The sequence below is a fragment of the Coloeus monedula genome (assembly GCF_965178545.1).
Source record: "Coloeus monedula genome assembly, chromosome: 11".
In the NCBI taxonomy this organism is placed as follows: Eukaryota; Metazoa; Chordata; class Aves; order Passeriformes; family Corvidae; genus Coloeus; species Coloeus monedula.
In genome coordinates, this window is record NC_138791.1 from 4,094,340 (window position 1) to 4,324,214 (window position 229,875).

A 229,875-nucleotide genomic window follows, 5' to 3' on the forward strand; every position below is an offset into this window, starting at 1 on the left:
GTGCCCCGGAGGTCGGCGGGGCAGAGGAGCCTCCTGGGCCCATGGGATGTGTGTCCCGTGAGGGGTGGGAGTGGCAGGGACGGGCTCAGTGCCAGCACGGGCGCCGCCCGTCACCGGTGGCTCTGGGTACAGCCTGTGAGGTACAAGGACTGGATACTTTGAGGTAGGACAGCTGAGAGGTCAAAATAGCAACTTGTGTACGCTTATTTCTGGCTTCTTGGGTGGGTGTTTTTGCAGAAAGAATTTTTTTTGTTTGTTTGTTTAATTCCAACTTAATATTCTAGTTGCTCGGCCTATCACGTTTTGTTCAGGGACATGGGGGGGGATTCTTGGGGTTCTGTGCCAGGGCCAGGAGTTAGACTTTGGTGATCCTTGTGGGGCTTTTCCAACTCAGAATATTTTATGATTCTGTTCCAAAAGCCCTCACAGTTTGTGCTGTTAACTGCCTTCAACAATCCCCAACACTGTGAGTTTATAACTGAAATCCCCTTGAAGTTGGGAGAGGAGCACACATCTGCCCATAGCTCCTTGTGCAGCTTTACATATAACTCTGGCATATCCTGGGATATCATTCCAGCGAAAGAAGGAAGAGGCAAAGTCACACAGCCCTGTACTACAGCAGGGGAGCCTCCATGTAGCTCGGTGGGCTCTCTTGCACAGGCAGGCTCTTGAGGCAGCCTGGTGGGGCAGTGCCTAATCAGAATTTTCTTGCAGGTCATCAGGTGCAAGTGATAAGCCTGACGAGGTGACACAGTCAGTGTGGGGAGGAGGAGCACCTGATTCAGTAAAGGTCGCAGCAGGTGAGCAGTAATTAGGACACTAATTGCCAGAGTACATTATGTGTTTATTAGGAGAGGTGGTTTTGCACATTTCTAGATCTTGTTATCTCTATGTGTTTATTAAGATCGGTACTAATATTATTAAGTCAGTCCATCATGATTCCCAGAATTACTCAGTATCAGAGTATTTTATGAAGATTATTGGCTTTTCTAAGCTGATGTTGATTGCCCACTTAAGTCACTTAGCTGTGCAGAGAAGTGGTGGCTTAAAGTGGCCTTGTTTCTTATCAGGATAGTGGCCAAAGGAACTGTGACATGAAGTGCCTTCTTAATTAGTTGGAAATAGGGCTTAAACTTAGAATTAGGAGAATTTAGGAGGGTCACGATAAGGACAGAGTTTACCTACCAAAATAGTGCAGTTATGAAACATGTTCAAACAGAGCAGGAATTTTATACATTTTTATGGAACTGGAGAGGAGTGATTTTATTTGGTTTTGGATTGGGAAATGAGCCTCTCTATGTCAATATGGGATCCTCAAATGGGTCTGAGGAAGAACTCCTATTGATTTTTTTCCTTCTTTTTATTTATATCTTATGTTTTTGCAGCTAGAATGGATTCCTCACATTTTACTTTGTGCTTCTTTCTGATCCATGGTGAGATTTTTGGGGCTCTGTTCGTTCCACCCTCTAGGTTCTGTCTCTCTGGAGCATTAGGGATTTGTCCTGTCTGAGACCTGAGTGATGGACAGCTTGTGCTGGTCCTCACTGTTGTTTCTTCCTAATATCCAGTCTAACCCTGGTCTTTGTCAGTGTGAAGCCACTCCCTCATGTTCTGTCACTCCAGGGCCTTGTCCGAAGTCCCTCTCCCACTCTCTTGGAGCCCCTTTGGGCACTGGAGGTGCTCTAAGGTCTGCCTGGAGCCTTCTCTGCTCTGGTCTAGTCAGCCAATTGAGTGGGCAGGAGAGTTAACTTGGCTTGGTGGATCTGTGGGGATTGGAGTTGTTGGGAAGTGAAGGTCAATAGAGGACGTTCCTGGCTGCTGTGGGGGCTGGAGCTGTGCTGGCTCTGCCGTCTGAGAACACAAATCTCTTACAGCAGTGGGGGGGATGAAGGGGCTCAGCCTCAGGTGTTGGGCTGCGAGGACAAAGAAGTGGATTCTGTCAGGGGCGAGGGGAAACAGTTTGGGAAAATGTAATGCAGTACTGCTATGAATGAATGCTGAATAGAAGATGAAGTGTAATAGATCTACTACTCCAAATTTGGGTTTAATTTATGTGGGATTGACAGTAAAGCCCATCAAAATGGAAAAGTGGTGTGTGAACCTTCTTTTAAGATGCCTGAGCTCGGAGCTCTGCCTTGTGAACTGTCTGTGTCTCTGTATCCATGGCTTGTTAAGAATCATCTACAAATGGAGGCATATTTATGCATAGGCTGTAGAAGGCTGAATCTTTTATCAGCCAGGTTAGAGTCATTTCTAGAGGTTTAATTTCTCCTCTTATCAGCTTTGTAGTGAAATTCATACTGAGTCGGACAAGTCATATATTGAAACTGTGCTGAACTTTTCTTATTTAGATAAGGAGAGGTACTTGGACATGGGATTTAGATTTCAATCTGACTAGCGTCAGCTTAAATAAAGTATTGGACTTGCACTGAAAAGAATTGTTCTGTTGCCTTTAACAGAGAGTATTTTTTTAACTCTTGTTTAAAGCTGAGGGCTTCACACATCTTTAGTTGCGCCAAAATACAGTTTTTATTTCTTGTGCTTGGTTAATAAATAGTTTTTATCTGAATAAAAAATATTTACTTAACTAAGATTTAATAAGCTGGCTTAGGAACAGTCTCAAAGGGTCTGACTGACAATAGGGTAGAGGGTCTGGAACATAAGTCCTAGGAGGAGTGGCTGTGAGTCCCAGGATGTTTAGGCTGGAGGTCTTAACACAGTCTACAGCTACCTGAAAGCCAGGTAGCCACGTGTGGGTTGGCCTCTTCTCCCAGGGAACAAGCTACAGGAGAAGAGCAAATGGCCTCAAGTTGTGCCAGGGGAGGTTCAGGCTGGATATTAGGAAAAATTTCTTTACTGAAAAGATGGTTAAGCACTGGAATAGGTTTGCCCAGGGAAATGATGGAGTCACCATCCCTGGAAATGTTCAAAAACCAAGTGGACATAGCACTTCAAAATATGGTTTAGAGGGCATAGTGGTATTTAGTTGAAGGTTGGACTTGGTGATCTTGGAGGTCTTTTCCAACCTGAATGATTCTGATTTTAGCTAAGTCACACTTTGATATTTTAGAGGCACTGAACTACCAAGTTACATTTTCTCTTCTCAGTATTTTTATGTGGTGTGTGCAAAGGTTGCCTTGGCAGTCCATGTACATCCTGAAGAGTCAGACTTGCTGCTAAATGTCTTTTAAGACAGGTTTCAGAAGTTTTCTTGTTGGTTTGTCAAGACATGAAATGAGTTATTTTGCCTCCTGTACAATGACTGGTTTTATTAGTGGTAATGGAAGAAAATTTGAGATTAGGAGCATGTAGAAGTCACCATCTGAATTCCCAAATCCTGTGTTCCTACACGTCTTAACTACTATTCTTTCATGTGTATTCTGTTAAAATGATCGGTATTTAAGTACTATTGCAATAAAAGAGCAGCAATCTTTTAGGCAGTGAGATAGTGAGATAGTGGTGGTTTAACCCCAGCTGGTAACTAAGTGGCACACAGCCACTCCACAGATGTCCTAGAGGAGAGCTAATCCCATTCCCTTTGTCTCTGAAAGTATTGCCCCAAAAATGTGCCTGGGGCTGTTGCAGGTGCCACGTCCATCTACCTGACCAGACCAGGAGGGGGATGTGCCTGCTGCTTGCTTCAAGAAGTTGATATTAAATAACACACTGTCAGCTAAAAGAGTAACATGGAAGCTGTTCCCTCACACACAAAGTCCTTTTGGTTGCCCCCCCCATTTTTCTCATCCACACAAAGGTGGGAAGTGAGGGCTGTTCCTTGTCTCTTGTGAAGGTTTGGAGAGCCTGAGGACAGCCCTGCCTCGAGGACAGCAATGACCATACAGCTGTACTGTTTTAATATCAGGTATTAATCTTTAATTCCACATCACAGCAGTCGAGTGAATGGGTAAGGGAAAGGAACCCAAAACAAACGGCAGATATTTACATCTAAAATTCACACCACTTATTTGTTGGTTCTGGAAACATGCTATCACAATATATACAATGAAGTACCTTTAGGACACTTGTACAAATTAATTTTTTCCTTTTGAATTTGATTTCCATTATAGATAAGATAGCTGTTTTCATTTTATTTTAAACATGAATACACAAAAGAGAAGTGGTTAGAGGTTTTTGCCTTTTTTTTTTTTTTTAAATAAGCACAGAATGCCAGAGGTTAAAAACACATTTACAGGGCAGAATACCAGTCAGACATCACAATCTATACATTTTTTGCTCAATTTCCTGTACAAATACACAGCATTCAAATGAGGGTATTTACAAAGAAGCATGATCAGAGGAAATTTTAAATATCACATAATTTGTTTCCCAAAGGCTCTTGCTCTCTCCAGCCTCCCCAGTTTTGGCTGATACTCCCACAGAAGGGATATGCAATACCCCTTACCTAAAAAAGGGTAAGTAAGCTAAAAACCAAACAGAGGAAAAGACAAAAAAGGATCTGAGTCTTGCATACAGCAATAAAACCAACCCAACTATTGGAAAAAAAAAAAAAAAAGTAGGATTCAGAGAACTTGTTTTAATTGCTTTTCTTCTACCACTGTAGCTCCTTCTCAATTTTGTTTCAGATGGGGCAGCAGGTACACTGACGATGGAGAGATTTATAGCAGAATTCCACCAATTTTTCTCAAGAATGCACATGCTATTTTGTTATGCAAAGAAAACCCAATGAAGGCAAGTACACTGAAGTTTGAATTAGAGTTAGGTATAGAATGTCAAGGTCCTGTTCAAAACATCCTGTTGCTGTGGTTTATACAAGGAATCTTCAAATCCTGTTGGGCAAGTGCAACAACTGCTGTTGCTTCCACCTACTCCAGGACTGAGCTTGACGTTGGAGTTGTACTATGCTAAAAGACACCTCACACCCTACAGAGAAATAGTAGTTCCAGGCAATATTAGTTCCAAGATTCACAAAATCTTAATAACAGTCTTTCTATCTTCTGCCCCCTTTAAGGCAAACACTGAAAAGGGAGACAGAATACTTGGTAGATATCAGAACAATAACAGAAATTTAACTCCAGAGAGGCTTTAATTTGGTAAATTCAGCAATTTATTCCACCCTTCTTTATGTGGACCTGCCATAAATTAGGTATTTGTATACATCACCTGATTGATCTTCAAACCCTTCCAAATACATAGGAATGCCAGACTCCCCAACTGGACTCACCACTGTTTTGCCAGGTCTCTAATCAGAGCAGGATGATGCATTTTCAGAGACTGATTAGAGCTCTGGTGGGCAGGTTTTCCAGCTGCCTGGGACTCAGTCCCATAGTAATTGCATTCTTAGTTCTGCAAAGTTTTATTTGCAAGACCTGCTGGTTTTTCACATTAAGAAAGCTCGGTAAGTCACTACATTTACTACTTTAGTCTTGCTGCCAGGAAAAAAAAGGAAACCAGGGCAAGGGAGATGGAATTAAAACTTAGTTCTTCTAAGAACTTCACTGGAAGAGTCTCAGTGGGATTGGAGGATAGCATATGTGAAAACATTTCACCCTTTTCTAAGGAATTACCTTGACTTACCTTTACTGAAAACATCAGTTGTTTTCATACATTTGTTCTATACCAGAGATCCACCTTTGGTTTGTTAACATTTATGACTGTCCTAGCATTGGAAAACTCTCCTTCCTGCTAAAGATGAAACATCCACTATGGGCCAGATTTTATTATCATTGTTTAAATTGTGAAGGATATAATGATTACAAGCAGCCTGTGTTAGTAACAAAATAGAGGAAGCAAGAGAGACTTTGTTCCAGCCAAATAGGCCATTTAAGAAACAAATCCTTAACTGAGTAGTTTTGCATGGGCTAGAGCTTGAGAAAGAAAACAAATCCTCTTGAAGTCCCCTTCATACAACTGCTGAGTCCAGACTTTTTACAGGCAGACCATCTTTAGCCAGTTCAGAAGCCATGTACTCTGCCCAGTCACTGCATTTAGAGGTAGTGCTAAAGGTGACCTGTAAAATACTTAAAATAATCCTTTTTTGCTTCTTTATGCTGTTTTTTAGCAGGAGAAACTGAGCAGTTTAGCAAGAATTCAAGATGCCAGTTCACTGCTGTTCTTGTTTCTGGCACTAATTTATATGGTGGAGGTCCTATTTGAATGTGCTTCAGATTTTTCAGTGGTAGGAAAAGAGGGAGGGCTGTTTCCATCCTATGGAGTGTGCTTTGCAGTCTGCAGGTAAAAGGGTTATAAGGAAGGCTAAAATGTGTGTGGATGTGGTAAGGGAAAGGAAGGTGGCTTGTTCATCTAAAAACATTAAATACTTGATACTATCTTGATTGAAAGTTTCTTGAAAAGTATGAAAACAGGAATAAAAGGTTTCTTAGAGCCAAGATCTTTTCTTTGTAAAGAACAATACTATCCCTGGATTTTTTTTTTTCCTGAACTGTGCAAGTACTGATTAAAAGGCATGTTTTGTTTCATAGACTTGTACTGTCTTCAGCTCTGCACAGTTCTGGTTTGTGTGGTGTGGCTTGGTGTCCCCCCAATGTTCTTCAGCCTTTTCTGGAGCTTATCAATAAAAAAAACATGTGATGGGGAAAGGCTGTATTGCTGCCTGAGGAGAAAAGGAAAAAGAAACGAACCTTACAGAAGAGAGAAACAGCAGCTCTTACTATACATTCTAAAGAAGCAAAAGAGGAAACAAACACTTGCTCTTTACAGGTTGCCTTTAAGGTCCCTGACTCTGGGGTGTACACTTGGTACCGGGCATTGCTCGAGCCCTGGTGTTTTCTGTCTGCTCTGAGAGATGGGAGATTCTTTCTGCACACCAGCTGCAGTGAGTTGTTGGGAGGGACTGCGGATATTGAGTTAAGAGGGAATGAATCTCAGCTCCTGGGTGATGGAAGTTGGTGAGAATTATGATGTTCAGCCCTGAGGCAAGGATTGTTGGATATGATGCATTTAAGCCACCTTTTCTTTACTGGCTGGGTCATCAACCAGCCTGTGGCATGAGAAACTCAATTTGGTTGGTTTTGTTTTAATCTGGAATAGAAATGCTGGTGTCAACAGCCTGCCCAAAGCTGGGCATGGGAAAGGCCTACAATGAGGTGGTAGCTCCAGTAGCTACCAACCTCCTCTCATTCTGTAGCACAGATGAATAACACGATTCCCATGAGAAAGCAGGTTGGCTTAGCCAGTGAAAGCAAAATTTAAGAAATGAAACAGTACATAAAAAACAAAGGAGGCAGAGTTTGTTGGAAATGATACCTTGGAGATCAGTGCATCAGCACTGGTTAGATTGCCTCAGCACCTATGAACCAATGCAGGGAGATCACTGCACAGATATGTACAATCCTGCTCTCAAAAGAGCCAATTTCTTCTTAGAATTGCCATCTTTCCACTGCCTGCAGCTCATGCACCTTCCAGCCTGACAGTTCATAGAATCCCTGATTTCAGCAATGAGCTTTCAATTCTGTACAGCAAAGAAATATGTCCCTAGTGCAACTGCTTCTACTCATGTGCGTCTCAGAACTGGGAGGAAAGCAGGTCCAAAATCAACTTGCCACATTCCCCCCCTTTTTCCCCTCCACTTAAAATTGTATTTTTCAGCTTCTGCAAGTCTCTATGGCTCGTATGCCGTATGATGTGGTTAAGAAACTGCAGAAGGAATAAACTGTCCACTGCACAGAAAGTTAAAAAACATAACGGAAAGGTGTAAAAAGAAATTAAAAAGGAAAGCAGCAACCTGCCATGCTGGCCCAATTGCTTTTGTGGGCTTCAGACATAACCTTGCGGCAGTAGAAAATCGGTTTGCTGTTCTCCGAGTCCTGCTCTCTCTCTCTGTCATATCCAGACCTGGAATGCCAATGCCAGCTGTGTACCAGGAGCTGTCCCTACTGCTCACTGATGCCGTGCTCCCATGCCACCCTGGCCTGCTCTTCCTTTCCACCACTCACTGGTTGGGACACTTTACGATGCAATGGGCGGTGTTTGTCATCATCTTCAATTATCATCCCCTCCTCGTTCTCCATGTTTGGCAGCCGGGAGTGGTAAGGTTTGGGGGGTAAAGCAGGAGGGTCCATGGTGTCCTGAGGAATGACTCCAGATGGAGCAGAGTGGCTTCGGCATGGCTGGGATTTGAGCGACTCCAGGACATCAGGCTCAGAGAGACTGTACCTGACAGGGAGGTAGGGTGTCTCTAGATCTTCATCAGTGTTCCAAGCCTGGCTGGGCACAGAATCCATGGTGTCTGTGCGAGGAGGTGGTTCAGAAGAATGTCCAAAATTGCTCTCGCTCAAGGAAGAGACACCACTGCTGGCACTGCCGGATAAAGTGGAGTTACTGCCATCTAGACCAGACTGTGGACTGGTGGGCGATGCAGGGATAGGATGAAGAGGAGACTGTTTGGAGAGAAACAAAACCAGGTTAAAATTGACAAAGGAGGCAATGCTGCATCTTGTGTGTTGATCCCCATTTCAGCTTTTGACAGCATTGTTAGCAACGGTGCTGTTCCATTTGTGTTCAAAATGTCAAGGATTATTGGTTTACATGTATGGAAGTACCACTTGTGGGCAGACAAGTGCACTCAACAACACCAGAGCTGTTAGAGAAACAGTAGCTGGGGTGATGATCAGGGTGCTGAAATCACAGCATATGGTACAAAACAGGAAAAGGGAAGGACCTACAACCCATAAGTTATTTCTATAGCATTCAGCTGTGGAATAGGTTAAGAGCTTTCAGTGGGTTTTCTCATATGGAAGTTACTACTAGCATGTTAAAAATAGCGTTTCTGTATTCAGAAGCTGCTTGATGGGAGCAGAGAAGGAGGGATTCCTTTCAGGAGCCCATTGTTGTCCTACATCCCTCTCTGCTCTCCTGCCATTACCTTGCGCAACGTTCGTGCGGGCAGTGCCGGAGGAGCATCACTGAGCTGGTGGTGGAAGGCATCAAAGTGCAGTGAGTAGTGTCCTGGAATGAGACAAGGGTCAGAAATGCAGACTTGTGCTGCTTCATTGCAGCCCCAGAGCTGGGTTTAGATCTGTAATGCCAGATAACAGCTCCAAATGCTCCAGCCTAGGCTGCCTGTGTGATGAATACTGCGGAGTGCATCTGTCACACACAGGCTGCTAAGGAGAAATTAAGTGCAGAGAGAGATTTTTCACTGCTCCAGTATCAAGGATCTCATGGCAAGGCAACAGGCTCTTAAACAATGAACATTTGAAGTTTCATTTAATGGCTTTGTAAGCTTAAATTACTGCTGAAGTTGGTCATTGGTAAGAAGCCAGGTCAAGCTTCAGCACTCTCACACTAAATTCTAGTCCCAGAGTACACACAAGTCGACACTGCTTAAGGACTGCAAGAGTTTGAAGATTTGGGGAAAAAAAAAATTGAAGACCTAGCAGACCAGGAAAGACTATGGGGTTTTTGTTTATGGTTGTTTTTACAGGATGGGGGGAAAGGTAAAGTCAGCTTTTAGGTGGTCTGGATTTGTGTGTGTATGTGACTGCAGGCATTTGCAGCAGGCCTGCTGGGCATGTCCTTACCATGGGGCAGGCTTCGGGGAGGCACTGGTGGGGCCAGGATGCTCCCAGCGTGGGCAGACAGGAATGGCAGGGCCTCTCGGCTTCCGCTGTCCAGGCTCCAGCTACTGGGTGCTGCTGGCACAGCTGAAGGATTGAAACAGATGTAACTCGGGTAACAGGACAGGGAGTCTGTGGGGCCAGCACCAGCTTTCCAGCGGGCTCTTCAGCAGCAGAAAGACAGATTCCAGGGACTCAGTGAATGGCAGGATTGAAAGCACAGAAAGGAACCGACTAGGCTACAGTGTGTTTAGAGATGCTTTGTTAAGGAAGTGTTAGGTGATCACAGGGTTAGTCTGCCCAGCTCCCCTCCATCCCTGGGCTCATTTCTAGCAAAGCTGAAGAGGAGTAGGACTCTGGCAGGTTTTTTTGCAAATCAGTGTGGAGGTAAAAATGAAATCCCACCAATGGTGGCTGGATCTCAGGTGTGAGCTGTCCTGCTTTTGGTGGGGAGTGGTGACAACGGAACATGGCAAAACCCTCTGGAAACTGGACGGCCTGTGGCTGCACTACAGGCTCAGTGAGGACTGAATAAAGGACATGACGGAAATTATACCTCAGTCTGTTGCAAAAGAAATTACTTCAGAGCTCCAATTTACTAAGCTACAGAGTTGATCAAGAACTTTGATCTCATTTAAAGGCAACAGTTTGGCCTCCTTGTATTACAAAGTCTCCTGAAGAGATCAAGTCTTTGTGCATCAGGAAGTATAGAGAGAGCAATACTTGCTGCATTTAACAGAGAGTGAATATGATCTTTGTGGACTTGGTTTTTCATAGAAATAAAAGCTGCTTCTTGACATGAACATGAACCTTTTAAAGATCTTGAGAATTCTGTCAACCTTGAACATTATTAAAATGCACCTTTCCTTCCAAACATGACTTGATTTATTCTGAGAAGAGATATACAATAATTGGATTTACTTAAAAACAAATAAGCAACTGCAATTTTTTCAGAAAAGAAAGGAAAAAAAAAGTAATTAATTGAGCCTGTCAAAGAAAACTGAGATAAAAATAGCTTTTTCCATCTTCAGTTTGTAAAATGGAAGCCTGGAGAAATAAACATGGAGTTTGACATCTGAAGAGGATTTCTCCTTAATTAAAATGCCTGCAGCCATTTTTGGTGCATTTCTTTCTAAAATGACTTTGAAAGGTTTCTCTATTTTTTTTTTTTTTGTCTCCCTAGTTCATGAGTTGGCTTGAGCACAGGCTCCCCAAGGCCTAAAATTCCCTAAAGTAAAAAAGATCACAAAGTGACAGCTTCGTAAGACAGAACAAACCCCATAAAATATAAAAGTAAATGTTTTTTTTAGAGACTCTCAGCCTGAGAATCTGAGAAAGGCATGTGAAGAAGACACTAAGAATCTTGACAGAGAACAGGTTCAAACCAAATATAATGTGGCTCCAGATTAATTTTCCCTGTACACAGGCCAGACTGCTCTAATTTGCACTACTGCAATTGATGTCAAAGGGCTAAAACAGAGGGACAAGATGCACAGCAGTGCCAGCCTTGCTTATGTCTCCTGCCATATCCCAGCATCAAGTGAAAAGGACAGAAAACCTGATTTGCTTGGCCTGTAAAACTATTGTGCTTGTTGTTTGTTTGTTTGTTTTTAACACCGAGATGCAGAATGAGAATGTGAAGAAGAACACATGGTACCCCAGTGAAAAATCCATTTATGCTTTCTCAGTATTCCCTCATTCACAGCCTTTTGAGTATTTAGGAGTGCTGGAAGAAGGTCAGATGATTTTGAAGAGTGGCTGCTGCCTGTTAAAACCAGTGTTTTAGCCAAAATGCTTCAGGGAAGAACCTAAGCAGGGAGCTCCCAATGCTCTGACTTAGCCCATGTCTCTCTCTGTGACTATTCAGTGGCTCGGTGGCCAAGTTTAATTAGCAGGGAAGCTGCATTTGTACCATTCTGCTCCAGGCAACTGATGTCACCACTGTCACTGGGAATTACGGAGCGGAACTTCTGACACAGCGAGGAGGGGGTGGGGGAAGTCAGGGCCCTGAGTGCTAACAAAATCCAAGGCAGATGGCATCCTGACTTCAAAGAATGGTGAGGGTTCCGGGCCTGCCAAGAGTACCTGTAACTGCATTTTTGCCACCAGCCAGGCGCAAGAGTTGGATTCCTGCCTCACTATCCCAACTGAACATCACCTGTGTCTTTTGTGGCTTCTCTGGGATTGTGTCTTTGATCTCTTGGCACTGAATACCACACTCCTGCATAATATCACCCACAAATACAAATTAAAATATTTTTCCTAGATGGACAACAAATATTTATCTACCTTCCTTTTCCAGATCTTCCTCCTATCCAGTACAAAGATCTCACCATCTCTGTCATATGTTTGGTTCAAACTAACATGGCTAAGCTGGAGCTCTTAATCCCTCACCCCCTAGTCTTAACTCTCTTGTCATCACTCATTATTATCATCAAGTCATCATTCTGCCATTTATTCAGAACTGGATGTTGGCATTTGGTTTCAATCTGGACCGCTCATGCTGAAGTAGGGGATTCTGATTTATTAGAAATTCTAAAATAAAATTTGGATTTTTTTTTTTAAGGTACAGTTTAGTGCTGGCACAGTTTCTGAAACAAAAAGACAGATAAACATCTGAGTGTATGATGTAGGTCAGACTAGAGAGTTGCAGTGGTCTTTCCTGGCCTTAAAAATCTTTTAAGATACCTTTTTTTTCCAGCCATACATGACTGTTGCTTGCTTAGGCAGCCTCCTTGTCTCAGATTTTTGATTCAGGAATTTTGCACTCTTCTCCTTTTTTAGAATGCTGCCTTTCAGATAATTTTTGAGCCCATCGCTTTGTCCATGGCACCTCTTTCACAAGATGCTCTTTTTCTCTTACACCAAATAAATTCTTTCTCCTCTTTCAGGCTTTTTTTTTTTCCCTGCAGGGACTCAGCCTGTTTTTTTCCAAAGCAGTGAGTTAAAAAAGCATATATTCCTAATGATAAACAAATACAAAACTACCTCAGAGAGGGATTACAAGGAATGTTTGTATTTTGAGCAATAAATGTGTATTAAAACCCAGTATATCTCATTAATAAAAAATATGGTCCAAGTCTTGGGTTCTTCTTAGATAACTTCTCATTTGCTGCTTTGCAAGTTTGCTTGACAAAGGCTGCAGGGAACTGTTTCAATAACAAAATGCTAAACTTAGAAAGCTTTCTGAAATAGAGTGGTTTGTGCAAGCCCACCCTTCTGTGAAGGCTCTAAAATGATGGTATGTTGGCAGAAGGCCCAGTTAATTAAATTGTTAATTAGAAAAGTGTGAGAGAAATGCACTCGCCCAGGAAATGTAGAAGCCCATTCATTACTTGCTGTAGCATGACCAGAGGAATATTATTTTAGCAAGCATGCATGCTGAACAGGAGAAGGAGTACCTTTCTCAGCCACAGACAGGTTGGGATCACTGCAAGGTTTACATGGTCCAATCATTTGCTGGATCAAGGCGCGCTGGAAATTTGGAGGCTAAGGGAGAAGAAAGTCAGCAAAGAAGAGTTAAAAAAAAAAAGTTACAGACCAGCTGGGGCAACATGGGGACTTTCTGTTCCTTTTTATAAGCAAAGAAGTTTCTAAACTAAAGATTCCCTGGGAACCTTAGGCTGTGCCTACATTGGCAGGTACTGCAGTGCAATGTGAGTGGATCTCTAGGGTGTAACAGTGCTGAGGGCCCACAATTCCTGCTTTCTGGAGGAGTTATTTCAGACTAGCTCTAGCCTGGCCTTGTGCCCATTATCAGCTGGAATGCATCGTTTGCCCTCTGAAGCTTATCTATGGTTTTGTTGAATCGTTGACTTTGCATGCTTTGAGACAGCTCTCCCATGCAAACTGAAGTGTGATAAGTGGGCATGATCAGGAGATTTCCTTCAAAAGTGCAGGCCAGGGCAAGATTTAAATGCTTACACGTAGGCACACTTTTCAATTTGTCCAGAGAAATTAGGGCACAGAATTTTTGGAGACCCTGTATATTATTTCAGCCTCTCACCATTTTTGATACCTCTGGAAATCACCATGAAGTTATTTAGAATCAACTTGGAGGCTAGCCTGCAGGGTGGATGGCCATGGGTCTAAACAAATTAAGAAAATGGTGTGACTACTTGCAATGGACCAGGGCTCACAGGATAGAGTTGGGAAGTGAGTCCATTTTCACAGGACATATCTGTCACTACAATTTGTATCACTCAGCTGCCACAGTGGGTGCCTCCAGGGGTGGATTAATAGGAAAAGTTCTGTGTCACCTCTGAAAACACAATCCTAAGTTGCTGTGCTTTCCAAAAATAAAAAAGAAATCTTTAAGGTGGTCAAAGCCAGCAAAAATACAGCCACAGTTTCAGGTGGCTGAACTGACACGGAAGAAATTAGAGCTGCTACCTGTCCATTTTCCATGATAGCTGCGGGATACATGGCGCTGCTCGGTCGGTCCCGGTGGGCTGGCAGCAACATCATCATCTCCCGAGAGTGGCGGTACTTATCTGGTAGAGAGGGAGAGCCTGTAAACAAGTGAGAAAAATCACGTACACGGGACAAACAACAGCCATGTCTCTGCATGCCCAGGGATCTCAGTCCTCCTGTGCACTTGGCTCAGACACATGAGCTCACAGGACCCAAGGAAACATGGTGCTGAGCCCACTAAGCAGCTGACTGTTGGGGGGATGCATAGCACGAGGATGGAGTCAGAACTGGCTTGTTGTATACAATTAAGGATGTACCACGTAGGGTGTGTAACATGTACATGTCCCTAGTTGTATGTTGCAAAGTGCTTCCTTTTAAACATAAAAAAAAGTGGCTGTGTGGAATCAGTCGTGGCAGTGCCTAATGCTCCATTGCCCCATAAAGTATTGCAGAGTTACAGAAATGCCATAAAATTGTGCATTTTAGGACTGAATGTGGGATAAAGGCATAAAAGCTTGAGATACACCATTCAGTTAAAGCAGAAATCTATGGGAAAATACTTCATTCCTTGGTTCTGGATAGAGATAAGTGTTGTCATTTAATTGGTGCTATCTTGGTCAGCTTCCTCTGTTAAACCAACCCCAATAAGAGACAGCATTTTCTATAAATGTGAGAGGCACTTTGCTTACAATGCTTCTGTAATGATGATTATTACTGTGTTGCTATACTGAGCCCTTTGATGACACCAGACGTTTAGCAATGCTAAGAGTTTTATAGTAGGAATAATAAGCTTGATTTATCTATTAGTTATCTGTATAGTTGTCATTTGAGATACTGGGGTATTTCATGTAACAGCTTCCTGGCAGGTGGAATTACTTGGGACTCATGTCCTTCAGGATGAGTGCCACATAACAATACGCCTTCTGATACGCAACAGCTGACAATGGATTTGCCAGAAGAATGATCCCCATTAGCGACTTCCTAAAGTCTGACACTACTGATACACGCAACCCTTGGGATGCACAAAATTAAGCAGGAATTGATGTTGTGAAGCTGCTGAAGTGAGCTGTAATTTGCACTGATTGTTTGATTGCGTCACAAACACGCACTGAACAGATGGCAGCACACAGCGCATTACAGAGCCATGCCGGCTTTTGGGGAATACATGCCCCCTTTGGCAAACTTCCACAACCACACACATTACCTGGACAGCACTCCAACATATGAGCAAAGGCATTGGTGCTGGCTGATGCAGCTTTTACCCCAGCAAAAGCAAACATGCAGTTTTGGGGACTAATATTCAGCACACAGTGGAAGGAACAATGTGTCCAGCAGAATGCAGGATAAAGTCCTACAATTGCAACAATTCCATTAAGGGGGGCAGATGCCAGATTAATCTACACCCCCACTCTGACATGAACAGTGGCAGAGTATCTGCATTCTAGTCCCGAACTCATTTTCTCCCCAGACATAGAACAGAAACATAATTAGACGACATTATTTGCTCTTATGTACAACATCAGCTTGGCGAACACAGTGTTAACGCTTTGTGCTGAGTCTTATCCTCACAGGTCACAGATAGTCCCGTTCTGCAGGACAAATGGAAAGATGCTGAACTTTTAGGTGTGCCCAGAACTACAGAACAGCACAACCTACACTGTAAACTTTTCCCTTTTTATTTATCTTGTCATCCTTGTTCTTTTATGTCAAAGATGCAAACCACCTCTACGTGCTGTCAGTTTATATGGGATTATGGCTTCAAAAGACCTTGCACTGCAGGACCTGAAAAATCCCACATATGCTGGCAGAGTGTAGTTTAAAAAACAGCTCTGCTGTTTGGCGCCCTAAATTTGTCATTAACTATAGCTATAAAAATGGTAACAGATTATGCCAAGTGTCCAATCTGCAAACAAAATTATGTATGGCTGCTTTGGACAGATAGAGAGCACAGTAACCACGGCTCCTTTTTGGGACTGGCAAAACTTAAAAAACAAAGTCAAAAAAAGCTTTTAAAGCTTCCAGAGCAGCCAGTGGCCATAATAAAATGCTGCAGCATGTACCAGGGCTTACTCCTTTTAGCATGTAGCTTAGTGCACTTGGTGTGTGCAGCACTATAGGTATTTGCTATTGAGAAAGGAAAACCTGTGCTAAAGCCAGAAGTAGTTTAGCTTTTTTAATTATAAATATGTTAATCCACTTGTGACAAGTATTAATTTTAAGGAATGTAACTGAACACTAATGTAAACTTCAAACTCATTGAATCTCTTCTCCTGATTCATAATTTTTATTACTGTTCTGAAAACTTTGCTCCTGCGCAAAATGGTAACTTTTTTGATTTAAAAAGGAAGTTTTATAGTAAGTATATGGATTCTTGCAAAGTGCTGAGTAAGACACCAGGACTTATTTTCTACACCTTAATGAGGGGCAGTGTTGAGGATGCTTTTAGAGGCCAGTCAAATGTGAAGTGGGAATTGCTTTTTGACTGCTTTGGAGGAGTCCCAACTGTATTTTAAATTAAATTACTCACAAACCCAAACTCACTCCTAGCTCTTTCCAGGCCTTTTTGAGTTGCAGTTTCTTGCTTTCTGAACCCTGGTATAATCTTTTAACTCCAGTAAAGTTCAGCAGTGCCTCATGAGCCACCTCAAATGAAGCCAAACTGAACTGAATGTCTTACTGACCTTTTACACAACAACAGTGGTGCTTCCCTGATAGGGAAGAAGCTACACAAGGGTCAAGCCAGGTGAAAAACTGAGAGATGTATACTTGTAATAATGAGTAACTACTAATGTCTTTGTTGTTAGCACAGATTTAGCAAATTCTTGCAGTATTCTGATTTCAGTTCTATTTAAGACTTCTGCTGTAACTTGTATATATTATAACTAGTGTAAATTTTGATGCCTTAATCTGCAGTTCAGTGATAAAATCAAATCATTGATCAACTTTCCTGATGACTATCCTTTAAAAATTCTTTTTAGATCAATAGCTTTGTTATTTTCTTTGGACAAGCCAAATAATCACCTGTGTTGCTATTTTAAAGGTCCATAAAAGGGTAACTTTTTGGAAGTGGAGAACAATTTAAACTCCTGCTGGATTCTTAATACAAAAGGCCATGGCTTCCTTTGGTCGCTGATGGAACTAATTTGTGTTATAAAGATACCCATCTCCTCAGGACAGGACTCTGCAGTAAAACAGAGAAGATGATCTAAGTACCTGCATTATCATTTGAATAAATGAGAGAAGCATTTAAAAATCAGGCTAAACCCTAGAAATCCTACCCAATCATGCTCACGTTAAAGCCACAGGTGACAAAGATGTTAAGTTGATAAATTTAGGTGGCCTTTATGAAATTAATTGTTGGCCTTTGTCCACTTCTCATCTGACAAGTGTTCAGCTGCAGCATCGTGACTCTTGTAGCTTTGTTGGCAGTCTCAGCAGAAAGGCCAAGGGTTGGATGGGTCATGGAGACTGAACTATCCTCTCACCTCTAGAGGTGGTCCCTCCAGGACAGAGATGAGGCACATGGGTGGGGGCAGCGTGGGGGAACTTGCACGGCTGCCGCCCATGCTGTATCTGCTCTGTGGGTAAATAGAGGGCTTCAGCCTCCAGTGGTGTCAATCCAGCACCTTTCACCAGCGCTAAATTAAAAAGAATATAAATAAATACCAAAAAAAGGAGAAAAAAAAAAAAGGATAGAGGTGCATTGGCAGAGCTGCACATGTCATGTCTGTGAAGTACCTTGCTCCAGCCAGTGATACTGGTCTCATTTTCACAAGCATCAAATTCACCCAGTTAAAAAACAAAAGGAAAAACCACCAAGGAGAAGAACACAGCTGCATTAGCACAGTGGAATTTAAGTGTAAGGGCTTTTTCTCATTAGGAACAGCTCCATTCCCAACAGCAGTGTTGTAATAACCAGAACAGTGACTGGCACACTGGGAAACACAGATTGCATCTGGGACCTTACTAGAAGTGAAATCCCATGAGTGGGTAATGTCTGAATGCTGTGCTCACCTAATTTAAAAGTGAGCGGAACAGCAGAGAAGAAATGTTCTGTCACAGGCTATAGAAATATTTCTCAAACTCATTATTTCTCTTACTGTTTCCCATTTGAAATCTGTCTGGGTCCCATCCCTGGGAGGTGCTGTTGGCTCACCCAGCAGCCCAGACCCTTTGGAGCATTCATCACGTTGGTTTCTAAGCAACAGTGAATAATACCGTAAAGAGGGAAGCTGGTGATGCTGTGCAGTCACCAGGCTCAGAAAGACTGTCACAGCCTGTCACTGTGAGCCTGTCACTGGACTTCTAAAGTGGAAAACAGCGTGAAACGGTACAAGCACCAAACCTTTCAGATCCCCCAGAAGACTCCCATGCCAGCTGAGGCACATCCACTTAGGGACATCTTCCTGCCATGATAACCCTCTCCTCAGTTCCATCTTCCCTTGCCTGTTATGCCAGTTTCACCTGATTACTGTTTGTCATTATTTTCCTTCCAGCCCATGGTAATTAGTGCAGCTATTTGCCTTTATTTGAAGATGTTCACGTCTCACCTTCCTACTCCATCTGATCCCTCAATTAAATCACTTTGCTGCAGCTGTGTCATAACAGCAGTCAGTTAGGATTTTACTGGCAGATTGAGCAAAAAAGCCCCAAGATGGCTTGAGGAAAGGGCTCTTCTCCATATTCCCTGTCCATCAGGAGACACAGAATTCCCCTATATGGAAAAAGGGGTAAGATTTAAATATCAGCCTCTATCTCTGACTATATCCTGGACACCTTCTTCAGATGCCTGTGAAAAGAGGTGTAGAACCTGCAGCTGAGAATCCAAAATGAGAGGAAAAAACCCAAAACCTTGAAGAGAAGTTGTGAAAGTCAGGAGATCACATGGAGTGGTTTTGCTTCAGCTGGGGAAGAAAATGATTAGCAATACCGAGATCAGCTACTGTAACACAAAGGCAATATGAGTACCCCCAGAGTCTGCTTTTATATTTTTCCTTTCTTCAAGAATTTCCCAGCAGGGGAGCCCTTTTTTATCTCCAGTATTTAAAATTTGTATCTTTCAGTATTCATCCTGTACATCTCTTTTTGTATACATATGTTTCTGCTAAACTGCCTCAAGTCCTTTTTTGTCATAATTTCTTTAAACTTGTAAAATGATTTCTTTGCCTTTGTCTTCATGATCTCTCTTTTAAGTACTATACTGAGGACTATTCTTGTTTTCCTCTAGACTGCCTGCCACAATTTTGTGGCAGAACAATGGAAATCATTATGAAATTCAACTGCCTGAAACCAGCATGTATTAGAGATACATTCCAAATACTGATGAAAAAATGCTTAAATGGAGAATTAAACCATTTGTAAAGAAGAAGTATTGAAGAGGCATTTACATCTCCAAAGGAGAAAGTGTTACATGTCAGTGTAGGTGGTGTTTCACCCTTAAGTCAGCAAGGTTGCCAGGTTTAGGGAACACCTGCAGGTGCCCCCCCATCAGGGCCTGTCCATGCTTACCTCTAGCGCTGGAAGGGGCAGAGTTAATCATCTGGGATGGTGCCGAGTGAGTCGAGCTCAGGCTGGAGGTGGAAGGACTAGCCTGGGACGAGGATAAAACAGAGACATTGGTGACTGAGCCTTGGTACCTGGGCTTTGGGTAAAAAAGCTGCAGGAGGCAGAGAAACCATCCAGAGAGACCCAAGCAGATCAGTGCCTTAGGGATTTACCTGTCTTGGATGAGCCTCTGCCCAGCTTCAGTGCAGGCCACTGTTAACCTGCACTCAGGACTGTGGGACTTGTTTCACTTCCCCAAACCAAGAGCAACACTAACTGCATGTGTTCCACGGGGCAGGTAAACAACATGGGACAAAAATCTCACTTTCTGAAAGCAGCAGGGTGACCTTGGACTGCACTATCACAGTCACTGTACAAACACAGGAGATTTCTTCCCAAAGTTAAATCTAGTGAGTTACTGTCATCTTTCTTGAACAATGTTAGATTCTACCTATTCAGTTCTTAGAAAAGAATTTCACAGATGGATGTGGCAGGTGAAGTGTACTGCTCCTAAGCATAACCCTCTGGAACACGCTCCGTGCTGTGCTGGAGCTGTACCTGCATGTGGTACATATCCTCAGCAGTCTCCCCCACAGAACTGTCTGTCAGGATAACCAGGTTTCCTGTTTCACTGGAGGTGTGGGACGACAGAGAGGATGAGGAGTGTCGGACTGAACCAAGCAAGTTCAGTGGGCTGGAAAAAAACAGACAGAGCAAGGGTATAATTGAACCTGTTTGTGAAGCCTGATTTTTTTCCAAACTAGTAAGTACCTGCAGTTACCTGCTGCTTTAGGTCACCTCTAGATGTCAAATGCTTTTGAAAAATCAGGCCAAATAAGCTCAAACAAATACATAAATGTGAGTAAATATGAAAGAAGTGACAAGAAGATTTCAGGTAAAACAGAATAGTGCATAGGATGTCGAGTTTCAGAACCCCAGCCCAGGGTAGCGTCACATCATGACCTTGGGTGCATATTTGTTTTGTTTATAACAGAACACATTGAAACCACTCTCATTTTTAATGCTAAGATGAGTGGGAGCAGCTTAAAAAAAACATTCCAAAGGAATCCAAGCACAAGACACACAGGTCAAAATCCAGTTTTCCTTATGGCATGCATTGGGCCTCAGCATTACAGTTGAAGGCAATTTTGAGGCTGACAGTAAAATAATACAGCCCAGCTGGTGTGCAGGCTGCACCCTGATCTCCCTCAGGGAATGAACTTTTCTTTGTCACTCTGAACCGTACACACAAATACATTGTACACTATAAAATTTCCCCAGTTTGTCCTAAAAACTACAAAAGCCTTTACAAAGGGAGGAATTTTGAGGAAAAAAAATGTTATCACCCAGACACTGTTTGTCAACTGCTAAGCCATGGGAGCAGTATAAGCTACTCAGTTTTAATAGCATAAAGAATGTCACCATCCTGGATTCATGGACCAACTTTCCACAGCTTTTCATGCCAGGCTTTAAAACCAGCTAAACTATAGCGACCCAATAAGAAAAATAAACACAGAAGAGCAATTAGCATTTTCAAATTAGCAGTGTTGGCTGGATACCAAAAACACTCTTTTGTCCTTATAATCAAAATTTTTATCCTCTGCCATTATCTCAGATTTAATACATGGGCATTCAATTTGAAAAAGCACCCAGAGGGGCATTTTTTGATGTTCTGATCAAAACACCTTGGCAGCCTTTCTTGTATTTGGCTTCTGATTTGGTCAGAATTATAAAAATAATGATGTTAACAATTTTGATCCTTCAAAATGGGTACATATTGAGTTGGGTTCTAAAACAAGCCATACAACTTTCCGTTTATGGTAGATAAGAACCCAGTTATTTGCTGTTGGAGTAACAGAAGTAGGAGAGGTTGGGACCTCCAAAGTCAGATTGAGTGTGGAGAACTGAGTGGCAGGTTTGTGTTTCTGCCTCTACAGTAAGTAAAGTGATGGAGTCACACCTGGAGGTGTTCAGTTATTTGCTGCGAGTTGGATTTCTCAACTTTCTTATTCCAGTTCTCAAACTTCAATAATTAGCACTGAATGAAGACAAAAGGCATTTCTACCTAAACTCATGCTGCCCTCCTGCAGTACTGTTAAGCACTGCCTTAGATCCTTGAACCTTGGTGGAACATTGTGCAGAGACCCTGGATCTTTGGGAGGAAGAGGGGGTACCTGTGTCGATGCACCAGCTTTATGCTCTCTGGGCTCATGGGGCCGTGTGACACCAGCACATTGCTGCGGGGGGTGCTGGAGCCAGAACAGGCTGGGCTCAGCTTATCCAAACCAGGTAACTCCTGCAGAGCAAACACACTTCAGCTAAGTCAGTCAAGGAAAACTGCAAGTTTTCTTCATATCATGCTACTTCCAATTACGGCAGTTCTTTTGAAAAGCTCAACATCCAATACCTCCTGTTAATCTTCCGCAATTTTCTGCTATGTGAGACAGCAACTGAAAATTAAGCTTCACAATTGCCCTGTGATACAACAAAGAACATACAAATACTAACAATTCTTGTTGAAAGGCCAAGTTAACATATTTTATACGACTGCCTTCTTGCACAAAAATCAAGAATTCCTTTGGTAATCTGGCAGTCCAGTAGGTTCAATCAATGCTGTATCAGCCCAGTTCTTTTGTGAACCTTACTGCAATTGACAGATATTTAATCATATAATTCAAAAATGGGAAGAGTGAGTATTGGCTTACGTGATACAGGCTGGATCGCATCATCTGGAACTGATCTATCAGTTTCTTATGCAGGGGACGCATTTCAGGGTGTACAAATTTCTCATGGACTGCCAGACCCACTCCTAGGACATGTACCTGTGGAAAAAAAAATGCAACATCAGAAACCCAAATAAATTGTGTCTAAGAGAGAATAGAAGCCTGTCCTGCAGTTCTGGCAATGTGCAAGGAATATGCCACTGTCCATTACAAGCCTGCTGGTAATTAAGCAAGCCTTGGAGTCCTGGCAAGTTCATACTACTCCAACAAGTACTTAAGTGTGAGACAAGTACATTTGTGTCATGTTGCATTGCTTTTCTTATGAGATAACTGTAAAAAATACCAGCTAGATTGTCTCTGCAGAATGAACAGCATTATGCCCTCACACAGATAATGCCCCGTGACAAAGAAACACCTCTTCCTAGTGCCAGGGACGGGGTCTGAGCTGCCAACAGAGACTTCTAAAAGGAGTTTCTGATAATTGAGCTGAACAGCAGCAGTGTGGCACATGCAGTCACTCCTCCTGTTCCTCATTAGTTACTTCTAAAGGTCACTTTTTCAAAGGTCAAACATATAATATTAATGATTGAATGAAATTATATAAGATCTCAGATAAAAGAAAATAGCAATGATAGGAGGCTTAAGATGTATGTAATTCCCTACATGATCCAAAGTCTGCACAAACAGTAAGTATTTAATCTTCAAACATCTGAGGATTGAAGGGAGATAAGCATTATTTTACAGATGGGGAATCTGAAATGCAGTTCAGTGATTTGTTGAAGAAAGAGACCTAGTAGCTCTAGTCAGATTTGGGCACATCGTTTAATGGGGTGTATCTTGCCAAACTTTCAGTTAAGAGGGATGTGATTATCTGATTTTATTCCCATCAAAACATCCCGCAGCTTTATCTACCAAGATATTTCATGGAGACACTATGGAAAAATGAAACTGCAGATAATATAAATAGGCATTCAGTTTTCATATGTGGCTCTGCCACTTTAATCTCAAGCCTGACCTGTCCTGCCTCTGATTATCTTTGAAATTTGCTGGGAAGACGTAATTCAAAATGCCAAAAATGAATGGCAGGCTTGAAACGCAGCAAGATGTCTGTTGGATAATAAATGGAGAAAACAAAATTAATGTACTTTCAGCTGAGCTTCACCTCACATCCCATAAGGTGAATGACTTGTCATAATCTCCTTGCCTGCCTCCCTCTTTTTTGTTTGAATGTATTTAGGTCTCCTGTACCAAAAATCTTTGCTTCTTAATGAATCAGATGGATCCGATGTTTATATTGACTGCTGATGAATCCAGACAATGTAGCAATGTTCTTCTACACCTGAAAAATAGTACCTGTTCCTGCATGAGTTCCTTGAGCTGGGTGATCTTCTCTGAGTCTCCGGGGTGCTTTGTTATATAATCCTTGTCAAAAAAGGCCTGCAGGAAAAGGAAAAAAAAAAGTGCCTTTTGCTTACTGGAAGGTATTTAATCATAACTTGGAGTCAAGAGATGAGAGGAAAAGGTCCAAAAATCTTAGAAAAACTAAGTATGTTAAGATAAAAGCAGAGAATTTAATTTTACTGTTTTTTAGCACTCTGGGATGCAGAGAAAATGATCTTGGCAGCTGAAATGATTCTGTTGAATCATGACTCTGACCAAGTTTCCCCCTGTGACAGTGATGAGCAATACCTCTAAGCCTTGTATCTTCCAGTTATTTGAATTTTATAGTTTCCTTCACATAACTGCCTAAAGCTAAAGGAATTTAGTGAGTAAATTGGCAACTAATGTAAAGCCTGGAGAGCGTTCTCTCCATGGCTCCGTTGGGAAGACACGTCCCACACCCCTGAACCACTGCTGCCATTTTTCAGTATTTTACCCTAAACCTACGTTTTGCCATGCTCAGTTTAAGTAACAGCTTGCCAGAGATTATGCTAGATAACATATTGTATTTAAGATCATTTTAGTTCTACAGCGAGTCTGAAATTAGCCTATCAGCAAAGATAATGGTTCAATAGCATGAATTAGTGGTTTTTCCCGATTCCAGACCCAATCAGTCAGTTACCACCAGTCCCACAGCCTCTATTGCAAAATGAATTTATAATGTAAGCAATACAAAAAAAGCTGCTTCACTGTTTTACCTGCCAAATGAGGATTTCCAGGTAAGCCAAGTGTCATCTTTGAGAAACCCCACTGTCACCTGCACCTACTTCCATGTGAGATGACAGCTCCACCCCTGGAGCCTCCTTGTGTGTGGCTATGGAAGCACTGATGCAGAATAACCAAGTAGGGGATGTAACCCCATCTTTAGATAATGTACATGAGAATTTCTTACCTTATTAAGCCATACTGTCATTGAAACAGAAATGCAAATAAAACTGAGGAAGGGTGATACTCAATGGGAAGCAGAGCCCAGCTCACCTCCTGGTACCGTGCAATTCCCCCGTTAACAGCCGCATCAATCACTCCGTTCAGACACATGCTGAGAAGATTAATGTTGCCATGCATTTGTTTATGCTGGTACTGGCTTATCAGTGTCCTCAGCTCCTGGTTTTTGTTCTCAACCACTTGAATGGCATTTTCCAAAGGACTTACTTCAACCTCAAAGGCAATAAAATATACTTTAATTCCATGGACACTTCACTGAGATTTATTATCTTCCTTGTAATAAAATGATACTCCAGGATTGTTCAGTGAGCTCCCTTCACTTTTACTGCTTTGTAGAAAATTAGCTACATTAAACTCCACTGTTGGCAGTGCTGTGTTTCAGGTCACTCAGTTGCAATAATAGATGTCTTTCTATACACTGAAGACATGGCAGCAATTCAAGTATTCCATCCTTTTGGCACTGTCTCCATTATATTATTACCTCATATAATTCCCCTGATTACATTCAGCAATTATTTAGATGAAGAGGTAGAAAAAGGATGTATTTAATCCTTGGTAAACACCATTTTAAACGGCAAGATTTCAGCCCAACAAGTTTTAAGCTTCCTATCCCATGTCCTCAGTAACTCGTCATTTCAACCCCCAATTACAGGAACTATGAATGTTACCAGTTCTCTTCTCTCCACTTCAAACCAACGAGAGATCCCAGGCAAACTGTGAGTCAGGGTCAGAGTGGTACGTTCAATCCACAAGCTCTGCAAGGAGTTAATTGAGGCTGTGAGGAACACAGTGAATCACAACCACATCATCTCTACTCTTACTACAGGTATGAAGGGAGTGAAGTTCAGAAAAGAACCCATTAACCTCCTGAGCATTAATTCCATAGAAGGTCTTTCTGAAAGTCACTTAACAAACCGGGAATTCAGTGTGCTTGAAACACATTGAACACATTGAATTTCTATTAATTTTTAAAACTTGACCACCAATTGTGTCATGGGACCCAAAAAGACATTGTAGACCTATGTGTCAGTACTAAAAACAAAAAGTCCAGCCAAACAAGAAAACCCTGTCCTTGCTTCCAAATGCATTTCTCCTGGCATTAAAGTAACTCACCTTTAAACTGGACAATGCTTTAATCAGGTCAGGACTCAACAGTATTCAATCAGACTATGGACTTAACCTGTTAGTTGAGTTACTGTGGTATCTTTGGCTATCAAACCAGGATTACCTGAAAGGCTCTATCAGCATAAAATAACAGGACAGTATTCCCCTTGAAGAGATTAACACTCAAACACTGCTTATTTGCTACTTCTACCTTAAATTCATTCTCCTTGTCCTTGGGGCCCTTGTGGAAGGGTCTGTCATAGCGGAACTTCCGGATGTTGTTGACGCGGTAAAAGCTCTTGATGCGATCAGGGACACGGTCCATTTGCAGCACATCTATATTGTCTGGGATGGGAGTCACTGCATAGATCTGTAAATCTGGTAATTCTGCAGTCAAAGAAAGCTTTACCCATGTGTTAGGAAAGACAGGTAGGAAACAGCAACCCATGGCAGGAGGCTCCACTTCCTGACACTGTCCTTATGGTTCAAGTCCCACACAGTATCCTTGCTGTGCTCCCAGAAGCCAGGGAGTGCGGGTTCCATGACTAAGCTCTCCAAAGTCCCTGCAGTCCCCTCAAATGTGATGTGGTTCAGTCCTTAAATGCACTGAGCATTGTACTGGTTGTACCAAATCCCAGTACAGGTGACTAATGAGAAGAATGAGATTCAAAGCCTTGGGTATAAAAGGGTTCAGCAGTTTTAAAGAAAGGGAAACTGCAAAAAAGTAACATACTGATGTAAAAAAAAATAAGCAGAATGGAAAATAGTGCTTTGGAACTAGTATCTGTTCCCAACAAAATATTGGCCAAGAGAAGGTATCAGGAATACTCTTAAGGACACAAACTGTGCGTGATGCCAGTGCTGTTGGTAAAGCATTAAAACATGAATGCGACAGAGCACAGCCCTTTCCCTTCTACATGGAACATGACCTGCATTACTCCCTGACTAAAAAGTGACTGCTCTCTCTAACACCACATCCCACAATGAACCAACCACTGTCTGCTGCAGTGTCTGGTTTTGTCCATATCCAGCTCTACCTCTGTCCTCTGCCCGAGCTCCAGGGAGAGTTTGCCCTTTCACAAAAGGATACACTGGGCATCACACTGCAATATGGAGTCATCGGGGTGGTTTGGGTGCTGCATTGCGATGGCTTGGGGGAACTCGCTCAGCATCCTCTGCTGGAAGGCTTCCAGCCTCTCATAGTCGTGGCCCCGACACACATACTCTTTGTTCTGCAAGAAGGACAAGCATAAATTAGGGTCCTTAAAAATAAGTTAAATTCTATTGACTTTTATCTCATTTTAAATGTTACTTCAAAAGCAAAGATAAATGACAGTGGCAATATGCTAATGTGAGAGTAAAATGTGCATTTAACACAGGAGATGTATTTTATTGCTTCCTTTTTCTTCACAATGTATTTCATGAAGAACTGATGAATGAGGAGACTATTCCACTGATCTCTGAACAGCAAAATGCCTCTGATTCAGGCACACCCAACACTCAGTCTTTGTGGTACTTTCTTACCTGCTTTTCAGAAAAGGCACTATTTTTAATTGGATTATACTGAAACGTATCAACTAAAACTTAAGTCACCAGCTTGGCTGTTCTATGCTGGGAAAGCTGCTGTCAAATGTAATTTACACCAGATGGATAAAAGTCCTGAGCATCTCATAGAACAGAGGGAGATACATGTTTATCATTTTATCAGTTCTCCTTAGAAGTTGCAACAAACTGTTCACAAAAATCACTGCTTAATCACTGCTGTATTATCACAGCCATACAACCCAGCCCTGATCATGCTGAACAATACACGCTCAGGAACTCCCCTGTCTATAGTACAGTAATACAGAAAAGCTTTACCAAGAATTCTCAGTGGCCACTTAACAAATTCCCCTTCGGCCCTAAAAGCACTTTCCTCTTGATGAAGGAAATTTCATTTCTGCTAATAATGGAAAGCTGCATTTAGATATGACTCTTGAGGCATTAAACCATGTGTGCAGAGTTGTTGGATGCTTTTTGAGCAATCTCTAACTCTGAACAGCATGATACAAGACTTCTAAAGTCCTCAGTGTCATGATGATTGTATTCCAGTGTCTTAACCCTCACAAACCACAATTTTTATCAGTGTTAGTATCTCCTGGTGCAAGATCAATCAAGGCAGGCAAATTCTCTAATTCTGGTAGTTTAAACTCTCATACACGCAATAACTAGAACAACAGGAGGTTTTTCACCTCTATAAAACAATTAAAAAATCTAACAAACAAGAACAGCCCTTTATTTCTTGCATTTAGAAGCTGCAGTGTATTCAAGAATGTGCTTTTAATTGCTCTAGAAAAGGGATGTGGCCAAGCAGTTCTCGATCTTGTAGCAAAATCAAAGGGAAAGTAGCAAAACCAGATCATAAAACACAGTTAAGGAGTTCAGTTATCTTTGGCTTTGCATTTCAACTTTCTGGAAAGGATCTCACGTTCTCGCTGTGGCATGTGTCACTTTGTATGCATCAGTCACAGCAACCAATGGACTGGGAGAAGAATCACATGATGAATCTTGACAGTTCAGTCTGTAATGCTCAAACTTTGCAGCTACTATTAAATTTGGAGTGAGCCCATGTTTGAAGGTGAGTCTCTTTATGACATTGACTGCTTTCTCTGTTTTAGCTTTTGATTGCAGCAATCTAGAAAACTGTAAGCCTATAAATAAAGTTATTGTGATTTTAAAAATAATGCCCTGAAAACACCTCAAAGCTAAATTTAGTAAGACTTTCCAGACAGATGCCAACACAAGATCTCAAAACATGCCTTGTCATGCCTTACTTGAACTTCTGGTAGATGGAAGATATGGACAGTTTTAATTTAAATTTATTTATGTAGGAAGGCTAGAAATAGATGCAGAATTCACAGAAACATGAACAATGACTTTTCTAGACAAAGGGTCTTTAAAAATCAAAGATGTAGAAAGAAGTAGTTATTTTCTGTCTTAAGCTATACAGCAATAGAAAAATACATGAGAAAAGGGCTTGGAGTTACTTGATCACTTTAAATCACTCCCGTATCCATTTGAAGATTTTAAATCCATGTAAATCTTTTTCTTCTTTAGAATAGCTGCTTCCAATCTCTTTACAGTGTGATCCATGCTGATGTGACTGCTAATGGGCTTAGTCCGTGCTCCACAATGTGTATGCTGTATGGATCATTAGGCAGAGAAAGGAGGAGGATGACTTTTAATGAGATTGCTACATTAGTAATCTGCTATCAGAAGTACTGCTACCAAATATAATTGCAGAATTAACAAGGATTATAATTATGTACGCTCGTGTTCGCTGGTAATGTCTCCAGCCAAGGATCCATGTTGTTACAGCACTTTGCAAAGACTCAGGGCTGAGCATGGGAAGCTCAAGCAGTGTTGAACACATTGGCCATGGAGGATCCCAGGTAAAGTGAGGATCCACAAGACAAAAACATGTCACTGACAGTAGTTCAGATGTTAGGAACGCTCATGTGCCATGATGACTTTGTTGTCACTCACTTGCTGAAACATTTGTTGTTAGATATAAAAAAAGGAATTGTCAGTTTTCTCTGAAGATCTTCATGAAAGGGCAGCTCCTGGCTCACACTGTAGCACCTGTTCTTTCCTTGGATTCCTCTGCAGGGGTGTTCTACACACCTCTTCAGACTGCTGCATTCTAAATTCTATGAGGAGCAGCTGAGGGAGGAGGGGCTCAAACTGGAGAAAAGGAGGCTCAGGGGGACCTTCTGACCCTCTACGACGCCCTGACAGGAAGTGGTAGCCAGGTGGGGACTGGGCTCTGCTCCCAGGGAACAAGGGACAGGAGGAGAGGGAACAGCCTCAAGGTGCACCAGGGGACGTTCAGGTTGGACATCAGAAGAATTTCTTCATGGAAGAGGCTGTCAGGCATTGGAAGGGGCTGCCCAGGGGAGTGATGCAGTCACCATCCCTGGAGGTGTTCAAGATGTGGCACTTGGTGCCATGGTCTGGTTGACAAGGTGGTGATTGGTGAAAGGTTGGACTCTATGATCTTGGAGGTCTTCTCCAGCCTAAATGATTCTGTGATTCTCTGATTCTGGCACTGTTCACCTCCAAATAACATGAAGCCACCACCCTTTATCCACTGGTATTTCTTCTCCTTGGCTAATTTCAACTTGCCTTTATTACCCCTGCCTGTGTTTCCATTAAAAGCCTGTAATTAAACCCCAATGTTGAAATCCTTGTTAGAAAAAACAACAAACAACTTCATAATCAGAGGAAAGCTTTCAAAATGGTGTGGCTTTGTGTGGCTTCATCCTGTGTACCTCGATTGGTGCCACCTCTTGTCAAACCATTCCTTCAAAGAGAACACAAACCGTGCACCTCCAGTCCTTGAAAGCTTCCAGTTACCTTGTCCTGTCACATTCGGTGGCATCTGCCATCAATTTGCAGGCAGCTCTTGGAGCAGTTGTCAGATTATATTCCTTCCCTGCTCTAAACTAGCAACAAGACATTGTATAAACAAATACCCATTTAAAGTCTGATTCCTCATTAGGAAAAGAAGAAAATTTCACTTTTTAAATGGATTGGTATACCAGCAATGAGCTCCAAGTGAGGACACGGCCAAAGAAGCTGTTTGGCTTTTTGTTGAAGAGAGGAAATTTTCACTTGCACTTAGCATAAGAGTCATCAGGCTGGGATTAGAATTCTGTCAAGTGAGACTTTTTTTGAAGTGTGATAATTTGAGATGATGAAAATTAGTTGTAATGACCCAACATTGCTGCAATACAGCATTTTGCTTAATATAGAGGCAATTTGTGCTGCATCTGCAGATCACCAAAAATTCACAGCAGCATGAGTCAAATTTCTGATCTCTGTTCCCAAGAACATTCCCAGTGGACTGCATCCTTCAGTTCAGCCAGAAAACGGTTTTTATTTGTGTAGGCGTAAAAAAATATGCTGAATGCTAGACATCGAATCTCCAAAACAAAAATACAAAGCCTTAACAGCTTCTCTGAGCCTGGTCACTTTGTCACATTCTGTATAAGTTTGGCTTACCCGCAGGAAAAATGGGAATTTTCGACCATAAAAACCAACTCTGAAAAACTCCGGTTCTAAGCGCTGCTGTTCCATGATATTGTCATAATAGGTAGCTTCCATTTTCTGTGGAGGAAAGAGATAGCTGCTATCAGACCCTTAAAGCTGCACTTAAAACATTAACATCTCAAGACTCATTAAAATATCACATTACTCTTTTACCCCCACAATTTTTTATGAAAAGACCAAAATTATGTTAAAGATAAAAATTATTAATTAAACCAGTTGACGTGGTGGAACAGACTAGAATATCACCATACTCATTTTACATTTTGGGAGATGACATATGAATTTTTCCTGGTTTATCTTATTTTAAATTAAACAGGTCTTGCATGTAATTTTCTTTGCATTGCAGAATTAATAGCAAAGCTGAGATTAAGATCCATATTGCCTGGCTCACAGTGTCCTATTCTCTCCTACAGATCAAAATCCATACCACTGCCTGGAAAATTACATCTAATTGGGTTTGCCTTAATTGAGTTGAGGGGCATGAAAAAGGATAAAACAAAATTAAATCTTGTACAGCTCTCTGCACCAGAAGATTTAACATGGAAGAAAAAGGCAGTGGAAAAGAGGAAAAGGACTTTTCTCTAGTTCCAATAACTAGTTTTGTGGCTCAGTTGAAAGGCTCACACGAATTTTACCGTAGCAAGAAGACAGCTCTTGAAGGAGAAAAACCAGTTTGACGCCACTGCTTCCATGCAAAGAACCCTAACTTGCAATATTGCATCCTGGTTTGTGCTCAGTTCCCACACACATTAACTCCTTTTCTAGAAAGGAGAAGGGCCCAAAGTCATTGCAGGAAGCATCAAGGAATGTGGTGGTGATGTGAATGGCAGTGCACAGCCAAGCTGGTCATGTGCTCCCTTTGGAGCCACTTTGGAGAAAACAGGTTCTTCAGAAGTGCAGTTTATCAGACCTTGTTAGACAGGTGTCTTCAGATAAAAATAAACTGGACTTTTTAAAAAGATAATTTAAACCACTGTGTTTATCCATGCAGTATAAATCTCAAATTTGGATACATGTATGCTACCCCAGGGGACAGGTGGAGATGAACTATTTTCATATTCAGAAAGTTTTTAAATAACAACAGGATCTTCAGCTTTTTCTGATTAACACATGATGCTGCAAATGTGCCCTGATTTCATCATGTTTGGTTGTACCAGAGGACCAGATCCTTGTAAACTGATAAGAATGCCATAAACATTTGCCTTCTTCATTCTTTCTCTCTTGTTCATCTTATCTCACTGAGGCACAAGCTGTCCTTGATTCTTTTAGAATTAAAATGAAATATGTATTAAAAAAGATAGTATTTTATGCAAGAATATATGTAAATATGCAATAGCAAGCTCAGCTCCTGTGTGTGCGTGCTGTCTCCATATACTCACGGGATTTTACTGCTACCAGACTTCGGAATTATTTCAGTGAACCTACAAAGTCATCAATATGAATCAATGGCAAGGAGTCACTGTGACTGCATGGAGCTCTAAAAGGAATGTGGTTGTTTTCTAAATTCAGAATACACTGACAGGAGAGCAAAGTGCTCTGGGAATGATATAAGAGACTGCAAGAAGAGAAGGTGCTGCCACTTACCCGGATCCAGCTGAGGCTCTGGTAATCATAGAGACTCTCGTACTGGATGGCCAGTTCTCGGCACAGCGGGATGCCGAACTCCCAGCTCTGCGGGGCCAAAGCAAATCACACTCACAGCAAACACAATGCTACTACTGCCAGTTCAGCCGAGAGGAATATGGAAACTCAGTTCTGGGAATTCATTTGGTATGAAATGGCAGAGATTAGATGTGAAAATGCAATGCGATGAAACCATTTCCATTAAATAGCAGATCAGTTCCTTCTAAAAGATGGGAACAGAAGCATATGTTCCGTGGAAATTACACACACATACTGCTTGTTCTGACAGTTCATTTATGAGACTGCGAACTTATCTGGAGAAAGATAATAAAACTAACAATTTTTCTTCTTGCTAGACACCCCTTCAACCCACCCCCAACAGCTCCTTTGCTTCCTGCACTAGAACTCCTTGGAGTACAGAGTTAGGGCTTGGCTCCCCAGCAAAGCACTCCCCTTCCCAGGCTGTTCCTTCCCACTGAAAGCACAAACTCTCAGGCAGTGGGAACACTGCAACACACAGACAAAACATCCTCAGAACTGACCTGCATTACTGCAGTAAGTCAATATCCATATTCAAAAAGCCACACTCATTTCTTAAGCTCCCAATCCCACACAATAAATCTCTCCTAGCACGCCATACTCATCATCCGTGAGATCAGGAAGGAGAGACCCACTTGGGCACACCCACACAGAGAAAGACTCTCCTGTTACCTCAAGGGGCTTTTTAAAGAGCTTGTTTTTCACTGAAATCTCCTCTTCCATCACCTTTTACCTGCACAGACTGGAAGCCTTTTTGGGGAGTGGCTGTTTCTTACCATGCTTATGGTAAAGGATTTAGAACACCAAGGTCTCAGTTGAACCTTTACTGAGGATTAATTTTTATTACGCATTACTGGGCTAATTTGCCAGTTGTTTTACTTGGGACCCTGCTGTAGTGAAAACAAAATTAACGTGTGAGTTAGACTATCACCTTAAGTTTTAAGAATATTAATAGCAATATTGTAAATTACTGGTAAGTCATTAACAGCAATTATGTAAAATACTAGCTCTTAATATGGAAACAGTTTTTCTGGTTACATGTACCTTCACATAAAAAAGTGAATCTCTGGATTGATTTAATGTATGAGGTACTTTACAGTGTTTCCCTTTAGGCCCACATTTGTAGTGTCTGTTCTATCATCCTTACTGCAACTCTTTAGCTTCAGTTAATTACAAAAACTTCAGTAAAAACTTGCTAAATAAAAAATTGTATCAGAATTAATTTGGATATTCTAATAGTATTTGTAGTTTGGGAGAACGGGAGGCCTGAGATTTATTTAGATCAAAACAATAGATACAAAAGAAAGGAACTGAAAGACCAGTTTCTTGACCGCTCTGAATATTACTGAGGTATTTGTGATCTCAAATTAACAGGATTTTGCCATGGGTTGTCAAAGCCCATGACACACAAATGGATGCACTGAATTGGGATCAACAATAGTCAGTTAAGTGTTGGTATTTGCAAACTCAAACACCACTGCATTTTTTATAGGTTGCAGCATTCTTCACAGAGATACTATATACAGATTTTTCAGTCCTCAGCTGATCTATGTTCACTTGAAAGGATGGAAAAGAAAAGTCTCTTCTAAAAAATCTGGCCAGGAATAAATGGCTTTTTTTCCACAGAGGGTTTGAGCAGTCTTACTTCCAAATGGGATGCTGTGACTAAAGCCTACCTAACTCTCTAATCTGTGTTCTGGACAGAAGCAGAAAGCTCACTGGCTGTTTTCCCTCCAGGTGATCTGAGGGATGTAACCTTTTCATGCTCCTTTTCTGATGTCAATTAAATTAACAACATGTAACCACATCTGATTTCTCTTTATACCACCTCTTCTACATGTACCTTGATACCATTCCTGTCATCCTAACTCAGGCTCTTTCTTTGTTTCAGTTTCCACACCAAGAAATTCCACTGTGCTACCTGAGTATTCTGCGGATAGAAGTTGAGCTAGAGAAGTGAAGAAAAACAATACACAGGTAACTCTCTAAAGAGAAAGGGGTTTGTAGATACTTGAAAGGAAAAGGAATGAATGGATATTCAAGCCATTAGAGCTTCAGTTTTAAAATCTGTGATGTTAATGAGCAACATCTTCACAGTGTAGATATTTAATATGCAATTCCATGGGACATGCAAGCATCACTTCCCTCTTCAAATAACTTCCTTATGTCTCCACTGGTAATTTCCCTCATTAGTGCTTTCTGTTCTGCTGACCTCTGATGTGTTTGCATATTGTGTATTACTTGAAAGCCACATTCATAGGACATTTATTGCAGCTTTCTCCTATGGCACCAGCAACTCCCAGCTGACTGCACAGAAGGGGGCACAGGTAGACACAATCAACCCTTCTGAATGCCAGCCTTTATTTACTTACATCTCGATGTGCAGATTTCTTTTGGAAATTATTCCCATGAGGGTACACAAGAGAAATGATTTCGAGTATTGGATATGGAGCACATGATCAAAAATGAAGTGCTTTGGAAACACTGCTCTGGGTCTCTGTGCCCCCTTGGTTGGCACTAAGGAGAACAGACCCTGCAGTGCCATGGTGGGAGCTGGTCAGAATTGTCAGTTAATAAATTAAGCAGTGAACTGGACAGAAAAGGGTTGTGTAGTTTTTGAGCTATTGCTGTGCAGAAACATGATCAGTCAGGTTCAAACCGTTCCACTCACGGATGTCTTTTACTAGAAAACTTTTGAGTTTTAACAGACAAAATTGTAACTGCGGGTTAAAAATAACTTCATTTTAAGTTATGTACTTGCACACGCTGCCAGCTGAGCCATAAACCAATTCACAGCCTAGCAGAAATCAGCTGGAAGGGGCACATGACCAGTGAAGGCTAAAAGGGCTTTGGAACACCACGTTCTTTCCCAGCACAGGGCTGCTGCTGACGCTGCTGAGGGTGGGAGTCACTCAGTTCTGCACCCACTGCAGCACCCCAGGCCTGCCATGGGCTGTGCCACTGGCGTATCACAAGACACTCCTGTGGCCAGTTTTCCTCCCACTCCTGTGCTGAGAAAATTTTCCTATTAACAAATGCAGAATTTTTCCACCCTTTACACTCTGCCTTGACACCCTCACTTGGTGGAAGGGCCAGGAGCAGCCTGAGAAATGGAACTGGAAGGACAACAACAAACCCCACTCTGCAGGACCTGAGGAGGGACCATCTCAGGATGGTGCAGAAAGCAGCTGTCAGACACAAGTAGAGGGAAGCAGGTTTCTTCCATTCCCTGAGCTGCTCCCTGTCGCACAGCAAGAGTGCTGAAAAGGAGGATTTGGCTTCTCAGTATCTTTTACTTCCACAGTCTGAGTGGCACACACACTGCTTAAGTGGATTATTTAATCATTCAGCTACCATTTGTAATAAAGGAGGATTAAAACACAAATCAAGTAACTCCAAAAACATCCAGTGGGGAGAAAACCTCAAGAGGTTAACACTTTATATAATCTTTTAGGAGTTTTATAGCCTAATTACATCAGTCAATTTTTACTCTCCTTCACTGTGTATATGGATTCCCTGTTTTTGTCAAAAATAAATGCTCACTTATTTTCCATAGGGTCTCTGTCATCTTTGTCTACTCAGACAGTACAGTACTGCAATATTTGCACAAGCCAGTAATTTATTTTTAAGTGCAGTCTGAAAACCCCTGAAAATTTCTGAAATGAGAGAACCATATGCAGTGTTGTCACAAAAGAGCAACTCTGGCAGACACACAAAAAAAAGAATCTTAATCACTTCCTCATAAATGGACTATTTCTTCCTTCACACAGGAATCTGACTTTTCCAGGTTCTGTAGAGAATGTTTCTGCCATATGCAACTCCCTATTACCAGGACTAGGAAAGAATTATCTGCAGTGGCAGTCCCATATGAACCAACTCACATCACAGGCAAAATGAACCCCGAGGCACGCATACAGATGTTATCTCCCAAGAACATGAGCTGTAGGAATTTTCCTACAAAAGGGAAAAATTCGAAAATACTCTAACAGGTGACATCACTTTTAAGTTTCACCTCTGAAATGTTCCCAAAACACCATGACACAAGGGACTAAAACATCTAGCTCTGCAGTAATTGAAAAAAAAATATAATTAACTGTAGGAAACCCATACTCAATATATGAAATTGAAATGGATTGATTTTCTTCTTGTGCAGTGGATGGAACTGCACTTTAATTGAAAATCGCTTTAAAATAAGTGACACTGAAAGGACTTAAATCTTTTTCAATAAAGAGACCCTTATAGCACTGCCTGCTATTTCATTGTGTAGGTTAAGCACAAAACAAGTCCTCAAGTGAGTCATAGCACAGCAGTTTGCATAGATGGCTACCAAATGCAATCCCACCCCCCAAAAGCTGAGGAACCGGCATTCTACCATCAGCTGATCCAGTGCTTGGTTTAAAGGTTTAAAAATGTTTTGGTGTTTGTCCTGTTGGCCTCCCTAACTCGTTCCTAATGCCATACATAATGAAATACCTTTTCTCATCTGTTTTTTTGTCCAGAGAGCCAATTTGTCATGTTATAAACCCTTTTGATACAAATTTACTTCCAGACTACTACACTGAGATAATGGCTTGCAAGCCCTAAGTCAGTCAGGAAAAGGGAAGGAAGCTGCTGGAAGAGAGAAGAAGTTGGCATACCTTCCCTTTGTTGAAGTAATGGATAATCTTACGGCACAGACCTTCCTTACGTTGCCACTCTGACTGAGATGGGTAATGCAGGAACTCTCTCAGAGGTCTGTCCTCCCACTGGAGCAACTCACAGTACAAAAGCAAAGTGAATGCAGCCTCTGTAGGAAAGGCAGTTATGGAACACTGAATCAATGACAGCAAATCAACACAGCCAATACTGAAAGGTCACAGACCTGCTTCTGAAACAGTCTGTGATTTCTGATTTATGGTTTGAGAAAAAAACCTTGAGTCTTAGAAGACCATTAAATTATTCAATTACTTAAAATAGCAGCACATGATTTTTAGGTACAAATCTGTCAAGTTTCTTTTTACCAGCTACTTGATTTAAATTCACAGTCCCATGTTCAGATCTGTAACTAGATTTGGGGCATGGCTGTAAACAGAGCTTGGACAACACAGCATTAGAGTCCATACACGTTCCAGTGTTCCCTCAGGACTGCAATGCAAGGAAATATGACAAGTGATAATATAATGGTGGTTTTGCTAATCTTCCTCTAAATTTCATTCTGCTGTTGTGATTTTTTTTTTTATCCATCTTCTTCAAAGAACACTTTAATGTAAAATTTGGAGTGTAATGCAATAATCATATGGTCCTGCAGGCAAAACCAGACAGTATTTAACTTGAGGGAAGAAGCTGGGCCTCAGCTTCTTGCCTTCCCAACTGCCATAACTGATTCAGGCAAATTTTTTCCAAAAGAATGAACCAGATATTATATAACATTGGGAGAGTTAAAAAATGTCACAAGGATTTCAAGCAGACTGTGGGGAATGTCTCCCTCACCTGTGTAGTTCTCAGCCTGCAGGTGCATGTCACACAGCTTGTGGATATAGCGGATGTACATCTCCTCCTTGTTAATCTCAGATTTGTAGAAATTCTGTGAAAGAAAAACCAGAGTTGTTACTCTTGGGACTCTCCCTTCAAGCACTCAGTAGCATCTGTACATGTGCAAAGTTATTGAAAAGAGAACACATTCTTATTGGGAAAGAAAAGTAATAATTCTTTTCATATTCACACTGATCTAACCCACTCATTTTATCATGGCATGATTTTTTTTCAAAATGAAGGTAGTCAAAAGCTGAAAGAGGATGTGAGAGAAGGTTGTAGAACCTCTGTCACAGGGATACACAGAACTCAGCTGGACACAGCCCTGAGGAGCCTGACCTATCTGGCCCTGATTTCAGCAGCAAGTCAGACCAGAGCCTCCAGAGGATCCCCACAATCCTCATCCTTCTCTTCCAGTGCTCGGATTTGAAGCTACAGTTGCCTGACACAGATTCCTATCCCAGCCTTTCCCATCCCAGTTTCTACAACATTGCACAGTATCACAAAGAGATAAAGGAAACATCTTTACCATAAGGTTAACAGTGCAGCCGATTTTCTTGTTTTCTGTTTCATCTCCTTTCATACAGTCCCTAAGAAAGCAGAGCAATGTTGAAACAAACATCTGCAAAAACAGTCCTTTTAAAATAAATCTGAAGTTATCTTATCTTCCAGAGTTTCCCTGGATGACAAACAACAGATAATCATATACTTCATTTAATAAAGTTCCTCTAAGAAAACTTTCCATATTACGGCTTAAATGATGTGAGAACTGAGTGTCCCCTTACACATTTGCATCTGAGAACAAACACCTGAAATGACTGTTCCTTCATTTATTACAAGAACCTGAATAAAAATCAGACAACAGTGGTCAAAAATAATCTGAATGCAAGATCTACTATAAAAGTAAAAAACTCCTATTTATCCAGATGTAAACATTTAGTCCTAGTCAAAGGGTTGGCTTCCATAAATGCAGCTCTGCAGTGTGGTGTGGCACACTGAAAGGTACAACCTGAGGGATTTAGACTAGATTTCTAACTTTTGTATAGGTAAGTTAAATCACAAAATTTATCTTTAGTTTCTGGAATATTTTAGAAATCATTTCTATTCAAACAGTACAAAGGATTAAATTTTTAAAGCAGTGACACAGCAAACTTATCTTGAGAACTACTACAGCTACCAACTGGCAGCTGGACTCTAAGAGATGCCTGTGTATTTCCAAATTCCAGTGCCACATTCCAGTTCCCTGTTCTGTTCTGGGAATGACAAATCTGCTGCAGATTGAAAATCAATTAAAAAACTGGTATGTGTTTCTCAATTAAGCATGGAAATGTGTATGTGTGTGTCAAAGCTGCCTTGCTGGCAGCTGTTTATCACTAAAAAACAAAACCCCAAAACCACATGACACCCCCCACCTTGCCCCCCCACCAAAAAAACCCCAAGCAGCTCCCCTGCATTCCCTTTAAATGTGTCTCCAGTACCTGGTTGTGCACAGTAGTTGTAGAGCAGTTGTTGCCAGGAAAAAACCAGGAGATTGGATCAAGGTGGTAGGGATAACAAAAAGAACAAACTAAAAAGCACAGAAAAGGATTTGGGACTGCAGAACACCCAGCCTAGTCAGAGGGTTTCACCTCTAATGAGCAGAAGCAGAAGAAAAAACTATTTGAACTCTTGTCAGTAGGCTAAAGATAGAAATATCTGGGGCAGTTCTATATAGGTTCAAATTGTCTATTATTAAAAAAAACCCCTCTGAGTGTGTGTGTATATATAAATCTAAAGTTAAAATATTTCCTTCTAACTAAGTCAAAGCTCAGCTGCATTGACACAACAGTCCTGCAAAACTTCAGTTCAAAACTAAACCAAGGCTGCCTAATTTATAGTGAAATCTTGCCCATGGGCCACCAGCTGATGTGTCAGAGTTCCCAGATGGAAGTTCTCCAGCTCTGCATGAGGCATTCAGCACACCTTGGTTCAGTGTGGCTTTGGGGATCCCTCTTGCATTGAGCATCTATTTTGCTAAATAGGTGAGATCATTTCAGTGATAGAAGGAATTAATGTTCTAGCAACCCAAATAAACCTTAGTACAAAACTATCAGGAATGAGCACACAAGAATGAGAATAAGGGCTCTGGAGATGAGGATTTGGGATGTTTGCTCAGAACCCAGCAGTGATGAATTAGTCTTTCATGTATGCAGCTTGACAGTCAATAAAAATATTCCCTGTAGGAATTTGGTACCGTGTCTTTCCAGACTTCTTATGCTTAGAACATGTTATTGCTGGTGTCAGATACCTGTAGTCGAGCAGACGCTCCATGAGACGAGTGACCGATGTGACAAAGGAGATTCCAGTCTCCCGCCAAGTTTCCTGCTCAATCTTCTCCAGCAAACTGGAGATGGAAAGACAGCAGGTGAGGCTCCCAGGGAAATGGTACAGTGCATGCAGACTGATACAGACAGCTTGGTTTCTCCCTCATAAAACAAATTCCAGAAGAATTACTGTCTTACCTGGGATAAGGCCCAAAGAGTTGGGTTCTACTCCAGGCAGCATGAAGCAAAGACAAGGAAATTACAGAACTGACAGGAGAAGGGAAAATATCCTTACATTGCCATTTAACAGATATGCAAAAAACCAACACTCATGGCAGTACTTGATTCCCACATTACTACCTGTAGCTTAAACACTGCTAGCAGCAGTCAGAAACTGAAAAGGAGTCCAAACCTACTGCAAGTATTTCTTCTTTGCTCATCCCTCCAAAAACTTTCATCTCTAACCAGCAACCAAGCAACCCTGAATCACAATGTAGTTAAACTGGAAATAAAAGCAGTCTGCTCCTGCCTAGCATAGAAAATACAGTGAGCACCCATTTCACACAGTGAAGGAAGAGAGAAGGCTGGAATGAGAACAATAAACATTGTGTTTAAAAAGTGAAAAAAGAAAGCAAATTTACATGCCAGTTTCCTGAAACTGGATTTCCAGTCAAAGAACTTGCCACTTCTGGGGAAGAAATTCTTTTGGGCGTCACATCCTCTGAAGAAGCAAACTCTTCAGTACTGGGATGATTCACAGCTGAGGGAGCCAATTCCCTTTTCAGCAGTACAGTTGAGACAGTAGAATTCAGGGTCAACTGTTTTTTTCACACAGCATTTACTAATTTATGGATTTTTTTCCTCAAGTTGTTTCCTCATATTGTTCTCAGACAAGTCAGTGGCACATATAAACTAAATGGTTGTTGGCATTCCAGGCTGTGTTTCTTCGTAATACATCCAATCACTATCATCTAAAAATGAGTAAAAAGCTACAACCTTTGAATTCTTAACATTTCAGGTAACAAATGTTTTCAACTGGGGCAAAGGCACACTATTCCTCCTGACAGGCGAATTATAAAAAGAATAGATATTTCCTTTCCTTTATCCCTGAAATAGACTTACATTATCTGCACACATAAGATCCAAGACTTCCCAAGGCTGAATATACACAAATGCAAAGTGAATACATTTCCATACTTCCTGAGGATAAGCACATGGGATGGGCAGGCTTATCTAGCTTGAAATGAATGAATGTGCAATTGCAAATTCAGAAATAGAATTATTGGTTCCACCAAAACAAAGGTTTATGGCTCAAACAGCCGGTGTGCTATTAGGGGCCATGTAAAATTGTCTGGAATATATGGCTAAAATTCTGGTAATGATCTCTCTGGCTCACTGGAGTATTAAAAAATTTGGGTTAAGGGCTCTGGACTGTCAGGAGTTCAAAATAATTCCTTTTGAAATAAACTAGGAACACTCGAAATGAAATTTGGAGACAGATCAGTAATCAAAGGTAGTGAAGTGTAAAGTCAGACATGAAATCCTCAAGTTTATCCTTCTGAGTATGAACTGTTGGTGTGAAGGGAAGTGGAAATAGTGTCCCAATGGACTCTGGAGGAAGCAACTGGCAACTGTTGAGGCAACCAAAACATGGCCTTCAAAAATAGGAGGAAACAAAGGAAAATGCTGAGGAAAATCTCCTTTGCTCTAACATAGCCTGACTCTGTAGACAGTGCACTGTGTCTCTAAACAATCTCACTCACTGTTATCAAAAGAGAGGGGCCCTGGCTCCTCCAGCAAATGAATTTTTGATAGGAGGATGATAACCTGTGCGGCCCTTTATTAGGTGTCACAGAGAGAAGACAAAGAAGAATTTAGGTCTCTCTATTATTTTCAGCATTACTTCGCTGAGCCATTCCATGGAAACCTGCCAGGAAGCCCTTTCCTGCCCTCCCCAAAGATCTGTGGCTGTACAGATCAGTGCCCAGACTCTTGCAATGGCCCTGCACAACACAAGGAGCATGAACTGGCAAAGCTTACAGCAGGCTGAAGAGTTCCCTGTAGTTCTCATCACCTTTTCCTTCGGACACCAGGCTGTCCAGCTTGTCGATCAACTCAGCTTCCACCTGCAGGAAGAAGCAACCAAATCCATCACTCAGAAACACTTCCAATGAACCAAGTACATCAGGTAAACTGGATCCTGAACTACAACAGAATATCCAGCACCACTGCTGTGCTGTGGTGATTCTGCTGGTGGGTAATTGGTTTGCAATCACCCAGGCAACATTATATCGGAAGATTATTTGTTCATTAAACCCCCCTTTTTAAGCTTCTCTGTGATTATATGACACTTCTGCTTTTTCTTTCACTTACGTAAAACGCCACACCAGCATCATTATGTTCCTCTTACAAAGATTTTTAATACTTATTAATTCCCACCCTAAATATCAAATGTGATATCAGATATTCTGATAAAATTGATTCAAGTGCAGAAATCAACATATGTAACATTAAACAAAACAATTTCATGTAGTCTGAAATCTTGCAGAAAACACGGTTTCACTACTAGTGAAGACAGAGGCTTCTAAAGGCTGAAACTATTTGCAGAAATATGGCTTACTTTTATTTAAATACAAGCATAGTTTGAGCTTCTCTATGTTTTTCAGCTGCCACATTGCAAAGGAGGTAAGGATGGGAAGGAAAAGCAAATCAGCCAGTAGCACACAAATGGACTTGGTGCTCTTGCTGCTGAAATCATTAAAGGGAGACCTGATTTCATTCCTGAATCAGACTATATTGTTATCCAGCCTTGCTGAAAAAACAACCTTGTTAAAACATGAACTACTGAAGAGAATTAAAAAGCGCTTGAATGAATTTTCAGGGGGTTTATATTTTCTGACAAACAACTGAATATTCAAAAGGTGAAGAGAAGCTCACAATTAAGAAAACCCTCCCTTTGTTTGTGATCTGCAGTGACAACAGAAATCTGTAATGCCTGTGTCCAGCTACCCAGCATTATACTGGAAAGCAAATAACTCCCTGGTCCCAGCAGAAAATGTTAATGAGGTTTATTATCTCTTGTGGTATTTAACTGTATATTTCATTCTCACTAATACAGATGATTATTTCGTCTTTGACCTCAGAAAGTTACAATATATGCTTCATAAAACAGTGTGGAAATTTGCTCGTAATTTAAGAAATATTCTTGGATCTGTAGTTTAGAATACATTAGTGAGTATAAAAATTAAATGAAGATTATGAAGAGTTCATCTTGATACAGAAAATATAAATAGGCCCAGAAACTCAAAGGTGACTGTAAGTGCTTATTACTGTAAATTCCAGAGAAAGACTGTTCTATTGTTATGCTAAAGCAGGTGGAAAGAGGACTATGATCAAAATGCTACTGCAATAATAGTAATAGTAAATAATAACAATCGTAGTGATCACGGGAGCTGAAGAGGAAGAAAAACAAGCTCCTGATAATACTTTTCCACACAGCCTTTAATAGATCAGGTTATAGGAAAGGTCTGCTATTCTCCTGGAATGATAGATTAGATCTGGCATTTTAATGACTCTGCAAATAATTAATCACATGAATTATGATAATTTAATGGTGATTTACTCCTTCAGAGCACTTCTCTGCAGACACTTGCCCTCAGTATTGCCCCAGCACAATGACAATGAAACACTGTCATCCGAGGACCCAGTCTAAACCCATCCTTCATTAGCAATGCTCTGCACTTCAGGGATCTGGTCTGCAGTGGAAAATCTAAGCAATTCTCTGACCACGACTGGGAAACAGATTGATGAAGATTTCTCTCCCTGATTTGCAATCACAGCTCACAGCAGGTGGAAACTGCAGAACTCTTGTTGGACTTAACCCTTCCAGGAGAGCTGTTGCAATTTCTGAAAATAAAAACAGCTACAAAGTCTGCTTCAAGGCATGGTATAATGGTTTAATGATACAGTACCACTTCCTAGCTGCAAATTGAAGACAGAGAAGCAGAGAGCAAATCACAAATACCGGCTAAATCTTTACATCCCCATTTTTGGTTCTCAGTCTGACCCATTTAATAGCTGACTAATAATCTAAGTGAAACCAGTGGGAGCAGTGACAGCCCAGCACTTACAAAATTCTCTTCCCTGTCTGTGATGTGCTGAGCACATCCCTCCTCTTCCCCATTTCTGGGAAATGCAGCTTGCACTGGTTAAACAATCTTGGGGGTCTTGCGATAGTTTTGTGAAGTAGGTCTCAAATTTTCTATTTTATATATATTTACATGACATCTTCACAGTCAGAAACAGATCAACATCAGCTTCCAGCTGGACACTGCAGACAGCTAGAGCAGGAAAAGGAAAGCTTGAGAAGTGCCCTCACCTGTTTGAAGTTGCCGTTCTTTCTCTGCTCCCAGTCCATCATGTCATGGAAGATTGGGATCATGATATTCCGGACTTCTGGTTGTGGAACAAGTGTAACACCCAGAAAGGGGCCAATCATTCCCGGAATAAAGTGAATCTTGTGCTCACCTGTACAACACAAACCAACTGTAATTAAATAAAAGCCTTTGCTATCTGTCACTGAGAAAATAGGGAACCCTTGCAATAATGGCATGTACAGAGTAGTAGGCATGAGCATTATGAAAGCAAACATTCTTTTCCTGGAAGGAATGAAAAATCAGTATTTGCTTTACATCACATCTTGCAAAGTCTCTAAGAGCATTTTTAAGTTCACTGTGAAAGCCTTCAGCAAAAATTGTCAGTGCATTTTACTTGCAAAGGAATTCAAACTGTCAAAAGTAACTGAACTAAAACATACTAACTGGGGGAAGAGAGGCCAGGGTACGTACTTCTAATTTCTGAGGATTTTGAAAGGGCTGGTGAGAACAGTGGTAGTTAGTAGAACACATTTAGATTTTAAAGAACTAAAGAGCTCCTGGTCCTCAGTGCTGTCTCAATTTCCTAACTGCCCTTGACTGGGATTAAATGGATCTGCTCCAGGAGGGACTGGAGGCACTGTGCTGACAATCTCTTCTGAGCCACGTTACTGCACTGTTGCAGAGAGAAACTCAACAAAGCCTGATTTGGAACAGCATCCAGGGATAAATATCTGCATCTACACATCTAAAACTGGCTTCTCACTTCTCAGTTGAGTTTGTCCAGCATTATTTTCTGGGTATTGGATCTCTTCTATCTTGGAGGGCCTTCTGTTCTCCACACAGATCGTTTGAACTGTGACCAGTTCTGGCTGTATCATTTTAGCTGTGCAAGACAGACCAGGCTTATTCAGTTTTCTTGCTTTTGTAGTGTTCCTGACTGTTGTCTGAACTTTGTCCAACTTGTCTTGGGTTTATGTTTTTTTGTGTTTTGTTGTTTCTTTTAGCTGTAGAAAGCAGGACTGGGCAAACTAATCTAGAATCAAGTGAACTTATGAAAAACACTGACAGTAATATGGTCCCTCTCTCATACTCCAGATTCTCACATATTTTCTCAAAGATTACAAAATCTCCTTTACTCATGGCATTTTACAGGTAGCTCCCCTTCAGCTGATTATCAGCATGGTACATTTGTAGTCTTTGGTTTCTTGAACAGCACTCCTACCTATATTCCTACACATAAAATGTTTGTATTTGGCTTTGTGAATATTTTGCAGCCACATTATCAAGTTATCTAATCTGACTTGTGTCACTCCTTTGCTCTCTTTGTGATTCACCCCTTCTCATATCCTTGTATTTGTGATCTCTATCAGCAAACATTTTGTTATTTTCCTCTAGAATACAGCGCAAAAGAGAGTTTTGGTGGGAGAAGAGAACTCTTCAGAGAAACAAAGGATTCTGTGATGCCACAAAACATTAAAAAAAATTTAAAAATCTGACGGAAACGGGGGGTTCCTTTGGCTTTGGTTGTCAGGTGAGAGAGGGAGAGACTTACCCAGGTTCTGCCACATGCTGAAGAGCTCATAGGCCATCATCACTCTCATATCGCCGTACCTGAGAGAGAACAGAGACACAGCTGCCCAGGGAACAAAAACTGGGAAGGCAGTGAAAAAATAATCAAATTGTTTAAAAAAAAAAATCAATTCACATTTATGTTAATGTAAGAATATTAAACAACTTGACCAATCCCTGAACGTGGAATTGGGAGATCTACTTATTAATTTCCCAGGAATTTCCACATCCCAGGTTTCATGATAAATCACAGAGACTTATGGTAGGAAAAAAAGTTTCTTTTTTGGGGTGGGAACCCAACAAAACATGTCCTTACTTATCTAGAATCTTCTTCCTCTTAGGTGGTGTGGCATTTTCTAGCTGGAGACTCGGCTGGTTTATGAACAAAACTGCCAGGCTGAAATAAGAGTTCCACACCTGTGACAAGGGAAGGAATTTTACAGCATTACACTCCAAGAGTAAGTTTTAAAGAGTGGAGAAAGACATAGACTCCTTTTCGTAATCAAGGCATAAATTCATCAGTGTCTCTTACTATGGAGATACAAATTAACTCTTAAGGATAACAAGTGGGTTATTTAAACCTTGGCAGGAACTGAAACCCCACAAAAGCAGTGCCACTGGGTTTTCCTGTTTGCACCAGAGCACAAGACTGAATAAACCTGGTGACTTCAGCAAACTTTTAAATTGTTTTTCTATAGGCTAAACAGATTATATCTGTCAAGAATCCCCAGAGATCACCTTATACATGAATGAGAACCCTATAATTTGATCTGTTTTCCCAAAGAGATGAGTTTTTTGCCAACTTGGTGTGTGCACATGTCCCTAGATGCATGTCTGGCAGCTTTTCCTTATTAACATTGAATTTGCTGCCCATCTCCAACTACATGAGACACAGGGACAACGCTCCATAATCCTCCAGGATTTATGTCAGCAGCCAGAGGGACCTCTGGGAGAGGGAGATCGTGAATTCCCCAACTTCAGGAAAAGCATTGCCTGAGTTTACATTGCATTATCCATCATTCTGCAAGACAGCATGCTCCATTAGCCCCATGCTTATGGAATTACTTGTTTCCTTTATGAGAGACTCAATTTTCCTGATTTGATCTCACACTGTATCTGTTCTACTTCCCATCAATTCCTCAGCAGATTCCATTCCTGTCCTTTATCAGTTAGGTCATCTTCCTGACAGACACTCTAATAAATGCTGCAAATATCATCAGCTAAAGCAGAGGGCAGCTCCTGTTCCTTTGTTACTGCTGGTTTGAAAAGATGTCAGAACATTTTCTGAATCAATTCTTACTTTAAAATCGAAGTCTGTTTCCGTGAAATTCTTATGCAGGGCAGAAGACAAGTACTGAACTGTTGTAACTATGATACTGCAGCCAAAAACAAAGAGAAGAAAACAAAGAGAGAACATTTGAATCTGGAATAAAACATTACAGTGGTTGGTGGTACTGGTTTTACTGTGGGTACAGAGATGAGCATTCTTCGTGTAATCACTGTGATATTTACACAGAAACCACCGTTCTAAGTTTTAATGTACAGTTTGTACTAATTGATACAAGATTATGAACCTTCACTATTATTGTAACTTTTAGCATTTAAAATCGTGTCTGTTTTGCATGGCTGGACCATATGACCTCCAGTGAAATGGAACAATATACTCCTTTTCCTCCTGTTTTAGACAGAAAGATTTTTTTCCCCCAGAGAAGAGTAACTCAAAAAGTTGGGGCTGTTCTTGTTCTTGAATATACAATGGTCCTTAATCTCACCTCATTCAACTCAAGATTTTTGCAAGTTATTTTGCCAATTTTTGATTTTCGTGTTAGTTTTTGTTGGTGGCTGAATAGACCTTAGTGAAAGGCAATCAAGGCATGTGATAAATTGAGAATTAATAATTGGCATGTAGATAAAGCAACAATAGTACCAAAAGAAGAGCACATCTCTGATTCACATGCAAGCAGTACTCCAGCAGCACTGCTAAATGTAGCTGTCAGTCTAAAGGTTTGTGGCAAAATGATGCCCAAGGGAACAGGTAACCTGCAGCATCTGAGGGAGCTACTGTTTCAGGTGGATTTCTTTTTCTTACAGAACTTCATTGAATCTTTACGCTTGAATTACTGAAATCCACTTCTTTCACTTCTCATTAGCAGGGTGGACTCGCAGAGCATTCAGCTCAGCTGAGCAGGCAGCCTTTAGGAGCATTTCCATGGAGTTTCCTCAGAGTGGGAACTCTCCAGCTGTCAGTCAGTCAGTGGGAATTCCACAGCTAGTTTAGCTATGGAAGCTAGTGAATAATTCCAGCCACCCTGTGTTCAACACTGCTGCCAATCCAAAGAGCACAGTACTTAACCCAGCAGAAGCAAGAAACTGAGACAAAATGGAGCATTAAAATGGTAGATGGCAACTGAATTAAGAACTGTTAATGTAATGCTTTGGTGTCATGGCTGGGGTCTGCTCCCACTGTTCCCAGATACCTGAGTGCCTCTCCCTAAGGAGGGATGTTTATGGGAAAAGACAGATGTTCAATGCAGGGATTCCCTGGCAAGGGTGGGAGAGGCCCGTTAACACCCCTGGGAGTGGGGAGCTGGGCCTTGCCCTGTGTGCTGGAGCTGCTGGGCCACTTGGCCCCTCACCCTCAGGGCAGCTCCTTCCTTCAGCTCTGCTTTTAACTCCTGACTCTGAGAGTACTGGTGGGGTTTAACAGACCCACGAACACACAGGTTTGGTCTGGAGTGTTACAGCAACAGCAGAATGAGGATGAGCACTCCAGGATTCCTGTCTTGATCCTCACATCTCAGTCTGAGGAAAAACCCAAGGAAAAACCCAAGCCCCAGGCTTTAACTGCCGCAGAATGACAACACTTTACACCTGCTTCTCTACTTACTTGCTGGTGAGCAACCTCATCACCATCCAGTCTCGAGGAAAGACACTCATCTTCATCAGGTTCCGAAACACACAGAAAATCTTCAGGAGGAACTCCTGTCACACAGGGAAAAGAAATGAAAAATCAGCAGCAGTTGCAGGTGAATCTGTTTTCTTGATCGTAAGAAAGACAATTAAGCTAAGTGTGCTCTACTTGAGCTTTGTGTTGCAAGGCCATTCACCTGGAAACATGGAAGCAACATACACTGGAATATGGCCCTATTCCTTTTGTTTGCCTCTAATATAGAACTTGCAGCTTCTTTAAAATCTTCACTTCTACAGGGAGATGAAAATCTTCCCTATGTGCATAATTGTATATGACTTCTCATATTATCACCCAGAGTTCCAGTGTCAATTTGCAGCTATTTTCAAATATACCGGACTCGTAATCACCTTTTTATGTACTCATTTTATTCATTTATCTGTCTAAATTTCTTTGGACTTACGTCACAATTTGAGAACTAACCACACCCCCAAGCCCAATGAAACTCCTACACACACTTTCTAAAATAGTAACAGAAAACCCCATTTCTGGCAACTAGAGCAGCAAAGAGCTCTTAGACACATTCAGCTGAATCTTTGCTCTCAAAAAAAAAATCCCCAAACCTGAAGACATTTCTGGCTTTTGACTACCTGCACCTCCATGTCTACAGAACAACAGGAAGGATCAAACATGACAAGTTGTTGGCCTTGCAAACTATGATTTTATTGCTTTGTTTTCCTTCCACACAAAACCAAAATAGCAGAGAAAGTGGCAGAGCAGGGTTTCTTTAAAACCATCCTACCATTATGCCTTAATGGGGGGGTGGGGGGGGAGGAGGGGTGTGTGTGATTAATATCTTGGTGTAACTGAGCTCAGAGTAAAGCATTAGAAGCTCCTTGACTTTTGGCCTCATTTTGCCCTAAGTGTAACAATGATAAGTGAATAAAATGCCTTTCCATGCCAGAAAAAGTATTGGAAATATTATTATGGCCATATTTGATGGGGAAAAAAAAAGCAATATATAAAATCTTCAGCCTTTGTGATACTCTTGGAACATATACTGAGATTATAGAGATACAACAGTTCTTATGGGCATAGACAAATTTCAGTTCAATGACCTTTCCACAAGTCTGACACAAGAACTGTACTTTAGATGGCTTTTAAAATATCTATTAAAATTTATTATGAATTAATTTACCAAATCATTTTCCTGTGAGCAATTTGAAAGTTACCAGAAAGGCAGCAATCTCAGATAACTATCAACCTGAGATACACTGAGCCCTGCAACCTAAAGATAAGAATTGTATCATTGCAAATTCATCTCCCTGATTTATTCAGCTTCTCTGTATGCACACAAAATATTTAAAAGCTGAAAGTCTATCCAGAAAGGACTTCTCACTGCTTCTCCATTTCATTTGTTAAGGTAACAGAAGTTCCTGCCACATTACATTGTTCTTATTGTGCTTATTTTATTGAGTGCCATGCTAAACAAAATAATTTTATAAAAAAACTTGTCTTTATTTATAGGATTATTCTGCCTTTTAAACAGGCTGTTGTCAGATACTCCTCTTCCGTATGGAAGTTGAGGTAAGAAGTTCTGCTGGTGTGAGATGTGCCATTTCAAAATGTCAGAGGTCTGTGCCCCTCACCAACCCCTGCTGTTCACAGAGTGTCATAATTTAAGCTGATGTTCACAAAGAAGCAGGCAGCAACTGGAGTGGTAAGGTTACAGCTTTCCAAAAAAAGATTTAATCTGCTAGAGACATTTGTATCCCCCAAAAGGCTTGAAATTCTCTTCTGGCATAAAATCAATACCCTTTGTAAGAAAGCTCCAGTGCATACTGAACATCTAGCAAAATGCTATACAACAACTGACTTCACATTCACAGGATTAAAAAATGCCCTGTTCCTCTGCTTGTGTTTAATAGGTAACAATTATGATATCCTTTATGTCCAACAACATCTATCCTGGGACTTTATTTGCTGTTATAATTTGGTGCCCTGTAGTCTTAAATGGTTTTTTGCAACACTACACCAACGATTATAAAAGTGAAAGGAAGGTCCCTAAAGAGAGTGCCAGTGGATGGGAATGATTAACAGGGCAAGTGATGCTCGAGGGATTCCCCTCTGCTCTCCCATTCTGAGGGAATCACCCTACAAACACTACACCCTTTGGTACCTTCAGCTCATCCTTGCTTTGGAAGTTGTCCAGTAAGTGCTGGAAGTGAGTGTCTGACATCTGACGAAGCAAAGATAAAAGGCAGGAGACATATTCTCCCTGTTGACCAAACGAGAAACTCTTTCATTGAGACAATCTGAAATTTCATAGATACAAAGCTTAACCTGGGGGAAGGTATAAAGGGAGGGGTCTGAAATGGCCCCAATGCCTATGAGGGGACAGCTGACATGCACAGAGATTGAAAGTACTGCAGGTTAACAGTTCCTGAGTTACTGTTACAGGGATACACCTCCAGGAGGCTCCTCCACAGATGCCAGTTTTAAAGGTCTTTTAATCAAAGTTGTAGTCTAATCAAAAATCATTTTAAATTATTAATACAGACATTAACAAATCACCCTCCAAGCATGCAGGTTTTGACAATACCTTTTCAGGTACTTAATATACAGTGTCTGTCAGAGGTGTGACTGCAGCTCATGCCAACAGACCAGCAATTATTTGAACTGATTGACTCAGACCAGTAAAGCAGTGACAGCTTGGGATCAGGCTGGGCTACAGAAGGTGTCTGGAAGCTTGTAAATATATGGCTTATTAGTGTTCACCAAGTTCTGTGCTGTCAAAGCTCCAGTACTGACAGGACTGCAGTCAGATTTCCTGAGCACAGTCTGAGTAAGCCTACATGAGCTACAATTACATTTCTGTAATTCTGCAAAGCAGATGCACCCTAACCAGTTACCACAGCATCCCAAAGTGTTTTCCAAAGAGGAACTCCCCCATTTTACAAATCTGAAAGCAAAGCACAGAGAAGTTAAGCAATCTGTCCAAGAGAACAAGGTGGTGCCAAGAACAAACATCAGGACTGGGTCTGTTGATTGCCAGTCCCTTGCACAACACTATTTTTTTCTACAACGAAGAGCAACTAATTTGGAAAATACACAAATCTAAGCCATATCTAATAAGAATCCATATATCACTGTGCTGTGAAATGTAAACTGAGGAGCAAATATAAGGGACCGTGCCTTCCATTTTACTGTTTTTGTAATTGGCTCAAGCGTCTACCCAGGAGCTTTGACACAGGTTGTTCCAATAAAGTTTCCAGGGCTGAACTTCACTAGGAAGAAAGATGTGCTCTTTTGTGTGGGCTGGCATGTGGTAAACAGCAGTAAGTCAAATGGCAGCAGTAAAAGAAAACTGAGATATTACTGGACATTTGCAAGCCAGTGCCTTTCTTGTCCTGTATCAAAGAACATCTCGTTATCTGAGCTAACAAGGAAAGGTCCAACCTTCTCTCCTGTGTGAGAAGTGCACCTTAGTGCACATCTGCCCCCAGCAGCACTGCTGAGGTTTCAGCCATTTGCTAAAAAAACAAGTCTAAAAAAAGGACATTCTGAACAGCAGCTTAACATTCTACATTGTGCAAAAGCTGCATTAGAGACTCTGACAAACAAAAATAGACTAAAATAGGCTAGAATAGAAAAGGGCACAAATCCAGGAAAGAAGAAGGCTGAACAGCAACGTTCTATTCTTTTTCTTCTCTTCCACTGCATGTCAAAAATTTTTTCCCTGTGGCTAATGCTGGCAGCCTGGGTAAAGTGGTGGCTTCTCCCACCAAACTCAACAGCTCACTTGACTTATGATCTGTTAATTTCTTTTGAAAAAGTATGCTGTGTTTCATTTGCATGAAATAATCAATGACCTGGGACAGAAGCTCTCCAGGGTGTTTAGCAAAGGGATTTAACCACAGAGCACTGTGATATCCTCAGTTTTGAGGATCACAGCCTAGTACTCATATAGCCCTTGGTGACACCACCTTAGGGGTGAAGCTCCAGGCAGCTCCCCAGTACCTCAAGTTTTAAGCAATAACTCTCAATCACAGCTGCAAAGACAAACAAGAAAATAATCCGGCAATCCACTAAAGGCTCCTGAGCTCCACTGCTTCCTGCAGCCCTCACTAGTGCAGGGAGGAGGGAATGGGTTCGTGGCTTATTAAGGGAAAGAGACAAAGCCCTGGGCATTCATGCAGCAGAGATGATGATGAGGTGCCAGTGGTGGTGAGGGACTGAACCAGAGGTTAGAGAAGCAGGAAATAGAAACTGATTGTTAGTTACTAACAGTGATTTCTGCTGTGCACTGCGGGCAGCGCTGCCCTCTTACCGCCTCCTGAGACTGCGATTTACTCATGATTGTGAGCAGAGTTTGTAACAGCACGTCCAGGAGGCTCTCCACCATCATCTCAACCTCCTCCACGACATCTCCCTCCTACAGCAAGTGGTGAGCAAACAAACAGTTAGAAACTGGAGAAATGGAACTGGTAAAGACAGTTCTGCTGAGTCAGCCATACCACAGGCTTGCTGGCACAGAGAGCTCCATAACAGGTTCAAAGAAGTACAATCAAATTCCTCATTGGTACCAGATCCTGTTGTTCTGTCAGAGTGTGTGTGTGTTACCTTGACAGTCTCTGATGGAAACATTCAGGGTCACAGCCGTAAAGGTTAGTCTATAATCAAAGCTCTAGAACACAACAGGAGCAGATTATGTTCAGGAACCTTTACTCCATGGCAGTATGATTTTAGCTTATTTCCATGATACCTTTCATCTCATTCCTTTCACACAGAACCGTGACTTGTAATTGGAAATACACATTGGTATGAATTATATTTAGCACTGCAAGCTTCCTACTTTAGTCAGGTGGGGAAACTTCACCACCCCCTCTTTGCGAGCATTGCTTTAAATGATGTAGTTACCATTTGAGATCAGGGTATTATGACCATCAAAGCTGGGTGTTGAAACTCAGCAGCAATTTCCAGAAGTAAGTGGGATTCCATTGATTGGATAATTTTAGAGTATTCTTTTAATGTGAACCACAAAGTGCTAGTTACTGTCTTTTGCAGAACTATGAGTCCTTGAGCTGTGTAGAACTTTTAAACTCCTGTGACATCTATGTTCTGGGCTTGCATGAAGAAAATGAAACAGTGTCAAAGCTGGCGAAGGCATATGCATTTCCCCCCTCCTAACAGCAATAACACTGTAATCAGGATGCTCTGAGTCACACACACAGAGCCAGACCCTCATTTCAGATGTTCTCCTGCTGACAGCACAATTTTGTTTTTAAAAGGTTCTTTGAAAAACCTATAATAACCTATAAAAATCTCTCACTCTTCATTTTACTACATCAGTGGTGCAAATAAAAAAATTAAAATCAAGCAGCAAATTTACCAAAGAACTTGTCTTGATTATGGAGAAGATACTACTGAGGATCCCAGAGCAGATAAGCAGCTCCTTCTGCTGTCGTAGGTGAAGGTGAATGTGGTGAAGGACTACAGGCAGCAGGATGCGCCGGGACTCTGAATGAAGGAAAATAATTTCAAATTTAAGGAAAGAAAATATTTACAAACAATTACAATGGATGGTTACAAAAAAACTCTGTGGTATTATCATTCTCACCTTGTACTGAGTACAGTAATTTAAGTGCACTAAGTTGAGGTCCTCACTACAGGAAAGAGAAACCCAGTGGTGCTTTCTATCTTCCACTGTTACCTTCATAACTTCTTTCATTCAGACCTTTATGTAGGAAATACACTCACAATCTTCACCCATTTTCCACTGAATTCTAAAAGGTATTTTTAATTCTGATTTTTAAAGTATATTTAAGCAATAATAGAGGTATATTTAAGTAAAATTTTAAGAATTAAAGAATTACTAAAGTGCTGAGCTAAAGAAATACTGAAGTTATAATGTAAAGATTAAAGACACTTCAAAGGAATGTGGTGGGTTTCTCACATGACTAACCACTCTGTTTCTCAGGCACAAGCTGGCTGGAAAGGAGGTTTTCTTTCTGTGCATGGTAAGATAATGCAAAGTGTGACAGGAGATTTGGCAGTTTTAATAACTGACTTGATTTTTTAATGTATGTTTATCAACCTTTAGTAACTACAATTTATCTAAGATGGATTAATAAACATTTCCTACCATAGGGAAACTTGTATTTGTGTCAAACAGAGTTAGCTGAGTTACAGAAAATTCTGGGTTGGGACACACAAGGATCATGGAGTCCAACTCTGAAGTGAAAGCCCTTGTGAAAACAGGGATCAAACCCACAATGTTGGCGTTATTAGCACCCTGCTCCAACCAACTGAGCTAATGAATACATTTATTAACAGTGCTGCCAAGAGAAATAATTACCAACATTATTGGCATTCAGCAGGGAATTATTTGCAAAAAAGCCATTGCAAAAGAACCCAAGATGTTGCTGCCCTCAGTGAGCAGCAGGCCTGAGCCCTGGGGCCCAGCTCACCTGAGAAGGAGAAGAGGCGGCTGTCGACCGTGCGGGCGATGGACTGGAGCTTCACCACATCCATGGACTGGCCGATGTGCACCGTGCTGGGCATGCTGCCCAGCGTGCCCCGCACAAACTCTGCCACCTCCTGCACCGTGAACATCTGCAGCAGCTCGTCGAAGATGGCGGGGAACGAGTTCAGCAGGGCGGCCTGCGGACACAGGACGGGGCTCAGCACCTGCAATTCCTGACCTGCAGCTCAGTGCAGTGAGGGGGGAACGGCAGGAACACTGAATGAAGGGCCTGCACAAAGCTACTATGGACTGTGCTATGGCTGGTGCTCATGGTTTGTGGTACCTGGAGCTCAGAGGGAACGAGCCACACGTAGGATAGAGAAATCAAGTGCCGCTGCAATAGTAAATCTTAGGATAAGTTGCGCACATAGATACAGCTTCAAAAAGCTGCTTATAAAACAGAAAAAAAATGGAGATATCAGAGAACAGAAAATAGTCCCTTTTTGTTGATTTACTTTTTTCAGTTAATACACTGCTGATTAGAGAGTTCTATGCCAATTATTTGTACTAAGCAACTACCTAAGACAGTTAAAACTCTTCAGAAAATATTCTGAAGTGAGGAACCTGATGACAGACCCTTAACCAGCTCTGCCATGTGACATTCTAGGATTTCTGCAGCAGGGGTGGGGTGTGAGTCCACGTGAAAGAGGCATCACATCATGCGAGTGTGCATGTGATCCTTGCAGTAACAGGTATTTCCAGTAAGCTGGAGCTATCCTTGAAAGTGCTTCTTAAAGTGCAGCAACAAAAAACTCTGCATGTCTTATTTCCTATTTTTCAATTAATTTCTTCACAAGACTAGAAAATTCCATGCATCACCCTATGCTCAAGTTCTGCACACTTGGTGTGCTATCAAACAACTGCCACCACCTCTAATGTTTTAAAATTTTCTCTCCCTCTACATCCTAGTCAAGCTCCATGCCTGCTTCCTCATTACAACTACTTAAATTCCTAGATGGTTGCTTTCTTGAACCAGCCTCACCTTCACTCTTCTCTTCCTGCCATTTCCACCTCCCTTCCCTGAACCTCTCCACACAAACCCCAGTGATTTCCTGCACAAGTTCAGATCTACCACTTCACTGCAGATCTCTGTACAGCTTTGCTGTTCCAGAGTCTCACCACTATCAGTATTTCCTTTTCCTGAGATTTTTTTGTTTTCTCATTGCATAACCATTTCTGTATCTCTTCCATACTGACATGACTCTCCTAATCCATATAATCCCAGCCTCCTTTTTTGCCAAGTCTTTTTTCCTTCAAGAGTGAAATCTATTTAATAGTATTTGAGCAAAATCTAAGTTATTTTTACAACTAACATCGTAGAGCTCATTAAATTACTCTGAATATAAATTTACCTCCTTCTTCTTCCACTCTTTTGCTCACAAAATCTAATTTTGCTACAATCAACTCAGATTACACAAACCCCCACAAGGCCTCCTGGGTGTTGTCACCTATTTGTTCCTCCATACCTACAATGTACTAACAAAATAAATATGTATAAATCATTTCAATATCTCCTGGTAGTCTTGGAAGGCAGAAACAGCCACAAATCCAGCCACTGTCTTTATCTTTGGGATAATACAAGTGAAATTACAATATTGGCCCGACAAATCCTTACAGGAGTTTAGGAAAACTTTCTGTTACTTATAAAGCAGAAGGATTTCCTTGTAGCCCATAGCAATCCAAGGGAAGGCATGGGATCTCTTCAGGAAGATTTGGAGCTGTCCTGAGGCGACATCATTTCAACAGTCCCTTGAAGGGTCCATTATTGCACAACACTCTAAAATATGCTGGAACATTACTCATGTCAAACTAATTGCCTGGGAGGAAGGAAATCAGCTTTACTCATTGCTGGAAAGAGCTGAGATACTGAGACCTCTCAAATATCCTGGAGAAGAGGACAAATGTGAGGGAAGTTAGGTTTGCCAGGGCCTCGAGCATTTCTGTGCATATTTAACAATTGTCCAGATTTCCAGAACTAATAATCAAATAAGAAACAAATACTTGGCTCCCCTGAACTATTTGACTTACATAATCTTGTGTACACCCTCAGTACTGTCTTTCTGGTGTGTGGATGCTATAAACTGCTCCATTAATAACCGAAATATTCCACATCTCCAAGTTTTAAAGTACCAGCCACTTAAACTCTAGTTTATATGCAGGAAAAGAGTGTTTGGGGTAGGGAAAAGAGATTAACTGGGAACATCCACAGTGAAACACTTGAGCAGTCCTGGGGATCATTACTTACAGAATTAAATGTCGGCCTTGTTGTGCCCCCACATTTTTGTGGGGCACCTGTCCCGGCTCCGCTCGCCTGCCCTCCAGGCTGGGAGGCCTATGGGGCAATGGGATCAGGGGGCAACATAGTGGCAAGGGGGAAACAAAAAGTAAACTTTTCAAAGATTCAACAAGGACAGGCTTTACAAATTACAAAAGTCCAAAGTAAGAAATACCATAGTGAGAGAAAGGAGAAAAAAATTAAAAAGAGAAACAAAGAGAAAAAAAAAATCCCCCCCTCCTCAAAGTGATTCTCCCTCTGTATTTGGGACCAACACAACTGGAAAACATTCATAAGATGCTGTTTCCATTCACCATCACTTTGTCTGCAAAATTCTGTGCGCTGATTTCACTTGTTCCTGGTTCATCTTATTATACCCACTAATGGGTGATTAAATAAAACATTAGAGCAGCTGTTCTCAGAATCTTCCAGAGCAGCTCCTTAAGAAAGAGATCATTCCACTGGCAGCTTCCTGAACCAGCAGAGTCACTGCTTGGCTGCAACGTTCACAGCAGCTGCCTCTTGGCAAAATACAGCAGGTGTTCCAAACATCTGTAATTCTGCATTAGTGATTACAAACCACCTTCACGTTACCAGGGAGCTCTGGGTGCTGCATTCTGATATTCCCTGAGCAGAGGCACAACACAGCATGTTTGACATTTAAAACTTAAATGCAGGAGTATGTAATGGAGTACAGTGGTCTTTAAAACTGAACCCAAAATTCAGCAGCATCCTTACTCACTTCGAGCATTGTCTTCAGCCCACATGGAATCTTCATGAAGTCCCCTGGGCTACATTCAAAATGATGCATTAAATATGAGTATAGGCATCACAACATGTTTGTGGTCAGGCTGCACGTGATTCTGACTGGAATTTTAGCACATGCTGGAGTTAAGTTTATATGAGTGCAAATACATCAGCTGAACTTCTCACTGTGATGCTGCTGTGACTGTGAGTATTGATTTGAAGTACTATAATGAAGGATTTTGAAATTCTTGAGGCCAACCATAAGACATAGGAGTGAGAGAGACTTGAAAATGCAGTTCACTTCTGCAAAAATTGTATTCTCATGTGAGAGGTCACTTCCCCCTAGCAAGCCCCCAGTCCAGCTCACCTGTGCAAAGCTACTGTCTACCATTAATGGATGTCTCATTTTCCAGCAGTTTGTTAGGGGGCAGAACTCCACTGACCTGCATTTAACCCCCATGTGCCCACACCTCCTACCCCTGCAGAACAGCTGCCTCGTGGTTTGCCAGTGGGAGTGTAGGAAATAGCAAACCTGTGTGAAGATGAGAGTCTCAGAGCTCCTGCTGTCCAAGCTGAGCACAAATCTGATGGACTGGAAAAGCTCCTGGATGCTGGAGCGGAACTGCTCCTCCTCCATTCCACAAGTAGCTCTGGAGTAAAGGATCCGAGATTGGACAATGAACTTGAAAAGATATTCCAAGGCCTTAAGGAGCAGGAGAAGAAGGAGATCAAGACAGAGAAAAAGAGAGAAAGAAAAATAAAGGAGCTGTAAAGAGAACCAGGAAAGACTCTACATGCATAATAACTAAATTCTTGAGCTTTAGAAAGGAGAATGAAAAACAGGTTTTATAAGTTACATAATTCAGTTGGGGAAGAGCTACTCTTAGGCAAATACCTATTCTCAACCAATAGTCTTTGTTACTTGCATGTCCCACTAACAGAAAAAGTAAGCATTTACATCAAAGAGACAAATCGGAGTTACATAATTTGAGGAAAATTTTGGTCAAGGTAAGAAACTTCTGGTTTTCTCATGACTTGGCACAATGACTGAAGTGTCTGAAGCAGCTGTTCTGTTTTCTTTCAAAATTTTGTAAATGGCATTATTTAGAACTGCATTTATTTGGCAGCAGTGACCATGAAGAAAACACATTGTTCTGAGCAGCTGTAACAAGTCACCACCCTATCAACAGTGACACTTCACACACCTCCTTGATACTGGCTGTGCACAACTGTCAGCACCAGAATGCACCAAATATCAGGGACATCACACTTCACTCCTTCCCTTAGTGCTTAACAGGATTCACCAGCGAAGCAGGATTAAGGGAAGACATAATGCACAGTTTGATGATATCCTCAAAACCCAGCACAGGAAAACAACAGGCTGGAGATACAGCAATCATAGGCTGTACAGAAACCTGAGAGATATTTCACTCCATCCCATGGAAAGTATTCTTGTCTCACTTCAATGCTGGGAAACTGGAAGTTAATTCAAATACAAATTTTGTTATCAAGAGATATTTTTGCACCCATAAGAGCCCCTCACTGAACCACCACACAGTATGCACAAATATGCAATGCTATGTTGTAAGTTTTAGAATGCCACAGTTTTATGGATATAGAATGTGAAATTCCTCATAAAGCTATCATGGATTTCAAAATGCCATTGGCTCTTACAGCCGCTTTTCCCCCCAGAAATTATGGCAACTTTGGTAATTCACCAGTTATTATTTATACTTCTGTACTAAACCATTTGGTGAAGCTTCCTTACACCAAAGAACTTCATCAGGAAATAACAGCTGTGTTCCTGCCTCATTTCCAGACGAAGGCCAGTTGGTTCCCAGTCAGCTCTCCAAGGCTGGCATCCCTGTGCTAACACCAAACCCAGCACATGCAGTGCTGGTATGAGCTGTTTTAGGGGTTCAGTACATACAACCGTAATTCTCATCTGAAAGCTCATAGCTTCAATGTGAGGATTACGTTTTGCAGTGAATCAGAGCATTTATGTGTGAGCCTCCATAATTCCCTGTGGAAGGTGAGATAGCAGAGCTCAAAACACTACACTTCTGTAGCACAGACAATGAGCCCACACAGGCAGTGAACCAAAGAGTTCCCTGTGTTTGCACACATGGCTGGGATGATAAAAACACAAACCAAGTCTTGGTAGCACACGTCAGAAGCTGGACTAACTTTGGCTCTTGCTACCTACGGCATCACAAAAATGATGTGCATTTGTGCCTAAGGACATAGAAGTGCTCTGAGATAAAATCCCAGCCTTCGATGATGTTCGGCAGGACATAAAAAATCAGTGCCCAGTTAAAGGACATTCCTTACAAACATGGTCTGTGTGCATGTTCACATAACAGGTGAACACCTCTGCCCTGTGACCAGCAGCACAAAGACTCAGGGAAAACCTCCTGAGGGAGAAAAGCCCTTGCTGTTGGTTCCCCGATCTAGGCAAAACCCACCTATGGTTCTACTACTGGAAGATAACTGAAGCTGGAAGGGCATTTCCTAGACACACTTCCTATGTTTTTTATTTCCTCAGGGACAACAAAAGTGGCTGTGGAGGCATTCATGGACACTTGGTTACAGAGGTCCCCTGGGAGGCACAGGCAGCTGTTCCTGGATGCAGCTTTTGTGGAGCTTGGTATAGGGCACAATAAAGGAGCACGATGCTGTGTTCTAGGTAGAAATGTCCTTTCAGCTACAGCTCCTCCCAGTTGCATAGGAGATTTTGAGAATTAAAAGCAGTCTTGAGGGAGATAAGAAATTTTAGAAATCCTCTAGGACTCTGTTTGCTAATTCCAGGGTTGGAGATCAGAATCCTGTGAGACAGCTGCATGTCCATCATGAATGTACATGAGCAGCCAGGAGCCGTAAGAGTGCAGAGTATTCCAGCAGCAGCTTTAGGGCGCTACACTGAACAGCTAATTCAGGGAAAAAGAGATACGGAGCTATCCTGTTTTCTCAGTCAGAGAACTTCTAATGCAAGGAGTGTGGTGAACACATCAAAGACCACAGAAATCCCCAACAGTAGAATCTTGTACTACTAATGACACATTAGCATTGATAATGGCTTTGGTACAAACTTGCTCCAAATGCCTGAAATAAAATCTGGAAACAAAGAAGGAAATCAATCACTTCACTGTAATGGGAGAAGATAAAGACCTGAATTTGGGCCTGCAAGAGATACCTGCAAAGGCAACTGTCTGAATAAGATGTGACAGCAGTGTGAGTGGCAGAGGATGCGCTGTCAGGTCTGCACAAACTCTGGTGGCAATTTTAATTCCTGTGCTTGGAAAGGCTTGGGCTGTCAGGTCTGCAAACTGACCTCCCTCCCAGAGGGAACAGCCATGTTCCAGGCCAGCACTTGAGAGCCCCAGTAAGCAAAGAGCTGCCTTGGAGCCCGAGACAGAACGTACCATATTCACAAATTGCCTTCACTAACCCCAGCTGCTGAAAGACATTCCAGCATTCCTGTTGTTGCTATTTCCAAACAGGACTGCTATGAGGTTCAGCAAATGCAGATCACATAGGGACAATATCCTACATCTCTATTTGCTGCACTGCATAAAGCACTAATGAGCAGTTTGAGAGGCAAGAAAACCTCCTCGAAGTCATTCCACCTAGAGATCTTCCTCTCATCTCATAACTTTAATAGCTTTCTTTGCAATAAAAAAAAAAAAGGAAGGATAAGGATAGAAAAAAAAATGAGAAAGTTGCTAATTTCTTGAAAAGGCATCTTTGCCCTATTTTTACCATTCCACATGAATCTGTTATTGAAAATTACAAAGAAGATGTTTCTAAGCATGTAAATATCTACAAAGACAAAGCAAGCACTGGTGTAATACCCTTGTATTATCTGAATCCTAGCAGGAGATCTGGAAAGTGAGAGGATGGCAGTGCTCATCACTGCCAGTGCTTCCAGTTCTCCAAGTGCCCAGACTCAGGTGTTGGGACAGCAGCCCCCTTGGAGGCAGAAGGTGCAGGTGGGCATTCACTCAAAGAAAAACATCTTCCTGCAAATGCTGGCATCTTGTATTCATGCACTTGACACACTGACTTCCTGGTGTACCATTACAATGGTGAATTTATTTTCTGATTTCTTTGTAATAGCACCAAAACATTCCTGGTGTTTCTCACAGCTGTGCCTCCCTGGGACCTCGTGCTCCCCTTACAGAACCATAGGTCAGCTCCTGTGATACTTCAGAGGATTTCCATCCAGTTAAACACTCCTTTATCTGCTGCTTAAAATACTCCAGAACTTCAACCCATGGCACAATAGAGCTGTGTCACAGCCAGAAATGAAGAGCAAAACTTTGATCCACAGCACCTGTGCCTGATACATTCAAAACTACTGCTGCTTGGAGGGCAAGGTGTAGCCTACATCAATGGAGTATTTATGTACTGGCCATAGATGTAAGTCCCACTTAAGTTCTCCACAGGGTTGCAAATGTGCTTAAGGGGACATAATTCTTTCAATTTTTTCTGCACAAGAGTCAATCTCCCCCTAAAAAAAAAATTGTAGCTATATGTATATATATAAGAAATCTGGCTAAACAATTATAAGAAGCCAGTGCCACACTACCCTTGATTCCATTTACAGCTTCCCCAGCCCTTCTGTGGTCCCAGAGGAACAGACACCAGTGCTTCCACTGGATACCTACTCTCATTGCCTCCTGGATGTGGTCCTGGCGCACGAGCTCGGCCGAGCGGTCCATGTACCACTTCAGACACCGGATCAGCTCCCTGAGGGAACAGACAGTGAAGAGCAATCTCCAGCACCAGTTCTGACAGTCATCAAACATTTTCATTTTAGGGAGAGATCTCTAAACCAGTCTCATTTCACTTTATTTCAGTGGTCAGTTACAGCTGTCCTTAATACTGAATTTACATAGTATTTACATTCATTTAAGTTTCAAAACCAGAAAATAATTTCTTCTCTGTAATTGACTTGGACCATGAGGAACACTAAGAGAACATAAAAAAGATGTTATTAGAGAGATAGCTTTGATAAAGGCATGGTTCTAAGACCAAAATGTACTTTTGTTTTAATAAGAAATCCCAGCTCTCATCTCAGTAAGCAGCTTTTAGAAACTGAGATCACAAAGAAAATACTTGCATCTGTTTTTGCTAAGTACATGATACCATCTGGACTAACTTACAAAGGTGTATTAAACCCGTGTTTTGTTTCAGACAGCAGACTACCAAAAAACATTTGTTTTGTCTGAAAGAGGTGCTAATTAACACAAAGCAGAACACTTTTTTACCCTCTGAACACAACTATGCCTTCTAGTGTTGGATATTATCTATGGGTTTTTACCTGCCATTGGTAGAGTATTTTTTTGTATTTTAATTACACAAAAACATGAATTGCTTAAAAGAATAAAAAGAAATTATTAGCTATCTTTAATAGTTTACTGTGGCCAAAGATAGAAAATATGCTCAAAGATAGAATATGCTCAAATATACAAAAGCAATGGTCTAAAAGAAAGAAAAAATGACACCCCCTGAAGGGTAACTACTACTGCTTTCAGAAAGTCTGTCGCATTCTTTAATGCAAGACTCTTTTGAGGAGTAGAAAATAAAGTAGAATCTTCAAAGTGACAGTAAAATTTAAATTTCTGATCTACTGAAATTAAATTGTAACCAAATAGAACATCTTATATGAATACCTGTCTGCTTTGGAAAAGGCGATTACAACTAGTTCTCTAAGCTTTCACACAAGTCGTGTATCCCAACATCCTTAAGACAAGGAATGCATATGCCCTTGGTAGCTCATTAGTACAGATTGATAATAAGCTGTTGCTGAGTGTCTCTTCAGCTAAAAAAAAAAAAAGATTTGCCAGTCCAGAAGTGCAAGAGAAATGCCCAATGTGGCCACGCTCAGCCACTGGTGACATTCGGCAGCTTTTCCCTACAGCTGTGCTGGAAAACTCCCGTGTGAGTAGCTCTACTTTTGGGGACTCTTGCTGCCAGGAAGGTTGTGATCCTGATGGTGCCACCATTCCCAAGCTTGGTGATGGCACCTCTCAAGGGGAGGGACACAAGACCTACTTGTAAGCCAGAGCTCCTGCAAAGTGCTTCTGGATGTAGGTGTCCATCACGGGGCGGAAGTGGAAGTACTTGCTGTCACGGAGCAGGTTGATGATGAACACCTGGGGACATGGGAAAGGGAACCTCATCTCAAGGAATTGCACATTGCTGCCAAGTGTGTACAAACAAGTTACCCAAGGTAAGAAGCATTCAAATACATGAGCTGCTTTAAACAGTCACAGTTGTGTTACCAGGTATTACTGTTTGCTTCTCCAGCATGAGAGCAAATACTGCTGCCCTGGATGTGCTGAGGTCAGCCTGCCCCCCTCACCCAAGATCATTACAGAAAACATGGCTGGATCCAGCTGAGTATTTCATATTTGATGGAAGCACAATACTAGCAACACAATCATAAGAAACTTAAAACTCACTGAGTGTGAGATAAATAACAATCCAGCAGCTTACCAGAGACTGAAAGACCAACAGACCATACTTCTCTGTGTTGTCATCCAAAACCACAAACAACGTGTCCAGAATATCTTGTAGGAACTAAAATGACATGAACAAAGAATTTCAACTTAAATTGTATTCAAATGGTTATTTCTCCCCTGCTTTAATTAGTTCATACATGTTAATATCTTTGTGAAACACTTGCCAAGGACAAATCACTTCAGGTTCACCCATATGATGTGACAGATTTTAATTTGTTTTTACTAAGAAAAATGTTTATCTTCGCAAGGAATATTTTCAAACAAAAATGACAGAAAAACAAAAAATAATAAATACATACTATATGCCTGATTTGTAATTTTGACTGAGTGTTCCTCTCACTTTAAGCTGACTGGAAGTGCTGCTGGACACCAGTGGCAGAACAACTCACTCTCTCTCTCAAATCACTGGAGTCTCAGGTACTATGCCACATCAAATCTGAGGCTGGGCAGTACATTAAATTATGTTTAATATTGAAACTTTTGTTATATGACAGAAAGCAAAGCTTTTCTAACAAGCATTAATTGGGGCAAGTTACATGTTGCCAATTGCTTCTTTCACCCTTAACTCCACAGCTTGTAGAGCACTGACAGTTCAGTGATTTTCCTTCTGAAAGCACAGTCTCCAAAGGGATGAGTGTGAGGGAAAATGCTGGAGATCGTTAACTGCACATTCTCTCATGATTTTTTAATCTCTTCTACTTAAATTTCTGATGTGGACAATAAGAAATAAATTACAACAATTTATGAAGTCCCTGAAATGATAAAACATCTTTCTTTTCTGAATTATTACATTCTGTTCTTCGTATCCCAGTGCCAAACAACAGCTGATTTTTGGGGAGAATCAGTTACTTCCCCCCGTGAAATAATTCAATCCATAGCTTTTTTTTTCTCTCTATAAAAAACAGATACTTGTACTGGCCTACAAACAAAGTGTACAAAACATGACATTCTTGAAGAATTCCTAAGTAAGTATTTTTGTGCTCCCCTGTTACTGAGTTATCACAAAGAGTAACGTTCCAGGTATGGCAACACTCAAATGATTTACAGTGAAGTGGCTTTAGTGATAAACTACTTATTAAGTGATGGGATTTGTCTTCAGTTTCTTCTCCTTGGTTGATTGTGTTAGAAATCAGCTTTTGCTTCCAGATTTATAGAAATAAATCCTAGGGAGAGTTCCCAGCACATCTAAGGTTATCAGAGGCATATCTGGAATGCACTTTTTTTTGCTGAGACCACAAGTATTCAAATGCAGTTGGAAGTTCCTGGGACCTAAGGAAGTTCCTGACCTAAGGTCAGGCCACACAGAGATTGTCATGTAGAGCAACAGTGGTTACAAAACCTGGTGAAATGATGAGCTGGCAGATAGAAAACTGGTGCACTACTGGCTGGATGCACCAGAGAGCCCCTGCCAGTGGCTGTGTCTGCACCAGCAGCTGAGTGGGACTGCAGACTGGAACTACTGGTGCTGAGGACCCAGCACATGTGGCTGAGGGAATTTGACTAAGGATTAGCTCTGCTTTGATCCCACAGACTGACTGTGCACTAATTTCTCAAGTGTATCTTCCTGTCCAGTTTCACATCATAATAAAATCCCAATTCACACAGGGTGGAAGTTCACAGTGTGAACCAAAAGGCACAGTAAGAGGGAGCATTCAGAAATGCCCTGCAGGCCTGAACTCACTGTCTGTCACAGATACATGAAAAACTACTGTTATTTCATGTAGTACCTTAACAATCTCCTCGCCACTGACATGTCTCAGTCTTCCCAGAATATCCATCACTCGATCTGGGTAAGCCTTCCATTTGAGCAGGGCAAGCAGATCCACTGCAGAGAGAGGGAGGAAGAGCTAGAACCACACACAGAGGGAAGAATGGCAACCCCAGACCCACCAGAGATTCATCATGTTGCACTCCACCTCTTGTTGCAGTCCACACTTCTTGGGAAATGACATACATACATATATACATATACATATATATATATATATATATATACACACACACACATTTATATATAAATATCATGGAAAACAAGAAGGACAATATGGAGTGAGTCAATCCTGCTAATGGAGAAAGGAAAATGGAGGAATGGTAAAGTGCTTTAAAAAGCACTGTGTGACTTGACACTGCACTGTGGACAACCCACTCCTGTCTGCTTGTGCTTTAGGGACGTTGCTGGAAAAAAATCTTATTTACTTAGCAACTCTGTAAAAGCCAAACAAAACAAACTTTGGATTGTGCAGAAGTGCTAACAGTGAATTTTTTTGCTCTCTTTCCTAATTCCTGCTTCCTTGGGCAGTTCTGAGGGATCAGCAACTCACCATTCTGGGTCAGTTTGGTAGAAGAGAGCTGTGTGGAGACTGAGAAGGTCTCTTTGGTGCTGCGCTGGAAGATGAGGCTGGAGGGGATGTTGGGGCAGCCGTTGTAATCCTCCTTGCAGCAGGGCAGCCCCAGGTACAGCGCGTGGTTGTTGAATGTGCTGTTCTCATCACACTGCAGCGACAGCACAAGGGACAGAGTTGTACCTTGCTCATGTCATCACATGCCCACAGCCTGTCAGCAGTTGCCCAGCAGTGCTTGTGTTGGGATTTTTGTGGGTGCACACCAACGCTTCTAAGGAAAAGCTGTGCTTTGGGGACTGGACATGCCCAGAGCAGACCCAGCTCTACAGAGTGGTCTCCAGCCACTGCCTCCGTAGAACTCACCAGTTCTCCCAGCTGTAAACTAAGTGCTGCTGCCTGAAAATTGTACTGAACAAATAAACCCAGGTGAATCAGCAGGAAGGAAAAACCCCAAAGCCAAAATCTCTTGCTGCAGGGCTGCCAAGCTGTGGCCCTGCAGCATGAGGCATTTGAGTCCAGCACAATGTCATCTTACAAAGGCACAGAGCAGTGCCTTAGGCTGGCAGAAGTGCTGAATGCTCATGAACACCAGCATGTTTGAAGTCAAAATGGATGGCATTAACAGCAGATAAATCATCGTCAGCTGGATGGAAAAGGTGAACTGCACCTAGAATAGAAGGGCTCTATCCAAACCATGTGATTTTGAATGTATAAAATTTTGAAACTACTATTAATCTGTTCTCACACACTTCTAATAAGGGGGGAAAAGGATAATGTAATGACCATTACTCATTTAAGTAATGGAGTAGAGACGAGCAGCGAAAAGTCTGCAGAGAACTGGTACCTTATAAACATAAAGCTCATGGATATCATCCGACAAGGTCGTGCCATCATCTCTCATCAATGGGGTGAATGCAAAACCAAAGAGCTTCTTTTCTCCCTTGTCTTTTGCTGCAGCAAGAGATAGAAAGAAGGAATTGTCTTTGTATGTACCCTGTCTGTCAATATATACAAGATTACTCACCAACTTCTCCACATGCCTAAAAGAAAACAAGCAGCTTACAGAACAAACAACTTTTCTAATTCTAATTTCTTTTTTCTAATTCTGTGTAAAGGACTGACAAGCTTCAAGTCAAACAGAGACATGCCAAACAGCAAAATCTAAACTGTTTATCCTCCAAAGAAAACATTCTACAGAAAAACTCAACAAAAGAACAGCAGGGACAAACATCTACAAAGTGCTTTGCCCTGCACTGATCGTTCACCATGTTTTTTAGTGCCTTGTGTTATAAATTCAGCAAAAGGCTGCTTAGCAATGCCCCTTCACTGTATTTCAGGCTGGTCTCTCATTCCTGTTTCCACCCAGCGACAGCCTCATCCAGATTTAAACTGGCAGTAGAAGGAGCTGGGGCCTTTAGGAATTGCCCTGGGCAGGGGGGGCACTCACTGGAGCAGTGGCGGAACTCGAAGCGCAGGTGGGAGCCCCGGAACCTGTCGATGGGGATGGGCAGCTTGATGATCTCCCCCCAGCGAGGGCTGTTGTTGTGGTACAGCACAAAGGAGTGGTAGGCACTCCTGCTCGGCTCCCCGGAGCCCAGGCTGATGCAGTCCTGCCACAAAAGAAAACAATCCAGCATTATAGGCATCACATCACCACCCATGAGTCATTTTATTACCCAGTGATAACCTTTATATAATTCGTGGCTTTCTGTAGACATAAAAGAAGAGTCAGAAGCAGGAATTCAGACACAATGAAATGTGGAGTTCTTTAGGAGATCTTCAGACTGTGTTTTGGGTCAAAGGGTGAACTAGGAGACCTGTGATACCAGGTGAATCCCAGTATCTTAAGTTATTATTTAAGCTAAGTTTTCCATCAAGCACTGAGTCGACACAATAAGCACCTAAGTCCAAATATATAAAATTGAGTCCAAAAAACAGGACACAGTAGAACCATCACTCGTAATATTAGCCTTCTCTGAAAAGATCCTTTAACCAGATTTCTGCTCCAGTATCTCAGTTGAGAAATGGTAACTGATCTTTCCAAGCTCTTTACAAATGTTCATCTTTCAAAACTACAACCACCCAGCCTCACCAAGTATCCCAAAAAATTCTGATCAAGTTACTTCCTCAGTGGTAAGCAAAGAATTTGTGTATAATACTCATCACCTAAAAACATAATTGGATCTAAGTTTCTGCCTTCAGATATAACAAACTCAGATCTTGTCCAATATATGTATTCACAAAAGACAGATGAAGAAAAATATGAACTGGTATTGTTTAGAAAATAAAAAAATCCTTAGAATACAAGTGAAGGAAAATAGGATAAATATTGAAGTCCTGAAATAAGGACAGTAAAAGCTCCTTTGTGATGAAGACATGCAGCAGGAAGCACATTTTTTATATATCAGCACTAACCCAGCCTCTAGACCCAGCACTTACAAAGAGATCCATATGATACAACATCTCATAAAACCAAGCAGAAAAAAAGACAGCTTGGAGATTCTTCACTTTTAGCATCTCCAAGGATAATGAATCCAGGAAGAACCAGAAGCTAAGCAGACCCAGACCACAATGTATAATATAAATTCTGATGTAGAAACCCTCCAGGGAATAGTATGATGACAAGCAGAACCACTGGTCATTTCCCCAAGGCATCTCTCAATTCTATCCCTAGAAAATACTAGAATATTGATTTTTTAAATCTGTAATCATCTGATTACCCAGTCAAGAATATCCCATTAACCAGTCACAGTTACTTCAACCTCTGTCAATAATTTGCTGCCTTTGAGAAAGTAAAGAATTTGTGAAGGAGCCCAAAAAGGAAGAAAAGCTCTCTGGAATTCTGGGATTCAGTGCAAGGACAGCCTACCAGGACAGAGACTCACTGCAAAGGCTCTGATCCAAACTGAGTGACTGAAGGCTGAACTCATACAACTCAGTCCTCTCAAATAATCCTCAGCAACCACATGGGATGAGCCACAACCCCACATTTTTTAATACAGCAACAAGAATTAAGTGTTGCAGATCACAACAGGTTAGTAGAGAGCAGTGCCAGTATTGCAACCCAGAACACCTCTAAGAGTCCAGTTCTATTTTGTTGCAAGGGTAACTGGTTGGGCTTCAACACAGCAATTCCAAAACCTCATTCTGCACTAGGCTCTTAGGAAAAAACAAAACAGTATTTCTATTTCCTCTGCAAGGTACAGTAAAAATTCAAATTTTAATGTGAGCTTTTTTTGTCCCCTCAAGAAGCCACCTGGCAAATGGCCAATCTTTGAATGCAGTTTCACAGTATGAACTTCAAATAAATGAATAGTCTCTCTTTCTGGTTGTTAACTTAGTTCCCATGCAGTTATACTACCCTCTATAGTCTGAGGAGGGCAGACTGGTAAATCTTTAATTCTGAATTGTGATCTGCAAAATACAAACGTCAAACTAATCTCCAGACACCTGGTGACCCTGAGACCCAAATATGCAGGGGAATTAGAGGGCAGAGGCAGGGAAGGGAAGCTAAACTAGAAAAACTATCAGGAAATACTCATTGTTAAAGGTGTGCCTTGCAATTCATGGGTTATTGCTGCTACTGGAACAGAAAGAAGAAAGAAGTGAGAAATGTGTCAAGGGATTTTTTTTTAAATTGTTCAGACTATTGAAAGATACTAACAATTGAGTAAGACCATTTTGAAAATGAAATTCTCATTTTCATTTTGAACAGCACTACATTCTGGAGATAATTTCACTTCTTTCAATAGGACTATTTCTGGATCAAGATCCACTCAGCAGCAATGAGGAGCTGAGAAAATTCTCATTAATGCTGGGCATGGTTCTGCTAAAGGCTTCAGAAAGGCACAATTTAGATTTGGATTGTGCTGCTGGTTGGGAAAAGTTTAGGGATTTTACTCTAATACCAGATGAAAACTCTGGCCATTTCCCCTTGTCTTGTGTAACTCTGCACCCACTGTCTCTGTTGGCAGCTCTGCTGCAGAAAGGCCATGGGGCAGGAATAGTGGAGGGGTATTCCACCCAGGAACAGCAGTGCTCCAGGGTCTATAGCTGAGCTCTCAGTGTTCTGCCCACATTCACAGGCATCATGAAACACCAGGAACCAAAGATCTCCTTGACACAAACCAAGTGTCTTTGCTGCTTTGGCTGCAACCATACAGAGGAGCAATACCATAAAACCTGGGATAGAGTGTTTCTTTTAAGTATGTGGCTTAAATTTAAAAACACCACAAAGACCCTTTATGAATAAAGTCTCTCCTTTATGGCAAATCCTAGAAAGGTTTGGGTTGGAAAGGACTTTGAAGTTCATCTTGTTCCAACCCCCTGCCAGGGGCAGGGGCACCTTCCACCAGACCAGGTCACTCAGAGTTCCATCCAACCTGACCTTGAGCACTTCCAGGGATGGGGCAGCCACAACTTCTCAGGACAATCTGTTCACCTGATTTTTTTTCTAATTGGACTGACCCTTTACAGTGTTTGTGCCATGCCGATCCCACTCTTCATGTAAAGCCCTAGTGTACTTTACAATAGTAATAACAGGCAAAGACAAGAAAAACCAACCTCATCTCTGTGAATGACCATTCCAACCAAAATCACTGAACTTAAGACTGATAATGTCTAGAAATTATCTGGCTTTTGTATGTAATCACTGGGCCCTGTTATGGTATAACTGGCCACCATTATGTACGTTAGCATTTGAAGATGCTGATACTGCAGTTTGAGGGACCTCTCTTGGTTCTCAGCAGCCTCTGTGAAATCAGCTGATGATTAAAAATTTGCCACTCAGTTTGAAAAGCTTAGGCAGTTGAACAGAAAAGGACTCTGATCTTCCTGCAGCAGCTCTGAGCATAAACGAGTTCCTTACAAGAAATACACTTTACTTTTAATGAAACCACAAGCAGTTGTACTAATAAAAGTTCTCCTTTCAATTAAAACCAGAAGATTGTGGCAATGTGTTTGATACACAAACACTTTTAGGTGTTTAGACTCTCCCCAGTAATGGCTACAAAGCCCATTTTATTGCAGTGGAGGTAAAAGAAAAGGTAGGGGGGAGCTATTTCTGATAGCTGCTCATGCTGAAATACTTCCTGTTTACTTCTCTATATTCACAACCTCCCACCCACCTCCTTCTCTTCAATAAAACTAAAAGAACAAAGGAGGTAAAACAGGAAACATAAACAATCCCCATCCCCAGCTGGAATAGAGCCAACCCAGGGTGAAATTTTATTCAAAGTTATTTTCCAGAACTACATTCAGTACTGTAACACAACAACTCAGATCCAGGAGTCTCCCTTGGAATTGCATTTCATCATGTTGTATGACACACATTATTTAATTTTAGATATGCCATATACTCCTCAGTTCCGATTACAGTTACTCTAAATTCTTTTACTTTAGCCACTGACATCACATTTGGAAATCACACAGGCTTTTCAGTTTGAGTATTTCTCCAGGTCTTCTATCCCCATATAAGGGAAGTGCTCCAAATCCTTACAAATTTATAACTGACCATAATACAGAGCTTACAGACTTCGAAATAAAAAAAAAAAAAAAAAGAGAGAGAGAGAGTCAGTTTGATTTTAGCTCTTCCCTTGCATCAGACTCTGGAACAAGAGGATGTGTCCCTGGAGGCAGCACCTGGGGCTCTCAGGGAAAGGAGCACTTACCTTCAGGATTTCTCCATCGGCATAGAGCACATACATGGTCACCTCGATGTTCTTCTGCACACTTTTGCCACCCCTTTCAAAGTCCCCCTTCTCCAGGGTCAGGTACAGGTCATTCCGGATGTCACCTGCGGGGACAGAGCGGAGCCACAGCCTTAAACTCCACAGGGACACCGGGGCCGTCCCAGTTCTATTCTGCAAATCATTTTCTGTGTTCTGCAAGACGATGGCTGATGCCCAAATCATTCCAAGCAGCAAGTTAATTGTTAATAAGGATGAACAGTTTAATATCAGTGCATCAAATCAGACCATTGTTAGTAATGCCTTTAATAATGTGAACTCAGGATCAACACTGGCTTTAATTGTGTAAGTGGGGAAGGGAAAAAACCTCTTACTCCTATACTTTGCCTTGCTAGCTGAGCTGGAAGTGTCAGGCTAAGCCTGACAAAACATCCTTAGCTTCAGACTTCCTATTTCCAATATATTTTAAGAAAAATAAGTATTTTTGTGACGATCAGCATAACATTATGTTCAGTTAGCCCTTCAAGGATTTTCTGTATTTTCATAATTTCCTTTTATCATAACAACAAAATATAAGCAGCCTTTTTGGGAAACTGGTCACAATTCAGTTCAGCTGGATTAAGAAGGAATTATAAATGTAGTTTTTGCTAGATTTCTGGCTGGCCTCTGGTATCCATATGCATGGCTATATGAAAGCAGGCAGTGTGGACACTTGCCAGCTTCTCACTACGTCATTTTCAGGAGCTTTCAGACCAAATGACTATATTCAGAAATAGAAATGCTTGTCTCTCAGCATCTTGTTATCCTGAATTTCACAGACTCTAGCTCACTTGGTTTAGTTTTATTTTAGAATCTGATTTGGGAAACTGCTTTCAAAACTAAAGTGGTCAATTCTAATGCCTACACCAAAAGGACAGCAGGTAACACCTATTTTTCTGTAAGGTTTAGTTACTGTCACCATTTTATGATGGTCCACACTTAACACTTTTTTTTATCTACTTGCCAGAAAGGCAAACGTACTAAAGGGCAATATATAAAAATACCCAAAAAATTAAAATAAAAATTTAAACCCTTTCAAGGCAAGTATTTTGTTAATCAGCCTCAAGACACTAAATAACGAAGTAATGGAATGGTTATCCAGCAAAGCAGAGACTCCTTCAATGTCTGACTTCTTCCACTTGGAGAAGCTGATGCAGTTAAATCTGTGTATTAATCAGAAGCACAATGAAATAAGGCAGCATTTGCTTTCAGGCATTGAGGGACATCCTTTTGTGCCCCTCAAAGCAGCACTTCACATTCTTCCTCAAGTCTATAACCCCACAGAACTTGTTCCTTAATCAGCTGTAGGGACAAACAATAGAAGCTTTCAGTCCTGCCTTTACTTTCAATTTTATTTCTGGAGATAAGTACAACGCTTTCAGCATGGAAAATCCAGCTCTGTGGCTGCCAGTCATGTGAATGGGAATCTGTGTGCAGAATGTGCTGCTTTTGCCATGAGCCTCCCTCTCCTGCAGGTTCAGTGCTGGGAACACCTCCCAGCCAGAGGCTGAGCTGCCAGGGGTCATTAAAGAGAAAAGATGACAGCAAGAGCCTGGTGCAAGACCCTGGATATTCGATCTGGTTTTGCTCATCAAAGCACAGCCATCAAATGCAACAATCCACGGGCCACAATAAGAGAAAATTATCTTGGGGTTCCAAACCAAGCTGAGTTACCTCTATCCTGATTATAGGGACAGCAAGGAAATAAAAAACTCATCGCAAAATATGGTTTAAGTTGGGCCTTTTGTTTTGAAAATCCTCCTGCTTAACAGACTCCATCCCTTTTTCTCAGTGGTTTGCACCATTAGGAAAAAAGTTTCAATTTGTATGCTGTAGATCTTAACAGAAATTAATAGTACTCACTATAATTAGCATTTTGGAGCTCCCTGTTTATGACCTCTTTTCTGGAAGGCAGCCTGGCTACACAAAGTCTAATGTCAGATAGCAAATCATTTTCCAGCCTAAATTAAAGGCAGCAGTTGGTTATATATAGCATCTTATCTTCTATTAAGCTTAACAGGAGGGATATTACTCCACTAATTAAAAAAAAATGCCTTTGGGGTGGGGCGTAGAAGGATCTTAAAACCAGTGGACTTGCACAAAAATTAAGGGAAAAGATGGGAAAAAGTATTACAGTGAAGTATAACACTGCATCTTCTCTTGTAAAAATAGTCTGTGGGATCTTAAAAAAATAGAAAAAGTCACTACATACAGTAAAAATAGGAAGTAAATCTAACAAAGACAAAAAGCATGTAACCATCAGGTATGGTGATTATTTTGGTGACAATCACCTTCCTAAAAGGAGCAATCTCCTTTTCCCAACATATCACTTGACCTGAGGCCTCACAAGCCTTTTTTTTTTCCTCCATTTGCTTGTGGTTTTGAAGGATTTGAGCTCTGATACCCCAGTGGGCTGCAGAGAACCCAGTGCAAATGCTTGAGCACAGAGCAGTTTATTGCAGTCTCTGCTCTGAGTGTGCAGGGCCAGAGGAACACTCAGCCCCAGGCAGGGGCAGCTGGCAGTGGCTCCACCACAGGAGCATCAGCAGGACCAGGAGTGGCCTGGTCAGCTCCAGCCTGCACTGACAGTGACGTGCCAAGGCAGGAATCTGGGCACACAAGGCTTTGCCCACATTGATTCCATCAGAAAGAGAGAAAAAATGAACTTGTTTAAGACATCAGACCGTTCATGCAAAAGACTGCACAAACAGCCCTGTGCTTGTGACAGCAAATCCTGCATTTTGGGGCAAAACCAGGCTGGTACCTCAGCTTGGACCACAGAGGCCTCAGGCCTTCCCAAAGAGCAGCACAGAGCAAAAAACTGGGTGAGCCATGGCCTCCCATCAGAACAGGAATAAAAAGTGCTACAAGGCCAGTGGGCCATGGGTATTTATAGAGCAAAGCCTGCTGATGTCATTTTAAGCTGAGGTCTCTGTGCTGGATGGCTGTCAGGGATGAACTGAACACTCCACGAGAGGTTACAGAATGGTATTTGTTTCAAAGCCCATCTCTCTACAACCGTTTTCTAGTTAAAAACAAAAGTAAACTTCTTTATAGCATTATCCATGCACTTTTTATATACATGGTTGCTGACATTAATTCCATATCAAATGCCTTGAAAGACAGTATTTTCCACAATAATATAAAAAAAATCATTTTCTGATGTGTTATGGGGCTCTTCCTTTATCAACTCCCTTCACCTTTATTGGGGTTTTGTTTGTCAGTTCTAACCTATTTACAAAGCCTAATGTCCAATGTACAGTTGTTTAAATTATAAATCAAGTATAGCTTGGGGAGGTTCACTTGTATTGAAAGGAAATCCTTTCTCATACCACCTGAAACTATTTTAATAGTAATGGGGGCAAAAAGGAGTGGTGGTGAAGGCTACATGAGCCAAATATTGATTTTGCATTCGCAGTATAAAGGAATGTACTGGAAGACTTCCAAATAGTTACTTATATTTTCAAGACTTAACAACCTGAAGCAGCCCAACAGCCACTCCTTGTCTGGTCTGCAGCAGAAGAAATGGGAGTTTATCCTGACAGGGTGTGTAGAATTTCCACTGGAAGACTGACCAGTTACTTGTACTGCAAAGTAGTAACAATTTACAGGAACTCTCTGCATGCAATCAAACACTTTTTATTCAGGGATCCTAAAGATTTTGGACTCTGAGGACAGGAACAGTCCCTGTTTTGTGCAGGAGAATACTGTATCAAAAAAGGGGACATAATTCACAGAAGTTTCTACAGGAGAAAGAAACAAATTTCTGATAACTCAATTCTAACAACTTTTTTTTCCTGAGCTGTCAATGTTTTGGGACTCTGTGGACATGTAATATATCCCTGTTGTAAACCGGGGAAAAGTGGCAGCTCCCAGCAGTCTGCACGTGTAGGTGCAGTTTCAACTAACTTAGTAAAATAGCCCTTTATCCAGAGAATATTGGATTTTTTAAAATGAAAGTTCAGTCTTACAATTTAGGCAGCCAAGGGAAAAAAAAAAATCTAAATATTAGTGTCTATGCTTAACAAATTGCTGAGCTGGTCCTATTCACTTAGGGCCCCACACTGTGATGCACTGTCTGCTGGACTCTCTAACACCCCTGGGTTTGGCATCTCTTCAAAAATAGTGGCATTTCACAGAAGAGTGAATGGGCAAGAAAGATAATCAGAGCATCTTCACAATGGCTTCTGAAGAAAACCCAAACCCGTGCATTTATGTCCCGTCTATCAATGAACAACCAGAGCCAATCTGCACCACCCCCTGACCTGAGCCAAGTTACAGCAGCTCAAACTGAGAACTTGGGCCAGCACAGAAAGGCTTTGAAGCAAAGTATAAAATGTAGAGGATTTCTATTCATGTGCAGTGTTATCACAGGTTCTGGCTGTACTCGTCCAAGCTCTTTGCAGGGGAACTGCTCTGTTTCCTGGCTGAGACTCACATTATCCCAGACATTCCCTCTCTGGATGGCTCTTCCCTGGAAGCTGCTGCTTTGGAGGGGGACCAGTGATGAGACCCTGATCTCAAACAGCAAAACTCCACCCTCACCTGGAGCTGCAGCTGCCTCCCAGTGCAAACACACAGCTCCCTGGGAAGGGCAGGGACTTCAGCACAGCTGAGGCTGACAGAAGCAGCTTTGTGCTCATCACATCGCTCTTCCAAACCAAGGGGACATGAACAAACTGGCCTTGGCTCAGGGGGAAGGGGCTCCAGCACCCCTGTCCTGCTTCCTGGCTGCCCCTCGGGACTTGTTCCCAATCTAATCCTCCCACTGTGTCACTGTCCCTGGCTTTAACAGTGACATCCCCTCTGACAGCCCTGTGAAGCCCCTCTATATTCCCACTGCATTCCTGGCACTGTCCCCCACTCTGGGGATCACATTCCACCCATTTCAGCAGCTCACTTCTCTGTCCCCTCACCAGCCAGGCAGCAGGCTTTTTTTAAGGCCTAATTCTTGAAATAGTTACAGTGAGCAACTATTAACATCATTGTGAGCAATATTACAGCAGCAAGGGGAAACAAAGCTTTTATCTGCTGCCTGTATGGCAAATTAAATTAGCTTTTTTTTTCTCTAAAGAGAACATTATGCAAGTTTAACTCCATGTGCTTCTCCAGCTTTCACTGAGGAGAACACAATTATTTCAAAGAAAAGGGACAAGCAATACTTATTATGTTATTTGCTACCCATTGTTTGGCTTCTATGTATAGAAAAGAATTTATACAATGCCCTTTTTAAATGCAGTGATTTCCCTGGAATAGTTGCCTTTTGGTAGTAGGAAGTTGTTTTTTAATGCTTTTTGTCTCCTCTAACTTTCCATTTCCACAAGTTTATTTATGACAATAATACTTTTATTCTCCCTGTAGACACTTTTCGGTGATAATTATGACATAATTATGTCTTTTGGTCTCGTTAACACTCTTGCCATTCTGAGAATGGCTGATGGATTTTACCACGTTCTTTCCTTAATGTATTTTTGCCATGACCTTGTGCTCACTGACTGAACAGATGCTGAGATGTTTCTCTCCTGTTTCTCACTGATTCACCTGTCACAGTTACTAAATTTGCCTGAAACCCTGTGGTATGAAGATAAACAAAGTCTCCACCTCTCTGTTACCAAAGTTTCCCTGTGATGTTATGATTCACTGTCTTTACCAATCCCAACATTCCATGGAAGATATGAAAATGGGAAAAAAGCAAGCAAAAAGCAGACATGACACAGAAAAGCAGAAACTTACACCCAACAATCTTCATCTCTGCATCAGAAACAAAGGGGAGAGAATAAAGGGAAAGGAACAGGAGAGAAGCCAGGAAATTAAGACAAGGAGAGAGAAAAAAGAGAAAGAAACATCACTCACAAGTCGGAGATGAAGCATGCACTTTTCATCAGAGGATCAAAGGAAAAGACAGAATACTTATCAGCACATGGGGAAGGGGAGGGATGTCCTTGGGGGACTGACAAACGCCAAGCCTATGCAACAGATTTCTGCCCAGCAAGTCCTGCACAAAGCCCAGCTGCAATCCCCAAGGAGCAGCACAGGCCTCACTGCTCCCAGCTCTGGGAAAGGTAAAATTGGCAGGATCAGATGCACGGCCTTAAACTCAGGAGCAATTTAGAAAAGGAATAAAAGAAAAAAAAACAAACCAGCAAACCACAAATGAACAAAACTCCACCATAACTTCTTTAGGAGGCTGGTTTGACTGAATCCCTTCTGATTTTGCCAAAAAAAGATAACTGAAGTCTTTATGATGCTCTTGTCAGGATCACAACACAGTAGGAAACAAAGAACATTTTATCTTCACAAAAGGCAGGAAGCATTGTTTTGTAGAATATTAAGTTTGTTCTCCATAACCATGCAAGGTACAAGCCCCTGAAGACCAGTTTCACTTTGTTTCTTAATGATGACCAGCTACCACTGATGTTGCTCATATCTGAGGGACAGAGAAAGAGGGCTTGATACAGGGAGCTAATGCTACAGTTTAGAAAACAAAACGGGGTAGGAAAACTGTAATGAGACACAGCTACAGAATTTTAATAGTTAAGATGCACACATGTGAAAGGATTTCCTGTTTAAAAAAAAAAACAACGTTCAAACCTATGACCAAAAGAATTAAGTTGAAATGCTGGAGCTATTTACTTTTCAACAAACAGATTTCTTGGTTCAGCAGAATGATCACTGCTTATTTTAACAGTGCCAGCTGATGTAGCCTTTATTAATTTATTCATAATAACCATTTTTAAACCACACTGCCTTGAAAAATCTGTATCCACTTGCAAAATACATGTCCTGAACTTTCTATGCGGTTTTCTGGAAGAAGAAACCCTGTGTTTAATGACAAACAGTTCTGAAGCAAAGCAAGGAAGAGGTAGTTTGACAAAGCCTATTAAAGCAGCAGACATGGTTGAGAACTGCTAATGTGCATGACAGGCTTCAGTCTTTGGTTGGGGGTTTTTTGTTTCTTTTTTTTGTCATGTGTGTCCCCAGTGAATTATTTTTCAACTTTAGACAATACTCATAAAGCTAAGGAAGAATGTTTGATCCTGGCTGTAGCAACATAAGCACCAAGTCAATTGACAGATATTCCTTGTTCATGTAGCTGGGCTAATCCACCTGAAAGGTCACACAACCCAAATGTTTTATCCTGGATGTCAGGCAAACTCCAACCCCAGTTGGATCTGTTGTTGTACACAACAACAGGCAAATATCTGCTATCACTTGAGTATGTCAAACATACTCTGATTTCCAAAAAAAACCTGATTAGTAATTAGAGTGAACACTGTTTGCTGCACCAGTGGAGTTCCACTAAATTTCAATCTCCTCATCTTCCAGAGATTTCATTATTCTGGAGAATACCCAAGACAGTGAAAGCCTTTGTTTAGAGCCCCATTCATGACTATTCCTCTCTTCACAGCTCCTCTCTACTCTGGCAATGTCCTCATTTATAATTAAAATGAAAGTTCCTTCACACTTCCTCAACTGCTTTTCTTTTCTTACCTGGTGTTTACAGACAGGTACAAACTGCCTTTCCTCACAATAGAAGCATTATTCTCATAATGCCTAAAGCTTTGTATCTAAACTCTCTATATGAAAACCTCTTGTAGCACACCTGGAATCAAGGAGAAGTTCTGTGCTCAGATCCTCTAGAGAGGCAGGAAGCATTTAATAGCAGAATGGTGATATTTTCACACATTTGTTTCTATCAATCAGCATTTTGAGCAGATATATATATGTGTGTGTGTATATATGTATATGAGTCCAATTCCAAACAGTCTATCATCTTAAAACCCCAGTGTTTTCTCCAAGAACTGTGGTTCTCACAAAGAAAATCTGGAAATTTGAATTAGCTGTAACAAACAGAGAATTTTAAAAGCTTAGGGCAGGAGTACGTTTTGTATGAACACTGCTGATCTGTTTGCTCAAGCCCTAGCCCAAAGCCTTGCCCGAGCAGCAAATTCAGGAACACACTGTGCACTTTGCAGAGAGGGCCAGGGCCTGGAAAACAAAGTTCCTCAGGGGAACACTGAGGACACGAAGCTGTTCTTCAGCTTCAGTGGCCTGAAGCACCTGAGGCACAGCTCTATCCACAGAAATGGAGGATCAAGCAGTTCTTGCAGGAGAATTAATTCCCTTACACAGGTGTGTAAATGTGACACATCCAGCTGTGATCTCAATTACAGCAGATCACCTTGCAGCTGCTGTGTTTGTACATCAATTGGCAATAATTCATCTTTTCCCTATTTGATTGCTTTGGGTTATGCCTGGAACTGCTATAAGGTCACTAAGAACCAACATTTGTAATTGGCTTTATAGCCCACATCCTCTGCTGCTCTGTTACCACCATTTTCAAGCTCATTAGTAAATAAACACACGTTGTTCAAAATCCTTTGACTTTAGTTTCTAGAAATGCTTCCCACCTACTCCCTATTTTATTGTCGTTTCTGCAGAGCTTCCATAACAAGGCTACAACAACTTCTGGTACTGATGTCTCACTGCAGCCTTTTGAGTAACAAAATCTGATGCTTTTCCCATTATGCTTTCACCAAATTTCCCATGTCTGTAAAGTCATCCTTGGGCTTGCTTATCATAGCAATGAAGTAATAGTTCAAATGCTACTAATTAGCAAACCCATTTCTCACCACACTGCAGAACTCAAGCCAGTGTAACACCAGGTTTTATGGGGTTGCATGACTGGCCACATTCTGGGTTCTTCTCTAAGTGAATTCTTGGCCGTGCTGGATCTGCCAAGCCAAGAAGCATCTCCAGCTGCTGCTCCAGAGGTGAGGAGCAGAGGAAGCACAGCAGTGCTGCAGCCGAGACATTGCACAGACCAGCTGCTCCATGAGGCCAGAGGGAAAATCTGACCAGATCTGCACCTTCTCTACTTCTCATTACAAAAGGATCACGTGCACTCAGAAACATCAAGGTTGCAAAGTATAAGCTCTTTTCCTCCAGGATTTGGACTGCTGGGAAGAAGAAATTTCATGCATTTAAAAATCTCTATGCTGAGTGTACAAGAGGGATATTAACTGGCAGGGGTTGTAGAGACTATCAGAACAATCTTTCCAGATCCCCTTCTATCCATTTTATTTTAACACCTTCTATCACTAGAATGTCTGTTGCTGACCATGTTTTAGCATTTGCCTACCCAAATCTGGCATTCACTGATAAATAAGACAACCCTGTTACGAGTCTCACTCAAGTCAAGTCCCCATCCCAGCTGCACTTGAGTGGTAGAGTACAAGACAGAATGACCAGTATTTTCAGCTTGGAGCTGCTGTGTTTACCTGGCATTATAACATCAGGAAATCCCAACTTCCTGGTGACAGAAACGCCTCTGTTAAAGATCATGGGGTTCTCCCTTCGGATCTGCTCCATGTCACCACGAAGAAGCTGAAGAGATATTATAAGTCCTGGAAAAAAACCGAAGAGGTTCATTGTTTCTGCCCTAAAAATCAGATTCTGTGTGTACAAAGTGTGCAGGTAAACTAATGTATTGCTCCACAGTTAATTTAATACAATATATAAACACAGCTCTTTTCTCCCTTGGAGTACCTGAAAATTAAAATGGAAGAAACAAAACTGTTAAAAGGGATCAGTTAAGAGCACAAAATTATATTAAAATACAAGTCTTAACAATCAGAATATTTAATTTTGCAGACATGTCCCAGGCTACAGAAAGTACTTCCATCACTTCTGTTCCTCACATGCAGCAGGTTACAACACATGTATGAGCAATGCCACCTCTGTCTGAGGGACCATCAACCACAGAAAGCTCTGGAACATCTCTCAAGTGCCTTCAATCCTGCTTAATACCATGGAAAAACTTAAATCTCAAAGTGTATCTGTTCCACTCATTTCTTTAACTGCTTCATAGAAGGATGTTGATTTTAATGAAATTCCCAGCAGTTCCTCAAGATGTTTCAGGAGTGCCAACTGGCCAAACTGACTTCAGCAACCACCTCTGTTGTTCGGTGTATCATCTGAACAGCTGGACTAGGAATAATTACACACTTAATCTCAGCCCAGCTGTTTTCTCTAGTTGCTTTTAATTTACAACATAGGAGAGTGCATTGGTAAAATTACAAAGTCCAGCATTACCATACCAAAAAATGGCAGCATTGAGCTCAGGCATTCAAGCCCAGTCTCACCTGCGGAGCACACACTACCAGCTCCAAGTACCCATGAGAATTACCTGCACAGAGCAATTTTCCACATTGTTTATCCCCTTCAGTGTCACTTGGTCAAGAGTTCCTTGTGTCCTCTCTGTTCACTGCCCAGAACAGCACACACCAAACCAAACCCTGCCTTGGATGAACAGTTTTGCACAAGCCATCCAAAGTCCTACTCTTTCCTAAGCTCAATATCTGGGCTTTGTGACCAATATTTAGTCACCATTAGTTACCAGGGGAACGAAACCAGGAGTATCATGTACCTCCTACCCACTTCCTGCCTTCTCCCCTTGAAATAATTTTCAAGCCTGTTGTTTGGCTTCAGCCGAATTTGGCAAATAAGTGGATATCCAGATTACATGAGGATTGTATAAATTTAATGAATACTGGCAGTTGGGATGAAAAAATTGAGCAAAAAGCCTTAAAATGAAGAAAAAGGGAGGCAAACCAGCCAGCTGGACAGTCAGCATGTATATACTCAAAAGCTGCCAAAACATGGACTTGCAACTGCCCAGCTGAGTAGGCAGGAGAGCACTGCAGGGAAAACACAGGCTTCGAAACCATGGAAAAAATTCAAACCCTTTGAATACCATGTACAAGGGTGTCTGTGTGTCCAGAAGGTTTCACAGCACACAAGAGACACGTGTTCATTAGGAATCAGTCTTGACTATTTTTGTCACTTACAGGAAAACTTGTTCATTTTATATCCTTGTCTGCTATTAAAAACAAACGAATGAAAATAAATTTTAAAAATTCCAGGGTCAAAGGACTGGAGCAGATTTGGAAGTTCAGACATGTTGCCCAAGTTTTCAAAGTTGTAAACAATTTAGGAAGATCTTTTAATGATGACTAGTGAATAACTTTAACAGGAGGAACAGCATGGAATGAAACCAGCTTTACACACAGTAAAATTCCAAACCTGCAAAATGTTTTATTTTCTTATTGTTGTGCTTAATCTCTTCTATGGGAGCGTGCACTGCATATTCCACTACAGCATCTCAATATGCAAATAAGTGAAATTAAGACAAATTCAGTATTTGGACATCACCATGATTCAGACACTTGGTAATGAATGCAGAACTGGCTGTAATGAAGCTGAACTGTATCCTATCAGCTGCTTCATTTGGAGTAGGAGAGCAGTGATATCTCTGAATTAGCAACTACAGACATCATTACATGAGGTAAACAGATAAGACAGGATTTACTTTCCCTATTTATCTGTCATTAGCTACGAAAGGAAAACTTCACATCTCAGTGAATTTCTCTGCTACAAATAATCAGCAGTTTCCTAAAGGAGATGTTCAGCTGTTGTTCTGACAAACAAACACAAGGAAATATTTACCATAGTTGGAGCTGGGGGCTGTGTATTTGGTGCTGGACTTGCGGATGATATTTTCATGGATCTGGCACCATTCGTTTTCATTGTTACACCTAAAATAGAAGAACACTAATTCAAGTTAAATGCTTTCTCGTCTTGGAACACGAGAGTCAACTTGGCTGTAGAGATAATATGAAAGCTTGTACAGGGTTTGGATGAATGAGAGAAATCCCACGTAACTTATTTTTAAAGTGGAAGGGGACAAAATATTTCCTAATAGTTATGTCCTTTCAATGGACACTTTGGAGCTGGTGGTGACTCTCCTGTCACCAAAGCCATCTTTCCACTTTTCAGATTATGACAGAATCAAGAAAGCTCTGGACACTCTGTCTGAATTCTGTGCATGTAGAAAATGAGTGCTACATTTCTGTCCAGGATCCAAAGCACAGCATGCAGGAATTGCAGTGCCACTGAGACAGGAGCCAAGGAAACCAGCTCCACGTTCTGAGTCCACAGGCTACTGTCCCATAGGATGGGAGAGACCTCAGACTGGGGAGAGAAAGGCAAACAACTGAAGTGACCCTCTTTATCAAGCTTTTACATGAAAGATGAGCCATATAATCTTCTCTCATGTGAAAAAAACGGCACCTTTACTACAAACAGTGCTATTGGTTAAAAAAGAAAGGAAAAGCAGTGTGTTGATCAAGTCTAACTGCATTTTAAATTCAACTGTGCTTTATTTAAATCACAACAGCAAGATTCAATGATTCCCCATGAAGTCAGCAATTTTTAACTCAGCAGCAATTGTGAATCTCATTTCTCCTGAAAAGCAATTGAATTAAACAATTTAATTAAACCTCTGTCCTATTGACTCTTAAAGGTTAAAAAAAAAAGCTAATACTCTAAGCTTTCAGCTCCTGGGAGTTTTAAGAAATAAGTCACTTTGTAAAACTTCTCCAAGGATATTACCATTTTTTCCCTTTTTTGCTTCCCCCCAAGAGCACAACATGCCAGCACAACCAGGGTTAGACACACACCAGCTCCTGTGAAGACAGTGGGGATGTTTTGGTTTGCTGCCTTATGTAACTGAAGAACAGCATGGCAGAAGGAATTCAGGCTCTCTACAAGTAGTAATCTCCTGCAGCTTCAGTATTGCAAAACCATGTGCTGCCAAGATTAATGAGGTAAGCCCCAAAGCCTGCGATGGCACAACTATTGACACCCCCAAATGTTCTTAGAACAGCAAAAAGAACAGAGACAACTTGGACCAAATGAAATAGAAAACGTCTGTGTCCTTAAACATCTCACTTGCTCTACTGCCCACCTCCTGTAAGTACTATACCCCTTCTGGGAGGAGACACCAGTTATCCACACAGTCACAAAAGGCAGATCAGCACATAAATGACCTTGCACAACTTCCCAGGATGGTAAATTGACTGTATTTGTGCTCTCCAAAATAATCCCTCAAAACCAAAACACAACAGAGCTAAGGCACTAATGGACAGTACAAACCCCCTGCCAGTAATTGTGGTGTTCTGTGCTGGTTTAGCTTACACATCAAGAAAAAATAAAAATTATCTTCACATTGTCAACACATTAAAAGTCATTTATCCTACTCCAAATAAGATTCTCCTAAAAGTAGAGAGAGAACCTAAAGCAGAGATTCCATACCATCCTCCATCCTCACAGACACAAACAAATGTCTAAACTGTGGTGATTTTTAGTTGCTGTACAAGCCTCTGGAGTACAAGTTAAAATAGATGTCAGCCTCCAACAACTTATGCCTGCCAATTAACCTGGAACAAAGTTATCCCAAAATCAGCTGTAAAGGCAGCTTAAAGCCAGTTTTGTACCAAGTGCCAGTGGAAGCTGCACTTTGCATTTCCTGAGCACCAGGAAGGAGGATCTTCTCCCAACTTTGACAGGCTGGCCTGGAAACATTTGCTTGGAATGTGTCTTATTGTGCTCACATTTTACTTGTCCAAATACCAAGTATATAAAGGAATCTATTTCTCCTTTAAATAACAATTTTCTCCTGAGCCATCCATCACCTTTGAGGCTGGCTGGTTGTGCAGCAAATGCACATTTGGAATGTTTTCCACCCCACAGCAGTCCCTGGAGTCAGCAGCTGGGGACAGCAATGGGATGTGAGCTCTTGTCCAGCTGGGCAAATAGCAACAATGGAATAGTAAAAGGGAAAGGCATTCAGGCATTAACAGGTAAGAATTTTAAGATTTAGGGCTGGAGAAAGAGGAAAAAAAGGATTGAAAGAAAACAGTACAAAAAAAAAAAGAAACAGATAAAAGCAAATATGGAAGAGAAATGCATGAAGTTTTCAGGAGAATGGTAAGATGGACACAAAGAATAACATGTTTAATGAGCAAAAAATTTCACTAAAGATAAAATTAATACAAAATATTAAATCAAGTGATTTCAGAAAAAAGGGACTGAGAATTTAATTTCCACCTCACTTTTAAATTATTTTACATATATATTAAAAAGAATTATAAAAGCAAACCTTTATGCTTTTACATAATGAGCTTATAACTACAGCTATGGTACTATATCCTCTTAGGGAGATTTTAACATGACTGTGGGATTAACAAAGAGGAAAATCTCAATTGTGAGAAAAAAATTTTTTCAGACATAAATCTTTACCAATAATAAGGCAAGCTAAAGAAGACTGGCGAAGTAAATTGATTTTTTTCCCCCTCCCATAAGCATTCTCTTGTGGATTCAGCAGAAGTCTCCCTTGACAGACCATGTATTTGTTTCAGCTTTTGTTAGGTTTTCAGAGTCTCAAATTTTTTTTAGCTTCTCCCTGTGAAAAGGCTTTTCTGGCTGCCTCATTTGTGGCAGCTGTAAGCTTTAGCCACAGAGTGTATAAAAGGAATGCTTTTTACTGCTCCTTGAAAAATACAAATACATCTCTCTCCTTATTTCATCTTTATGATGTTTTGGAGATGGCCATTTTAACAGTAATCCAAATGAGAGCAGCAGGTAAGAAAATCAGTTCAGGGCTGTTTAAGCACTCATATTCAATTTTAAACTTACAAAGGACAAAACCCTGTCATTTCAATTGTAGCCTAGGAACAAGAAAAGGCAGGTTAGCTAAAGGAATGTGCAAAGAGAAGATGCAAGAGAGAAAACTGTGAAAACTCTGTCATAAAAGACCAACAGCTATCAAAGCTGCAAAGGGGATAAGCTGGTGCCCTTCAGATATATCCATGTTCCCTCCTGACTATTTCTGCTGCAGGTTTACACAGAACACTCCAAACAGCAACAACATGAAAGAATAATGTACAAGCCTTATAACAGCTCAAGAGAGTGATAATAGTGATAAAGAATTACAAGCATCTGATTACAGAGCTGAATTCAGCCAGGGGCTCTCCCTGCCCACGTGAGGAGTGACTGGTGCAAATCTGCTGAGGAATTTGGACAAAACCTGGGTGCTATGAAGGGAATCCATGTAAACAAAACACTGCAGATTAGCAGGAAGAAAAGGGAAGCTCTGTATCCTCTGATTTTTATTTCAGCTTTGTACCAAGGCTTTGGGTTGCTCTAACAGGCTGTGTGACTCCACTTGTCACTGACAAAGTCCAGTGTTTCAACAAGTTTTTTCTGTTCTATTTTTCAGAAGCTAAAGAGGCATTAAATGGGCAACAAAACAGAAATATGATAATCAGAATGTTCCATTCCTGTAAACATTCAAAATGTTGCAGCTGCAATACATTAACACCATATCTACAAAGCCAATAGAACTATATAACTAAAACCCACTGGTCTGAGATAAGCTGAAACTGAATGTGACAAAAGGCCAAGATTAGCCAGATTCTACTGACAGAAAGAAGAAAGATGACCATTTTCTTCCCCATAATTTGACATTTTTGCTACAATTTTCATAACTTTTGGCAAAGGAAGAATGAAAGAGCTGACTCTGAGAGACTTTTGTTTGGGCTTAAGAGATTTCTAATGTATGAAGAGACATCCAAGAATCTTCAGTGAACAGTAAAAGACATTTTTTCACATAGCTTCCCTTGAAGGTCACATTTTCTGCTGCTGAATGCACTTCTCAAAGAATAACAAAGTTCTGTAACCCACCAAATTATCTTATTACTCTCAACAGTGGCCACAGACCACAAAGCAGTGTTAGCTGTGTCTCAGTCCATCTGCAAAACAGATCTTGCCAGTATTTATCCTCACTGACAAGGGATTTAAATATTCCCTGCAGTCTCCAGACAGTTTGTCTGTTGCCTCTTTATTACAACTGTGAGACCACACTTCATAATAAGAATTTGTTAGTTTGAAGTTCAAAATCACAAATAACTGAAGACAGATTCCTGCTCAAAAAATGTTGATTTGTTTTGAGAATTTTGGTCACACACTGTTGAATTAGTTGTTCTCTACTTCTTTTGTTGGTTACCATGAGTGGTAAGAAAGAACAGATGAGTTATTATTCCCTTCATCAGACGAAATACAGTACATTCCTCTGGGTTTGAGCTCAGCAGATTTTAAATAATTCACACTAATAAAAGAGCAGCTTTGCAAGTCACACAGATTTGGGCAATATTCAATAACCTCTGAAGCATTTCACACACCTAAAACATCTGTGGATAATATTCATTAGTTTCTATGAGCTGCTGGAATAATAAAGAAGCAAAAAACTTCCTTCTAGGAGTTACTCACGTGTAAACTTTGAGAACAAAGTCCTTCTCTTCCTTGATTTCCGAGATGGACTGGAGCACGTCCATGATGCTGAGCACTGCACAGCCGTAGGGGCGGCGATAGTGTAAATGGGGGGGCCCTTTCTTGGAGTCATTGAGCAGCATGCGACCTAAAGAGAAGGAAATTTCAAACATCAGGGATGGATGGGCAGCCACATCCTGCCTGCTGTGTTCATCACCCCTCTGAGAACACACACCCAGGCCACTTTCAGCTCCTGGCTGCAGGCTGACACTCCTGCCCTGGCTCTGGAGGAGCTGCAGCTGGTTTTCCCCCAGCCCCATGTGCTGGGCTGTGCAGGGAGATGCTGAGAACAGCCCAGGGATGTGAGCAGGGCTGGCACAGCACCAGGACTACCTCTGCAACATCCCCCTCTCCAGGAGCCTGGGGGGGCAGGGCTGGGAGGGGACACAGCCAGGAGAGCTGATCCACACTGGCCAGAGGGATGTCCCGCAGCACATGACATCTGCTCAGCAGCACAAGGGGAAGGAGGAGAGGGGGACATTTGTCACTATGAGGTTTGGCTCTCTACAGCCTGGCTTCCTGGGAAGTGGCTGGACATTGATGGCTGACTAAAAGTAGAGAGAATGAATCTTTTGCTTTCCTTTGCTTCTGCACATGGCCTTTGCTTTATCAGACTGCCTTTATCTTCACCCATTAATTTCCTTCCATCTTATTTCTGCCCCCAGCCCCATCCTGCTGAGGAGGGGAGTGACAGAGCAGCTTGGAGGACCTCTGGTGTTCACCTGGGCTCAACCCACCACAGCTTTTCACTCTTAAACTTTTCAAACCCAGAGGTCCATCTGAACCTACACCTCAGCCAAAAACAGTCAAGGGCGAAGTGAACAGCATCATGTCTGGCCAGCTTTGATTTGCAGCTCCATGACACATATTTGCATCCAGCTGGGCTGACTACAAATCATCTGTGGAATGAGCCAAGAGTATGGCTTGTACTCGGCAGTCTGACCCACACAGAGATTCACTGTGCTCCTTCCTTAGAGTGCCCTGTTTGTACAAATTTTCATTTTATTCAGCTGCTTTAAGGGAATGTATTATATATTGTATATAATATATATAATATCATATATTGGTTATTGGATGGATCCTTCCTGGAGCACAGGAAGGAGAATTCTGAGGTACAAATCTGCTCAGAGATTGACTTCCTATTACTGAGACAGTTTTTAAATAGAGCAAAAAATGCCAAGGCCAGAAAAATCACTATGATAATCTAAGTGAACTTGTAACATTACATATAATAATTTGTCCAACACTTCTTGCATCAAGGTTAACACAGCATCTTTCTACAAGCTTCATTTATCACCTCAAGTGATAACAGAGCAATTCTGACGTGTGGGCTCTCATGACACGGTAAAGTCCGATAATGAAAACCCGACCTCTCCGACACAGCTGTGGCTCTGAAGGCACATTGCCATTCCCAGGACAACACACAAAGCTCTCTTTAGAGCTGCTGTACTCAGAAAAGGTGTCTGTGGCTGGTAATGAGTGTTAGCAGTGACTGAGCTGGCAACAGCTTAAAAACCCTTTCCTCGCAAATACTGCCCGGCCATTCTTCAGCCACCTGAAAACCTGGAACACATGAATGGCACTGCACTACTCACTTGTTTACAATAATACAGCTGAGGAAACTGTCTCTGCTACTCCTACTGCACATTGTTAGCATTTTGGGCATAATATTTAAAATTAATACAGGTAAAATATGTGTCTGCATCACAGACTCCTACAGCAGCAACCAGATCTTGATATATACTTGTCTAACAACCTCTGATTTACTCAATGTGGATGGTCACACATGCTGCCCTGTAACCCAGCTATAATCACCAGTAAAAAGACCTCATTTGAAGTTTTTAAACATTAAACAAGAAGCCTTTTTAGTTTGTCCCTCTCCCCTAAATGTGGTGTTTAATCAAAAATTCTGTTTCAGACTCAGAAAAACAAAATCTCTGTTAAACAGTCATCTGTAACTTTCTAACACTTAGCTCCATATGGTCTGAATGTCAATCAGTTTATGACTGAGTTTTCTAAATGTATAAATCATTTTAAAGCAGCTAATTAAAACATACATTTAAAAATACTCGAAGAGCACTGTTTATTATGTATATTTCAAGCACTAAATCATACTGTACCTATTCGGATTACATGGGCAACTATGTACAAATCCCTCTTCATGTCCTTGCTGCTGAGATCCTGGAAGATTGGAAAAAATAGAGACATTCCAACATAAGAGCCTGCAGCTATAAACGTGGATGAAAACTCTGAAATCCCATGTTACAGAAAAGCAGGTCAAGCCTTTTAAAAATGAGCTTCAAGAAAAACCAAACAACAGGACAACCTACAGAAGAGCAAAAGGGAAGCTGAAGTTAATGAAGACAAGTGTTATTGACTCCGATGCAACTTCAAAAATAAAGCTAATAAATAAATTAAGAAAATAATAATAATTTAAAAATTAAAAAAAAAAAAGAAAATACACATAGGACACTTTTCAATAAGTCATTATGGCAGCATTTTGCATTCATATGTCAGAAGCCACCTGCATTGCAATTTCCTTGGCATATTGTAGATTTCACTGATAACTTCATAAACAAACATCAACTTTGAGACATTCCTCCTGCATTTTTATTTTTTTAGTTACAGGAAAGGTCTAAGAAACATTTCTTCCTAAAAACCAGTTTTGCCTATGCCACTCACCTCCCAGACAAGATTTTAAACAGACACGTGTACTGGGAGAATATTCATCCCTGTTTTAGACTGATGCAAAAAGGATCCTCGTGCTCTACAGCAACAGCTGCTGCCTCTTTCTCTACTAAGTGCTGTCATCTCACTGTCAGGTACTACTTTACACAAAAAGTAACTGGAACAATCTCTGATTCAGATAAAATCTCGTGGTTTTCTTTAAAAAGCTCCTCAACCACGTGGTATTATAACCACTGTAAAAGGAAATAATGCTATTTTTACATAAAGCGGGGAGGAAATTTAAGCTGTGGACATCTAAGATCTGTCATTCCTAATCTGAACCAATTTAGAATTTAAAACTGCATTTTGCTGAAAGCTAAAACATGAACCTTAAATCACACAGGGACTTTCTTTCACATGTGACTTGAGAACCCATATCTCAACCAGTGAGATTGTAATGGCAATGCAACTCCAGATTACGGTGCCATGCAGCGCAATAAAAGCTGGCACAGTGACTCAGAACTAGGCATAAAGGGAATTTATCCTAAGGAGAAGTTTCAATCCCCTCCCTATTGTGTTATACTGCAAAATTACAGCAGGCAAGTAACAAATTCATGGCTGTACCTCCTTGCTCTCTAAAAGCAGCACTGCATTTCCCAGGGCAGCATATGCAGGGAGCTGCAGAGCCACTGTTTGGGATGCTGCTAACCAGCAGATCGTGTCCCTCCAGAGCCAAAAAATTAAGCTACATAAATCATCCTTAGCATTTCCTCCTCAGGCTCGATTCTGCTGCTGCACCAAGAAGGGAACACACTTTCTAGGTTTTCTCCATCACCCAACATACCAGTGTAACATATGGTAGCCTTTATCTTGCATGTCTTGGAGACATGAAGTTCCACACTAAAACTGATTTGACATAGTTTTAATCTCAGTAGTGCCTGACAAGGCATTTCAAAAATCAAAAAACCTTGGAGGTAATACTTAGTGCTCTAGAGAGCAATAGATTCCTGAAAATATCTGTGCTTTGACAGGGGGAATTTTATTACACCATCAGATTACCAGTTCTTAATTAACAGCAATTTAAAGAACTATTTTTTCAAAGGGCAGCTGTCAAAACATCAAAAATGGCAGGGCATGAACATATTGATGGGTTCACACTTTAGTCACTTTTCCAATTTCACAAAAAAATTTACTGTGTCACAGGCAAAAGACAAAAAATGTGGGCCCAGATGGCCTTGTATTTCAATTTGTACAGCACAGGCTTTTTACAAGGCAAGAAATTCGTATTATGACATGGACCAAACAATCAAAAGCCCCAACCCCTGCCAGGAAGTTTTCAGAGAATTCCTCTGCAGAGAATCCATGTGCTTGTCCTAGGACCAGGAAAGGACAAACTACATTTACTGGTTATTCTTAGGACTGCAGCCACAGGGTGGGTATTTCCCACATCCTTCTGAGCTTCCTAAATGATACTGACTGATACGCAACAAAATTTCATTATAATTCTAACTGAATGGCTTTTTAGAAAATCACCCCTAAATTTTACCCCCAGTATTGGGTATGGAAGAGAGTTACTCTACAATAATGGTTAGTTCTTTACAATGCTGGTTTCTACAAAGGCCTGCTTGTGTGTTAAAAAACCCAAACACCATCACAACCACCCCCAAACCACTGGAATCAAAGATACCTGTCTGCCACTAATTAGTCATTTAATTCAGCTGCCAACCTAAGAGGCCACAGAGAATACAGTGTTTAACAAAAATAACAACTTTATACAGTGTAGTTACATTTTAATTCAGACCCAGGAACATTTCTAAGGTGTGCACAGGCTGAGGTTTGCTTGAGTGAACTTTGATGTCCAGAGCAAGCAGTTTCTCACCTTTGCTATGATATGACAGCAGATGTAAAACCAAAACCTGGGTAATTTTGGTATCTTACACAAGGAGACAGCTGAACCCTTAGAAGTAACAGAGATAGCAGGGAAAGACAGGGATCCCTTGAATTATCTAAGATATGGGCTGCTTGCCTTGGGGAAAATGAGTTTTAGAAAGATATTGCGGTGCGGTGAGGGAGGGCAAGGAAATAAATAAATAGATTTAAAGTCAAGATGAACACAAGCTTGGGAAGAGACCTGAAAATCACAGAATTACCTTATCTTAGAAGCATTTCATAATTAAGAAATTATGATAAGATAGAACCACTGCAGATAAAATGGTTATTGAAAAAAGCAATTATTTGTTGCTCTTCTACTGCACACTTTGGAAGTCCTTTGAACACATTGATGAAAAATCCTGTATTAGAAGCGTGAGATTTTTTTCACAGATAATTTTTCCAATTATAATTCCTGCTATGTAGAGTATACATTAATTTTAATTCCTGTTATGTAGAGTGCACATTCCAGCAGATGAGTGAGAGAGTCTAAGCACCTCCACCAGCCTGTGATGGAGTCTGAGCACCTTGGAGAGCTGAGACTGCAGCAGCTTTGGTATTTTTGCATAGTGATGAGAAAGGGAGCTCAGGAGGTATCTCTGGTCAGGATTGGGGCTGCAGTGGCATATGTCTGCAATCCCAGGGCTGGCTGCTCCTGGACTACAGAGGCCCTCCCTGGAATACACAGCAGGTCTCTCCTGGAACTGTTATGGCCTTGGCTGTAGTTTATCATTATTTTTTAAAGGGTGTAGAGGCTGGTTTGCAGATCACCAGAGCAAAAGAGTTTCACACTGTTCACCACACAGAGAGAAACAGGACAGTTGTTCCATGACCCCAAGTCATGTGGCATCGGTGAGGATGGGGAAGTTGGATCCCAAAAATCTTTTCCAAAATGATGAATCTCAGAGGCCAGAAAGTGCCAAAGTTGATACAAAGCAATCTGTGCTGCCTTTTGGGAATATTTCTTAGGGCAGCTCCTAATGCTGCACTCCTGCCTTTCACCTGACTCAGACACCACTGCTGAACCTTAACCCCTGCCCACCTTCTCTCAGCAGGGCCAGACTCTGGGTTGGAGTCACCATCTGTGGGGTGATGCTGCCACCTCTGCTGATGTTTAATCAGCTGGCAGCACTTCACTGATGGTACCAGAACTGCTGCTGATGTCAGCATCCAGGTCAGTGCTACTTTTGGACTGCCCTGCATCTCCTATATCCAGATGGAGACAAAATTGAGCAATCCTACACCTGGCTGGATATCTTCTGATCCCTAAGAGGAGGAATTCTGCTGCCTTCTTAAGAGAGAGAAGGGAACAGTGCTGGGGACCATGCCTGGTTCAGTGTCCAGCCCTGTCTGACCTCAGAGGGTGTCACTGCCAGAACCAAAGCTCTGCCATCTTTTTTTTCATGGAAGGTAAAAATACTTCTGTCACAGAGCTTCCAGCATGTGCACTAACTAAAGGTGAGTCACGATGGAAGGTGTTTATCACACTTGGGATCTGAGATTCCTTACAGTTATTCTGCAAGGAGCTGTTAAGTTTCAGCGTCTCTAGATTTTTATATCCTTTCTGAGGACAAACAGCAAAAAAAATCATGGTCTGACACTTGATTCTGAAGGAATTTTAAATGGAACTTAAGACCAGCACAGAAGGGATTTCTGACAAGGGCACGTAGGGACAGGACAAGGGATAACACTTGTCTGATTTTCATTCAGAAAAAAGTGCCTTGTCTTATGTTCAGGCCATCACAGCCTTTTCCTATGCTCTGTTATCTAAGAGCACAGCATATCCAATGAAAATATTCAAATTTTCACACTACATGCAGGAACAAATGCACTTAAAAGGAAGTACTTCAGAATATTCACTTAGCCATAAAAATAATTTAGAAGTACATTCACTTCCTATGTTAACATTTAATCAAAACCATAACAAAACCTAAGTGTCATTTCAGTTCTACTGATTATATTGGAGAGGAAGAACTGAGTTTCTTTCCCCTCAGGAAACCTCCAATCCCACTCTTGTGAGGGGAGAAGAAAGGGAACAGACACGTACTGTGAAAAGCGCACACATTCGATCGATCTTCTCTGGATTCCTGGGGCCTCCGTTCTTGTTTAACCTCACCATGAACCTCTCACTGAAAAACAAACAATGTTAAAAAAAACCAGTGAGCTTTTCCTGTACATACTTCAACAGAAGAATACAGGTAGGTTTTGGTTTTATTTAAGAAAAATGCAGTGGTTGCTATAATTCCAAAGTATATGCAACAATATTCACTGGTATATACAAAATTAAATGGAATAGCACAGATTTTTAATAGTAAGTAGTCTGCATGTGAAAACATTGTGTTGATGCATATTCATGATGCAATAACATTAAAATAATGTGAATATAAGAAGCACAGAATCTGTACACATTACAACTCCTCCAGGCACAGGCTAAGGCAAACTTGCTGAGGGGTACACTGCCTTTGGTAAAACTGGTTCATTAAAATCCACTCAAAACTAAAAGTTACAAGAATACCAATTAAGCCATCTCCTTCAACATAGAGCAGCATTTATAAAAACAAGAAACTAATTCAAATACATTAAGATTCAACTGATATAACTCTTACCAATCAAATCAAGCAGCTCTTTGATGAGTAAAACCAGCACGTTTAGCCAGACTGCAAAATGAACAATCCTCACAATGCATGATAAGACATGGACATTCGTATTATTTCTTAAGACAGAGAATTTATGTGTAGAAACAAGTTTGATGAGCAATTTTTTCCCTAGTGTGCAACAGCCCCCTGAGTATTGACCAGAGTTTTCTTCCTAGATTTTCATAGAAATAAAGTTAGAGCACATCATTAAATTTTCCATTAAATCACAGATCCTTTCAATCCTATCCAGTAGAACTGCATCAACTCCAGTAGCCTTCCTTTGATACATTTGCCAGCATATTATCCACTGTTGGCCTGAAAAAAATGAAAGCACAGTGTCCACACTACCTCCTTTGGCAGCTTGCTCCAAAGGCCACTCATCCCTGCTGCTAAAGCACATGGACCACGGGCAGCTTGGAAATGCCTGATTTCAGTGCATTTTGTCACCCTTCTGTGCTAAAGAGCCCTTTAGAGAAGCTCATTCCTTGCAGGGCAGGCATAGCAGTGATGTCCCCACACACAAATAAGCAATTTAACACTGTTAAAAAATCCAAGAAAAAGGGCTGGAATCGTTTTGTAGAACATACCCACGGTGCAATTTCTCAACAGCATTTCATGACCGGTTCTAAAGCTGTAAGATTGTAAGAGTCTGGTACTGAGACCAGCTCCACCATAAATACACACACATCTGTGGGTTCCACACAGGTGAAGCCAAGTCCCTACTTATGGTAACTATAATTTACCAGACATCACCTCTCTTGGCCCTTCCACACAGCTTTGTGCTGTGAGCTCATGTGACCTGTTCATTATAAATAATGATATATTTCCAGAATTATTACTTTTGTTGAAATGGTCTTTAATTCTTGAGCGTGACCCATACCTATCTCATTATACACCTCTGCAGGATAATTTGTGTAAGTTAATGATGCTCAGCAACCCAGATCATCCTCTCTGGCTGTTTCACTCTCCCTGTCACTCGCTATTACTCCGAACTCCATGTATCCCACAACCAGTTATAATTTTAATTAATTTGCCACCGGTGTTATAACCTCAGAGACTGCTGAAATGCCACAAAGAAATCCGTAAGAAACAGGTATTTGATGATTCTTTTGAGATGTCAGTAAGTTAAGAACATTTCACCAAATGCTTTAATGATATGCTATAATCCATTCTTTCAGTAAGAATTTTGTGACGTTAAGTGAAGAGCAGGACAACACCAGAACTTCAGAACATTACACTGACAGTCACATTACAACAACAATATCACAGCTTCATAGCTACCTCTATCCACCTAATACATAAATCAGTGTTCTCTATTGTATTTTAAATTTCCAATAAGATGTAGTCTTGAACTTTCAAAGCAGTTTTTTTTTAGGTTTTAATTATTATTTCAGTTCTAATGAGCATTTCATTTTCATACAGGAGCTGAATGCAATCCTGTGTGCCACAAAATCCTGTGCAGGCTGTCCCTTGGACAGTGGCAGGGAAGCCACTGCCAAGTCTTTGAGCTGAGCTCTCTGTATGTATTTCATTCATTAACAAAAGCTGTATTGCTTAGTCTGCTTTTAAAGCACCCGAAGAGGGATATTCTGGGATATCACTTGCTGTCTCTTGCAAGGTTTTCCTCCATTAATAAGTGGAAATCTTTTTAAATTTGCAATTCATCTTCTCCGTGTTAGAGCCATGGAGAAAATCTGGTTCCTGTCCCCTTATTCCAGTGCTTTTCAAGAAATGAAGCAGCCACCACCTCTCTCACCTGCCTATCGATCACCTGTTCCCTTATTCCAGCATCACTGCAGTAACAACCTTTACATTCCTTCCTTTCATTTCCAGTCCTCCCTTGAGTCCTCTTGAGCTTTTACAAATAAATAATTAAGGAGACTTTGAATCAACTGCAGCATTTGAGACCTGTGGATCAGGAAGAGGCATTTGGCCAAAGGAGATCCACAGACAGAACCAGCAGAAGGAGAAGGCAACAGTGCCAAGAGGCCACCCCAAAGGGCCAAGCCACCTCCAGTTCTCCTTCCTTTCCTTGCACATCAGCTCTCCTAAACTTCTGGGTTTGTTTCTCATCTCCAGCACTCTTCTAATTTTTGATATTAGTACTGATCAAGAACAGTTTACTATTGTTCTACTATTCTGTTATTACTCTACTACGGTCTCACCGGTGCTGACACTGTCAGTATCCCTGGAATGGTCCCTGGAATGGGACTGGAACCTTTTTACACTGGTGACCCACATGTACTAGTTAGTCAGCTGCTAAGGATGTACTAGTTAGTCAGCTGCTAAGGATGTACTAGTTAGTCAGCTGCTTCCCATTTTACAACTACAAATTTATTTCTATGTCAAAGCAAATCTAGAAGAATAACCCTGTTTCCAATGACCTGAAAATCCACTGCCTTCATCTATCATTGCAGCTCAGTTTTTAGACAAAAATACACACATTTAGGGTCAAGAAACTTAATGGGAATTCAGTAACTTAATTTCTTCTTTTAAGAGCTATGTCCTTGGAAAAAGTTGAGTCTCCAGTGCATCTTTTCCTCAAGCTTATCTTCTGCACAAGGACAAGAGCATGCACAGAATCTATACAACATTAAGTCCAGTTTCGTAAGACTGAAATATCAAATCTGAATAAATTCCATGTGGAAATTAATTAAAAAACCCAGTAGCTCTAACTGCCAAATGAGCGGTGCAAATGAAGCATGGGGAGGCACTGAGATGCAATCTGACTGCTTGATCCTACTACTGTCCAAAACCAAAAAAACCCACAAAGCACCCACAACCAAAACCAACAACCCAATGAAAGTTTTCAGCTACTCTGAATATACACCAAAATCAGTTCTTTTGCATAAAATTGGAGATAAATGCATCAAAACAGAGAAAAGAATTAATATTTTACCCTGCTGAGCTCAGACCCAAGACATGCCACACCAGAAGCAGTATCTTAAACAAAAGTTTATTTATTCCTTTTGCTCCTATATGCTATAAGCAACCTCCAATTATTCTAATTGCAGCATCTCCTCCTGTGCTAATTCACATCATAGTGAAACCACCTCTTGTGCAGCACTGAGCCCGGGTTTACAATCACTCTCATGATTAGTAATTGCTACAGCTACTCAAATATAAGAACCACTGCTCTGACAAGCAAAGTCAAACAGCTTCTTGTTCATTCACTTGCAAAGGAGAAAAAATGAAAGGAGTATAGTGTCTCACTTCTTGGCTTCCCCAAACTGACTGAAAAGCATGACCATACTGAACTCTGCAAAAAGGAAGGAAGCCATGAATGGTTTGGGATGTTACATTTTCAGCATGAAAAAGGGGGAAAACAGTGACAAAATTTACTGTTGGGTGAGCAGGAGTGGCACTATGCCCACAGGGAGTTTTTGTTGTTGAGGTTTGTTCACGATGTTCTTTGCATAACATGTGGAGATGACAACAAGAGGAAGGGCCTGGCAAAGAGCTTGGGGTGGCCTGGTGAGCCCCTTGTATTCATTCATGGGCACGTTTCATTACTGGGGGTGTTTCAAGGCAAAAATCCTGACTGGGCATCCATTTGGGAATGTAGGCACAGCATTAATAGATGCATAATGCCAAAGCTGTGGAGGTCTGCAGAGAGGCTGCAGATCAATTTTCTGTTGGAATTGGAAACTGGTGATAAAGAACACGGACTGAAAAAATTAATTCTTTAATAAAGTATAGGAGATTGGTTTTCTGAAGCAGGAACAGCAGCACATTCAGGCTTCAATCTCCTTAGGCAGAAACTTCACATCTTGTACCCTTCCCTTGCCTTAAATAATGGTCCAGCAGCTATGTCTCCCAGAAACAAAACCTCCTTCACCCTCTCCATTCCAATGTGCCACTGAAAGGGAAAAGGTACAAATGCTCCCTAATTTTTCTTATTTTCCTCAGTGCTTATTTCCAGAGAAAACTGAGGGAATGCTGAACAAAGAAGCGCACAGGGAAAAGGGTCATGTGGTAGTGGAAAAGATCACATAACAACTCATATTTTAGGTTTTGATCTTCTCTTGGTGTCTCCCCAGGTTTCTTTCTGACACTTTTGGTATTACATAAAACCTCACCTGCATGTAAAATACAAACTCAGGAACAAAAATCTGAAAATGCTGCCACAGAACCCAGAAGTTTTCAGGAATAAGCTACAAACACTTGCCTAGCCAGGATAGTTCACCTCCTTTCAGTCCTACTGGTTAAAAAATAAATTATAAGCATGATACTATTTAATTTCTACCCCCTACCCCTCCCCAGAAAATCTCTAGTCCCTTCTTTAATGAATGCTAACACGCCTGACAATAATTCTAGAGTAACATTTGAGCTGGCATATGAGTATCATAAACATTTGAAGATGCTACTGTAAAAGCACCATATTTTGTCCCTGATAAATCTCAAGAACAAACTTGGGATAAGCTGGTCACTCTCTATGGCAACTAAACCTTGCCAACATTTGCCTTCAAAATATCCCAGTCTTGCTCTGCACACCACATTTTGGGCAGCTTACTTCATCAGTGCCATCAAATACTGCATTCTTCCTACCCCTGTGTGTACAAGCTCTACAAGGACAATATGTTAACCAGATGAATGGAATTATGTTAGGAGTTACTGGTAGAGGGGAAAAGCATTTTCTTAAAGCTGCAAAAAAAAGGAGCTTGGTTCAAAACATTAATTAAGTTAGGAGAGAAACACCATGAAAGAGATCCCTGGGGTTTGGTGGGAGTGGGAAGGGGAGAGAAAACTGAAACTACAGTCTCTAAACCTTACAGTTTGGACAAGCTAATATTTGCATGGATTAACTTGGGAAGCTGTTCCTTTATCAGAGAGGAAGTCCATTGACCAGCACAGCAGAGGTTTTAAAGCCCCAGGGCAGCAGCATCAGCCAGTTTTCCAGAAAGCAATTACTGCTCTCCACCATCCTATATGGAAGCTGAGAGAAAACCAGGCTCTACTGTCCTGGCTTTCCATTTGTGCTGCATCGTGCAACACAGTTAATGATAAGGAGATGAGGCTTCTCATATTTGCCTGCACAACTTCACACAAGAAAAAAATAGACTTCTATTTTCATTCCACTGGCCAAATTTGTCCAAATCTCTCTTGAGTTTGTCAACTGCAAGAACATTACCATGGTCAGTGATTGAAACGGTCACTCCAGGACAGCACTGCAGCCTGATACTTTTGACAACACCCTGTAGGAACTTTCTAAAAAGAAAACGAGCCTCACTTCAGGCCTTCTGAACTTTATTTCATGAGCATGGTCTCACGTTCATGAAGAAAGCACACATCTGTATCAACGTTTTAGTAATTTCCCATTGTCAAAAATAACAGGTTTTTCTCTTGAAAGGTGATTTAAACAGTAGGAGTATCTTCTGTAAAAACTTTTTCAAGTTTATTTTCTGTTCATTATGATTATCTTTCAGAATTGCTAATTTTTGTTCATCCTCTTGGGAAAAAATCTAGGTCCTTACAGCTGCTGTAAGACTGACCTGATAACAAGATCTCCCAGAGCTCCACAGTATGAGTCTTCAATCTCAGTGTGAGTGCGACAGGAAGCCAGAGCATCTGTACAGAATGGTCCTGTGTCTGTGAAGAACTCAATTCCCACTCCCAGTGTAAAGCAAGAGCATCTCCCAGATGCCAGCAGTGTTTGAGCAATCCATCACTGACAGCGGTCACTGCCGAGCCCCGGAGACAGGAGCATCACCTCTGGTGAACTTCAAGTTTGCTCACTGTCTCAACAGCGACTCATGGACTATTTAAAAATCTTCCTTTTCAGGAGAGTGCTCACCGAGTGTGTTTGGTTTTTCCCCCTTTTCTTTTGTTGGGGGAGGCAGGAGACTTGCTTTCCCGAGCTGTCTTATCCAGCAGCTCTGCAATAACCTCGCTTTCACAAACAAGTGAAGCAAAGTACACTGCTTTGGTTTATGGAGTGTATTTTATAAAGACATCTTAGAGAAAAGAACACCAAATCTGTGAGGGAAATGAATCTGGCCCTGAGAAAACGGCTCCAAGCAACACAGTTTGCTTCCCAGCAAATTCAGGCTTGATGCTCATGAATTATTAAATTACCACATTGGCGAGAAGCCCCGGGGGAGGATTACAGAGCTTACAGTAAGACTGTTACTGCAAACACTGGGTTTCCATGGAAACAGAAAATAGTGAAAATAACTACCTGTCATTTCTCTTGCCACATTCAAGGGAAAACCACCACAATGTTAAAGTGTTATTGAGGCTTGCAGGAGAAAGGGAGCTAAGCACCAATTACTTTCTCCTTGGCTTCTCGTGACTCTGCCACACTTGAACATTTGACACCGTCATGAGGATTTTTCTGTTATTTCCATCATAAAAGGTACATATTTACGTTCCTCAAAGGAATCTTGTCAATTAGAAAAGGTTTCTATTTCTAAAAAAAAAACCAAAAAAACCCAAAGAGAGACTTTAGTCATCTAGTGTGATTCCCCAGTAACATTTAACTAATGGAAAGCAAGGCAGACTGACCCTGCCAGGTGGCAGGTGAGGACAGCTTTGCAGGGAAAGCTTTGTAATTTTGGATTACAGGTATTTTGTAGAATAAGGATTTTATCACCATCTCTACCCTAGGAGAAGCTAATGGTTCTGAGGTCTGATACAGCAGCTGTCACATTTAATTCTTGCTCCACAAGAGCTTTGCACATGACAATTTCTGCCAGGAACACAGAATTGGGTTTTCAGGGGGAATTTTACCACAGAAAGAGCTCAAATGTATTAAGAGGATTCCTTATACTGGGCCTTCCCACAGACAGAAAAATACTTGGAAGTGCTTTCTCTGAGCTCACTTACATATTTTAACAATGCAGATTTGTCCCCTGCCCCTCAAGTGAGCAGAATCTCTTCCAGCTGTGTGTGTTCATGACACATTGTCATTCGTCCTGAGCAGGAAAAGGGAAGAAGTTCCAATGCCTGCAACTAATTGATTTCTTCCTGTTAATAACTAAAAAAATCAAAATAACCCTGCAGAAAACACTATATCCCTGCCTATTTGTACATCATATTTGATCCCCAACAGAAAAAACCCCCACTTGTGGGGGAAGGAGGGTAGTGGTGGTGAGAGACACAAAATAAGATGGATATCTGTAAAAGCTCCTGCTTTGGAATAGCTACATATTAATATTTCCATAGGAACCATGACAAATAGTAATTTTATAGGAAAGAATTAACATGTCTAATAATACCACTTACATCTCTTCCAGAACTTTCATATACAAATCCAGACAGTAGGCAGTTTCTTTTGCATATACTATTAACAAGACAAGGGATAAACAGGAAAACCAAGCAAATGCAGATTCTAGAGAAAGATCCAGGGAATGAAAGTCAGCTGAAGCAACCAATAGAGAAAATGAAAATGCATCACTCCTCCTGTGCCCTTTTCTAAAAAACCTACCCACCAAAAAATCTTATAAAATACTCCACAGGTTTCATCTCCAGTGATGATGAAACCTCTAATTTTCAGAAGCTCTATATTCTATCAGAAAGGCTCTTTGTCCCAGCTGTGTGCAGCACACTTCAGAGACACAAAGATTTTCCATGGTCACTGCAGCAACCAGAACAAGGCCATTGCTGTGGGTAGCAATATTCCTTAATGTTTGGTTAGCTTTTGAGGAAGTTCACCCTGAGCAGAATGAAAAGTTCACACTATTCCCATTATTATTGCTATCAATTAACTATTGCACAAAACTCAGAAAAATACTTTCCTTGAAATACTAAAGCCACACCAAACTTAAATACAGGAGGTGCTGATGGAAGATTAGCTATCCCAACAGATCAGATTGCTAAAAGAGAGGTAAAAATTCGAAGATGGTTTTTTTTCATGACTAAGCAGAAGAAAAAACTCATTAGGTGGTAAGGTTAATCCCTAGGAAAATTCTCTGAATATTAAAGAAATAATTCTCAGTGATACAAAGTTATTTTTTCCCAGCAGACAAATCATTACACTGACAGTGAACGAGATAACTTTTCTATTTGAAAATAGCTATGCTATTAAAAACATAACAAAAGGAAAATTTAGCATATATTGCACAATAAAAGTAAAATATAATTTTCTACTTCCTTACATAGCAACTGGCAATAAAGGAACATGATAATACTTTAAAGCAATTAACTGGGGATAAATGACCACACATTGTCCCAGCACTCCCAGAGCCATTACTTGAGAGAGAAACAATACACAAAAAGGATCTTCAGGTCAGTCCCAAATCCTGGGAGAGAATTCAGTCCAGCTGGTTTGACACAGTTTTTACTTCCACATTAATTAACAATTTCTCTTTCAGCTATTCAACTTCAACCGTACTTATCTACCCTTTTTCTGACCTTATTAATGCCAGTCATACTCTTTTTTTTATTTCCCCCTCTCTCCACTCCCAGCTGCCAAACCTCCCTCTGCCCAAGGACAATCTGATGTCTAGAACGTGCACAAGTTCTACAGCCCCGGTTTGGGGCAGGTAGGGCTGCTCTGGACAGGTGTTTCTGCATTAAGGATGCTGATCCTGCATATCAGAGCTCTGAGAGGACTCAAACCCCTTCTTGGACAGGCTTGTGGGAAATTTGCCATTGCATTTTCAGAAGTTGGCTCAGTGTTTGAAATGGAAGCTCCTGACAGTGGTAATTGTCTGCATTATGAAGTGCTACAGGAAAATTATTCAAGATGGCATGTGTAAGTACAATGTAATTTTAGCTACACTGTTCCTGCTAACATTTTTTAGCAGCTGATATACATTCCTATTGACAGTTTAAAAGTCAAAAAAACATGACTAAATGATGATGAGACCCATGGAGCTAATAGCCATCATCAAATACAAACACAGCTGAAGGATTCCTGCCAAATTTGTTAAGGTAACCTTCATCAGCTTGGTATAGATTTGTATTCTGACGTCTGAATCGGGAATACTGCGTCACAGACACTCCTACTACAGAAAAAGTGAAAATCAAATCCCCTAAAAATTCATCATTTCTAAATCCAGTGTTTCAAACTGGTGCATTTCATTCCACTCTACCTAAACACTGTCACAAACATTTTCTTTTTACACCCTCCCCCTGCCACTCAAGTGCAGTATCATGACTTCTACAGGACCAGGTTATACAGGTGAGTAGCAACTTGAGAAAACTCTTCTAACACTCACACACTGGTTAAACCAAACCCAGTTTGGTCATGCCCCAGAAGTTAACTTGTTTAGGAAGACAAGGGGACACTTAAATTGAGAACGGTATTCTCTAATATTTTTACCCCTTTAGTATCTTAAACTACTTACACATTCGTCTGCTGATTTTTATCACAGAAAATAATTTGGTTAGAAAGTATCCCAAGATCCAGAGATTAGTTACAAATAGGAAATCACTATTTCCATTACCTCTGCAGTCACCACCAAACCCCACTGCAGAGCAGTACTAAGAGCCAAACATTGCCACTGAACATTTTTTGACTCAACCTTGAAAAATAGGGGCAGATGATTTTATGTCAGATGACTTTCGAGCAGCTGAATCCAACTATCCTGATGGAGACCCAGAGTGTTTTTCAGCCCATAATTATGTTTCCAAACCATGTTTCTCTCCTGAGAACTGCTTTGTCAATGGTGCTAAATCCTTAAGATAAGACTTGGGACAGACTGTACTGCTCACATTTTCCCCATCATCCACCCACAAACTGAGAAGATTTCCACAAAAAACATCTTTCTGTATCACTTATTAGCAAGAGCTTTAAAGAGCAAGCTTATGTTTTTTCTCATTTTGGCTACTCCTTTTAAATTTTAACACTGAAATCGATGTTTTCCAATCCAAGTCCCAGCCTTGTGTTGCAGTGGTTAGAATCCTGTCTCACCCCAAAGACATGGCAGATATTTAAAACAGACACCACAGAGAACATATGGTCTCTCGACAAAAGGTTGGAGCACTTTCTGTGTGAGAAATGCCCACATGGACTTCCTCAGCCACTGCCATCAACACCACCACAGGCACTCAGCACATCTTCCAAACCCCCCAGTCACGAGGAGGTCGTTGCTATAATGGGAATGGCAAAGGCTCAGTAAGTAGGAGGAGGCAGGTGGAGGAGTTTCCAGCAGAAATATGCACAACACCATTTTTCATGCATAATTACTGCTTAGGCCCCCAGATCTTCAAATTCAATCACATCAGAGTTTCTCTTTTGTTCTATTCACTCTCCATAATTAAGGATATTTCTAGATGACAACGAAATTTTAAATCCCAGCAGTGTGTAAAATAGGGTAACTGGTTGAAGATGCAGGCAGAATGAAAAACATTCACGTGTTTAAACATAAACTTTACAAAGAAAAAAATAAGACAGAAATTTATTTATCCTTTTCCATACTCAGAAGGCTGAGAGAATTGGGATTGTTCAGCCTGGAAAAGAGAAGACTTCCAGTACCTGAAGGAAGTCCACAAGAGAGATGGAGAGAGACTGTTTACAAGGGCTGGAGTGATAGGACAAGAGGGAATGGCTTCACATGGAGAGTGGGTTTAGATGAGATCCCAGGAAAAAATTCTGGGAGGGTGGGGAGGCCCTGGCACAGGGTGTCCAGAGAAGCTGTGGCTGCCCCATCTCTGGAAGTGTCCAAGGCCAGGTTGGATGGGACTTGGAGCAACGTGGGACAGTGGAAGGTGTCCCTGCCCATGGCAGAGAGTGGAATGAGATGGCCTTTAAGGGCCCTTCCAACTCAAACCATTCTGGGACTCTATGATAGTGGACTTTTCAAGCTTATTTTCAGAAAAAAACCTGCTATCATACTTTTGAATGTGTAATTTTTCTAAGTTATGCATAATTCCATGCATTTCCTAGAAAAATAGTTATTATATAGGTATCTAAATCTCACTGCTTTTACTGAATTAAGTATATTTTTACCCATCAAAATCATGCTAAAAAATGTAAAGAGATTTAAATTTATCTCTTTTTTTTTTCCACCTTTCAGCATAAATAACACTCTGGATCACTTTGTCTACCAGTTTCCAGCTCCTTTAGAGCAGTTTCATCCAGCCTGTATCTCTTTATTATATCAAGTTTAATACTTCTCTTCTGTTGAGGCAGGAGGTGCATTCCTGTATAACAGAACAAAATTAGTTGGCTCTGATGTGATTTGTGCTTGACAAATCTGTGTAGACTTTTACTTACCATCTTGTTAGCTTCTTAGTGCTAACAAGTAGTTTATTTGTTCCATGACTTTTCACATTTGTCATCAGATTGTAGCTGACCGTCTTAGGGAGATTGAGGCAAAACAGCCATTAAATACTCCAGCTATCTTGGAAACATCTGCTCATAGCTTAATGTCCCCTTTAATCTTTTCAGTTATTTCTTGATTTTGTAAAAAAATTTTTTTTGCTGCTAAAGCATTATAGAATTATTCTTTTTTTTTTTTTTTTTTTTGTCCTTGATGCCTTTTGCTAGTTGTATTTTTTGTACGAGTTTCTGTGTCTTCCCATCCCTGTTTGTGCAATTTCATTCATCTGCCCTTTTTTATACTGCCTTCCAGACTCCATTTCACCACAGGATATGATACAGACTTTCTGTTGTTCTCACATCATTGTTCTTTCCTTCATACTGAAACAATTTGCTTTTGTGGTCTTCAACAGTATCATTAAGAAACAGACAACTCTCAAATTTCTTTTCTCCATATCAGTTTACCTATCTCTGTTTGATCTTTATTGACCCCTTTCTTACTGAGTTCACCATCTTTACAGTAACATTTTCTTTCCTGCCTTTTTGATGTTACCCTCAACTTGGTCATTCCATGATCACTCATCCCAAGGTGTCTCACAATGGGGTATAATCATTGGCTAGAATCCAAACTGGATCAATTACCACATCATTTTCCAGTAACTTCCACGTAGCAAACAAACTGAGCTATTAAAGATGAATCACAAAGATTTTGTTGCTAGACTAGTGGCTTTTGTATGCAAGAAAAAAAATATCCTAAATACTTAAAAAAAGACAAATAAACATTGATCCCTTTTCATCTGAGCCTTCAAGTTCGATTTACTTACAAGTATTACTCTTTATATTTCTGTCAGATTAAAAATGAAGTAACTTTTTCCTTGTGTTTACCTCCAGGTCTGATGCCTCTGATGGCAGTGTTGTTACTCCTGCCATCCATAGCTCCTCCCTGTCATCCTTTGTCTGCTCCTCCTTTGCTGACAACCATTAAACACAGCAACATTTCTGTATTCAGAACCTGGGAACCACCTCCAACTGTATTTCAGCTGCTGCTCCAACCTTCTGATTGCTAATCCACACCTGGTGCATGTTGTTACTTCAGCCCTTGAAAAACACTGCAACTTTCACCCATTCCTCACTTAACCTCCCTGGGAAATAACTCTTGGCACCAGCAGGTTCAGGGAGGTTTGTAATCCAGCACATGTCCAAGGCAGTAATGCTGAAAGCCACTCAGCCTCCAGCATGCACTGCTTGGGTAAGAAATTTATCAACCTCCAAGCCATTTCAGAAGTCAATTTGTCCCTTTCATTTAGAGTGCAGCGTGCAGAAGCCTTGCTTAGGTTTTTTACCTTAATGTACTATTTCCCGAGAGGAAGGGAAATGCTTTAAAGTAGATATAAAAACATCATTCTAAATTTGTAGCTATGTGTTTGTCTGTTTTTTGGTTTCTTCTCCAAAATAGAGCTCAGCCTCATTACACATTTCTTCCCCAGCACTCTCTGGCATGTAAGAAAATGTAAAAATTATGCTGTTTTCAATACAGCCGACCACTGAGGCTTAATGCAAAGAGCTAAGTAATAACAACTGTTTGCACAAAAAAGCATTACTATATATATTTAAATTTGCCTGAATCACTCTTTGTGCTTTTTCTCATTATAACTATTATTTTCTTGACCTTTTTTTCATCACTGACAAAACCCTTTCCTTAAGGCTCTCCACTCAGTGTTTACATACAAACTGCAGCCCAAGACAATTCATCTCCTTTCAAAGCAACTTCTGCTGGCAGCAGCTCGTCCGCCTGTCCCTTCCTCTTCCTGGCAGCTTTTCTCATCTAAATTACTTAGTATTTTACTGCTTTGCAGTAGGAGCTAGTTGTGCACATTTTTTTGGCTTCATTTTCCATTTTCACCTTTCCCTCTTAACAGTTATTTTCTGGTAATTCTCTCAAGAGAGGAATCATAGGCACATCCTCCTAAACTACATCAGCTGGAGTGTCCACAGAGCTGCAAAGGTGGGAAGGGTCTGGAGGTGAAGCCAAAGGGGGAGTGGCTGAGGGCACTTGGTTTGTTCAGCCTGGAGGAGACTGAGGGGACACCTCACTGGAGCCTTCAGCATCCTCCCAATGGGCAGCAGAGGGGAGGGTACCAATCTGCTCTCTGTGACCAGGGACAGCAGGGAATTTCTGGAGCTGTGTCACGGCAGGTTTAAGCTGGATATCAGGAAATACCATCAAGTCATCAGAGCTTTCTAATATAGACCAATTTTTAGTGGGATGTACTGTGAAGAGAAACAAAACTGTTATCACTCTACTCTGAACTTTCTTGGATGAACATCATTCACATAACTATGTTCTTCTGAAGAGAGGAAAGAACACATTCTGTGGCTCTTCCCTCACTTTAAAACAAGTCTAAATCTAATTGCTGAAAATTAGGAGAGTTTTGACTATGGCAGCAAGTGACTGTCAGGACATGCTTTTACCAAAACTCAGAACACTCCACAAACATGCTGTTCTTCAGATCAGACCAAGCTGCACTTGCTAAACTTCCAAAATAAATGCTCTTCTATATACTCTGATGTTTTCAAAGCATATGCTCGTAAAAGAAAAAGCCCATCTCATGTTTGCTAACACTGGTACCAATTAGTTGAGTGTACTGAGAGCACAGACATAGGAATACATGTGAGTAGTTGATGTTGAGAGCAATACAGTGATGAGAATGAGCTATTTTGTGACAGGCCTGGAAGGCAGTGAGTGGAGAAGAGTTAAAGAGGCACACAGCAGTCCCTTCTCAAACCACCCCATAGCCTGGCCCTGTCATTATTTGTGTTTCTTAACCAACAGCCCTAAGGAGGAAGCTATGAGACACTAAGAGCTTCAGTAATGTCTGGAGGCAAAGTCAGAAAACTAAAACATTCAACCATTCTGTGCCTTCAACTAATTCACTAAATTTCCTATGCTAGACCAGCATTTCTGATATTCCCACAGAAGGACTGCAGGACCAGCCACTTATGATTTATCAGCTCCGTCCTTCTAGCTGGGCCACAAGAACACCCCACGTGTTTTTCTCCAATATAATTGCTCTGTTCACAGCTCTTTTCCTAGGAAGCTTTTCAGCTATTTGACACCTTCCTACCTGATCTGTTTGCCTTCCCGGACATCGTACAAAGAAAAAAAGACATCTGTGTCCTCTCCAATGGTGTTGTAGGTGAAGCTCTTCAGGCTGAGGAAGAAGTGATGAGGCACTGGCATCCGACAGGCTTCCCCGTGCCGCTGACGGATCGTATCCACCTGATTCAAAGCAGGGAAAACCATAGGCAGCTCTTCACAAATAAAGGACACGTGACCAACTTGAACATTTTAACTGAGAGGCTGCCTCTCCTCTCTCCGTCAAGTAAAAGCTTAATCTCAAATATATTCTGCCTCAGAGATAGGTGCTAGATTAAGTTTTCTTCCTCTATTTTTAACACTTCTAATTTGAATAGATTTATGAAACTGTGATAACCAAGTAGATACAAAACAAATGGTTTATGCAATGGAAATCTGATTTTATCAAGTAAACCAAGTCAATCCCATTTCTCAAATTTTGCCTTGATCCTGGTACTGAAAATGAATTATAAAATAGTACTGGGGTGGTTCCTGATGATTTCCACTTAAAGCAGATGGACTTCAAAGCATTTTTAATAACATTTGTTACATCATTACTTTCCAGCAGCTGCAATTCATTTATAGAGGTCACTTACATGGCCAGTAGTACAAGGGCAGTGACTGTTCCCCTGTACTGGGCACTGGTAAGGCCACACCTCAAATCCTGGGGTTTGGGCCCCTTACTCCAAGGAAGACACTGAGGTGATGGAGCTTGTGCAGAGAAGGGAACGGAGCTGGGAAGGGTCTGGAGCACAAGTCAGATGAGGAGGAGCTGAGGGAGCAGGGTGGGCTCAGCATGGAGAAAAGGAGGCTCAGGGCGGACCTTATTGCCCTGTGTAACTCCCTGAAAGGAGGTTGTAGCCAGGTGGGGGTTGGTCTCTTCTCTCAAGGAACAAGCAAAAGGACAAGAGAAAAATAGTCTCAAGTTGTGCTAGGGAGGTTTAGATTAGATATTAGGGAAAATTCTTCACAGAAAGGGTTGCCAAGCATTGGAACAGGCTGTTCAGGGAAGTGGTGGAGTCACCATCCTTGGAGGGATTTAAAAGTTGTGTAGATGTAGTGCTCAGGGACAGTTTAGTGACAGGCTTGGCATTGCTGGGGGAACATTTGGACCTAAACTTAAGGGTGTTTTTCACTCAAAAACAATCCATGACTTACAACCAGGCTTAACAGGCCAGTTTGTCCTGCAGGTATAAAAACACTTAATAAGGGTTGATAACATGAGGAATCAACCAAGCCAAATAGTTGAAAGGTTTACATTTTGACTCAACATATCAAGACATATTTAAAGCAGTGAATGCTGGGGTGGCCAAAGAAAAAAGAGTGTAAGTAAATGTATGCTTTCAGTTTTTACAGCCCTTTACATGCACTCAGTCTGATCTTAATAAACAGAAAGCATGAATATCCTAAGTTCCCTATGCTCATCTCATCTGAATGCATAGACAGGTACATTCTAACCAAGAAAATCTTAACATTTTCAGATGTACAATTCAGATTTGTACTGGTTTAAAAGGAATTTTGTTCTGGATTTTAAATAAAATCCAAAGAAATCCTCATTCCTTAAAGACAGGTACCTGTGGAAGCACAGATCTCTGTAAAGATCAAAGCCAGATTCCATGACCAGGACTGGATTATATTAGTACAGAAAGGATGTGTGAAACAGAAGCCACTAGGCCATGTGTTAGCAGGTAGAGAGGAGTCACACAGGCAGAGTGAGGCTTTTGATCTCACTACACAAGTTGATCTTTTAAGAACAACAGTTATGAGCTCAGGAAAAGAGACCTAAATGGAATTTGAAGAAGGACCTTAGTGACTTAAATATTTGGGAATCTTCTGAGGAAGTGTTCTATGGGTAAGGACTTACCCAATAATCTCCATCACACCTTTACCTACATTACCATAAACTTAAAGACAAGAAAAAATTCAAATGTGAATGATATTTACCTGTGATGTGCTCTGCTGGACACTGTGTCTACTTGACAAATGCTGTGGAGATATAAAATAGCAAAATTTAAACCTTTTTGAAAGTAAGAAATATTTCCATTATATTTATGTAGCATTAGAACAGTAATTCTAAAATATGACTTTCAAAATGATTATCAACTTTTCATGGCCTTTTTTTCACAGTGTATCATCACTCACAAGACCACCTGCTTTCCTAAAGGCTTTTCTCAGCTAACTTGGTTCTTTACCTAACTACTTGAATTTACAGGGGGTATTTACCTTAGCTTTTAAAGTAAATGGCTGTCACGAGTTAGAGAGAATTTCAAAAAGAAATGTTATTATAGTGTTGGAAAATTTCATTATTCTGTATAATCTCTATCTTCTCTCACTAAACGGGAAGATACCTCACCACTAACCATCATCTCCTGGTATATTGTTTGTGAGAAGGTGCATTTGTTAAAAAACACAGGCATATAGAAAAAAAGATGGATTTTAGATGTTGTTTAAACTTTTTGCTTTAATAAGAAAATGAAATCCTGAAAAATGGTTAAAGACTCTTCTACAATGTCAGCTGCCCAACACCTGTAAAGAAGCATCAGTGTAAAGAGCTACAATGTCTAAAAATTCAGAGGATGATGCTGTATTTAAAGCCTTTTATGCTAGAAGATGTTATAATCAGAAAATGGACTGCAAGACTCACTGAAGCCATTTAATCTCCAAACAGAGATTTAAATACTAATCTAAATTGAAAAGGCTTCAGAGAGCTTTAAAAAAAATCATTAATGATTCTACCATGCCTTTCCCTGCATATCATGTTAATATTAGCATTTTAAACAGAAATATTTACACTGACACTACCACACACTAATAAATACTTTCTTCATTTGCCCCACCTCTCTCCTATTACAAACCCAACATCTTATTCTGACCAAACATTTACACTCTGTATCAGAATTAGCAGATCTGTTGACAAACACAAAGCTTCAAAGGAGGTGAAAGTAAAAGATTGTCCACAAAATGGATGTGGCAATATTCTTCTCAATCTATGACACTGTCTTTCACACAGAACACAAATAAGATTTTTTTACCACAAAAGGAGAGAGACTCTTCATAATGAGAATAAAGCAAGGAGATATTGGGGTACTGAGGAAGCTGGCAGAAGTGCTCACTGAGCCCCTTTCAATCCCTCACCAGCTGTTCTGGTTAACTGGGGAGGTCCCAGTCAAACATGAGCCAGCAGTGGGCCCAGCTAGCCAAGGACGCCCCTGTATTTGACACTGGTAATGCCACATCTCAAATCCTGTGTTCACTTTTGGGCCCCTCACTGCTGGGTTGGCTGTTAGGGAAAATTTTGTCACCCAAAGCGTTGTCAAGCATTGGAACAGGCTGCCCAGGGCCGTAGTGGAGTCCCCACCCCTGGAGGGATTTAAAAGAAGGGTAGCTGTGCCACTTGGGGACGGGGGTCGGTGGGGGCCTTGGCAGTTCTGGGGGAATGGTTGAGCTCAAGGATCTTAAAGGTGTCCTCCAACCTAAACAATTCTATGAATTCTAAATGGCATATTTTGACATCTGTTTACATTCACAGTTATAAAAATGCCCTCTTTCACACTCTCAGTAGAAAGAGTGCTTTAGCGCTCCATTGTTCGTCTGAATATTGCACCATCTTCTGAATGTTAAAAGCCTTTAAGTTGGCTGAGTTGTCTATTTAATCTTTTTGTCACCTGCAACCACTCAGAATCATCTGGCACAGAAAAGACCAGTTATTTAAGCTACTCAAGGTGTCCTGACTTCTTTTGATTAAATTAATCTCTAAATCCAAGTAAGAAAGTGAGAGAGACACCCAAGCAACACAAATATGAGAGGTGGTCTGAAGAGATCCCTCAGCAAACACTGCTGCTTACAGAGTGTACACTGAGGTAAACCTATAACAATAAGTGGTAAAAACCTCAGGTTTTAATTTTTTCCACTATCAGAAGATAAGATTTTACTAACTCTCTGCTTTTATGCTTCAGGACCACATTGTAACAATACAATCACTGACTGAGTTAATTTTACGCGCCCTTGCCTCTGGCCAGGCAAAGTGCCCAGAGGGTATGTGCCATTTTTGGGTACTTGGATGGGAGGGTGACTGAAAACAGCCAACATGGATTTATCAGGGGTACATTATGCTGGATCAAGTGATTCCCCTGAGGTAAAATAACCAAATCAGTAGATGAGGGAAAATCAGTGGCTGTTGTTTCTCCTCTGCTCAGCAAGGCCCTCAGCACAGTCTCCCACAGCATTCCTGTACTCAAGCTGTAAAGTTACACCTGCATCAGCAGACTAAACTATTTTGTCAAAAAACCCCACAAACAGTAGGATTTTCAGGCTCCAAAGGTAGTGGTTAATGGTGTAGATTAGATTCTTCAGGGGTCTGTCCTGAGACCTATGAAGCCTTAAATTCCCAGATGATCCTAAACTGGGGGCAGCAGACTGGCTGGGTCCCACTAACGCAAGCCAAACGTAAGTCAGGGGAGCACTCTGGCAGCAGGGACATTTAACAATGTACTGTTTGTGTTATTAGGAATGGAGCCAGTAGACTGAGAATAACATTTATTCCTTTTTTCCTTAGCACTCAGTAAACTACAGCTGAAACACTGCATTCAGCAAAGGACAGCGAAGCAGCCCAAGGTGTTTGAGGAGGATGGAGGGAATGCAGCATTTTGAGTCTGGAGAAGAAAAGGTCTGTAGGTGACCTGTGGCAGCCTTCCTGTAACCATGAAGTTCCCAGCACAAAGACACAGCCAGGCTCTCCACAGAGCTGCACAGCAGCTTGGTCAAAATACTGTGGTCATCAATTACAACACTGGATAATGTTCCAACAAGGAAAAATATAAGTCCATCAGGGCAGCCAAGCATTAGAACAGGGATCCAATCCTTTCCCTCGAAGAATTTCAACATCCAATTGGACAAAACTCTTTGTAGCCTGGTCTGAGTTCAGTATTGACCTTGCATTGGGAGGAGGAAGTTTGCCTAGACCTCTCTGAGGGCCCTTCCAACCTGAAAAGCCTTTCAAGGTGATATAAAAATCAGGACTGTTAAGAAATTATCCATCTTCCTTCTAAAAAACAAAACAAAACAAAAACAAAAAAAAAAATCAGTTTTACCTTTATTCTTCCCAAAAGATAGTTGTCCGTAAAGGTTGTGCACACTTTAACAAATACAACATTCAGTGTAGCTGTTCTCATCAAAGTGTTTTGTGATGCTTCAACTGATTCCTTGCTATTGAAATCTAGGCCTACTGATTCTTTTCTTATCCATCATTAGGATGAAAAGATTAATTAATTCAGCTTGTGATTGCATTATAACCTCAAATCTCCTCTACAAAACCACCTAAGCTTGTAGTGTCCCAATCTGTACTTCCGAGGTAACAATTGATTGCAGTAGTTAAAACCTTACATTTCTGATTCTCCCTGGTATACTACACTTTTCATATAATTTCTTCAGTTTCTCTATATTATTTGGAATTCTGATCCTTCCCTCCACTGAAAGAATCAGAAATACCATTTCCAACTTTGTGGATTTTGTATATTTAGTAAGCAGACTCCCTATTTCAGCATCTAGTCCTTAATTAAACTTGAAGCACTACAAAATGGAGGATGACCTCAAGAAATTCAGCAAATTCATCCCTCCTCCTATTTAATCAAATTATTGACAACCATTCTCCTTTTCTTTCTTTTGAGTATGGGTTTTTTAATTAGCTCTGTGTTTATTTTGCAGTAATTTCATCTAGAACTACTGACCTTTGGAGAATTTAAATTAAGAAAAAAACGTTTAAAACCTTTATTTAAATCTAAATATGGCATCAGCTGCTTCTCCTCTATCCACTATACATATCTGTGTTCTGGAAATACATTGAAACTTTTAAAAATTACTTATTCTGGACAAGTTCACACTCACTCATGTCCTTGCTGCAAGTAATTATTATTTTCTTTTATTATTATTATTATTTCCCAGCATTTTTTACAGGGAGAGAACAATTACTAGCTCCTCCTCCATCACCCATTTTTAAGGTGTGAAGTTTGCTTGCCCTTTGCTGGTATTCTGGAACCTTACCCACCTTCCCAATGATTATCACTAACACATCTGATGTGGCTTCTCTAGAGATCCCAGCTGGAATGTACACAGTTCTAAATTCCCTGGAACTAAAAAGTTCTTGATAAAGTTAACATCTTACCAGAGTTTAGTGGGGCAAGAAGGATATTAAATGTCACATTACTTTCTTGCATCATGTGCCAGTTGGTTTACTCCAGTATAAAAACTTTTCTTTGGCTTCCCAGTATTATCAGGTTATTTATATAAAACTGTTTCTTGATACAATTGACCACATTTGCTTGTTAAACTTGAATTTGTGCATTGCCCAATTTTTCTATTTGCCCATTTGTGCTATTCTATTATACTTCTCTATAAAATTTGGTTCTTGTAAACTTGCTCTTGGTAACCTCAATTTCCCTTTCACTCTAACGCCTGGAGGAAAAGAAGAATTCCTAACTTATCCAACTTGGCCTGTTAGTGAGCATCTTGTGGTTTTGTTCTTAATTTACTGAAAGAGCTATCAATTCTCCTTACCTCCTTCTTCCCATCAAACCTCTTTCTCATGGTATCTTATCTACCAATATCAGTTTTCAGTGTTGTTCTTCCTCATTCCTTTCCTAGCAATGCCTGGTAAGTGAATCCCATCATTCCCAAGTCAGTCTTAAACTGCTTTCTGTCTTAATATTCTCATCTGACCTCTTACTGGGGTTTAGAACCCAACATACATAAACCTGTTCTCTGTCAATCTGCTTTGTTAAACAGAGAACAACCAAGAAAATCACAACAAAGATTTCGTGATCTTCCTGTCCAGCTTGTGTCCAGCTGTTTTCCTTATCTAGTAGAGTTCTGGGTAACTGAACTATTTTCTTGACTATTCCTCCTTACCAATCACATTTACCATCTGAAAAAAGAATAAACAGTTATGAGGTGCATTAATGGCAGCATTAATTTGAAACTATTTGTTTAGGAACTCTATTTTTTTTTAATAGGAACTCTGGTGAACTCGTGGCATTTCTCTCACACAGCTGGAAGAAATGCCTAAGCTGCAGCAGTTACACAGTCAACAGTTGTGCCTTTCATGCACCTCCTGAACTTGTCCTGAAGACACACACCCACTTCAATAACTTTATAGAAAAGCTAAACCTAATTCATCACCAGCTTTGAACATTTCTGATTTGCGAAATGACTTCAGACGTTTGTAACTTGTAACCCTTTCCACTAAAATGTGCCATCCAAGTGTTCCTGACATTCTGCAGGACTTTGTGTTCCTAAATGACAACTTCAATCCAGTGGCAACTCCAGCACTGAGCTCTGTGGCAGAATTCTGAGAACATATCTTCCCACCATTCAAAAGTAATATGTATTTTTTAAAAGCGTTCTGTCATATTGGTTAAAGTCACAAACACTGTCATAGGGAAAGGGCAACTTGCTTTCCTTCAGGAGCAAAGCAACAACTCCTGACAAATACTGTGCATCCTGCAGCCACTGGCATTTAGCTTCAGAATGAGTAACGTGGAGAAGCAGGATGTGCAAGGCCTCAGAGCACAACAGTTCTGCCAAAGAGATTAATTCAGCATCACCCAGCAGTTACAGATACACTTAGCAATGAAACATGAGAGCTGAAAAAGAGGCTCGAATTTAACAACTTACAATTTATCAAGAAGAGTAGTGCTAAGTCTAATGACTGAGTAAAAAATGCTTGAATCTGTTGTCGCAGAGAGAAAAGTCTGATGTGCTACCTCACCCATTGCTCTGCTAATGAGTGTTTTCTATGTTACATTTAACATCCTACAATCCTGAAAATACAAGAAAGCAATTTGGCTCTCACAACTATTCCTGCAAGATTATTCTACAATGTAAAACCCATTGCTCATTTGAGAATCCATGAAGTATTTCATCACAAGTAAGGAGGATTCTCTCCCTGAGTTTTTGTTAAATAATACAAATGATCCCCCAACCATATTAAAAATAACCCTAAAACAACCTAAGTCACCAACATACCCTTCCCTCATTTTTTATTAAATTCAAGTTTAAAAAAGTAACAGGTTTTCAGCTGCTTTGGTTCCTGAAATTGCCTTCTGACTGTGAAGAGATGTGATTAGACAGCACTGTCCTCTTGCATCTACAGACGCCGGCAGCAGTGAAGTGTGAAGTGAGTAATGGTGTGTCCTGATCCCAGCCCAGAACGGAGCAGCACAGGCACAGGACTAAGGGGTGACACAATTAGGCTGCTCTGGCAATAAATATTGCCTACTTGCAGTATTCCAAGAATTCAGAGTAAAAAAATGTGCAGAATAAACCTCAGAGTAATAAACCAATCCTTAGTTAGCAACTAATCTCACACTGAGTCTTCACTGATTGAATTTGGTAGCAAGTTATTTCCATGCTGTATTGAAGGAAAACTCTGCTGTACTGGCACCAAACTCTCCTCAGACCATGGAAAATCAGGAACAAACTTTAAAAATTAGCTCTATAGACTGGTGTACTTTCATATTTCTTATGCAACACTTTTTATTTCTTTCCATGAAATCCACTCTTATATGGTGCAAATAATCCAAACCAGCAACAGCACCCAGCCTGTTTACAAAACATGCCTTTGGTTTAAGGAAAAGGTATATCTTGCACACCAAAACCCATCCCCAAGCCATGGACCTCTCTGCTCCTAATCTGAAATAGCTGAAAGTCAAAACTGTTTTAAAATAGGAAATTAAAAGCTTCCTAGAAGTGAGTGACACTGTAACAGCATTACGTAGAAAACACTCTATTTTCTTTGGAAGATATTAAGTGAAGAAGTTGTATAAAATAATTGCTGAGGGGGTTTTTTTTGGGTTGTTTGGGGCTTTCTTTTTTGGATAAAACAGCCTCTGAGGAAGGGTTTTCATTCACTTTCCTGAATTTTACATGCTGCTTACCTGCTGAACGTTACATGCTGTTTCTCCCTCTACAGTTACATCACAACACAACCCAAATTATCTGTATTAGTCCTACTAACAGAGAATCCAAACACAATTAAGTTGTAACATGCATCAGTGACTTTACAGTTCGTTAATGGCACAATTCACATTTCCAAAACAACTTCAACTTCATTAGGTACCAACAGGACTTTACAAGTGACTAATCATGACAGAATTTGGAACTCACTCCAGTGAAGGAATTATACTACTTTACCTGAAAATCCAAATATTTTTATTCAAATGCACATCATGTTTTCTAAGGAGCACTGACACAAAACAGGGATGGTCTTAATGCTCAAGGATTAATTTTGCTTAAATTAACTTATGCACTGGTCTCCCTCCTCTCTGCCCTTTTTTAGTGAGCTCAAAAAGTCTTTGTAGCAGGGCAAAGATGTTTATTATCTATGCAACCACTAAACCCAGACTTTTCACTTAGGTATTCTTCATCTGCAGATCTGCTGAAAGAATCAAATAGTGGCTCTCATGGACTTTCTGGGCTCACAGAACCTTCCAAGAGTAACACCGAGTTAGTTTATTAATTGAACTTAAAATGTATCAAAGCATGCCACTGCTTAGGGTACTCAGGCTACCAGAGACACAGTGCTGGTGGTCAGGGTGCAAATGAAGAAGACATTTAGATTACAACACCATTTTAAACAAGAAAACATGGAAGAGTAAAGAATAAAAACATTTTCTCTTCTTTCCCTCCCACAGTGAAAACTCAGAGCAATCTTCCACAGAATTTCTTACCATTTTATAGAGGTCTGAAACACTGATCTGATCTGAATCCACAACCTCAAAGTCCTTCCGAGGAACTAAGTCAAGGCCCAAATGTCTGGAAGAGAAGGAAGGAGCAGTGTCAGGGTGGTACATGAAGGTTCACCAGCACCTCCTGCATGTGCCTCCTCCATGGAAGGGACATGGAAATAGTCAACTATTCCAGTCTGACTGCAATTGTTAACCATTAAACATGTAACCCTTCTAAAGAAAATTTAATGCAAATATCAAAAAATCCCTCTACAAACTTGTTACTTTTTGTTCCCTGACTTCAGTGGAGCTCTGGCAATTAATGCAGTGGAAGCTTTTGGCCAGTATGTTGGTGCAGTACCCCAAAAAAGTTAATTTTGTACATGGAAATGTAGCAGGTAAAGAAAGTTCGTACACAGGTTTCTGCTGCAGTATTTGAGTAAGATCCTCCACTACATAATGAAAAAGTTCCATTAATAGCCCTGTTCAAACGTGCCAACAGATCCCAAGCCTTGGGAAGCTGCTTTGATATTCCTGGTGTTCATAAAACTTCACCCCCAACTTTATTACTGTGGAAACATAGTATTTTTTTTAATAACAAACAATAACTGCAATAACAATATCTTAATCTCTATTTGTAACACACACAAAATATTTTTAATCATTCTGAACAGAATTAATATTTTGGTTCAAATCAAATACATAAACTGATAAAAAAAGAATACCAATGCAAAGATGACTGGTTAAAGAATTCAGCTGTAAAGAAGGCAGTGCAGGTCATGGCTTCACATGAGTAGCAGACAGAATAAGATATTCTTCATCCAGACAAATAAATGACAACTGTTAATGATTAATTAATAACTGTAGACTGCAGAACATGACAACCTTAAAAGTGACGAAACCCAAGTTTTGCTCCATAGATCTTCAGTTTCTGAGGCAGAGAGAGTTCTGAGCATTACAATAAAAAGGTACACTAAACACACATTAGGAGTAAATTTGAAAAAAAACCAACACATGAATTAACCATTTTCCTGCTTCTGCCTTATGTAACTTTGATACTTCACTTCTAGACATTTTATATTGAAATTCTTGATAGTCTTAAAAAAACCCCAAAAACTTCAGAAGAGGTGCCCTCACCAACTACCTTGGCACTCCCTTTGTAATGAACTATAAAAGAAAAGCAAAAGTCAATTTAATTTTGTAATCAGAGAGGGAAACATTCTGCACAGACTTGTTCCTGATGGCAAATGAAAAATTTTATTGAGAAAAACCTCTCTGGTACTGCAGAGTAATTGTATGGAGCAATAACAGAAGGCTCCAGGCAATCCAGTGTCTCTTTCTGAGCAATTGGCTTAAAACAACAGCCAGGGAGAAGCAGCTCACCAGGAGGAAGCTCAGCTACCTTTGCTCACCACGGTGCTTTTAAACGTTACCCAGAAGTTTCCAAACTCCGTAATTCTTTTTTGAAACTCAGCCTAATCAGGTTTTCCTTCTTTATTTATATCCCTAAGCCATCACACCTCAAAAATATAGCTCAGCCCTGTTCACTTGCCCTGGCAGCACTGTATGGTCACTGAAACATCCTACTGAGAAACTGGAATTTCCAGTTTCTCAGTTCTTTGCTAAAATCAATTATCTTTTCAATGGAAAAAAGGGAACAGCTTTCCTTCTTCAATGCAGTTTCATGTCAAACACCAAATTCTAAGTTCTAATGCCACATTGTGAAAGTGATGGTTTCACACTTTGTTTTGATTAAACCTATCAAACACAAGTTATCTGTGGCCCAGGACCAGTACCCGAAAACTGCAGCTGCAAAAATGAAAATGACTATCTATTTACCAAATGAAAAAGATTAAAATAAGGCCACACTAGGTAATCCTTACCTGCAGCTGCCAGGTGAGCCTCCTTATCACACAAAGTCAAAAAATATAACACCAAAAAATGGTAAAATCAGTAAGAGATCACTGCAAAGGTTTTTTTTTAAAATGTTAATGCTCATCAAATTCATTCACAGAAGCTTTTCTGAAAGTGAGTAATCTAAACAACCTCCAAAATACCCTGTCATTCACGTGTGTGCACACTCCCACCCCTGAAGTACATTGATAAAGGAGGGATTTCCCCTCAGCACACAGATATTGAACAAATTATTCCCCACTAACATTATCAAAGCCACTTGTGTGTGCACTGCAGTTCCAGGGCAGTCACAGAGCTCTGTTGAAGTTGCCCAGGAACACCTGGCCAAGCCAATCCCAGCCTGACAAGGTTTTGTTCACATCATTTCAGCTCTCTGGAGAGCTGGGGTGAAGCAGTGCCTGCACTCATTACTCAGAACGTGACAAGTGTATTATCTTCTGCTTAATAATGTTCAACACAACTGCAGCAGCATCCCTGTGAAACTTATCTAATACCCTATTTTTAGTTAAATCCCTTAACACCGTGGATTTTCAGCCCAGAAGATTCTCATTCTCTAATACTATGTTAATCCTGCACAACACTGGCTCCCAGCAAATAAGGGTGTCTTGGCTGGAGCACAAACATGCAGCCATTTACTGTGCAGGTGGAAGTTCAGGTTTGTACACTCAATTTGTATCAATAATTTTTTTGCCTGTGAAGGACTGACAACATAATGTTTGAGATGGCAATGACAGTCAGTGGCCCACTTTCCCTCTCAATTATCAAACACTGGGGGAATAGAAGAGCCCCAGCTGCCAGGCAGTATTTCTCCAAAACAGAGCATGCAAAAAATTACATAATGTGCTGGTTTGTTTATTTGACAGTTCCTGTCTCCACAATACTTTCTTTTACAAGCAAATTCTTGTGCTCTTTTATTCTGCCTTCACACTGAACTGTCCTTCAAAATTATTTCCCAAGTATACCTACAAAATATCACCAAGCCTATCAATTACCTCTTGACTGCATCTGTTTGGGATACCTCCAGCTGGCATTTAGGCATTCTTCCTCTTCTACATAAAGGTCTTCACAATTTTCCTTTCTTTGGGGGAAAATAATTTTAAAAATCCACCACCTAAAATCTCTAGATAATTTTCTCTCAAGTAATATGAAATCCAGCCAATTGACAAAAATACAGGGTTTTTTAATACTGAAAGGGATGAACACACAACTCAAGGTTAACTAGGCTTCTAGAAACAACAGCTTGGTTTTAATGGTAATTTTGAAGAACAGTCCTAATTTCTAGTATGTCCATATATTTACAATGCAAACAGCACAGCATTTAGAATCTGTAAAACCACAAGTCAGGATAACTCTTCCTAGAAGAGCCTTGCAGAAATATTTCATTTTACTTTAAAAAAAACCCCAAAAAACTCTCAGATGCAAACTCAATCTTGAAGAACAAATTGGGAGAGCTCATGACATCTCTGGAGGGTGCACGATCTCATCTCCTTTGCTCCAAAAATGTCCACTTTCCCTCAACCTTTTCATCTTTAATTCTACAGGCATCAATTTTTCTTGTATTCCTTCTCTCAGTATATCAAAGTCTCATTCAATATCATTCGTATTTCTCTTACACAAATAAAGATGGTGAAGGGAAAGAAAATGATCCTAGCAGTAATTCACATAAACTACATACAGACTTTAAAACAGACTTTGATGGAAATACAATACAGAAATCCATGGAAAATCAAATACATGAAAAAAACATGTTTGTCAAAATGAGACTCTAATAATACAACCTGATACTTTTCTTTGATGGAATTAAGTTATTTTATGTTAAAAACTGCAGGGGCTGCCATCTATAAAGAAACTAATAAAGTACTGATGTAATGCTACACAGGAAATTATTTCTTAAAATGAAGATGATGAGATGAAGGTAAGAATCTTAGGATAAAAGGGAATTGTAGCAAATACTTCTGAGCATGGCAGTATCAGGCTACAGAGAAAGGTTTTTCAGCTTTTCCTCAAAGACTGACATTCAGGAAAGTTTCTTAGACCTTTAATCCCAACTCAATCATTACTCCAAGCCTATTCAGGAAAGATGCTGTACATTTAGACAGAAATGGCAGCTGCTCTTCCTGCAACCTTCTTAAAGGCATTTCTTTATGGTTAAGTTGGTCTCTCCCATTTTGATCTCCTTTGATACAATGCCAACTACTGCAATAAAACTGCCTTTAATTCTCAAAACAGGTATCAACTGTACTTTTAATTCATATATCCACATGCATTTTACCAACTTTAAGCTAATCATTGCAACACTACCAAAAAGTCATTCTAATTCCTTTTATGTCAAGAAAATATGGCAAGAGGGTAAATCACTCCAAGCCCCAAAATAATCTAATACTGTGAGCACTGAAATGTAGGGCTTTTTGAAATTTAAGACTGTGTTGACTTCACTGGATCACAAAATTCCCCTCCACAGTTATGGATGTCAGTAGTTACCAGGTACTAAGATTGCAACTGCTACTGGCTTTCCAACTGCAATTGTGAGGTAGGAGAAAAACCATGACTTTAAAAGTGTGTTACATTTTCTTTGCACGACAGTGTGAAAGATTTATTGCTAATATTTTCCCTTTGTTTTTCATTTTAAACACTCATTTGTACCTCTTGGCTACCTGTGGATCTTTCTGTGTAGAATTTATGGCAACTATTTGGAAGATTTCTTTTAATGCAATGATTTTAATAACATTTTATGGGGAAAAGGAATAACCTTTGACTAAAAAGTAATACAAGCCTACAAACTCATCTTGTTTATGGCTTTTATCTGTCAAAAATATGAAGGTATTGGTGGCTCCCCCTCTTTACTCTGTTTCTGACCCTAAACACAGAGTATCTATACCACATTTATAGGGAAGGAAGTGTCTTCCCTAAGTACGAAAGGAAACCTGGATGCTTTCTGGTAATCTGACAGGTGCTACATTAATCTGAAAGAATCATCCTGGAGATCAGGTGAAATGACCTCTGATTTTCAAGCTGAATTACTTTGAAGAAAGCTTTATCTGCCTTTCTGGCACACAAGGTATTACACATACTGCTGCAATTAGCTTTTGGCACTGAAGCAGAAGCAGAGGATTCACATTTCAAATAGAAGATCTGTCAGGCAGATTCCTTCATCTGTTTTTGATGCAAAAGTCTCTACAATGAAACAGCTTTTCATCAGCAAAAAAAGTTGCACTCTGGTTTCTCATTCTAAGCAATAGTAAAAGTTGAAAAACTTATCCCTTCATGTAGAAGCAGAAACCTAAACAAAAATTCTAAAATCAAGTATCTATTTTACTTGAAACATGACAGAAAATGAGATGAAGAACTGAAGAGTCCACTTCATAACATGATTTAAACGAGATGATAAATAGCAGATTTCACCTTTATAACATTTATAACAACTTTTTGCTTACAGACCATTGGACACTTCCAATAGCATTTCAGACTTCCACATATTAATATTATGGCCATTTGTATCAGAGTGAAACATTTTTAGAAAGCAGAAGTATTTGCAGCATTCTGTATAAAACGCAGCAAGATATGCAGGAAAGAAAGCAGTAGATGAGATTTTGGTTGTGCAAAAATACACAGAGAGATGCTTAAAAGTGCAAGTCTAAAACCAGCAAGATGCTCATCTGAAAGTAGCAAATTTTGATTGGGAAACACAAAATCCTCTGCAGCAGCAGTATCAGCCCTGCATGTGAGCAAACCCAAGCTACCTGGGGGTAACTGGAACAAGGAACAAAGCACGAAAGAATGAACAAAAGGATGAGTCCAGGATCTTTTTTTGTACAGGGGAGATAGAATGTGTAAGCAACAGAAAATGGAATTGCTACAGGAAGGGGCAATCAGTATTGTGTGACAAGAATGATTAGCAACAATACAGAGGGTTAGCAGCAATAATAAGTAAAATGGTATTCCCACATTTTAATAGACCAAACTACAGAGCAAAACTTAATATTTACAGTAGGCACACAAAACAAAGCAAATAAAAGGTCTGAAAACAGTCTAAATGACTTCTTTCACAAAAGAAGAAACCTGCAGCTATTCATCCAAGGAGTTTATCTGTCCCTTGACTTCTACCAGCTCCCACCACAACACAAGGGATGAAGACTGAGCCACTACCAGTGTATTTAAGGGAAAAATTATACCAGTTTAACAAAGAGGAAAAAAAAATCCCTAACTGGTGGTGACAAGAAGTGCGAGTTTCATGTTTGCATCACTCCTTCCCAAAGAATACAATTCATTAATGATCAAGGTCAGGACAAAAGTAGCCTCTCACTAAATAAGCAAGCATGCTACATATCAGACCTGTTTCCTGAAAGCTACTTGGCCATGGAGTATCTCCTGTTAAACTGGACTGTCTTGAGTAATTACAGCCCTGCTCAAACTGCAGGTACTCAGTCTTCTCAGACATCATTAATGCACATTAATAACAAGGTTTTTCATTTATTTTATTTGCAGATCTAAAGTATGACAAAACAAGCAATTAACACTATCATAATACTTGAGAAAGGACAGTACTATGTGAATATGTATATGAAAATCGTTGGTGTTTTTAGCAGATTAACACAGCTGGTCGTAAGTTTTGTGATAAAACTCAGAGAGGGTGGATAGAAGAAAGTGGCAGAACTCTTCCAAAATTCTGTGGAAAAGAGTGTTGTTGCAGAAATACCCTCCAAGTCCCAGATATTTAGATTTAAATACTGTGTGTATTTCTGATATCATGCACCTCTTTCTCTAGGGAGTTCAATACCTGTAGTAAGAAGCAAAGAAATTTTTTTTCTCCTAAATAGGCAGCCTGAGTAGATGAATATAATGCTGAATATATTTACTGATTTCACTGATGCTTCTCCATAATTGTCATGCATTAGATTTACCTTTATAGTTTTAATTACATTCCTATTTAATGGTTTTACATCAAAAATGGTCTATAGCCACCTCACAGAACAACCTATTCTCTTCACTGCTGCACTGCTGTCTGCTCTCCTCATCTTTTTTTCCTCACAGCATTTTTGCAGCTTCCTGTTGCTAATTTGATCCATAAACGCTGAGCAAAACCAGGCAGGCGTAATGCTCAAAAACAGTCTCTTGGTTCCCATTTACTCTACTGGGAATAAGAATGGAAAATATCTGTAATTCCGCACTGCAGAGCAAAGACTTGATGCAATCTATTGGTCTATGTCCTTCAGAGCTTTCTTTTAACAATTGAGACATGAAGTGCAGCAAGGGGGCTGCTAAACCTTCATCAGGGCGTTCAGGTATGTCCCTCACAGGGGGTTTTGATGTAGGTGACTAAGGAACAGAATCAAACAAACATAGCTTAATGAAAAACATTGGATTTTCTCCTTAGCTGTCAACTTACAGGACTCCTCCCCACTCCCACATGCTCATTAGCATTAATCTCACTCCCAGTGGAAAAGCAGTTGCTGTTTGTCTGAGAGTGAGTGTCACATGTGTGTCATGCACAACTTACCTGCCTGATCCACATCTCAGGACACACAAGTCTGGCCAAGGGCTGTTTTTTGTCTAATAGCAATTTATTACCATTTCTGTGTGAATGAATTGCAGTTGTCTTTGCCTTTAAAAGAACCTCTCCACAAAATCACCATGGAACTGACCAAGGAGAGCCTAAACCCCTGAGGAGCATCATGATACAAAGTCTAAATATCACAGCCTCAGCTCCAGTGTTCCTGCTAACTGTGAGATTCTCTACTTCTTGCACCAACCATTAAAATACTTCTTCAATGGAAGAAAAATGTGCTTTAAGTACCTCTGAACATATCCTCTCAGGCCTAATACTCTCTAGGTTGGTACCAAGTAAGTAAAGTGACCTAATCCTTTTATAAGTGAGGGGAGCCCTCGGAAAGGGCTACTGGTAAACAGCTCATTCTACAGCGAGAGCAAAACTCACTGTAGAAGGCAATAAATTCACTGTAAAAAGTTATACTTGATTTTCAAATAATCCCAAGTTTTCCCTGTGCAAAAATGCTATTGGAAAGAAAATGTTGTGTTGGGTTTTTTTGTTAATAAAAGTTACTTGAGAAGAATTAGAAGAAACAGTACCCAGTACTTACTCATTGCCCCAGTCCAGCCTCACTGTGAGGTGTCTCTTGACCTCTCGCACCTGATCCTGTGTCAGGTGCCCCGAGAGCAGCTGCCTGCGGAGGTCAATGAGCTCATTCATCACATGCCGCAGTTTGTAGAAAAGATCTACCTTATGTTTCTGTAAAGGCACACATTTTTGGGAGCAGGGGGGAGGAGAGAGAGAGAAGAAGAAAGAGGCAGGGAGGGAAAACAGCAGGGGAAAGAAAGAGAGGGGGAGAAAATAAGTGTGGAAAGACAAAGAATGTGAGAAAGAGAGAGAGAAAGAGAGAGATTAATAAGTTACCAAATTTTCATTTAATTACCCTAGAGGAACATCAATCCAGTTTTTATGAGCCTTAAAATATTTACATCAAAAAGTAGTGCAATTCATACTAAATAACTTCTTATTCCTAAGGTTTAGGCTCAATCTGCTAAGAGGCCCATTTTCTGATGGAACCTAATGCTAAATAAGAGGATTCATTAGGCACAGTAGGAATCGTTTACTCCAATCATATAGTAAATGTAAAGTTCTGGATTTAAAGCAATGGAGAGGTGAAAAAGCTTGCTTTCTGTCAGCAGCTAATTGAATGGCTCTGAGCAGTCAGCAACAATGAGCCACCACAACAGAAAAGCATTTTTAAATTATTTGTGATATTCCAGTTACCAAAATTTAGCCTGGTATGAGGGATGTGTATGAAAATTCATTATCTAGCACTCTAAAAAGGACTAAAGAAATTAACAATAAAATCCACCAGGAAAACTACTTTGAAAGAGAAAAATTACCATCAATAATATAAACCCCCCCACACCACCACCATCAGTAAAGATAAATAAACAGAAAATCCCCCCCCCCAAAAACTTACACATCTAACACTTGCATCCTTTCCAGAAGACCTGGTATTACTCCATTATGGAAAAAAAACTCTTCTCCAAAACCAAACACCCCCAAACCAGACAAGTGAAAATACTTTTTTCCCCCGAGGAAGTAACTATTTGTGAGTTCCCAAAAAGGAAAGTTTAAGGCCAACAACCAAGGCCACCCATACCATAAGATACCATAAGGATGTGTGTCCAAACTACTCCACTCTGTGCTGGGTCAGGATTGTGTGTCAAAGGGGCTCCTGTCCACACAGTCAGTCTCCAATACTGCATAAAACAACCAAGGGGGATCCCAAGTAGGAAAACAAGATCTCCTGTTGCAGCTGGATGCTGGTTTTTTTTAACAACTGAGCTCCATTCCCACCACTTTGCAAAGCTTGAAATGTTGGAATCTCACTTGGGAAAACACTGAGTAGATGGACTGACACAGAGACTTCATCAGCTGGCACTGCCTTGATCACATCTCTGCTTGCACATGAGTGGGTTATAAAAGCCCTCTAAATGAAGACACCTGCATTTACCAAGACTACATCTGATAGAGGACCATCCACAAAGAGAAGCATAAGTCTTTTCTGTTGCAATACATTATTAGAACAAGTGTTTTTCACTTGTTTACCAAAAATAGCTGAGATGAGATGAAAAAAGAAATTCCACCTACTTGAGTTTGTTTTCCTATAAGACCACTACATTTGCATGACTTAGGAAAACAGACATCAGTGCAATCCATTTTGATAAGTATTTTTTTAATTTCCCTGAACCTGATTACACATCTGTTTTGCTGAAGCAGGTTAAGCACAGATGGCATCATCAGTTGTTCCTATCAAAAAATTTTGAGACTAAAAGATGCACAATCTTTCAACTCTGCCTCAACACTGGTTCTGGTCCTGCTTTAAAGAAAGAAAATCCGACACCAGACCTAACAGAAAGAAAAATTTCTGGGGCTGAAAATATTTATGCAAGGAAGATAATCATGCACAGCTGATAAGAATGAAATTACTCGATTTTGTTTAGGTTTTATTACTAAACGTTGTCACAAGTACATCCTATATAAGCTGACAATGACAGTAGGTATGGGAAATGTCCATTTTTATATGCTATTTATGTGAACAAGAAAAGGTTGTTAAAACAAAAGATGAAAACTGTTGAGTTTGGTAATAACAAAAAAGCAAATTAAGTATATCTAAATAATAAAACAGTTGGGAATTAAATTACCATGAGAATCAGGTCCCAAACCATCATATTCAGACTTCCCAAATAAACCTGCCAAGAGAGCCACTTACTCCTGTAATGATGGTTCACTGTTATCCAGGCATTCAGGTTCAGAACTCTGTGCTGGTTAAATTACAGTATGTTCTGTGGTTATGTTCAAACAGTCATTTTTTACAGAAGTATCAGAAGTACGTATTTAAATACAAATAAAGGAGATTATAGAGCACAAGTGTTTCACCTGCTCTAAACTGAATGCACAAGTACTGAGAGAGAGCTAAACACAGGGTGTCCTTCCAGAAAATCCAAGGCCCATGGCAAGGAAAGGAGGAAGAGAAAGTGGAAAGCCAGCAGAGCTGTGGCTGTGATCTTGGGAAAAATGTTATGAAGAACCATAGATGCAAGATCCATGACAGTGAAGGAATACACTCATGAGAGAGAAAGGAGAGCTAGAACAGAGCTGGAAGTGGCTTAATTCCAGGCTTGCAGGCAGAAGGGAGTTTGAAGCAGTCGAAAACCAGTTTATAATATCCCTCCTCACACTACACAAGCCCAGGGACTAATGAGCTTCATTTGGGAGAGAAGGAAGGAAGGAAGGAGATGCTCACATTTTAATGACTTCTCTCTTTCAAGATTTAAAAAAACCCTTCAAAATTCAACACCAAGTTAAGCTAATCAGGATTCCTACCCCTGTGTAAAGAAAACTGTAAAACAGATGACCCCGGACACCACATTTACAGAAAAAAAATCCTCCTCAGTATTAGAACCCTTCAGTTTTAGTAAGAGTAGCATCATAAACAAACCTGAAACTTAATCATGCTGTTAGTAGTTAAATAAAAGATATGCAAGTCGGTTTGATGTGTAAGCATTCATTCTATTCAATTCACAGTAAATTTTCATACAACCTCTAACCTCTCATTTTTCAGCTGGCTCTATCACAAGCTCCCAAGCAAGGAGCACTTTATCAGTCCATCTAGAATGATCTGCTGTGTGCATTTATAAACATATTTGGCAAATCTGGAATACAAAAGTAAGTATTTTTGCGGAACTTTTATGGTAATAATTAAAATGAGTCACAGACAAAGAACCTGAATGGGCTTAATGAATTGGGACTCTCCTCACATGCAGCACAAGTCCTCTAACACGTCTTGTTGCCTCCTTTTACTGTCCCCAGACACAAAAACATTTGCTGTATTTCTTTGATCTGTTATAACTAACAAGTCACGCTCATCAATCTTTGGATAATCTTCAGATGTGCAGCTATGCATCAAAAAGTGGAATTCTGGCAGTACATTTTTTTCTTTTAATGACTCCATATCAACTCTGTGGAGTTCAAAAGCCAAAAGATGGGTTTGGTGTGGAGCTTCCCTCACCTGGCCCCTCTCTCAATCCCTCTCTCCAACAGGGCAGGCAGGGGAGGAAATGACAATATTTGTGGATTGGAATAAAGACAGAGAGCCTGCTCACCAACAGCCATCCCAGCAAAAGAGACCTCCCTTGGGGGAATTTACTTATTGCCAATTAAAATAGAGTTGGGTGGTGAGATCCAAAGACACAAAGAACTCTTGTCCTCAACCACCCTCTTCCCAAGCCCAACATTTTTTCCCTTTACTCCCAACTCCTCCATCCTTCACAGAATCACTTCCTCCCCACACTGGCAGGAGAATGGAGGGGTTAGTCCATGGCAGCTCCTCCTCACACTTTTCCCTGTGCCAGGGTGGGTTCTGCCCATGTGGATCCCTGCTCCATCACCAGTTCACCTCCCCCTGCTCAGCTCCAGTGTCTGTGGGGCTGTTTCTCCACTTTCCCCCTCATCTCCCTGCCCCAAAGGTGCTGCCAGAGGCCCCCCACAGCTGGGCTGAGCCCTGTGGAAGAAGCTGGAATTGGCCTCTTCCCTCAGCACCATCCCCAGAGCCAACACCTGGCACAGGGGCTCGGGGTCCTGACCAGCCCACCTGGGCCATAAACCCAACACACCCGAGCACAACACAGGCCCTGCTTCCGTGCAATTCCCTCAGGCTGCCTCTGTCATCTCTAAATAAATGCCACATAATAGGAAAATACATAACAGACTGGTACGTTACAGAAGATGACCTATTTATAATCATTTTGTTACCATGACTTCATTTACCACCACTGTAAAGTCAGGATTTTGTCTCTCTCAAGAGCAGTCCCTTAAGACATTTCCTATAAAACTGCCTTAGGCTGTAATGAGGGAGAAGGGCACAAAAAATTATTTTCCTTATAAAAGCAAGTGAGTAGCTTTTCCCAGGTTCCTTATTATGGATTTTGGTATCTACATTAGATATTAAAGCCTGCAAGCACCATCAGTACATGAAAGGAAATACTCAAATTAGAAACAACACAAAAATCCTGCCTTTCTTCCCAGTTTTGTCTGGATTTTTTAAATTAAGCAAATTATATTAAAACTCTGCTGGAATTTAAAGATCTGTGCAATATTTATAGTTTAGTCTAACTCAAAATCTGTAATATTACCATGCAAACCTTAAACATCATCTATCAAATTAGAGAGTATTCATCAAGTGCCTGTTGATGAATAAAGGTCAGACTACAGGTCAATACAAAGATGTCTCAAAAATAAGGAAACGAACTGAAGAGCAAAAAATTTGTGTGGGAGATGTGGATGGTACAGAGGTGTCCTGACTGGCACCCACAGAAAAAGCAATTTGAGAACACAATTAATACTTGCACATATTCATCAGTTCTCCATATGTGCCTAGACAGCTGGTCCTCTTGGATTACAGAGCTAAAATGGACTTCAAAAACAGTTAAAAAATACAGACAACAAATAAGGGAAAATAACATCAAGCAAGAATAAAGTTAATAAATTATAACTTTTCCTAAGTAAAACTACAAAGTCCATTTATCAAGGGTTGAGGTACCATCCTGGGGTTTTCACAAGAGGCTGGGTTTGAGCTCATCCCTCTCTGACAGGGCACCATTGAACACCCAGAGAGTCACTGGATCATAGAAATGTTAAGGCTGGAAAAGACCTCTGAGATCATCAAGTCCAATAAACAACATTAGTCTTTCAAATCAAGTAACAGACTGAGAAAGGCATCTCTGTTTAGGTTTATTTTCATTCTTCTATCCTGAAAATCTCTATTTATTAGTTCTCAATTTATTCATAAGTATGCATTATCATGAATTGTATTTATTTTGTCTTATGAATATTCATAGCTTTTAGTTTCACACAGAAATTATTTACTCCAATAAAAATCTATTTAAATTGATTCTCTACTGTATTCACAGAGGGCATTTCAATTTACAGTGTGTAATAAAGCACAGTAAATCAGAGTGACAGAAAAAATAAGTTCTTCAGACTTTTGCCATTTAAAATGAGTAAAGTAGCCTAAAATACTGACATGTGACAAGGGAGGAACTTAAGCAGTAAAAAGAATGATATAACATCAATAAAGAAAGCAAAAGCAGAGAAAAAACAACAAAACAAAGCCTGTACAAGATAAGCAGAGATGTTGCTACAAGCTTTTCCTTTATATTAAATAACATGCCTGAATTACCATTTATCATACTTCAGGAGTACAGTCATTTTTTCTAGATATATTATGTCCTTATGCTTCTTCCAAAGAGCTCAAAAGCTGAAAGACACATTGAATTTACATCAGTAACTTCACAAAAAGGTTCCTTGCACTCTTGGCAACAATCCAAGGAGAAGCCAACAATTCTGCCTTACCCTGAGCTGCAAAATAAAACAAAATTCTCAAAAGAATGAAGCCTGGGATATGAAGGCCTAAATCACAGAGAAGCTGATTGGATACAGGCACCTCACACTAGCAGTGGATATGCAAACTTCTCACCTGTCCTTATTCCCCCTGTTTCTCCTACATGTACTAGAAATTTCATTTGTGCAGCGCTTGTGCTGACCTCCCCCTCTCCTGAGGAGCATTAACATGTTTTACCAGAAACCCTTGTGCAGCAAAGCAACAACTGGATTGCCTCCAAAATAATTTCAGAACTCCACTGGATTGGATTGCACATTAAAAAAAAAATTAAATGCATTCAAATTCTTTATGATAAACAGAAAACAATTGTTTGTTCTGCTCCAAAACCAAATGGTATATTTGAATCGAAGCTATCTGCCAACACATCCAAAAACCTGGTGATATCTTCTATTTGTTGCAAACCAAGCCTTTCACAGCTTTAAACCCCATGCAGAGGGAACCCAGGTAGCTCTGCAGCAATAGCAGCACTTAGGGTACAACAGGACACAGGAGGAGAAGTCCTCACAATGTTAGCAAAGCTCTTTTGCCTTGAAAAAGGCTCTTCTCTTTTCTCAGACCTCTTGTGAAGGACAGTGGGTAGTATTTAAATCTGTTGTCACGATGCTCTCCATTTAACAAATCAACCCATCTCAGTTCAGAGCTCTCCACAGAATATTATGAAGAAAAATGTTTTCACAAAGCGTTAGTCCCAATCTACTGCCTTCTTCAAGAAGAGAAGCTTTCCCTTATTTGTTTCTATCACCTCACAGACCTTAACTGTTTAACTCACACTAAAGTGCAATTCAGTCTATTTTATTTATAATAACTCAGTACAGTACAAACAACTTCTCCACTCTAAACATCAGTTATGCCACACATGTAAATAGCTCTGAGTACAAGTTATTACACTCCCTGGCAGTCAAGATGTGCATCTTGACTCTCATATCTCTTCCTTATTTACAGCTTCAGATGCCTGGGCTGTCTAATACAGCAACTTGGGACAAGTACAAGATGACAACATTTAACAGTTACAGAAACAAGTTAAAACAAATCTGAGACACTTCTGGTGTCTGACTTTCTGATATCAGTATTCATATGCTGTTGCTACTCTTAGGCATCATCATCATCAGGAAATGTACTTTGGCCAGCATGAGACAGGTATTCTGGGGCTGAATTAGTGTTGCTTACCTTTTTTGGTTAACAGAAAAAAATAGGATGCTAAGAAGGGAGATTGGTCTTTTCCAGGAAAAATTTTAAGGGGCTCTGTGGGATAATTACTGTGAGAAGAGGAAAAATTTGGTTCAAGAAATACCCTGAAGTAGCCCTCTGTCTTGAGCCCATCCCCATCCTGGCTGCCAGTGCTGACAGCTGAGGGCTGGAGAAAAACCTGCCTAACGAGATTGTGGCACAGCCTGCAGCTTACCATTGCTTTGTTGAGATTGAATTGAGTTCCTAAATCTTTAGGAGCAACAGCAATATTAACCTCATTTCCTAACATCATCATAAACTTTTAACAAAGCTTAAGGAAATGGAATTGAAGGGGATAAACTTAGAGGTTTAATTCTTCATTTCTATAATACCGTAAAACAAGTGACATTAACACCCCTTTTCAATCCATATTACATTTATTGAAGTCAGTTCCAAATCCTTTGGATATTAAATGTACTTATTTGTTTTTATGTTGTAAGAACATCTTGTTCTAGATGTTCTTAAATGTAAGAATGTACAATTTAGGATAAATTTCCATTCAGAGGAGAAAGAGATAGGCATGCAAGGCTTTTGCTATTTAATTAAGGATGATTCCCCCCAGTTTTGAATGCCTCCATCATGACACAGACATGTTAGGGCACAACATACGAAGGCAATATATTTTGCTTTATCATATTTCTTTAGAAGTATTACTAACAAGACCAGGTAAATTAGTCTTCTGAAAGACAACACACCAAGGAAAGAGGCTTATTTTTCCCATTTTTTTCAGGTCGTGATCCTGCTTTTTGTCCTGCTCCCTCTCCTGAGCTCTCCCATCTCAAGGGCACTACTGCTAAGGATGCCTTTGACCTTCACATCCCCAACCTGCCCTCCCCTTAAAGCAGGGAAGGAGCTTTAATAAGCAGAACTAGAATCGGTACCAAATGTTCCCTGCTCTCATCACCACCTTCCATTTTTCTCGTAGACTTGTGTCCCCTATTTACATTAAAACCACAGCCATAATGGCCCTTTCCTTTCCAAAATACATTTGCTGAATCATGTGGGATCTTCCAGAGGGAGAACTGATGGTCTTGAAAAACAGCAAGTGTATTTTTTTCCCCTCGGAAGTTCTGGTCCCACAAAGCTTGGAATATTGGTAAATCCAGCTGGAAGAGGAGCACCTCCAACCTCCTGCTGGAATCTCTGTCCCAGCCATCCGAAACGCCTCCTGCTGGAAGCACTGGGAATGCCAGCAGACCCCACTAATCCTGATGGACTGGAAAAGGGAAAGCTGTGTGGCCTTTACGTGATAAAGATCTAAACCCAGAGGACTTGAGGACGATGCTGCATTTGATACTAACTGGTGCTATTTACCTGTAAGACAAGCAACAAATGAAAATATTCTGCTCTAAAAGAAACTGACGCAGTATTGGGTAAATGTGGAAGCCTCTATATTCCATACTTTCAGAAGACTTTTTACTATCATTTAAATGCAAAAGAATGAAGGCATTCAGAAGAAAGCTTCCTACCCGTAACTAAATGGTTACATTCTTTTGCAAATACAACATATCTCTCCACAAAAATCAGTATTTTAAGGTTATTTTCTGCATGACAGAGAATTATATTACCTTTCACATCAGTTTTAAAGTAGAGTTAAAAGCTTTTGTTTACACTTTGAATAAACATGATCTATTTATTGAAGTGGTATTAATAAATTATTAACATTCATACTAATTGATAATAGCCATGCTAAGTTAGAACTTGCATGATAAACATCTTTGGAGAAATTCAAACTGATTACAGTATATTACAAGTTCTGTCAGATAAATAGTTTCCCCTTAGCAGTGCCTTACTCTGCCAAATTCTCAAGCTGAAAAATACTTTCTCCCTAAAGCATTTCCATTGCATTTAAATCAAACATCTGCTCTTCCAATGCTATTTACATTCTTAACAGGGAACTTCACATCCAGTAGGGTTCAAGGATATAACCTGATACTTTCACCCTTTTGCCAGGTCCTCTCACACAGTGTCCCACAAGGCACAAAATTAATATTCTCCTTCACACATTGGAGGGCTCTAGAAGGAGCATTACTGCTTTGGACCTGAGAAGCACAGCAGTTTTTTAGAGGGAAAAAAAGCTCAGAAGAAGTCCCAGAGTTTGTAGGACTGGGTCACTACGAGTCATCTTGAACATCTCTAACAATTCTTTGTCTCTGTCAGGATCCCTGTAGGTCACGCAACACAACTTCATTATGTTAGAGAAGACTTTGCCAAAAGCCATTTTAAAGTAGCATTAGGGGCACTTAAAACACTAAGAAAGAAAACCACAAGCAAAATACACAGCATTATTCCCACAAAATATAGAACACAAACCATTATTTGCAAACCGGTTTGATTAGCGCATTTTGTAATTAATGATCCTGGGCATGGTGCCACCATTTGTCCTCCAACAGTTCTGTGAATCCCTAAAGAAAATTACTGACTGGATTTCAGTAGTTTTCCAACTAAACTGTCTAATGGAGATTCAAAACATTTCAACTATGCTTCTCACAGACAGGTTGCAGTAATCTTCACTCCTCTAAAAGGGACAATTTCAGCTTCAAAGGAACAGCTCTAAGTAAAAAAGTCTATGGGTTTGCAAAATCCAAGACCACTGCCCAGCAGAGTAAAATCCTTTACAAAAGGAATGGTAGCACATTTACCCAGCAATTTAGAGATTGATCCATTTCTACTACTCCACACAGATATTTAGCACAACTCCAAACCTTCCTGGAAGCCCTAATTTGTCTATATAAAATAAATACATAAAATAATAACTTGGCAGAGTTCAGAAAACAACATAACTGTTTTCTAAGAATAAGACCAAGATGCAGTGAAATTATGTATATCTTACTTGTAAGCTCAGGATTCTTTGGAAGGGAAGCTGATCACCCAAATTATCTTCTAACTCAAAAAATCTACAGATTTCAAAGTTTTCTGTGTCTGTTGTGCATTACAATGCAGTTATTTCTGTTCAAACACCAAATACAAAACATAAAACTGAGGATATGAAGATCAGAATTCCCTTACATATGAGGATTTTTTTATTACTGAAGTAATGATTCTTTATGGCTCTTTCAGCTATTTCAGTATATGCAAACTCCTGTTGATTTATCAATGGTTTTAACAGCAGTGCTCAATGGTGGCGCAGACACATTTTATGCCTCCCACCGTTATTACAAAAAAATAAAGGTAAATAAATGCAGGAGCCCCAGCTCTTGTTTCTGCAAACCCTGTCTGATGCTCCTAATTTGGAGCATGACAGGAGGAGAAATGAAGTGCACAATAAAGGGATACACACACTTGAACCAGCAGCTGTTACCAGTGACTAAATAGCTGTCCTCTCCCTTGCTCAAGTCTGGATGTTGGTGCTTACACATGATGAACAAAAGGTTTTTAAAGAGGAAGCTCCAAAGAATATCAGTTGTGGCAATGATCAGCACCATTTGCCTGGAGCCTTGATCTCAGAGGGGTCACGGACACAAAACTTGTGAGAATTGGGATATTTGGGAACCCAGTTCAAACATTTCTGAACACTGCAGGCTGTGGTGGCTGTGCTCAGGTGCAGAGATCCCGATGTTTTAGGGATGATGGCTCCAGAGAACAAGTAACAAATGGAATTGCACCGTATGATCTACTCAGATACTCCATGACAAGACAGTTGGGGTTTCAGAAATACTGTTAGGAAGAGCCAGATCCATCAAAGTAAGATTTATATGAACAAGTAATTTCTTCTGCAGCTCCACATATAGCCTCAGGAAAAATACTGGGAAAATAATAACTGATTCAAATGCAAGCTAAGCTACTTCACCCCACGAAAGAACATGTGAAGCTGAGGAGCTTTAAGCACTGCCACTGAGCTGATAGCCATCCCATAATACAGCAGGACTGAAAACAATTTAGCAGTTAAACAAAAAGCACAAAAAAGAAAAGCAGAATGCAGCAAATACGATGTAAATTATAAATAAAGCCTGTTTTTAAATATTTGCTTTCACTCATTCTGTACAATATTCAAGTTTTTGGTAAATAAAAAATTAAAATAGTTCAAAGATGAGAGGCAGAAATACAAACAACAAGCTAAGAGAAAACAGGTAAAACTCCCAGTATAAAGAATTAATTCCAACCTCTTCAATTTAAAAATATTTGTTCCATGTATGTGACAAAAAACAGTGCAAATATTTGTAAAGGACTGTGGCTGGCAGCTGTTAAAACTTTAGATTTTAAACAAAGATCCCAACAACACCAGAACAAAAAACATGTTTTTCAACTCTGGGCATCTCATTATTCTAAAAAACAATATCAAAGCATTCCTGTTAGTGTGGAAGTGCAGGTAGTTCCTGAGCTTTACTCCATCTATTTTAAATAGGGTCACCTCCTAAGGTGGAAGCTGGGTGTTTTCACCTGGGCTTAGGATGCTCCACAGACTAAAGCCAAATGGAAAGGAAGCAAAAGATCACTGCACAGGAAGAATGGTTAGAAGCTCCAGTTAATAAATGACAGCCAAGCAGTGTCAGCAGCATTATTTGCTGCCCAGCACGGCTGGCAGAGCAGTGTCCTCCAGGACACAGCTGATTCCCAAATGCTAAACCTGCCTGTAAGGCAAAGGAACCGGCTCCTGACTCATGCTGACACCTTTACCAGGCAACTGAACCATTTCTGGTGATCTCCCACTCAAAGATATCCAAAATATCTGCTGCTCCCTACAGTGTTTGAAACATAAGACAGCAAAAAAAAAAAAAAAAAAGGTATTGAATGTCAATCTTTTCCACAGTTTCTATATAAATAGCCAAAAAGCATGTCCTCACCAAGGAGATCAGTCATCAAAAACCACAAAGAATGTGTTTAAAGGGGTACAAGAATTAGCACATCATCTCAAAGGCATCACTAGACAAAGACTCCTAAAAAACCATTAGACTTTTGCATACAATTCTCTTGCCTGAAAGAATATAAAACACATCCATACAGCACATCCACTACCTCATAGCATGGTTTTTTGTATTTTAGTAATGCTGGTTTTCAACACAGCTGGTCCTGACTAAACAGATTTAAAGATTCATCCATTCCAAGACTATAAAGGATTATTGTGATTATCTAGTCTGACTTCCTGCAGGGCACATGCCATAGAAACCTGCTCACAGATTGCTGCAACATACTTCCTCTAGGATAATGGGGCAACAAATCATTTAAAATACAATCCAGCCTTGTTTTAAAGATATCAGTAATAAAGAAACAACTGCTTTCCTTGATTAATTTATTGCTAATCACCCTAATTATTAAAAAGTGCCTGCAATTCTATTCCAAATTTGCATGGCTTTGCTTTGTCAATACTGGGCTTTGTCCTATTTTTTTTTCCTTTGAGAGAACTGACAGATTGTTGACAGATTACCTCAATTATCAATCATCTACCTGCAACCCTCCTCCACGTACCGATTTATAAGTCACAATAGGCTGACTCCTCACTCAACTTCTGCAGTTTGTCTGAGCAAATGTGCAAAGTAATTTTTTCACTCTGTCAGGCTTCTGCTGGAACATTATTCTCACTTTTATTTATTTAATTATCTCTCTATTTTTATTATTATACATCAAGAAGATGTGGATAAACAGGCAATTCTTTCAAGTGATAGTGAAACTATCCAGAAAACATGATATTTTTTAAAGGTTGGATTTGACTCTGACTTTTTAGTCTAGAAATGACAAGAATTACAAAAATAATTTAAATCAAAAACTTGCAGGAAAGAGAAATGGAATGATCTCTTACCCTTGTTCATCCAAATAGGATAAGGAATAACAAGCAGGGGGAAAGACTGAGCACAGCCTTCAGGCAAAAACTGTTAACACATATGGGCCAAAAAAATACTGAATTTTCGAGAGGCTGCAAAATATCCACTGCTGCAGATATTTATTTTTTTTTAACAGGCAACACCAGCACATGTTGAAAATGCCATAGCTGGACATTAACTTGGTGTAAAGGACTCAGATGGATGAGAGAGCCTGCAGATCCACTCCAGGTTCCCCCTCCTAGGACTCCTTGCCATCGTGGATCACCTCGGAATCTTTCTGGCTGTTCCCCATCTATTCTGAAGAGGACACTGCAGAATCAGTAGCAGCTGCCCAGCAATCACCTCATTAATTTATAAAGAGAATTTTTCATTTATTCTCCCCCTCTGCCTCTCCAGATGCCCCCCTGCCTAGAAAGGCAGGACTTCTTATCCTCTTAGCTGTCAAAACCAAGGAAGAGGCTGATGTTGGATTGGTTTGCCACAACAATGTTTCATCATGTTAAGTGTCACTGCACCTCAGGACACAAACACCATCTGTGGGTCCTTTCTATATTTGGATGTATTGGAGCCAATGCTGATTAAATGAGCCAAGTATCTGACAGAAACCACACAATTTCTGAACTAATCATTGTTTAACTTCCTATTTCTGCATCATCAGCAATTTCTGTGTGACTGCACTGATTTTTTCTGATTCCTATTAATAAGACTAGTGAATAACAGACTAGAACATATTCCTGCAGGTCCTATTACAAGCAGCAGCACTGAATAAAAAGTCTCCGTTTTCAACTGCTTTGTTATCAATTAATCTGTTTTTAAACCACTTAGTAAGTGCTAGATTTAATTCTACACTGTTAATTTCTTTAATCATAGTGTCAAGGGAGGGTTAATTAATAGCATCAGATACTGGAAATTCCAACTAGATGAAAGGAAAATGTTTTTCCCTTGTGGGTGGTCAAAATCTAGAACAGATTTTTTCTAAGAGATGTTGTGGGTTCCTCACAAATATTCAAAACTCAGCTGGACAAGATCCTCAACAACCTGCTCTAATAGGGTCTGCTTTGAGGAGGAGATAGTACTGTAGACCTTCAGAAGTTCCTTCCAATCTATCCAATTCTGTGATTCTGTGCATGTAAAACTGAAGACACAGCTGTAAAACTCCCTGTGAGCCAGGAGAACATTCTTCACCTAATTCTATCTGATTTTTAAAGCTGAAACGCCATGATGGAGATAACAAGCACAGCAATAATCAAGTTCCACAACAGAAGAGCCTGCAGTAACTCTGCCATTAGACTATTACCAATAATACAGTAACTAGACTATTACCAATAATACAAAACCTCTTTTTCTTGGTAACCACTCGGTTATGACACTGAAACTTAACACTGTGGCAGCACAGCCCATTTAATCCACCAGAAATTCCTGTCTGAATTCTGCTTCACAATATGGATGAAGTCGCACTGTAATCCTTCCTATGGCAGGAGCTAAAATAATCACATTTCTTCCCTCTATACAGCCACTCATATCCAAGAAAATTCATTTTTTGGTTAGACTGAGTTCAAACTGGTAAAGAGGTTCAACATAATAGGGCAGTGGGGTAGAAGAAATCAGGAAAGGAAAGGTGATGGCTTATTCAATCCATCCGAAGGTCCTGCCCAAGCCAACTTGAGGACCTCTAGCAAAAGATGCTCCATAAGGCACAGCTCTCTCATTTCCTCTAATAAAATGGAGGAGCTCTGTTAGAAAATGGTGCCACTCACTGCACAGTGATGTTCTCAAAAAAGCAGCTGAGATAGTACCAGTGTTTGCATCAGAAAGTGTAAATGCATAAATGTTAAACACGAAGTATAAATGTTTCAGCTTATTGTCCACGTGTAAGAGAATTCTAGCTTTTTTTTTTTTTTGCAAAGCCTGTCAGCTACCTAGATATGCATTTCCCAGATCTACTGACAAAAAAAATCCCCTTGGAAAATAGTAGTGGAATGTGTTAGAGGTGTTAAAAAATTGTATCTTAAAACAGGGTATGGCTTTCCTAGGATAAATAAAACTGACAACTAGAAAAGATTTATTTTAGATTGCTTCACACAAGAGAATTCTTTTTAAAAAAGGAAAGTACACAATGTCTGTCTTTCCTCTTTCTGCAACTATTTAAATGCCACCATTCTGTTCTTTATCTAACACAGCAATGCAGTGGCTTCAAGAGAAATATCAAATCACAATTATGTTCCTTCCGGAATACTATGCTGTTAACAGAATAACTGTTAAACAGAACCCTTTCATTTAGCTGTGTTTCTAATGTGGATTTACATGATGACAGCACCAGTATCGCAGTGAGAGCTGACAAGCCTGGCAATTATTGTCAGATCCGAGACAGAACACTCACCAGCTACTTCAGAGTATGACACCAAAATCCAACAACAAGCCTAAGTGGCTCATTAAAATCATCCTCCTGACTCTAAACTTGTCAGTGATGCTGTTAGTTCCCCAAAAACAAACTGCCATTCTGTTTCTGTTCTGTGACACAAAGACCAGACAAAAACTGGCAGAAAACTTATTGTTTGGTTTGTATCTTCTTAGCACTCAATTGGTCACAATATTTTCCTCTTTTGAAAGGCAACTGGATATCCCCATTTTCCTGTCCCTTCTGCCTCTTTGGGCAATAACTGCAACATTACATCACTCCTTGTCAGCTAAATGAATTGTCCTGTCAATTTTTTAATTGCAGGAAAAATTAAGTCAACATTTATTCTACTGTCCTCTTTTATAACAGTTAAAATAACAATTAAACTACAACAACCAAGTTATTTAGGAAAGCAAGAAGTACACAGCAAAATTCAGGAAATAAAAGAAAACCTACAAAGTTTCATCAAAATAAAGACTGGGATTGACTGGGAAGTGCCTGACAGGGAACCAGGGAAAGAGAGATGAAAAGTTAATGAGAAGCTCAGATTGAGAGCCTGAAAAGAAATGAGACAAAAAGGGACAGATGATGGGAAAGAGTCAGATGGAAGAAATGGGGTAGCTGAGCTCACCATACAGAAGTACAAATTAAAGTTTCCCAATATTTAGGGCAGGGTTTTTGTCTGTTGAACATCTGAGCCCACTGAATAATTGGTATCAGTTTTGACAGACTCGGGGCTGGTCCTCAGAGCACAGTGCTGAGCCAGCCTGAACTGAGCTGCCACCCTGCACAGGGCATTGAGAGCTCCACAAAGGTGACAGGGTTTGATGTCTTCGAAAAAAGCACATCTTATGTAATAGGCACCTCCCTATTCAAAGTGACAGGTTAGTTTCTTTTTTTTCAAATTATATTTTGGAAATATAAAGATATACTACATCTCTCTAAGGATCCAGCACGTTCCATAGCTTCCAAGATCTAAAGTTCCCATCACCACACACCTTTAAATGAAATTAAAATACTAATAATACCTATATACAATAGAGTTGTTTGGTTGTTACAAAAAACCCCAAACCTGCACAGTGAGTAAAATCTTATTTTCCTCTTCCCTCTCTTCCATTCTAACAACTATTCCATAATTAACATTTTTATTTACAGTAATTTCATTAACTCTACCATGAAAACCTGCCACACACCTGTTTCTTTACAACTTCCTTTTCATTAGTGAACACACAGTCAAAGATTAAAAAGAAACCTTTGCTGCTGCTCTTTCCCTGTTTACCCAGAAAATAACTTACTTTTAGTATTATGAGCCACTATGCCATACTACATTTTAGAAGTTCATTAAATCCCATCTAAGCAGCTTTCCAAGCATGTCCCTGTAATGAGAAAATAACAAGTCCATTTGACAGTACCAGTAAAGGCACTCACAAGCATTAGGCACTCAATGGGCAGAATCTCACCTGCAGAGAAACTGCAGTAGAAGGTAACTGGCCACAAGTACTTCAAATTAAACTTGAGCTATTCAGGTCAAAACAAAAATTCTGATACCAGAAATGTTACTACTTTATTCCTTGAAAGTGGTAACTCTGTGCTTCTCTGTGCACTCTGCACAGCCTGCCTGGTCACATACAGGAGAGTTTATTAATTATTATCTCAAGTTCTGAGACTATTGAGAAAAAACACAGAGAAAGGCACAGATGGATTCCCAAAGAAAATTACTGCCTTCAAACCTTTACTGGCCTACCCTAAAAAATTATTAAGTGCTGTAAGTAATAGATGTGGAAATATAACAACACAAGGATCACTTCTAGGACTTTAACACCTGTTTATGCACCTATACACAATAAAGTGAGCTTAAGTTAATTCCCAAAGGAAACTTGGAAGAATTATTCTTAAATTAAAGAAACACTTCCAGTAATATCACAATCCTGAACCTGTATCTTTGACAAGCATCATTGGGAGGGCACTGAGCACCAGATTAAACTGAAGGGAAGCTCAGACTCCTGGCCAGCTGCCAAGTGACCACCCAGGCCCACGAGGCTGCTCCGTGCCCACCCCACTGGTGCTTCCGGAGGGGTGGGGTGGGAAAGTCACAGGGCAGGAGGGGACAGCAGGGGACAAACCTCCTCTCTCAGCAGCAGGGCCACTTTACAGCAGTGTGGAGAGTCCAGAGGGGCATTAAATAAGTGTCCCTTTGCTTGTGACAGGATGCAGGCTCAGCTCCATTCCTGAATGCCTCTTGCACAGACTACAGAACAGGCATTCACAAAATCCCCATCAACTCTAAGGATGTATCAGAAAGAATAAACTGAAATCTGCTCCATCAACCACAATTTAATTTAGATCAAACAGCCAATGCTTGAACAGCAGAGGACATAAAAGACACCACTGTTTGCCCTGCTCTGTAAAGGGCTTTGAACTCAGACTTCTGCCGCTTTACTGAAACAAACACACACTTCAGATAACAAACTCGGGGCTCAGCATCTCCCAGATTTATGAGAAGCTCTTTCAGCTCAGGGATATTGCAAAACTCACACCCAGCTCAGCAAAACACAGTGAAAAGAAAGAATTAATATAGTTATATTAGTCCTAGGAAGCCCTGTGCCAAGCCACTCAAGCACACAATCTTAACTGCTGTGGGTAAGACTTTGACCAAGGAGTAGACCTTAAACACCATTTTCATAAGCAATTAAATTTCTTTGGACCTAAAGCTATTACTTCCCACTCATCCCTACAGTAGGGGGGGGGGGTCCTGGATTTCCTGGGTCTCTGCAGCTGCCTGTGCAACACCTCAAAGCCCCTCCCAGCCACAGCCCTAGGGAGATGCAGGGTTTCACTGGGCAGTGCCCTCACTGTGCCCTTGGCAGCAGCAGGAGTTGATGTTGCAGCAACACAAACTACAGACCACATCCACAGGAAGCCACTGATACAAAGAGCTACACGCATATTATCAGAAAATAATATAATCCTACATGTGATTTATGTTCTCCATTATTCCAGCGACAGTTTTTTCTGTAATATGTATTGGATCTCATCTACACACTCTGGGTCTTGACCTATTAGTGGCAGTGAGCACTGGCAATAAAAAGAAATGAGTATTTGTTTTATAAACTGTTGGGGTGCCCTAAATACATTTAATTCTTCATGTCACCTGATAGATTTTTTTTTTCCCCTCAAAGGCAGTGTGTTACTTTCAGGAATAAGTATGCAGTCAGAGAGTACCTTTCTCACTAACAGTACAGTGATAGCAGTGACAGCAACTAAATCAAACTTGAAATCAAACTTGGCAATCAGTATTCTTTTTATACTTAATCAACTTTTATGACTGAACCCAAAGCACAAGTATCTATGACCAACCAGCAAGCACAAGGCTCTACTCTAAATTTAAAATTAAACAAAACCACCTATGAAATTTACAGGAAGATGAACACAAAAATATGTGAGAAGCTGAGTTCCAGTACTCTCACAGAAATCTCTCCCAATTTCTTCATTTTTCTTTCTTTTTATTCCTTCTATTTTAAGCAATCCCTATGTGTAAAACACAACACGATTAACTTCTATTAAACAATAAGACTTTAGGAAACAGACAGAAGAATTTCTGAAAGAAGAACACATTTCTCCAAAGGCCATTAATCACTATTAGCTTAAAAATAACATGTTAACAACAACCAGTTAAGAAATTATGTGAGCAGTTTCCAAAGATACAATTTATATTAATTTCCCCTTTTTCATTCCAACAGTCACAAAAAACCCCCTGTGTTATGAGAAATCTGCTGAAAAAGAAAGTCAAGAACTCCACAAAATGTGGATAAACAACAACTGAAATTAGCCTCGCCTCCTCTGTCTGTGCTTTACAGTAGTTTTTGATTGCATGACCACATCCAGAACCTCTCTTTATTTCCACTGACCCAGGAACAGCCATTCAGATTTTCATTACCATTTGTGGCTCAATGTACAGTTCTTAGGGCTTAGTTCACTAAAAATTATTCAAACTTTACCATAAAGGTAGATATCTCCCATTCCTAATATTTCTACACAACAGTGAGCATCCAAGTGCTTCAAACCTACAATATTTCTATGGAAACATATGCAAGACTAGAGATGCATTACCTTGGTTTTACAGAGAGAATGAAGTACAAAACTGTGCACTAATTCTGTGTGGCTAAGTTGGGACATCTCCATAATATCAGCAGGGAAGCTGGAAGGCCACAACCCTCTCTGAGGGGAGCACTACAATCTCTTCTTCTGAAGAGTGGCTCTCGCTCTTTCTGGAAGTCTCACTCAGTTCACTGGAAAGCACTGGGACGTGCAAGGAATGGGGTTTACAACCTCATTACCATAAGGTGACCACAAACCTAAGGGTTATCAGAACCCTTAGGGATAAAGTAGACTGGACTGGGAACACTGGCATTTCCCTGGTTCTTGGATGTCTGCCTTTGCCACCCTGCTTCTACCTCTTGAACAGTTCTAATTTACCAATTATCCCTACATTACATCCAGTCATGTGGTTGGAAGTTGAAATAAGAAAGAAGAAACAGGTCTTTAATAATCTTAAATATTTTCATTTCACCGTAATACCTCATGTAAAATTAAGTGTCTATCCATTTGCCAGGTTTACTACTGAGTTTTTAAATTAAGATGCATTTTTATTCCTGTTTATCAACCATTGCCTCCTCTCCAGCCAAATGCAACAATGCAGAGTAATCAGATTTGGCAGCCCAAGTGCTGGCTGTCCACTGCAGCAGCCACAGTGTTTGTTCTCTGTCACTCCAGTCACAAGGATTTAGTCCACTGATCCATACAAAACTGATTTTTCTACCCCTCCCACCTGAAACTTTCTGCTACCCACTCCTCTTAGAAAACAAATATAGTTTTGTTACATGTACATATTTACAAATAATTATTAATCATTGCAATTGTTATATGCTAGTTGCCTTTTTCTCTCTCTGTCTTAAGGATAGAAACAACAGAAAGTGACATAAATCAGGGTAAGACTGAAGGACACTTCTTGATACCACATGGATCACAGTGCCATCCAGGCTGCCAAAAGGACAGATGTTCTTTGCTTTTCTACTGAAAAACAATTTCTGTTTTCTATGAAATTAAATCCAAACTATCTTTTTACTTCCAATAAATACCCACTAGGGATGATCAGTCTTTTCCCTTGTAAGCTCTATCCATGCACAGCATCTTGCTCACTCCAAAAGGCCAGATTGCCAGTCCCCCTAGACCTTTTCCTCTCCTCTTAATTTTCTGCTCTTTAAAAACCAAACCAAAGTGCTGGCTTTTCTCAAAATACATCTTTGAAATACTAAACTCAAACCACACCACTACTTGCCTCTATTTCAAATGCAATTCTGTAACATCACCATACTTGGACCAGCTCAGGTGAATCTCTCCAGTACAAATGAAGAAACTCTCAAACTTCTGTTCAGTTTTCTGATTAAAACCTTCTTCCCTTGACTTGATGTAATTCAGTGTTCAGTGTATTTACAGTGCAAAAGAAACTGAAATCATCTGCAGGTCAGCCACTGGTTTCCCCTGAGTAAATTCTGTTTCCTTGTTGGTTTTCCCAGCTGGTCTTAAACCAGCATTCAGTAAAATCAAATTCCCATGTTTTAATATCACACAAGCACTTTACATGTGTACTGTAACACTGTTTGCAGCATGCACACTGGCTACTGCTCTAAGAAGCAAGAACTCTTTGTTAACTACAAACCAGCTAATACTTGAAAAATTGAATCTCAAAAACCCCCTCCAAATCCCCACACCATTTGCTATGAATGTCAGTATCAGTAATACAACTACTCTGTGTTACTTACCAAAATAAAAGAGCATATTATAACCTTCAGTATCAATGACTAAATAACATTTCCCTACAAAGCAAGAGATTATAAAATACCCTACATGTCATTTGTCACAGGAGGATTTGCAAAGGACACCACAAGGTGACTTACATTTAATTCTGTCTTTACTTTTTAAATCTATTAAAATCTATCCATCTCCATGGTAACTCAAAACATATATTCCTCCCACACAGTTTGATTGACGGTTTGCAGTTTTTGTTTTATAGTCAACCTTTTGTTTGTTTGAAAATACATAAAAACTGTCTAGTTGATCCTAACAGCATTAAATGATACCATAAATCTGTATGTGGCAGTAAATTAAAGGTACTGCATGTATGGCTCCTTGTTATACTGACATTTAAACCCAATAAACTGCCATAAAATCCTGTGGTCTTCAAAGCAAAGTAAATTTCAAATCATTTATAATATTTTTTCAGATTTTAATGGTGTAAGACTTGCTTACAAACTAATCTCATTTTACTCTCCTAAAAACGTACACCTACTTTAATTCCTTAAAGCTCAGAGTCTTCCACAAATCACTATGAGAGACTGACTATATAAAATTTATTAAAATTAAGGAAGGAAAAAATAATAATTGCGGGAACTTGTTATAACCTTAAAATATGAAGCACTTGAACTGAACTTCAGCAAGTTAGTGCTAAGGGGAGAAGGACTGAAATGGATTGCACTTTATAGCAGGAACCTAATAAATATTAAGTGTAATTTCTACAGGAGTCCTGCTCTTCCAAGGAAGAGATGTAGAGAGAGGTCATGACATCCACTAGAGACCTCCAAGAAACCATAGCTAATAAATTGATGCAAATTCAAGTCTCGATTTGACAAAGCACGAGAAGGGCTTCTACTCAACTTTCCAACACACCTAAGCAGCATAAAAGTCTCTGATTTTAACTACAAAACGTTCTAATTGTCTAAGATAATGAGCAGATATAAATCACACTGTGACACTTTTACATGGAGGTCTTTATTCTGGTCCCCACAATTCAAGAAAGGTGGGACAGACTGGAGCAGGTCCAGGGGAAGGGAGCAAAGATGTCCCAAGGGCTGGAGATCCTGCCCTGTGAGGAAAGACAAAAACAGCTGGGTCATTTCTCCCTGTGAATCTCCTCCCAGTACTGCAGTAGCAGCACAGCCTCCCAAAGAGGACGGAGGCCCTCTGTCCACAAGGAGACACAGGGAAAAGATTAAGGGGCAGTGGGTACAAGTTGCACCAGGAGAGTTTTCATCCCAACCTAAGAAAGAAATGCCTGACAGTAAGAACAACCATTCACTGGATTAGGACAGGGTGCCACTTCATCTCACATAGGATCCTTTTCTGACAAAAGGTTGGGCCAGATAATATTTCAAGGTCACTTCCAACCTGGGACATTCCATGATTTATCTCCAGCTTCCCCCTCCATGAGTAAACACACTGAATTATAAAAATATCCACCTTCAGCATACAATGCTGAAGTGTTCATCGTTCCGCATTCTCCAAATCATTCTGCACTCGCCCATCACAACCCAATCAAGAAAAATCTTCAAGTATTTTCTAGTAATCAAATAACAAATCTGCTAAAAGCCCCAAATTCAGTTGCTAAGCAATGAGATGATTTCTCAGTGCACTGTTCCCTCTGAGGAACTGAAAAACTGGAGCCCCTGGAAGTGGAAATATTTACTCTTAGTTTCCTTGATAAGCTGTGCAGCATTTAATGAGACTATCAGCTGCCCCAACCTCCTATCTGAATTCCTGGTCACTCCACGAAGATTCACCCTTCACTCCAAACACAGAAAGATATAAAAATATCCATAACACTGCTGAACACTATGATCCAGAGTCCTGTCTTCTAAACTGGTAACTCTGAGTTTCTCTGTTAGTGTCAACTGAGGCCAGACAAGCTGTTCAGATCCTTTTAAAATGTCTCTTTCACAAACCTGAACAATCACCCTAAAGGAATTTTCTATTTGCAGGTAACCTTGAAAACGACATGAAAATGAGAAAGAGGAAAGAAGGCCATGTATACAAGCAATACTGTTTCTGTACCTCTGTCTTTGTACAAATACCTCATCTTTCCAGGAGTTTGCTTGCTCAGAATTTAAGAATGTATTTAATATGCTCAGCCTCAACTTGAAGAAATTCTGTTCGTTGAAGGGAGACCTTCTGATGCAGATCTCAGATGCAGCACATCCATTTTAGGTCGTCACTTTTTTTTCTGTCTACATATTTCAGAAAATCCACCAGCAATTCCACGTTTTATCAGATTTGGAGCAAAGCACATCTCACTGAATAAAAATGTCTCACAGAACACTCCCCATAAGAGTAAACTACCTTAGTGATTCAGTGAATGGCATTTTTCAAGATGAGTTTTAACTAGTGCATCAATTTTAAGGACACCCAAAACCACCCAAATCACATAGCTGCAATTGCACCAAGTCCTGCTACCCACTCTGTTCCTTAATAGGATCCCTCAGGAAATTTAGAAGGAGCCAATGGGAAATTGGTTGCACGCTGAGCTGGCAAAAATTCCATCTATTCCCAACACCATTAGGTCTTACTCCTGAAACTAGACAAGTCACCCCACACATCCCCCGCTCCCCTTTGCATAAAAGTAGAAAATTAACATTATTGATCTGACCAAATTCTAAATTGGGCAATTATGTTTGGTCTCTCCACAGTCATCTGCTCTCTCAACAGAAATAGTCCTCGCATCACATCTCAGACTCTGAGGAATTTTTTTTACAGTTAAAATAGCTACTGTGCACCAACAGTGAGTTTCAGTGATCTCCTTAGCTGACTTAACAACTCACAGGAGTCTTGTTTGACCTAATTAACAAAAGCTTACAGAGAACTTGCAGATCCTTTATTTAGAAGAAGTATAAAAATAACAAATCTTACCAACACATACAGGGTAAGAGATAAAGTTAACAACCTCACTGGTATCATTTTGCTGTCTCAACAGAAGTCAGTACAGTGGTGTGGACAACTATCCAAGAGCAGCACACACCCATTTCACTGGAACAAATGCAATTTTGCATCTTTATTCACCTCTGTGCCTAAACAAGTCTCCCCAAGGTTTGTTCTTGCTTTGCTCTCTCTTCCTTGTCCCTTTGGAGTAGGCACAAGAATAGGCTCAGCTGCTTATAGTGGTACATTAATAATCTCACTTTTCCTTTCTCCTCCACTCCAAATTAAGTACAGGACTGGGGAAGGGAATCACTGGCATATTCTGCTTATTGCCTTTGCAATACTGGGAAACAATAAGTAAAACCCTCTTCTAAATTTCTTAGGCTTCCACAAAGGACATAGTTGTGCTCAAATGAATCTAAAGAATAACACAGTATTAGAGGCAGGCAAAACAACACCACGAGATACTGGGTCTGTGCACCTACTGACAGTACTCAAACACATAGATGTGTCTACACAGACTCACAAACACACACACACATCTGGCCAGCTGTGGTTATCAGTAACCCTACCCACATTATCAGCAACTCCAGTGGCTACATAGCACAGATTTTAAGCACTGAGATCCACACTCACACTGTGAACTCCCTCCTAATATTTTTTACAGTGGCAGTGAAAGTAGGAAAACCCAAACCAAGTAGGTCAAATAGAACAGTGGCTTTTTTTGCCAGAAAGTAGCTACAAAATCTCATTGTTTCAGTGCTCATCTTAGAAGCCTGGATACAGGATACAGCCTGGATACAGACAGATCAGAAGGCAAAGAACTCTTTCTATTTTCCAGTGTCATGACAGATTACATATTCAAACGGGAATATGTGCTCTTTCCACAGAATCACGGAGTGGTTTGGGTTGGAAGGGACCTTAAAGATCATCCAGTGCCACCCCCTGCCACATCTTTCCCTGTCCCAGGTTGCTCCAAGCCCCATCCAACCTGGCCTTGGACATTCCCAGGGATGGGGAAGCCACAGCTTCTCTGGGAAACCTGTGCCAGGGCCTCACCACCCTCACAGTACAATTCTTCTGTCCTGTACCTAGTGTGAATCTCCCCTCTTCATTTAAAACCATTACCCCTTGTCCTATCATTATGGGCCCTGCTAAAAAGTCTGTCCCCAGAACCATAAAAGTCGTATCATCTTTACTCCTTTATTAAATAATAAATATTTAAGTTCTCTTCCTGATTACTCAATTATTTAAAAAAAAGATTAAAGTAGGCATAGAATTATTAACAAGGTTATCATTATTGCTAAATATCCCACCCAATATAAATAACTGATTCTCATAGCTTCCATCCCAGTATTATTTATATCACTTTCCAATTGGAGAAAAACCCCTGGCATTTTCAAAAACCTTGCTGTTTAGTCAGCATTTAAAGAGTTATATGATCAGAATCCAACTACTCAGTGCATAATTTGTTACCACAGTAAAGCAAAGAACACAAAGAACTCAGAGCATAATTTGTTATCACAGTAGAGCAAAAAACATATCATACATCTTTCTATTTCAAATTCATTTCAGGCACAGCCCTTTCTCTGTGAACTCATTACGGACAAATGCCATTTTCTCCTCAGACTAACACTTGGCTTTCACCTTGATAGCAAATATTACAAGAATATCACAGCCCTCTGTAATGCAATGATCTCAGGCTAATCTTTCTATTAATATATATTTCTCAGACATCTAAACTAAAATTGCTGCACAACTCCTGTAACTCAAACCCATTCAGGTTCCCCATGCACAGTTTATTCCCAGTACTAGCATGGACTGTCTGTGGTCAGAAGGAAACGAGGAAGATTCCCAATATTTTACACCAACTAATTTTCTTCAACTGTCTCAAAGCCATGCTTTACTTCACCCTTCCATTTCTCACTGTTCTCCTCCCTCCAATTTTCTGTCAGCAAAGCTTTCTTATCTTGGAACAACATAACATCCCTCTCCAGGCAGTGTTTTAATCACTGCAGGCTTCCTGGGTATTACATCCCAGCTCCTATTGTTTAACTGAGAGCCAAATCCAAACCTTACAATGTACCTCAGCAATACTACTGAGGTAATTGCTGGGAATTTTTAATTGAATCGAACTCGGTCTTTCAAACCATAATCCAGGTAGGGAGTTCACCAAAAAGCATGAGATGAACATTTGAGCCTATTTGGAGATGTTCAGAGAGGCTGCCCACGTTGTTTGGCAGCGGTCCCAGGGCAGCCCAACTGACCAGTGAGGGGCCCTTTGCAGGCACTGACCTACTCAGTGTCTGTGCAACAACCAGCACTTGAATTTCCCCTATAGCAAGAAATTCTTCTACAAAGCTGACTAGGCACAGCAGCATGATAAATAACATTAATTACATTTCTTAGATGATTCTTATTACAGTTTGGGAATAATAAAAATTTCTGCTGGTGCTGATCCAACAACAAGCAAGGATTTCCATTTAGTCTGTCAATAAGATATGTCCTTACATAACTTCCAGCCTGAACACCAAGGATAAAAATCTCATCCCAGCTCTGCCACAGGCACCTTGGTGCATTTCCTCAGGCTTCCATTGTACAGCCCACAGATGGGACAAATGTCTGTTACCCATTTAACAGTGGTGTAAACAGCTCATCTGTCAGAAAGGCTGTGGTACTGTATCAGTGGCCTGAAGAGAAGAAATCACTGAAGGTGCTCAAACATTGGCAGCTTGGCCCAGGAAAGCTGGGGAGTCTCCATTCAGAAGGAACTCAAAACCTGGCTGGTGCAGTCCTGTCAGCCTGGTCTTGCTGACCCTACTTGAGAAAGCAGTTATGATCTCAAGAAATCCCTTCAAATCTAAACAACTCTGTGATTGTTTCTATATTAGAATTTTTATTTTTTTTAGTTTTGGGGGGAAAAAACCCCACAACACAAAACAATGTATTTTCTACTCAGAAGCTCTGCCAATTTCTTCGTCAGGGAGCAGATGCCTCCTTCCAAAGTTCTATGAGAACAGCAAATTCTTTCCCCTGTTATTTAAAATACAATAATGTTTTGTGCAATGTGATAAGAAATATAATGAGCTACAGTAGAAAGCAGTCCCAGAAAGAAAAATCACTAAATGAAAGTTTATAGCTAGAGCTTTCTCTCTCCTTCCCCTCAAGGAACTGGTGTTAACAATAAAAGAGAAATACTTTAGTAGAAAGGAAGTTTCACTCATTTGTAGGTAAAATGATTCCCCTTTTTCCAATTTAATACCATTGCCAATATTACTGTTGTCATCTTCAGCTGACACTGGGGAGAGGGGGAGAAAAAAAAATCTTACAGGAAGAGAACAGAAAAGATCACTTTATTTCCATACACCAGAGAGGTAAGTAGGTGCAATGGAAAAAGGAGGAGTATTAGGTGGAAAGAGTGTATAAAACACGGTCTGTACCATGTTCCCTGCCCCTCCTCCATTAGATCAGATGCTCCTTTCCAAGAAAACACCTCCAGGGACACATGACCACATAGAAGAACTGGGACCAACAGAAGTAAAACTAATTTCATAAGAGTTGCTTGCTTTTTGAAGGAAGTACAGAACACAGGTGGTTAATGCTGGAGATGCACTAGACTCAATCCACTGCATCTTTCCTGGGTTTGTTTCCTAGATATGTAACTGCTGCTACTGCAGGTTTAAATGAGGAAACAAAGCTGCTGCAGCTCTATGTAGAGGTTTTCTCTAAAGGAAGGAGAGAAAGGAAATGCAGGCTTAGACCATCTACTGTTCTTGATCCTAATCCTACAGTTAAGGCTTGCAATTACTAAGCTAAAAAAGAGAAAATAAAAACCAGGAAAAAATACCTTCAAATGTTCAAGTTTTTTATCTGCTGTGTCATGGGCTTTGGCTATTAAAATGTAAGAAAAGAAGAGGGATGAAAGCAGAAGTAGGAGACATTATGTGGCAGCAACAGAAAATTATATATATAAAAAAAAGTACATAAAACTCGACACACTTATCCTAGTGTTTATTTCTAATTTATGAAGGAACAACTGTACAAAACTTCCCATAGTTTGAGTTCTTCTCCTTTCAGACTCTAGACACTAAAACTAGAACTTACAAACTGTGCTGAATAATTCTTTGAAGTCTTTGATGGGACTTACAGAAGTCTTCTATTATTTCTTACATATTTAATAGCACTTTAAAATTGTTGCCCTTTTTTTATAACTGTGAAGCTTTCAGATCTGAAGGTAGAATTTCAGAACTGCTGAAATTTCCAATGTAGCCCATGTGACTCTCACATGATCCACGATTCTGCAGTTAGGGAACTCCCATTAAATACAAGGAATCCAAAAATTCTGATATTGATTCTGATGGGTTTTGAATGGACAAAGGCAGGCAACATTTCTCCCAGTGTATCTGAGATGTGCAGGGACAGGAGCACTGCTCTTACCACATACAGCTGTTTCCAGAGCACGGCCCATTCCTGCAGCGTCGCTGTGACTTCAGTCACCACAGAATCTTCAAGAGGAACAACTGTTTCGTATTGCCTACAGAAAAAGAGGGGGGGAAAATTAGGAAATGTACCCTGGAAAAGGCAGAAAAAGAAATGTGACAGCACAGTAATTTGTAAATTTCTAGAACTTGATTTTGTTCAACATAAGAAGAATATCTTAAGAGGATCATTTCGTCTGTTGTAAGACTGAAGCAACTCCAGAGTCATAGCAATGGTTCCTCCATTATATTCCACAAATTAAGCTTATGTGAAGCATTTCCTTGCTACCTGTTCAAAATATATAATTTCATTCTAATCAAGGTCAATGAAAAGTTTTCATTACTACAGCATGTTAAATAAAGTAGGTAAAATAACAGCAATAATGATAACCTTTGCCTGTATCAAAACTACCCAAAATACCTGCTACCTACTAATCTGTCCTATCCAGAAGGCTTTTTCAACATAGCAGATGAAATCTGAGGGACTATCCTCCAATTCAAAGAATAAGACTTGTTCCTTTATGGTAAAGATTTTCCAAAACCATTAAAGGAGAACCACAAGAGTGGTTTGGATGGAAGGAACTTCAAAGCTCATTGCATTGCACCCCCTGCCATGGGCAGGCACACCTTCCACTACACCAGGTTGTTCCAAACCCCATCCAACCTGGCCTTGGACACTCCCAGGGATGGGGCAGCCACAGCTTCTCTGGGCAAACTGTGTCAAGGCTTCACTACCCACAGCATAACCTATGTCTTCCTTAAATATAAATCCATCACCCCTTGTCTGATTCCTAGAGACCCTGCCAAAAGGTCTGTCCCCATCATCTTACAAGCCCCCTTTAGATACTGAAAGGCTAAACCAGGTCTGTCCAGAGCTTTCTCTCCTCTCCAGGCTGAGCAACCCCACCTCTCCCAGCCTGTCCTCACATGGGGGATGTTCCAGCCCTGAGTCCCTGTATGTCCCTAGGGATGTGTGGGGAGGGCAGGGAGCCGGTGGCTGTGTGGTGTTCAGCTCCCTGCCAGGTTAAACACATGCTCTGTTATTTCACAAGTGTTTATAATGGCACTTGGAATATATTCTGAAACAGAATGAAATAACCAGGACCCTCTGGTTCAGAACTGCATTGCATTCTGTTGTATCAATTGGTATATGTGCCTTGCTACTTTTAAACAGTGTATCAGCTTTCCTAATAAGTACCTGAACTGGTTGCCCTTCACAAACTCTAAACATCAAGTAGTAATTAACTACACATCCCAGGGAACGTTCCTTCCCCTAAGGAAGTGGATAACATTAGGAGTGGTTATCCTGTGCAATATATATCATTTTATTACACCCCAAAATTATGAAGCATTAGTATTACAGCTGTCCTTACAACCTTTACTGAGGCCCTTTGGGAGCAAACATAAAATTCAAGACTATCAGAAGTCACCTGTTTTTCTGCAGGTACTTCACTAAGTGCCATTTAATAAGTTTTATCTTCCACATTTAATTTGTTGCCTCAGGTCACTGTCTGAAACACAGCACTTATAAAGGCTGCTGTGGGGAGATTTATCTCGAATATGCAAGTAAAAGCAGCAGTGAAAACACGAGATATTGATTTCAGGAGTCTCAGTCAATCTCACAGGAAACTTTGCAGGTTCCAGAGCCCCCACTCAGTAACTTCTCTGCCATGACATTGCCACCAGTGTTGTTATTCACATGAACTGAAATAAACCCACTGCCAGCAACAGATGAGCTGCAAAGATGGAGAAAGGCAGAAGTTTTCAGCAGTGCACTTCAGTCACTCTTTGGGTGAGGTGGGGAGGGTTGGATCCTTTTGAAAAGGCTCAAGATAACACAACTACCTGCCAGCTGTGACTCTGAAAATCTATAGATAAATCAGATGGGCTGTCTACTGACTGGTGCTTCCATAACAAACTGGAAAATATAGGATTTTGCGAGTGAGAGAACATGCAGAAATGGAAGAATGTAAGTAGAGTTCTTTAGATACCTCTGAAGTTACAATTTTATGAGCCAAAGCAAACAAAAGTAACCATCAGACCTGACTCTTGCTATATTAAAAACAAACAATTTTGTAGAATTTCATGTACTTTTCACACCCTCATACACAAAAAAAGATACAATGAACTAAAATGTCTCTAAGTTTCAATAATTACTTCTTTGTTTCCCTTCTAAACAAGAAGCACAGTAGCTTCTTAGAAAGAAGGAAAAATACTCACCCTCTGTTACTGACAATTGCCTTCTTCAAGTGAATATAATTTGCAGGAAAAATCCCCTGCAAGAGAAAAAATTCTGCACGTTAGAAAAATACATTTGCAGTTTTTAGCATTGGTAACCTAAACCACAATAAATAACTGCCAATATATCTATTAAAAAACCCCCAAACAACCGCTGTGGCAAAGCTGCCAGTCCAAACTCAACATTCTAGTTAGTAACAATTGACTGGTTTAGTCTGTCTTAGACCAGGACGCCGCACTGGACCAAAGCTCCACTGGGAGGATCAGAAAAGTGGCTCTTTTACAGTTTGCAGCACAGCACCAGCAGCTCCCAGAGCAGGCCTGTGTTGGGATGCTGCATTAGGGGTGACACAGAGGTTTAAAACAACAAATTATACAAAAATAAAAGCCCACCATCAAATTTGCATTGAGCCCCCATGGACAGAAGTGTTCTATTACTTGCATACCCTGGAGCTATCAGTTTTCCTCCCTCTTTCCAAGGAAAAGCTGTCCAAACCCACTTGGGATACCTCTGGTTATCTGCCTTTTGCTGTTCCCATGGGGGCTGGACTCTGACCTTGCCTGTGCCAGTGTGCTCTTGTGTGTTGAGACTTGGGGAAAAGAGGTAATTTAATCCAACCTTTTCCTAGTGTCCCACATTCTCTGTAAAGCACACAGCCCTGAATCCTCACAGCAAAGTCTGTCAGTGTGTAAGAACAGCAATCTGCACTTCAGTGGGAAACACGGGAGCAGCACTGGAAATCTTTGGATTAAAAACCACCTGGCAGCCTCTGACAAAAATGTCAGCAATCAAGTGTGGGCTTTCAATTTTTGAGCTTTAAAACCATGCAATTTAGGAAGAAAAATTTGGGGGGCGGGGGGGAGGGTGGCATTTGAAAGGAATAGTAAAGAGGGTGCCAAATGCTAAGGAAAATTCTTTCTTGTTCATAGGCAAGACTAAAATTATAGAAGGAAAAAAGCTGAATCTAAAAGGAATGGCTTCATCAGGAAAACAGTAAATGTGCTTGCTTTCAACAACATGAAAATCCAGAAAAGGAAGAAATGCTACTTCAGTTTCTTGTTTGGTTCACTTCCAGTTGATGCTGCTTATTTCTGGTATCTAAGAAACCAGGGAAGGTTTGAAGGGCTCTCCTATTGAAACTGAACATATACACAAGCAGAGGCACCAACACACACAATGACTGCAGACATTTCATTGAAAGAGTATTATTGTCATGACAATGTAATACAGGTAATATTACATTCCATAGTACAGGTAAACATGAGGGATCTGGTACTCTTCTCTCTTTAAATACAAGTAATATCTAAACCAACAGATAATGAAGTGAAGCTCATATAGAAGCACCTATTGGCGTGTTTAGATACCAACAGTTACAAAAACTTAGATGCACTCACAAAAACAAACATATCAGAACAGTCAAAAAAGTTCTCCAAGAGCAAAAATGATGGAAAAAAATGGAAAACGACCAAATACAAAGGTTAAACTGTAAGAATCTGACCCTCCCCAACATTTGACAAAACCCTCTTTCAACAGACTTTTTTGAAAGTTGTCTTAGATTAATAATTCAACTTATTAAATGTGTTCTTAAAAAATGCTGCATTAAAGCAATGCAGTATCACCCACCTATGCTTTTCTTAGGGGAGTAGGGTGGAGAGGATCAAACTGGATGAGATTTATAAATATTGAAAAAATTACATGTTACATGTCAGGAAGGTTTCTGATCCTTTGAGCGATTAATGAGTATCACTCAATTTTAAAAGAAATCCAATCCTCCCACAGGAAAGAAGTTAGAGAAGGAAAATGAAAAGTTTACTGGGTTGCAACAGCAAAATAGATTTAATCTCCCATTAGATTAACAAATGTATTCACGCTTACCTTGACACTGGGCTTCTTAATGGAAACACCTCTGTACCAACCTGAAACCAGATAAAACACATTATAATTTTTTGTGGCACTGCTGTCCTTACACAGAAACAAACTGACTACAGCCATGCAGTTACTGAGATAATCTAAAAAACCAGCTGTGCCTCACACAGATCAAATGTTTAAAAGAGTTTTTGTTAGGATTTTTTTATTATTATTATTTTTATTTTGCTTTGCAATGATGACAAACACTTAACAACCTGGAATGCTCTTGTTTCTTCCCACCAGGAATAAAAGCAGACTAGCTAGTTCCTGTACTAATAATCAGTAGTCACTGTGGCAAAGACACAATCAGCACTCAGGGAAGACTCTGCACTGCACACTTCTCTTCCAGGCTGGCACATGGGTCTTGTTGCAGTGTTTATCTTGACAAGATCTCCAGACTTCAGAAACCTGTAAAAGCCATGACCATACATTTCTAATGTGCTTTAAACAAACAGAAATTCTTTGCATGTGTCTGGTCTTACGTATGTCTGGGTAGAGAACAGGATTTAGGATCTAATTTACAAACCCCATTATTATTCTTGTACCCCCCATCAGGAAACAGCTCCAGACAGGACAATAAATGAGGAGTAAAACACAAAGCTGCTAAAGCTGCAAGTTAAACAAAAGAACCCAGTTCCTGCTGCCTTCCACAGGTGACAGCAATGTCACTGCAGGATTCAGCCAGGAATAAAGAGGATGAAAACCTCATCCAGCTGAAGAGTGGAAAAGGAGCACACTCTGGAGCTGGGCCTGGAACAGCCCCAGGAGCACAGGGGGTTGGTGGGTTCTCGGGAGGGGGCCTGACCATCCCAAATTCCTGGGCAAACTTGGCCAGGCCCAGCTCCAACCCAAGCTCAGCCTTCAAGTGTCATTACCAACTGCAGCCAGTGCCACACAGGCGCAGCCCACGCCTGCCAAAAGCCAACGCTTCCATTAAATCCACTTCCCATAAAAAGTCCTCCCATTTTCCCAGCAACTTCCTGCTTGCTGGTTTTTCCCTCCCTTATTCAAAATTAGCAAAACCTGCCAGTAACTGGCCATGGAGAATAAAGAAGAACAGAACCAAGTAACTGGGTATTTTGTCTCTCTTGGAAAAAGGACTTCAGATTTGGCTGAATTACGACAAGAGTCTCATTGAGAGGATCAGGGGGAAGAAGGCCTTGAATTTGTTTTAAAGACAGCCTAATAGTCTTGAATTTTTATTTTGTTTTACAAAGGGAATCTAAGTCAATATGAAATAAAATAACTGATGAATTCAGGACAATTGCAAACCTTAGTACAGAAAAAATAAAAACCCATCTTCTTCATTACACAAATTTCTCATGAAGATAGGACATAACACAAAGATTTGTTTTCCTATGAAATCACTGATTATATTAAAAAAAATACTGTTCTGAATACATTTTAGTTGATCAAACTTCAGAGCAATCATATTAATATAAATATACATGCACAAACAACACATACAGACCTTTAACATGAGTGTTTTCTAGAACTCCGCACAACTGTGCCCACACCTGCTTTTGAGCAACAGATGCTGCATATTTTTAAGGTCACAGAAAAAAATAAATGCGTTTATCCTGTGATTCACTGTTACTAATATTAAATACAGTCTGTACCTCAGAAATAACCAGACATTTAAGCTCTAAGACAAACAGAATGACAAACTTCTTGGGAAATGGGGAAAAGAGTGGTTTTATCCAAGTTTGTGAAGAGACCTGTAAAAGAACAAAACCCAGTAAAGGGTGTGGCCATTAATAATTTAGATCTGCAGGGTAGAGTAAATGAAACATTTCCGAAAACCTACCTCATTTCTGAGGTTTTTGTTCTTCATTCCAAAACAAATTTTCAAAGCTTACAAGCTCTGTGTTTACAGAGTTGTGAAAAACAGGCAGGGAAGGACCCTGAGAAACCACCCAGCTCATCCAAGCCACATCTCTAAATCTCTCCTCATATTTAGTCTGCTTTAAACAGCATCCAGTCATTTATTACCAGGGTTGAATAACTGCACTCCTTGTCTGTGGAAAATGATCCATACATCTGTGAAACCTAGATTCCAAGGTATTTCTCACCAAATTCCAAGGAAACTCTATTTCTGTTACTCCAAGCAGACCAGTTTGAAAATGGTGGTGTTGCACAGGCACCTTTTTAGAAGAAATTTCTTCCACAGATCAACATTGGCCAACAAAACTGCATGTAACACGCGAAAGTTTGGTATCACACTTGGAAATCCAGCATATTTATGTCAAGTGGAGATGAAATCCTCACTGGACAACCTATTTCAGTGGCTCAGACAACATACATGCACTTTAAAACCTTTCTTTGATGCTATTTGAATTATTGATGTTTTTCTTTTGGACATTATGGAAAACATTTTGTTGACTTGTCTCTTGTAGTTTCCTTCATATATTTGAAAAGTGGTTACATTTCCCTTTAATCCTATAAATTGTGCCCTCCAGACCTTAGTTTTTCTTTTATCTTTTTTTATTGTGGTATAATTTTTTTAAAGTCACCCCCTCTATATTTAGAGTTTCCTCCAACTCATGCAAGCAAGAGACACTCAAAGAGCTCAACAGAACCTGAAAGCCCTACACTGTAAAATGTACAACCCATTCTGTATCACAAAGTAAAAACTATGAGAAAATGTACAATGCTTTTTTTTTAAAGGCACAGTTAGAAAATTGCATCTGCATTACATTATTCCCTAGAATGAGCTAAACTGGCATTCTGGAATTAGTCTTAAACACATTAATATTGATGTAATTATTCACCTTAAAGAGAATCTGTTTTGGAGGATCTAATGACAATAGCCATCAAATCCAGGCAGGTGCTTCAGCTAATTGGGATCCCAACAAGCGCTCCCTGGTCAGACACAACAGTGACCAACACGTTTAGGTGTCACTATAGCAAATAATAACTGTTCATATTTCAGAGTTACAGTTTGCATTTAGTGACATATGGTCTTTAGAGGGTACTGACTTCACAGAAATGGTGAAGAAGATGTGATTTAAAATCAAGAAGCAGAAAGACGCAGCTATGAAGTGACAAGAATTCTGTGAATAAATTAATGTGAAACAATGATCATGCCTGCAATGAAGTTGGGAGGGGACATAGCTGGGATGGCAGGCCTGAATCAAAGGGATATTCCACACCATACACATCATTTGCTATAAGAAAACTAAAAATTAGTCTCAGAAGTGCCATTCTACAATTATCTGTACCTATGGAAATCTACAGTGGGGGAAACTTGATGCCACATTAGAGAATCTGCGAACTGTTGGATAAAGACTGAAAACCCATCTTTCCAAAAGTATGTCACACTCAGGAGTCCCAGCAATAGTGCAGCCCTAGTTAAACTGCAAAAGCAACTCTGAGGCAGTCCTGCACATCTCAATCTCTTCACTTCAGTGACTAGAAGAGCTACCAATGATTTTTGTTGATCTTTACGTGAAAGTGTCTTGAACAAAACAGGCTACGGTTTCTAAGAGCCCTCTCATAACCTTTTTCAGATTTCCACTTAATCCACAAGAGGTCTGTCACACGGAAAAAGCTCACCCCTTTAGAGGACTCAGTAACAGAGAAGCAAAAGGGTCCTAATTGAAAGATATTGATCTATGTTTCAGAAAAATAAAGTTCAAGTATCAGTGTTAAATAAAGACTCATGAGCTGCAGACTGTAGAAAAAGATAAATTCTGCTTATAATTTCTTGACAAACAAAACTCTGAAAATAAATTACATAAGTATTTATGGTAAATCCTAAAACTAAAGTTTGTTCTTAAATAAAGTACCGCCAGTAGAATCTGCTACAGGAACTCGAGCATTCTTTGTCCTACAAAAATAAATGTACTTGGCAGAAATGTGAGTAACCCTCAAACCTGAAGCAAAGCTGCTTTTTACATATACAAGTCAATAAACAATTGCTTTTACCTTGTAATCTGCATGTGAACTGCTGTGCAGAGCTAAAGGCACCCAAAGCAACCCAGGAGAGGGAGAGGAGCAGTGCTCAGCAAAAGCTTCCCGATGCCAAGAGCGCTCTGTCCTGGGCTCGCTGCTCCACGCATGCCAGGCAGGAGGAGCAGCAGATAAATGCCTGCACCACGTCAGGGAGCAGCCTTGGGCCAGCAGAGCCACAGGAATATGCTGATAATGCTGCCAGGGATGCCACGACAAAGGCAAAGAGAGATGGGATGTGTTGCATCGTGGCATCAGCCAGAGGGCTGTCAAGAAGCCACTCCTGTGCTCTGAAAGATGACTTTCAATAAGCGGACAGGATCCACCGCAGCAGAGGTGTGGGTCCAAGAGGCTTCCCTTCCATGGGCACATTCCACAAAAGGCAAAGAGGGGAAAAAAGAGGATGAAAAGGCGGGAAAAAGCAAACAGGAAAAGGGGTATCTCACTGGAGACATCTTCCTCAGGCCAAACACAAATTGCTGGGACAGAGTCACTTTGGCCCAGGCAGCCACAGGACAGCTTCCGACTCAGATGGGAGGAAACCTGCAGGGCTCCCACAGCACTGACAGCCTGGAGTGGGATTCCTCCCTCAACTGTATGGCACAGCTTGGCAGCATGGCAAAGGCATCACTTCTCAAGCACATTGAATTCATCAAGAATTTAAAAAAAACCTAACTGCAAGTTATATCTGCTCCTTAAGTGTCCCCAATACCAGAAACACTTGTTTTGACCATGCCATCACTGCTAGAACAACAGAGGGCAACTTTAAACATATTTTCTGCATGGTTTAAGAACACAATTATTAATGTGCACACATGAAAACCATGTAGATAAAATACTTGTGTGGATAGGAGAATTTGCATGGGTAAGATAATATTCTTCTAACTGGTGCTTCAGGCATCAGCCTGTTTCCATTCTTCAGTGAATATACAAAATTCTCAAGGTAATAATTACAGTTACTGAAGTTAAAGCATTTTTAATCAAAGGAAAATTGCCCTCCAGCAATAAAAACAAATGGACAAAACAGACATTTTAAATTTACTCTGAATGGCACTAGTTACTGACAGCTACTGCCTGTGGCAGGGCAATAGCTACGTGACTTGAAAGACAGGGTGTTCCTTAGAATGCACAGTCCAAATGTGTATTTCAAACCAGGAGTGTGCTCATGCTTTGCCACTTGACAAAAGAAAATTCCATCCTTCAGCATTTCCAAGTGCCACACTAACATCATACCCCTCCAGCTCCTCAAGGCATGGCAGGCAGAGCAGAGAACTCCACTTGGTGTTTCAGTGCTCCCTTGGTGCCAAGATCACAAGTGGAAGGGCTCAGAGAGGGGAACAGAGAGGGGGGAAAGCTGTGACCGACAAGCACAGGTCCAACTGGTGTCTTGATGAACATTTCTAACCTTTGAGTGAAACCAGTCAATGATCTGAGAACCCTTTGTGCAAGCAGTAACTACAAAACCACTCTGGTAACACCTCATGCTGTACAGATGGTGTGTGTTTGATGGAAACACGGGTGGAGCCTTTGGTAGCTGCAGAGGAAAGGCACATACCAAGTCCATGGTTTGATTTACTGGGATAGTGGGCAGAGGGAGGCCTTTGTCAGACTTAGGGTTAAAAACCAGTGATTTAGGTATTTGTGAGGCACAGAAATTTGTGGAAATCCAAGAATTCCAATCTCAAGCACGTGAACAAGATCCAAATTAACAAAGATAACTGTATTTCACTGCATTTCATTTAAAAAATGCATAGACAACCACAATATTTTTTAATGTATTATCAATTGGTATTTATATTTATTAACCTTAGAGACAAATACGTGTGTGTGTGTGTGTGTGTATGCACACACCTACATTTGTTTCTTTACTCTGCAAATATCAATAAAACTTAGCTACAGTGATACCCAAAATCTTCAAATAGGAAATTCCCTCCTCTTTCACTCAATTGCTCTAAAAGCAGGGACTGCCTCTTACACCAGTCACTACAGAAGAGCACTTGCTCTTTTGTAATACAAATACAGCTATTCAGTAAGTTATTATGATTAAAAATAAGCACATTCAGAAGTATAGCTACTCTTTGAATCTTTGTCAGCCTTGAATTCTCCAGCAAGTCTCTGAAATCATAGTTCACATTACTAGAAGTTTTTGTGTATGTGAATCTTTTCAACCCAGACAGCAAAATCCCTGCTGCAGACAATTATGCATAAACTATTCAAGAAGTGAAGCTGAAACAGCGATGGATCTTCTGTGACTCTCACACCAGTGACCCTTATTTTGTGTGGGTTAACATTATTTTATCCAGTCTGTCTGCACAAAAGAATCCCCAGCAAATAACGCAGAAGTAGAGGACCCTGTTAAACAACCACTTAGACAAGAATGCTTATAAAGCAACTCCTTTTTTTTCCCCCTTTTAAGAACCTACTTTGCACATTTAGTGTGCTTTTTTGCATAATTCACACATGCAAGAGCTGCAGCACAGACCATCTGAATATTCAGATGAGTTTCATAGTGTGGAGTTCCAGATGTTATTATCAAAATTAATGTATCTTTTTATACACAAAGTCCGTGGTAAAGGCACCCCAACCAAAATGACAGGATAGAGGGCTTAAAAAACAAAACCAAAGAATTCTGTACTAACCTTCTTCCATCCAGGTAAACCTTGTCTGAGGAATTCCTTTCTCAGCAATTTGAAGGCTGGCATGAATTGCTTTTGAGGAATCATCCTCAAAACTACCAGCAAAGGAAATATTCAAAGCCTAATTATTATAACACTGTACAGACAAGTTGGATTATCCTTTTGCTTTTCCATAAACAACCTGCTCCTTGGTGATCGTTTTATTTCCCAGTTTTGAAAATTTCCCAGAAATGGTTGGAAAATACCATGACTGCTTTCAACAATATACAGTGTTTAATTACCTTAGTGTTATCCCATCCTAAGCACAGGGATACTTTTCTCCTGAGCTTGCACCATGTTCTAATTCACAAGACCTGGTAAAATAATTACAGTCTGCCCTCAGTGTGTGAGCACAGCTTAGCCCATCACACCACTCACGGTTTTTAAAAAAGCATGGGATTGTTTACAGCAAGCTTCTTTGTGGGTAATTTTCCCCATTGCACTGCAAAGCTCTCATTCAACAGAAAATTTTTACAAATGTAGGTGAAGAAGCTACTACGTTACTAGAAACATTAGCATAGAAAAGGTGACTTTTTTGTGATGAGTTACGTCAGTGGGAAAACAAACACCTGAATACAAGAAAAAGCATCAAGAGCAAAAGCCAGTTCTAGGCATGAGGGAGGCAAAGCAGAGTCTGCTGACAAGCACACAAAAGGTCTGGGGAGCAACATTAACACTGGAGATGAAAAGCGACTTTAAACTGAACAAATAAAAAAACCACATCCACAACTTTGTGGAATGTTAATTTGGAATTCAAATTCGTGGATCTGGGCTTTGAATTTGTTTAACACTTCAGGATAAAGGTTACATTATTCCACCTCAGAATATAGTGAAACATGTTCTCATACTGTATCTTGTCAACCTACTTCTCACCAGACATGTTTTACAACACTTGCTTGAACATTAGGATAAGAATAATTCTCCTTTTACATACAAGTTCAATCACTCTTCATGTGAATAAAGCAGAGCATTAGGACATTCAATTTATTCACACACAGACATCTCCAGCCACATACGAACTATAAAATTTACAATGGCATTTTGCTTTAGGTACAAAAACACACATCAAGATAAATGCAAAACAATCTCTCCTAAAGCCATTTTTTCTAGTATTGCTAATCTATTTAATAATTAATACTTTAGACCTATTCAGATGTTTCTGAGTAATAAAACTGATACACTTAATAGAAATGCATAACAGTAACACTGAGAAAATACAGTAAAAAAAAAAAGATACTGGTTTATCCTTTACATGATGAAATTTCAGTGCAAGACCCAGTTACAATACAACAATCAGGTCAGGGTTCAAGATTTTCTGGACAGATGGTTAACTTCAAACACACTGACCCCCTATCAGACTGGATTAGTGCCAAGAGCACTCAGCCTTTCCTACATAAAGTGGGTCAGAATAGGTTTTATTCAAGTGCTTTGATTTGATGCATCATGATTTCCAAAGAACTTACTATTAAAATATGCTAGATTAAGGTAATTGTATATTCTTACATAGAAAATGGGGTTCCTTCTTGGACATCACACTTACCTTCACATTTCTCCAGGATCTGGACAGTTTCACCTAGTTCCAGGACCAAGCCTTGCGGAACAGTTCCTCGGAAGCTGCATATCACTAGAGGGTGGGGAAAAAGGGAGAGACACATATGAGGCTTGGATCTTTGTGTGAATTTTCTTCTAAGCATAGCCCTTTAGCTCACTCCCTGCATAAAAATAGCTCTTACATAGCTGCCCAGAAAACCTGTCAGCCAACTTTTCCTGATCAGAGATCTTTATTCCGGCCCTCATCAGAAATTAAGCTCAACAACAACATAAAAGCTGAGCTTTTTAAAAGATTTTTAAATTAAGCAAGGCTTGTAATCACTTTAATCAGAAACCTCTGATTCATATTGCATACAAAGATTTCCTTGTCTCGCAATCCTTACTCAACTCCACAACCCATCAATGGAACAGGCTGCCCAAACGGCAGAGATTACAACAGGAACTCAACTCCAGGAATTACTTCTCTCCAAGTTGAAACTATTTCAAATACCATCTGTGCAACTAATACACTGCAAAAATCCTGTAATACCATACATTACGAAAGAATACGTAAGAATCTGTACTTTTGATAAGCACTAACTAATATGATACACATCTTGCTTTTCCAGGTATCTTTAGTTTTCATTAACCAGGGAAAATAAGAATCCATCTTCATATTTCAGAAAACATTAATATAATAAATAAAAATACTAAATGAAACTCGATTTTAAAAATCAATTTTAAAAATATCACAGTGTCTAATGATCTGTTCTTCAGCTATATTGATGAAAATACAACAGGGACATGGACATAGGTAGTTCAAACATGGCATGTCAGAACAAAGGGTGAATTGCAGGTAAGGTCCACCCTGCCCCCAGTCCTAGCATTTAAAAACTCCCCAGGCACAGATTTAATGCAATCACTCCAGTACCTTGTTCCAGGTAAACACACACTCAGGAGAGCCCTACACACCCCGGAGCACTATAAGTGGAATTCCACGAGTTGAAATAGTGACCTCCAGTGGGCACCATCCTTTTCTCCAATTTAAGAGAACGCTCCCCTTGGAATGCAAACACTCCAGCTGTGGTCAAGATGTTCCCACGTGATAGAGGCACATTTCACAGAATATTCTGAGTTGGAAGGGACCCACCAGGATCATCAAGCCCAACTCAAGTGAATGGCCCATACAGGGATCAAACCCATGACCCTGGAGTTATCAGCATCATGCTCCAACTGAGTTCATCTCCTCCCTAAATACATTTCCATGTCAAAGCCATGAGTCCCTTAGGATTGTACAATAAGCAGACAGGCTGAAGTCCAGGGAAAAACACCATGAACTCAAGACTCCCACCTGCATTATGTACCACGAGGTAGGTCTCTTGAACCTCGAATTTCCAAGAAATAACAAGAAAAGCATAGCCAAAACTTCCACCAGAACAAACCTGCATTTTAACCCTATACACAGACTTTGTAATGGGCAAGAAGAAACAAACTACACACACCAGGCAAACACCCACACAGATGTGGCCAATACAAGAAAGAGTGAAAAAAAATCCAAAGGGAACCAAATGGCATCAAACCTTTGCACCTCCACTGCGAGACTCAATGCAGGGTTTAATCACAAGAGTTAAGAACTCAGAATTTCATCAACAACCCTAAACTGCTCTCTCAGCTCTTAAGGCCCAGCAGAAGTCACCGTCAGTTAAATGAGGCTTTAAATTCCTGTTTACATCAGAGGCAGGAGAAACACAACTGGCTCCAGACTGGAATAATGCAGACAGCATAATCCAACAAAAACTATGCTCATCAGCATTCTGAATTCATTCTCCACCCATGAAGAAATCATAAATATGGATTTCAACCAAAGAAAAACTACTTAAAGCCTCTCCCAAAGTGCAGGAACACTGACAACTAAAATGATGAACTGGCAGGACATAATCAAAAACCTCCAATGGCTTTTCCTTTTTTGTTTTTTTCCTGTTTATTCTGCCCCTTCACTATTTTAGATAGCTGGATCCTTTAAATATAGAAAATGTTTTCTCGTTTCTAATTGGCAATTTTACCAGAACAAGAAAATATCAGTTGATTTGCAAAATACTGCAAAATCCTGTATTAAAATGTGATTTTTTTGTTCAAACCAACAAAACCACTAAAAAATTCACGTATGTCTCAAAAAAGGGGAATTTCAAACACCTTGGATAAGAAGCTACCTTTGAAAACACCAGAAAACAAAATAGAGAAGTGTTAATACAGTAATAAGATATTCATTTATGAGAGCAATTTTAAGATACATTATTAATTTTAAGAATTTATATAGGCATGATAATATTAAAAGCCAGTTTCCAGACCTCTTTCATCTTTTCTGAACATGCCATGAATATCACAACAGAGACACCAGTCATGGGATATGTGGGTGCTGGTGGTTGTAGACAATAGAAAAGAAATAACGGAGAGAAAAACAACTCAACTGGTCTTACTCAGCCAAGCCCAACAAGAAACAGCTAACACTGCATTAGATGCTCTGAATTAGCAAACAGCAGCTGACTTCCTATGACAATTATTTACTGTATTAAAACTACTGAATCAAGGATGCAGCTGAGAAAGAAGTTGCAAGTTCTTTGGCCATCACATACCTGCTTATTCTGTAATAATACAGGCGAGTTTGCAATAAAAGCTAAAGGAAAGGTACCAGGAAGAGACAGTACTGGGTTTTTTTCAATTGCTGATAGAATAATTTTTTAAAACATGGTCAGGATTAGTGACTTCAATATATTTAGTCTTATAGGGAGTAATTCTGATAGATCTGTTAGTTTACAGATGCAAACTGTCCACTTTTAAAAGGATTCTACTGGTCACACAAAGAACATTGATACAAGGACTCTACAATATGTAATCGGCTCTTTAGAATTCAGAGCACTCTATTAATAAGATAGACAAAGCTCTTCTCTTAGGTCTACTTCACTCAAAAAAAGAATAACTAAGCAGAAATCACAAAACAGAAGTGAACTGATTCCATCAGCTCTAGGTACAATCTTGATGATCATACTCAATTAGAAAATTAGTTCTCATACAAAAGTAACACCCCCTTCATTCTCAATACAACAGTATGGAATCCAATTCCTTTCGCAAATCATCAATGAATTATGTGAGTCTCTTCTGTTTGACAATTTTTATAATCAATCCATAGGATCAGTGAATAGCAATATAGATTTTATCAAAATAGTGGAAGCCAAATCTCAAGAGTAAATGATTTTCCAGCCACGCTAAATTGAAGTCAGGAAAAATCAAATAATCCAAATAAATTGACCCAATAGACCAAACTGTCTCGCTAAACTGTTAACAAGAACAAAGTTTAACATTTCTGAAATAAAAAAGACTGGTAAAAATAACTCCTGATTATGACAGAATCACAGAAATTTAAGGCTATTTTATAGTCTGATTTATTATTCCAAAGGTTACTTACAAAAAGTTATGGATGTTACTCATTCTTTAAGCTAAAAATGCATTATGCAAGACAACCTTATTTATAAAGGCCCTTTTAGATACACAGATCTTCTTAGCAGTGTTATCTGAAAAATACGATCACAAATATAAATGAGAAATACAGAGTAATTTAACTATTCTGAAGAAAATAATTTACAGAGAGGACTCTGAAAACTCATTTCTGTCCTTTCCACAGAGAATTTTTTTACCCTAAATGATCACCTACAAACTGTCCATCAATCTGTAAGTCGCCATCATTTCTTACAAGACTCATGTCCTCAGTCACCAGAATACGCAAATAACACATCAGCAAAACAGGCATAAAGCAAAGCTTTTACCTACCAGTTAACAGATCTGACTGATCCCTCCTGGACTCCAGGACACACTGCTGAAATATTTAACATCCATTTTCAAATATTAAGCCCCTCGCCATCATTCAGTTCTATAAGAAGGTGGCAGCTCCCCTCCCAAAGTCATTTCAGCCAGCAGTTAAAGCCAACATTCTGCCAAAGAGGAAAGCTTTGAAAAAGCACCACATGCCATGTGATTCAGGAATTATCTCCAAGACAGAAGTCCCTTATCTGTGGTACTTAAACTGGACCACAATGAGAAAAATCCTTCCCCCTTCACCTCTGAAATTTACCAGTAAGAAAGGCACAAACCAATTCACACAGGCAGTGACTCTCATGCTGTATCAGAAAATATGAAGGAATTGTGGGGTACAACATAGACGAACAGATGGCACTGGAATACCAGTTTCAAAAGTCAAAGATCCAAGGGAGGACAGATTTTTCCTTGCCCATGGATATGGCCTGATGCAGTATAATATAAGCAGCTGCATTGCAAGTTACCAGCAGTAAGAGAAACTGTACCAAAAGATAAACAGGACATGTTAAGCCAATGCATCTTTAAACAGGTTTGATTCCTCCTGTGTTCCACCTAAAGCAGCTCCTTGCTATGTGAACAGAGAAGATCCAATTGACACAATTCAAGAGGTTTTACAAACTATGTTCTCAAACAGCCCCTGTCAATAGCTCTTGAAGAAACTACTCTTGGCTGTGATAAAGTGGGAAGGTGTTTGGACAGATAAGCAATCAACAAAGTGATGTGAAATAAAAGAGCCATTTCCCTTAGTGAGGACAGATTGATCAGCAAGCTCTGAAGGGATCTCTGTTGGAGTCTTTTCTTTTCTAGTATTCCTAAATGATCCAAAAAAGCTCATCATTCAGAGAAGCCACAAAGTTTATGAGGCCACTCAGGCTATTCAGAGTAATAAAGAGTTACAGATGGACCCAAGCTCCACAAGCAGAACTGGCAGATGAGCAGTGTTTAGTTCACCTGCGTGGTGTTTCATGAGGGATGAATAATCCTCACCTCACATAAAAATCATCATCTCCTCCCTTGCTAGTGCCACACTCAGTGGAACCCTGGAATGTCAGAGTTCTTACCATAAACTCAGTGCTCAGCTACTGTCAGGGGCCACCCCACATCACACACGATATTGTCTTGAGCAAAAAGGGAAGACATCATGACCCACAGTACTGCATAAAATTCCCAATGAACTCCACGTGCCAGTTTTCCCCTTTGTCAAAAGCTAACCCTTTGCCAGAAAGGATTGAACAGCATAAGGAAAGGTAGAAAGAAGTGAGAGAGGACATAGCAAGGACTGAATAAGGGCTTTTATATGATTGATTGTTAACCAAGATGAGACTCCTGTACCAGGAAGGCTGAAATGGTGGAGAGGGGATAACTGACAGAAGGTGCACAGGGAACTATTGCTATTCACCCCTTCCAGTTCAAAAAGCACAGCAGTGTCAAATGAAGCAGCAGAGTTCAGGACTTTAATAAAGTAGTTTTCCACACAGTGCATAAACTGTGAAACTTCTCACAAGATACTGTGGGTGACAGAAATTAAATGATCACTCAAGTTCCAAAGCCAACAAGACAAATAATGGATGTGTCCCACTCTCGGCTCTGCAAGGCCCTGTCCCAGGAAGCTCTGGAGCCTGGGGAAAGTTCCACCCTGAGTGCAGCCACCTGCTGCGGGCACGGCCGGGCAGGACACCGGGGATGGGACGGGGCTGGAATGCTGTGAACTCCCTCACCTGTCATCAAGGAGTCACCACCTGAGCTTCTGCTGTCCTGTCCTATCGACTGGTTGGGGACCTCATCTGAACACCAGCAAGGCAAAAAGGAGAACACAACTCAGAGAAATGCTGAATCAGATTTCACCTGTGTCATTGTTACTTTCTGCTGCCAACCACAGAGGTGGTTTCATTTTTGCTGTGATATAATATTTAAATAATTTAAAATGTATCTTCATCTTATAATTCTTTCCAATTCGGGTTCCTGTGTCCCAGCTTCCCCACCCAGTCTCACCTGAGCTGCAATGCTGACACAGATTATTTTTCTTCTCAAATGGTTGCCAATGTCCTGATAATCACAGTGATAGAAATGTGTCACATTTGTCACATGAACAGTGGGAAAACCCAGGACAACAACAGGGAAATGCCAGAGAACTACCCAGCCCAATACATCCAGCTGCTCACTCCCTTGAAACATCTTTTTTTTTTATCATTTACACAAAGTTATCCAATGAACTGACATGCCTTCTCATGTACTTTCTTATTTTTTAATCTATTTCTACACATTTCAATTAAGCCTACAGAAATATTTTGATCTTGCATAATGTTCTATTTACACTACATAATATCAGTTCAGCTCATGAGTAATTTGTTTATTTTCATAAAGGAACAGAGCCCTTCCTCTCCCCACTGTCCAAGATGTATCAATGAAAATCAGAAGATTTAAATGAGGGCTGAGAAACAAAATCAGTTCAAGAGTTTTTCCATGTTTACATTCTTTCTTCTTCCTTCTCCAAATCTAAACTACGTCTCTTAATCATTAATTGGACTTTTAGAAATTATTATTTATTTCTCAGGTTTTCACAACCACAATAGAAATCATTGCTACTAGAACAGATCCAATATGCTAACCCACCCACATTTTGATTTTTCTTTATCATAAGATGTTGGTGAGGCCATGATTTAATGGAATGTATGAATTAATTTGGGGGCAAAAACTGTAATTTTGTGAATTTTCAATATATCTCCATTTACAAAAGATAGATCTTCTTGGACTTTGTGACAGGTTTTTTCCAGTTCTCAACTCACTGTTAATATCATCTGTCTTATTAAAATTCTGGTAGCTTGCAATATTTTTAGATGACACTTGCAGAACAAGTGTTTCAGGTTAAAGTATGTAATTTAATTTTTATAAAAGCTCTGTACAACACTCAGCTTGCAGTTATTCAGTTATGCACTGACCATCCCTCAGTACATCTTCAACTGAACCCATTTCAGGAGGAATGGCAGGAACAACACACAGGAGAGAAACAGCTGCAGTTGTGTTGCTCCATACCCAAAATACCTTGACAAGGTATAATCACACCGAGCAGACACTGAATTGTGTTCTGTGCTACAAACATCAAAGTTCTCAAGTTCTCTGACGGTGTAATTTATGCTTTATTACACATAACCATGTTTTAAACTCACACCTCTATCACACCAGCTAAGAATATGGAGTATGTGTTTACTTAGGGTAAACACAACTCTGAAGTTTCACAGTCCTTATACAGCATTCTGTATTCAACTACTACCCATTATCACCAGTTAACATGGGACACAAGTCAATCCCTGAGCTTAATATTGACTTAGATTGATTAGTATTAAAGATTGAATTAAAATTTAGATCAATATTAAATGATCTAATATTTAAGAAAATAATGTAATTACTCCAAAGTGATAAACTAATACTATGATGAGCATATATCTTTCCCTAAAATAATTTTTCATATTAATCCAGCTATTAAAAGTGTCTAGTATGACACAATATATGCTAGTTTTAGATAAACTTTATTTTCTTCCCTGTAATACCCAGATGATAACAAAGGCTCCATGTAATCCAAGAGTCAACAGATGAGACCAAAGATGGCTCTAAAACCAAGATCTTTTCCCTAACAGAGGCTAAAACAAGGAGGGAAAGGAAGGGTATTAGAACAGGGCAACGGTGTGGCTTCCCCCAACCTAAGACATCTGTGGACTGGGTCTTTCTAAACAAAAGTTTTTATTAGTATTAATTTTATACATGTATTTAGTAGCATTTTCTATAAATTTTCTTCTATGGAGCCACCCGAATGTTGTAGAAGCACAACAACTTTTAACAGCCCCATCAGCCCAGAACTCCGCACGTGACTCTTCCATCACGCAGAAAAGGGGCTTCACTCGTTCGGCTCCTGCGTCACCAATGCTCCCAGGAATTGTATGAAATGCGCTAACAATTTATTTTTTCTTCCACTCCACAGTATTTGTGGTTTCAGAATTTTCTAAACTACCTTTGCTTAATAATGTATTTTCCAAGAAGGGCCGATGTGGATTCTTTGCGTTTGGGGACGGCAGAAGGAACAGTCTCCAGGCCAGGGCAGGATGACTGGGCAGGAAAACCAGCACGGATACAAATTATCCCACAGAGGACAAGAGAGAGGCGAGATTCAGCTTTACCTTTTTGTGAGGCAACTGTGTTGCACAATCACGCCTACGGGCGGCACTGAATTAATACTTCCCAAACCTCCCTGTACCTTCCAGTCTGAGCCTCTCTCAGAACAACAAACCTTTTCCCAGCAAAAAGGAGCAGTTCTTGAAAACAGAAAATTATGGGTTTAATAATTTAAAAGAACAAGATGCAGTTTATGATAAAAAAAAACCCCTTCACATTTTTATAAAAAATTAATCATATTGGCCTTTAATTTTGTTATTTTGTGGAACTGCTTGATTAAACCTGGCAGCTTCATAGATTGCACAGTTAGAGTCTGATAATATTTGACAAGGGAGCAGAACCATGAGGCAATGAAAAGAAAAACATTTCCATTTTATCCTACAAATACCTACAATAATGTTTTCACCTTCACAATACACCTTCCAAATAGTTAAATGATTAATTGTGGGTGAGGGTTTCAATTATTTTCCAGAAATGAATCTGAAACTTGCAGATTTATTTGCAACTCCAGGCCTCATTCAGCAAGTATGCCCATAAAGAATACAGGGAGCAGACCCCAGTTCCAGCACTTCCAAAACATTCTGGTGTTTAAGAAAAGATGACAATATGAATAATTTCAGTACGGAAGAGAGGGTATATCCAATTACACCTTAAAAACCCAAATAAAACACAAAGTTTTTGCAGAAGGGGCATTTCTTGCAGAGTGCACTGGTACACACGACACAGAACAGGGCTCTAATCCGATTGGAATTGCCAGGCACTAATGTAATACACACACACACACAAAAAAGATTATCAAAAGCTGATTAAAAGCCATCCAAACATTACAATCGAAGAGTAGGGATTAAACAAAAGACACGATTTAGACGAGGGCTAAAATTTTTTTGACCTTATTAATGGTCTTCATGAACTTTTATGCCAAATCTTGAAGAAAAATGTACTTCAGAACTGAAAGCAAGGCATTACACTTTGGGTTCTGTTTACTGCCAAAATTACAGTACAATTAAGTGAAGGTATTTCAGGCTGCTCGGGGAGCAGTGGCAGTTGCTAGGCAGCATCTGCTCCTGTCAGAGATGCTTCTTTCTTTGTGCAGTACAGAACCTCAGCCAGGAATACTGCCACCAATGGATTATTCCAAGGCAGCTTACTGCCATCACATGGCATCTGCAAAGTGCTCACCCGCTGCCTAGCAACACCGCCTCTTTCTACTGAGTCATACCAGCACCAGAAAAATATTCCTGCAAAAAAAGAAACAGATGCCTGAGAAGAAAGGTGATCATTCAGTAGCAGAGCAAAGGATTGCAAGCATCCTTCCCCTGCCCTCCAAGATAAAAATAGAGATTGGGCTCAAAAATCACGAGCTGTTTAAAATAGTTTTGCACATCCTGGTGGCAGGAGGTGGGAGAGAAGAAATGGACTAAAAGCCCACAGTGTTGTCCACTGCCTCTGCTGTGTTAAGGAACTGGTCTTGAACGTCCAGCTTTGCAAGGATCTATCCTGTTACTTCATCCTCTTCCTGTAAATCTATTCCATCAGTTCATTCGAGTCCCTCACCCATACATCATTCCCTCTACGCAGGAAGCAAATGCAGCAGGTTTTTCTCTCTCTTTTAAATAGAGGCAAAGGCTGTTTCAGTTTCTGAAACCTTCTCCCTCTTTCCAATACCCAACAGCAAAGAGGAGAACACTGACCCCTCTCTGCCCAGAGAGGTGAGGAGCGGTTCTGCACTGCTGCGTTCCACAGGCTGCAAACAGGAGCCTGTTGAACACTTTACTGTTCAACACCAGGAAGCAAAGGAAGAAACCAGTCAAGTTTTGACTCTCCTGGAGGGTGGAGATTGCACCACCTCTCCAGGCATCCTGCTCCAGGGCTTTCCCACACGCACTATGGGAATCACTATCCCTGATTGGACTTTGCCCCCACGACTCCTCCTTTCACCCTGCAACTCTGAGAAGCGCCTGGCTATGTCTTCTCTGTAACTCCCTAGAAAGCAGCTATCCATGAGCCAACCTTCCCGATGTTCCTCTTCCCAGGCTGTACCACCCTGGATCTCACAGATCCTCCTCTCTCCTCGTGTGTTCCCACCTTCTCACCTCACCCCTTGTACTGTGAGATGCAGCCCCGGGGTGACTAAAGGAGGAAAAGATCATTTCCATCACCACCCTGGTGCCCAGGATCACAGCCTGGGACGTGGCTGCCTACAGGAGAACACCACTGGCTCATGTTCACACATGCAAATCCCCACAGTACCTTCCATCTTGTCCCATTTCACACAGACTACAGCGTGAGACTTTCAGACCTCCCGCCTACCTGTTAAATAAGTTCTTAACACTTTAAAACTACCTTGGCATTTATGGTCACTTCGAACATTTCCAGTGAGCAGCAGGAAGGGAAGAACAGGGCACGTTTATAAAAGTGTATCTACCAGCATACAGCTCCTGCATTTTAGCTGAAAACTCTATTTTAGCCTATACTGGCTGCCACTCAAGAACTTTTTGTGCTGAAGACAGCTATGAAACCTATCAATCCACCCATAAGAACTTTGACTTTTTTGGTTTGCTACCGAAATACAAAAAAGAAAAGAAGTACTTGACTGACAAAACCAAAGATGCTTTCTTTTCATGATTTTTAACACTTCCAATCTTGACTGAAGCAAATGTACATTATTTAATGCTATCAACATCATCTGAGACATTGGGGAAATCCTTCTTTTCTCTTTTTGTGTCCTCCACACAGGTTTATTTCATTATTATTATTATTTATTTTGTTATTATTTATTTATATTTATTAAACTTTTTTCCCCCCGTTAAAAGGAGAATATGGTCTTCTCCCAGAAATATAGTCACTCCAGAAGTGGGGGAGAAGAAACTAAAACCAACCCAACAAGAATCAGCAGCTGCAGTTTGGGGTCTTGCTGTGGTGATGAAAGAGAGAGAAGCCTATTTTCTACCTCCTCTGCCCCAGAATCAAAAGAGAAGCTGAAACAGCAAGACCAGTGCTTGAAACACAATCTTCCTTGGCATAAACCCCTTGGACCAGAGAGATCACTTATCAGTTAAAAAAGAAAAACAAAGAAATCCCCCCAGCAGAGGGACTTTGGTCCTAATTCTGCTCAGATCAGTGTGCTGGGAAGGGCTGAGCCAGAGCAAGAGGGGGGACGATGGAAGGATGGAAGGATGGACAGCTGCAGATCTCCCTGCAATGCCAGGGAGCTCCCCCAGCAGGCAGGGGCTGTTCCCATTGGATGCTCTGCACACACAGAAGGGCCAAGCACAGCAGCCACTTTCCAGCCCCAGGACAGCTCTTCCCACTCTAACAAGTCCCTGCTGGAGGAATGGCCCCGCAGTATCACCTTTAAACAGAGGCACAGGCATGGAGAGGATTCCCCTCATTTCTCATCACGCCAGGCCAGGCCCACAGGTAGTGTCCAGCTCCATTTTGTACAGCAACAGCAGATGTCAGGGCAAGATTATTTCACAAAAATGTTGATCCTGCTCTAACAGGTCCAGCAGAACTACATTGTTGTCTCTTTGATTTATCAAAATTCAAGTCACCAACCATTTGGATCATGAGCATTTAGAGAGAATCAAAACACAAAGATGCACCAAAGTTCAAACTACAGTTTTCAGTAACCTTTTTTTCCAGTAGTTCATAAATTTTTGGATTATTTGTCCCACTCTGGCTGACATTTTCTCACCTGAGCCTACACTCTCTGTCCATGTAATAGAGGCACACATACACAAAACAGTGCCTAGGTGAAGTGGGCAGCTTTCTGTAGACACTTCCACAGGCATTTTTCTCCACAAAGGAAGAGATGGGTGAAACAAACACCTCCTCCTATCCCCCTCATCCAGACTCAGTTACTGGAAACAGACATTGCTCCATACAGGGAGTACCCAGCACTGTCTGAGATACTCTCCTATGAAAGGCTCTCTGCTCCCTTCACCACTTGTTTGGGCAGCCCACCCAGCACCCACTCCAGCAACGCAAAGGCCCGTGTGCACTGACACCCAAAGAGGCCTCTCAAAAGTTATACATTGCTTTCAACTGCCTTCTATTTAGCAGTTCTGGGTTTCTCTGACATGGATACAAGATTTCCTTTATCAGGTTAGAAGACTAAAAGTGCAGGTACACATAAACACCTCGTTCATTAACACTTCGAGAGGGAAGAGAGGCCCTGCTGCTCAAAAACAGAGTCACAAGAGGTTTTCAGAACAGTATGGCACCTACCAAAGCACTCTGTGCTACACTTGGGCACACTGGGTAGCTCAGGGACTTCCATTCAACAGAAACAAAATAAAATAATTCACCACTCCATCAACTGCCTACTGCCAACACTAAAAGCATTTAGTGCCTAAGCTTCCTTGCACTGAAATAAAAATAAAGGTTTCTCTGGATGCTTCAGAGAACAACAGCTTACCTCTGAAAGCACAAAGACCTGCTTTTAATCACCAAGAGTTAGCTGGCACCACTTGTCATAAGCTTTTCTTAAGGCTTAATATCCAGAAAGACTCAAGAAAAGAAAAAGTAGCTAAAAGCTGAAGAGAGATGGAGGGAAGTCTTATCCTTGGAATAAGTAATCACCTCACAACTGTACTGGAAAGCACTCAGCCTGCTCAAAGCCTCAGTTCCCTGCCTTCCTAATATATTCCCTAAGTTTGGGCTAAGGACATATTGTTTGAACAAACAATAAAACATGTCTAAGAAGAAGGAATTAACAGCCAAAAAAACCTTTAGAGATGCTTTCAGGATCTCAGAAGACATCATAAAGTTCATTTTGATGTGGAAAAACTTGAACAGGGGGTTGATTTTAACATCAGTCACTTGAGTGAGTTATTTCATGTTTGCCTTGAGGTTCAGTGAGCAGACAGATTTTGAAACAGAACAAAGTGAGAAACTGAGTGATATTAAGGTTGATTCATAACTTAAAAACAATCAGTGGAAAGACCATTGTCACTCACAACTGGGTTTGGACCAAGATCCCACTGTAGGCTTCCTTTGGCCTCTTCCTCAGTGCACAGCACAGCTGAGAGATGAACACAACGAACTTAATAACCACACAAATTAAAAAAAATTTTCTCTGGAGCACGAGAAAAAAGTTGCATCAGGCTCTTCAAGGACTACATAATTTTCCACAGACTTCCCATTCTTTGGTAAGTGTTTTCACACCCACTTCTGAACAGTGCTCCCATTTCTCAAGAGAACAAATCTATGGAACGCATATGGCCACCAACAACACCACTTGTTGGACCCATCAGGCAATTACAGATCTTCTGTATTAGAACCATTTCAAAATAACTGTTTAATGTGTTAATCAGAAATGCCTGTCTATCTACAGGTCACTGTGCATATGAACACACAAAACTTCCTCATTCCCAATTACCCCCCCTTTGTGGGTTTTGAAATGTCAGCAAATACACGGTAGAGAATTTTATAATTACAAGTTCTGGTAAGAGTTCTCATATGTTTCCCCATGTCTACATTGGAGTCTGACTTGTTAAGGGCAGAGCTGCTGCAAAAAAGGCTTTGCAAGGGTAGTGAGACTCAAGTCCAGCTGAGCTGTGCCACTGACTGTACCCTAAGAAAGTTGCTTTCAGAGGTTTAATAAAAAGTCACCCTTCCTCTCTTCCTACATAAAACTGCAAACCACAACTTGCACCATCATCCCATACTCACACACCAACTTCCTATTTCTTAAATCGTTCAAAAGAGAAATTACTTTAAATTTCCTCACTAATTTCATTCTGAACAATCTCCCTTCCTGTCCTACAAGCTTGACAATGAATTTCAACCCAAAGCATACAAATAAGAAACACCTGATAGAACCTGATTAACCATCTTTTTTTTTCAGCAGGTCAGAACCTTTTTATCTGCACTAGTATGCACAGAAATTCCAGTTTTAAGTTCTTTTTTCCCCACCCAGACCTATTTCCATTAAATATGCAGGAAAAGTTGTCCAAGACTGCCAACTCACATCATAAAATGTCTCTTGTTACTGGATGTATTGTTAGGTGAGGACAGAAAGTCTGAACACCAAAATACTTCCACCCTTAGAAAATCATTCTAAAAACAAAATCCCTTCTGCAATAGGGATAAGGTCAGGAAGGAACTGCTTTTGCCCCTACCCTATTGGCAGTGGCTGAAGTTCTGCAGGGCTTAACTGAACACCCAACACAGCACAACAACAAATAAATGGAGAAAATTGCTCTAAAACCCATCAAATCATCCGAAGTTAAACCCCACATTGCACTGCTATCACTTCTTGCTCCAGGATCACACCCACATTCCCATACAAACCATGCAAACATACACATCTCACTCCTTGCCTTGGTGAGCAATTTGCTTCTTAACTTCATTCCTCCTGTATTTAGAAAGTTTTGGCTAATTTCTACTGCAGATGCATTTGTGGACAACTGGTATTTAGACAATCTCAAAGTAGTGATATCTTACAGGTTAATTCTCATCCAGCTCTGCAAACCAGCTCTTCACGAGAGCCAGTCTAACCACAATGTCTTTAGCTTAGTCTTTTCTAGGACAGATGAGCCAAAATATATTAATCTTTTCCCACAAAACAGTACATTTAACCTCCAAGTTCTTTCAGCACCAGCAGAATTCTAGATTTACCTTAGACTGGAGCTGAAGCTGCCCACCATGTTTAATGACACTTTACTAAACTCTCCTCTCTATACTGATAGTATCCCATCAGAGGCATCTTGGGAGCTGCTCTTTTCCAGAGACATTTCAAGGTGTGATTCATTTCCCATCCAGTTAAATAACACATATACATTTCCTTTACAATCCCTGACTGACAAATTCCTTTGCTCATTCTTAAAGCCTACAGGTAAAAAAAAAAAGGCCCTTAGGAGCACATACTGAATAGAAATGACTCCAATCCGTGGATCATCCTGTTTTCCTGACTAATGACCAAGTCCCCAGGTACCAGCAGCACTTCCCAAAGCAGTGCAGCACAGGAGGTTTGAAAGTGCATCCCTCCACATAGCTTTGGTTCCAAGACAGATCACTGAAGAATATCCTTAGTCACCTCTCTCCTGCTGCCAGACATTACATCTCCTGGCACTGGGGCACAGGAGAGAAAATGAAATATAACCTATGTCCCTAACACAGCACCTGATGCAAGGATTGATATTGCTTCCCAAATTAACAATGGACATTTTCCTAATTTGGGAGAGGGACTTTTCTCTACCTCTCTGAAACTTCTCATTTTTAAACCTGTAACAAACCACTCCAGTGACCCAGTGAAACCACAGTGCCACTCACTGCCCCCTTCAGCAGCTGCCTCCTGTATGAACAGGTGAGGCAGGGTCTTATGCCAAGAGCCTTGGGGAGGGAAGACTTATCTAAGTTCTGCAGTCCTGTTCTTCCAAGCATAAATATGAACTGGAAGTGTGCAAGACAAGGTTTAGTGATGGGGGGGGGAATCAAGATACTGATCAAAAAGCTGCAGTACAAAACTGTAACTAGGACATTGTGATGTTCCACCCCTTCTCAGCAAGAACAAGGGAAAGTTTAGTTGTATTTGTGCTTATGGATTTCTTTTTCATTTTTACCAATTAAGCGGTGAAAATAAAGATTTAAAAATGCATTTTTAAATAAAACAGATTTTAACACTAATTCTTTGAACAAACTAAGAACAGATGCTGTTGATGTAGGCAGGTTCTCCTTCTCCTCTGTGACTTAATACATACATATTTAATATGGTCAGCCATACAAAATACAGCAGCAACTACGTTAAAAAAAGCCCAACAAAACAACAAAAAAACTTTCCTGAGAGCCACCTAAATGTGCTTCTTGCACAAAAACAAAACAGCAAAAACTGACAGCCTGATGAAATAATCAGCTCTCACACAATTGACAAATGTTATTTACTAAAGAGTTCTATTTAACTTTTTTTAATACACTATTATTTAATACTTGCTTTTCAAGACTAAAGTAACTAATTAGATCACTTCAATAAATATTTTCTTAAGACACAGAGACTGCTTTAAAAATACTAAAACGCTAGAGGGCTAGAGAGAGAGTTATCATCAATAATCGGTTCAGAATTCTTATTAATTGTGTTCATAACTGGCCATCTTAAGCACCTGTGGAAGAACTGTCTGCTTTGCTTCAGCAAGTCTCAAGTTTTAAAAGTAGAGTTAGGATTAGAGGCACTGAATATAAGTATTTCTAAATAGAGAGGAATTACTCACAACAGCTACCAGGTAGTTGCTATAGCAGCTGAGAAATAAAATCAAGGTTGTCAGGAAAGTGTTTAATTTATTTCAAAATATCCTGAGCAATCTTTTAATATCTTTGCTGCAGATGCATGCAATGATTTGTATGAGAACTGGGCAATACAATGCTGTTCTACAACTGCCAGCGTGGAAAACTTCTTTTAATTGCAGATAGGCACAGAGAACTTCAGAACTGCCCAAAAGGCACCGACATTCCCATCAGGAAACTGAACGTTCTCCTGCAGCCAAGAGCCTGTGGCTGCAAAGGAATATCTGCTGAGGGGCTCCAGCAAGCACAGAAGAAATGCCTTTGTCTGATACTCCCTAGAAGCCAACACAGAACACAAAGCCCTTCCATAGCCACATGTTGGGGGGGAATGTGGTGTCTGTCTGAAGGAACAGCCTCTCTGAATTATCACCTCTGAGCCAGCTGCCCAGGTAAGGCAACAGAGCACAACTTACTTTAAACAAAGAGAACAGCATCAGAACGAACTACTTTATGTAGCACTGTCCCTTTCCTTGGTACACAAGAATAGGTATATCCAGGGCCTGGATGCCCAAACATTCCTTTCTATTCCACCAGAAACTTCTTTGTGGTATTCCAGTTGCAGAAATAACTGATTTTTCTCCCACCCAGCTTACATCAATTGGGACAAGAAGTTTATTGCCTTAATCCAAAGGCAAATCTTAAAACTTTGTCTGCAGAACTTTAACAGGAGCACAGAGAAAACACACTGTGTTTTTTTGGACAGAGACTGCTCTAACTGAACCCAAACTACTAAAGCCCAAAGGCATAAGCTCAGAACAGTGACTCATGCCAAGAAGATTATTTTTGCACATATTACTTGTGGAATCAGGATAATTTACACTGCTATTTTATCCCCCTTTTTTTTGTCAGTGCACCTCCCTGCAGCAAACCCTCAGGTCTACACTTTCTGCAGACTATTTGCTTTGAAATGCACAAAAATGACCCCTCCAGCCAGCAATGACAGATCTACTTTTGAAAAACTGATATGCCACTCCTCACTTGTAGTAACTAAACTCCAGATATAAGCAGCATTTTTCACCTATTTTCCTTCTCTGGAGGATTATCAACAAATTTCAATTACAGGAAAAGTAATTAAAGCTACTCAAGAATAAAAAAAGCTTGCCTAGAGATCACCCAAACTTGCACAACTGAGCCATTACCTCAGCCCTACCTACAGGTGTGTTGTCTGCAAAAGGAAAATCCCCATCCTTAGAGGAATATTCTCCAGCCCAGGGAACACTCATTGAAATAACACTTGTTTTCATTCACTGCTCTCTTTTCCACATGCCTCTTCCAGACTTGTTTACAACCTGAATGGAGATTTCCCAGCTTTTCTTTTCAAACATCTGCGTAAAAAAAATTAGTTCACCCATTTTTTGGATCAAGGTAAAACAAGTATTTTCCTATTTGAGCACACAGGCCAAACACAAACACAGCACTGAATGTCAAACCCTGTAACACGGCAAAGAAAAAAAAACCACATAAACAGAAGAAAAACAACAAGATTTGAAAGACACATAATTATTTTCTCAAGCATCTATTACAATTATAGCAGTAAGTTTGGTCCTAGGGTAACAGAGGTGGCATTTCACCAGCAGATAAGGTATAAACTAAAGTACAGCATCAACTACATTGAAAAACCCCAACAAAACAACTTCATACTCCTGGAGCATCCAGCTAGGATGTAACAGGGCTTGTTAACTTTAAATACTCCCAATGACCAACAGACACAGCAACAGGATTCGAAGCAATGACTTTCAGGTGTTATTTTCTGCCACTTGTTCATATTACCCTACACTTACAGGTTCTCATCTGATGCTGCATTTGATTTTATTTTTTTAAACAAAAGTGATTTACTTCATTTCTCTTTCCTTCCTCTCTTCACTGAGAAGATATGTGAGCTGTACTAAGCAAAATATTTGACTCACAAGATGAAAAATTAACAAGAAGTGGTTTATTATTATTATTAACAGAAAGCTTTTTAACAAAGAGGCATTAAGGCTTCTGATTGCTCACGAGTTAATTGCCAAGATCCCACTTTAACAGTCCCGGTTAACAGATCATGTAGCAAATTTGTTGATATTTAAAAAAATATTTGTACAAATCAATCATCACTACACACTGTGGAACTTAAAAATCAATATGCACAACTAATAACTAAAAATTTAATGAGGCGTTTAGGTAACTAATCAGGGCAGCAGTAGTGGCTTTTATTATTATAAAACAAGACAACAGTTTAAAAAAAATTAAATCGAAATGAGCAAAAGCGAAGTAAACGAAATCCTGTATCTTCCATTTCATTAGATGTAACATTTCTGCTCTTATCAGGGATCTACACGCTAAAATAACAAACCAAAGCCGCCAACGGTGATGCCTCAGATTAGAGCAACCACGATGCCAGACGACTGTAAAATCTGATTTACCAAAACAACGAACAATCAGCGCAGTCCGCACGCACAGAGGCCCCGGGGCCGGCCCTCCGCAGCCCCCGGCCCGGCAACCTCGGCCGCCCCCTCGTCCCCCGCGGCCGGGCAGGTGCAGCACCGACGCCCCCTAAAGACACCGCGGCGCCGCCGGCCCCTTCCCAACTCCATCCACACATCGCCTCGCTCCGCAGATGGAAACGCAGGGAAAAGGGAACCGCGCGCTTAAGTAGATTAAGGGCTCAGCGACTCGTTTTCTGATTATTTGTGCGATCCCGACCCCAGCGCGGGCCCCCGAACTCCGCTTGTCGCTCGCTTCGCAGCGGCGGCGCTCGGGGAAATAACGCGAACAAGCACACGCAGAGCGCATCCAGCGGTGCGGGCAAGGCAGGGGAGGCACGGCCGGGCAGCCCCCACAGCCCCGCGGGCAGCGTTGTCCCCATCCCGCCCCCGGCTCCACCTGAGGGGCAGCGCCGCGACCACCGCCGGCCCCGGGGGAGGGGAACAGCCGCCCCCCCACACGCACAGCACAACCCCCGGGGTCCGGCGGGGAGAGGAGGGGGTGCGCGGGGCGGGGGAGGGATGCGGCAGCACCTACCCACGCCGTATTTCTCCTCCTCGGTGGGACTCCACATGCTGCTGGATGGCTCGGCCGCGGCCGCCGGTCCCCGGGCAGAGAGCGGCGGGCGGGCGGGCGCCGCTCATCGAGCGGGGGCGGCTTCTCCTCCCCCCGCGCTCAGCGGGGGCGCCGCGCCGGCAGCCCCCGCCCCACGCTCCGGCCGGGGCTGCGCGCAGGGGCCGCTTCGCCGCTGCCGGGGGGCGGGGGGAGGTCGCCCCCCGCCCGCCCGAGAAGCACCGGCCGCCGCGCCGCTCCCCTCCGCGGCCGCTCGCCGCCGGCCCGGCGCCTCTCTTCGCGTGGCCCTGCGGGCTCCGGCCCTGCCGACGCGGCAGCCCCACGGAGCTCAGCGGCCCCGGGCCCCCTCCTCGTCGTTCTTCTTCTCCGCCTCCTCCCGAGCCGCCGCTCCCGCCGCCACCGCCGCCTGAAGGACTCGGGGCTGCCGCGCCCCCCCCGCGCCGGCGGACCTGGCGCGCACGCGCGGCTCGCGCCGCCTTCCCCCCCCCCCCCCCCCCAGCCCCGCGCGGCCGCACGAGGCGCGCGCGGGCGCGAGGCGCGGGGGCGGCGGCGGCGCGTGGCCTTTGAGGGGGGAAGGGGAGCGGCCGGTCCCGGGACATCCTCCCGGCCCCGGGACATCCTCCCGGCCCCGTCCGCATCGCATCCCCGTCCCCACCGCACCTGCCGGCCCGAGCGGCTCCCGGGAGGTCGGCCCGCAGTGCAGCACCGAGCGCGGCCGTGTTTGTCAACAGCGGGGCCAGCCCGACCCCCGGCCGCCGCCCCGGGCTGCCCGTGACACACCCCGGCCTCTGCTCGCCATTGCCCCGAGCTCGCCCGGCCGAGCTCTCAGCTGCCCTTGGCAGCGCTAACCCCAGCCACCACCAGCGCTGAGATCAAAATTTGGCTCTGTGATTTAATTTTCTTGTTATTATTAATCTCCAGAGCTTCTAAAGAGCTGGCAAAATTCGCAGTTTCCACGATGAACACATACCCATAACGGGAACCACGCTTTAGATTTCATCTCTAAGTTCAGCTCTCACTTCCTTCTATAAAAACTGAATTTGAATTATTCACAGCAAAGGAAAAGCTGAAGTAAGTTATACAAAAGTTCTCCTGCAACAGAAATTTTGCTCACTGCAGTATTCCGACGGACCAGCGCCCTTGCCCCAGTACAGCCTCCCGGAAGCTTAGGGAAGAAAACACTTTTTATACAGCCTTTTCGGAAACCTTTGTAAACAGATTACTCCAAGTGAAGTTTTAGGATTGCACTAAACTTTTAAACAATATACCTTCAGATGTACCCAACACTTTTAATAGAATATCTGTTCTCTGATTATATAATAAAACAGAATGAAAGTCATCAATTTGCACTACAGAACTTGGGTTGCTGTGGAAACCTTCATTATTTATTTCTTTAACACGTGCAACTACTGTTTCCCCACCGAGCAGGTTTCTGTTTGGGTTTTGGTTTGGTTTTGGGATGTCGGGTTTTGTTTTCCTGTGTGGAGTGCAAACAGCAAGTGGCCAAGAACTAAGTGTGCTTGTACATTATTCATTTAGAAAAACCAACTTATTCTATCCTACCTTAATTCATATTCACATTTAGGCATTTGTATTTACAATAGTTCCATTCCTTCCCTTCCTGAGGCACTCCCACAGCATGCAGAAATAGCTTTTTGAAGGGACAAAGCATGACAAAGTCATTGAGTTGCATCTGTTGGAGATAGGCTGCTCCAGGGTTTGAAAAACTAGTTTTGGTTTTTTATCTCTGTATATGTCAATAATAAATATGTTTTCATCTCTTCCTAATACTTTGGGAGCAGAAAACCTCTGCAGTGACAGGAACTGGTTAATTCTTCCAGGTTCTTTATCCCACAGTCTCAGCCCTTCAAGGATTCTTCTTGCTGCCAAGCTGACCAGTACTTAAACTGATACTTTTCTTGCTTAAGAAAAAACACAGCAGACTTTTTTTCCAAACTACAACCATGTCTGAGTTGACTCGTCCTTTAAAGTAAACTCAGAATGAAGGTGAACTTGGGAAGGCAACTGAGAACCCTCTAAGGTTAGATAAAAACTGAGGAGGACACCAAAATAGCTGGACAGAATGGGACCTGCAAGGACCCAATAGCATACAGAAAGCACTTTAAATAAAGGCCATCAGTATGTCCTGATCATGGACATATGAATGCCAGCATTAACAGGGACACTCACACTGATGGCACATTACCTGTATTTGAAATATAACACATATTATTGCATGTTTATTCCTGACTCTTTTCTGCACTGCTGCTGGTGATACCTATTTTCAGAGAGAGTCAGTAGATGGCCATATGACCCACACGTCTTCAGAAAGAAAAAAAGTCAATGTACTTAACTGTAGAGTCAGTGGAATGCAAGTTTTTGTAAGTTAAAAGTTACCAAATACATTTACACCTGTTCCTCTGATCTCTGCATTCACCCGTTTAATGAGGCTCCTATCACCTCCACAGAAATACTGATTGCTTCAGTAAACACTGTTAGCTTAAGTGTAGCAAGGAAGAAACATCTCATCTTCACACAGAGGCAGAGCCACAAATCTCCCAGGCACCAAGCTGGAATTCAGGATTACCCACGTGCAAAGGAGAGACCAAAGCAAACAGCGACTGCTGCAGAACAACTGTTTCTGCTGTCTCTTCTCTCTCTTAACAGAGCTCACTCCTGCCAGCTTCAATACTCATACTACTGTGGAAAGCATAGGAAAAGCAGAGAAGTACTGTAGCAAGCAGAAACAAGAAATTTTCAGGGTTATATGCCCCAGGGTTTTCTTTTTTTCCTGGAGCTGTTTTTGTTTTCCCTTATAAAGTTTGCACATTGAAAAAACACCACAAAACTGGAATCCAAAGCTGACTTCTAGTTAAGGTTTTGTTAAGAAGTTTTTAAAATTGATATCAGCAATCAAACTAAATTTTAAAATCTGATATAAATGTCAGAGCTCCTACAAGAAGAGCTTCTGTTGGTGGGTGTCATGGATCCCAAAAATGAATGATTTTCAGAGAGAAGGGCCTCCCCTTGCAGAAGTCTTTGAGGTACTGTTCTGTCACTAAATTCCTGTGTTGCACTGTATTGAAATAAAGGCAAATACAAGCTTCGAGACCTTATTTAAATGAACAAGTCAAGTCAGCAGAAAAGCACTAATCCCTGAATAACGCTGTCTAAAGTTACTTAATGTCCACTGCGTTCAGGAGCTGTTATGTCAGAGGTATTGTGAGTTGCTTATGGTTCTGTTACTGCAAACACAGTTGTCCTTATCCAAACAGAACAGGCAGCAATGTTTAACACTGTGTTAATTAAAATACATTAGAGAGTTCATCCTATATCGTCCCGTCTTGCCATAATATAGATGTGATCTGAAAGACAGCTGGCTTGGGATTGGAGAGATTTGACACAGTTTCTTTCTCTTAAATAGATCAAGGGAACTGCACAATCCTTTCAAATGCTCTGCAAGGGACAATGGAAGGTCAGAGTGCAGAAAGCAGAGAGATTCTTACACCTCCCTGCAAGTAGGTTTTTCTCAGTTATCCCAGCCTTAAGGTACCACAGAACATATCACCCTCCTCCCCTCTTTTTCAGGTAAGTGCAGCCCCACACTTTACCCTTTCTCCCCATTCTCAGGCCTATAGTTGCTGGTAACTTCCATTATTACTTCAAGCCTCTGTTTCAGTAAAATGGCCCAGGACCCCTGCCATCAGAAAAAAAAATCAGGGATGAATTTCAAGTCCCTGTGACAGACAATTTGATTAAATTCCCTCCTTTTCTACACTTGAGGTTCTGACTTTTTGTTTGTTTCTTTAAAATTCGTATTCTTCCCCTGTTGTTAAGATGAATTAAGCCACTTAACAACTTGACTTTCCCACTAAATTATAAATTCCTCACCCTGCAGGGAGAAACAGAGATGCAAAGCAAATCCACTCTATGGTCATCTATGATGACCTCACAGGTCCTTTGAAGTACCAAGTGTTTCTACTTTATGCCTCAAAATAGGGATTCATGTGTCCCAAGAACTGCGCTATTCTTCCTTTGATGAAGTCATCCCCTGAAACTTTTAAGCAGGAGGTCTCCGTTTTTGATTTACAGACCCAAATTCTATTTTTTGTCCTATTGCACAGGGCCATCTCATGGATTTCTTCCTTATAATGGATCAAACCAGCAAATCAGGAATATAAACACAGCAAATGACAGATTTTCTCTCCAAGAAATCACAGTTTGTGCCCCACAAGTTCACACACCTAATTACTGTTTAATTGAGATGATTTCTGATTAGTGCTCAGGACTGAGGAGGATGTTAAAGTCCATTATCTTAAGACTCTTTGCAAATTTTTAATTCAGAATGAGTTCCTTAGAAACAAATCTGCTCCCAGCCTTCAACATTTCTTGGAGTGGCAGGAAAAGAAAGTAGACCTCCATACAGCAGCATCATTCCCAGCTTGCTGCTGTCACTCCAGCATTTATTCCTCACAGGGCACCTGAAGTAGGAGCTCATGACCAACAGCAACCAGCACATGTTTAACTTCATTGTGTGAGATGCAGCAAACAGAACTTTCTGGTAATCCTGGGAACATCTCAATTACAATAGTTCTGGTGTTCCATTCCGGAATTTTTCTTTCCTGCAAAATGGAAGTCAGCATAAAATATTCCAGTTCTTCCCCTATTTCCGGTGTCGTCTTCCTCAGAGCAAAGGTAATCTAAAGTCATTGGGGGCAGAAAAAGAGGTGTTTTCACATCTTTTCAGAACATTAGACGTGTGGGGTTAAGCATCCCCTAATAGAACCCTGCATAAGAATGTCCACTAAAACAAATTTACGTAACAGGTACAAACATACTGTTAAAAGTTACTTTCACTCTATTTGTAACATTGCTTGAAAACAAATTATAAAACCAGAAAAGACCAGGACTTGCAGAAGGACAAGTATAGATCAGTGTGGTTGTGCCAGTGTGTACATTTGTATGTTGCTTGCATAGAAGGTATCTGAATTAAATCAGGAGAATAATATTGAATTTTTTTTTCAGCATGAAAGTAGAGAATGGACTGACTAATGCTTTAATACCAATATGTCAAGCACAACTACCAAAAATTTACAGTGCAGGTGGTAATTATTTAGTCAGATGGACCTTCATATTAAAAATATCACAGATCATGCCAAACAAATGTTTTCCTGGTACTAAAGAAACAGGGTATTTTGCCTTTCAATTAGTAAAAAAAAGGGAAAAGATTAATTTAAAACTTCTTGTTCCATGAATAATTTAAAAATTTGAGGAAAAATACTATTACAGCTTCATTCTCACTTATCCTTAATGCTCTCACTACAGCAAATTACCTATTAAAAGAGTGAGAAATCATAGAACGTTAATTAGCACTGTTGTGACAAATTTATACCTTTTCCTATTAATTTCTTTTAATGTTCAGGATATAAGAAACCCTATCACAAGTAATAATTAACTCCTGTCTTATTTTGTGAAATGGGAGTTCAGAGGCATTTGTGAACTCTCCTTGTGAGTATGTTTTTTCTGGTCTTTTTTTTTTTTTCCATTTCTGACCTTATGCAAGTCTTATAATTTATGTATTTATTGCTGTGAAAGAGATCTCTTTCATGCTAAGAAATTTATACTATTGAAAGACAACATCAGAGAAGTGCTTTCATCACTCATAGAAATGAGCATGTTGCTATTCCAGAGGCTGATTAACTGAGCTGAGTTATCACACAATCAATTCTCAGCCAAATCTCTACAAGGGAGAGCAGGGTTTGGTGGGGGATTTTTAAGTGCTCTCTCTGATGTTATGGCTGTGTTTCAGGGACAACAGAACCTTGGTTTGTACACAACATCCAACACACCTCCAGGGAACGAGGGCTGAGCATTCCGGAGTTCTGCAGTTATTTGCTCGCCCTGTGCTGTGTGAAAAGGAAAAGTGACTGAGGTGTCCAGCGCGGCCGGGCTGAAGGGCAGGGCAGGAATCCCGTGTCCTTCCCGTGCTGTGCCGTCCCACAGCTCCGCTCTGCCCCACGGCAGCCCCGCAGCCCCACGGCCTCTCCAGCCCCGGGGCCGCCGCTTTACGGCGCCTCTGCCGTGCCCCGCTCGGCGCGGCCCCGCCGCTCCCGGCTCCCCGCCCGCTGTCCCTGGTGCTGGAGCCGCTGCCGGCCGGGCCCCGCTGGCCCCGCAGCTCGGAGCCTTCCCCCGGCACCAGAGATCCTCCAGCCGAGCTCCCTCAGCGCTCCCGGCAGGGCATGAGGAGCCTCCTGTTCCCGCACCTCGGCATCTTCCAGGGAGCGCCAGCCCTGCCAGCCCCGGGCACAGCGAGCAGCCTCGGCTCTGGCCAGTCCCTGCGCAGGGAATACGTTGTTATCTGGAGATAAAACCGGCATTAACATAAACAATTGGAAAAACTGGAATTTAGAACTACTGAGATGGATAATTTGAAGTCATGCTGGACCTATCTGGGTTCACCCCATTTTTCCTTATGGGAATGCTGGAGCACACAGTGTAGCATCTGTGGGCACACTTCTCCAGCTCAGCTAATGAGTACAGAAAGACACAGTCCTGGCAAGGTGCTCAATACCCAAGGAACACTGTTTAACATTTCCTCCTATTTTACTGCCCATCCTAATCACATATTTATATTTGAAAAGTCAACATCCTATGTGTTTATCTGTAGAATTATTTTGATTACTTTTAGCTAGATAAATTCAGAATTGTATATATGTACAGTCAAAACAGTGCATTTTAATAGTAAAATAAATAGTGCGTTTTTACAGTATATAAATGTTACAAATCTTTAAAAAATTTAATTTTGTTAAGATGAGGACAATTGAATTGTCATTAGTTTGACAGAGAGCCAAATCAGGTTTCTAACTCTTCATTTCATGTGCCCAGAGTGACAAGGAGTTGACAGTTAAGTGTTCATATAAGCTTCATATTCCAAAATTAATTTGAAATATATCCTTGTGAAAGGCATTACTGTATTCCTGTGTTTAAGAGATACATTCTATATGTGTTTCCAGCATGCCAAAACCACTTCAGTCTTCTATAAAGCAGACTTGAAATTTTGTGTCATGCATGTCTCAATACAACATATCCAAAAACACTCACATGTGTCACTTAGGTTAACTGGGGAGGAAATCTGACAGGAATTTATTTTAAGAGCTTTGACCTATGTAATGAAACCAAATCTTCTTGAGCAGAATAAAAGAAAGCAGAATATTTTGTTACCTGACACAGCAGAACAATGAGTCAATTGTAGCAATTCTGCAGACTGGCATGTCCCTGAGTAAAAAGGATGAAGTTACTGTAAATCCATCCAAATACTCACATCCAGCTCTGGGAGTGAATCAGCACAAAGTGACCAGCAGCTGATTCATCTAAATAACAAAAGCCCAAACACCTCAGCTCTCTCCACACATAATTAATCAATAATCACACCAATTCACTCTCCTGCCATAATGTACAGCAGCCCAACTGGCCAAGAGCTCTTAAATACACCCAGGTGGTGTCTTCTACTAAGAAGCAGAGGAGTGACACCCACACATCTTCTCAATGGTGTTGAATATTCCCTTTTGCTTAACACTGTTCCTGGCACTTCAGCAATACCATAAGTACAATTGTGAGAGATGCTCACCGTGCAAAAAGGACACGGATTCAGGTTCCCCCCAGCCCAGTGCCCAGCTCAGGAAACAGCCCCCAGGTACAGCCCAGCAGTAAAGATGCTGTCTGACTGCTGCAGACACACAAACAGCTCATCCCTGTGAGGCACCTTCCTGAAAACCAGGAAGGAATGTCCTGATGTCTTGAAGTGACTGAATCAGGTGATTGAATCAGTCAGCAGGAGCATAAGCCTAAATTAGACAGGTGGTATCCACATGGGGAAAAATTGCCATCTCAGATTGCTTTGTGTAAGGGCAAAGAATGTGTCCTTAGTCTCCTGTAAAGCTGTGCAATCAAATTGTAATTCTTTTATGTTCTGTTAACATACTAAACAAATAGCAACACAAATCAACATAGCTGCCAGGAGCAGGGTTGCAGAGCTCTCCCCAGAAGCCCTCCCAGAAACAGTCCCTCTGAGGACAGGCCAATGAAAGAGGGAAGCACACCCACGCTGTAAAGCACTCAATGATGGGCACAAGATCTCACACACAGGGGGGAAAAAACCAGGAGAGGAGTTTAAAATGGTCACTTAGAGACCAGCTATGACTCAGGTACTGTTTCAGCCACAAAAAAAGGAAGTTTGCAGATGTTATTAAATCCATTAATTCCTTCAAAGGGAAGGAAAGGCCTGGAGAAGAGTCTGCAAAAGCTATTTTTTACAGATACACTTTTACCTACAACAAAGTAAAGGATGGATTCAGTTAGAAATATATTTTTTATATATGATTCATAAATTATCCATCATCAGGTGGAAGATCACTGGGGTTTGGACTGACTATGGCCACTGCAACTGTCCTCCAGAGAGTGAACAACCATACATATTTATTTAGTAGTACTAAACCCAGAAACCAATATAGAAATAACATGCCTGGCAAGGAAAGTGCAAACATAGACTGCAAACAGATCTCTCCACTAATTGAACCTGCTCAGATTATGAAGATAAAATTCAGACAATTTTTAATAATTCATTTTTTCTCCCTATTGGTAACAGAGAAGGGTCTCCAAGAGTTTACACTCAGCATACACTGCTACAAATGTGCTACTGTTTAGAAGAGCACAAATTCTGATGCAACTTTTACCTTTTCCTATTAACATGAAATCTTTTGGCCTCTGGTGCACCTCTCATTCAGTTCAAAGTGCTGGTTTGTTCTCAGGGTGCTTGGCCGTGTCAGCTTGAGCTGAAGCAGGACAGCTGCTCCCTGTCACCTTCCAGACTCAGCACATAGTTAAGATTTCAAGCTGCTGTCTGGAGGAGCTGAGGGCAGGATTTCCAGAATCCAGGTAATCTTCCATTAATACTAATTCCATTGCAACCTGGTAAAATCTGCTCTTCACCCACTAAAAGAAATTCACTGTTCCTTGTGAGTTAGTTTGGAATTTGTATAATTGTTGCAGTTTGCAAACTGCTTGTTCCACCACAAATAATGAAGAAGTATAAGTACCTTTTATTAGATCAACTCAAGTAGCTTTGAGGGAAAAAAATGGACATAGTTTTGGGTGCAAAAGCCACTGAAGAAATAATGTTATTAAAATCACTACCAATGCACATAAACAGGCAAAGGCTGGAATTTATTACACAAATATAACATTTTATAGTTGGAATTATGCAATACAGCTTTTCCCTGAAGAGTGAAAAAGATATAACTAATAAAATGAAAAATACATATATATAGCAAGATGATATAAGTGAAATATATTACAGTTGTGTGTGAGATTGCTGTCTGAGTAGCTAATAATTAACCTGCGTGTCTAATGCATCATTTAAAAGAACCTGATGAAAACATCTAAGGAAAATGATAACGAAAAGTGATAAAAATAAATTACTGAAATAAAGTGCAGAAATACAGATCTACTTGTGTTATGAAACAAAGAGACAATAGAAATGTGAGCAGCATGGACAAAACAGAATTTGTCTGAGATGAAATAATTTTGGGGAATGATGAGCAAACAAATGAGTTTGCTCAAAATTTTCAAGAGCATTCTAATACTGGATTTAATGAGAAAGCTTTTCAATTTTATTGCTTCTAGAAATTGTGTCAGAATGGGAATTAAATCTCTGGACAGAGAGGGGAAAACAAATGTTCCTGTTGCTGGTAGCATTCACACTCTCATTATTGTGAGAGCTGCCACATTTCTTTCCAAAACATTTAGCCAGTTCTCATGGAGTGATACCACAGTGATACCATTGGGATTTTGATTTGCAACAAAGGCATGACAAGAAGAGCTGACCAAACAACCTTGGAGCAAATGCACGTAAGATGATTCAATTTAAATTAAACAGAATGGTGAACAAACATTGGGCTCAATCTTGACTTTAGAAGAACCTTTGAGTAACTATGGTAACTGTTTACCGAAAATAATTGGACTGAAAAACTTTTGAAATTGAACATGAAGGTTTAGAATATATTTAATTTCTAAATAGATTACTATTTCTAAAATGTGAATACCAAACAAAGAGATTTCAGTAAAACTGGGCTCCAAAGGCATAACCACCCCAAAGGAGGTTAATAGTGCAAATGAAAATCCTAAAAGGGCTTTTAAAAGGTATGAATTGGAGAGGGACAGGTACAACTTAAAACTGTAACATGTGAAGAGAGAAAGTCAGAACTTCCAGAAATCAATCTGAACTATATCAAGAAAATAACAATAAAATACAAAGATTTTTCAGACCTGGTTTTTTTTTTTTTTAAAGGCAAAAAGTGGGAGAACATTACAAGGAAAATGAGACAAAGCTTAAAAGTAATGTAGAAAGTAAAATCCCCTTACTTTTCAGTTTTCTGTAGGGTGTGTGGCAGGTTCATGTCCTGAATGGCAAATTAACACCATTTGGTGTCCATGTGAAAAGATTCATGGGGACGAGGCAAAGATTAAAGAGTTCACCAGCACCTAACTGGGAACAGCCACTCTATGGCTCTGAATGCTAAAATATCTTGATACCTTAGTGCCCTGTTCTGAAATCAGAAATTTGTAATATATTTCACCTTCAAATTTCAGTCTTAAAACGAGACAGATTCAATACTCACATTTAAAAAGAAGAACAAGTGATCCAGGCAACAACCAAGTTGTTGAAAATGATCAGAAGACACAGTTGCTGGTAGATCATTACCAGTCCAAAGTCCAATAAAAAGATCTTGTTTTGCAGTATAAACTCTGCCTTGTATTAGGTTGCTACTGTAATAAAATAAATATTTTATTCAGAGCATTTCCGGCTATATTTTTACTAAGTACATTTATCACCATTTTCTTTTGGAGGGAGGAATAATTATATCTCATGGAACCATGATAAAAGCAGACAAGAAGTAGTATAACCTGCCCTTTTGCTGCTGTAACCAGACAGAGATTAGATGCAGGAGCCAAAACATGCACCCAGAATGGACATTAAGGAGCTTGTGTGGGAGCTGACTTGTTCTTCCCAAACATAGAACATGACTGATGCAAACAATACCCTCTTATGAACACTTCCGGAGAAATTTAGCACAATACTACAAAATAATTCTGAAGCCAATAAACTATCTTCTGATTATAGCCAAGAGCAGTTATGAGTTTTTCTTAATATTACAGATATTATACTAGAAGTGATCCTATAAAATGAGAGTGAATTACAAGAAACCTGTACACAGTGAGGTTGCTTACAAAGACAGACAGGGTGAGCTACCTGAAACTAAGAAGTTCCATTTTTCTGTTTTATTCTAAAGACATGTTTTTGGGAATTGCAGCCACTTGATTCAGAGGGCAATCAAGGCTATGTGATTCATTCAAGCAAGCTATAAAATAGTGATGGATCCTACACAGGGAACTTTGCATTCCGAAGCTGTGAGACATCTGATAAACTCCAGGAAATTATTCCCACCAATTTAGACCTTTACAATCCACAGATGTCTAATTTCTCTAGGATTATTTGTTGAAATATTAAAAAAAATTATATTTACAACAAATATGAATCATAGGAGGCTTCCCACTAAATGTCATCTAAATGTGTTAGCCAAAGTGCTCTTGGGACAGAAGCATTGTAACGCTGAAAAACATAACGGTAATTGTCATTGCTAAAATCCCATTGGTGTGTGTCCTGGGCATTACTGATCTAATAATGATTAATACAACACTCTGGAGATTTCACTGCTGTTACCACCAGCAGCTCAGTCCAGATAACTCAAATGAAGCAATCAGAGCCTGATCAGCTCCATAACTGAGCACCACAAACCTCACACTGTTCTAAGCCTCAGCAAGAGCGACACAGAGCTCAGATGGATTCAGATGAAAAGGAAACAAATCCCTCTAACTGATTTGCATGAACCTAATCCCACTGCAAAGTTTTGCAGCCCTCTCATGTTGTAACATACTGTGCCAAGTTCTGATATCCACCCTTCCCCATAAAGAAAACAGAAAAGATTCAGGAAAAAGAGCCAAAGAATATACTTTGAGATCTGGGGATCAAAACCCAAATGCCTAATAGAGAGATTTAAAGAGATCAATCTCTTTAGCTCTGTCAAAGAGAAGTGGAAGGTCTGATATCATGTCTAGAAGCGCATACACAAGGAATTTTCTGATTGCTCTTCAAGTCTAGCAAGGGCATTATAAGGCTCAAGGCTGATGAACTGTTCAGACTGGAATAGCTGCAGTTTGTTAATCATGGGACTAAGCCAGCACAATTTATCAGAAGATGTAAAAGATTCCTTATTGCTTCAGCCTTTTACTCTAGGGTGGCTGTCACTGGGAGAACCATCCATTAGCTCAGCATGAAGGGCAGTCCTGAGGTAATTCTTAGGTGCAATTTCAGACACATTTTTCAAGGGAGGTCACTGTTACTACTTTCTATAGAACAAATTATTAAGTAGGTGATCCTAACAAAAATTTATTTTAGTTATTGAAAATAAAAACGTATTTATATGAACATACTAGCACATACAGGTATTATTTTAAAATTACATCAATAGAGCTTACATATGAGGTTTTCTATCAATAAGTGTTATGTTATGAAACAGACATTTCCAAAAACTAAAAAACATTTTTGCATCCTTTTCCATAACGAATTCCATAAAGAATTTGTGCATGAGTCAAAGGAGAGAAGCCTTATCATATATTGCCTGAAACAGCCTAACGATGAAAAGATCACCACAAAACATGGCTGCTTTGGCAGCATTTTCACAGCCTGGAAAAAAAATGGTTTAGCTGTTAGGATCCTGTCACTTCTATTATTTTTGTTCAAAACTTCCTTCAAGGCTTAATAAACCAAAAGATGCTACAGACATGACAGCTCTCACTGGGATATCACTCGGTCTCAGTGGGCAGTACCATCTACACTTGGTATCAAAGGGAGACCTACAGCTTTAGCTGTTCATTAAGAAATGCAGCTGGTTGAATCTGCCCAGAGATTTGGAATGGCTCAATAAATCCCAGAAATGATGGCTTAGCAAAGAGGGTGTCAGTAAGATGGTCAATACTGACCACTGGAATTCACAGGTACTGGCAGTTTTTAAAATATACAGATCGAATGCTATCTACTTGATATTACTTATATTTGTTTTGTTATCTGGCTATCCACAAGCTTGCTCTTTCCTCTCTGACTGCCATCAGTCCCCAGTGTCCTCAAGCTTCTCTTTGCTTAGAGAAAAGGACTTCTAACACTATAATTTCTAACAACTTTTCTAACCACGTACAGCTCTTGAATCATACAAGCCTTGAGTCAATTACCAAGTGGCTCTGACTCAGATGTTCAGAATTTTTCCAATAAGATCATGACTTTGTGGACTTTCAATATAAAAATGACTTTGAGATGCTAAAAGCAATCATGGTATTTTGCCACTTGCACACTGGTTCCAGTTGCCAAAGGGATATTCACAAATAGACCAAGGGGGTCTCTGTGGACCGGATCCCATGGAAAACATGGAAAATGCTCCATTTTGAGCAGCCAGTTTTGTGTCTTCTCAGTGTTGGCCTTCTGAAACATGCCAGGTATATTTCTACTTGCTGTGCACAACATTTGGATTATGCCTTGCTTTTCTGATGATTCACCGGGTCAGCTCATGCAGTTAATGTTCTAAGGGATTTTTTTTTCAGATTAGGCTGAACCTGCAACAGTTTTATCATGTCAGCAGTCTCTACCAATTACTTACAGTGCTAAACATTTGCTGTAGCAAAGGCCTTGATTAAAATGCTAAAGGGAAATGTTTCACCTCAGGGATTTGGAGCACCAAGTTCACTTTTGCATGAGACTTTTCAATACACGCTCCATGAACTCAGCTGCCTGTGGAAAAGAATTGCTTGTGCTTGTCAGTGCCCTGGAGTGAAAGGAGCTCAGATGCAGAAGATTCAATCTGGGTAGATGAATCTTGCATTTTCTGACAGTAGTTATACGGAAGAAGGTAGCCAAGATGTGTAGGGAAGCAGCAGCTTTGGGAAGTACCTGCGGTTCCAATGCACCCCATCCTTCCTCAGGGGTCCTTCCAGTTGAGTGTGAGTCTAGTGATTCCTGGGAGCTGTAACTTGAGAGAGACTTCAGCTTGGGCACACACTGCAAAGTCAGACTGCAAACAGCTCTTGGGCCTCTTCCATCCATGCCCTGTATTCCAGGTCTCCAGATGCAGTGACTGATCTCAGCCAAGCCGGAGGAGCACGACCCTCACTCGGCTCAGCTGGAACAGCTGCCAAGAGCCTCAGTTCCTGAGCACACAGCAGGAACAGAAATGGGGAAGAGGGCAGACAGTAACGAGCTGAGCTTTTTGCATCTCTGATCCTGCTCCTCCAATGAACTCCTCAAACTGGGGCAAGCAGGAACCTCTCAGACCACAGCTCTCCTTTCTGTTCAAGACTCACATCTCCGTCACCTCAGTGTTCCTGCACTGAGAAGTGAGACAGGAGAACACCTGCACAGCAAAACCCTTGGTGCTGAGGACACAGACTCTGCAATGTGTGTCACTTTGTCAGTTCCTGGTCCACACCAGAGCTTAACCATTCTCCAGCTGCTGAATGGACATCCATAGGTGTTCCTGGAGTGCATATTCTAGTTTAGTTTTTAACCAGAAGGAATTGAATCTGTGTGCTCTGAGACACCACTCAGTGATGTGAGGCAAAGTGCAGTAAATGGGAAGGACTGAGAGATTTACTTCAAAGTTGCATCAAAGGTGGATGCACTCTGTGGTAAAACTGCATTTCAAGCTTTATAATGAATGTTACCTCATGGTAGACCCTGAGATTAAAAAAAAAAAAAAAAAAAAAAATCAAATAAAAATCAGAGAACACTGTTTTGGAATAAAATGTGAAGCAGCTCAAACTTTCTTAATTTAGTGTAGAGAATTGGGCTTTGCTTTGAAGGCAGCTTGACAGGTATTAAACAACTGACGTGAACCACCACACAGAAAGGTACTTTTACCACAGTTAAGAGTCTGCTAGAAAAGCCTGCCTGTCTCAAAGACTGAACACATTCCCCTGTGCTCTGGGCCAAAATCAAGAATCAGTGAAATAGGATGAGGTTGCTTCTGTATCCTCCTTAGATTGCAAAGCCACAAGGTATGGCATAGATAGAAGGAGATTCAGCTGTCCTAGGAGCAGATCTAATAATAATTGAGTAGGGCATTTATCACAGAAAACAGAATGATAAAATAGTAATTTAGTTCCAAATCAGGTTAGAGATAAAAATATCAAGCTAATTGGCTTGCCAGGCAATACTGAGTGGGAGGATCCTACAGGATTTCTGGAGCCTTGGTTCCCAGTGACTCTGTTGCTTGACAGAGTAAAGCTGGTTTATGTGAAAAATGTCCTTCAAGAACCTCATAGAAAGGAACGGATACAATGAAATTCTTCAAGGAAATAAATCACAGCTTTACTACTACCAGGACAATCACTCACATGGCTAAAAAGGAGTGCAGTTTATTTAGGGATGACTGTGTTGCCAGACTAGCAAATAACAGGAGAAACTGCAGTCTGAAGTTCCTATGAAAAGCCAATTTTCAGGGGCTGTGGTTCATCGCTTTCAATTTTACCCCCGCTGTGAAAACTGATGGTAAAAAAATTATATCAAATTCTGAACTTGTATAATTGCATTTCAAATGACATATGCAAGTACAGAGTTGACTAGCAAAATGGTCTGATACTTAACCTCAACAGCTTTAAAGAAGCCTATTTTTTGTAATTTAATCTCAAAATTTGTTTCAAAGGCAATTTCTATGTTTCTCTCGTTGGTCCAATTCTAGCTTTGCCATTGCTGGTGATCCACATTAGCAAGACATGACCCCAACAGAGACTTTCAGAAAGTACTCACTTCAGAGCTATCTAGAGACTAGCTACATATTCCAAAGGGACTCCTCATCCCCCAACTTTGAGAGAACTTGAGGAAATAAACTCCTGGAATTGTCTGCATGGCTCCACACCAGCAGCTACAGCCAAGTTTTCCCAAATGCTTCACTACCCTGCAGAATCCCACTATGAGACAGGAGTGCTGATGGTGTTTGCACAGCAAACAAGCTTTGCAGGAAACCTGGGCTGGGACTCCAGAAACCTGATCAAATCAGGGAAGAGTGCTCAGAAGTGAGGCATAACTGTGCTGTTACCTGAGGCTGCTGTAAGAACTAATTTAATTACATGGCAATAGCAGTGCATAAAGGAGATGTGAATCACATTTTAGGGATTATCTAAATGGGAACTTAAATAATTGCGGTTTATATTGAGATGGGAAGACAAAAATGTAAATTATACTAATTTAGGTACAGTACTGAGTTAGGCCTGATTATACAAGTTTTAGAGATAAAAAGACTTTTAAGGTGCAGCTTTAAGTAATGCCTAAATCTCATTTAAAGTCTAGGGAATTATATGAATATATAGCTGTTTAAACATTTTGTCCTTAACTTCGTAATTCAGATCAGATTATCTGAAATATTTAATAAATGCATTTTAACAGTACACTAAATATACAGCATATACTTGAGGTCCCTGAAGTAGATGAAAGTACCATAAGGAATACATTTATTTGAGCCACAGGGGTTGCTGCTGCCACCCAGGAGAAAGAGACACCAGTGTGGAGCTATAATTAGAGGCAGTGTGATGGCAGAGGGATGTGGGGAAAGGACAAGATGCAAGATACAGAGAGTTCTCCTGAGGTGTCAAAAAGTCTCACTATAGCTCAGGAAACAGGGTGGGAAGGGAACACATAGAGCTATTATGATATAAAGTTTAGCTGCAGAGAACTCAAGGGATAAAACCAGATGAGATTCTACTGAGAGCTCATGACAGGAGTCCCCAATGAGCCAGAGCAACCTATCCCTGTGTGCTTGGGTTTTTGTATATGGGGAGAAGAAAAAAGATAATCTATGGTTTCATTGATGTGCACAAACCCAGAGTCCAGTCACACACACAGGGGTGTTTTGAAACTTTCAAAAGAAACAGAAAAAGTTTTGAAAAAAGATTTTTCAGCACCACACCTGAAGAGCAGTGTTAAAATTCCACATAACTATGAAAAAAGATTGGAACAAAACAGTCTTATTCCATCACTATCAATGTGGATAAGAAGCAGGACTGCACTATTTCTCTCCTTTGACTTCTCTTCTAAGAGCTGTGGTCAGAGGCTTTACTGAATTGTGTGTGACCAACAGCTCCTTGGAACAGCAGCCACCATGCCATTCAAATTCCAAATGTAAGATTAACATGCTGCTGCAATAGAAAGCAAGCTAAAACATGTCATTAGTGGCCTTTCACTGACGTAATTTAATCAATTTGCAGCTTCAGAAGGAATGAATATAATCCCAGGGACATTGCCAGAAAGCCTGAGCTATGTACAGTGTTTGGAAACAAAAGGTCCATCATCTTTCCCTAGTTATGTGCTAATGCTTTGATTTCCGAGCTGAGGATTAAAACTCCCTGAATTTCCCCAGGTAACCACACTCTGAGTGCTCCATGTTGATTTGCTAACACTGAGTAAAACTCACTGATAGTTTTTTCTCTAATTTGGAAACTCCTCTAAGACTACAATCACTTCAGCCACTTTGCGCTAGAACTGCTCTTAAGTGACTCCAGGTCCTAGAGATGGGCTCTGCTCAGCTGCCTGAGCTCCTGGCCATGTGCAAATGTGAGGAACTGCAGGAAGAACAGCACAGCTCACAGATCTGCTTCTGAAAGGAATCATCTGCAGGTCCTGCAGGGGCAGCTGTACTGCCAAAAGGTGCAGAGAAAAGGACCCGAGGGTCTTGTGGTGTGTGAGCTCCAGAGAGCTCAGAGGGTTCCAGACCCCAAAGTCAGTGTGTGCAGACCGGCCCAGGCACTCTCAGCTGCTCTGGTTTATAGACAGGAGCCACACAAACTCCAAAAGCTCCCTTTGCAAGAGGCAGCATAGCACTGAATCAGATGCACATACAACAAGGAACTTGATCCAAGAAGTTTCATGAAACTCTATGAGCACAGCCACAGCACGTAAACAAGGACCCAAGGTCTACAACCCTGGAAAATTTCCAAGGTATTTCCAAGCATGTCGGCTCTTTCTGTTCCTTCCTCACCCCACTGATCTGCTGAGAGAGAACAGAAGCACATCACAGTCAGCATCCTTCAGTGTGCATTTGCCTGTATTCCTGATAAATACACTTTTTAAAGTTTCACTCTGTGCATACTGGCAAAAAACCCCCAACCATTCAAAGAAGAAAGAGGCAAAAAGAAAATGGAAAAAAACCCCCTATAAATTGTCTTCCTTGGGGTTGGACTAGATGATCTCCAAAAGTCCTTTCCAGCCCTAACAATTTATCTTTTAATGACTTAAGTTCTTATTCACACATCTTGAATCTCCTGTCCTGAAAGATCATTTCCATAGAGAAATATGTAAAAATATAATTGCATTTCTAAACTAGACTTCTTCAGCATACCCAATTCTTATTTTCCCAACATCTCAGCACATTTCCTGCAAGTCATATCCTTCACACAGCAGCAACACACACATTTTTGGTGTAAATCTGTTTAGCTCCATACAAATAATTACTAGCAGAGGATCTGGCCTAATACATTCAGTAGATAAATTGTCTTCTACCAAACTACAGTGTCTTCAAAGCTATAATTTATCTGCACATTCTACAGAACAAGATAAGAATCTCAGGAGACATTTTTATCACATCCCCAACCCCTCCACTCCCCCCCAAAAAAGAAAAAAAGGACATAAACATCCAAACTTCCCTTTCTGTACAGAATATTAAAAACTTACTGAAGACTTCATGTGGCATATGGGGGATAACATTCTGCTTTGTTGCAGAACTGAAGGCATGAAAAGCGGGACAAAAATGGAAGATCAGAATTTTAGAATTGTTAGAAAAGTACATGATTTTTTTGCTCAGAAGACTATGTATAGGAAAAAGCTTCTGGAAATCACACATGGGAAATAATTAATCCGCCCTGAATAAACAGATGAAACTTCTGTCTTTCACCAGATATTCCTGAATTTTTCTCAAAGCAGTATTTCTCCTCCTGCCATTTTTGTGTTCTGTGACAACAGTTTTGAATACAAACCAGTCTGTTCATTAAGGCAATTTAAATATAGATAAAAATCTTATCACTGGCAGTATCTGCTAAGTACAGCCACCTGCCTGCAGTGAAATCTTCCTGCATGCCATACCTACAATCATTCCCAGTAATTTGCCCAGCTTCTCTTTCTTGCCCAAAAATAAACCAAAAATATGAGCATCCACCTCCTGCACTGCTGCCCCTGCCCCAAAGCCACGCTTCCTCATATCCTTGGAAGTGCCCCACTTGGAATCTGCAGCCAGTGGGTTTCTGAGGCTGCACACGTTGTCAAGAGAGACGATGAAACACAGATCAGCATGCATGGCATTCACAACAAAGTTCTGCTAGGTTACCTTGTGATGATGGATCGGAAAGTTAAAAACAGGATTATTCAACTAAAATGAGAATTTGCAGTGACAGAAACATAACATGCACTTTCCTGTTAAGGAAAAATCTGGGACTTGGATCAGCACGAGAACAGAAGGAGAAGAGGCACAGCACAGCTAAACCAAAATGGTGCCAGCAGCACGTCCTCAGACACAAACACGACTGAGGGAGATGACGACAGCTTGGTAGCCAGAACTGTGAAAGATATTACACACAACCCTACCCTAGTAATGGGGAAAGAAAAGTTTCAGGGTTTCTAATTCCCTGTAACAGAAACCCTTGCATGCAAAATTCAGGTAACAAAATGAAAATGATAAAGAACTGCTGTGCAGTTTGGAATGTCCCACAGCTACAGCAGGCACATGAGGAGAAATTCCCGCCACTCCCAAAAGAGCTACAAGAGCTTAAAAATTTATTCAAACGTGACAAAAGGGAGAAAGTACTTGAACTTGTGCATTCCTTTCAGCATTGAACCACCTCTCCAGTGTTGTCCTAGTTTCCAGCTCCATGGTGAATGGGAGAGGCAGCAGGTTCACACCTGCCAAGGCCCTTTGGAAGCAGTCAGTCCCAGTTATCAGGTCTGGGTGTGAGATCAGAGGCAGGTACAGCTCCTCTGGCTGCTGAAATAAATACAGGGACTCACCTGCAAACAACTGCAACAATCACTGATATTTCTGCCTAACCAAACCAAGGCACTTGGGCCTCTGCCCTAGAAATGATCTTGAAGACACAGACACAGCTCCAGGTCTGCAGCTGTTTCCAGGATTTTTTTAACTGAGAAGAACAGAAAATCTTTATGGCACTAGTCAAAGGCTTACTCTGAAACTGCTTCAAGCACTGGCACAGACAGACATTTTCTAAACATATACTACTGGAGAGAAATGCTTCCATAGCACCATATGGATTGGTATGATATATATATATATATATATATGTATATGTATTTTTTGCTATTGCCTTGTAAACTACAATAAATTAGAGCAAGCTTAATCACCTTCAGTGACAACTTCTGCATTAAAAGCAAGTGTTAAGCTTGTCTTTAGCCAAAGAGAGGGAATTTTTTTTTTTTTTGGTAAAATTCTGCCCAAGGCTTGTAAATGAAATCAGGGAATGATGTTTAGGAATATGTTTAGTTAGATGAATTCAGCATTCATCAATTAATTGTTTATAGATGATATATTTCCCCCCAAGTAGACAAGAATCTTTAGATATAGCTATCCTTGAGGTTTCATCACTTTTTGATACAGACCATATGGTTATATTGGGTCTAAGCCTCATTCTTGGCATGTAAGAATGAAAATGTTGCAGCTCCTAAAGAAAAAAGGGAAAGCAAAAATTTAGGGGAGACAGAAGGACAGGGTCCTAAGTATCTTTCAGAAGAATTACAGTTTTAGAGAAGAATTATCCACTCTAAATAATAAGCTCTTTCACTGCCAAACCTCTTTTATGTCCTAGCCTCAAGGAACAGCTTTTTATTCAAAACAAACAAATCCAAAACTTCTCTTAGCAAAGCAAACAGCCAGAAACCCAGGAGGCTCTGCTTTTGTACCTCTTCCTAACCAGAAAGAGGGAAGAGGAACTGGGAGGAGACACAAAGCAACATCCCTGCTTCCAAAAGGCTGCTGAATCATGTGACAGGCAGCCAGCTCTTCATTTTTATCTGTTTTGTCCTGTCACATGTGAATGCAGCAAGAACATCATATGGTACTAAGATCAATATTGCTGGTATATTTTCATCTCCCCCAAAGCAACATATTTTCCACAGTTTTTATTTCAAGTTCGAGTGAATTACAGTTATTCCTGTAAGTTATCATCATTCTAATGGCACGATCTGGCACTGCTGCTGCAGGAGCTGGGGGATATTATGGACTATTTCACTTTGTTAGCTGAGGAAATCCATTTAGACTTTTATGCTGAGTAGTGCAATACTAACACAAGGAGACATTTAAACAGTACAAGAAAAACACCTCTGTTTTCACTTTCACAGACACTAAACAGGGTTTATTTCCTTCTAGGACTCACTGAAGGTTCTGCTATAAATGTGCTAAAGCAGAAGAATACTATTCACTAAAACTGTTCTGACACCTGACATCCAGAGATGCAGTTTTTAGTTAGTTGTAATTTTGCCAAACTTGACTCATTTAGTCTGATCATTTTGATGCTGAATATCACCTGCAGGGTAATTTGTTTCCTTCCTTTGCAGACAGATGGTTTAGGTGATTGTAACAACAAAGCCAGAGAATGGAAAATTGTTTTGCTAATATACAAAATAAGTTCAGGCAACTTTTGAAAAGCAACCAGCTCAATTTTCACCAAACTTTCAGTGCTAGGCAATGGCCATGCTGCTACTGAAATCCACATTCCAAATACATCCACTTCCCAACTCCATCTTATCCCGAAGCTCTCAGGCTTCTCTGCTTAAAAGAAGCCAATGACCACCTTGGCATACCTTTAGAGAGCAGTCTCAAGAGAACTGCAGAACACCAGACAAGCCTTCAGTGGGCTCCAAAGGAGTAAGTTAAAATCCTCTCCTGTTTTAGAAGAATACACAGACTCCAGAGAAAATATAAAGGAATGCTCTCACAGTCAAAATGGCTCAAAACTTGAGTAACAGCACTTACCTGCATCAATTTTTATGCATAAAAGCTTTGCATAAAACAGAAGACTGGTCACTCAAGTTAATCCAGTAGTCTTTATGCATAAAAAAATACCTCTATTGCACTTTTCTGCAGTAATATTTTCATTTATTTTTGATAGAATAAATGAATTTCCCATTTGAGGAAGCCTTCTTTGTTTACTCCATATTTTTAGAAAAACCAAACAAAATAATCCTGCAGGTATTCTTTACGTTATTATTGTATTTCCTTCACAATAAAATTCAAGTCTAATCAAGTTCCACCTGGGAAAGAGCAAAAAACATGAGCTCCTCTGGAGCCTTGTCAAAGGAAGGGAGGTCCCAAGCAGCCATCCAGGGACAGGGCTGGAAGGTGCCACTGGAGCCAGGTGGAAGGTGTTCACTCACAAGAGGGACAGGGAAGTTTGCCCTGCTCAACTGCTGACTGTGCAGAGCCAGTGCCAGGGGGCTGGAGAAGAACCCCTTCCCCAAGGCAGAGCGAGGGCAGATGAGGTGATGGGGTGGAGTTGCAGAGAGATCCCTCAAGGAAGACAGAACTGGCAATTAAACATCAAACCAGGCCATTTTCCCAGGCCAGCAAGATTCTCAGATATGCTTACTAAAAGGGAAGAACTCCTACAAAACAGGCCTTCAAGTATTTGTATTTTAAACTCCTAGAGTCAGAATTTAAGGAGAGAACAATTGTGCAGAGAGGAGCCAAAGTTTTGTTAATATTCAAAAGGATCTTTTATGTCACATCACACCCACATAACGGCCATTAGGGATGGCAGAAGGGTTAAATACACCTCTCTGAAACAAAGGGGAAACGTCACTGCTGGAGCCTCTTGCCTGGTGCTGGATCCACTTTATTCTGAAAATAGCATGTGGTAAGTGGCAGCACTTGCCAGCACAGCTAAATTAGTCAGAAAAGCTGTCAGGGAGGTGGGAAATCTCCAAGTCTCTTTGCGTGCTCCAGGGCTTGTTTCGCCGTGGCACAATTACAAATACACAGCTGTAGGATCTGCTGTGCTGCTGGCTCTGAAAACAATAGTTCAGGGTCTACCTTCTTTATGAATTTGGCAATTAATGCTGACAGGAGCTGCACACACACACTGAGGAAAACACAGACTCAGTTTCCTCCCAGGTAAAAGAACTTCATACAGAAGGCCCATGCTTAAGGATAGAATAAGTTCTTCAGACATGCAGGTCTCAGAGTTACTAAAGCTGGCTGATTCTTTGAAGCCACTGCTCTTCTTCATTGCTGAGTAATAGTAACAACTTTGTTATTGCATAACAGACAATCCATAGATTAATATATAGACAAATATAAACCTTTATAGAATATTCACATGAATATTCACATGAAGGATGGGTAATTACAGCAGAGATGCCCATTATGCTGCCTCCTGTCAGTTCTCACAGAGGTGACCATGTCAGACCAATCTGTCATAGACAGAAATTCAAAGATCAAGACTCAAGCAATGGTAAAAGGGATTCTGCAGATGAAAACTGGGAGGTTTGATCTAAGCTGGCCCTTTGAAAGCTTTAATCACATATGCATAGTCTCTTTGTACATAAATTATATTGCATATTCTTTCCATATCTTTTGCATAAAAAGTAAAAAGAGTTTGTGCATTGAGACCTGCTGGTTCCTGGATTTCTATTTAGCAAGGGGTCTGAGGAAACTCTTAGAAGAGAAAAAAGGTGAACACAGGAAATAACTGCAATGACAAGAACATGTGCATGGAAAAAACATGATGAGATCATTAGACAACTTTAAGAAATTAGATACTGATTAATTACTAATCATGGGTGTTGTTCTCACCACCTCTGTCAGAAGCCTGGTGGTGTAACATTACCAGCAGTAACCACTTACACATCCTGTTCTTTGCATTTCTGGAATTAAATCTTTCCTGATTCACCCTGAGGATTTTGCTCTCTGGGAACAGACCAGATGGGCTCCAGGAGATCTTGAAGTCATGGGAATAGTTCCTAAAGCTAATGAGACTTATGAAATGCAAAGGTTGTATGAAGGCAAAATGTATCCCAAATGACCAATGAGCAATTCTGGAGGCTCCAGACAGTCCTTTCTTCCCTTCACTGGCCATCCAGGAGCAACAGGTGAAATACCTGAGGCATTGCTATGGCCAGGCTGAGTAGTCCAAGCTTTACTGAACCCAACTAAGCCTCCAATGCCGGATTGCAGGTAACAAAAGGAATGCTACAGAAGTCAAAGTTGCCATAAGGCAATCCAAACCAACCTTTCCTATCAGGGTTGCCAGTTCCTGTTTGAGAAGGTTTGATACCCAACAAATTCATGTTGAGGGACTCCTGCTTTATGCCTATCAATAGCTCGATCCTTAGACTTCAGGCTGAGCAGTGCTTGGGGCACCTGACCTCGATGCATCTGCTTCTTATGCACCCTTCAGGTTAGATGGTGTCTTATAAAATGAGACTAAAATATTCTAAAATGAGCTTTACACTTTGTCTTCATTACTGGTGGATTAATTTCTAGATACACTCACTTGAATTATTTTGTTGTTTCAGTCTAAACTGAATCAGTTTAGTTACCGCATTTTTTATCTTTGAGCAACTTAATTTATTCTTATTCTGTTTTCAATAAAAACTACTAAAAGCATGGAAAAATTACATTTCCTAGATTATATGATGGGCTATGAACACATTGGCATAGACAACCTCAGATAAGAAATCTCTAAGGCACTTGGCTTTGCTTATAATGTAAAATTTATTTATATCTAAAGGGAGCTATGACCTGAATGCCACAGTCCGTGCCTGTGAAAAAAAGACAGTGTAGAATCAGATGAGAAATAATGGAATGAGGAAAATGGAGAAGGGACCTGTATAAAAACTGTAAGATGGGGTTAAAAAAAAAAAAAAAGGCTAAAAACCTTACAAGTGTTCTGAATGGGAAAATGCTGTGCATGAAGATGATGAAGATGATCACTACTGGTGTTCCTCAGCTTTGCATCTGGGACTGTGTTTATTTAGTATTTTAATTAATAGTGTTGGTTTGAAAAGTAGGGGAGCACTTGTGGGAGTTCCTTATGACTGAGGGAGGCATAGCATAATCTGAGGCTACACTATATACAGGAGTTTTATTTGTGGATGATCTTCTTTAAGAGAATAAATAAGAAGGATAAAAATTTATTAATACACAGCTACTTGTAATAAAATAAAAAGGTTACTATGAGCCTTACCTTTACCTGTGGCCAGTGACAGAGGAAAAACCCTTCTCTTTATTAGGAAATCTGAAGCTGATCCCAAGTCCTCTGTGTACCATGGTCAGGACATGGCAGTGCACAGCTGGGGAGAGAAAAGTCAGGAGGAGGTAGAGAAGTATTGACCACTGGGTAACTCAGCTCCTTCAGAACTCTGGGAGTGGGGTTTTATAAGGAATAATTTCCTCACTAATGCCAGTTTGAGGGACCACTATAACAAGATGAGGAATTGAAAGCATGTCTTTTTTAAGGAGAGTGGAACAGTCAGCTTGTCTAAACAAAGGTGAAGAAGAGAATTATTATCTGTTTTTAACACTTTAAAAGGACAAATACTCAGACAAGTGAGGAGGAAAGGCTGAAACATCTGCATCACAAATCAATGGCCAGAAACTGGCTGAAGTAAAATGAAATAAGGAATAAGATTCTGTTACAGCCCTCCAAGAAGAGCTTCAGGGGCAACTTAGATTTCTGGGAGTAAGCCTAATCCACCTGCCAAAAGGATTGATACAGATATGATTGTTCATGATAGGAATGGCTTAGACTCTTGACCCATGCAATGCCTCTGCTCTTTATTTCCTTGGAGCTTTAACAGAGAGTGGATTTCCTCAGGGCTGGCTTGGTATCACTGTGTGTTATCAGACAGAAGACAATGTGCTACTTCAAATCTGATGACACATGGCTAGAATTTCAATTATACACTGCCATTTTAGAGGGCTCTTAAACTCCTTTCAAAAGTCAGGCTGCAGTTTTTTAAAATGGATTTGAGGGAGATTTGTCAGAAGTGGAATATTTAAAATGACTGACTACTCAGAATTCTTTAATTTTAATCCTAAGATTAATTGAACACCAGTTAGTTGGCAAGCCCAGTGCAGAATTTCTGGCATTCTGGTTTCCCCTTAAGCAGTGGTTAGCAAGGTTACATTCTAGCTCATTAGATTCACTAACAGTTTTATGCAAACACAGTATTGGTCATGGTGTCTTCCTAATAGAAGACATTGAGCTGATAAACATCAATTCTCCTTACAGGTGAATATTTCAGATGGCAAACCCTCCAGGGTTCTTCAGATAAAAGCTGTGTAAAATGTGATATGTCATAAAGATTAGTCCAGCTTGATTTGGGGTGCAAAGGAGGAGCTGTGTGCCACTTGCATTTTCCCTGGTGGATCAAGTCATCTCTCTGCATTTTGGTGTCAAGGATCTTACAAGGTTACAAGTCCTCAATAATTAATCAAACTAGTTGAAAAGTTGACTTTTCATGGCAACTGTAAGAAAAATAAATGGCGTGCATCTTCTGAAAGAAAGGAATTTATGGAAGAGAATTGCACTTACTAAACTCTTGTTGTTATAGATGTCTGTGCTTGAAAACTGCCCAGAGTAAGCAAGCCTTTCTGCTGTACAACCCTCAGCAGGGAACATTAATGGGCAACAAAAACCCAAACAAACAAAGCCACTTTATCTGCAGCTTAGGAACTTCACTGGTGGTGTAAATTCACATTCATTCAGATAATAAAACAATTTCATGGGGAGAAAAAGAAGTCATGTGATTACCAAAGTCATTACAAAGATAAAAACATGTTTTTGAGCTTGAAAAACACAATTTCAGATGGAGGTTTTGGAAATAATAAAAAGTCTACTTGTCCAAAGTTCAGAGCCTCCTAAGCATGAAAACAATAAAATTGCCTTTCTGTGTTCTTATTGAAACAGAGAAACAAACACAAAAAAAGCAAACACCCAAACTCCATTTAAATCTGAAGTTATGAAAACAATGAACAGGCAATTTTAGTCAGTTGTCCCATCAAGAGAATGAACCACAAAAACAGATTTTTCTTGAAACACTACTCCTATCTTCTGTCTTTTCATTTTGTTCCACCCACAACCTCTTGATGATTTGAGAACTCATCCAGATCCTACAAAATCACAAAACAGGCAGTTTGAAGGGAAAACGCTGATGTAACACACCTTCTCAGAACAACAGAGTGAGTCCTGATAAATAAACACATGGAAGAGAGAAAGTGTTTTGAACCTGCACCACATTAGATAATATGTCACTCAAGTGAGATGTGAATAAGAAGATAATATTTTTATTAATACCAGAGCTCACAGAACTACCTCTGTCATGTCTCAGTATAAATTAGCTTTGCAGTAAAATATTGCATTTAAATATATTTTTAGACAAGTGCAAAACCTCACACCTCACTGTGTGATGTAAAATGCAGCCCTAATTTAATTCCTGCAGAAATAATTTACTGATTTGACTCTACCAGCAGGAGAGATGCTGATAAAACTACTCAGTGGGCTGGACCCAGGTGAGGAGAGCTCTGCACAACTTTCTGCACAATTCACCCAAAAAAGTCAGGCTCCTAAAAGCAGGTGTGACAACAGAGAATATGGACAGTGATGGAACACTTCAGCCAACCAACAGTAGAGACTGAGGAGCTTTCCTTAAAAATCAAATCACCCCTAGTCTAACACAACCACTTGCAAAGACATTTCAAACCTGGGATGTCTGGCTTAAGGATAAATCTGCACTGCCCAGAGGCCCACAGAGCCAAGAGCTGAGTTAGTGCTGGAACTGGAAACAGCCAAGGGTTGCACAAACACTAATCAGCTTTACTGGTGGAAAAGTGGTTATGGATTTTATCCCTCTAAGAAAGCAACCAAATATCACCAGCCCTGCAATGAAACTCAAATATTACATGGATGGCCTCTCCATCACTCTGTGAAGTTTTTCTCACTCTTATTCATTCTCTTCAGCCTCCTTGATTTTTTTTTTTTTCCCTAGCCACTGGCAAATTTGTAATCTCACGGCAAGAGCACTTCCTTGGTAAAGGAGTGACAAAGGTTTGAAGTTCATGGAGCCCATAAGAGACAAGGAACCAAGATCTCTCATTGCCATGTGGGGCACTGACCACCACTGCTCTCCCTCTCACCTTTGATCCCTCTTCAGGCTGATCCTAATGGTACCTCAGTGTGTGTCCCACTGAGGTCAGGTACTTCAGAGGCCAAAGACCCCTGAGTTTATCAATCCCAAAGGGAGACCAATATGTACCAGGGCACTGGCAATTATTTTGAATTTTATGAAGTTCTCCCAGGAAGTGAGAGGTCAACACATAATTACAATCCCCTTGCCCTACTGCTGTCCTTTGTAAGCAGTGGTTTCCCAGGAACGCAGGAAAGTGTCTGGTTTTTATATGCATTGACATTCTGAACATGCCATGCACAAAACCAGGGGATCAGTAAAAACTGTATTTTAGAGTAAGTTATACAGCTTGCTTTTCCCAGCTTCCAAAAAGGAAACAGCAGTTTACAGAGGAAGCACTCTCTTGTGTTCACATTAACTTTCTGAAGCTGTACTATGCAATGTTCTTGCATTAGAACTCATAGAATACTCAATGTCGTCTTCTAAAAATCCACGGAATTTGGGCAGATTTCACGGGAGATTCAGGTTCACTTTAGGAAAGAAACACAGGTACAAATTTACACATTGTAGAGTGCAAAACCACATTCAGATATGCCACAGGGAGTGCCCAAAGAATCCAACTTACCAATTAAAAGGTAGTTCTGGAAGAAGGAACAAAAGATTCCTTCTCCCTGCTCCTAAGAAGCCCTTGAAGCCAATTCTGCCTTGTGCAACATCACCTTGCTCAGAGCAGCAACCCAGGTCCAGGTTCCAGCTAAATGAGCTCAGCCAGAGCAAAGGGAAGAGCTGCTATTTCCAGTGGTCAGGAACCAAGTGCCCTGTGAGTACTTCTCAGTTCCTTAATTGACAGAGCTCCCGTTTCTCCCTGAGTGTGCACATACCTTCACCAACACTCTCCTGCACACTGCTTACAGAAATACCTTACAATGCAAATACAACTCTGAATTTCGATCTACAATAGCCTGTAACTGTTCCTTTAGCAGTGTCATTAGCCCTTAACTCCCTGGAAATCCCCAGATCACAAACTGGTAACTGCTCTGAGTCAGGAAATGTGGTCTCTGTCTCTAGAAACCACAGGCTGGAGACCTGGGGACTGAAATGGATTATAAATAATTCCCTTCTTCCTCACAGAGCCCTTCCATTTACCCATTAATTTTAACAGTGAACAGTTGCTTTGTTGCTGGACTAACTTGCACAGAACTCTTCAACTGGCCACTATATTCATCTTTTAGTATGCTCTAAACAGAAGGTTAAGTGCAAATAATATCTATAAACTTACTATCACAGAAAGGATTTTCTTACCTAAAACATTGGTTATAAACAGAATACACACAAACAAGATGGGTTCTTGTTCCATTTTTCTGATGTCTTCCAGTGGTTTTCACTGCACTTTAAAAGCTGGATTTGGTTCTACCACTCTCTCATATCAGGGGACCCTGGACTTTCAATTCCCACAGATCTTGTCTCAATTGCAATTCCTTTTTTAAATCATCCCACTGTGCTCCCTGGGATGATTAAGAGTTGAGAGCCATCAGTTCTAGCTGCAAAGCTGTAGGGTCAGCTTTACATTCATACACCAATTTTCATCCTTCTTTGCCTTACAGTAGGACAGATAGAATATTGGGTACATAATACTTGCGGTTTTTTCTTGCCAAGTGGATTTCAGTTAATAACACAGAATTTGGACCATAAAATGTCTTTAAGAGTTTTCCCTCTCCAATTCACAGGAAGGGAACTGTCTGCCTAATGTAGAAAAAACCAGATAAATTTCAATCATATTTGAAATTTTTTTCTCTTTTTATGCTACATAACTGGAAGAGAGCTTATACTTTTCTCCAGGAACTATTTTGGAGAAACTGAGTTTCATCTGGAACCTCTATTTTAAATTTGTGAAATTGCAATGAAACCAACATGAATAAAGGAAATTCTGAATGCCTCAAAACCTTCCTTTCCCTTACATAAGGCAGAAACACTTTTAAGACTTCATGAGAAAATGACACCAGAAGGGACCTCTTTAACCATAATCCTAATTTCTAATGGGGAAGAAAGGATGAACAGACACAACATTACCAGCTGATTTCAGTAGGTATAGAATTGTTTGTTTTTAAGTTAAAATGTTACCTGTTGAAGTTAAAAAAAAAAAAAAAAAAAAAAGTCCAAACCCTGCTTGTGAAAACTCCACGTGGAGCGGAGTGGGCAGAGAAGGGTCTGGAGATTTGTCAGCGGCCACAGGACTGAACTCCGAGCTGAAGCCCTGCCTAAGGGGGGTTTTAGCCCTTAGGATGCTGTTTCCAGAGCCCCGGCAGCAGGGCCAGGAAAAGGGGCAGCGCTGCAGGGTCCAAGCTCATCCCGAGCACCACCTGCAGCTGCAGGAATGGCCCTGGCTGAGGGCAGCGTCCTCACTAAGCCGAGCTCCCGGCAAGGCTCAGGCGCTGGGTAAGAACCGCGGCTGTGTCCAGCTCCAGCCATTTCCCAACATCTGCACGGAATGTTGTCCCTGCCACAAAGAGCGATCTCCCTGCGCTGAGTCAGCGCTCCCAGAGCAGCCCTGTGCTCGGTGTGTAAAGCATTGGCAAAGGTCCTGCTCTGAGGTGCTGCTTGCTGAATGAAGGCAGAAGGGATTTCTGCAAGGAGGAAAGAGAATGCAGGTCAGAGAAATAAAGATGAGAAGGCAGCAAAGAAAGAGGAAAGAGACACTTGAAACACAAAATGGAAGGTTAGGAACAGATTTCTAATCCTGGTCTGCTCACCAAACTTCCCCCAAGGAAAATCACTTAATTCTTCCAATTTCATTTGTCTCATTGGTGCATGATTTGCACTCTGCAAACAACTTACTGCTCCTCAAACTACTCTGAAGCTAAAAGAGGCTGATTAATAAAGATGAGACTCAGTTATGCTGATGGAGGACAGAAGGGAGCAAGAGAAGAGAAATTTAGAAGAATAATTAGAATAACATGGAAAGGATTTTTGGCTGATTTGAGTTATGGTGCAGCAATAAGAGAAAAGCTGAATCAAATGGATTCAGAAAAATGTATCAAGAAGATCCTTCCAGCCCAAGCTGTCTACACAAGACTGACCACGGAGAGGTTTGTAGGTAACCTACTGGTGACCTTTGAGTCTTTGTCATTCATGATAAAGGGTTACTTTCCTAATCCTAATTCATTTTCAAGCACAGCAGATTAACAAGAAGGGATCACTATCAAGCTGAATGATCTCCTAGCTCTAAATAATCACTGAAAGAGGAGCAGAAAAGGAACCATAATAATTTCCTTTTAATACTGTGGATGAGAAGTATGCAGAAAGCTAACACAGAAAGGTGCTAGCATGCTGTATTTTCATAACAATTGGGGTTTTTTATCCTAAAATGAACCCAGTCAAATTAAAAAAGTAATCTTATTTATTTCACCCTACAGTGTTACCCATATACAGAATTATGCAAGATAAGGGGAAAATTATTGGTTGTCTATCTAGCAAGTTAAATCAGATTAAAATACTGTATGAATTTTAAGCAGAACTGTTCCTACACATACTTATTTCAGGGGAATTTAATTTACTTAGAGAGAATTAAGCTAAAAGAACCAGACTTGCTGAGTTCTCAGTAGTGGGGTCCCCAAATTCAGCTATGCTATGCTAATTCTCAAATTTTCTTGGGCCCTAGAAGTCACTTTCCTTTGCTGAGCATCAAGCACAGGACACTCACGTGCTGTGGCTGCCCCTACAGCTCTAAACTCAGTTCCTACCAGCTCTCATATGCTTACAGCAAGAATTCAAGTCTCCCATTTTTTTATGTGTACATAGGCGTGCACACAGACACACAAACACACAGTTTCCTGAATTTAAATGAGAAAAATGCAACACAATCTATACTCCTAAATTCTCAGAGAATTAAAATATAAACGATAAAACAGAATGGGAAACTTGGCAATTTTACCTTATGTCAGAGGAAGTTAAAAAGTAAGAGATGTTGAGAGGATCAATATTGCCCACATTACAGAAAGAAACACCTGAAATGTGTGAAAAACAAAAACATGCTGGCCAATATCCAAATCAATGCACCTGTTGGCAACAGGCATCGTCTCTCAGTCTAACACCAGGAGCGTGTTTGCTCAAATCCCATCAGGTGCCCCTCATTATTGCCTGGCCTTTAAAAAAAAAAAAATCTTGTTTTGTTTTTAAGAAATAGTGCAAGTTCTAGAGAATTTAGAGGACTTGGGATCTTATTTTTCTGTTGCTCGCAGCATAACTCATTAATCAGCCCAGGTTTTCCTTCCTGTGAGCAGGAACACAATCTACCAGAGTGGAACACAACACTCCTTTTGATTCATTGGTTAGACAAGGTGGGGAGAGAGGAATTGGCAACCCCTCCTGTTCCTAGGTGATGCTGTAAGATCACTGCTCAGGGTTCCTAAGCACATGGATAAATCTTCCCCCTGACATGGTGGGGAAAGAGTGAACCAGGCATGGAGGAGCCTCCCAACTTCACCTGTCAACAAGACAAACTCAGCAAACCTTGTTTGCTCCCTCAGATTTATTAGATATTATTTACAAGATTTGTGTGCTGTTACTGCCTGTCCTGTGATGTTTTATACTCGTCTGGTCACTGCACTGCCTGTAACACAGAGCTCCAGCCCAGCAGCCAGCCAGGGGAGAAAAGCCATTCTAATCAGGAAAAACAACAGAGCCACGATGGACTCAGGGATTTTAAGCTGTGGTGTAAGAACTAACTTTAAAATATTCTTTCCATGAGTAATTTTACCCCCAAATCAAAGGAAACTAAAACAAAATGAAAACCACAATAAATAAAATCTCCAAAAAAAAAGTCATTTTGAGCTTGAATACAACTCTAACAACACCAAAGCATGTGTGTGAATCAAGAGAAGTGACTGTGACAGGAGCTTCTCCTTGCAGGTAGCAGTGAGTTGTTCTCACCATCACCATTGACATGCACCTGGTGCTTCCTCACAGGGCTCTGCTGCTGTGTCACTGTGCTCCCATCTCCCTCCACCTCCAGCATGTCCCTAATCCATTACCCAAGGAACATGGATCTCTCTCTGTCTCTCCCCAGCAATGCCAGTCTGCTGCTCCATGTGTCACCCACAACAGGATCTGCTGTGTTCGAGGTGAGAGCTCCCTGCCAGGAACTGCTCTGCACAACTTGCCAGAGATATCCCTGAAGTGTTGGCTGGGTTTGTTGTGCTACCAAGGTCAGTACTCAACACAGACTTCTTTATTGTTCCTGATGCACACCATGGAAATGCATTACCTATAGGTGAACTAAAGTCACAGTGGTACTTTAGCCAAGTGACCATCTAGACACTCACTTTAGGATTAATTCAAATTTCCCCTCCTTTTTTTGTTTTCCTTCCAATATCTGAAGGGGGTACCTTGTCCAACTTCTGCGATCTCTTTCTTTTAAGATTGATTTATGGTAGCAATTTTCTCCCATCTGCATATCCATGCAACTTGGGGGCCCTGCAGCAGAGTATAAACTCATTCTAAAAATAAGGTGGCCTTGCAAAAACCTGAAGCCATAACAGAACAGCCCTGGTGAGCCATGAGCACATCACACACAGCACAACAGGGACCTGTGGCACACAGCAGCCCTAAACTATTCTAGGCACAGTTTTATCTTTAGCAAGCAGATAAAAAGATGACTCTTGGTTTTTCAATCCCCAAAGAATGAAAAGAAATTCACCTTGGATTAGGGTAGGGACCATGTATGAAAAGAGACCAACAACAGATTTCTCTATGGGAGTAATTTTTCTCGTGAACTTATTCTGATATTTCTGTGGGATCCTGGAAACTCAAATTAATGATTCGTGACTGCTTTCAACATTTGCAGTGTTAACTTACTGGATCAGAACCAAGGATTTACAGCTTCCTTTTGGGAAATCAGAAAAAAAGATCACCCACCAGAATCTACATGGAGGCCTTAATGGTTTTGTATTTTGTGTCGGTTTTGGGGCATGTTCTGCGTAAATAACAAAAAATTATCCAGATAAACTTTTAACTAACTTACCAAATATGTAGGTACTGATAATAAAGTGAACAGAAAAGTGCTAATCTAAAAGCTACTAATACCATTTACTTCTTAAAGGGAACTGGACTGCAAACTCCATGTCTAGGTCTGCCTATGGATAAAGGGATGTGCATTCCCTACCACAGCTGTCACCCTCCCTACAATGGAGTTATAAATGCCAGTGTAGAGAGCTCCTGACACAGGTCCTGGATGCCACAACTACAGATGCCAAGGCTGGATGTGGAGTTCAGACATATTTTACACCAGGAATGAGTTTGAAGGGTCTTATGAAAGTCTCAGGTAGGGCTGATAGAGACAGAAGGAAGCTGTTTGCAACAGCTCTGCCTTACAGCCAGGCAAAGGACATCTCACTGATGCTGCCGAGTCTGCTTCTTGCACAAGTACTAAGTTCACATGGTTTAACTTACTTTTTAAATTTATATTTAATCCAGGAAAAATGTTCCTGGACTTTGGCATTACAGGGAACTGAGGAAACCCTTCTCAAGGCTCTGGATCTGTTAGCACAGTATGCACAGGCTGATTATTTTTAAGAACTCCAGGAATAAACACCCTTAAAAGATTCCCTAATCTCAGAAAGTTCATCAGGATAGTATTAAGTTCATGATTAGACATGGCAGAGGTTAAGAAAGCATCTGCCATGAAAGGGATGCAAAGCCTGGAAGAATTTGGTTTGGTTTTAATGCACTGTGTATGGTTACCAGCTAACAAAGAGTAGAAAATTCAGCTATGTGCAGAAAAGCTGCACTAGAGAGCCTGAGAGGAGATGACCTTGGAAAAGTTGTGCTGGCCAGACTATTTTAACACTGAGGAATGGTGATTTTACCTTTTGCCATCTCCATGCAGAACTCTCAGTGAACTTCTGAGGGAAGGCAAACTGCTGCAAATATCACAGCTGTGTTCCCACTGTACCTCTTCCCTCTTTCTTTTCCTTAAACCTCAATCTAAACATAGAATCAGATTCATTAGGTTGGAAAAGACCTTTAAGACCACCAAGTCCAACTGTAAATCTAACACTGCCAAGGCCACACTAAATCCTGTCTGACAGTTGTGTCTTGCTCCACCCACACTGATGCCTGAGATGCTGTGAACCTCAGGGCAAAGGAAGTCATTCCTGAAACAAGGATCTGGCCATTGCATCCTGGTGAAATCCACAGGGACAGAGGAAAGGATTAATACTGTCTGCCTTGCTAAGCTTGAATACAGAATAATTTATTCAGTTTTCAGTCCAGATCAGTCTCTGCTAGTATTTCCCATACTTTAAAGTAATAATTTTTAAAAGTGTTAGAAAATACTCCTTAAAAAAAAAAGGGAAGAAAAATAAAAGGCTGATAATTGCAACAACTCTGCTAGTTTGCTTTCTCTGCAGCTAAACCAGAGAACTTCTGTAACTTTCCTTCCTGCATACCTAGGACACAGCCTTTGATTGCTCATGCAAAAAGCTGGCTTATGCTTATTGGAACACTCTGATGATCTGGTAAGTCAAGTATTTATACAAATAAAAATTCTATGCAAGGCAAGGGACACCTAGAGAACCACTTTGGGCTTCTGCCATCATCTCTGTGGGCACAGAAAATCACACTATTAGATTTTAATTATTAGATACTGACATTCACTTGGCTCCAGATACATTCTTTTGTTATTTAGTGTCAGTTTAAATTTTATGATGAAGGCAGGACTTGGATCAAGTGAAAAGTAGAAATGATCTGAATCAGAACATCATTCTGGGCAGGCACCACAGATAACCAGCTTGGGTCTGTTATCACCTGAGATGATCCCATTTGCAAAATCTGTAGGGTCATGGTCCCTGGATCCCTCAAGTTTCCTTCCTTCCTGCTTCTTTTTATTCATTTTAAATTACTCCTCCAAATTTTCCTTTTCGATCATCTGAGAAAGCCAATCTTTCTGGGTGTGCTCATCCCTTCCCAGCCCTCTGGCCTCCAAGGAACAACAAAACACTTCAGTGCTGCCCTGAGAAGGGAGAAAGTGCAGGCAGGACCCAAAAACCTGTAATCCAGCAACAGGCTCTGTGTGGGAACTGCAAAGAAAACATGGAGCCAGGGAGCACTTTCCTTCCATCTCCAAGAAGGAAGTGATACCAGTTGCTTCTCTTTGCAAAAGCAGTGAATGAATTTCCATTTCTGATGGACTCTGGGCTGTCAGCCACATCCTGCTCCCTGGGGAAGGAGGTGACACTGCTCTGTTGCTCAGAGAAACAGGGGACCTGACCTTACCCTGCCTGCTTGAGAGTGAACCTCAACTGCTCCCTCTCACTGCAGTTTATAAACTGTGCTCTTGAGTCCTGTACTGACCTGAATACTGCAAAATGTTTGGTTTACAAACATATCAAGGGAAAACTGCTTTTGCCCTTGCCCTACATTTCCCTTTCTCTTCCCAGTTTAGTACCTCTAACATATTTCCCTTGCCCAAACTATGGAAAATTGTTTTTCACATAATGTATTTTAGTCATTTGTTGGAGTTCATAGGTGAGAGGACTCCATATTCACTGTTTGGGTGATCAGCACTGAATCAAATTATTTATATTAAATAGAAATTTTACAATTAAAAAAATTTAAAATGCTCATGTTTTGATTAATGTTTGTAATGCTGTTTCTCAAAAAATAAAAATTCAGCCTGTTAAGGAAAACTTTTCTTGTTACAGCTTATAATGCATAAAATAGAGACTCACCTCTTCTGACATTAATTTTCATTCTGCTGCCTTTTTGTTCCATCAGACTATTCCCTCTGCACACCTGCTCTCTATCTCCATTTGTCTGATTAATTATCCTCACTTCTTCTCTACAGGCTTTGACAAGTTCCTTCTCCAGCTTCATCCCCATTTTTCACCTTGCGTGGCTTAAATCTCCACCCTAAAAATACTGGCTCCTCTCAAAATGAAAAAACATAGAAACAACCAACAAACTGTTTTAAATAAACAATAAATAGCAGAACATCTTAGCTATAAACCAATTTTTGGAGAATTTATAAATCAAGCAGTTTTCAGAGTAGGAGCTGGTGGAGAGGTTTAGGTTTCCATGTGATATGTATTACCATGGAGAAAAAGCCAGAACCAAAGAGGTCTTTAGGACAGCATTTCACACATCATTTCCCTTAGATGACAAGGACTCTGAATTGATAATAATTTCTAATATGAATGCTGAGCAGCATTTTCTGTATTTGAAAGTATCACATAGGTGCATCTCAGTTTATTTTTTCCAACATCAGAATTGCCTGGTAGTATGTGCTATAAATTAATTTTTCTCAGAATTCTACAATTACTATTCCTCTCTTGCCCTGCTTTCAGTTTGTTGAACCTTGCCGAAAAATTGTGCTGTTAAACTAAGAGATAGCTGTGCTTCATTGCTCACACAGCTTTTAATATGGAAAATTTCAGGTTTTTGTTAGTAAATAACTCAAAAGCAGATATGTCACCTTCACAAGGATGGGTCTGAGTGTTCCTTGGGAAGCTGTAAGAGAGAGGCCTGAGATAGCTGGGTGTTCCAACTGCATCTGTGATACCTGGTTTCGTGTTTAGTTTTCTTCTCTGCCCAAAATTCATGTAACCTTTCCAAGTCTTTCAGCTCCAAATTCTCCAAGGACAGTGAGTCCTTAAGCATCTTTGAAATCAGAGCAGTCTCACTATTCTCCTTTCCCCCTTTTGTGAGACTGGTACAGGTTTGAGCATCACCATGGGATGGGACTTTAGAATCAGAGAGGGGGTGAGTGGCAGCACGGAGGCAGAGCCAGAACGGCTCGGTTGTGTTGTGTCCCTCACCCATGTGAGGAACGCTGTGGGACATCACACACACTGTCCCTCCTCTTGGGCAGAGGGGAACATGGTAGGAGAAAAGGCCAAGTTGCACAGAAGCATTTACAAGCAACTGCAGAGCCTCACGTTCTCACCAGCCTTTTCTTTCAGGCAGATCTAAACCACTCTGCACATTTTAGATGCCCATTTGATTCTTTTGCCCTGAGGTTTTGGCTGTGATTCATTCTTTATATTTAACAAAGAGAATCAGATCACATATGTAAGGTGAGTTGTGGGTGTCCTGACAGAAGGATTTGGCCTTATATGTCCCACCTCCAGATATTTCTATTCCTTTTTTCTCTTTTTTCCCCTCCAAGCATGTTATTACTGTCCATGAGTCATTTCATTAATCTGGGGAGAAGGCCAGAAAACAAGTGAATAAACACCCTGCTTCACAACCTTCTGCTGCACTGTTTACTTCTCTGCTAATGAATGAACAGCTGAAAAACAGAGTTATCCTAACTGGGGACATTCAGAGGGACATTATCTGCTCTTTGTCAATGGCTGGTCCCTGGCTCAGCCAGCAACTACACTGCAGGATCAGAGGATGATCTCTGCATGCTCCTCCCTGTAACTCTCACACAGTGAGTGCAATGACTGTAAATCATAGAGCAGTCACAGAACAGTTTGGGTTGGAAGGGACCTTAGTCCCAGAAAAGAGTGGAAAGGAACATACATGCAAGTCAAAAAGAAGAGCACAGGAATCTTTTACCTTTCCTATTAAAAATAATTATTAAAAAAAGGTGTGAGAAACACAAACAGCTGTGATGCCAGACACAGGGGCCTGCCTGCAGCAGCACAAGGTCAGATCTCATGTGAACCAGGCTGGAACTCAGCCCATGCTCTGAGTCCTGCAGTTGGCTCTGTGCACATGGACAGGGCTCTCCATTTATCATAGATATGGCTGGCAGCCACCTGAAATGTCCTGCTCCCCCTCCAGAGCTGTCAGAGCGATCCTATCTCCAGTGAAGACAGAAGATCAAGGACTAAATGAGAAACAAATTAGAGTAGCCTCAGTTTTGTCCTCTCAATTGCAGGAACTCAAGGTCTGTCTGCCATCATGGAAGCCTGGGTTTGACAGTGCCTTGCAGTCCTGCAATTGCAGGTACAGATGAACTGATGCTCACTGCAGCCCACGCTCCATCCCCGCTCATTTGGGATTCCTAGAACCAACAAGCCTCCCTCAAAAGCATACACAGATATAAACCTGAGGACCATTATTTCAAAGACTGTAAGGTGTTTAATAAGTCCCTTTCAAGGTTAGGAATGTGGCACAGTTCCTTCATAAAACAAGTATTCGATGCCCAGAAATGGCACTCTAAGTAACATACCGATTACTACGAATTATTTTCAAAATAAGGCATAAAGCTAAGTTTGTTTGTGCACTTTACATATTCTTTCCCCTTCGTTGTTACGTGTGCTCGAGATTTTGGAATTTAGTCTAACATTTCTATCTTTGCACTTTGATGCACAGTTGAACATACCCTGCTCTGATCCACTTTCAAAGAGAATCCATTAATTTTTATATCAAGGAGGGTGATGTTCAACCCCTCAGCTAAACACACAGCCCAACAGAACATGAAATTCAACATTTGGCCATTCCCTGATGACTTCTTTTTCTGCTCCCACTGCATATCAGGACAGCAGCTTGTATATGACTCCTCATGTGAGAGGTGTATTTCCATTTTTGTGACATTGGTCACATGTGAGGTTTTGTCCCAACTGTACACAGAGGAACCTGCCTAAAATATTTTCCTGGCCTGTGACATTGCCACAGCATATTGAGTTGTGTCACCTGGACTTCTCAAGACTTCCAAAGACAGACAGTGAGCCTCCAAACCTGTCTGAGACAGCATGCTGGCAGCTTTGTGGCTGGCAGCATTTGAGATCAAGAGTCACTATTTCCTCACACTCCTTGATACCTTGTGACACACAAACCAACACAAAGCTGGCATTCAGCAAGTCAAACAGCCTTTCCCTAACTCTCTGTAAGACTATTTAACAGAACATAGTTTTCTTCTAATCCAATTGCTGCAGAAAAAACCAGAAGGAACCCTAAGTATGACACAGAAGTGGTCATGATCTGCCAGGCAGCTTTCCACAACACTGAAGTTTCCTACAGAGCCAAGGTGCAGATACTGAGCAACATTTACAGACCCACAACTCCCTGTCCTGACAGGCTTCACCCGCACATGCAGAACACCACAGGCAATTCTAGCCAGGGCTCTTCCCCTCTGCTGCTCTCTTCCTCTTCTTCTTTGGAATAAGCAATGTCCAGTGGCAGAGGGGAAAGAGAAAACAGAGACATGGAACCACACAACATTCACTGGCAGTGAGAACCTTACCTGCCTGATGCTGTGGGAAAGGACAAAAGGGAACTTGACAAAATTTTTGGAGGCTTTGTGCCAGAGTACCTATTTCTATGTACATAAATATATATTTGTACTTCTGAACTAAAAGCATTCGGACCACAAAACTTGAAATACTCCTGTGTGTACTTTACTTTAGGATATATAACTTCAGAGATGAAAGCAACACAAAAATCACTCTTGACACGGACATCATCATCATCCAAACAGAAAATTAGCATGGCTTTTTTTTTTTTTTTAATCAATTAGGCAGGATGGTATTTCTGATTAATAGAAATTTGAATTAAATTTCTCCTTTCATGTATGCAGCAGTTAATTCTAATCAAGCAAGCTCAAGGTCTTCCGTTGCCTGGATAGTACTAATTAGATTCTTCCACATTATTAGTTCGTCATATGCATCCATACATGGCATACAAATATCAACCTTCTTTTTAACAAATATGAACTT

General features: G+C 40.6%; 1 protein-coding gene across 1 annotated transcript; it reads right to left on the reverse strand.

Annotated features, from left to right (window-relative positions):
- Window positions 1–4,519: 4,519 nt before the first annotated feature.
- DOCK3 (dedicator of cytokinesis 3) lies at window positions 4,520–189,028 on the reverse strand. Its single transcript, XM_082288519.1, has 53 exons — window positions 188,896–189,028; window positions 169,586–169,669; window positions 161,387–161,427; window positions 159,493–159,548; window positions 157,232–157,328; window positions 128,804–128,952; window positions 120,795–120,879; window positions 113,017–113,058; window positions 111,062–111,216; window positions 96,142–96,223; window positions 91,619–91,679; window positions 89,439–89,586; window positions 84,777–84,865; window positions 82,550–82,675; window positions 73,212–73,336; window positions 68,990–69,152; window positions 68,387–68,493; window positions 67,522–67,693; window positions 66,928–67,025; window positions 65,175–65,258; window positions 64,731–64,831; window positions 63,341–63,422; window positions 59,206–59,376; window positions 55,596–55,788; window positions 54,518–54,645; window positions 53,414–53,560; window positions 51,305–51,403; window positions 49,105–49,199; window positions 47,518–47,593; window positions 46,534–46,634; window positions 46,201–46,259; window positions 44,651–44,799; window positions 42,313–42,398; window positions 40,471–40,497; window positions 40,257–40,352; window positions 38,499–38,559; window positions 37,928–38,021; window positions 37,096–37,244; window positions 32,381–32,467; window positions 30,749–30,853; window positions 26,796–26,937; window positions 25,917–26,083; window positions 25,270–25,356; window positions 24,635–24,814; window positions 23,570–23,653; window positions 22,199–22,315; window positions 21,668–21,789; window positions 20,052–20,187; window positions 19,458–19,605; window positions 13,929–14,047; window positions 12,938–13,025; window positions 8,843–8,925; window positions 4,520–8,357 (listed from the first exon to the last, which is right to left on the reverse strand). Exons 1-53 carry the CDS (start codon window positions 188,930–188,932, stop codon window positions 7,851–7,853), a joined length of 6,087 nt encoding a protein of 2,028 aa, XP_082144645.1. The 5' UTR covers window positions 188,933–189,028; the 3' UTR covers window positions 4,520–7,850.
- Between the last annotated feature and the right edge of the window lie 40,847 nt (window positions 189,029–229,875).

What these genes read in the sequence shown, in the direction of transcription:
- DOCK3 (XM_082288519.1), bottom strand. Translation starts at nt 188,932, where the DNA reads ATGTGGAGTCCCACCGAGGAGGAGAAATACGGCGTGG. An exon ending in CGAGTTCCGCCACTGCTCCA is followed by an intron (nt 68,494 to 68,989) that starts GTGAGTGCCCCC and finishes CTCTTGCTGCAG; the next exon opens with CAAAAGACAAGGGAGAAAAG. An exon ending in CCGCACGAACGTTGCGCAAG is followed by an intron (nt 8,358 to 8,842) that starts GTAATGGCAGGA and finishes CTCTCCAAACAG; the next exon opens with TCTCCTCTTCATCCTATCCC.